General features: G+C 56.6%; 11 protein-coding genes across 19 annotated transcripts in view; 2 read left to right on the top strand and 9 right to left on the bottom strand.

The window, feature by feature from the left end:
• The window catches only part of LOC123351812 (sushi, nidogen and EGF-like domain-containing protein 1), an 11175-nt gene extending 4680 nt beyond the window's left edge, over positions 1-6495 (top strand). For both annotated transcript variants that reach the window (XM_044991464.1, XM_044991463.1), the window contains exons 4-7: positions 1431-1561; positions 4406-4687; positions 5155-5292; positions 6102-6495. In XM_044991464.1, coding sequence (XP_044847399.1) covers positions 1431-1561; positions 4406-4687; positions 5155-5292; positions 6102-6278 — 728 coding nt within the window. In that variant the 3' untranslated portion in view covers positions 6279-6495. The remainder of the gene's footprint in view (positions 1-1430; positions 1562-4405; positions 4688-5154; positions 5293-6101) is intronic.
• Positions 6496-30158: 23663 nt separating this feature from the next.
• LOC123351473 lies at positions 30159-54900 on the bottom strand. The gene is made up of 14 exons (XM_044990860.1): positions 54794-54900; positions 54176-54359; positions 52362-52475; positions 51500-51556; positions 50783-50938; positions 48757-48876; positions 48078-48138; positions 43324-43352; positions 37922-38119; positions 36277-36396; positions 35405-35461; positions 31434-31568; positions 30889-31008; positions 30159-30600 (listed from the first exon to the last, which is right to left on the bottom strand). Exons 2-14 carry the CDS (start codon positions 54299-54301, stop codon positions 30484-30486), a joined length of 1410 nt encoding a protein of 469 aa, XP_044846795.1. The 5' UTR covers positions 54302-54359; positions 54794-54900; the 3' UTR covers positions 30159-30483.
• A 3526-nt stretch (positions 54901-58426) lies between these two features.
• FXYD5 (FXYD domain containing ion transport regulator 5) lies at positions 58427-64478 on the bottom strand. Its single transcript, XM_044991466.1, has 10 exons — positions 64277-64478; positions 62548-62611; positions 61894-61944; positions 61524-61601; positions 60747-60800; positions 60121-60171; positions 59963-59998; positions 59804-59878; positions 58807-58855; positions 58427-58719 (listed from the first exon to the last, which is right to left on the bottom strand). Exons 1-10 carry the CDS (start codon positions 64280-64282, stop codon positions 58695-58697), a joined length of 489 nt encoding a protein of 162 aa, XP_044847401.1. The 5' UTR covers positions 64283-64478; the 3' UTR covers positions 58427-58694.
• A 1-nt stretch (position 64479) lies between these two features.
• On the top strand, positions 64480-113884 carry LOC123351809 (leucine-rich glioma-inactivated protein 1-like). 2 transcript variants are annotated; one of them, XM_044991460.1, is made up of 9 exons: positions 64480-64565; positions 107916-107987; positions 108715-108786; positions 108895-108966; positions 109552-109623; positions 109821-109990; positions 110425-110589; positions 111501-112012; positions 112508-113884. In XM_044991460.1, exons 1-9 carry the CDS (start codon positions 64513-64515, stop codon positions 112811-112813), a joined length of 1494 nt encoding a protein of 497 aa, XP_044847395.1. In that variant the 5' UTR covers positions 64480-64512; the 3' UTR covers positions 112814-113884. The 2 variants fall into 2 exon arrangements, with proteins under 2 accessions (XP_044847395.1, XP_044847394.1); XM_044991459.1 differs by lacking the exon at positions 64480-64565 and adding an exon at positions 105259-105593.
• On the bottom strand, positions 66785-84786 carry LOC123351811 (WAS/WASL-interacting protein family member 1-like). 2 transcript variants are annotated; one of them, XM_044991461.1, is made up of 7 exons: positions 83360-84786; positions 82710-83283; positions 70018-70050; positions 69675-69749; positions 68261-68294; positions 67748-67782; positions 66785-67391 (listed from the first exon to the last, which is right to left on the bottom strand). In XM_044991461.1, the coding sequence occupies exons 1-7, from the start codon at positions 83489-83491 to the stop codon at positions 67372-67374; spliced, it is 903 nt and encodes a 300-aa protein (XP_044847396.1). In that variant the 5' UTR covers positions 83492-84786; the 3' UTR covers positions 66785-67371. The 2 variants fall into 2 exon arrangements, with proteins under 2 accessions (XP_044847396.1, XP_044847397.1); XM_044991462.1 differs by having other exon boundaries at positions 82710-84786.
• Positions 85637-99809, bottom strand: FXYD1 (FXYD domain containing ion transport regulator 1). Of its 5 annotated transcripts, XR_006574067.1 has the most exons (9): positions 99683-99809; positions 93400-93464; positions 91034-91066; positions 90647-90721; positions 90128-90164; positions 89919-89968; positions 87116-87154; positions 86306-86474; positions 85637-86233 (listed from the first exon to the last, which is right to left on the bottom strand). XR_006574067.1 is itself a non-coding variant. In XM_044991468.1 (8 exons), exons 2-7 carry the CDS (start codon positions 93455-93457, stop codon positions 87132-87134), a joined length of 276 nt encoding a protein of 91 aa, XP_044847403.1. In that variant the 5' UTR covers positions 93458-93464; positions 99683-99809; the 3' UTR covers positions 85637-86474; positions 87116-87131. The 5 variants fall into 5 exon arrangements, 4 of the variants coding, with proteins under 4 accessions (XP_044847403.1, XP_044847405.1, XP_044847404.1 ...); XM_044991468.1 differs by having other exon boundaries at positions 85637-86474; XM_044991470.1 differs by lacking the exon at positions 99683-99809 and adding an exon at positions 98165-98253 and having other exon boundaries at positions 85637-86474.
• A 2527-nt stretch (positions 113885-116411) lies between the features above and the next one.
• FXYD3 (FXYD domain containing ion transport regulator 3) lies at positions 116412-122124 on the bottom strand. Its single transcript, XM_044991472.1, has 8 exons — positions 122014-122124; positions 118984-119051; positions 118809-118844; positions 118449-118472; positions 117640-117714; positions 117201-117237; positions 116878-116915; positions 116412-116613 (listed from the first exon to the last, which is right to left on the bottom strand). The coding sequence occupies exons 2-8, from the start codon at positions 119021-119023 to the stop codon at positions 116594-116596; spliced, it is 270 nt and encodes an 89-aa protein (XP_044847407.1). The 5' UTR covers positions 119024-119051; positions 122014-122124; the 3' UTR covers positions 116412-116593.
• Positions 122125-131752: 9628 nt separating this feature from the next.
• Positions 131753-211194, bottom strand: LOC123351472 (IgGFc-binding protein-like). Its single transcript, XM_044990859.1, has 33 exons — positions 210838-211194; positions 206383-206947; positions 199376-199974; positions 198478-199042; positions 197224-197822; positions 190950-191514; positions 190305-190504; positions 186077-186469; positions 185293-185579; positions 184236-184501; positions 183423-184021; positions 181924-182488; positions 180330-180928; positions 179453-180017; positions 178459-178658; positions 177091-177483; positions 174370-174656; positions 172178-172443; positions 170946-171544; positions 169942-170497; positions 162669-163267; positions 159849-160413; positions 144614-144813; positions 143024-143416; positions 141487-141773; positions 139701-139966; positions 138879-138998; positions 138005-138189; positions 136158-136321; positions 134502-134750; positions 134060-134222; positions 133162-133261; positions 131753-132159 (listed from the first exon to the last, which is right to left on the bottom strand). Exons 1-33 carry the CDS (start codon positions 211192-211194, stop codon positions 132062-132064), a joined length of 12414 nt encoding a protein of 4137 aa, XP_044846794.1. The 3' UTR covers positions 131753-132061.
• Positions 211195-211383: 189 nt separating this feature from the next.
• LOC123351471 (alpha-tectorin-like) lies at positions 211384-218371 on the bottom strand. The gene is made up of 6 exons (XM_044990858.1): positions 218349-218371; positions 216152-216231; positions 215156-215307; positions 214142-214423; positions 212681-212818; positions 211384-211925 (listed from the first exon to the last, which is right to left on the bottom strand). The coding sequence occupies exons 1-6, from the start codon at positions 218369-218371 to the stop codon at positions 211641-211643; spliced, it is 960 nt and encodes a 319-aa protein (XP_044846793.1). The 3' UTR covers positions 211384-211640.
• Positions 218372-246442: 28071 nt separating this feature from the next.
• LOC123352122 (sulfotransferase 2B1-like) lies at positions 246443-250088 on the bottom strand. Of its 2 annotated transcripts, XM_044991877.1 has the most exons (7): positions 249961-250088; positions 249617-249929; positions 248972-249180; positions 248579-248705; positions 248077-248171; positions 247409-247589; positions 246443-246966 (listed from the first exon to the last, which is right to left on the bottom strand). In XM_044991877.1, the coding sequence occupies exons 2-7, from the start codon at positions 249750-249752 to the stop codon at positions 246857-246859; spliced, it is 858 nt and encodes a 285-aa protein (XP_044847812.1). In that variant the 5' UTR covers positions 249753-249929; positions 249961-250088; the 3' UTR covers positions 246443-246856. The 2 variants fall into 2 exon arrangements, with proteins under 2 accessions (XP_044847812.1, XP_044847811.1); XM_044991876.1 differs by having other exon boundaries at positions 249617-250066.
• Positions 250089-267157: 17069 nt separating this feature from the next.
• On the bottom strand, positions 267158-272362 carry LOC123352123 (sulfotransferase 2B1-like). Its single transcript, XM_044991878.1, has 7 exons — positions 272294-272362; positions 269898-270040; positions 269071-269279; positions 268679-268805; positions 268267-268361; positions 267899-268079; positions 267158-267695 (listed from the first exon to the last, which is right to left on the bottom strand). Exons 2-7 carry the CDS (start codon positions 270031-270033, stop codon positions 267586-267588), a joined length of 858 nt encoding a protein of 285 aa, XP_044847813.1. The 5' UTR covers positions 270034-270040; positions 272294-272362; the 3' UTR covers positions 267158-267585.
• Between the last annotated feature and the right edge of the window lie 4566 nt (positions 272363-276928).

The raw sequence follows: 276928 nt of genomic DNA, 5'->3' as shown, positions 1-276928 counted from the left end.
GGAGCCACCTGAGGTAAGCGCTACCTGGCTGGAGCCCACAACCCGACCCCCTTCCCCAGCCCAATGAAAATGAATGAGGGTGGGGAAGAGCGAGCAACGGAGGGAGGGGGGAGAGAGTGAGTGGGGGTGGGGCCTCAGAGAAGGGACAGGGTCTCAGAGAAGATGGGCAGGGTGGGGGACGGGACAAGGGTGTTCGATTTTGTGCAATTATAAAGTTAGCAACCCTAGGTGAGGATCAAGGAAGGGGGCTGTATTAGGGGTGGGCTGGAGAATTGGGGTAGGGGGATATGTTAGGGGTGTGAAATCAAGGTGGCATGGGGATCAGGGTAGAGGCTTGTATAAGGGGTGGGGCTGGAGAATCAGGGTGGGGGTTGTGTTGGAGTGGGGATTGGGGTAGAGGCCTGTATTAGGGGTGGTTGAATCGGGGCGGGGATCGGGTCAGGGGCTATGTTAGGGATGGAGTGAGGGGGGAAGATCATAGAATCATAGAATCTCAGGGTTGGAAGGGACCTCAGGAGGTATCTAGTCCAACCCCCTGCTCAAAGCAGAACCAAACCCACCTAAATCATCCCAGCCAGGGCTTTGTCAAGCCTGACCTTAAAAACCTCTAAGAAAGGAGATTCCATCACTTCCCTAGGTAACCCATTCCAGTGCTTCACCACCCTCCTAGTGAAAAAGTTTTTTCCAAATACCCAACCTAAACCTCCTCCACTGCAACTTGAGACCATTACTCCTTGTTCTGTCTTCTTCTACCACTGAGAACAGTCTACATCCATCCTCTTTGGAACCCCCTTTCAGGTAGTTGAAAGCAGCTATCAAATCCCCTCTCATTCTTCTCGTCTGCAGACTAAACAATCCCAGTTCCCTCAGCCTCTCCTCATAAGTCATGTGCTCCAGCCCCCTAACCATTTTTGTTGCCCTCCACTGGACTCTTTCCAGTTTTTCCAGATCCTTCTCATAGTGTGGGGCCCAAAACTGGTCAGGGTAGGGGCCTGTATTAGGGGTGGTTGGAGAATCAAGGTGGGGGGATGTGTTAGGTGGGGGGATTGGGGTAGGAGCCTGTATTAGTGCTGGTTGGAGAATCAGGGTGGGGATCGGGTCAGGAGCTATGTTAGGGATGGAGTGAGGGGGGAAGATCAGGGTAGGGCCTGTATTAGGGGTGGGGTGGAGAATCAGGGTGGAGGTCTATGTTATGGATGGGGAGGATCAGAGTGAGGACTGGGGGACTTGGTTTGTTTCAGCATGGCTCTGGAATACAAAGGCCAATGGGGACCTCTCCCAAAGCAGCTCCTGACACCACACAGGGGCACTGCTGATCCCAAAGGGCATCAGGCTGGGGATGAGGTGGGAGGTGGCTCTCCAGGGGCCAATGGGACCCAACAGGGAGGAGGTGCTCCGGGCTCTCACAAGGCACATTCTCCCCACCCCAGACTCCTTGCTGTATCCCTATGGACCAGCCCAAAGCGACCAGCGGAACCCCAAAGCTGACGATGGGGCATCACTGGAGATCCCCATCTCCATGACCTTCACCTTCTACGGCAAGGAGCACCGTTCTCTCTATGTACGTACAGCAGGGCCGATCCCACCGCCAACCCCAAGGCACACGGCTCACAGGCAGCCAGCCATAGGTGCCACACAGGGCTAGCTGTCGATCCATGCTGTTTCCCACACAAAATTCTCTCTCACATGCACACTCTAGGGCACCCACCTCTACCTAATTCCTAGGGCTCAAGGCACAACCCTCTTAATATAGGTACCCACCCTTACCCTTCTGTGGGCTATGGGGTAACCTTACACTCTAGGGTACCCACTCTTACCCTGTTCCTAGGGCTTAGGCCAGGGGTTCTCAAACTGGGGTTCGGGACCCCTCAGGGGGTCACAAGGTTATTACATGGAGAATCGTGAGCTGTCAACCTCCACCCCAAATCCCGCTTTGCCTCCAGCATTTATAATGGTGTTAAATATACAAAAAAGTGTTTTTAATGTATAAGGGGGGGGCGCACTCAGAGTCTTGGGCTACGTCTACACTACCCGCCGTATCGGCGGGTAGCGATCGATTTTTCAGGGATCGATATATCGCGTCTCATCTAGACGCGATATATCGATCCCCGAACGCGCTTATATCGATTCCGGAACTCCACCACCGCGAACGGCGGTGGCGGCGTCGATATGGAGAGCCCCGGAGATCGATCCCGCGCCGTGAGGACGGGTAAATTATCGATATAAGATACTTCGACTTCAGCTACGTTATTCACGTAGCTGAAGTTGCGTATCTTATATCGATTTTTCCCCTTAGTGTAGACCAGCCCTTGCTGTGTGAAAGGGGTCACTAGGACAAAAGCTTGAGAACCACTGGCTTAAGCATAACCCTGTCAATGTAAGTACCCACCCGTACGCAATTCCTAGGGCTCAGGGTGTAATTTTCTGCCCTATCTATCTATCCCCATAGACACCGTCTGTCTGTTTATCTATTGTACCAACAGTATTTAGACAGCCAGCCATAAGTTGCTGGCTCTGCTCAGTTTCTCCGCAGAAGGCCAAGAAGGGATTTGATCCCAGTCTATCAGCACCTCCCTGGGGAGGAGCTTGCTCAGTGCAGAGAGCTCCTGAACCCAGCAGACCTGGCAGAGTGAGAGCCGATGACTGGGAGATGAAGATGGACAAATCCAGGCTGGAAACGAGGGCTGACTTTGTGCTAGGGAGGGGAACCAACCCTTGCCCCGGTGGTGGGGAGGGATCTCCATCTTTCGGAGTCTTTCCATGGAGTTGGGGCATCTCCCTCTGACAGCTGCACTCCAGCTCGACCCACAGATCTGGGCTGGAGGCTGGGGTCCCCGGGGGGGGGGGGTTCTGAGACCGAGGTTAGGGAGGAGGGCAAAGCAGGTGGGCAGAATGGACTGACCTGGCCTTAGACTCTATGGATCTCTGTTTCTGTGCCCCCCATCACCAGCCGAGGGGCCTCACATCCCACTGGGCATTGGGGGTGGGCGTGAGCCTCAGCAGGGGGCACCATGTTGTGGGGAATGGGACAGGGGACTCAGCAGGGGGCGCTGTGCTGCGGGGAGCAGGGTGGGGGCTCAGCAGGGGGCGCTGGGCTGCGGGGAGCAGGGCGGGGGCTCAGCAGGGGGCGCTGGGCTGCGGGGAGCAGGGAGGGGGCTCAGCAGGGGGCGCTGCGCTGCGGGGAGCAGGGCGGGGGCCCAGCAGGGGGTGCTGAGCTGCGGGGAGCAGGGAGGGGGCTCAGCAGGGGGCGCTGTGCTGCGGGGAGCAGGGAGGGGGCTCAGCAGGGGGCGCTGGGCTAGGGGAGCAGGGAGGGGGCTCAGCAGGGGGCGCTGTGCTGCGGGGAGCAGGGAGGGGGCTCAGCAGGGGGCGCTGTGCTGCGGGGAGCAGGGAGCGGACTCAGCAGGGGCTGAAGTGCTGCGGGGAGCAGGGAGGGGGCTCAGCAGGGGGCGCTGTGCTGCAGGGAGCAGGGAGAGGGCTCAGCAGGGGGCGCCGTGCTGCGGGGAGCAGGGAGGGGGCTCAGCAGGGGGCGCTGGGCTGCGGGGAGCAGGGAGGGGGCTCAGCAGGGGGCGCTGGGCTGCGGGGAGCAGGGTGGGGGCTCAGCAGGGGGCGCTGGGCTGCGGGGAGCAGGGAGGGGGCTCAGCAGGGGGCGCCGTGCTGCGGGGAGCAGGGAGGGGACTCAGCAGGGGGCGCTGGGCTGCAGGGAGCAGGGTGGGGGCTCAGCAGGGGGCGCTGGGCTGCGGGGAGCAGGGAGGGGGCTCAGCAGGGGGCGCTGGGCTGCAGGGAGCAGGGTGGGGGCTCAGCAGGGGGCGCTGTGCTGCGGGGAGCGGGGAGGGGGCTCAGCAGGGGGCGTTGGGCTGCAGGGAGCAGGGAGGGGACTCAGCAGGGGGCGCTGTGCTGCGGGGAGCAGGGAGGGGGCTCAGCAGGGGGCGCTGGGCTGCGGGGAGCGGGGAGGGGGCTCAGCAGGGGGCGTTGGGCTGCGGGGAGCAGGGCGGGGACTCAGCAGGGGGCGCTGTGCTGCGGGGAGCAGGGTAGGGGGGCTCAGCAGGGGGTGCTGTGCTGCAGGGAGCAGGGTAGGGGCTCAGCAGGGGGCGCTGGGCTGCGGGGAGCAGGGAGGGGGCTCAGCAGGGGGCGCTGGGCTGCGGGGAGCAGGGAGGGGGCTCAGCAGGGGGCGCTGTGCTGCGGGGAGCAGGGAGGGGGCTCAGCAGGGGGCGCTGGGCTGCGGGGAGCAGGGAGGGGGCTCAGCAGGGGGTGCTGTGCTGCGGGGAGCAGGGAGAGGCCTCAGCAGGGGGTGCTGTGCTGCGGGGAGCAGGGAGGGGGCTCAGCAGGGGGTGGCGTGCTGCAAGGAGGGGGTTAGCCATGCTCTGCTGTGTTCCTACATCCACCACTCTGCTCCCCACCCCCACAGGTGAACAACAATGGCGTGGTGTCCTTCGGCGTGTCCGTCTCCCAGTACACCCCCGACCCCTTCCCCTTGGCTGATGGCCGACCCTTTGTGGCCCCCTACTGGGGTGATGTGAACAACAACCTGGGTGGGGACGTCTACTACCGGGAGACCCGGGACCCCGAGCTGCTGCGCCGCCTCACCAGAGACATCAACCAGTACTTCCCAGAGATCCCCTTCACCGCCACGTGGGCCTTCGTGGCCACCTGGGACCGTGTGGCCTACTACGGCTCCACCTCCCAGAAGGTAGGTGGCACCTATTCCCCAAGGCCCCCGCCAAGCCCCTAGGGGCAGGGGAGAGACAGGGAGGGAGACTGGCTGGCGGGGCTGCTGGACCCAGACAGGACCCTGTGGTTCCTGCTGCTGTGCAGCTCCCGGGCTGCACTGTCCATGTTCGCCACGAGGGGGCTCTCCAGGGGACTGGCTAGCAGGGTCGCAGGCGCTGAGGCTCCTGCAGCTGTGCAGCTCCTCTGGTCACCACTAGGGGGCTCCCCATAGATGAATCTATCCCATCTACTGACCGGTGGGTTTCATTGGCTGGGATACTTAGCACAGCATGGATGGAGGACCCCATGGGGAGGCCAGGGCTAGGCTGCCATGGGCCGGCCCCCCCCCCCCGGCACCTGGCCTTGCCCTCCCACGACCCCCCTACGCAGGAGTCCCCTCCCACCTCCCAGACTGATTCACCCAGGTCCCTTCCCTCTCCGCTGCAGACGAACACATTCCAGGCCGTGCTGGCAAACGACGGCAAAGTCACCTTCATCATGCTGAACTATGGCACAATCCAGTGGACCACGGGCACAGCGAGTGGAGGAGATGCCAACACCGGCCTAGGGGGCACTCCTGCCCAGGTAAGTCCCCTGATACAGCACACACAGGAATGCGGCATGAAGTGGTGGCATGAGCCAGGGCAGGGGCTCAGCAGGGGGCGCTGGGCTGTGGGAAGTGGGGCAGGGGCTCAGCAGGGGGCGCTGTGCTGTGGGAAGTGGGGCAGGGGCTCAGCAGGGGGCGCTGTGCTGCGGGGAGCGGGGCGGGGGCTCAGCAGGGGGCGCTGTGCTGTGGGAAGTGGGGCAGGGGCTCAGCAGGGGGCGCTGGGCTGAAGGGAGCAGGGCGGGGGCTCAGTAGGGGGCACTGGGCTGCGGAGATCGGGGCGGGGTGTCAGCAGGGGGTGCTGGGCTGCAGGGAGTAGGGGGCTCAGTAGGGGGCACTGGGCTGCAAGGAGCAGGGTGGGGGCTCAGTAGGGGGCGCTGGGCTGCGGGGAGCGGGGCAGCGGCTCAGCAGGGGCCGCTGGGCTGCAGGGAGCAGGCGGGGGCTCAGCGGGGGCGCTGGGCTGCAGGGAGTAGGGGGCTCAGCAGGGGGCGCTGGGCTGCAGGGAGCAGGGCAGGGGCTCAGTAGAGGGTGCTGTGCTGCGGGGAGCGGGGCAGGGAGTCAGCAGGGGGTGCTGGGCTGCGGGGAGCAGGCGGGGGCTCAGCAGGGGGTGCTGTGCTGCAGGGAGTAGGGGGCTCAGTAGGGGGCGCTGGGCTGCAGGGAAAGGGGCAGGGGCTCAGTAGGGGGCGCTCTCCTCTCATTGTCAGTGCTTTCCTAATATCCCTGCATGGCAGTAGGGGGTGCTGCGATGGGCTATTGCATTAACATTTGCTCCCCATGTCTCTGCCCTCAGGCTGGCTTCAACAGCGGCGACGACAAAAACTTCTACAACATCCCGGGCTCCCGCACCGACGCCATCCTCCACATCGGGCAGACAAGCAATGTCGGGGTTCAGGGCCGCTGGGTCTTCCAGGTGAATGATTTCAAGGTGACGGGGGTCCCCACCGAGAGCAACGACTGCTGGCTGTAAGTGGCACCAGCTCGAGAGTCACGCGCCCAGTTTGCAAACCTCAGGTCTCTGCCAGTCTCACTGCTTGTGCCAATTCTACTTTCTCCAGATGAATCCAGGCCTGGCTCAGAGGGGCCCTTCCTCGACGTCAGACCCTGTCCCAGCTGCTGGAAGGATCCAGGCTGCTGCCCCGACTGGCAGGGCGCCCCCTGCAGCCAGCCCTGAGTGTAGTGTAGCAATAAAGGATCATCTGTGAACTGTGGCTTGGGGTATCTGTCACCTGCGGGACGGGGGATGCCTGGGGAGGGGGTGTGTGTGTGTGTGTGTGTGTGTGTGTGTGTGCACTGCCTCCTAGTGGAAAGAATTAAACCTGTTCAGATGTCTAAATGTGAAAGCAGGATCTTTAGATAGATAGATAGATAGAGGGGGTGTATGGGGCTAGATAGATAGATAGATAGATAGATAGGGGTGCGTGGGGATAGATAGATAGATAGATAGATAGATAGATAGAGGGGGTGTATGGGGATAGATAGACAGAGGGGTGTGTACAGGGGCAGATAGATCCATAGAGAGGTGTGTATGGGGACAGAGGGGTGTGTGAGGGGACAGTTGGATAAAGGGGGGGGGGACAGACAGATGAGTGTCTTTGAGCACTGACCAACAGTGGCTTTTCATGCCTAAGTGTCACCTTGATGCCCCTGACTCACTCGCTGAGGCTGTGTGGTGCTAAGCGAACCCAGAGCTGGCATGTTCCTGGGCGCAGTTTGATTTCACTGACAGGCTGGCTAGGCAGCGAAGCTGCATCATTGCTGGCATGGAGCAAACAGCCGCCATGATGAGGTGAACAGGGGCCCACCCATCCCCCCTCGGTAACCCGGCAAACGCCCCGGTGCCAGCCCGGGATCCATCCTTCTGAGAAAGGAAAGTTGTCGGCTGTGCTGGCAACAGCACAGCTCAGCCAGGTGCGGCAGAGAGCCTGGCAGGCTCAGTAGTTAGCGCACTAGGCTCAGGCTTGGGTACTGGGGTAGGTGGAAGCTGCAACCTGATTTAACTGATGTAAAGGCCTGTGGTTTTCTGACCATGCAGGACCAGAAAGCAAAGAGTCTGTTTAAAAAAGACTCTTGTATCTGAGGAATATGTAATCCTATACACCAAAGATGGGACGGTGCCTAGTGGTTAGAGCAGGGGAGTCAGGATTCCTGAGTTCTATCCTGGCTCTGAGAGGGGAGTGGGGTCTCGTGGGTTAGAGCAGGGGGCCTGGCAGGCAGGACTCCGAGGTTTCAGGGAGAGGACAGGTGCTTGCACACATGGGCAGGGTGGAGATGCCGACCCAGAACTCCAGTGTGGTGAGCGTGACCAGCAAGAGGATGCTCCCTGAGTACAAGCCCTGCCCCAGAGAGAGGGCAAGAGAGACCCCTGGGGAACCCTGCCATGGCGCCGAATGCTCACTCGCTGAGCGCACAAATGCAGCAGCCTCAGGCTGTTTTATGGAGCAATGTGGGGGGCCCAGGAGGGGGCACTCACCCCTTGGACTGAGTGCTTGCCCCTGTGTTGTGCTAGGGGGGCCTTGCTGCAGGGACCAGGGTGGGACTCAGTAGGGGGTGCTCTTCCCTCGCATTTAATACTGTGCCCCAAAAACCCAGCCTGGGGCTAGTGGGACTTGGGCTGCAGGGAGCAGGATGGAGGCTGGGTAGGGGGCACAGTGCTGCAGGAAGGGGGGGCTTGGTAGGGGGCACTGTATTGCTTGGGGCAGAGTGTTCTCCATGTACGATGCAGCAGATGAATCTCTGCCCACCAAGACCCCGCAGTATCCAATACTCACCTCGCTCAGCAACATGATGTAGAGCAGGGATCGGCAACCTTTCAGAGGTGGTGTGCTGAATCTTCATTTATTCACTCTAATTTAAGGTTTCGCATGCCGGTAATACATGTTAACCTTTTTAGAAGGTCTCTTTCTATACGTCTACAATATAGAACTAAACTACTGTTGTATGTAAAGTAAATAAGGCTTTTAAAATGTTTAAGAAGCTTGATTTAAAATTAAATTAAAATGCAGAACCCCCAGACCGGTGGCCAGGACCCGGGCAGTGCGAGTGCCACTGAAAATCAGCTCGTGTGCCGCCTTCGGCACCCGTGCCATAGGTTGCCTACCCCTGATGTAGAGGAAAACGCTCGCTCCAGCTGCTAGCATGCTCGAGGCAGTCCTGACGAGTGCTGCCCTCCTCTGCATGGGGGCAGTCAGAGGGTTTGGGCTTCACCCCTCGTACCACCCCGGAAGGGCATGTAGAGGGTAGTGGGGGTATGGGCAGTCAGGAAGCCATTGCAACATGCTTTGTATGGGAAAAGGACAGGAGCAGAGACAGTAAAGCATGTGGAAGGGGCCATCAACCATGTCTACCTCTTTCCCTTCCCTGACCTAGGGGAAGATGCACTGTAGTGGGAACCAGGGGATCTACGACCGTGGGAAACATTTCTGTGCAGTTCAAAACTAGAGGTGGGAAAATAACAGATTTTTCTGGTTCACTGGCAATTTCCAAAAGGTGACAATAATATTCATTTCAGGTCGGCTCAAAAATGAACATTTTAGGTGAAACAAAAGGAAGAAAAAGTTTTGGTTTGGGTCAAATGAAACATTTCGTTTTGATGAAATCCAAATTAAACGCCCTTAGTTTGATCATTTCTTAATGCTTTGGAATTGTTCATTTTAAAATAAAATTAAATAAAGTCTGAAAGGGAAAGTCGGTTCCAACTAAAAAATCCAAACAATTTATTTTGAAAAACATCAGACTGAAACATTCTGATTTCCACCATTTGTTTACCATTAGTTAACATTTTTGAATAATTTTAAAAATAAAATTAAAGGAATTTTTTAAAGGAAAAGTTGTTTCCAATAAAAAAAAGGTTTTATTTCAAAAATGAAACATTCCAATTTTGACCATTGTTCCATGTTTTTGAGAAAAAAATAAAAATAACAGAAATTTTCAAAGGAAATGTTGTTTCCAACTGAAAAACACTCCAAAGGCTTTGTTTTAAAAAAATTGCAGGTTTTTTATTTTTCTTTCCCGAGATGAACCATTCAGGAAAACTGACTTGAATCGGTTTGGCTGGCATGAAATCTGCATTTCTCACTGAAAAAAAGGTTCTAGCTGAAAAATTTCACACAGTTCCATTCACAATTCTTATTACAGACCCCAGATACATCTCCGCAGTTGTCAAGGTAGCTGTCATCCCCAACAGCTTACAAACAAGAGGCTAAGAGCAGTGGTTACAGAGAACATCTGCACATCCGGCTGACTGGCTAGAGTGTGTATCTGTCAGATTAGAGATGGATGCTCTAGTCCAGCGTTGTCAGATGTTCGGCTGTGTGGGTGCGTCTTCCCGATGGTGCTGTCCCAGCTCTGCGCAGATCGCGGACACAGACCTCGACTGAACTGTCCAGTTACCACAGACCCAGTTAGTAGCGAAGGCACTTGGTCAGGTTTACTGGCGACTGGGGCAGGGCGGGGAGACCCTGTCCAGTGCGGGGTGAGTTCACCTTGTCCTTCGAGCTGCCCTCTGTCTCTAGGCAGTGAGACGTAAGGGCTAAAATCAGTGTAGGGTTGCCAACTTTCTAACTGCACCCTTGCCCCTTCCCCACCCTGCCCCTTCCCTGAGGTCCAGTCCCTGCCCTGCCCCTTCCCCGAGGCCCCACCCCCACTCACTCCAGCCCTGCTCCCTCATTCGCTCGCTCTCCCCCACCCTCACTCACTTTCACTGGGCTGGGGCAGGGGGTTGGGGTGTGGGAGGGAGGGAGGGAGGGCTCTGGATGGGGGTGCGGGCTGCAGAATGAGACCTGAAATGAGGGGCTCAGGGTGCAGGAGAGGGCTCTGGGCTGGGGCAGGGGGTTGGGTGCAGGAGGGGGTGAGGGCTCCTGCTGGAGGTGCGGGCTCCGGGGTGGGGCCGGGGATGAGGGGTTTGGGGTGCAGGAGTGTGCTCTGGGCTGGGGCCAAGGGGTTTGGGCTGTGGGAGGGGGCTCAGGGATGGGGCAGGGGGTTGGGGTGCATGCTCCAAGAGGGAGTGTGGGTGTGGAAGGGGGCTCAGGACTGGGACAGGGAGTTGAGGTGCAGGTGGTGGAGCAGTGTCTGGGAGGGAGTTGGGGTGCAGGAAGGGGTGCAGACCTGGGACAGAGGGTTAGGGTACAGGAGGAGGTTTGGGGGACAGGCTCCAGCCAGGTGGTGCTTAGCTCAGGTGACTCCTGGTCAGTGACACAGAGGGACTAAGGCAGGTTTCCTGCCTGCTGACCAGATTTTTAATGGCCTAGTCAGTGGCACTGACTGGAGCCACCAGGGTCCCTTTTCACCAGGCATTTCAGTCAAAAACTGGACACCTGGCAACCCTATCCATAGGGCAGTAGGGCCTCGTGGCCCAAGTCAGTGGAGTAGCCCTAATGGCCAGAATCCACAGAAATACCCTGGTTCACAAGGTGATGTGGCCTAGCAGCCACAGTCAGTTGAGACACTCCAGGCTCTCAGGGCAGTGAGGCCTAGCAGCCAGAGTCCATAGAGTTATCCTGAGCTCACAGAGCAGTGAAGTCTAATGGCCAGAGTCAATAGAGTTGCCGGGCAGGGCAGGGCTATATAGCCTAGCGGCCAGAGTCCATAGAGTTTATGTAAGCAGGGTCTGAGTTAGGGTGACCAGACAGCAAATGGGAACAATCAGGACAGGGGGTGGGGGGTAATAGGAGCCTATATAAGAAAAAGACCCAAAAAACAGGACTGTCCCTATAAAATCGGGACATCTGGTCAGCCTAGTCTGAATGAGCCCCCTCCTGACAGCTAGCTGGGAGGGGGAGACACTTCAGGAGCAAACTGTATTTACATGAACACACTCACTCTGCATAGACAACCAGCAGACAGAGCAGCGTTGCTCAAAGTGATCAACTTTGGCCAATGTTGGGTTACAAATCACTTTAGTACTGAATGCAGGGGGACCGAAATGCTGTTATCAATGGTGTTATCTTTATTGTATGAATAAAGGGGAGCAGAACGGTCCCAAATGAAGGGGTTACCCTCATCTAAAAGAAACTCCCTAAGCTAAGAGCTTGAATGCCAGAGCCCTTGACAAAGTCAGGGGTTGAGCCCTGTTTCCTTTCTGTCCAGCTGTGTGGTCTAGGTTGAGGGTCCTGTTTGGTTTAACTTCTTGCTGTTCAAAGATACAGCCAACTAGAAGCCTTTGTTATTTTAAGAGCTTAAATGAGAACTGAAATCACTTGTGGTGGGACAGCATTTCTGTCCAGCTTACTAAAAGCTGAAAATCACTGAGACTGACTTGCAGCAGTCACAGCAGAGAGGCAGGTAGCAGCAGAAGGTAGCTGCTAGTTGGCCAGTGGGAGCAGTGGGTTGCCAACAGAGAGAAACCAGGGCTGGGGGGTGACCAGCCAGAGCAAGTGCTCAGATGGTGGAATAAACCAGGTGTCTTCTCCACTAGGTGGGAGGTGAACTCACACAGATGCACCTCTGAACCCTGGCTCCTCACTGACCAAGGACAACCCCTGTGAGTGAGTAAGGTGAGGGAGCCAACAGAGGCAGAGTAAAGGAACGTTTGGTTGTAGAACTCAAGGACATGAGGCAGAAGGCTCTGCCCCACGCACTCTGGGGTGGGCGTCCTGCACAGTTTTATGATTATGAATCCTGCTTGTGGCATTTTCCCTAATTAGTGTCGGGTGACTTCCCTCCTTTCATTAAAAGGTTTTTTTCTACACACAGACTCTGTGCTTGCGAGTGGGGAAGAAATGCCTCTCAAAGGCACCCAGGGATGGTGTCTCATTTTCCCCAGGTTACATGGTGGGGGCTCAAGCCTGTTCTGTGTTATTGTTGAAAAGGAATCTCTAGATATTGAACCCGGCCCTGGTTGCTGCCTGACAGAAGGGTTACAGTTGCCCTCCAGGGTGAGGCTGTATGGCCTACTGGCCAGTGGGGTGTGTAGGCTGCCATCCGGGGGGGCTGGGTGGGGGCAGAGTAGGGGGGCCTGGGCCCTCCCTGCTCCACCGATTTCCAGCCCAAGGCCCTGTCAGTGGCAAGTGTGTCCGCCACTGAGTGAGCGGGGATCCATCTGCAACACGCTGATTATCGTCAGGACAATGGCTACTTCCTATTGTGCTACTCATAGTGGCCATCTCTGTGCGTCTTCAGGGTCTCCAGGTTCCTCAGTGCAGCTCCCTGTAGCTCAGACCACAGGTAGCTGAGCATCTGCTTGGCTGTCGACGGCTCTGGCTTCCACAGTCTGGGGCTCCAGCTGCTCCCGGGTGGAAGCCAGCAAGGAGCGTCCTTCCTCCCCGGCGGTCAGCCCAGGCTGAGCTGGGCTGCTGCCTCTTATGCTGGTGCTACACCTGGAGCATGTCCAGTAGGGACGTGGCTTCCTCTGCCCACAGTGCGGAGTTAACCCTTCCCCATCCAGTGCGGCGTGAGTTCACCCCGTCACACCGACGGAGCAGGGTCCTAGCTCCCCGGATCAGTATCTACAATTACACTAGCATGGGTATGCCCATGATACAATGGACCAGCTCATTCAGTAGTGGGACTTTTCACTGCTCCCTAGGCCAGACGAAAGGTTAAAGGAGGTAGCCCAACATTTATAGACCGAGACAAACATTCTGGGATAAAAAACTTACTTACCACCTTACACGTTTCATGACATGTTTCTTACCTCCCCTTGTCCCTTCTCCTGGTGTTTCAGACAAAACATCCCTACTCAGCACCTGTCTCTGTACTTTAACTCCTGAGGTTTCAGACAAGATATCACTAGTCACCACTTTTGTCATAGAATCATAGAATATCAAGGTTGGAAGGGACCTCAGGAGGTATCTAGTCCAATCCCCTGCTCAAAGCAGGACCAATCCCCAGACAGATTTTTTACCCCAGTTCCCTAATGTGACGTTATGACTGTGATATAATATCTCATCGAAAGATGACAGGAACAGAAAGAGTTAATTAACTCACAGACTGACCTGACCCATGGGTGAACCTTAAGGACTGGTTAGGAAGATATGTAAATGACTAGAGCTTTGAAATGCAAGTCTGCATTGTTAGAGGTAGTAGGGGAGATGTTTGCTCAGGTCTTGTGATGACAGCAAACAAGTCTTGTCTATTGCTATAGTTTTAATTCAAAGATCAAAAAAGGAATATTAACATTTATGATGATACTTGAGTAAAATAGTATTATTGTCTCTGTGTCTCTTTGAAGGTTGTGCTAACCTGTATCTGAACTGTTTAATGGGTAAATTACTCTGTGCTAATTGCCAGGATGTTTGGGAGAAGGAGTTGAGCCTATTGTTTTCTCAGGCCGAAAGGCTGCTGGAAATGTATAAGAAGCCTGGGACACGATCCTTCTTCATCTCAGATCTGCTTTGGGTTTCAAGAGGGGGAAACCTTAAGCCATAAGGATTGAGATCACCAGTCATTGACTGGAGCCACCCTGAATATGGAACTTGGACTATAACCTCTGGACTATTTCTAAAAGGACTTTTGGCAACTACAAGCTCATCTCTACTGTGTATCTGAACCTCAAGAATTGAATTCAAGACTGTCTGTAGATTAATCTTTTAACCAACACTCTCTATCTTTTCTTTTTTAATAAATTTTAGCTTAGTTAATAAGAATTGGCTATAGCGTGTATTTTGGGTAAGATCTAAGTTATAATTGGACCTGGGTATGTGGCTGATCCTTTGGGATTGGAAGAACCCTTTCTTTTATATGATGAAGTAAGATTCTTAGGAATCATCATCATATCTGACAGGTGTGTCTGGACGGAGGCCTGAGGCTGGGCACTTTAAGGGAACTGCGTGGTTTGGACTTCTAAGTGACCAGTGAGGTGCTGTAGAAGCTGTTTTGTGCTGGTTGGTAAATCTAAGTATTGGAATAACCACCAGCATTTGGGGTTTGTCTGCCCTGTTCTGTTTGCAGTTCACCCTGATTGAGTGACCTCAGCTGGCTCCCACGGGCAGCACCGTCACACCTAAATGGCCCCCTCAAGCCATTTAGCGTGTGCTGGGCTGGGCTGTTCTTGTGCTGGCCTGCTGCAGTGTGGTTTAGCAATGCTAGCGATACCGGTGCCGACTTCATGTACTGGATACTGACCTTTGACAGGGTCTGACTCTTGCTCATAGCATAACTTTTACTAGGGTGACCAGACAGCACGTGTGAAAAATCGGACCAGGGGGTAATAGGGGCCTATATAAGAATAAGACCCCAAAATCGGGACTGTCCCTTTAACATCGGGACATCTGGTCACCCTAACTTTTACTGACTTTCGTTCAGGCCTCAGGCCTTGCACCAGACCCCTACTTTAGACTCTCTCTTTCTATTATACCCAGCACTGCCCCACTCTCTAATATGACAGCCCCATCCCAGCCCCATAGCCTGTCCAGTGAATGTGCCAGTTCTGTGCGCTTGGTGAAGCTGTCGCTACCCACTGCTCTAAGCATCAGCCTACACTCTGCTCCCAGAGCCAGGAGAACATAAGAACGGCCACAGGGTCAGACCAATGTCCATCTGGCCCAGTATCCCGTCTCTGACAGTGACCGGTGCCAGATGCTTCAGAAGGAATGAACAGACCAGGGCAATTACTGAGTGATCCATCCCCTGTTGCCCAGCCCTAGCTCCTGGCAGTCAGAGGCTTAGGGACACCCAGAGCAGGGGGTTGCATCCCTGACCCTCTTGGCTAATGGCCACTGATGGCCCTATGCTCCATGAACTTATCTAGCTCTTTTTTTTTAACCCAGTTACACTTGATCTTCACAACATCCCCTGGCAGTGAGTTCCACAGGTTGACTGCACATTGTGTGAAGAAATACTTCCTTTTGTTTGCTTTAAACTTGCTGCCTATTAATTTCAGTGGGTGACCCCTAGTTCTTGTGTTATGTGAATGGATAAATAATACTTCCCTAGTCTACTTTCTCCACACCATACATGAGTGTATAGACCTCCATCAGAGCCCCTCTTCGTCGTCTCTTTTCTAAGTTGAGCTGAGGCTCTGGGAGGGGAGTGGGGTCTAGTGGGTTAGTGCAAGAGGGGCTGGGAGTCAGAACACCTGGTTCTAGCTCCAGATCTGGGAAGGACCGTGGGGGCTGGTAGTTAGAGCCACATGTCTATAAAAGAAATAAACATTGTGACACTTGGCAACACTTCTAGCCACCTCAGGGGCCCTTCAGACCTGCCAGGACTTTCATCAGCATGGAAGCCAGGCAACTATTTGTTTAAGATAAAGTTTATGGTTAGGTGCAAACAGCCATAAAACAATTTGCAGAAAAACACCCGCAGGCAGCTGTGCAAAAATCAGCAAAAACGCCTCTTGCAGCTGCCCAGCTTCCTCCCCAGCCAGCCACCCCACACCAGGCCCCCTCTTCCCCCCCCAGCTCCATCCCGCCTCACGAGCGAGAGACAGGACTCCTGACAGTCACCTCAGGAAGGGATCCGAAAGCAATATACTGTAGGGAGCAAGAGACAGATAACACCACTAGGGGGCGCCAGCTCACACCCAGCCCCAGGTCGGGGACTTGCTGGCTCAGAGGGGTGGGGAATGGGGCATGGGACCGTTCCCCTCTACGGTGCCAGAGACCTCAGAGTTTGCCCATGGTACATACCTGCATACCAATCCACTGCAGATAAATCTCAAACTTCAGACTCCAGTAGGTCAGGAAAGGCACTAGCACTTCCCAGAGACCTGTCTGCACCATCCCCATCACAATCTGGGGAACCTGCCATGGCACAATGGGGACTGAGATGCCTTCCTTAGAGAGGATCAGCTGTTAAACACATCTGGGCTCAGAAACAGAGCAGGACTCCTGGGTTCTATCCCCGGCTCTAAGAGGGGAGTGGGGTCTAGTGGGTCAGAGCAGAGGGCACTTGAAGCTAGGACTCCTGGGTTCTGTCCCTGACTTGAGGGGGGGGGTGTCTAGTGCTTAGGTCAGGAGGGGATGGGAGCCAGGATTCTTGGGTTCTATCCCTATCTCTGTCACAGGATATTCACCCCGAAGGCCAGTTGCTCCCATCTGTAAAGGGTGCCCCCACCACCACCACCAGGCTGTAGTTCAAATGTGAGAGTAGGGCAGCTGGGATGCCTGGGTTCTCTCTCCTGCTCTGGGAGTAGAGTGAGATCTGATGGGTTAGCACAGAGGTGCTGGGAGGCATGGATTCTATCCACCACCACAACCTTCCTCCCCCCCACACACACACACTTTGCACTGGGATTTGTCAGCACACTCCCCAGTGGGTCTGTGGGAAAGGGGAAGAAGGATGCACCATCTCCTCCCCCAAACACAGTGTAGATAAATCTCTGCATTAAGCATCTTTGCATAACTTTCATAGAACCTTGTATTGGGTCTATCCATGTGTGACCTCTGTTTTCAGGCAACTTTGTGTCAAATCATAGAATATCAGGGTTAGAAGGGACCTCAGGAGGTATCTAGTCCAACCCCCTGCTCAAAGCAGGACCAATCCCCAGACATTTTTACCCCAGTTCCCTAAATGACCCCCTCAAGGATTGAACTCACAACCCTGGGTTTAGGCCAATGCTAAAACCACTTAGCTATACCTCCTCCCTCCCCTCAATAGAAACTTTGTATTGAGCCTTGGTATAATGTTATAGCCCCTAAGGATAGTTAAGGTAGAAGAAAAATGTCTTTTCGCTAGGAGTAGAATAAGATCTTCCCTCAATTGCCCTGTTGAATGAATGAGATGTGGATGGGTGTGAATGGGTAAGGCATGGAAGGCAGCGCCTCCAGACAGCTGCAACAGTTGGAGAGGGGATGGAAGCCAGACCCAAGAACAACACAACTTGTCAAGTGGGCTCATTAAAGAAGATCAGAGGTATTGACAGCCTTGAGAGTTAGAAGCAGCAGCTTCTTTTGAAAACACCCTCTTTGAAAATAAATGTGGCAGCATTAAGACAACACCCAGAAGGAGGCGCCACAAAGGATTTGCAGCTCAGTGCAGAGAGAGGAAGAGAATGGGCCAGAACCAGGGAGAAGGTAGGTACCCACTGAATGTGGGCAGGGCCGGGACCCCAGATTGGCAGCGGGCTGAGTGGGTCTGGCAGCCAGGATCCTGGCTGGCAGGAGCCAGCGGATGGAACCCCTGAGCGGCAGTGGGCTGAGCGGCTCAGCCCACTGCCAGACTGGGTTCCCGGCCACCGGCCCTGCACAGCCCACTGCCAGTCTGGGGTTCTGGCTGCCAGAGCCTTGCCAGCCGGGGTCCCAGGCGCAGGTCCCGCTCAGCCCACTGCCGGCCTAGGTGAACAGAACCCCAGACCAGCAGCAGGCTGAGCGGGCCAGCGGCATATGATCAACATTTTAATTTAATTTTAAATGAAGCTTCTTAAACATTTTGAAAACCTTGTTTATTTTACAATACAACAATAGTTTAATTGTATAATATATAGACTTATAGAGAGAGACCTTCTAAAAATATTAAAATGTATTACTAGCACACGGAGCCTTAAATTAAAGTGAATAAATGAAGACTTGGCGCCCCACTTCTGAAAGGTTACCAACCCCTGTATTATAGACTTATAGAAAGAGACCTAAAAATGTTAAAATGTATTACTGGCAGGAGGAACCTTAAATTAGAGTGAATAAATGAAGACTCAGCACCCCACTTCTGAAAGGTTGCCGACCTCTGGTCTAGTCCAACCCCCTGCTCAAAGCAGGACCAATTCCCAACTAAATCATCCCAGCCAGGGCTTTGTCCAGCCTGACCTTAAAAACCTCTAAGGAAGGTGATTCCACCATCTCCCTAGGGAACCCATTCCAGTGCTTCACCAACCTCCTAGTGAAAATGTTTTTCCTAATATCCAACCTAAACCTCCCCCACTGCAACTTGAGACCATTACTCCTTGTTCTGACATCAGGTACCACTGAGAACAGTCTAGAGCCATCCTCTTTGGAACCCCCTTTCAGGTAGTTGAAAGCAGCTATCAAATCCCCCCTCATTCTTCTCTTCTGCAGACTAAACAATCCCAGTTCCCTCAGCCTCTCCTCATAAGTCATGTAATCAAGTAATCATAGATGCCTTCTCTGGTTGGGTAGAGGCGTTCCCCACTTGAAGAAACACCACCACAGCAGCCATAAAAAAAGTTATTTACTGAGGCGGTCTGTCATTATGGAACTCCCGAGATAATAGATTCAGACAGTGGTGGGGCATTTGTAGGAGAAATGTTTACCAGCTTGTTACAAGCCTTAGGCATTAAACAAAAATTTCACATCCCCTATCGCCCTCAATCATCAGGGCAAGTAGAGTGCATGAATCACACTATTAAAGAAGCCCTAAGGAAAGTTGTCAATGATACTGGGGAAAAATTGGCCGGATAAGCTGCCTTTAATTCTGGCAGCTATTCATAGTAGCAACCGCCTGAAAACAAAAATACAGCCGTTCCAATTTTATTTGGACAGCCAATGAGACTGATGATTGATCCCACACAGATGGGTTTAGGATCAGGGGAGAGCGATGCGGTAACCCAGCAGCATGATTGTTTTCAGTGGCTCACACAATTACAAGAGGACAAATTGATCTTGGAATACCGGATTAACGAGGCCATTGATAAAATGAATAACAAGCTCCATAAATAGAAAGTTGGTAACTCCCAGCTCTGGGAGCCCGGGGATCTGGTCATGTATTTAAAATTGGGTAGAAGGGAGAATAATTTGGAATCTAAATGGAAATGTCCATATTCCACTGTGGACCAGCTTAGCCCTTTGGTGTGCCAAATAGATAAAGATGGGAAGTTAAAATGGGCTCCTGCCTCGCAACTAAAATTGTTTTCCTAAGCTACAAGTACCAACGTTACTAACAAAAACCAGAAGATGGCACCCAAGGCATGGAGCATTTGGAGTCCAGTAACTTTCCGTGGTGATTCACACGCTGGAGACAGAACAACAACTGGACTCACAATGGGTAAACTCAAGTCTGGGTAAACATTACTCCTGGTGATCATGGATGCATCTATGCCATGTCATCTCCAGGAGACTCTAGGTGGAGCTCCAACCCCTCCTGCAAACCTGGTCAGCCTGGAACCCAAACCATACCCCCTTTTAAACCGGAGCCAACAGAAACTAGAAAAATAACGATCATAGAATCTCAGGGTTGGAAGGGACCTCAGGAGGTCATCTAGTCCAACCCCCGGCTCAAAGCAGGACCAAACCTAACTAAATCATCCCAGCCAGGGCTTTGTCAAGCCTGACCTTAAAAACCTCTAAGGAAGGAGATTCCACCACCTCCCTAGGTAACCCATTCCAGTTCTTCACCACCCTACTAGTGAAAAAGTTTTTCCTAATGTCCAACCTAAACCTCCCCCTCTGCAACTTGAGACCATTAATCCTTGTTCTGTCATCTTCTACCACTGAGAACAGTCTAGATCCATCCTCTTTGGAACCCCCTTTCAGGTAGTTGAAAGCAGCTATCAAATCCCCTCTCATTCTTCTCTTCTGCAGGCTAAACAATCTCAGTTCCCTCAGCCTCTCCTCATAAGTCATGTGCTCCAGCCCCCTAATCATTTTTGGTGCCCTCCGCTGGACTCTCTCCAATTTATCCACATCCTTCTTGTAGTGTGGGGCCCAAAACTGGACACAGTACTCCAAATGAGGCCTCACCAGTGCTGAATAGAGGGGAATGATCACGTCCCTCGATCTGCTGAAAATGCCCCCACTTATACAACCCAAAATGCCATTAGCCTTCTTGGCAACAAGGGCACACTGTTGACTCATATTCAGCTTTTCGTCCACCGTAACCCCTAGGTCCTTTTCTGCAGAACTGCTGCCCAGCCATTCGGTCCCTAGTCTGTAGCAGTGCATGGGATTCTTCCGTCCTAAGTGCAGGACTCTGCACTTGTCCTTGTTGAACCTCATCATATTTCTTTTGGCCCAATCCTCTAATTTGTCTAGGTCCCTCTGTATCCTATCCCTACCCTCCAGCATATCAACCACTCCTCCCAGTTTAGTGTCATCTGCAAACTTGCTAAGGGTGCAGTCCACACCATCCTCCAGATCGTTAATGAAGATATTGAACAAAACCGGCCCCAGCACCAACCCTTGGGGCACTCCACTTGATACCGGCTGCCAACTAGACATGGAACCATTGATCACTACCCGTTGAGCCCGACCATCTAGCCAGTTTTCTATCCACCTTACCGTTCATTCATCCAGCCCAGACTTCTTTAACTTGCTGGCAAGAATACTGTGGGAGACTGTATCAAAAGCTTTGCTAAAGTCCAGAAATAGCACATCCACTGCTTTCCCCTCATCCACAGAGCCGGTTATCTCATCATAGAAGGCAATTAGGTTAGTCAGGCATGACTTGCCCTTGGTGAATCCATGCTGGCTGTTCCTGATCACTTTCCTCTCCTTTAAGTGGTTCAGAATTGATTCCTTGAGGACCTGTTCCATGATTTTTCCAGGGACTGAGGTGAGACTGACTGGCCTGTAGTTCCCTGGATCTTCCTTCTTCCCTTTTTTAAAGATGGGCACTATATTAGCTTTTTTCCAGTCATCCGGGACCTCCCCCGATCGCCATGATTTTTCAAAGATAATGGCCAAAGGCTCTGCAATCTCATCGGCCAACTCCTTTAGCACCCTCGGATGCAGCGCGTCCGGCCCCATGGACTTGTGCTCGTCCAGCTTTTCTAAATAGTCCCGAACTAATTCTTTCTTCACAGAGAGCTGGTCACGATCTGGGTAAATAAGATGATTTCAGTTGGAAATGTAACTGCTTTCATTATGAATGGCCCAGATCCAGAAACTGTAAAATTCCCCCACTTACTCTGGAGACAACCTGGTATTCAGGTGCCAGTGGCCCCCATGTTTATACTCTACATGTCGCAATGAGCTGGACTAAAAACAACCAGGCTCGGGTTAAGCCCGAGTGTGCTCCATACAGGTTCCCCCATATTTGACGCATGGTACCGGGCATTATTGCGAGAACATATTCCAGGAAGAAGGGCTCGAAGTGTAGCAGACGCCATACTGGGGGGATAGGACTCCTGGTACGGCGTACTGGCAAGAGCCGGTGCACTGTACCGAGGTGGATCGGCTTCCCCTGGCGGCAATTTAAAGGGCCTGGGGCTCTCAGCAGCGGCTGACACCCCGGGCCCTTTAAACTGCTGCCAGAGCCCTGCTGCTGGAGCCCTGGGGAAGAGGCAGAGGGCTCGTGTGGTGATTTAAAGGGCCCAGGGTGCCTGCTGCAGCTACCGCCCCAGGCCCTTTAAATCATCCCCGGAGCCCTGGGGTAGTGGCGGTGGGGCTCCAGCGGCTATTTAAAGGATCCAGGGCTGCAGCAGCCACTACCACCCTCAGGGCCGTCCTTAGGCATAGGCAGAATAGGCAGCCGCCTAGGGCACCACTAGGTCTGGGGGCACCGCTCTGCCGGGAGCCGGGACAGAGGGGAAGCAGTGGAGCATGTAAGAGCAGGCTGCTGGGTCCTAGAGAGAGACGAACGCAGCACAGTCTGAGGGAGGGGATTGGCTGCTGGGGTCTCTGGGAAGGGGAGGGGGTTGGGGTTGGGGAAGGAGCTCACCTGTGTGACTCTTTCTCCCTGGCTGAAGTGAGGTGAGGCAGGCTCTGCAACCAGTATCCTTTGTTGTCCCCCATAACATCCATTCTTCTCCCCCCTGCCCCATGGAGCACCCCCTCCTTTCTCCCTCCTCCCCAGGAGCATCCCTCTCTCTCTCCTCCCTCCCCTCCGTCAGGGCTGGGTTGGGTGAGGTGCTGGGGGGTAGGTGGGGGGAGGAGGCTGGCTGCCTGCCTGCTGAGGAATGAAAGTGAAAGTAACTCACTTCCTCGGCCAGGATTGGAATGTCACACGGGGCTGGGCTGGGGTTAGCCAGATGTGTGAAAAATCAGGACAGGGGGTTGGGGTAGGGTGAGCAGATATCCCTATTTTATAGGGCCAGGCCCAATTTTGGGGTCTTTTTCTCATATAGGCTCCTTTTACCCTCCACCCCCACCCCCTGTCCTGATTTTTCACACTTGCTGTCTGGTCACTCTAGGTGGGGGTAATTGGTGCCTATATAAGACAAAGCCCCAAATATCGGGACTGGCCCTATAAAATCAGGACATCTGGATCTGGTCACCCTAGCTGGGGAGCGCCTCTCCCCCGGGCTGGCAGCTGCCAGCGATCCATCTCATCCGGGGGGAGCTGCACTGGGCAGGATGAGCTGCTGTGGCTCCCTGGGTGACCTGTCCCTGAGATCAGATGCTGTGCTAACTTCACCATGGTCCGTAAGGCTGGTGGTGGTGCCCATTGGCGTGTGATTGGACCTGAGGGTTTGCTGCTGCTGTTGCCACTCTGCACCCCAAGAGGTGGATTTTGGGGTCTACTGCAGCTGTTGGACCAGCAGGCTGGGGGGTGAGCCAAGCATGAAAGCAGTACCGTGTTGCCATTTAGATTGTCATTTAACAACTTTGTTTGCCAAAAATTCTTGCTAACAATCCTGAATCCAATTTCAATATTTTTTTTAAAAAAATCAATATCTTAGCCAAAAACAGAAAATTAAGTTGTTGACAATTATTAGTGACAGGTTTGGTTTGAGGCAGGGAGTGGGCCAGTTTTCATCAGAGAAACAAAAAATGTTGACTGACTTTCCTATAGCCTGTTACTCCTGATAAGAGCCCTCCAACAACTGTAATATGCTCATCTCCTTACTAGTGTATAAAGCAGGGGTTGGCAACCTACGGCACACATGCCAAAGGTGGCAGGTGAGCTGATTTTTGATGGTACGCAGCGGCAGGCTGAGCGGCTCAGCCCATCACTGCTCTGGGGTTCCGGCTGCTGCCCTATTGCCAGCTGGGATACCAGCCGCCGGCCCCACTCAGTACCTGCTGCTGGCCTGGGGACCCCCAAGGAACCCCAGACTGGCAGAGAGCTGAGCAGGCCGGCTGAACCGCTCAACCTGCTGTCAGCCTGGGGTTCCATTCATTCAGCCGGCAGCGGGCTGGGGGGTTGAGTGTCTCAGTCTGCTGCCAGTCTGGGGTGCCGGCAGCACTCAGCCTACTGCTACTCCGGGGTTCTGGCTGCCGGCCCCTTGCCAGTCAGGAGCCCAGCCGCCGGCCCCACTCTGCCTCCTGGCGGCCGGGATCTGGGTGGCAGGAGTTGGTGGTCAGAACCCCAGACCAGCAGTGGGCTGAGCAGGGCCTGGGATCCTTGTCTAGGGTTCCAGTCACCAGTCCCGCTCAGCCCGCTGCCGGTCTGGGGTTTCATTTACTCAGCTGGCAGTGGCCTGAGCAGGACCTCAGATAATAACAATAGTTTATTTATATAATATAGACATGGAGAGAGACCTTCTACAAACATTAAAATGTATTACTGGCACGAGAAACCTTAAATTACAGTGAACTTGGCACACCACTTCTGAAAGGTTGCCGACCCCTGCTATAGACTGACCATATGTTGTACTAAGATTCTCCTGCTTTTTTTTTTTTTTCCTGTGAGTCAGTATAGCTTTTGCCAGCCCAGAAGTTGGGCAGCCAATATTTTACATTTTCACAATGTTTTCTCCAACTTTCATAAAGTAAATACATAGTTAATATGAGTTAAAAAGGCCAGGGACACTTCCTTGTGAAGACTCTGTACAGCAGATCATGCTAGAGCTGTGAAAATGTCAGTTTTTGATGGAACTTTAGAGACAGTGATTTATCATGTATTTTATCATGTGAATGTGCTGCTATTGCCAATGTCTTTCCAAACAAAAATAAGGCACAATAGGACTTCTGTAACATTTCTGTGCTACCTTAATCTAGATGAAATGATTCTGTGCTGACTTCATTTTGGTCACTTTGTGCTTTACCTAGCAGTAAAACTAGGGTTATATTTTCCCACTGTTTGGAAACCCAGCTTATTAAACTGATTTTGCAGCCAAAAAAGCCAGAAAGACTGCTTTTAATTAAAAACAAATCTTTGTTTCAATACCTCTTCATATAAATTTCCAATAAAATTTTGACAAATTAAAAAAATTATATTATTTGCATCATTCTGTCAAATCAGATTTTTTTCTATAGGGCTACTTCTTTAGTGCTAGTGCATCAGCATTACAGTGTGCTTAATTAAGTTAAACTGGTTTTAATAACGTGAATGTGGCAAGTTTTCCAATACTGTATGCTTATATTTGTGTTGCTAAGAGCAGATCAGGCACAGGGGCACCAGTTTAATAATCTCGCCTAGGGCACCATAAATCCTAAGGACGGCCCTGACCACCCTGGCCTTAAAATAGCCACCGGAGCCCCGCCGCCTCCCCAGGGCTCTGGGGACGATTTAAAGGGCCCAGGGTGGTAGCGGCAGCTGGAGCCTCGGGCCCTTTAACTCACCACCCGAGCGCCCATTGCCACTGCTACCCCGGGACTCCAGCAGCGCGGCTCGGGTGGCGATTTAAAGGGCCCGGGGCTCCCACTGCAGCTACCCTCCAGGGCCTTTAAATCGCCACCGAGCCCCACTGCTGGAGCCCTGGGGGCAGTGATTTCCCTACACCCTCCCCAGGGGGGGTGTACACCCCCCCTGAATTTTCCCAACACCCCCCCAGTTTTGTGAGCTAGTTACATACCAATTTAGTGACTGTTTGGAAATCTGAATTTAAACTGAAACATTAATACACACTTTAAAAGCTTATACAGTGTATGATAAAATATGTGTATCTACAAAAGTATAATAGATTTGAAAAGTATGAACATAGACTAGCTTTCTTGCTTCCTTATACAGCTGTTTTTTATGATGTCAGTGCATTCATTTCGGTGATGTTGGCCAACCTAATAATTTCAAATGATGATTTGTAAGCAAAGTCTAAATGAGTTCACCCTGACAGCTAGTGATGAGCTGGGGGATAAGGCTTCAGGGCCAGATTATATTTACATTCACACCTAATCTACCTAGATATCCAGCAAACAGAGCTGTGTTGTCCAAGTGATAGATTTTGGCTGGGGTTGGGTTACAAACCACTTGAATGTGGGGGGAAGGGGGGATGAAATGTTGTTCTTATTGTATGAGTAAAGGGCAGTAGAACTGTACTTAGTCTGTGATTTGAAGACTTCAAGAGAGAGGGTGGGGACCTGTCCCTCACCACTGTTTAAAGACAGAGCTGATTAGGCTCCAATAGATAGTCTTTTGTTCTGTTAAGGGGGAGGGATAGCTCAGTGGCTTGAGCATTGGCCTGCTAAACCCAGGGTTATGAAGTCAATCCTTGAGGGGGCCACTTAGAGATCTGGGGCAAAAATTAGTCCTGCTAGTGAAGGCAGGGGGCTGGACTCAATGACCTTTTGAGGTCCCTTCCAGTTCTAGGAGATTGGTAGATCTCCAATTATATTATATTAAGTGACCACTGCAGCTGAAATCACTGACAATCAGGTCTAAGTGCTTAGTCCTGTTGTGGGGACAGTGTTCCTGTGGGTACAGTGTTTTTGTGTAAGAGACAGCCCAGACTGCACTAGCAGCGAGGTTCCCACACTGAGAGCTCAGCTGAAATCACTGAGAGCTGGTGGAACCTCAAGAGACCAACTCGCAGAGGTCACAGTGGTAGGTGACAGCAGAAGGTGCCTGTGCAGGGCCATTGGCAACAGAGCGGTGGAGTGAACGGTGGCACAACGAACAGCCATGGCCAGAGCAAACTGTGCCTTTTTGTCCCCCACCTGGAAGGTGTACTCATGTGAAAGCACCTCTGAACTCTGAGTCTCCACTGACCAAGGACAACACCGGTGAGTGGAGTGCGGTGGAGGGAAAAGTGAGGGGCATGTTAAATAAACATTTCTTTGTTGGACTATATTTTAGTCACTTTGCTCCAGAATGCTAGATTTGTGACTGGGAATGCAAACTTATGTAAATATGTTTCCCAGTAGGCCAAGATTTTTAAAATGCATCATTTGTCAAGGTTGTTATCTCACATTGTTGCATCTTGGGAGGTCATTATGTTGGGGAGTTTCTGTACTAAACATTTTTATTATAATTTTTACTTAAGAATGGTCATACTGGGTCAGACCCATGGTCCATCTAGCCCAGTACCCTGTCTTACAACAGTGGTCAAGGCCAGGTGCTTCAGAGGGAATGAATAGAACAGGGAATCATCAAGTCATCCATCCCCTGTTGCCCATTCCCAGCTTCTGGCAAACAGGCTAGGGACACTCAGAGCATAGCGTTGCATCCCTCTCATCCTGGCTAATAGCCACAGATGGACCTGTTCTCCAGGAATTTATCTAGTTCTTTTTAAAATCCTGTTATAGTTTTGGTCTTCACAGCATCCCCTGGCAAAGAGTTCCCTGGGTTGACTTTATATTGTGTGAAGAAATACTTCCTTTTGTTTGTCATTGGGTGACTGCTAGTTCTTGTGTTATGTGAAGGATTAAATAAAATTTCCTTATTCACTTTCTTCGCACCAGTCAAGATTTTGTAGACCTCTATCATATCCCCATTAGTCATCTCTTTTCTAAGCTGAAAATTCCCAGTCACTTTAATCTCTCCTCCTGTTTCATACCCCTCATCATTTTAGTTGCCCATCTCTGTACCTTTTCCAATTCCAATATATATATTTTAGGATGGGTGATCAGATCTACACACACTATTCAAGGTGTGCATGTACCATGGATTTATATAGAGGCAATATGATATTTTCTGTCTTATTATCTATCCCTTTCTTAATGATTCCCAACATTGTTTGCTTTTGTGACTGTTGCTGCACATGGAGTGGATGTTTTCAGAGAACTATCCACAATGACGCCAAGATCTCTTCCTTGAGTGTTAACAGCTAATTCAGATGCCATCATTTTGTATGTATAGTTGAGATTGCTTTCCAATGTGCATTACTTTGCATTTATCAACATTGAATTTAATTTGCCATTTTGTTGCCCAGTCACCCAGTTTTGTGAGATCCCTTTGGAGCTCTTCACAGTCTGCCTGGGACTTAACTATCTTGAATAGTTTTGTATCATCTGCAAATGTTGCCACCTCACTGTTTACCCATTTTTCCAGATGAATATGTTGAATAGGACTGGTCCCAGTACTGACCCCTCAAGGATACCACTATTTATCTCTCTCCATTCTGAAAACTGATAATTTATTCCTACCCATTTGTTTCCCATCTTTTAACCAGTTACTGATCCATGAGAGGATCTTCCCTCTTACCCCATGATGGCTTACTTTTCAAAAGTCAATTTAAATTAAATACATTTTTTTTAATTATATATTTTTTTAGAAATCTAGATCTGTTATGTGTTTTGGTGTAACTTGTATTTTCCTTATGTTAAATTTGCATTATCCTAACAAAACATTTACTTTATTCACTTTCTTCACATCAGTCAAGATTTTATAGACCTTTAGCATATCCCCCCTTAGTCGTCTCTTTTCTAAGCTGAAAATTCCCAGTCATTTTAATTTCTTCTCCTGTTTCATATCCCTAATCATTTTAGTTGCCCATCGCTGTACTTTTTGCATTTCCAGTATGTCTTTTTCGGGATGTGGTAACCAGATCTGCACACAGTATTCAAGGTGTAAATGTGCCATGGATTTATATAGAGGCAATATGATATTTTCTGTCTTATTATCTATTCCTTTCTTAAAAAAGCAAAGGTTTCAGAGTAGCAGCCGTGTTAGTCTGTATTGCAAAAAGAACATAAGCTTTCGTGGGCTACATTCGATGAAGTGGACTGTAGCCCACGAAAGCTTATGCTCAAATAAATTTGTTAGTCTCTAAGGTGCCACAAGTACTCCTGTTCTTTTTAAAAAAGCAAACAGAATGTTGGGAATCACTGACTGCCGCTGCACGCTGAGTGGATGTTTTCAGAGAACTATCCACAATGACTGCAAGATCTTTCTTGAGTGTTAACAGCTAATTCAGACTCCTTCATTTTGTATGTATAGTTGAGATTGTTTTCCAATGTACATTACTTTGCATTTATCAACATTACATTTCATCTGCCATTTGTTTTGCCCAGTCACCCAGTTTTATGAGATCCCTTTGTAATTCTTCGCAGTCTGCCTGGGACTTACCTATCTTGAATAGCTTTGTATCATCTGCAAATTTTGCCACCTCACTGTTTACCCATTTTTCCAGATCATTTATGAATATGTTGAACAGCACTGGTCCCAGTACCAACCCCTCAGGGATACCACTATTTATCTCTCTCCATTCTGAAAACTGATAATTTATTCCTACCCTTTGTTTCCCATCTTTTAACCAGTTACTGATCCATGAGAAGACTTTCCTCTTACCCCATGATGGCTTACTTTTCAAAAGTCAATTTAAATTAAATACTTTTTTTAAAAATTATATATTTTTTTAGAAATCTAGACCTGTTATGTGTTTTGGTGTAACTTGCATTATTCTTATGTTAAATTTGCATAATCTTAACAAAACATTTACTTTATTCATATCTTCTTTATATATCTCATTGGTCCTGACACTCCCCCTGTAATTTCGAACACCCCCCCTAATTTCAATTCCTGGGGAAACCACTGCCTGGGGGAGCAGCCGTGGGGCTCTGGTGGTGATTTAAAGGGCCCAGGGCTCTGGTGCGGTAGCAGCAGCTGGAGCCCCGGGCCCTTTAAATCACCTCCGGGGCTCCCAGCCACCTCTGCAGCTGTTAGCTTGGGGGTGATTTAAATCCTGATTTAAAGCGCCCAGGGTTTAAAGGCCCCGCCTCTTCCAGCTGAGGCCACGCCCCCTCCTAAGGACTCCGGAGTACTGGTAAGTCCATTAAGTTACTTTCACCCCTGGAGGGAAGCTGCTATAAATGTGAGGTGTCTTGTAGAGGATCCCAGGTCTCGTCTTCTCAACATCGGAGCATCGATCCGGATCGACGGAAGCCTGGCTCCACCCCTCCCCCATCTAACTCACCCGCCAGTGAAGTTAAGGGGAGCAACTAGTTGGTAACAACCACAAGAGGGAGTGTGTTTGTGCGTGTGTGTGAGTGTAATATAGATCATGTGCATATGATACAGTGTTGGTTGACACATGTATTGCCAATAAATGTGGTGCTTTGCCTTAGCCACCCTGAAAAGATCCTGTGCAGCACTTTAAGTACAACAACATGACCCACGCCCTGATTCCTAACCCACCAGCGAAGACCAGGAGCGAAGAAGCTCCGGGGCCCCGAAAAACTCTCGTGGGGGCCCCTGCTGGGCCCGGGGCCTGGGGCAAATTGCCCCTCTGGGCGGCCGTGCCTCAATGCATCACATACTGGTGCATATCCACCTCAGCCCAGACCCATAGACGCTGACTCTGATTTTAACCCAGGAGCGCTCCACCCGAGGCCCCACCCCATTCCAAAGAACTGAGTCCCTTGTGGAATGAGACCAAACCTAAAAGCTTGGTGCTAAATGAAGGCAGGGCAGGCGCCTAGATTTTGGAGCACAGAAGCAGGCCCAGAGGCGCGAGGCCTGGGGATACGGTCAAAGATCAGTGACGGTCATTGGGGTGAAAAGTTCTGAGGCTTCAGAGAATGGGCCCAGAGCCAGATGAGGCCAAGCGAGCTGCGGGGAGGGTGGGCTCGGGGACTGGGGTCCCACAATCAGTAGGTGCTCTGGGAATCATCCGGCTGAGTTCTCTTGCAGGGGAGGTTCCAGGTCACTGAAGGGTGGGGGGATCTGGGAGAGGAATGGGGAAGAATCATAGTGGGTTGCAGCAGGGAGGCTGGGAGCCAGGATGGTAATTTCTCTCTCTTTCTGGTGCATGTTCTGTCTCTCTCCAACAGCCCCCACCAAAGCTGCTCTCACAGTCACCCCTGCCACCCAACCCCCTGCTGTCCTCCCCATCACACTCCAGGCACCTCGTCCTGGGCCCCAGCGCACACTGGCCCTGTTAATGGGGGGTATCGGGGACAGTCCAGATAATCCCCCCCAACAGGCTGGGGCTTAGGATCAGGGGATCCCACTGAACACAGGAGCGAAGGAAATCAGGGCTGGATGATTAGAGAAAAAGGATTTATTGGAGGCAGCCTGGACATGTTATAGAGTGTGGGACCTGGGGCTGAAATCCCATCCACGGGGGTAGGACGGAAAGGGCCAGGAGACCGGCAGATCGATTGTGTGATGCTGTAGGTCAGGCATCTTTAGGGACATGTCTCTCGCCATCGGCAGTGTGATCAGTGCATGGAGGTCAGCAGGCTCAGTGTCGGGAGCGAGGAGCTATGACCAGTTCCCACTCTGCTGCTTTGGTCACCAACCAGGCACAGGTGGGCACGGTATGTAGGGAGCTGGTGATCCAGGCAGTGGCTGCCCTAGGGAACATCTCATGGGGTGGCGAGGTCCTTGTAAGGAGGAGGAGTGCAGGCAACAGCATCAGTGTGGGTGTTGGTGGCAGTAGCTGGATCATCTGGCGGCACCATGTTCTGGTAAATGACCACAGACTGCAGGAAAACGTGAGCACAACCTATCAGGACAGGAGTCACGCGTGCCTCTCAGCCCAGCACCACCCCAGTGATGGGCTCCCAGTATAGAACCCTGGAGTCCTCGCTCCCAGTCTCCCCCCACCCACAAAAACACACACTTTAGTCCACTAGATCCCACTCCCATCCCCAAGATGGAAATTGAACCCAGGCGTCCTGGCTCCCACCACTCCTCCTGTAAGCCACTAGACCCCCCACCCCTCCACCGTCTCTGTCATTAATACAGGCCCCATGGTGACACATCATTACCACTTCGCTGTAGCTGTTCCGGCAGATGGTTTTGCACCCAAAGGCCGCAGTGGAGATGGAGACAAAGAATTCCAGGAAGGTGAACAGGAGCAGAACCGCTATGCAGGCTGTGGTTACCTTCTGCCAATGGGAAACTGTTGAATTCCCTATGGGGCAAAGTCCCCATGTCCCATTCCCTCAACCTCGCCCCGCAAGCCAGCCAGTGCCCACCCTGGGCTGGATCAGAGCCAGCATCCCCATAAGGGAAAGGCCCCATCTCCCATTCCCCGCACCCCCAAGCCAGCCACACCCCCACCCTGGGGCTGGGTCAGAGCGACTGCCCCCATGTGCCATTTCCTGCCCCCTGCCCCGAGACAGCCAGTCCCTTGCCCTGGGGCTGGATCAGAGCCAGCCCCCTTGGAGGGGAAAGGACCCATGGCCCATTCCCTGCCAGCTGGGTAAGGCAGTCCCTGGGGGTGGCCATGGGAAGCAGGTTGATCCCCGTGGGAGCAGGGGGATGGATGTGCTGACAGCCCTGCCCTCATGCTGCGATACCAAGTACTCACATAAGTGATGCAGTTCTCTGGGTACCAGTAACAGATGGTCTGATGCCTGTATTCTGTCAAGCTGATCAGGTACAGGATCATGGCACATCCAGCCAGCACCGAGCTGATGATGTTCATTCCCAGGCTGCCTTTCACCTGGATGGGAGACGGGGGTGGAGAGAGGCGTGCACTGAGAGCCCAGCTGGACACACGCGGACAACCTGGCATGAAGCCCAGCCCTTCTCGGGGCAGACACCCCCACCCTGGCTGTGGGGCGAGCCCACACGATGACGTCCCATTACTGGGATCATAATGTTAACTCCCACTGCTGTAGCAGTGCAGCCTAATGGCCAAACCCTCGCTCAGACGGGAACATTTAGGGGCTAAATCGAGACGCTGGATTGAGGTACGGTTCAAATAATTCCAACCACTTTGGAAAGAACGAGTGATTGTGGGTATAAGATAGATAGATAGATAGATAGATAGATAGATAGATAGATAGATAGATGGGTGTGTGGGGATAGATAGATAGATAGATAGATAGATAGATAGATAGATAGATAGATAGATAGATAGTACCTCCCATAAGGCTTTATAGAAATATGCTTAGAATGTGTTTTATGCTACATATGCCATGTAACATATCTCCGTAAAGGTTATGTTCTACTGAATGTATTAATCCTATTTGTATGCATGTATCATTTTTGTATTCGAAGTTATGAATGTTATGAATGTTGGCTGTGTACTGGCTTGATTTCTAAATAACCTTAGAAGAGCATTTGGTGTGTTCCTGGAGAAAGGAATGTTGAAGTTAAGTACCTAATCAAGAAACACTTAAAGGACAGTGGATCTTGGAAGGCTCCAATCCACATAAGATGTCTACTTGAGGATGTTCAAGGTATCATGTAAACCAGGCCTGCACAACTTGTAAAGCGGCGAGGGCCACATTCCTCCAAAGAAAACAGCTGAGGGCCGAAACCTCCCGGCTTTGCGGAAACACGCCCCCCCAGCATCTCCCGGCCCCGCGGAAACACCCTGCCCCGTGGAAACAAACCCTCCTTCCCCAGCGCCACCCCACCAAAACAGCTGTGGGCCAAAAAGGAAGGTTGGGGTGGGGAGGTGATACTTGATTTTAAATCAACCAGGGGCTCCCAGCTGAAGAGGTGGGTGGGAGCCCTCAGGGGCAAATTAAAGGGCCCAGGGCTCCGGCGGCTGGGGGAACCCGGCAGGGCCGGCTCTAGGTTTTTTGCTGCCCCAAGCAAAAAAAAATTTGGCTACCCCCCGTCCCAGCCCTGGTCTCCCCCCTGTACCCCTCTGCTGCCCCAGTCCTGGGCTCTCCCCCCACCCACACCCCCTGCCACCCCAGCGCTGGGCTTCCCCCTTTCCTCCCCACCAGTGCCCTTCCCCAACCCCGCTGCTGCCCCAGCCCTGGGCTCCCCCCCACCACTGCCCTCCCTCCACCCTGCTGCTGCCCCAGCCCGGGGCTCCCCCCCACCACTGCCCTCCCTCCACCCTGCTGCTGCCCCAGCCCGGGGCTCCCCCCCACCAGTGCCCCCCGCACACACACACCCTGCCGCCCCAGCCCTGGGTCACTGGTAACTCGCTCCCAGGGAGGGTCATTCAGCAGGAATTTTGGATGTGCACAGAACACAGACAGGATTGGTTCCCATATGGTTACAGAGCTGCAGTAAAGTGGAACAATTTTCAGCTTGTGTGATTGGAGGATATCTGGATGCATATTATAAGACTGTCCTCCATAAATGAGGAAAAGTTGAGGTGCCTTTATTATTCTTTTGTTCCACTCTTTCTTTCTATGGGGAATTTGCCAATGCAATCTCACTGTCTTCCTTTTAAACAAACAAAAAGGCAATGGCTGTTGAAAATAGCAATTCCAGTGCTAATAAGCATTTCTTGCTCAATTTTATCCTACTTTTTCTACAGCAAGTTACAGTGGATCAGTATATTTGATTTGGGAGAAATGAAGTAACAGCTGCCCAAACTGAGCTTGAGCACTCCTGAATTTTGGGATGTTCAAATCTGGAAGGCAGGTGCTGGGGGTGGGAGAGGGCTGTGGGCTCCATGGGGGAGCATGGCAGCAATGTGTCTGGAGCTGCATGGAGCCAGACATGCTGGTCTGAGTGGCACGGTAAGGGGGCTGGGGGTTGGAGAAGGGTAGGGCATTCTGGGGGGGAGTCAAGGGACAGGGAGCAGGGGGGGGGGTTGGATGGGGCAGAGGTTCGGGGGGGCAGTCAGGGGACAGGCAGCGGTTGGATAGGCATGGGAGTCTCAGGGGTTCATCAGGGGACAGGTAGGGGGTGAGGTCCTGAGGGGAAGTTGGGGTCCTGAGTGGAAGTTGGGGGGATCACAGGAGGGGGCAGTTGGGGACAAGAAGAAGGGAGGCTTAGATAGGGGCTGGGGTCCCAAGGGGCAGTTAGGGGCAGGGGTCTCGGGAGTGGGCAATTGGGGGACAAGGAGCAGGGGCATTTAGATAGGGGGTGGGGTCCTGGGAGAGGGGTATCAGGGGACAAGGACCAGCGGTGTTAGATAGGGGGTGGGGGTCCTGGGGGGCAGTTAGGGCAGGGGTCCGTAGAAGGGGCAATCAGCGGCCGCGGGCCGGGATTCAAAGGGCTTTGGGCTCCCCGCGGCTGTGGGCAGCCCAGAACCCTCTGACTCCCGGCCGTGGCTGGGATTTAAAGGGCTCTGCGCTCCCCGTGACTGCGGGCAGCCCAGATCCCTTTGATTGCCCGCTGCTGCTGCGGGCAGCGCAGAGCCTTTTGATTCCCTGCCACGGCTGGGATTCAAAGGGCTCTGGGCTGCCCGCAGAGCGCCGTGTCCGGGGGATTCAGAATCCCCCCGCGGGCCGCACAGTGAGGCCGTATGTTGTGCAGGCCTGATGTAAACAATGGATGCTACCTGTAAAAACTATGAGTCATGCATAGACATGTGACTTGCCCAGGTGACTCCTAAACTCCATCTTGGAGCTGGACTTGCATAGGAGTGAGGAGGGGGCCTCCACCCACAAGAGAAAGTCTATTTAAACCTCTGGGAGATCCCTCCATAGGGTCTTCAGCTGGCTAAAGAGAGCATCTCCACCCCCCAGGATAGTGGAAAGAAACTGGAACAAAGGACAGTGTGCAGGGGGTGAGTGATTGCTGGACCCAGGCTACAAGGAGATTAGTCTGTAAAAAGAGCATTCTGGAACTGGTGAGGATCTTATCTGTATTCAGTTTGATTAGACAAATTTGTGCATTTTATTTTATTTTGCTTGGTGACTTACTTTGTTCTGTCTGTTACTACTTGGAACCACTTAAATCCTACTTTCTGTAGTTAATAAAATAAGCTTTATACAGGGTAATACCGATTTATTTGGGTTTAGACCCCATTGGGCGTTGGGCATCTGAGTGCTAAAGACAAGCACACTTCTGTGAGCTGCTTTCAGGTAAACCTGCAGCTTTGGGGCAAGTAATTCAGACCCTGGGTCTGTGTTGGAGCAGATGGGCGTGTCTGACTCAGCAAGACATGGTGCTGGGGTCCTGAGCTGGCAGGGAAAGCAGGAGCAGAGGTAGTCTTGGCACATCAGGTGGCAGCTCCCAGGGTGGTTTCTGTGATCTAACCAGTCATGGATACATACATAGAGCGGGTGTGTGGGGATAGATAGATGGATATAGGGAGTGATATCATAGAATAGCAGGGTTGGAAGGAACCTCAGGAGGTATCTAGTCCAACCCCCTGCTCAGAGTAGGACCAATCCCCAGACAGATTTTCACCCCAGATCCCTAAATGGGCCCTCAAGGATTGAACTCACAACTCTGGGTTTAGCAGGCCAATGCTCAAACCACTGAGCTATCTCTCCCCCCAAAATAGATAGATAGATAGATAGATGATAGATAATAGATAGATAGATAGTGGGGGTGTGGGGGATAGATAGATAGAAAGATAGATGGGGTGTGTAGATAGCTAGATAGGAAGGAAATTGAGGCATCAGTTTGTACCAGTTGTATCTTGGGATTCTTTGCAGCCGCCACTGAGAGGGCCCCCGAGATGATGTACTGTGAGGGGGAGAGAGAAGGGGTTAGAAGCAGAGTTGTGCCTGTGTCTAGCACTCATGGAGCGCAGCAGGGGTGGATAGGTGCTGTGCATGCTGGGAAATACTAGACGAGGGTGAGCCTGGGAGAGGTAGTCCAGCAGGAGACAGGGTAAAGGCTGGTGGTCACATGGGAACCAACGTCTGTGCTGATCCACCCACAGCCTGACCCTGCACATCTGTATATTTCTCTCCAGTGCCCTGGCAAGTCGCCTGGTGTGATTAGAGCCCCACGTATCCTATTGTAGGGTCTGCTGCTAGCGCCACCTAGCGGTAAGATTGACCAACACATCCCATTATAAGACCCTACTTTCAGGTGCTGATAACTTTGCCAAGCATTAGCTATTAGGGATGAAATTTCCCATTCTCAGCCTGCTGCTGGCTCAGTTTTGGGGATAAATTTCAATCCAAATCATTCAGCCGTTGCTGAGAATGAGGCTGGAGAAAGTATTTTGTTTTGCCCATGGTAAAAATAATTCTTACAACCATTTCATTGAGAAGCTCTAGTGCCTGCATGCTTTGGAGCAGGGCCTGGAATTGTGGCAGGGGAGGAAGTCACGGGGACAGGGATGTGCCTTTTGCTGTTCCATAAAAAGTCCACTCAAATTTGGCCAAATTATAAGCATTTGAAAAATTTCCATTTGCACATGCTCCTTGGAGATGTGTTAGAGTTTGGCAGCTAGAATCTCCAAAGGGTCTGTCTGCACTGAGCGTGCTCCAATCCTTCCCTGCTCCTACATGTGACCCGATGGCAGAGGGTGGGGTGGGGTGGAGACTTACCAGCAACCCGCTCCATATCGGGACGTGCACACTCAATGCCAATGTCCACAAAGAGGAGCTGACCATAGCCATCATCACCCCGACAGCAAGCTGCACAGCTCCAACTAGGATCTGGGTGATCTACCAGGAAGTGAAGCCAAGAATTTCATCACTGCACCCCAAGCTCGCTAGGGGTCGCTTTCCCCTTGGTGCTCTTAACAGGTCCCTCTGTTTTGGGTATTTAGCTGGTGCCCATCATCCAGAGCCGTCCCTTGGGTACGGCAAATTGGGGCCCCGCTCGGGTGGGGAGGTTAGGCGGGAGACAGGTGGACGAGTGGGGTGAGGAGGCGAACGGGGAGGCAAGCGGGCAGGGGGACGAGGAGGAGCCCCCCCTACCAGAACCTCTCCCTTCCCCTAGCGCCTCCTGCCCACCAGTGGGCCCTGCCAATCCGCGCCTATCGCCTGTCATGTATCAGATGGTTTTTGCGGCATCAGGAGGCGCTGGGAGGGAGGGGAGGGGAGGGGAGGGGAGGGAGGGCGCAGCGTGCTCGTGGGAGGGGGCGGAACTGGGCAGGGAAGGAGCAGAGGTGGGGTGGGGCCTCGGGGGGAGGGGTGGAGTGGGGGCGGGGCCTGGGCAGGGTGAGGGGGCAGCACCCCCCGGCAGATTAGAAACTTGACACTGATGTCCCGGGTCCCTCCCACCCACCCCCCGCCCCAGGGACGGCCCTGCCATCACCATAGCCTCTCATAGTCTCAGTCTTTAAAGCATTGATCCTCCCCATCCCAACTCCCCTGGGAGGCAGAAATGTGCTGTTATCTCTATTGTACAGGTAGGGAAACTGAGGCACGGAGCAAGCTTGAGGGAGATGCCCAAGGGGCACACTAGGTGTTTATGGTAGGGAAGGGGTAAGTAGGCCCATGGGTCAGATCTGACACAGCAGGGAGAGTTGGGAAGGATACTGGGTCAGCAGGGAGGGGGAAGGATACCAGGCTGGATGGGCCCATGGGGCTGAGCTATGTGGGCAGGGAGGGGAGGGGATACCAGGCTAGCTGGGCCCATGGGTCTGATCCGGGACATGAGGGAGGCAATTTTAATGTTTCATCATCACAAAATTTGGGGAATTATAATCCCAGCAGAAGCCACAGTCCCCGTGAACCACCAGGGAAGTCAGACATGCTGCAATACAGACAGGCTGGATGCAGTGCTTGGCCTGGGGGGCTCTGGGCTTAGAAAGCAATGGTCAGGGGGACGCACCGGCACGGCCTGAGCTCAGGGGCAGCGGCCCACGGTCTGGCAGGTACAGGAGAACTAGGCGCCTGCTCTCAGGGGATTACGCTGGCCCCAGCCGGCTGCCCTCTCTGCCAGAACGATGCTGGCGTTTCTGGGGTAACTGAGCCAGGCTCCTCCCTGGCACGACACTCGCGTCCGGGCAAAGGTGGGGGCAGCAAGAGGCCAGGGCTGGGTCATGTAAACACCCACCCAGTGTATCCTAAGCACTGGGGGGAATCGGCCTCCGGAATTGCATCCCCCCAGCATCCTTTGGCCAATGGGACACCACCTTCAAACCACGACATCATCAGAACAAGCTCTCATTGGCCGATTGTCCCAGGTGGGTGGGGAAGCCTCCCGAAAGCAACTATCCCTTTTAGTGCACAGGATACTCACCCCCAGGGCCAGCGGCTCCCCCTTGTAGAACTTCTCCAGGGGCTGCGGTTTGGCTGGGTTGGCAGCACTGGCCGTGTGGGGCTGGGTGATGAACCTGTTGATGATGGTGATGGGGCCGGCTGAGCTGGCTGTCCCGGTGGTGGCCATAGCAGAACCCTGCTGAGATAACAGCTGGGCTTTCTTTGTGTCGGCAGGGCACTGGGGAGGTAAAAGACACCCCCGCTCCCCCAGGGTAACAGATAACCCCCCACCCTCAGCTCATCTGCATCAGCTCTTGCCCTATCTGGGGGAGATACAGGTCAGGGTTTTCCTTGCGGTGCCCAATCACCTCCATGTTAGTATCACCTTAATTAACCCCTTTAATATCGCCATCGCTTTCACCCACAGCAGGGGGCACTACTGAGCCAAAAATGGCTCCCACGGTCTGTGCCCCATGAACCTGCCCCTTCCCCCTAAGTGGCAGTGGAGCGATGGGATAATTGTTCCTTTGGCTGACACTGATATCCCATTTCTAAAAGCAGTTTCCCACCGCTCACCCCAGTATCCCACCACTGACACCAAGATCCCACTGCTAACACCAGTTTCTCACCATTCATACCAGCATCCCACTTCTCTGCCACCAGTATCCCACCACTGACACCTGTATTAACACCAGTATCCCACCACTGGCACCTGTATTAACACCAGTCTCGCTCCTTTCACATCACTGACCCCAGTGTCCCACATGTCAGATCTGTTTCACAGCTCTCAAACCAGTATCCCACAGCTAACCCCGGTATCCCACCACTAACACCAATATCCCATGACTGACCCCAGTATCCCACCTTTCACAATAATTTCCCACCTCTCAGCAGTCTCTCATCTCGATTACCAATATACCACCGCTAACACCAATATCCCATGACTGATGCCAGTTTCCCATCACTCACACCATTTTCCCACCTCTCACATCAATATCTCACCTTGATTACCAATATCCCACTGTTAACACCAGTATCCCCTGGCTAACACTAGTATCCCACCGCTCACACCAGCATCACAGCAGAATTCCAGAGCCGCACAAACCAGCTTCTCAGTGAAGGAGGATTCAGTGAGGCGCAGTCTGGGAAGAGTCTCAATCTAATCAAAGTGTAGGGAAAATTCAAGGTCTTCTTTTTCTGTAAGGAGGGAATGGGGTGATGATCCATTTATAACTCAGGTGGATGATTTCCCACCCACTCCACCTCCTCCCAGGTCATGTTATCATCACCCTAGCTCTACCCCTCCACATCGGCATCACTTCAGTGAGCAGCAGGGGACGCAGTGGAGTCCAGTGTGTCTCTCAACTTCCCCCGTGGCCCAGGCTGGGTTCCACTGGAAACCTCCATGGTAGTGAAGAACTCACTGGGCTGGGTATAGAGAGGGGGTGAGAGGCAGGGCTGAGCTTGGTTCTGGCTGAGCATGGAGTGTTGTGCCATTTTTCTTGCCTAGTAAAGAGCAGAGCCCCCGCTGCGGGGTCCCAAGAACTGAGCGGAGATGAGCGAAAACAGAGCCGGAGAGATGCCCTGGCTAGCAGCCCCACCTGGAGCCGGAGTGGGCAGGAGATAGACCCCCGGTAGGCCGTGCTGCAGGGGCTCAGTAGGGGCCCCAGCGGAGATGGCCATGACAAGAAGGGAGCTGGTCTAGAAAGGGGAGAGGACCTGGGAGCAGGGGCGGCTCTAGGCACCAGCAAAACAAGCTGGTGCCTAGGGCGGCAAAATGTAGGGGGCGTTCCCTGCCGCCGGGGGGCGGCGGCAGGCTGGGCCGGCGGACCTGCCGCAGTCATGCCTGCGGGAGGTCCACCGGAGCCCCGGGAGGACCGGACCTGCCGCAGGCATGACTGCGGACGGGGCGCTCGTCCCGCGGCTCGGCTAGACCTCCCGCAGGCATGACTGCGGCAGCTCAAGCGGAGCCGCCGGACCCACGAACCGTCCGCAGCCGCGGGAGGTCCGGCCGAGCCACGCGGGACCAGCGGTCCCTCTGCAGTCATGCCCGCGGGAGGTCCGCTGCTCCCGCGGCTCCGGGGCGCCTCCCGCGCATGACTGCTTGGGGCGGCCAAAAACGTAGAGCCGCCCCTGCCTGGGAGTCAGGAGAGATGCACAGGCCAGGGGTGATACAGAATGGTGGGGATCCCCCAAAACACTGTGGTTATATCCAGAGCCAGAGCCCCAGTAAGGAGCCCAGGTACTGAGCCATTGAGCTTCCACCATGGACTAAGATGTGTGTGTGGTTGTGTGTGTCTGTGGGTGGGATTGTTCATATGTGCACGTGACTCTCTGTGTGTCTGACTGTCTGGGGACTGTCCATCTATCCATATGTGCACGTGACTCTCTGTGTGTCTGATTGTCTGGTGGGACTGTCCATATGTGCACGTGACTCTCTGTGTGTCTGATTGTCTGGTGGGACTGTCCATCTGTCCATATGTGCATGTGACTCTCTGTGTGTCTGATTGTCTGGTGGGACTGTCCATCTGTCCATATGTGCATGTGACTCTCTGTGTGTCTGACGGGACTGTCCATTTGTCCATGTCAGTGTGCACGTGACTTTCTGTGTGTCTGACTGTGTGCGTGGGACTGTTCATATGTCCATGTTGCATCCCTGTGGTTGCCAGCTTGCTGTGCTTCAATGGGTGTGTGTGAGAGAGACAGAGTGTGAATGTGTGTTTCTGTTGTGTATGTCTGTCTCTCTCTGAGTGTCTTTGTGTGAACATGCATGTCTATGTGACTGTGGCAGGAGTGTGACTGTGTGTTTGTGTCCATTGTTGTGAGTCTGTGTGTGTGTATGTGTTGAGCTGGGTGAAACCCTATAGTTTGGGTTAAAATCCTGGTCAGGTTGACAGGTGTGAACTCACCCTCCCATTAACATAGCTGTAAACATAATCCCCAGTAAAGACAAAAGGTGTGTCACATACACACAGGTTTTGGGCTGAGTATTGTTTTGGGCAGGGCTGGGTGCAAGAACACCCAGACACTAAGCTCACACACAAGCGGCGTCTACGCTACAGCCGCACGGCTCCAGCACTCTCGTGCAGGCCCTTCCAACGTCGGTGGTGGGGGTTTCCATCGCAGTATTGACTCCTGTGGTAGGTAGGTCAACGGGAGAATCCTAACATGGGCCTGGCCGTGTCCACACCGGGGCTGAGGTCGACCGAGCGCCAGAGCTCCTGGCCTGGAATTTTCCACAGCCCTGAGTGCTGTAGCTGGGTCAGCCTAATATTGAAGTGCAAAGCAAGCCAAGACCAGCGAGAGGCAGAGGCAGAGGCTAGAAAAGCCAAGCAGGTCCCTGTCTGCACAATGTGACCCTGGGAAAAGCTGGAGCGGGACCTTTCAGGGCTGGCGCCAGCTGTGGAGCCTGGAGGCGCTATAAGCCGAGCAACTGTTTGATTTGGGTGCAGAGACACGGGACTTCGTACACTGCTTGCAAATAAACAAACCTGCGTCCCAGCCAATTCCTGGCTAGCCCCGATTTCTGCCTCCACCTGGGGCGTCCCCCGAGCCCCCTACCTTGACTAGCCGCTGAGGTCAGAAGGGGCAACGCGTGTGGCTGTTTATAGGGAAGTTGAGTGTGTGTGTGAGAGTGTGTGTGCGTGTGTGTATATCAGCAGTGTGTGCTGTACGCAGGTCCCTCGTGCCCCTGAACTCCCAGCACCGTCTGCCCCGTCGCAGCAATCCCTGACCCCTCCACTAACCGACAGCCCCCCGGAGAGACCCAGCCAGGGAAAATCCCCTTCCCCAATCCCATCCTGCCTCCGGCTCACCCTCCATCCGGCTCTGCAGCTGGCTGTCACTCCATCAGGAAAGAGCTGAGCTTGGACCCCATCCCGTAAACAAGGGGCCCCTCCTGGGAAGCTCCAGAAACCATCGCCGCCCTGATTGGAGCCGATGTAAGAATAGGGCAGGCCGGGGGCTGGACAGTCTCCCAGTTCCCCTGCGCCTCTTTGCCTGGTGCACAATGGCTCCTGTCAGCAGGCTGCAGGCAATACGCTGCTCACCAGCAGGACCTCTCGAGACTAATCATTTCCTTCCCCTGCCCAAAAGAAGGGTGAGCAGCGGAGGGCTGGCGGCACCGAGTTGTGGTGCAGGCTGAGCGTTGGGCTTCTCTCCAGAGCGGGCGGGAGGTTTTCCACAGGGATGCTTTGCTGTTGGAAAGTGCAGATTTCTCAACCCCCAAAGCGGGGCCCTGATGACAGTCCTGAAACAGGGCCAGGGCAGTTCTGATGCAGCCGGGGGTCAGCTGTTCTCCTTGTCCAGCGAAGGTGGGGTGAGAAGAGATGGTTAATCCCCAGCAGGTGAGACTGAGGGTGGATTTTAGGTCCAACTTTCTAACTCTAAGGGGAGCTGAGCACTAGAACAGGTTAGCAAGGGGATCTGCGTGCCCCCCTCCCCCATGTATCAGATCCCCCCACTCTTTCCCCAGGCCAGTGGCTCTAGTGTCCCTCACCCTTTTTCCCTTCTGTTTTTCTGGTGCCCCCGAAATCGACAGGGTTCTGCCTGGTTCATTCCCTGGCAGTTTGGGGCTGATCGGATGCGGAGTTCAGACCCTACCCTGTAACACCCACCCAGACGGACGGACAGAGACAAGCCACTGAGCGGCGTGTCAGGCCTCACTTCACCAGACCTAGTGACGAGCCACTGAGCGGCGTGTCAGGCCTCACTTCACCAGACCTAGTGACGAGCCACTGAGCGGCGTGTCAGGCCTCACTTCACCAGACCTAGTGACGAGCCACTGAGCGGCGTGTCAGGCCTCACTTCACCAGACCTAGTGACGAGCCACTGAGCGGCGTGTCAGGCCTCACTTCACCAGACCTAGTGACGAGCCACTGAGCGGCGTGTCAGGCCTCACTTCACCAGACCTAGTGACGAGCCACTGAGCGGCGTGTCAGGCCTCACTTCACCAGACCTAGTGACGAGCCACTGAGCGGCGTGTCAGGCCTCACTTCACCAGACCTAGTGACAATGGGAAGGGACCCAGGTGCTGCGGCGATGGGGGCCAGAGAAGCCCCTGCGATAGGTCGGGGCCCTGCACAGACACACACCCAGTGGCCACCCCGAAGTCTCACAGAGGGACACGCCAGCTCGCCCAGCGGGCCAGTGGTAGGTCTGGGAGCCACCCCCAGCTCTCCTAGCCCCCATCCCTCACCGGGGGCCGCAGCAGGGGTCCGGCTGTCAGCCCAGCAGCGGGGCTCCAGCTCTCAGCCTGGCCAGGCTCCAGCTGTCAGTCCCGATGGCAGGGCTCTGGCTGTGAGGCCCATGCAGGGCTGACAGCCTCCAGGTGATGTATGTAACAGTGTCTACACAGCCACTGCGTCGCCCTAACTACACCCGCCTAAGCGCTCCGCCTCTTGCAGAGGTGGCGTTATTGGGTCGGTGTAGCTGGCGACTCACGTCAGCAGAAGCCCTGTTGGAGCGTAGACCTGAACAGAAGCAAGGCAACGTAAGCTGACGTCCGTCGACCTAACTCTGTAGTGTAGCCCAGGTCTCAGATACTAGCTGACGCTCTCTCTGCAATAACGTAAGAACATAAGAACAGCCGTACCAGGTCAGACCATCTAGCCCAGTATCTGTCTCTCGACAGTGGCCAATGCCAGGTGCCCCAGAGGGAGTGAACCTAACAGGCAATGATCAAGTGATCTCTCTCCTGCCATCCATCTCCATCCTCTGACGAACAGAGGCTAGGGACACCATTCCTTACCCATCCTGGCTAATAGCCATTTATGGACTTCACCACCATGAATTTATCCAGTTCTCTTTTAAACACTGTTATAGTCCAGCCGTCACAACCTCCTCAGGTAAGGAGTTCCACAAGTTGACTGTGCGCTGCGTGAAGAAGAACTTCCTTTTATTTATTTTAAACCTGTTGCCCATTAATTTCATTTGGTGACCCCTAGTTCTTGTATTATGGGAATAAGTAAATAACTTTTCCTTATCCACTTTCTTAACATCACTCATGATTTTATATACCTCTATCATATCCCGCCTTAGTCTTCTCTTTTCCGAGCTGAAGAGTCCTAGCCTCTTTAATCTTTCCTCATATGGGACCCTCTCCAAACCCCTAATCATTTTAGTTGCCCTTTTCTGAACCTTTTCTAGTGCTAGAATCTCTTTTTTGAGGTGAGGAGACCACATCTGTACACAGTATTCGAGATGTGGACGTACCATGGATTTATACAAGGGCAATAATATATTCTCAGTCTTATTCTCTATCCCCTTTTTAATGATTCCTAACATCCTGTTTGCTTTTTTGACCGCCTCTGTACACTGCGTGGACATCTTCAGAGAACTATCCACAATGACTCCAAGATCTTTTTCCTGACTCGTTGTAGCTAAATTAGCCCCCATCATATTGTATATATTGTTGGGGTTATTTTTTCCAATGTGCATTACTTTACATTTATCCACATTACATTTCATTTGCCATTTTGTTGCCCAATCACTTAGTTTTGTGAGATCTTTTTGAAGTTCTTCACAGTCTGCTTTGGTCTTAACTAGCTTGAGTAGTTTAGTATCATCTACAAACTTTGTCACCTCACTGTTTACCCCTTTCTCCAGATCATTTATGAATAAATTGAATAGGATTGGTCCTAGGACTGACCCTTGGGGAACACCACTAGTTACCCCTCTCCATTCTGAGAATTTACCATTAATTCCTACCCTTTGTTCCCTGTCCTTTAACCAGTTCTCAATCCAGGTCCTTACCTTCCCTTTTATCCCATGACACCTTAATTTACGTAAGAGCCTTTGGTGAGGGACCTTGTCAAAGGCTTTCTGGAAATCTAAGTACACTATGTCCACCGGATCCCCCTTGTCCACATGTTTGTTGACCCCTTCAAAGAACTCTAATAGATTAGTAAGACACAATTTCCCTTTACAGAAACCATGTTGACTATTGCTCAACAGTTTATGTTTTTCTATGTGTCTGACAATTTTATTCTTAACTATTGTTTCGACTAATTTGCCCGGTACCGACTTGGGTGAATGCCATCTGGTCCCGGTGACTTGTTAATGTTGAGTTTATCAATTAATTCCAAAACCTCCTCTAGTGACACTTCAATCTGTGACAGTTCCTCAGATTTGTCACCTACAAAAGCCAGCTCAGGTTTGGGAATCTCCCTAACATCCTCAGCCGTGAAGACTGAAGCAAAGAATCCATTTAGTTCCGCCGCAATGACTTTATCGTCTTTAATGGTTAAGGGAGGAGCTGATTAGACTCTCTTGGCGGTTTGGTGCTTTGTTCAGTGATTCTAAAAGTTTAGGACTGGAAGGGACCTCGATGCGCCATCTGGTCCAGTCCCCTGCACTCACGGCAGGACTGTAACAGCCTGACCAGGCCTGACCGGCGTTTGTCCCAGTGCTGGAGTTTCCACAGCCTCCCTGGGCAATTTATTCCAGTGTTTAACCACCCTGACAGTTAGGAACTTTTTCCTAATGTCCAACCTAAACCTCCCTTGCTGCAATTTAAGCCCATTGCTTCTTGGCCTGTCCTGGAGCATCACCTGATGCCTGGGTCCCCACAGAGACGGGCCCTGGCTCCCTGAGCCCCCGCTGCTCTGGAGGGGCCTGCGCAGCACGAGCTGTTCTCAGCCTGGGGCAGGGAGCGTCTGGGCCTGGAGCCTGGCCAGGGGAGGAAGAGGAACTAAGAAGGGTGGGGGATGTGGGGAGCCGAGGAACAGGCCCTACGGTGTGACAGACACAGCCCAGGGTCTGGCCCCTGAAGGGTTAATATTGAGCAGTGATTTAGCAATGACGCCTTCTGCCAGTAACTGCCGCGATGGAGGAGGGCACAGCTAGGGCATGTCGTCCTGTGGGGAGTGGGGCAAGGGGCTCAGCAGGGGGCACCGTGCTGCGGGGGGTGGGGCGGAGGTGCTGTGCTGCGGGGGGTGGGGCGGGGGACATCGTGCTGCGGGGGGTGGGGCGGGGGTGCTGTGCTGCAGGGAGTAGGGCAGGGGACATCACGCTGCAGGGGGTGGGGCGGGGGTGCTGTGCCGGGGGGGGGTGGGGCAGGGGACATCGTGCTGCGGGGGGTGGGGCGGAGGTGCTGTGCTGCGGGGGGAGGGGCGGGGGACATCTCGCTGCGGGGGGAGGGGCGGGGGTGCTGTGCTGCGGGGGGTGGGGCAGGGGGCATCGAGCTGCGGGGGGTGGGGCGGGGGAGCTGTGCTGCGGGGGGTGGGGCAGGGGGCATCGTGCTGCGGGGGGTGGGGCAGGGGACATCGCGCTGCGGGGGGTGGGGCGGGGGTGCTGTGCTGCGGGGGGTGGGGCAGGGGGCATCGTGCTGCGGGGGGTGGGGCAGGGGACATCGCGCTGCGGGGGGTGGGGCGGGGGTGCTGTGCTGCGGGGGGTGGGGCAGGGGACATCGCGCTGGGGGGTGGGGCGGGGGACATCGCGCTGGGGGGGTGGGGCGGGGGTGCTGTGCTGCGGGAGGTGGGGCGGGGGACATCGCGCTGCGGGGGGTGGGGCGGGGGTGCTGTGCTGCGGGGAGTGGCCCAGGGGACATCGCGCTGCGGGGGGTGGGGCGGGGGTGCTGTGCTGCGGGGAGTGGCCCAGGGGACATCACGCTGCAGGGGGCTCAGCACAGCTGCAGGGTCACAGTTACTGGCAGAGGGAGTCATTGCGAAACCATTGCTCAATATTAACCCTCCAGGGCCCGGATCGCCACTCCCCACTCTCATTAGCTCCTCTTCCTCCCCGGCCCGGCTCCAGGCCAGGCACTTCCCGCCCCAGGCAGAGAACAGCTTGTTCTCAACACTTCCCTCCAGGGGCAGCCGGACTTGGGGGGAGGGGAAGATTTTCCCTGCAATTAATGTCCATCTCCTTGCCTCCTGCTCTAACCATTCAACCCCACTCCACTCCCAGAGCTGGAAGAGAACCCAGGAGTCCTGGCCCCCTTGCCTCCCCCCCCCCACACACACTTTTACAGAACTACCACAGAGGCGTGTCACCAGAATCCCCACCCCATCCTCTGATCCCTCTTAAATCCTGTCCCCTCCCACCCAGCCCCCTCCCCATAACCACCTCCACTCCCCCCCATTCACTCCCTTCTCCGCCGGCCTTTGCACCTCGGAGTTCCTTTGAGCCCTTCCCGATTTACCACTGTGCCCAAATCCCCCCCGCCCACCTTTAACACAGGTGCAGCTCAGCACCAGGTTTACTCCCCGCCCTGATTTCACTCCATGCCTGTATTTGAACTCCCAGCGCCTGGCGCTGGCTCAGGTTTCATGCCCATAACACGCTCCTTTAACCTCCACCAGATCGGGGAGCTCAGCCTGGCTGGCTGCCCACCTGGGCACGCTGGCTCCACCGGCGCCGCATCATTCCTTTGGCACGTGCCCGGTAGCCACGCCCCCGTCTCCAGGGGCAGGCTCAGCGTTGCTCCCTTGAGGGGTAAGTTGGTGCCACGCACTAGCCGGGGTAAATGGCGAGCGCTTGAGCCCACTCGGGGCAGGAGCCGACCCCTGGCTTGACCCCTGTCTGTGTGCAACGAGCATGGGGAGAATCTGTTAACCTTAAGAAAAGCTGTTTTCTTGGGGGAGGGGTGCCTCTCAGGAACCCCTCGCTCACATTGCACCAGATTTAGAGCTCTACACGTACGTAGCACGGGCCTGGGCCATGCCCCGAGCTCACCTGTTCTCAGCTCGCTGCCTTTATCTCAGTGCCATGCACTGAGTTCACCTGTTCTCAGGTGCCCACCCCAGGTCCAGCATTTTGGCAGTGCCTACAATGCCCGGGCCATGCCTGGGCTGCCCCTCTCCCTTCACCAAGTCAGGGGATCCTGATGAATAAGTGAGGCAGAAACTGGGGCCGGTCGTTCACATGAAACACGTTTATTGGGTGTGGGGAGATCAGGGGCAAATGTGCAGCAGAGAGGAATCAGATCCTGTCAGCAGGGGAGAAGAAAGAAAGAAAGAAGCTGTACGTTGCCACGCTGTAGTCTCGCGCTGTCTCTTTCAGTCCGCAGCAGGAAGCTGTCACACCATTAGTGTAGATGGCACCATCCGGAGCAAGTCCCCGGTGCTGGCCAAGATGCTGCGCTGCCCCCTGGGGGCCACTGAAGGACCAGCAGCAGCTCACAATGGTTGGGGTCGGCCGGCAGCTGGCGTGGGGCACGGCTCAGGGGGTCTGGGTGTCCTGGTAAGGGGGCGGGCCTTTGGGAGGCTCATTGGCGAGGGCAGCTGGGGGCCCCATGTTCTGATAAATCACCACAGACTGGAGGGAGAGACAGGAGGAGAGCATGAGGGACAGCCACTCCCCGGCCCCCCACATTCCCCTGTACCCCCTACTCCTCCCTCCTTCCCCCCACATTCCCATGCAGCCCCATAGGGCAGTGCACAGACACAAATTGTTCATGGAATAACTCCCCTAGGGAAGTACGGGGGCAGGGGGAGGTTCCTACATCTGTCAACTGACCTAAAAAGAAGATGTGTTGACAGAACAAGGAGTAATGGTCTCAAGTTGCAGAGGGGGAGGTTTAGGCTGGATATTAGGAAAAACTTTTTCGCTAGGAGGGTGGTGAAGCACTGGAATGGGTTCCCTAGGGAGGTAGTGGAATCTCCTTCCTTAGAGGTTTTTAAGGTCAGGCTTGACAAAGCCCTGGCTGGGATGATTTAGTTGGGGATTGGTCCTGCTTTGAGCAGGGGGTTGGACTAGATACCTCCTGAGGTCCCCTCCAACCCTGAGATTCTATGACAATTTTTTCACATACTCAGGGATAGAACCCCTCACCCCTGGCTTTAACCTCTAGACTCCACTCCCTTCTCTGAGCCTGGGATAGAACCCAGGAGTCCTGGCTCCCAGCCCCCCACCCCCTCGCACAGAGGCTGTCACCATGTCACTGTAGCTGTCCCGGCAGAGTGTTTTGCACCCGAAAGCAGCACTGGAGATGGAAACGCAGAACTCCAGGATGGTGAAGACGAAGAGAATCATGGTCACCCCGAACATGGTATCCTGGCCAGGGGAGAACCACAAGGGACTGACTGACAATACACACAGCGCCCCCTGCTGAGCCTCCCGCTCCCCACAACACAGCGCCCCCTGCTGAGCCCCCCGCTCCCCTCAGCACAGCGCCCCCTGCTGAGCCTCCCGCTCCCCTCCCCACAGCGCCCCCTGCTGAGCCTCCCGCTCCCCACACCACAGCGCCCCCTGCTGAGCCCCCCGCTCGCCGCAGCACAGCGCCCCCTGCTGAGCCCCCCGCTCCCCTCAGCACAGCGCCACCTGCTGAGCCTCCCGCTCCCCTCAGCACAGCGCCCCCTGCTGAGCCCCCCGCTCCCCTCAGCACAGCGCCCCCTGCTGAGCCTCCCGCTCCCCTCAGCACAGCACCCCCTGCTGAGCCCCCCGCTCCCCACAGCACGGCGCCCCCTGCTGAGCCCCCCGCTCCCCTCAGCACGGCGCCCCCTGCTGAGCCCCCCGCTCCCCTCAGCACGGCGCCCCCTGCTGAGCCTCCCGCTCCCCTCAGCACGGCGCCCCCTGCTGAGCCTCCCGCTCCCCACAGCACGGCGCCCCCTGCTGAGCCTCCCGCTCCCCTCAGCCCGGTGCCCCCCTGCTGAGCCCCCCGCTCCCCTCAGCCCGGCGCCCCCTCCAGAGCCTCCCGCTCCCCTCAGCACGGCGCCCCCTGCTGAGCCTCCCGCTCCCCTCAGCATAGCGCCCGCTGCTGAGCCTCCCGCTCCCCTCAGCCCGGTGCCCCCCTGCTGAGCCCCCCGCTCTCCTCAGCACAGCGCCCCCTGCTGAGCCTCCCGCTCCCCTCAGCACAGCGCCCCCTCCTGAGCCTCCCGCTCCCCTCAGCACAGCGCCCCCTGCTGAGCCCCCCGCTCCCCTCAGCACAGCGCCCCCTGCTGAGCCTCCCGCTCCCCACAACACAGAGCCCCCTGCTGAGCCCCCCGCTCCCCTCAGCACAGCGCGCCCTGCTGAGCCCCCCGCTCCCCTCAGCACAGCACCCCCTGCTGAGCCCCCCGCTCCCCTCAGCACAGCGCCCCCTGCTGAGCCTCCCGCTCCCCACAGCACAGCGCCCCCTGCTGAGCCCCCTGCTCCCCTCAGCCGGTGCCCCCTGCTGAGCCCCCCGCTCCCCACAGCATAGCGCCCCCTGCTGAGCCTCCCACTCCCTGCAGCACGGCGCCCCCCGTTGAGCCCCCTGCTCCCCTCAGCACAGCGCGCCCCGCTGAGCCCCCTGCTCCCCTCAGCACGGCGCCCCCTGATGAGCCTCCCGCTCCCCTCAGCACGGTGCCCCCTGCTGAGCCCCCCCGCTCCCTTCAGCACAGCGCCCCCTGCTGAGCCCCCCGCTCCCCTCAGCACGGCGCCCCCTGCTGAGCCCCCCGCTCCCCTCAGCACGGCGCCCCCTGCTGAGCCCCCCGCTCCCCTCAGCACGGCGCCCCCTGCTGAGCCTCCCGCTCCCCACAACACGGCGCCCCCTGCTGAGCCCCCCGCTCCCCTCAGCACGGCGCCCCCTGCTGAGCCTCCCGCTCCCCTCAGCACGGCGCCCCCTGCTGAGCCTCCCGCTCCCCACAGCACGGCGCCCCCTGCTGAGCCTCCCGCTCCCCTCAGCACGGCGCCCCCTGCTGAGCCTCCAGCTCCCCGCAGCACGGCGTCCCCTGCTGAGCCCCCCGCTCCCCGCAGCCCGGCGCCCCCTGCTGAGCCTCCCGCTCCCCACAACACAGCGCCCCCTGCTGAGCTTCCTGCTCCCTGCAGCACGGCGCCCCCTGCTGAGCCTCCCGTTCTCCTGCCCCACTCTGCAGCATGGCGCCCCCTAATGGCACCCAACGCCTGGGCCAGGGCCCTAATGATCAGGGTCACGGATAGCACCAGTGCCCCCAGCTTCGCGGGGCAGAGCTGGGCAGGCCCAGGGGGCGGCCGGACTCACCGTGGGCACTTGGGAGGTCAGCGCGCAGGACTGGGACGACTCGATCCACTGGCAGTTTCCGTGCCGGTAGTCGAAGACAAAGAAGAACGACTGGAGGACGATGGCCAGTCCGCTCACTATGGCGCTGAGGATATTCATAGCCAGCAGGCCCCTCACCTGGGAGGGGAGGCATCAGCTACGTCGTCCACACGCCTCCCACCCCTGCATCCTCCCCAGGCGCCCTCCCACCCTTGAATCCTGCACCCCTCCAGACGCCCTCGGCCTGTGCCCAGCCTCCATGGTACAGCAGGTCCATTTTTCATTTTCCCTGCACTTTTTAGCAGCTTCCAGCTACCATTTTGCTCTCTTTCTTGGGCAAATGTTGGCAGCCAATCGGCTGTTTTCAGCTGTTTGGGGTGGGCTGCTGTTTAAGTCTGAAAAAACTGGGGGCGGGGGGGATTTTTTGGTGGCTGTTTTGGGCTGAAATTTTTCAGTTTGGGGCAATTTCCCCCTGTAAATTCTTCCTTTTGTTACTGTTTTGGGGTAAAATGTTTCAATTTTCAGCCATTTGGGCAGGTTTGGGATGTGAATTTTCAGTGCTGGGAAAAAAGTCAAAATTTTGGCATTTGCAGTAAACCCCCCCCCCATTGTTCATGTTTCATTTAACTTTCCCTGGGGGGGGACCCCAATATATTCCAACTGGCTCAAAAAACAGGGGACAAAAACCTCGTTCCTTACCAGTGAGATCTTGGGGTTCTTGGCAGCTTCCACACAAATGACCCCCGAAATGATGTACTGCAGGGAAAGCACAGATGGGTGAACGCTGCTGCCCACTCTGCCCAACAGGTGAGACTATCCCAGCGCCCCCCCACAATTGCTTGGTGCCTCAGTTTCCCCTCCATGGCATTCCCTCCCTCACAGGCAGGGTGAGGATCAATACACTGGGGGGAGGGGGCACAGATTTCTCAAACTCATTACACATCCCAGAGACTCCCTCCTCACCATGCCAAGGGCCTTATGTGCCTCCCGCTTCCATGCCAGGGGGTTCTGGATCCCCCCATGCCAGAGGCTCTGTATGCCCCACAGGGACTCAGTTGAAGATGGAGGAGGGGGTCCAGGTGCTGTGGGCCTAAGAAGACCCTGTGATAGGTCATAGCATCATTAGGGTTGGAAGGGACCTCAAGAAATCATCTAGTCCAACTCCCTGCTCAAAGCAGGACCAATCCCCAACTGGCCCCCTCAAGGATTGAACTCACAGCCCTGGGTTGTGCAGGCCAATGCTCAAATCACTGAGCTCTCCCTCCCCAGTGGTTACTCAGAAGGACTCACAGAGGGGACATGCGAGCTCACCCAGCAGGTCAGTGGGCAACCCCTGGCTCTCCTAGCCCCATGGCCAGTTCCCCCAGTCACCACCGCTGGCAGTGCCAGCTGGGCTTCCAAAGACCATTGGCCATGTGCTCCGGGAAGCCAGGTTCAGGGCACGGCACTGGCTGGCTAAACCACCCTACACTGAGGATTTGGAGATGATGTCCTCCTTGTTTTCACACACACACACACACACACACACACACCCCCCGAAGCCCCCACCACTAGGACTTACCAAGATCCCAGTCCAAAAGGGAGTCCCCGAGTGTACTATTAGCTGGTACTTATTCACCAGGATCAGGACGATGCCGAAAGCTACCTGCACAATGCCCGTGAATATCTGTGTGATCTGCCGAGACATCATGGGGCATAACATGTTACTGGCCAGGAGCTGCATTGTGGGGAACTTACTACATAGTTACTCCGTCCCTACTACACAGTTACTCCATCCCTACCACACGGTGACACAGTCTCTACTACACAGAGTCTCTGTATTTTGGCTTGTCATTCACAAGAGGATAAAGCCTCTAGACAGATCCGCAGAAGACTTGTGTTCTATGCCCAACTCTGCCACCGACCTTCTGGGTGACCATGGGCAAGTCCCTTATCCTCCCCCTGACTCAGTTTCCCCACGATACCTCGTTTGTAAAGTACTTTGAGATTGACGGATGACAAAGGCTACTAAGAGCTAGGGATGATAATTATATGGCTACACATCTACTTAGGCCAAGATTTCCAAAGGTATTTAGGCACCTGAATGCAGATAGGTGTCTCTTGGGCTTGACAAAAGTGCCAGAGCTAAGTGACTAACTCCCATTGACCTTCCATGAGCTGCAGGCACCTGACCTGTGTAAGACTTGGTAAGTCCTACTTGCACCTCTCTGCAACATTGGCCACCTTTGTAAAGCTGGGCCTTAGTCCCTACTATGTGGCTATTCAGTCCTTACTACTTGGTTACTCAGTCCTTACTACCTGGTTAATCATTCTTTACTAGATGGCGTCTCAGTCCTGCCTACTCAGTTCTTACTACTGTACATCCTTACTCAGTCCTTATTGCATAGATGCTCTGTGCTTACTACATGGTTATTCATTCCCTACCAGATGGTTACTCAGGCCTTATTACATGGTTATTAATTCCCTACTAGATGGCTATCCGGTCTTTACTACATTATTTCTCAGTTCTTACTATATCCTTACTCACTCTAAATTGTTTCCTTACTCAACTAAATTGTTACTCAGTTCTTACTACATTAGTACTCAGTCCTTATTGCATAGATGCTCTGTGCTTACTACATGGTTATTCATTCCCCGTTAGATGGTTACTCAGTCCTTACTACAGGGTTATGAAGTTCTTTTTACAGTTATCCAGTACTTATACAATTAAACTACTGAATTAAGCATTTAGTAAATCTCTCTACCTAACGAATCAACTTAGATAAGCATCTACCTTTGTTTTCGTCTATATTTCCCATCACCTTAGTATGGAAGTCATGGATTAAAATAATGTAATTGCCTCATGCTCCCAAGTGGAACATTCCTAATGAAAACAACTGGGAATTAGGACTCCTGGGTTCCATCCCCAGCTCTGGAGGGGAGTGGGGGGTCTAGTGGGTTACAGCAGAGGAGCTAGGACTCCTGGCTTCTATTTCCAGCTCTCATAGGGGAGGAGGATGCTCAGAGGGTCACGTTTTGTGCATCCTGACCCTGACTCGCTGTAAGTCTCCACTCAGGCACCCACCTAGCTCCGTGCCTCAGTTTCCCTCTCTGTATTACAGAGACAATCATCCCCACCCACATTTCTAAGGCACTTTGGGATCCTCAGGGCCACAGCACTATACCAAAGCCACACATGACAGCCTGTGGCCAAGGACAGGACCCCCTGCACCTAAAAGCCTGAGCATCTTCCATCCAAGCTAATCAGGCAACTGCACCCAGCAAGGGCAGTAGCTGCCTCCTGTTAATGGCCCAGGCAGCAGCAGGAGCCGGAAAGGCTCATTGTGTCCCCCTGGGTCCCCTCTGCAGGCCAGCCCCCGGCCACGCTGGACTCACGCCCAGAGCCAGCGGCTCCCCCTGGTAGAACTTCCGCAGGGGCCGCGCTGGGGCGGAGGGGTCTGATGAGTGGGGCTGGGGTATGATCTGTGTCAGCAGGATGACTCCGGAGGGCTCTGCCTCCATCAGGGCAGCGGGTGCCTATTCCCAGACTGCGCAGTGCAGACAGGAGCCGTCACAGCAACTAAAGGAGGGAGAGGAAAAGAGAGAGAAGGAGAGGAAAAGAACGAAGCGTTTCACATTCAGGATGAGAACAACCGGGATCCAGGACACCTGGTTTCTCTCCCTGGCTCCGGGAGGGGAGTTGGGTCTAGTGGTTAGAGAAGGGAGGGTTGGACGCCAGGACTCCTGGGTTCTCTCTATGGCTCTGGGAGGGGGGGGGGGTCCACAGAGCCAGTTTTTCACAGGAAACCTTTCCCCTCCCATCTCTGCCTCCCCCCTTGCTAGTGAATCTCTCCCATGCCTGTGGCGGGAGAGCATCAGACATGGTGATTCTCCCAGCCTCCGTCTGCCCCAGCCCCAAGCTCGCAGCCCCCCAGCCGCTCTGTGGCCGATGCACCTCAGAGAGCCCCCCGCCCCTCGCTGCCCAGCGCCCCTGCCATGGTCGGCTGTACTTGCCCTGGGCTCCTAGCACCCCCGGCCGCTGCAGCTCGGGCTGCCTGCCTGGGAGGAAGTGCTGGGCCTGGCACCCAGCCAGGGGAGGGAGAGGAAGCCGGAGAGGCCCATGCGGGGGAGCCGGTGGCCTCTGGCACTAGGCTGGGGCGGGGGCAGATTTGACCCTGCCAGGCTGGCAGAAACGCCCGGCCCAGCAGCGGGCTGGGGACGAGCTGGTGCCACGGGTGAGCTACCGAGAGGAACTGTCCGGCCGCTGCCTCAAGCTTGCTGGCGACGTGGTGTGATGGCCGGCCAGGCCACCGAGCTCCCGGGGCGGCTCTGCCCTTTGGGCCATGTCGTGCGTGGAGGTTTCCTAGACGTGGGGCTGGAGGGGACCTCAAGGGGGCCTCAGGGCAGCTGCCCAGCTCCAAGTCAAAGCCGAGGGACCCCTGAGCGGCCCAGACAGGGTGCGTCCAGCCTGGGCTTAAAACCCTCCAGTGACAGGGGTCCCTGGGTAACCTGTTCGGGGGGGAGTCCCAGCTGTTCTTTTGGCGGCCGCTAAGCGTCTTCAGGGTGCTGACAAACAACAGTTGCATTTGTGGGACCACGCCCCGGAGGCAGCTGCATCCCAGTGCCAGGCGAGCCGGCCTCATGTGCCGTTATGTGCGGCTGTTCCCCAGCTGCCCCACCCCAGAGGTGGCTGCATCCCAGGTCTTGGTGAGCTGTCCCCGTGCGGCAATATGTGTGGCTGTTCCCCAGCAGCAATTGCATCCCCGTGCCAGGTGAGCTGTCCCCGTGCAGCTGTTCCCCGGCTGCCCCACCCCAGATGTGGCTGCATCTCAGTGCTCTGTATACACAATCCCAGGACTATGAGTCTGAGATAATTTGTGCAGATGAGTCCGCTTTTGTTGCAGGAGTGATGGTGTGAGTGAAATCCCCAGGATATCAACCCTCTACTTTCCAGTCACTGACCCTGAACAACAGCCCCCACCTCTGGAGTGGAGCAGCTGGGGAACAGCCACACATAACGCCGCATGGGGACAACTCGCCCGGTGCTGAGCTGCAGCCGCCTCTGGCTGCTTAGCTGACCACAGTTCAGGCCCCGAGCAACCAGCACAGAGCTGGCCCCAGCCAGGCTTTGCCCTGCCCCTGGTTGTTTTCATTCACTAAAGCCCATGGGCGGCAGGTTATATCTGTGTCCGGTGCCCGGGCTCCAGGAATATTCAGGGCCGGGGGCCCTGCTCCAGTGATATTTGGAGCTGGGTCTCTCCCCCGGCCCTGCCTGGATTGGGCCCCTGCAGGCCTCCCCCCCCCCGCCGTGTCCCTGCCTGGAGCAGGTCCCAGCCCCCGCCCCGCGTGTCCGTCCCCCCCCCCCGCCGCACCGCGTCCCTGCCTGGCAAAAAGCAGCGCGGCGCCTCTCCCCGGCCTGCTCTCGGCTCCTGGCAGAACGGCTGTCTGCTGCCCCAGGGTCCTAGTGCCTGGCCGCTACTGTCCTTAACCAAAAGAAGGCTAAGAGGAGATATGATTGCACTCTTTAAATATATCAGAGGGATAAATACCAGGGAAGGAGAGGAATTATTTCAGCTCAGTGCTAATGTGGACACGAGGACAAACGGATATAAATTGTCAGTCAGGAAATTTAGGCTTGAAATTAGACGAAGGTTTCTAACCATCAGAGGAGTGCAATTCTGGAACAGCCTAGCGAGGGAAACAGTGGGGGGGAAGGACCTCCATGACTTTAAGATTAAGCTGGATAAGTTTATGGAGGGGATGGTATGATAGGATAACGGGTTTAGTCAATAGGTCAATAACGTGCCACACTGGTAATTAGTACAAAGGGTCAATGATAGGATATTGTTAGCCTTTTCCAGAGGGTCTGGCTGGAGAGTCTTGCCCACATGCTCGGGGTTCAGCTGATCGCCATATTTGGGGTCGGGAAGGAATTTTCCTCCAGGGTAGATTGGCAGTGGCCCTGGAGGTTTTTCGCCTTCCTCCGAACCATGGGGCAGGGGTCGCTTGCTGGTGGATTATCTGCTACTTGAAGTCTTTAAATCACGATTTGGAGCATTCAACAGCAGAGTCAAGGGAGAGAATTAGTTCAGGAGTGGGTAGATCGGCTTATGTGGCCTGCATCTTGCAGGAGGTCAGACTAGATGATCATAATGGTCCCTTCTGATCTTGAATTCTATGATTCTATGATTCTATGACTCTACTACTGGCAAGGCAGGCTGCCCTTACCCTGCCCTTCCGCCCTCGCCCTGAGCCTCCCCAACGCCCCAAACCCTCAGCCCCAGCCAGATCCCTCATCCCCCGCACCCTAATCCTCAACCCCAGCCAGAGCCCTCATCCCCCCGCACCCTAATCCTTATCCCCAGCCAGAGCCCTCATCCCCCCGCACCCTAATCCTTATCCCCAGCCAGAGCCCTCATCCCCCCGCACCCTAATCCTCAGACCCCGCCATGAGCCCCCCCCCCCCCCGCACCATGAACCCCTCATCCTCAGCCCCACAGCCCTCACCCCTGCACTACCTCCTATCCAGGGCCAGCTCCAGACCCCAGCGCGCCAAGCGCACGCTTGGGGCGGCGTCCTGCAGGGGGGCGGCAGGCGGCTCCGGTGGACCTCCTGCAGACGTGCCTGCGGAGGGTCCGCTGATCCCGCGGCTCCGGGGGAGCAGGAGGTCCACCAGAGCCGCAGGACCAGCGACCTCCAGAGTGCCCCCCCCGTGGCGTGCCGCCCTGCTTGGCGCGGCGCAAATCCTAGAGCCGCCCCTGCTTCTATCCCCAAACTCCCTCCCTGATGGTGCACCCCTCACACCTTCCTATGTCCCCACCCCCAGCCCAGAGGCTGCACCCAAACTCCATCCCGAAGCCTGCACCCTGCACCCCTCCTGCACCCTAATCCCCAGCCCAGGATCTGCACCCCTGACCTCCCCCCACAAAGCCCCCTCCCAGAGCCTTAGGCAGGTGGGGATGGAGTTTGGGGGGCGGGTTCTGGGCACCACCAAAATTTCTACAAACTTGCCACCCATGCGCTGCCAACTCTCTGAGCCCCTTGAACCAGGCTGGGGTACCGACCTGAGCTCAATGAAGTGCTAATAGAGCCCTGCTGCCACCAGAAGGGGCAACGGAGCTACCAGTGCTCCCCTCCCACAGCCATGGATGGAACCCAGGAGTCCTGGCTCCCAACCCCCTGCTCTACCCCACTCCCCGCCCAGAGCTGGGAATAGAACCCAGGAGTCCTGGTTCCCAGCTCCAACCCACTAGACTCACTCCCCTCCCAGAGCCATGGATGGAACCCAGGAGTCCTGGCTCCCAGCTCCCCCTGCTCTACCCCACTCCCCTCCCAGAGCTGGAAATAGAACCCAGGAGTCCTGACTCCTACCCCCTCCCCCCCCCACACCCCTCCATGTTGTGTGAGAGGCTCACAGACACTTTGCTTCCCCAGGGGGAGTCATTTAATGTCATCAAAATACAACATGGGGCAACCGGAGCTCGGAGACGGGGGGGGGGGGCAGGCCAGGCACAGGCTGGGGACTTGGATGGGGGGGGGGGGATAAGGCCTGAATGGGGGACAAGGATGGGGAATCCAGGCCAGGAAGGGGGAGGGGACAGAGATGGGGGGACGAGCCTGGAAGGGAGTGGAGAGAGGACGGTGGGGGATCAGGCTGGGCGGGGGAGGGGACGGAGATGGGGGAAAGGAGAGGGAGGAGGGGGGGCTAGAGGGGCCGGGCCGGGGTGATCAGAGCCGGGGTGCTGCTGACAGACGGATCACAGAGTGGGGAGCAGGGGGCACTTGGCAGCCCTGGGGTCTGTGCTGCTGGTTCTGCCCCAGCCCCCCCACCAGGAACGCAGCATCGCTGTGGGGCTCCGAGCCGGCCCCTCCAAGCGGTGTCCGGCACCACAGGGACCCCCCAGCAGGGGGTGCCTCAGAGTCGGGAGATATCATAGGCGCTGCAAGGAAAAGGGAGAAGGGTGAGGGGGGCTGGTCTGGGCTGGGGGACCCTGCAGGGCCCAAGAGGGGACAGGGGTGGCTCTCACCTCCTCCGCTTCCGGCCCCCACATCCGGAGAATTTCCCATATTTACCACCTGGGGATGGAGAGAGAATGAGTGTGAACCCAGGTGTCCTAGCTCCCAGCCCCCAGCCCAGCTGTACACCCCACACCCCACTCCCATCCCAGAGTCGGGGAGAGAACCCTGGAGTCCTGGTTCCAACCCCACCCCCACACTGCTCCACCCATCAGACCCCACTCCTCTCCCAGAGCTGGGGAGAGAACCCAGGAGTCCTGGTTCCAACCCCACCCCCACACTGCTCTACCTATCAGATCCCACTCTCCTCCCAGAGCAAGGGAGAGAACCCAGGAGTCCTGGTTCCAACCCCACCCCCACACTGCTCCACCCATCAGACCCCACTCCTCTCCCAGAGCTGGGGAGAGAACCCAGGAGTCCTGGTTCCAACCCCACCCCCACACTGCTCCACCCATCAGATCCCACTCTCCTCCCAGAGCCGGGGAGAGAACCCAGGAGTCCTGGTTCCAACCCCAGCCCCACACTGCTCTACCCATCAAACCCCACTCCTCTTCCAGATCCGGGAAGAGAACCCAGGAGTCCTGGTTCCAACCCCACCCCCACACTGCTCCACCCATCAGACCCCACTCCTCTCCCAGAGCTGGGGAGAGAACCCAGGAGTCCTGGTTCCAACCCCAGCCCCACACTGCTCTACCCATCAAACCCCACTCCTCTTCCAGATCCGGGAAGAGAACCCAGGAGTCCTGGTTCCAACCCCACCCCCACACTGCTCCACCCATCAGACCCCACTCCTCTCCCAGAGCTGGGGAGAGAACTCAGGAGTCCTGGTTCCAACCCCACCCCCACACTGCTCCACCCATCAGACCCCACTCCTCTCCCAGAGCTGGGGAGAGAAACCAGGAGTCCTGGTTCCAACCCCACCCCCACACTGCTCCACCCATCAGACCCCACTCCTCTCCCAGAGCCGGGGAGAGAACTCAGGAGTCCTGGCTCCCAGCCCCTACTCACAGGTGAGGATGAGGATGCCCAGGACGAAGAGGATGGCGGCGGCTATCAGGCCCCACTTGCGCAGGGAGTAGTAATCTGGAAGGGAGGAGGAAGGAGTGAGTGGAGTGAGGGGAGGAGCAGCACCCCCTGCTGCTCGAGGCAGGAACAGCTGCTACCCACCGTAAGTGAAGATTTCTTCCTGGCTTTGGCCGGCTCCTGCGGGGGCAGAGAGAGAATTACCCCAAATGCCCAGCTCAGGTGTGGGGGTGGGGAGGAATGGGGCAGGGACCTTTCCCCTCTGGGGGGCTCCGGCTCTGATCCAGCCCCGGGGCACTCACCTAATCTGGCCGAGCTCCCGGGCTCTCTGTGTGTGACAGGCCTCTTGGAGCCTAGAAGGAACAAGCTTTGGGGTGAAAAAGATCCAGAGACCCCAGCTGACACCTGCCCTCCCCAGCACCTGCCTCTGGGATGGGGCACAGGGTGGCTGGTTATCCAAGGAGCCCTCACCTGGCCACAAAATGCAGCCACCTCTGGGGTGGGACATGGGGGGCTGGTTATCCAGGGAGCCCTTGCCTAGCACCGAGATGCGGCTGCCTCTGGGGTGGGACATGGGGGGCTGGTAATCCAGGGAGCCCTTGTCTAGCACTGAGGTGCGGCTGCCTCTGGGGTGGGACATGGGGGGCTGGTTATCCAGGGAGCCCTTGACTAGCACCGAGATGCGGCTGCCTCTGGGGTGGGATGGCGGGGGGCTGGTTATCCAGGGAGCCCTTGCCTAGCACCGAGATGCAGCTGCCTCTGGGGTGGGATGTGGGGGGCTGGTTATCCAGGGAGCCCTTGCCTAGCACCGAGATGCAGCTGCCTCTGGGGTGGGATGTGGGGGGCTGGTTATCCAGGGAGCCCTTGCCTAGCACCGAGATGCGGCTGCCTCTGGGGTGGGACGTGGGGGGCTGGTTATTTCTCCTACCTGAAGCGGTTGTGCTCGTGCTGCTGGAACTGGAGCCTCCAGATCCTGTGGGGGCTGCAGGGAGATCAAAGGAGGGTGGGACTCAGATCTTGGACCCGTCTACCCCGCCCCCCTCCCAGCTCTGCTGGTGCCCCTCACTCCCGACCTGCAGCCCTGGCTGTCTCAGCCCTGGAGTTCCCCTCAACAGCTCGGCCGTGCCCCTCACTCCTGCCCCGCAGCCCCTGCTCTCCCAGCTGGTCCTTCTTCCATTTCTAACGTCCCTGTCACTCTTTTCAGGCTGAGCTCTTACGTAGGGAGCTTTTCCCAGCCAAGTCACACCTAACTGGGGTGTTGCCACTGGAGGGACTGGGGGGCACATTGTGGGGCAGAGCAGTTACCTGCTGTATGATTGGGGCGGGGGGGGGGTGAACAAAGCCCTGGCTGGGATGATTTAGTTGGGTTGGTCCTGCTTTGAGCAGGGGGTTGGACTAGATACCTCCTGAGGTCCCTTCCCACCCTGAGATTCTAGGATTCTGTGACTGGGGCTACGTGGAGGGGATCTGGCTTGGCCTGGAGTGGGGAGCTCCCACCCTTGGTCACCCCGTCTTCCACATGATGCCCACTCCTTGCGCTAGACGTGGTCTCCCCCTCTGCATCTTGGTCTCCGTTTGGCCGTGTCATGCAAAGAAAGAATTGAGATTAGAAACAACGGATGAGCCACCTCTGGGGCGGGGCAGCTGGGGAACAGCTGCACATAACACCACACAGGGATGATGGCTGCCTGGCACTGATATTTACCTGTCAAATCCAAGTTGGGGTCAGATGGGGTCTTGACTTCAGAGTCCTGCCCCACTTTGGGCCTCGGGCTGACGGTTGCTGATGAAGAATAAAAGCCTCTGTGAGCGACAACGACCCACGTGGCAGCTAGTCTGTATCACACGCACACCCCACAGCACCGGGCTGATCCCAGCCAGCAGGGACACACACACACAGAGCACCCCTTCTGGGTCAGCCCGCTCCCTGCAGCATAGTGCCCTCTGCTGACCCCCCTCCCCGCAACCCTGCCCCCCCTGCTGACTCCCTGCCCCACTCTCCGCAGCACAGCGCCCCCTCCTGACTCCCTGCCCTGCTCCCCCGTCCAGGCAGTGGGCTCTGGGCTGGCACTTACCCCGCTGCTCAGCCAGCAAAGTCGTCGCTTTGCCGTCCTTCGGGGAGTTATCTGTGGGAGCAAAGGGCTGAGTGGGAGATTTCGGGTGGGGGAGCCCCAGGCCAGACAGGCAGACACTCACCCCACCCCTGGCTTGTTGTCCTCTGCCACCCACCTTCCATTGTGTGTGTGTGTGTGTGTCCCTGCTGCCCCCTGCTGGAAGGGACGAATCCTGCTGTGTGTGTGTATATATGCAGGTGTGTGAGTGGTGCACGCTGCCCTGAAACAGCCCTACTCTGCTACACATCATATTCCCTGTACAGCTCCTGATTGAGGGGGATTCCCTTTTCTCCCCCTAAAAAGAAGGCACCTGAGACACAGAGAAGCAAAGAGACATGTCCAAGGTCACATAAAAGAACAGAAACTGGAGGGGGGGAACAGATCCCCAGGAGCCTGGCTCCCAGCTCCCCTATCTAACCACTAGACCCCACTCCCCCCCAGAGCTGGGCTAGAACCCAGGAGGCCTGGTTCCCAGCCCCACCTGGCCAGCCGGCCCCTCCTACAGATACTTCCCAAGGCTGGCTTTCCTGGTCAGCCAAGGGGTCTGGTGCCCCAGGGCTGTGGGTGCTGGTGCCCCAGGGTGTGGTGCCATTGGGAGAGGCAGGTGACACTTACCTTGCTGAGTCGGAACCAGGGCTTGGACCAGGCCCAGGAACAACAACAATATGGAGACCTGGACCTGCAGCAAAACCAGAGAGACTCAATTGTCCTGGGCTTTGCTGGCACCCTTCACTCCCACCCGCAGCCCCCTGCCAGGCCAGGCCTGAGCCCGCCTCCAGCTCTGCCAGTGCCCCTCACTCCTGACCTGCACCCCTGCTAGCCCTGCCCTGGGCTCCTCACCCAGGCAGTCAGCACCGTACTGAATCAGACTAGCCACGAGGGGCTGCTAAGGTGACCAACGTGTGTGAAACGTTTTCAGAGCCTGAGATGCCTGGGAGGAGAGACCCAGCCGTGTTGGGGTGGGGATGTGGGGGGGATCTGCCTTGTTGATTTATGAGCTACTGGGGGAGCTGCTGCCCGCAGCGACAGGCTCAGGCTCTCAGCAGACTCAGGCAGCATCGCCATGTCGGTAACACCCTGGGCAGATCTCTCCTCTCCCAGCAATGGGCTCAGGCTCTCAGCAGACTCAGGCAGCGTCGCCACGTCGGTCACACCCTGGGCAGATCTCTCCTCTCCCAGTGACGGGCTCAGGCTCTCAGCAGACTCAGGCAGCATTGCCATGTCGATAACACCCTGGGCAGATCTCTTCTCTCCCACCGACGGTCTCAGGCTCTGGCAGACTCAGGCAGCGTCGCCATGTCGGTCACACCCTGGGCAGATCTCTCCTCTCCCAGTGACGGGCTCAGGCTCTCAGCAGACTCAGGCAGCATCGCCATGTCGGTAACACCCTGGGCAGGTCTCTCCTCTCCCAGTGACGGGCTCAGGCTCTCAGCAGACTCAGGCAGCATTGCCATGTCGGTCACACCCTGGGCAGATCTCTCCTCTCCCAGCGACGGGCTCAGGCTCTTAGCAGGCTCAAGCAGCATTGCTGAGTCAGTCACACCCAGGGAAGTTCCCCACACCCAGTGATGGGCTCAGACTCGGGCAGTGTCACTGACTCATGTTTGATCCCCAAGCCCACGAGCTAGAAACTTCTCCCCCCCCCCCCAATCAAACTCTGATGCAATCCCGGTGTACAGAGGAGAACCCCCCCCCCCCCGCATGGTGAACAGCCTGGAGGGGTCAGGCCAAGCTGGGGGAGGGTTGCTCTGATCTCAGGGCAGGTGACTGCCCCAGAACTCACACTGGCTCCCAGGGGCCTGGTGACATGGGCCTCACATGGGGGCAGTGGCTGGACAAGGTCTTTTCACAGGGCAGATGATTCAGCTGGGGTGGAGGGTGGACAGCGATAGATAGATAGATAGATAGATGGGGGTATGAGGATAGATAGATAGATGCAGGGGGTGTGTGAGGAGAGAGAGAGAGGGAGAGAGAGAGAGAGAGAGAGAGAGAGAGAGAGAGAGACACCGGATGGCATGTCGGGGGGAGGGTGTATGTCTACAGCTGTTAGCTGCAGCCCCATATGCACATCAGCTTTGTGGCCTGGTTCCCATCCCAGGGTCCCACCCCCCGGCCCTTGCCGGCCCCTCTCCCCCTGCCCCCCTCCGGCCAGGACACCTGGTTCCCATCACCAGGCTGCCTGGCTCCCCATGCCGCTCCCCACTCAATGCCCCCCATCCTGCAGCTGTGACCCACCGGGGTCGCTCATGGCAGGAAGTCGGGGCCATGGTGCTGGACTGGGGTCACAGCTGACTCTGATCAGAGCCGGGGAACCCAGGCGTCCGGAATGCGGGGGGGGACTCACCCTCATGGCAGCAGGCACTGGGCCGGTGTGTGAGCAGAAGGGGGAGGGCAGCGCTCGGCCGGCAGAACGAGGAGGCCTCACGAGTCATTTCCTCTCGCCTGTACTTCCTGCGAGGCGCGTGTGTGAGAGGGACCATGTGTGTGTGTGTGTGTGTGCGCGTGTGTGCGTGCACTCAGAGGACTGTTTGTCTGCAAGTGGTGTGGCCACAAAATGAAAGGGAACCCCGAAAAGTGGAAATGAAGAGGAAGGGAACTGCCCTGCCCCAGAGGTGGCTGCATCTCACCACCGGGTAAGCCTCCCCCATACAGCGTTATGTGCAGATGTTCCCTAACTGCCCCACCCCAGAGATGGCTGCATCTTAGTGTGCTCAATTCCCCGCCCCCCTGTCATTTCCTTATCCCCAGGGAGCCAGGCAGGTGGGGATCAGGACTCTACTCAGCCCCATACAGCAGAGGGCTGCTCACCGGGAGCCTCCCATTGGCAGGTGCCCTGGGTGGGCAGGGGAGATTCAGGAACAGGAGCAGGACAGGCGCTAGGGCTGAAGGCAAGGGTGGCCCCAGTGCATGTTGGGAGTACCACTCCAGGACCAGTGCATGCTGGGAGTTCTGCTCTGAGCCTGGTGCATTCTGGGAGTCCTGCACTGGGCCTGGTGCACGCTGGGAGCACTGCTCTGATCATGGTGCATCCTGGGAGTCTGCTCCAGGCCTGGTGGAGTTTGGGAGTCCCACTCTGCACTGATGCATGCTGGGAGATCTTCTCTCTCAATGGGGTATGCTGGGAAGGCTGGGGCATGCTGGGATAGGGTGTCTGACTTCCTTTTTCAGAGTTGGGGACTCCAGCTGCCCCCCCCCCACACACACACACACGCACACCCCAGAAACCTGCGCTTAGCTCTGGACCAGGGGCGGCTCTAGAAATTCCGCCGCCCCAAGCAGGGCGGCGCGCTGCGCCGCTCGCGCCGCCCTTCCCCGGTCCCGCGGCCAGGGCAGAAGTCCCTGCTGACGGTCCCGTGGTCCCGCGGCTCCGGTGGAGCATGCCTGCGGGAGCTCCGTCCGAGCCGCGGGACCAGCGCACCCGTTGCAGTCATGCCTGCAGGAGCTCAAGCGGAGCCGCAGGAAGAGGGGACCCTCCGCAGGCATGCCTACGGCAGGTCCGCTCGTCCCGGGGCTCCAGTGGACCTCCCGCAGGCATGACTGCAGAAGGTCCGCCGGAGCCAAATGCCGCCCTGCCCCGACAATGCCGCCCCACGCACCTGCTTGGCGCACTGGGGTCTGGAGCCGGCCTTGCTCTGGACCCCTCTTGGGACCTGTCGGCCCAACTCCCGAAGAATGGGACAAGTAGTTCTGGCCTTCGGGAACTGTGGCATCGTTCTCCACAGTGTGCTCCAGAGGTGGCTGCATCTCAGCGCCGGGCAAGCCGTCCCTGTGTGCTGTTATGTGTGGCTGTTCCCCAGCTGCCCTGCCCCAGAGGTGGCTGCATCTCAGCGCCAGGCAAAACATCCCTGTGTAGTGTTCTGTGCGGCTGTTCCCCCGCTGCCCTGCCCCAGAGGTGGCTGCATGGGAGGTGGGTATAATAGGCCAGGGGAGGCTAAGCCTCCCCAAACAGGATGCGGTGCACCTCCCTCTGGAAGCATGCCACCGGCCTGCCGCATTTGGGGAGAGAGAGAGGGAGTGGGCCCCGCCCACACTCGGCCTGAAGCCCCACTCCCACATCCCACTCTTCCCCCATAGCCCTCCCCACACTGCTCCTCTTCCCGCCCTCACTCCGCCTCTCCCCAGAAGCTGGCAGGGGCTTGGGCGGGCGGACCGGGGATCCTCCTGCTGCAATGGGGGGCTTGGGGGTTCCTCTGGCTCCAGTGGGTGAGGGGGGCTGGAAGGGGCGGGGTAGGGGTAGGGGCAGGGGACTATCCTCCCGGATGGAGGATTAACCCACTGCCCATGGGTGGCTGCACTTCAGCACCGGGTTATGTGTGACTGTTATGTGTGACTGTTCCCACTCTGCCATGCCCTGGAGGTGGCTGCACTGTTCCTTCTCAGCTCTTTCTTTGCATGGTCCTGAACATACGGAACTGAGATGTGGAAGATGAAAATACAGCACCTAGCACAGGGAGTGGGCATCATGTGGCATACATGGCATGATGCCCCAGGGCAAGAGCACCCTGCACCGTGGAAAAGATGAGGAAGAGAAATGCACCATCCTCTGTGTGTGTGTGTGTGTGTGTGTGTGTGTGTGTGTCTTTCTCTGCTGGAGGGGATCAGTCCTGTTCTGTGTGTCATAAACCCTGTACCGCCGATGGCTGCTGGGGATTCCCTCTCACCTCGGCACTGGGCCTGTAGTACTACACTGGGTGGGAGTCATGAGTGAGGGGCACCAGCAGACCTGGAGGTGGGCGAGCCCAGGGGTGGGGGAGCCCAAGGCTGGGCTAGCAGGGGGCTGCAGGTTGGGAGTGAGGGGCATTGGCACCGGGGATGGGGGCGAATAACAGAGTCGGAGCCCAGTAAGAAACAACCCTATGTTTATTGAGCGCTGGGTCTGCTCTGCCCCGTGCATGGGGGTGGAGGGGGCAGCCACGGGGTGGCGCCCCCTGCGGGCGGCTGAAAACACGTCATGAAAGCAGCACCCTGTCAGCATCCAGCTGCTGGCCCAGGGCCCCCTGCCCAGGTGGGGCCCGTGTCTGGGCCTGGGGGGGGGGTGTTGGTGATGTGTGGCCGTTCCCCCCACGTGGAGCACCCCCCCAATGCAGCGGGGAGGGGGTGCTGTAAGCAAAGCAGTAATGGCATGGGGGGGTCACATGCGCTGGGGGGGATAGGAAGTGAAGGGGACCCAGTGGATCAAGATGGGGGGGCCAAGTGAGGCTAAGGGACCCCCCCCTCCCTGCATATGGTGCCTGCTCCCAGCATGCAATGGGCTCGCCAGCCAATTGGAGGCAGAGGTTCTAAAAGACGGGGGCTCAGATAACAGGGCTTCCCCTTCCCTGCCCCCACGGGTGTCGCCGGGCGCTGGAGCCGAGGTCTTGGAGCCGTCCTGGGCGAGGGGGGGGCAGCAGGGTCTGCACCCCCCAGCCAGAGGGGGGCGCTACATCCCAGGCACCAGGCCTACGCGCTGCCTGCTGGAGCTGCAAGAGAGATGGGGGGGGGGGAGTGAGAGAGGGACAGGGGAGATATGGGGCTGAGGGGACCCCGGTGTCCGGGAGCTTCCTCCCCACCTCCACCCCCAGTGGGGAAGATGCTTCAGCAGCTGCAGGAGGGCGTTGCTAGGGCGTTGCCATGGTACCCCCGCAGCCCTGGCAACATCTGGCTTCAGTGAAGACAAATGAGCAGCTGGGCGGGGGATCCTCACCTGCTCCCCCCATGGCCTCCCCCATCAGAGGGACAACCCCTCCCTCCACAGGGCAGGCTGATGCCAGCCAGCGGGGGGCAGCAGTGACACCCCCCACCCCCGTACAGCCCCCCAACCTCCTGGGTCACTCACTTGGGGTCTTTCCCGGTTGCCTGGCCTCCGATAGGCTGCGGGGGGACACAAAGGGGGAGACAGGTAAGTCGGGGGGGGGGGTCGAGGAGGGCTGGTGCGACTGTGGGGGGCAGCTAGAGTGGGGGAGCTGCCCCTGGGGGACAGTGGGGGTCTTTCCCAGGGGGGCCAGGGGCAAAGGGGCAGTACTGCCCTGGGGGTAGTTAGAGCAGGAGATGGGGGGGCTGCCCTGGGGGTCAGCGCAAAGGGGGGCAGTTACAGTGGGGGGAGCTGCCCTGAGGGGTAGTTAGAGCAGGAGATGGGGGAGCTGCCCTGGGGGGCAGTTAGAGCAGGAGATGGGGGGGCTGCCCTGGGGGGCAGTTAGAGCAGGAGATGGGGGGGCTGCCCTGGGGGGCAGTTAGAGCAGGAGGCAGTGGGGGGGCTGCCCTGGGGGGTAGTTAGAGCAGGAGACGGGGGGGCTGCCCTGGGGGTCAGCGCAAAGGGGGGCAGATATAGCGGCGGGGGGGCAGCACCTACCTGGAGTCGGACTTTTTACATTTGAATTTCTTACCTGCAGGGAAGAGAGAGAAAGAGTGAGAGGGGGCAGGGGGATTTGGGGGCAGATGGGGTGGGAGGCCAAAAGGGAAGGGGTGGAGGGAGCGATTCTGTGGGAGAGGGTGACGGTCAGGGAAGGGGCTGGCTGGGGGGTGGCTCTGGGGCACAGGGGGCCCGACCAGGGAGGTTTGGGGGGCAGGGGCCTGGGCAGAGGGACCAGCCGGGGAGTTTGGGGTACAAGGGCCCGGCCAGGGGGGTTCTGGGAGGTTTGGGAGGCTAATCAGAGGGGTTCGGAGGGCGGGGGACTGGCCAGGGGCTTTAGGGCCGGCTGAGAGGGTTCAGGGTTCACGGGGGATTGGGGCGCTGGCCGAGAGGGTTCAGGAGGGTTTGGGGGGCAGCTGGTGAAGTTTGGGACAGGGGGGTTAGGAACTGGCCAGGGGGTTGGGGGGGTTGGGGACCAGCCAGGGAAATGTGGGGGTGGGGAACTGGCCGGGGAGATCAAGGGGCAGGGGCAGGGAGCCAGCCACTGGGGTTTGGGGTGGGGGGTGGCTGGGGGTTTTAGGGGCTAGTCAGGAACTCGGGGACGAGGTTGATGGGCTGGCTGGCGGGTTCCATGTTTAGGGGGGTTGAGTGGCCAGCCGGGGAGTTTTGGTGTTCGAGGATTTGAGGGGGTGGCCAGAGGTTAGGGGGCTCGGGGTCCAGCCGGGGGAGTTTGGGGGCAGAGGGCTGGCTGTGGGGCCGGGGGGGGGGTTGGGATTTGGGTCTGGCTGAGGGTTTTAGGGGCCAGCCAGAGCGCTTGGGAGGGGTTGGGGCCTGGCCAGGGAAGTTCGGCAGTGGAGGGTTGGCTTGGGGGGGGGAGATTAGGAGCCAGCCGGGAGCTCGGGCGGTTGGAGGGCCAACCGGGGGGGGGGGGGGACGGGCTTGGGGTCTGGCCGGGAGATAGGGGGTCAGCCGGGGGGATTCAGGGGGGTTGAGGGGCCAGCAGGGGGGGTGGGGTTCAGGGGTTTGTGGGACTGGCTGGCAGGATTCGGGGGTCAGGCTGGCTGGGGGTTTAGGGGTCAGTCAGAGGGCTTGGGGTGTTGGGGTTTTTTTGGGAGGTTTGGGGGCCAGACAGGGGAGTTTGGGGGTTATGGGGCTGGCCGGGGGAGTTTGGGGGATTGGGGGCCTGCTGGTGGGTTCGGGGGCCAGCTGTGGGAATTTGGGGGGGGTATGGGGGAGGCCGGCGGGGGGTGGTGAGCCTGCTGGGAGGTTTGGGGGGGTGGCAGCCTGCTGTGGGGTTTGGAGGGTTCAGGGGCAGCTGGGGGAGTTTGGGGGGCCTCCTGGGCAGTTTGGGGGGATATGGGGCCAGCTGGGGGAGTTTGGGGGGGGTTGAGGCGCCCGCCGGAAGGTCACTCACTCAGCGCTGTCAGGATGCCCAGCACGAACATGACAATGGCCAGGACGAGGCCGACCACGCGCAGGGTGTCGTAGTCTGAGAGGAGAGGGGGGGTCAGAGATAGACAGCCCCCAGCTCCCCCCCCCCCACAGCCCACTACCCCCTGCCCCCCAGCTCCCTCCAGCTCTAGTGAGGCCCCATGTTCCAGAAGACACCCCAGCTGGAAGCTGGGACTGGGGGCGCCGGGGGGGGGGTCCCTGCTAGGCAGTGCCCCCCCCAACAGGGGGTGCCCAACCGTAGAGCCCCCTCCCAGCAGCGCAGAGACATCAGCCCACGGGGCAGCCACACGAGTGGCCCCACTCACCGTAGGAGAAGGGATCCCGGGGTCCATGGCCATCTGGAGAGGGAAGAGAGAGAGACGAATCCCTGAGCTACCCCAGCCCCAGAGAGGGCTCACCCGGCCCTGAGATGCAGCCACCTCTGGGGTGGGGCAGCGGGGGAACAGCTGCACATAACACCGAGCAGGAGTTTGGGCTAGAGAGGGACAGAGACTCCCATGTCATTCGCGGCAGCAGGATCATTGCTGCCGGGGAGAGGGAAGCCCCTGGTGAAGCCATTAACCTGGGACGGGTTCACACGCTGGTTCGCACCCGCCTCCCCCAGCCTTGGCGAAAATGTCCTGCACTGAGTGACGTCATCAAGAATCCAGGACAGGTCAGCAGCCCAACACCCCCCATCCCCCTGTGAGCCCCCTGCCCTGCTCCCCACAGCCCAGCGCCCCCCCCCCCGAGCTCCCTGCCCTGCTCCCCACAGCCCAGCGCCCCCCCGAGCTCCCTGCCCTGCTCCCCACAGCCCAGCGCCCCCCGAGCTCCCTGCCCTGCTCCCCACAGCCCAGCACCCCCCCGAGCTCCCTGCCCTGCTCCCCACAGCCCAGCGCCCCCCCGAGCTCCCTGCCCGGGTCCCAACAGCCCAGCGCCCCCCTAGCTCCCTGCCCTGCTCCCCACAGCCCAGCACCCCCCCGAGCTCCCTGTCCTGCTCCCCACAGCACAGCACCCTCTGCTGAGCCCCCTGCCCTGCTCCCCACAGCCCAGCACCCCCCCCCGAGCTCCCTGCCCTGCTCCCCACCGCCCAGCACCCCCCCGAGCTCCCTGCCCTGCTCCCCACAGCCCAGCGCCCCCCCCGAGCTCCCTGCCCTGCTCCCCACAGCCCAGCACCCCCCCGAGCTCCCTGCCCTGCTCCCCGCAGCCCAGCGCCCCCCCGAGCGCCCTGCCCCGCTCCCCTCCGCCCAGCGCCCCCCCGAGCTCCCTGCCCTGCTGCCCCCAGCCCCGCGCCCCCCCGTGAGCTCCCTGCCCTGCTCCCCGCAGCCCAGCGCCCCCCCGTGAGCTCCCTGCCCTGCTCCCCACAGCCCAGCGCCCCCCCCGAGCTCCCTGCCCTGCTCCCCACAGCCCAGGGGCCCCCCCATCTCCCTGCCCTGCTCCCCACAGCCCAGCGCCCCCCCCGAGCTCCCTGCCCTGCTCCCCACAGCCCAGCACCCCCCTCCCCCCGTGAGCTCCCTTCCCTGCTCCCCACAGCCCAGCGCCCCCCCCGAGCTCCCTGCCCTGCTCCCCACAGCCCAGCACCCTCTGCTGAGCCCCCTGCCCTGCTCCCCACAGCCCAGCACCCCCCCGAGCTCCCTGCCCTGCTCCCCACAGCCCAGCACCCCCCCGAGCTCCCTGCCCTGCTCCCCACAGCCCAGCACCCCCCCGAGCTCCCTGCCCTGCTCCCCACAGCCCCGCACCCCCCCGAGCTCCCTGCCCCGCCCCCCACAGCCCAGCGCCCCCCCCCGAGCTCCCTGCCCTGCTCCCCGCAGCCCAGCGCCCCCTGCGGTGCCCCCCCCTGCTCCCCGCAGCCCAGCGCCCCCCCCCGTGAGCTCCCTGCCCTGCTCCCCACAGCCCAGCGCCCCCCCCGTGAGCTCCCTGCCCTGCTCCCCACAGCCCAGCGCCCCCCCAAGCTCCCTGCCCTGCTCCCCACAGACCAGCGCCCCCCCGAGCTCCCTGCCCTGCTCCCCCCAGCCCAGCGCCCCCCCGAGCTCCCTGCCCTGCTCCCCACAGCCCAGTGCCCCCTGCTGAGCTCCCTGCCCTGCTCCCCGCAGCCCAGCGCCCCCCGTGAGCTCCCTGCCCTGCTCCCCACAGCCCAGCGCCCCCCTGAGCTCCCTGCCCTGCTCCCCACAGCCCAGCGCCCCCTTGTGTGCCCCGGCCCCTGCTCCCCGCAGCCCAGCGCCCCCCCGAGCTCCCTGCCCTGCTCCCCACAGCCCAGTGCCCCCTGCTGAGCCCCCTGCCCTGCTCCCCGCAGCCCAGCGCCCCCCCGAGCTCCCTGCCCTGCTCCCCGCAGCCCAGCGCCCCCCCGAGCTCCCTGCCCTGCTCCCCACAGCCCAGCACCCCCCGTGAGCCCCCTGCCCTGCTCCCCACAGCACAGCGCCCCCTGCTGAGCCCCCTGCCCTGCTCCCCACAGCCCAGCACGCCCCCGAGCCCCCTGCCCTGCTCCCCACAGCCCAGCGCCCCCCCCGTGAGCTCCCTGCCCTGCTCCCCACAGCCCAGCGCCCCCCCCGAGCTCCCTGCCCTGCGCCCCACAGCCCAGTGCCCCCTGCTGAGCTCCCTGCCCTGCTCCCCACAGCCCAGCGCCCCCCGTGAGCTCCCTGCCCTGCTCCCCACAGCCCAGCGCCCCCCGTGAGCTCCCTGCCCTGCTCCCCACAGCCCAGCGCCCCCTGCTGAGCCCCCTGCCCTGCTCCCCACCGCCCAGCGCCCCCCCAGAGCTCCCTGCCCTGCTCCCCCCCGCCCAGCGCCCCCCGTGAGCTCCCTGCCCTGCTCCCCACAGCCCCGCACCCCCGAGCTCCCTGCCCTGCTCCCCACAGCCCAGCGCCCCCCCGAGCTCCCTGCCCTGCTCCCCACAGCCCAGCGCCCCCCCGAGCTCCCGCCCTGCTCCCCACAGCCCAGTGCCCCCTGCCGAGCCCCCCCCCTGCTCCCCACAGCCCCGCGCCCCCCCCGTGAGCTCCCTGCCCTGCTCCCCACAGCCCAGCACCCCCCCGTGAGTCCCCTGCCCTGCTCCCCGCAGCCCAGCGCCCCCCCGAGCTCCCTGCCCCGCTCCCCACAGCCCAGTGCCCCCTGCTGAGCCCCCACCCTGCTCCCCACCGCCCAGCACCCCCCGTGAGCCCCCTGCCCTGCTCCCCACAGCCCAGCACCCCCCCCGAGCCCCCTGCCCTGCTCCCCACAGCCCAACACCCCCCCGTGAGCCCCCTGCCCTGCTCCCCACAGCACAGCGCCCCCTGCTGAGCCCCCGGCCCAGCTACCCACAGCCCCGCACCCCCCCGTGCTCCCGGCCCGGCGCCCCACCCTCCCGCGCCCCCCCAGTGTGCTCCCTGCCCGGCTCCCCTCAGCCCAGCGCCCCCCGAGCTCTCTGCCCTGCTCCCCACAGCCCAGCACCCCCCCGAGCTCCCTGCCCTGCTCCCCACAGCCCAGCACCCCCGAGCTCCCTGCCCTGCTCCCCACAGCCCAGCACCCCCCCGAGCTCCCTGCCCTGCTCCCCACAGCCCAGCGCCCCCCGTGAGCTCCCTGCCCTGCTCCCCACAGCCCAGCGCCCCCCCGAGCTCCCTGCCCTGCTCCCCACAGCCCAGCGCCCCCCCGTGAGCTCCCTGCCCTGCTCCCCCCAGCCCAGCGCCCCCCAGAGCTCCCTGCCCTGCTCCCCACAGCCCAGCGCCCCCCCGAGCTCCCTGCCATGCTCCCCACCGCCCAGCGCCCCCCCGAGCTCCCTGCCCTGCTCCCCACAGCCCAGCGCCCCCCCGAGCTCCCTGCCCTGCTCCCCACAGTCCAGCGCCCCCTGCTGAGCTCCCTGCCCTGCTCCCCCCAGCCCAGCGCCCCCCCGAGCTCCCTGCCCTGCTCCCCACAGCCCAGCGCCCCCCCCCCGAGCTCCCTGCCCTGCTCCCCACAGCCCAGCCCCCCCCCTGAGCCCCCACCCTGCTCCCCACAGCCCAGCACCCCCCGTGAGCACCCTGCCCTGCTCCCCACAGCCCAGCGCCCCCCTCCCCCCGTGAGCCCGCAGCCCAGCTGCCGGCAGCCCCGCTCACCCCCCGTGAGCTCCCTGCCCTGCTCCCCAGAGCCCAGCGCCCCCCCCGAGCTCCCTGCCCCGCTCCCCACAGCCCAGCACCCCCCCGAGCCCCTTGCCCTGCTCCCCACAGCCCAGCGCCCCCCCCCGAGCCCCCTGCCCTGCTCCCCACAGCCCAGCACCCCCCCCGTGAGCTCCCTGCCCTGCTCCCCAGAGCCCAGCGCCCCCCGCGAGCGCCCTGCCCCGCTCCCCGCAGCCCAGTGCCCCCCATCCCCCCCTGAGCCCCCTGCCCTGCTCCCCACAGCCCAGCACCCCCCCGTGAGCCCCCTGCCCTGCTCCCCACAGCCCAGCACCCCCCCGAGCCCCCTGCCCTGCTCCCCACAGCCCAGCGCCCCCCCGTGAGCTCCCTGCCCTGCTCCCCACCGCCCAGCGCCCCCCGAGCTCCCTGCCGTTCCCCACAGCCCAGCGCCCCCCCGAGCTCCCTGGGCTGCTCCCCACAGCCCAGCGCCCCCCCGTGAGCTCCCTGCCCTGCTCCCCACAGCCCAGCGCCCCCTGCTGAGCCCCCCCTGCTCCCCACAGCCCAGCGCCCCCTGCTGAGCCCCCTCCCTGCTCCCCACAGCCCAGCACCCCCCCGAGCTCCCTGCCCTGCTCCCCACAGCCCAGCACCCCCCAGAGCTCCCTGCCCTGCTCCCCACAGCCCAGCACCCCCGCGAGCTCCCTGCCCTGCTCCCCACAGCCCAGCACCCCCCTGAGCTCCCTGCCCTGCTCCCCACAGCCCAGCGCCCCCGTGAGCTCCCTGCCCTGCTCCCCACAGCCCAGCGCCCCTGCTGAGCCCCCTGCCCTGCTCCCCACAGCCCAGCGCCCCCCCGAGCTCCCTGCCCTGCTCCCCACAGCCCCGCGCCCCCCTGAGCGCCCGGCCCTGCGCCCACAGCCCAGCACCCCCCTGAGCTCCCTGCCCTGCTCCCCACAGCCCAGCACCCCCCCGAGCTCCCTGCCCTGCTCCCCACACCCCAGCACCCCCGAGCTCCCTGCCCTGCTCCCCACAGCCCAGCGCCCCCTGCTGAGCCCCCCCCTGCTCCCCACAGCCCAGCACCTCCGTGAGCTCCCTGCCCTGCTCCCCACAGCCCAGCACCCCCCTGAGCTCCCTGCCCTGCTCCCCACAGCCCAGCACCCCCGAGCTCCCTGCCCTGCTCCCCCCAGCCCAGCACCCCCCCGAGCTCCCCTCACCCCACAGCCCAGCACCCCCCCGAGCTCCCCTCACCCCACTCCCCACAGCACTGTCTGATGGGGTGGCCCTGCAGGGATGAATAATGCAAACCCCTGTGCAGGGCATGGGGGTTGCCATGGAAACAAGCACATCAGGAGTCTCTGCATCCTCAGCTGGCTGCCAGGGCGGGGGCGGGAGGGGGAGCAGGGAGGGAATCAGGGACCTGGCAACCGGCCACCACATGCGGAAACCAGCCCTGGCACGGCTCTGCTGGTGCACCTCACTCCCGACCCGCAGCCCCTGCTCCCCCAGCCCTGGGTATCCCCACCAAGCCCCAGCTCGGCTGGTGCACCTCACTCCCGACCCGCAGCCCCCTGCTCCCCCAACCCTGGGTATCCCCACCAAGCCCCAGCTCGGCTGGTGCACCTCACTCCCGACCCGCAGCCCCCTGCTCCCCCAACCCTGGGTATCCCCACCAAGCCCCAGCTCGGCTGGTGCACCTCACTCCCGACCCGCAGCCCCCTGCTCCCCCAACCCTGGGTATCCCCACCAAGCCCCAGCTCGGCTGGTGCACCTCACTCCCGACCCGCAGCCCCTGCTCCCCCAGCCCTGGGTACCCCCGGCAGAGGGGTCCGCGTGGGCGTATCTGTGGGGGTTCCCGGCTCTGGCACCTGGCCAGGCAATCAGTGGCAGACGGAGCGAGGGCTGGGCATAGACAGACAGATGGAGCCAGACAGGCAGTGACCCCCGACACAAACACACACTCCACTGCCAGGACGGTGGCTGCAGGAAACCCCGGAGTCCGGGTCCCGCCTCAGAGCAGGGTGATGAGTCTGAGCGGGTGCCTGGCACTGGGTGGGGAGGGGAGTTCCTGGGTGCATCCAGCCCCCCAATAGTAGGGTTCAACCTCAGGAGGGGGGTAAGATAGAGACGGGCCATGGCTCTGCCCACCCCTGCCCCCCAACCCTGGGCCCCCTTTGCTGTCCCCCACTCCCCACCCCACGGCTGGGTCTCTGCTCCCACCCCCACCCCTTCCCATCTCCTAGCCATGGGTTGACTCTCCCCACGTCCCCCTTATGGATCCATGAGGTCAGCACTGACTGTGAGGGGAGAGCAGCCCTGAGTCACAGCGCCCCCTGCTGGGCCCCCACCCTGCTCCCCACAGCCCAGCGCCCCCTGCTGGGCCCCCTGCTCCCCGCAGCCCAGCGCCCCCTGCTGAGCCCCCACCCTGCTCCCCGCAGCCCAGCGCCCCCTGCTGGCCCCCCTGCTCCCCCTACTGAGCCCCCCGCTCCCTGCAGCCAAGCACCCCCTGCTGAGCCCCCTGCTCCCCGCAGCCCAGCGCCCCCTGCTGGGCCCCCGCCCTGCTCCCCGCAGCCCAGCGCCCCCTGCTGGCCCCCCTGCTCCCCCTGCTGAGCCCCCCGCTCCCTGCAGCCCAGCACCCCCTGCTGAGCCCCCCCACCCCTTGCTCCCTGCAGCCCAGCACCCCCTGCTGAGGCCCCCACCCCTGCTCCCCGCAGCCCAGCGCCCCCTGCTGAGGCCCCCACCCCACTCCCCGCAGCACGGTGCTCCCTAGCACAGCGCTGGGCCATTGGGGTCAGCACTGACTGCCGGGGTAAGACCCTGTCCCCCCATTGTGGCTCAGTGGTGTTTCCTGTTTGCTCCCATCTAACTGCTGCCCGTTTAGGCAGGAGGCTCAGAACCTGGGGGGTGCGGGGGGGCTGGCCCCGAGTGCCCTTTAGCAGGGTGCCCATGCCTGGGTCACTAGGCAGCTCCCTGGGATTCCCCTTCCTGCTCCGGGCTCCACAAGCGAACCAGTAGCAGGTCAGCCCGTCGCTGGGACAGGGGGGAGCTGCCCCCAGGACGACTGACCCAGCAATGCTGCCTGAGTCTGCCAAGAGCCTACGCCCACTGCTGGGAGAGGGATGGACTCTTCTGTTCATCTCAAAAGGATGTTAATCCTGAAGCCTAGTGACAACCATGTAGATGCTCACAGAGCCCAGTGCTGCTCAGCTGTAACACACACACAGCTTGCACAGATACACACACACAACACTCACAGTGCTGTGCTGGTTTATCAGTGCACAACTGGAGGGGGTGAGTGTGAGAGGCTGGAGAGGCTGCTGAGGTCACGGTGAGGGTGTGTAGTGTGTGTGAATGTAGGGTTGATGCTGCAGTGGGGCAGTCTGAATATGTGTGTGTGTGTGTGTGTGTGTGTGTGTAATCAACACTAACTATAGCTGCAATTGAGCTGTACTCTTAATTTGAACTGTACAACAGATTCAAAGCATGCAGAGCTCACAGACAGAGCACGACTACACGGGGCGTAACACACACGGCACGGAACAGAGTGCACACGCACATCCTGCACAGAGCACACACACAAACACACTGCGTAGAGTGGAACGCACACACTAGGGATGTAAAATGTTAACAGGTTAACCCGCCTTAACCATTAACCCCCACGCCGGCCCACCGACCCACACACAGCCCCATGCCGGCCGACCTGCCTGCCGACCCCAGCAGCCCCCACCCCACACAGCAGCCCCAGGCCGGCGACCCCAGCAGCCCTGCACCAGCCAGCTGCCTGACCCCAGCCCTTCTCCTTTTAATCAGTTAACCGTTTCAGCGATAATTTTAGTCATTTAAATGGTTAACTTTTAAATGATATTGACATCCCTAACACACACACACACACACACTCTGCATAGAGCGCACACACACACACACAAACACACACTGCATAAAGCGCACACTCACACACACACACAGCCACAGGGCCGGCCGCAGACAGTTGCCGAGTCCCTGCGCTGACCGGGGTGGGGGCTGGCTGGGGGGTATCTCTTGGCAGTGCAGCCGGCCGCAGAGCCACGGCCCAGCCAGCACAAACACACCGCGCCAGAGACCGGTGCCCCTCCCTCTCGACACACAACCCCCCTAGGCACCCGCTGCCCAGCACAGACACCCAGTGCACACTCACAGTACACACCCCACTGCCCCCCCCATTCGCTCCCTCCCCCTGGGGAAGCCCTCGATCCCACCCCCACAGGGGAGAGTGGCTACACCCCACAGTGCACACACACACCAGACAACGCACTACACAACACCCTATGCTACACAGCCCACACAACTCCTTCAGCATGTGTATCCCCCTTGCACAACACCCCACTGCGTGTACACACACAAACGCACAGAGTCCCAACAGAACAACACACACACACATAACCTCAACGCAACAGCCCACTACACACCTGCCGAGGGGCCAGGGGATGGACAGACAACAGCTAAAAGCCATTTCCCTGGCGTCAGGCAAACCACTGCCCCTAGGCAGACACACACACACACACACACACACGAGCACTTACACTGTCACCCCCTCACAACCCAATACACCCCCAAACATACACACAATCACAACCTCACTTGGCCACACTCATTGTGACCCAGCATACACACTGCCATACCCTTGCAAAAATTCACACACACACACAAATTGTCAGGCCCTCGCAACCCAACACTGAGTCACACAAATATCCCACTGTGTGTGCGTGCGCACACATGCACACACACACCTGCACTCACACACACACACACACCCTGCTGAAGGACAAGGGGTAGTGAGAGATTCTTTAACAGCCCGACAATCACACACCATTGCACCCTGAGACAACACCCTCATGCCACACACACACACACACAAACACACACACACACACACAGACTAAAGCTGCAGTGAGAGTAATGTGCTGTATGATGGGAACCACCCCATACTCAATCACACCCTGAACATGTGCATGCACACACACCTGCACTCACACACACACACACACACACACACCTGCACTCACACACACAGCCCACCCTATCTGCATGGGGACTGCAGGGAAAGGGACAGACAGAGTGCACTTCCCTACACAATCTTACACCATATACACTGACACAACACACACAAGCTCACACAGAGAGAACACAGATTACAGACAGACACAACACACACACTTAACCACACATTCGCACCATATACACTAACACAACATACACCTTATGCCTCTAAACACACTGCACCGCAGCACATGGGGGGGACACACAGCATGCAGTGACACACGCACCACACACATACTGTACCAGACACACACCGGCACAAGGGCTCCCAGTTCCCGTCCCTGCTCCCGGTCAGTCCCGCAGCCTCCGGCAAAGGGGGAGCCGGGACTCACACCCCCGCCCCACAGATCCCTGCTCCCTGAGTCCCCCCCCGGTCCCCTCCTGACCCACAGCTCCCTGCTCCCCCTGGACACCCCCACTGCCTCCACCTCCCCGGAGCTGATGTGGGGCCCCTCTCACTTCCTGTGCGTGGCAGCTGCTTCCCAGCTATGTCTGGAGCTGTGAGAGTCCCAGAGCCAGCCAGCCCTGAATCCATCCCTCCGTCCAGCCCAGTATCCATCCCTCCGTCCAGCCCTGAATCCATCCCTCCGTCCAGCCCTGTATCCATCCCTCCGTCCAGCCCTGTATCCATCCCTCCATCCAGCCAGCCCTGAATCCATCCCTCCGTCCAGCCCTGTATCCATCCCTCCATCCAGCCAGCCCTGAATCCATCCCTCCGTCCAGCCCTGTATCCATCCCTCCGTCCAGCCCTGAATCCATCCCTCCATCCAGCCCTGAATCCATCCCTCCATCCAGCCCTGAATCCAGCCCTCTGTCCAGCCCTGTATCCATCCCTCCAGCCAGCCAGCCCTGAATCCATCCCTCCGTCCAGCCCTGTATCCATCCCTCCATCCAGCCAGCCCTGAATCCATCCCTCCGTCCAGCCCTGAATCCATCCCTCCGTCCAGCCCTGTATCCATCCCTCCGTCCAGCCCTGAATCCAGCCCTCTGTCCAGCCCTGTATCCATCCCTCCATCCAGCCAGCCCTGAATCCATCCCTCCGTCCAGCCCTGTATCCATCCCTCCGTCCAGCCCTGAATCCAGCCCTCTGTCCAGCCCTGTATCCATCCCTCCATCCAGCCAGCCCTGAATCCAGACCTCCGTCCAGCCCTGTATCCATCCCTCCATCCAGCCAGCCCTGAATCCATCCCTCTGTCCAGCCCTGTATCCATCCCTCCATCCAGCCCTGAATCCATCCCTCCATCCCTCCCTCCCTCCCTCCAGCCCTGAATCCATCCCTCCGTCCAGCCCTCTGTCCATCCCTCCAGCCAGCCCTGAATACATCCCTCCGTCCAGCCCTGTATCCATCCCTCAATCCAGCCAGCCCTGAATCCAGCCAGCCAGCCAGCCCTGAATCCATCCCTCCATCCCTCTAGCCAGCCCTGTATCCATCCCTCCATCCCGCCCTCCCTCCAGCCCTGAATCCATCCATCCATCCCGCCCTCCCTCCAGCCCTGTATCCATCCCTCCATCCAGCCCTGAATCCATCCCTCCGTCCATCCAGCCCTGAATCCATCCCTCCATCCCTCCCTCCATCCAGCCCTGAATCCATCCCTCCATCCCTCCCTCCGTCCAGCCCTGAATCCATCCCTCCATCCCTCCCTCCGTCCAGCCCTGAATCCATCCCTCCAGCCAGCCAGCCCTGAATCCAGCCAGCCAGCCAGCCCTGAATCCATCCCTCCATCCCTCCAGCCAGCCCTGTGTCCATCCCTCCATCCCGCCCTCCATCCAGCCCTGTATCCATCCCTCCATCCCGCCCTCCATCCAGCCCTGAATCCCTCCCTCCCTCCGTCCAGCCCTGAATCCATCCCTCCGTCCAGCCCTGTGTCCATCCCTCCCTCCATCCAGCCCTGTGTTCATCCCTCCATCCAGCCCTGTGTCCATCCCTCCATCCCTCCCTCCATCCAGCCCTGAATCCATCCCTCCATCCAGCCAGCCCTGAATCTATCCCTCCCTCCAGCCCTGTGTCCATCTCTCCCTCCGTCCAGCCCTGAATCCATCCCTCCATCCATCCAGCCCTGAATCCATCCATCCAGCCAGCCCTGAATCCATCCCTCCAGCCAGCCCTGTATCCATCCCTCCCTCCATCCAGCCCTGAATCCATCCCTCCGTCCCTCCCTCCGTCCAGCCCTGAATCCATCACTCCGTCCGTCCAGCCCTGAATCCATCACTCCATCCAGCCCTGTGATCATCCCTCCATCCCTCCCTCCGTCCAGCCCTGAATCCATCCCTCCATCCAGTCCTGTGATCATTCCTCCAGCCCTCCGTCCGTCCAGCCCTGTATCCATCCCTCCATCCAGCCCTGAATCCATCCCTCCCTCCGTCCAGCCCTGAATCCATCCCTCCATCCAGCCAGCCCTGAATCCATCCCTCCATCCAGCGAGCCCTGAATCCATCTCTCCATTCCACCCTCCCTCCAGCCCTGAATCCATCTCTCTATACCTCCCTCCATCCATCCCTCTATCCCTCCATCCAACCCTGTATCCATCCCTCCATCCTTCCCTCCAGCCAGCCCTGAATCCATCCTTCGCTCCGTCCATCCCTCTATCCCTCCCTCCCTCCAGCCAGCCCTGTATCCATCCCGCCCTCTGTCCAGCCCTGAATCCATCCCTCCAGCCAGCCCTCTATCCCTCCCTCCCTCCCCGGCACACACCTTCCCTCTGTCCACCAGCCCCTTGGGGCAGAGCTGCACACCTGGGCAGGGAGCTGTGATGGCGAGGATGGGGGTGGGGGGGCTGAGGCAGCAGCCGGGCACCCTGGACGGTTGAGTCTGACATGGTGTGGTGGGGGTGGCTCTGAGGGCGAGGGGGGTGGGATGCCAGGGGTTGGCACCGCTGGCGCAGAGGGAGCAGGGGGGGCAGGCAGAGGGCTGGAGTGCCAGGGACTCAGGCTTCATGAGCAGCTTCTGCACCAGGGATGAAGGTGGCATTCAGGCTCCATGGACGCAGCGGATTCAGGCCTCGTAGATGCAGGGAATTTGGGCACCATGGCAGCAGGGGGCATCGGGCACTGTGAGGGCAGGGGAATCGGGCACCGAGGGCACAGGGGAATTGGGCACTGTGGACTCAGGGGAATCGGGCACAGTGGGAGCAGAGGAATCAAGCACCACGGGCACAGGGGAATCGGGCACAGTAGGAGCAGGGAAACCAGGCACAGTGGGGACAGGGGAATCGGGCACAGTGGGCAGAGGGGAATTGGGCACCATGGGTGCAGGGGAATGGGGCACCATGGGCGCAGTGGAATGGGGCACCGTGGGCGCAGGGGATTTGGGCACTGTGGGCAGAGGGGAATCGGGCACTGTGGGCAGAGGGAAATGGAGCACCATGGGCACAGGGGATTTGGGCACCATGGGCGCAGGGGAATGGGGCACCATGGGCGCAGTGGAATGGGGCACCGTGGGCACAGGGGATTTGGGCACCGTGGGCACAGGGGAATCGGGCACTGTGGGCAGAGGGAAATGGAGCACCATGGGCACAGGGGATTTGGGCACCATGGGCGCAGGGGAATGGGGCACCATGGGCGCAGGGGAATGGGGCACCGTGGGCGCAGGGGATTTGGGCACCGTGGGCAGATGGGAATCGGGCACTGTGGGCAGAGGGAAATGGAGCACCATGGGCACAGGGGATTTGGGCACCGTGGGCGCAGGGGAATGGGGCACCGTGGGCGCAGGGGAATGGGGCACCTTGGGCGTAGGGGAATCGGGCACCATGGGCAGAGGAGAATTAGGCACCGTGGGAAGAGGGTACTCGGGCACCATGGGCGCAGGGGAATCGGGCACCGTGGGCACAGGGAGGATCTGGGCGCTGTGCGATTCAGGCCCGCTGGTGGGGGTGGCCGGGGGGGGGGGCGCTCACCGTGCCTAGGTGCCTCGGTGGGGGTGGCCATGCTGCAGCCGTGGGTCTCTCCCGTCGCAGGAGCGAATGCGGCAGAGTCCGAGAGGGAGGGGGCCGGCGGGCGGGAAGCGGCTTTTTTTTTTTTTCTGCTGCGCATGGAGGAGGGAGGCGGCCAATGGGAGTCAGACGCGGCTCGGCTCCTGGGGGGCGGGGGGAGCTGCCTGGCTAGGGAGGGGGCAACGTCTCCAGCCGGCCCTGCCGTGCCCCCCCCCCCAACCCCCCAACAGCTACCGCTACTCTCTACAGGGCTTTCCGAGCAGTATAGCCAGGGGTGGCTCCCCTGGCCCTGAGATGCAGCCACCTCTGGGGTGGGGCAGCTGGGGAACAGCCGCATATAACACCACACAGGCACAATGAGCCTGGTGCTGATATGCAGCCACTTCTGGGGCAGGGCAGCCAGGGAACAGCCACCAGTACCACAGAGGGACGACTCGCCCGGCACTGAGATGCAGCCACCTCTGGGGCAGGGCAGCTGGGGAACAGCCGCACATAACACCACAGAGGGGCAGTGCACCCGGCCCTGAGATGTAGCCACCTCTGGGACAGGGCAACCAGGGAACAGCCACCCATACCACAGAGGGATGGCTCACCCGGCATTGAGATGCAGCCACCTCTGGGGCAGGGCAGCTGGGGAACAGCCGCACATAATGCCACAGCGAGATAGCTTGTCCAGCACTGAGATGCAGCCACCAGCCCCACATACTCCCCTGCCCCACCATCTCAGAGCCGCCCCATGTGCCCATCGCCCTGGGTTCGGTATCCCACCCCTCACAGTGCTGGGATCAGTCAAAGATGCAGAGACACTCCCCCTCCCACGGACAAACGGGGAAGAACCTGTTAATCAGGGAAGTTGCCTTTTGTGTGCATATCACCCCCCCCACACACACACACACATGCACACGCACACTGCACAGACCCACAGTGAGGCCTTGTCTACACTGGCATTTTACAGCGCTGCAACTTTCGTGTGTGTGTGTGTGTGTGTGTATGAAAAAACACCCCCCTGAGCACTGCAAGTTCCAGCGCTGTAAAACGTCAGTGTAGACAGTGCCCCAGCGCTGGGCGCTACGCCCCTCGTGGCGGTGGGGCTTTTCCAGCCGGAGCCCCGGTGCCGTGACGACACAGCCCCGTTACCCACACGGCGCTTTACCCTGAGACAGGCCCTGCCCCACAGCACTCGCTTTAAACAGCCACAGTGCGGGAGGGGAAACTGAGGCACCAAGTGGGACAGGGCCTTTGGTGGTTTCCTGATCCACCAGCCACAGGAGTTGATGGGCCAAACTGGGTGAAGGCTATGGGGGCTGGGGGGATATGCAAATGTATGCAAATCACTACCTGGGCTCATTTGTATATCTGCATTCATTTCAGCCTAATCCAGAGCGGCCTCTGGCTGTCCCTAGCCTGAGCAGGGCTGGGCCAAGAGCTCTGGGGGATTGTGGGTAAAATCTCAAGCAGATACTGCCCCCCACTGGCCAGAAGGAGGGAGACAGTCCTCATCTGCAATGGGGGATGGGCGTTCGTGCTGGGGGCGGGGTCACAGGGCAGCAGCAGGACCTGGGGCACATGGACCCCCCCTGCTGGGTCAAAGACTAGCAACATGGGAGCTGAGACCTAACAAACTCTCTGTGTGTGTGTGTGTGTGTGTGTGTGTGTCCCCTGCTGCCCCCTGCTGGAGGGGATCAAACCTGCTTTGTGTCTGCTCATGCACCTCCCAGGGATCAGGGTCCCCGTCCCCCATTCCCCCCCCCCCCCCACACACACACAGAAAGCACCGGCTCAGCCACAGGCCGGGATCCCACCAAACCCGAGCCGGGTATTGAGACAGGACCTACCCCCAGTGTACGATTCTTGGGGCAGCTTCTCCAGCTGGCCCAGCCCCTGCCCCACGGCACCCTTGGAATGGCCTGTCCACGATCACAGACCATGCACCGGCGACCAGGAGCCGGGGGGGGGAGAGGGGGGCTGGAGGTCACCTCAGGAGTGAGGAGCATCAGCAGAGCTGGGGGGAGCCCAGGGCTGGGATGGCAGCGGGCTGCGCGTGAGGGGCACTGGCAGAGCTGGGGGAGCCCAGAGCTGGGATGGCAGCGGGCTGCGCGTGAGGGGCACTGGCAGAGCTGGGGGAGCCCAGGGCTGGGATGGCAGCAGGCTGCGCGTGAGGGGCACTGGCAGAGCTGGGGGAGCCCAGGGCTGGGATGGCAGCGGGCTGCGCGTGAGGGGCACTGGCAGAGCTGGGGGGCAGCAGGGCTGGGGGGAGCCCAGGGCTGGGATGGCAGCGGGCTGCGCGTGAGGGGCACTGGCAGAGCGGGGGGGCAGCAGGGCTGGGGGGAGCCCGGGGCTGGGATGGCAGCAGGCTGCGCGTGAGGGGCACTGGCAGAGCTGGGGGGGCAGCAGGGCTGGGGGGAGCCCAGGGCTGGGATGGCAGCGGGCTCCGCGTGAGGGGCACTGGCAGAGCTGGGGGAGCCCAGGGCTGGGATGGCAGCGGGCTGCGCGTGAGGGGCACTGGCAGAGCTGGGGGAGCCCAGGGCTGGGATGGCAGCGGGCTCCGCGTGAGGGGCACTGGCAGAGCTGGGGGGCAGCAGGGCTGGGATGGCAGCGGGCTGCGAGTGAGGGGCACTGGCAGAGCTGGGGGGCAGCAGGGCTGGGGGGAGCCCGGGGCTGGGATGGCAGCGGGCTGCGCGTGAGGGGCACTGGCAGAGCTGGGGGAGCCCAGGGCTGGGATGGCAGCGGGCTGCGCGTGAGGGGCACTGGCAGAGCTGGGAGGGGGCAGAGCTGGGGGGCAAGCTTGGCGGCGGGGGTGGGTGGCGGGTGGCGAGTGCAGGCCGGGGTGGGGAGGGGTCAGTGCTCGACGCGGCGGCTCCCGCCCCAGGCAGTAATTGCCAGGAGGCAGCTGGGGGGCAGGTAGCGTTTATTGGGAAGCCGTCTCCGGCCAGCAACTACAGCCAGCGCCCCCGGCTGGACACAGGGACACGTGCAGGGGCTGAGGGGGTTTCGACTGGCCCCTGCTGGAGGGGATCAGCCCTGACCCAGGGGTGGGAGCCAGCTGTTCCCACACCAGCCCCATGATGGACACTTCAACAGGGACCCCGACTGCCACCGCCCCCCACAGTCACCTCTCCCTGCACCCCTCACACACAGGGCTCTGGGCACCGCAGCACCCCTAGAATGGGGGGTGTCCCCCTGCTGCTGGGGACAGGCCCTGCTCTGTACGTCTCTGCTGTCCCCTGCTGGAGGAGATCAGACCTGCCAGGTGTGCGTGTCTGTCTGTCCGTCCCTGCCACCCCCTGCTGGAGGGGACAGGCCCTGCGCTCTGTGTGTGTGTGTGTTTGTGTGTGTGTGTCTCGGCTGCCCCTGTTGGAGGGGCTCAGACCTGCTGCGTGTGGGTGTCCCTACTGCCCCCTGTTGGAGAGGATGAGACCTGCTGGGTGTGTGTGTGTGTGTCTGTGTGTGTGTGTGTCCCTACTGCCCCCTGTTGGAGAGGATGAGACCTGCTGGGTGTGTGTGTGTGTGTGTCTGTGTGTGTGTGTGTCCCTACTGTCCCCTGTTGGAGGGGATGAGACCTGCCGTGTGTGTGTCCCTACTGCCCCCTGCTGGCTGGCTCAGATTCTGCGGGCTGCAATCAGCGCGTGGGGCCCTGGGCTAGGCTACGTGCTACGGCTATGCAGCATGGGGCGGGGGAAGAGGGGGTCACTCTTCATATCCAGGGAGGGGTCTGCGCCTTGGGGAGACCTGCACAGAGAGCAAACGGGAAGGGATTATGTATGGACAATGAGCAACACTGCCCCACCCCAGGGAGAACCCAGGAGTCCTGGCTCCCAGCCCCCCTGCTCTAACTCCCTAAACCCCACTCTCCCCCCAGAGCAGGGGATAGAACCCAGGAGTCCTGGCTCCCAGCCCCCCTGCACTAACTCCCTAAACCCCACTCTCCCCCCAGAGCAGGGGATAGAACCCAGGAGTCCTGGCTCCCAGCCCCCCTGCTCTAACTCCCTAAACCCCACTCTCCCTCCAGAGCAGGGGATAGAACCCAGGAGTCCTGGCTCCCAACCTTGGTCTCTATGTAATGTGATGGCTGCCGCAGTGGGAATTCGGACCCACAGAACTCATAGGAGCCGGCACCCCCCCAAGGGGAAAACCCCAGGCCCCATTCCCCACCTCCCGACGCCAGCCAGCCCCCCACCCTGGGGCCAGATGAGAGCCAGTGCCCAGCCTTTAATTGGGAGTGAAAGAGGCTCACGGCATTTTCTAACACTCCTAACGAATGCAGCCAGCCCGGAGGTGCCGGGGCCCAGCCCTGGCACAAAGTGGGCACTGCTGGAGCCCCCTTGGGGGGAAGGGACCCATGTCCCATCCGTTCCCCCTGCCCCACTCACCAGCCTCTGGGCCCGCCTATCTCATCCGGGTGGACAAACCTGTGGAGAAGAGCCAAGGAGTCAGGTGCCTGCGGCGAGGTTCTGCCTGGGGGGATCTGGGGTCAGATCCTAGACAGCCCAGCCCTGCGGGGGGTGGGGAAAGGACCCCGGCATCCTGGCCACGCCCTCCCCCAGCGTGTGTCACTCAGAGCCGCCCAGGGCCGGAGGTAGATTACTGGGGCCCTTGGCACAAAGAACTTTTGGGCCTCCCAGTCACCCTGCCCCCCCCGGCTCCTTCTCTCCCCCTCCCCTCGGCCCCACCCCCTGGCCAGGCCAAGCCAGGCCAGAAGCTGGAGCCAGGCCCTGGTAAGAGCCGCCCAGCGCTGACCTTAGGGAAAATGGTGCCCCTGGCCCCCGTGGGCATGTGCCCCCCACACTGGCCACAGGCTCCCCACCCCCCATCATCCCTGGCCCCACTCCCCTTCTGCATCCCCAACCCCTGCCCTGTGCCCCCCTGCATCCCCAACCCCCGCCCTAGCCCTGTGCCCCCCTGCATCCCCAACCCCTGCCCTGTGTCCTCCATGCGCCCAACCCCTGCCCTAGCCCTGTGCCCCCCACACCCTGCACCCCCGGCCCTGTGTCCCCCCCATGCCCCCAACCCCTGCCCTGTGCCCCCCTGCATCCCCAACCCCTGCCCTGTGTCCTCCATGCGCCCAACCCCTGCCCTAGCCCTGTGCCCCCCCCACCCTGCACCCCCTGCCCTGTGTCCCCCCCACGCCCCAACCCCTGCCCTGTGCCCCCCCCACCCTGCACCCCCGGCCCTGTGCCCCCCCACGCCCCAACCCCTGCCCTGTGCCCCCCTGCACCCCCAACTCCTGCCCTGTGCTCCCGCACCCCCAACCCCTGCACTCCCCTCCTGCACCCCTAACCCCTGCCCTGTGCCCCCCACGCCCCTCACCCCTGTTGGTGTCATTAGGCATAAATCTAGGTAACTAGGTAACTCGGGAGGGTGGAAGACCACAAGTGTCAATGAAGCCTTTCTGCACTAGGCCTGAATGAACCAAAGTTATTCCATGTCTAACCAAAGCCCGTCCGTGTTTGAACTTTAATTGACCTAACAGGCCAGCAACAGAGAATGGAACGTGTAACAGCGGGTTATCAGGTGCAACACCTGTACCAGAAGGTAATAATGAGGCCTGCTTGCTCCTGGCTAAGGGGCAAAATAACAGATCAAAGAAAGTCAGACAAGATAACGGTTCACAGAAGGGTTACTAACGAGCTAGACTGGTTGCCACCAAGTATGACTTAACTGCTTAATGTAATTGCAACTGCAATGAAAGGTGGGGGGAGAGGGGGAGTGGGGGGGAATAGAAGAGGCTTAGTTAAAGTTATGTATAAAAAGAGAAAAGCTGCCTGAAGTTGTGTGCTTGATCTGAGACGTGTCTGTCTCCTGGCATCCCGCTTTGAGATCTCAAATCAACTTTGTCTGCTTCTCCACCTTGGTGTGTTTATTGGAGCGAAGCGCACCGGGCAACGAACCTCCACTGTTGCTGTCCTCGGGCACTCCGTGCCGGCAACACCCCTGCACTCCCCTCCTGCGCCCCAACTCCTGTCCTGTGCTCCTGCACCCCCAACCCCTTCACTCCCCTCCTGCGCCCCAATTCCTGTCCTGTGCTCCTGCACCCCCAACCCCTTCACTCCCCTCCTGTGCCCCTAACCCCTGCCCTGTGCCCCCCACGCCCCTCACTCCTGCACTCCCCTCCTGCGCCCCAACTCCTGTCCTGTGCTCCTGCACCCCCAACCCCTTCACTCCCCTCCTGCGCCCCTAACTCCTGCCCTGTGCCCCCCACGCCCCTCACTCCTGCACGCCCCTCCACGCCCCCAACTCCTGCCCTGTGCCCCCTGCATCCCAACCCCTGCACTCCCCTCCTGCGCTCCGACTCCTGTCCTGAGACCCCCATGCCCCTCACCACCTGCCCTGTGCCCCCCATGCCTCCAACCCCTGCCCTGTGCCCCCCTTCATCCCCAACTCCTGCCCTGTGCTCCTGCACTCCCACCCCCTTCACTCCCCTCCACCCCCCCAACCCCTGCCCTGTGCCCCCTGCACCCCAACCCCTGCACTCCCCTCCTGCGCCCCTAACCCCTGCCCTGTGCCCCCCACGCCCCTCACTCCTGCACGCCCCTCCACCCCCCCAACCCCTGCCCTGTGCCCCCTGCACCCCAACCCCCGCACTCCCTTCTGCACCCACATGGGGAAACTGAGCCGGTTGCACGGAGCGCCCGGCACTGCTGCTCCCTCCCCCCTCCAGCGTTGCTCCTCCGGGCCCCGTAGGGGCTGTGAAGGGGGGAGCCAGGAGCTCCCTGCAGCCAGGTCACTTTCCCCACCTGGGCTGGGTAAGGGGAGGGCAGAGAGCAGCAGCTCCTGATGCCTCGCAGCACCGCCCAGGTGGGGAAAGTGACCTGGACACGGAGGGCTTGCGTTGCTCCTGCCCGTCCCCACCCCCTAGCGGTATCTGACCATGGCGCCTGCCCAGGGTGGCTCCCCCCGGGGGGGCAGGCCGGGGGCTGCTCTCGGGTCCCCACCCCCAGGGCAGGTGGAGGGTCCGGGACTCCCCACAAGCGACCCAGGCTCCACGGGCCCCGGGCGGGAGAGGAGGAGCAGGGGGCAGGGCCACACTTCAGGCACTGGTGCCCCCCCACCTTCTACACAGGTTCTGCCGCTCCTGCAGGAGCCCCCAGATTGACCAGGGCCCCTGGGCACAGGCCCCGTGGGCCCAGGTGTTAATCCGACACAGGGGGAGGCTGCGGGGTGCCTGGGACTTACGGCGAATGGAGCTTCGGAGAGGCCCTTCCTCCTCGTCTGGCTCACCAGTCCTGGGGGGACAGCAGCATTACATGGGTCCCCCACAGCCCGTGCCTCTCACTCCCAACCCAGCACTGAGCTCCCCTCCCCCACAGCTCTGCCAGAGCCCCCCACTCCTGTCCCAGCCCTAGGGTGCGTTGCTGGCGGGGTGTGGGGGGGGTGGGATTTACCTTTGTTGCTGGTTAAATTTGCAACGGCAGCGTCGACCTAGAAAAGATAGAACAGTAACTACCCCCTGGCAGCGATATGGCAGAGCAGGGCAGGGCAGCGGGCGCAGGATTCCTGGGTTCTATCCCAGCACTAGGAGAGGAGTGGGGTCTGGTGGGTTAGAGCAGGGGCAGGGGGCTGGACACTCCAGGAGGGTTTTATCCTGGCTCCAGGAGGGGAGCAGGGTCTGGCAGGTTCGGGGGTGCTGAGTAGCAGCAGGCTGGGCAGCAAGGGGTTAATGAAACCAGGCTGGGGGAACAGTGGGGGTTAGCCACACACCACACACCCCCCGCCCCCGCCTGCAGATACAGATGGAGCCAAAGCGCTGGATGAGATTTATGGGGCTGAAGGGACCTGGTGTCGACTCAGCCCCAGGGGCAGCACACAGAGGAACCAGCCCCCCCAAACTCCCCCTCCTCTCTGGCTGGCTCAGGGGGACGGGACCCGGGGCCGTTCCCCTCCAGGGGGCGCTGGATACGCACTGAGGATGATGAGGATTCCCAGCAGAAAGAGGATGACGGCGAAGATGAGGCCTCCAATTCTCAGGGATTGATAGTCTGGGGGGAGAGACAGACTCAGGGAGAGATGGGACCTGCCCCTCCCCCCAAAAGAGACACACGGCTGCACAACCATTGTCCATGTGCATTGTGCGTGTCCCTGCCGCCCCCTGCTGGAGGGGCTGGGCCCTGCTGGGTGCGTGTCACTGCGGACGTGCACTGCTCGGAGATGCTGCAGCTGGCACCCAAGAGAGACCTAATCTCAGTGCCCCAGGCAGACACCCTCCACCCCCCTCCCAGCAGGTGCCGGCACCTGGTCAGAGGCTCCTGGCCTAGCTCAGCAACCGCCCACCCTGGGCCCCTCCAACTCACCGTAGTTAAAGGGGTCGTGCTCCTTGGGAGGCTCTGAGAGAGAGAGAGAGAGAGAGAGAGAGACGGACATTAAGGATCTCTCTGTCCTGGGATTCCGGGATGCTACAGAGACACCGAGTGCCCTCTAACCTCTCTGTGCCCCACCCCGCCCCCGGCTCTAACCCCTAGGCCCCAGTCCCCTCCTAGTGCCAAAGAAAGAACCCAGGAGTCCTGATCTCCCGCCACAAAGCTAGGGACAGGATCCGGGATTGCTGGTGCCCAGCAGTCCCCTCCCACTTCTCTAACCACTAGACCCCACTCCCAAGCCTAGTCCTGGCCCCTAGGCCTGGTCTAAAGTGAAAACTTCCCCTGGAGTAGCTACATTTCTGAGGGGTGCACCCCGCCCCTGTGACGCCGACCCCAGCCTGGTGCAGGCAGCGCTAGGCAGACGGACCAACTCTTCCCTTGCCCAGCGGCTGCTTGTTTCATAGAATCATAGAATCTCAGGGTTGGAAGGGACCTCAGGAGGTATCTAGTCCAACCCCCTGCTCAAAGCAGGACCAAACCCAACTAAATCATCCCAGCCAGGGCTTTGTCAAGCCTGACCTTAAAAACCTCTAAGGAAGGAGATTCCACCACCTCCCTAGGTAACCCATTCCAGTGCTTCACCACCCTCCTAGTGAAAAAGTTTTTCCTAATGTCCAACCTAAACCTCCCCCTCTGCAACTTGAGACCATTACTCCTTGTTCTGTCATCTTCTACCACTGAGAACAGTCTAGATCCATCCTCTTTGGAACCCCCTTTCAGGTAGTTGAAAGCAGCTATCAAATCCCCCCTCATTCTTCTCTTCTGCAGACTAAACAATCCCAGTTCCCTCAGCCTCTCCTCATAAGTCATGTGCTCCAGCCCCCTAATCATTTTTGTTGCCCTCCGCTGGACTCTCTCCAATTTATCCACATCCTTCTTGTAGTGTGGGGCCCAAAACTGGACACAGTACTCCAAATGAGGCCTCACCAGTGCTGAGTAGAGGGGGATGATCACATCCCTTGATCTGCTGGAAATGCCCCTACTTATACAACCCAAAATGCCATTAGCCTTCTTGGCAACAAGGGCACACTGTTGACTCATATTCAGCTTTTCGTCCACCGTAACCCCTAGGTCCTTTTCTGCAGAACTGCTACCCAGCCATTCGGTCCCTAGTCTGTAGCAGTGCATGGGATTCTTCCGTCCTAAGTGCAGGACTCTGCACTTGTCCTTGTTGAACCTCATCATATTTCTTTTGGCCCAATCCTCTAATTGTTGGGGGGTCCCCCCCCCCACGCTGACCTGGGAGCCCCTCGGGCACCGCAGTGAACACCTGCACTGACATGCTGAGCTGCTGGAGCCCTACTCTCCTCACCTCCTGGGGCCCGCCAGGGGGTGCTGGCTCCCATCCAGCCCCAGGGTGGGGGACTGGCTGGCCCAGGGAATGGGTGCCAGGGTCCCACAGGGTGTCTGGGGCAGAGCTGGGATTAGAACCCAGGGGTCCTGAATCCCAGACCTCCCCAAGGCACCCACCCCCCCATCACCACTGCTGGGATTAGATCTCCCCCCCGCTGCTGGGATTCCTCCCCTCCCCACTTTCCCCACTGCCCCTTTCCTTGCTGCTGGGACTCCTCCCCTCCCCACTCGCCCCGCTGTCGTCCCCCCCCCCTCCCCACCGCTTCTGGGACTCCTCCCACCCCCGCCCCACTGCTGGGATTCCAGACGCACCCCCCGCTCCCCCCGCTCCTGGCTCCCCCAGGCTGTGCTCCCCATACTGGCGGCCTCCCATGTCCCCCCCGCTGAGTGGGTGGACGGAGGTCTTTGAAACTGCAATTTGGGCTCCCGCCAAGCTGCGAGCTGGTTGGGGCACAAAAGCCCCAGCCCCGCCCAGTGACCCAGAGCCTGGGAGGAGGGGGCGAGGCGAGAACAGCCAGCCGGGGAGCAGCTGGAGCCCAGCAGCGCTGGATGGGGCTGGAGCCCTGAACCAAACTGCAAACCCTGTGCATGGGGGAAACCACTACAAGCCGGGGTGCGGCCACACCCCAGCACCCCGAGTTCCTGATCCACTGCTTGGAGGGGGGCTGGAGCTATCCTGGGTGCTCTCCTCAAGGGGAGAGGGGTCTAGTGGTTAGAGCAGGGGGGGCTGGGCGCCAGGACTCCTGGGTTCTCTCCCATTGGGTTGCCAAGTTTGGTTGGATACATTCCTGGAGGTTTCACCACATGCCGTTATCTTTGATTCCTGGAGACTCCAGGACAATCCTGGAGGGTTGGCAGCCTTGTGTCCCCAGTGACATGCCATATACCCTGGGGCTGGGGTCCAGGTTCTGGGGGCTCCGCTGCGTCCTCTTGCCCCCGGCACTCACCCGCACTGGCGGCTCCCAGCAGGGCCCAGCAGAACAGCAGCAGGATCCGCGTCCCCATGTCTGTCCTGCTGAGACACCAAGGGACAGAGGGTCAGGGGGCGAAGGGAGTGGACACAGGAACAGGAGCAGCCAGGGAGGGAGAAGATTGGCAGGGGTGGGGTGGGAGGTACTGAGGGGTAGGGCTGTGGCAGGGGTGGGGGTGTATTGAGGGGCAGGGCCAGGCCAGGGTGGGAGGTAGTGGGGATGGGGTTCTGGGGGGCAGGGCTGGGGTGGGGGGACACAGGAGGTGGGGTGGGGCCATGGAAGGGGTGGGGAGGTACAGGGGGCAGGGCTGGGGTGGGAGGTCCTGGGGGGGCCATGGAAGCGGTGGGGAGGTACAGGGGGCAGGGCTGGGGTGGGAAGTCCTGGTGTGGCCATGGAAGGGGTGGGGAGGTACAGGGGGTAGGGCTGGGGTGGGAGGTCCAGCGTTGGCCATGGAAGGGGTGGGGAGGTACAGGGGGAAGGGCTGGGGTGGGAGGTCCTGGGGGGGCCATGGAAGCGGTGGGGAGGTACAGGGGGCAGGGCTGGGGTGGGAGGTCCTGGGGGGGCCATGGAAGCGGTGGGGAGGTACAGGGGGCAGGGCAGGGGTGGGAGGTCCTGGGGGGGCCATGGAAGGGGTGGGTATGCACAAGGGGCAGGGCTGGGGAGGGAGGTCCTGGGGGGCCATGGAAGCGGTGGGGAGGTACAGGGGGCAGGGCTGGGGTGGGAGGTCCTGGGGGGGCCATGGAAGCGGTGGGGAGGTACAGGGGGCAGGGGCTGGGGTGGGAGGTCCTGGGGGGGCCATGGAAGGGGTGGGGAGGTACAGGGGGCAGGGCTGGGGTGGGAGGTCCTGGGGGGGCCATGGAAGGGGTGGGGAGGTACAGGGGGGAGGGCTGGGGTGGGAGGTCCTGGGGGGGCCATGGAAGGGGTGGGGAGGTACAGGGGGCAGGGCTGGGGTGGGAGGTCCTGGGGGGGCCATGGAAGCGGTGGGGAGGTACAGGGGGCAGGGGCTGGGGTGGGAGGTCCTGGGGGGGCCATGGAAGGGGTGGGGAGGTACAGGGAGCAGGGCTGAGGTGGGAGGTCCTGGGGGGGCCATGGAAGGGGTGGGGAGGTACAGGGGGCAGGGCTGGGGTGGGAGGTCCTGGGGAGAAGAAACAGGGCTGGTGGCTGGTTCTGTGGCAGGGGTGGGGGTGTATTGAGGGGCAGGGAAAGGGTGGGGCCGGGCCAGGCAAGGGTGGGGGGTAGTGGGGGGGGGTGGAGCTGTGGCAGGGCTGGGGGGAGTCTGGGGGGACGGGATGGAAGGCACTGGGGGTGGGGCTATGGCAGGGCCAGGGTGGGGGGTAGTGGGGGGGGTGGAGCTGTGGCAGGGCTGGGGGGAGTCTGGGGGGATGGGATGGAAGGCACTGGGGGGGGCTATGGCAGGGGTACAATCCATGGCAGGATTGGGGGCAGGGCCAGGGTCATTCACACCCAGCCCCGGCCTGGTGAGTCTGCTGGGGGCCAAAGGTCTGTTACCATAGAGATGTGGCCTTGTGCCCCCCCCAGCCTGCCAGCAGTGTTTGCAGATGATAACCCTGCCCCCCCACCAACCCAGGAGACCCCAGGGTGGGAGGAGGGGGCAGGAGAGAGGACCCTGGGCCTGGCCTCACACCTTTTGGACACTGAGTCCCACCAGCCTCCCTCTGCGCTTGGGGGGGGGCGGGTGGCTCCCCCTCATCTCCCCACCCAGCGCTGCTCAGCCTGCAGCTACACATCCCTGTCCCCCCCCCCCCACTCCAACCATCGCACCCCACTCCCCTGCCAGAGCTGGCCGAGAACCCAGGAGTCCTGGCTCCCAGCCCCCTGCCAGCAGTGACACATGGTGGGAAGGGGAGTGGGGATCTCTGTGGTCTCTACCCCCCAGATAGAGGACCCATTTCTGAGATATGGGGGGGTGTAAATACCCACCCCCCTTTGTCCCTGCTTTGTCTTCAGCCAATAAAGGGTTAACCCAGGGGATTTGCATTTGCCAGCCTAATCCCTGGCACTGGGCGCCCGTAACCCCGAGTTACGCCTCGGCCTCCCCAGCGCTGCACCCCCCTCCCCGCCCCCCCGGCCATTCCCCACAGAGCAGAGAACATTCCGGCCTGCATGCCCCACGGCCACTACATGTCAGCACCCCGGGGCCTGCCTCTGCCCAGATCCCGCAGCACCCCTGTTCTGCTGGCGCCCCTCACTCCCGCCCCGCAGCCCCTGTTAGCCTTTCCCTGCCCCCCACAAACTTACCGGTGCCTCTCACTCCCACCCCACACCCCTGCTATCCCAGCCCTGCTCCCCCAAGCTCTACCGGTGCCCCTCACTCCCACCCCACACCCCTGCTATCCCAGCCCTGCTCCCCCAAGCTCTACCGGTGCCCCTCACTCCCACCCCACACCCCTGCTATCCCAGCCCTGCTCCCCCAAGCTCTACCGGTGCCCCTCACTCCCACCCCGCAGCCCCTGCTATCCCAGCCCTGCTCCCCCAAGCTCTACCGGTGCCCCTCACTCCCACCCCGCAGCCCCTGCTATCCCAGCCCTGCTCCCCCAAGCTCTATCGGTGCCCCTCACTCCCACCCCGCAGCCCCTGCTATCCCAGCCCTGCTCCCCCAAGCTCTAGCGGTGCCCCTCACTCCCACCCCGCAGCCCCTGCTATCCCAGCCCTGCTCCCCCAAGCTCTACCGGTGCCCCTCACTCCCACCCCGCAGCCCCTGCTATCCCAGCCCTGCTCCCCCACGCTCTACCGGTGCCCCTCACTCCCACCCCGCAGCCCCTGCTATCCCAGCCCTGCTCCCCCAAGCTCTACCGGTGCCCCTCACTCCCGCCCCGCAGCCCCTGCTATCCCAGCCCTGCTCCCCAAAGCTCTACCGGTGCCCCTCACTCCCGCCCCGCAGCCCCTGCTATCCCAGCCCTGCTCCCCCAAGCTCTACCGGTGCCCCTCACTCCCGCCCCGCAGCCCCTGCTATCCCAGCCCTGCTCCCCCAAGCTCTAGCGGTGCCCCTCACTCCCGCCCCGCAGCCCCTGCTATCCCAGCCCTGCTCCCCCAAGCTCTAGCGGTGCCCCTCACTCCCGCCCCGCAGCCCCTGCTATCCCAGCCCTGCTCCCCCAAGCTCTAGCGGTGCCCCTCACTCCCACCCCGCAGCCCCTGCTATCCCCAGCCCTGCTCCCCCAAGCTCTACCGGTGCCCCTCACTCCCGCCCCGCAGCCCCTGCTATCCCCAGCCCTGCTCCCCCAAGCTCTACCGGTGCCCCTCACTCCCGCCCCGCAGCCCCTGCTATCCCAGCCCTGCTCCCCCAAGCTCTACCGGTGCCCCTCACTCCCCCGCAGCCCCTGCTATCCCAGCCCTGCTCCCCCAAGCTCTAGCGGTGCCCCTCACTCCCGCCCCGCAGCCCCTGCTATCCCAGCCCTGCTCCCCCAAGCTCTAGCGGTGCCCCTCACTCCCGCCCCCCAGCCCCTGCTATCCCAGCCCTGCTCCCCAAGCTCTAGCGGTGCCCCTCACTCCCGCCCCGCCGCCCCTGCTATCCCAGCCCTGCTCCCCCAAGCTCTAGCGGTGCCCCTCACTCCCCCCCCGCAGCCCCTGCTTTACCCAGCCCTGCTCCCCCCAGCTCTACCGGTGCCCCTCACTCCCGCCCCGCAGCCCCAGCTATCCCCAGCCCTGCTCCCCCCAGCTCTACCGGTGCCCCTCACTCCCGCCCCGCAGCCCCTGCTATCCCAGCCCTGCTCCCCCAAGCTCTACCGGTGCCCCTCACTCCCACCCCGCAGCCCCTGCTATCCCAGCCCTGCTCCCCCAAGCTCTACCGGTGCCCCTCACTCCCGCCCCGCAGCCCCTGCTATCCCAGCCCTGCTCCCCCAAGCTCTACCGGTGCCCCTCACTCCCGCCCCGCAGCCCCTGCTATCCCAGCCCTGCTCCCCCAAGCTCTACCGGTGCCTCTCACTCCCGCCCCGCAGCCCCTGCTATCCCAGCCCTGCTCCCCCAAGCTCTACCGGTGCCCCTCACTCCCACCCCGCAGCCCCTGCTATCCCAGCCCTGCTCCCCCAAGCTCTACCGGTGCCCCTCACTCCCGCCCCGCAGCCCCTGCTATCCCAGCCCTGCTCCCCCAAGCTCTACCGGTGCCCCTCACTCCCGCCCCGGAGCCCCTGCTATCCCAGCCCTGCTCCCCCAAGCTCTACCGGTGCCCCTCACTCCCACCCCGCAGCCCCTGCTATCCCAGCCCTGCTCCCCCAAGCTCTACCGGTGCCCCTCACTCCCACCCCGCAGCCCCTGCTATCCCAGCCCTGCTCCCCCAAGCTCTACCGGTGCCTCTCACTCCCACCCCGCAGCCCCTGCTATCCCCAGCCCTGGGCTGCCCCCACCCACAGCTCTGCTGCCCCTCAGTCCTGCCCCTCAGCCCCTGCTATCCCAGCCCTGGGCTCCCCCCAGCTCGTCCAGTGACCCTCAGTCCCAACCCGCAGCTCCCTGCACCTACCCCTGTGCTCGGGCCTGGGCCTCTCGCTGGCGGCTGAGCAGGACAGGGCGTTATCGTGGGCCGCGGGGACTGGCTCAGGGGCAGAGATTAAGGCAGCTAAATTCGGCTGGGTTGGCTGCCTGACAAGCCCCGGACAGGATGGGAGCTCTCGATAAGGGACCTGCGTGGTGTGACTAGCAGGGGAGGCTGGGATCCAGGACTCCTGGGTTCTCTCCCGGCTCTGGGAGCGGAGGGGGTTTAGTGGTTAAAGTAGAGCCCCCTACTCACCTTCTATCTGTGCCCCGTCTCTGAGGAGAGCTGCCAGACACCCCCTCTAGCCCTGGCTGGGATTGGTGGGTCTCTGCGCTCCCCGGCAGCCTGTCTAAATATACCCGGGCCCCACGGTGCTGGAGTATAAATACCCCTGACTCAGCTGGCCTGGCATGCAGCACCCACAGCTCGGCTCACATCTCAGCTGGGCCCAGGTTGCTACCAGCCCCAGGGGGGCTCCCGGCCTGGGCTGAGACCCCAGCCCTAGAGTCCTGCCATGTGTGACTGGCCCGAGGCGGGCCTGGGGCAGGGCTTCTGGGGCCGGTGGGACACCAGGGCGGCTGGATCCCACCTCCAACTCCCCCACCGGCTGCACAGGCAGCTCTGTGCCAGGCTGGGAGATGGGTGTCCCCCCCGCCCCCCACGGCTCAGGAGGGAAGGAGAGTCCCCCGACCCAGCATTAGGACCCCTGACCCTGGTGCCACATCCCTACCCCATTACTGCCCCCACAACCCCCTCACCCCATCCCTCTCCCTGAATTCTCCTCCTGCCACTGCTCCCTTGGCCACACAGTTGTCACCAGGTGCTGGTTGCCACCTGGAAAGAAGCCCCAAGGGAGTCACTGGGGGAGGGGCTGGGGGGGGCCACGTCAGTGGGACAGGCCAGGCCATGGGGGTCTCCCCACCAGTCTCTTGGCCCAAGGACATGGGGCCATTTGTCCCATCATTGGCCTGTGGAACTCACTGCCACTGGGCACCACAGGCCCAGTGGGGAGGGAGCTGGTGTCATGGCTGGACTTGGCTATGGGGAGACCCCGAGATCCAGGAGGCAGAGCTGCCTCCCAACTGCCTCTGGAGCAGGCCTGTCAGATGGGTCCCTGGGGCAGAGTTGGGGGCCATCTGTGCACCCCCAAAACTCCCCTGGGTTAGACATCCCCCGTTAGAACCTCCTGTGGTTAGACCCCCTCCCTGGGGGGCAGTGCCCCCTTGTGGTTAGACCTCCCTTCCTGGGGGGCAGAGCCTCCCGTTAGACCTCCCCAGGGTTAGTCCCACCTCCCTCGGGTCAGATCCCCCAGGCAGTGCCCCCCCGTTAGAACCCCCCAGTTAAAACCCCCTCCCTGGGGGGAAGAGCCCACCTTTTAAGCCCCCTCCCCCTGAGGTTAAAACCCCTCCTTGGGGGGCAGAGACCCCCTGTTAGACCCCCCCCCCATGGCTAGACCCACTCTTTGGGGGGAAGCCTCCCATTAGACCCCCATTAGACCCCTCCTCATGGTTAGGTTCCCCTCCCTGGGGGGCAGAGCCCCAGTGGTTAGAGGCTCCACCCTGGGGGCAGAGCCCCCGTTAGAGAACCCCCTGGTTAGACCCCCCCTCCCCGGGATTAGACCCCCCCCGTTAGACCCCTCCGGGGTTAAACCCCCCTCCCTGGGGGGCAGAGCGCCCCCTCCCGTTGCCCAGATCCGATCCGCCCCTTTCCCCCCACGGGACTTTCCCCTTCCCCCCCGCCGCGTCCCCCCCGCGCCCTCTGGCCGCCCCTTACCCCGCTCCCCTCGCAGCTGTCAGCCGGGCCGAACGCGGAGTGCGGGACCGGACAGCGGGGAGCGCCCGGCCCGGAGCGGGGCGGGGGGGTGGGACTGAGGGAATGGGGGAGGGGACCAGGCAGTGGGGGTGGGTCCGGAGCAAGGGGGCGGAGGGTGGCAAGTCAGGCAGAATTTCGGAACTGCCCCCCCCCACAGCGGGATCGGGGGGGGGGGGGGGGACGAAGCAGCCCCGGGGAGGGCGGGTGTGGCTCTGTCAGTGCCCCTGGGGTCAGCGTGTCCATGTGGCTGTGGGGCGTGTGATGGTGTGTGGGTGGGGCTGTGTGGGACTTGGCTTGGTGTATTGGAGTATCCGTGTGGCTGTCAGGGTGACAGTGTCAGTGTGGCTGCTGGGGTGTCAGTGTGGCTGTGTGCTGGGGTGGCTGTCGGGTGACTCTGTCAGTGTATCAGGGTGTCAGGGTGACAGTGTGTCAGTGTGTTGGGGTATCGATGTGGCTGCTGGGGTGTCAGTGTGGCTGTGTGTTGGGGTGGCTGCCAGGTGACTATGTCAGTGTATCAGGGTATCAGTGTGGCTGTCAGGGTGACAGTGTGACCGAGTATTGCTATGGCTGTTGGGGTATCAGTGTGGCTGTCAGGGTGACAGCGTGTTAGTGTGTCAGGATATTGGTGTGACTGTCAGAGGCACAGTGTGTTAGTGTGTCACGGTATCAGTTTGGCTGTCAGGTGACAGTGTCAGTGTGTTGGGATATTGGTGAGGCTGTCAGGGTGACAGCATGTCAGTGTGTCACTATGGCTGTCAGAATATTGGTGTGGCTGCCAGGGTATCAATGTGGCTGTCAGTGCTAGTGTGCTGGGATATCAGTGTGGCTGTCAGGGTGACAGTGTCAGTGTGGCTGCTGGGGTGTCAATGTGGCTGTGTGTGCTGGGGTGGCTGTCGGGTGACTCTGTCAGTGTATCAGGGTGTCAGGGTGACAGTGTCAGTGTGTTGGGGTATCGGTGTGGCTGCTGGGGTGTCAGTGTGGCTGTGTGTTGGGGTGGCTGCCAGGTGACTATGTCAGTGTATCAGGATATCAGTGTGGCTGTCGGGGTGACAACGTGTCAGTGTATCAGGGTATTGGTGCGGCTCTCAGAGTGACAGCACGTTAGTGGGTCGGGGTATCAGTGTAGCTGTAAGGGTGACAGTGTGTCAGTGTGTTGAGGTATTGCTATGGCTGTCGGGGTATCAGTGTGACTGTCAGGTGTGGCGGTTCGGGGGACAGTGTGTCGGGGTGACTGGGATGGTGACGTGTCCCTGTGCATAGCCCGGCCGGGTGGGTTCTGTTTCCTGGTTGCAGGCTGGCCAGGGAGGAGCTGGGGGTCATTAAACTGGGGCGGGGGGCTGCTGCAGGCCCTGGAGGGAGAAGGTGCTGCTGCGAGGCAGCTCCCCCCCCTCTGAGTCCCACTGCTGCCCCCATGTGGAATCGAACTGTGGGTGACCACTGGCCAGGACCGTCCCTCCTATTCCATGCACCCCCCTCCAGGGCTGGGACAGATGCTGGACCCTGCCCCTTCATGGCCCGTAAAGACCCCAAGGCATGAAGGCAGTTTGATAGGCCACGCTGCAGCGTGAACCCCAGCGTCAGAGCCCCGCTCACACTGCCTGTTCTAGCTCCTGGTTGACACAGGTTGGGTAGGACTTCCTGTCCTAAATGGCTGCTCCCCAGCTGCCCCAACTCAGCAGTGGCTGCATCTCAGGGCGGACGAGCCATCCCCATGCAGCATTGTGTGTCTTTTTCGCAGGTGCCTTGCTCCAGAGGTGGCTGCGTATGTGGAATCACAAATCCATTCAAAGCACAAAATCCAGCAGTTTCCGAGGAGGGGAGAGGTTGTGTTTCTGGGGTGGGGTGGGGTGGGGCGGGGCGGGGAGTGATGTGGGGATGGACGATGTTATAATGTTAATGTCCTGCCGCTTTGGGATCCTGATCAGGAAGGAGAGGAGTCGGGTGGTCATTAAACCTAACAAGATTTCTGCCATTCTCTCTCTCACACACACACACACACAGAGAGTCACTGACTAGCTTAGCACAGCCAAGTTACATGTGAGCTCAGACTCTGGGCGGGGAGTGGGGTCTAGTAGTTACAGCAGTGGGGCTGGGAGTCAGGACTCTTGGTTACTGATCACAACCCCACTCAGGAAGAAAGCACAGGGTGCCACCTCCCCCACCCCCACCCAGCAGGGCTTGTCTCCTCCAGCAGGGGGCAGCAGGGACACACACACACACACACACACACACTTTCAGCCTCACTCCAGCCCGCCCCACCCATCCAGCTGTGGGTCCCATTGTCAGGGCCCATCCCCCCAACCATGCTCACACCTCCAATCCCCCTGCCCAGCTGCAGCCTCCTTCCCCCTTCACCCCCCAGTGCCCCGGGCATCTCCCTGCAGGGAGTGTTTCCACCACCCAGATTCCCCCCTCACACACACACACATCAGAGGACAAAGGCCCCTGTGTGAGGGGAAATGCCAGCTCCGGGCTGGGATCCCACTCCCAGGGACTGGCGGGCAGCCAGACAGCTGGGTCTATTGTCCCCTGCGCCCCCCCCATCCACCCCTGGCGCTGAGCATCTGAGCAGGCATTTCTGGGTGAGGGGGCACAGCTGTGATACCAGGAAGATTAGGAACCAGCCTGGGAGGGGGAAGGCAGAGTTGGGGAAAGAACCCAGGAGTCCTGACTCCCAGCCCCACACCAAACACTAGACCCCACTCTCCTCCCAGAGCCAGGGATAGAACCCAGGAGTCCTGGCTCCCAGTGCCCCTCCCCACTCGAACAACAAGCCCCAACTGCCCTCCCAGAGCTGGTGCCCCCTAGAGGGGAAAGCCCCATGTCCTATTCGCTGCCTGGAGCAGAGGATGGGATGTGGGTGGGGGAGGTTAACCAGCCACAAGCCCTGCCCTCTCTGGGCTCGGACACGGGCCCTGTCTACACTAGGGGTTGTGACAATCCTGCACCCCTCAGTTCCCGCCATCTATGAGGCTTTCTTCGTGTCTGGTGCAACTCCAGGGATCAAAGCAGGGGAGGCTGGGAGTCAGCATTCCTGGGTTTTCTCCCTGGCTCTGGGAGGAGAGTGGGGTCCTATGGTCCGGAGGGTACAGGGTAACTCTGGTAACTGGCAGCAATGGCAGATCATTATCCTACTCTGCAGCCAGCAGAGGGTTAACAGCAGGTGTAGGATGGGGCTACGCAGTCCCAGCCCTGACAGGGCGTCTGGTCATCAAGCACGTGGATGTTCACTCTGAACCCTACTGACACCACCTGTTAGCTCTTTGTAATGGCAGTGTCCTGGGGTTGTGGGTGGAGCCTGCATCTGTGAGTGTAGCTTGGTGGTGCTGAGTGGGATATATGGTTAGCTGGTGGGGGGAAGTGACTCACTTTGCAGGGTACTGCAGGCCACATTGCCTCACCAGCTAACTCCACCCCCTCCCCCGGGGCGGCGAGTTATATGGGCTGGTGGTGCCCGGGCTCCAGGAATATTCAGGGCCCAGGGGCCTGGCTCCACCAATGTTCAGGGAGGGGTCTCTCCCCCGGCCCTGCCTGCCACCCCAGGTGATTTTAAAGGGACCAGGGGCCCCTGCCGCCACCAGCAGCTGCGCAGCGGGGCTACAGTCACTCCCTGCCTGCCCTCGCTCCATGCAGTGCACCACTCCTGGAAGTGGTTGGCATGTTCCTGCAGCCCCTGGGGGGGCGTATCTCCACGTGCTGCCCCCGCCCCGAGAGCCGACTCTGCCATTGGAACTGCAGCCAATGGGAGCAGTGGGGGTGGTCCCTTCAGGCAGTGACACACATAGACCCCCCAGCCCCCCACGTAGGAGCCACTGCCAGAGGGGTGTATGGGTCGCTTTCGGGAGCCACCCAAGATATGTGCCGCACCTCTCACCCTCTCCCGCACCCCAACCCCCTGCCCCAGTGCAGAGCCTGCACCTAGCTCCCTCTCAGAGCCCATCCCCCACACCCCCTCCTGCACCCCAACTCCCTCCCCGGCCCAGAGCCTGCACTCAGCACCCAAACTCCCTCCCAGAGCCTGTCCCCCACACCCCCTCCTGCACCCCAAACCCCTGCCCCAGCCCAGAGCCCACGCCCAGCACCGGCACCCCTCCCACATCCAAACTCCCTCCTAGAGCCTGAGGCAGGTGTATGTGGGGGAGGAGGGTAGGACTTTGACCCGTTCTGGGCACCACCAAAAATTATACAAACCTGCCCCCCCCCCACCATCACCCAAGGGTGACCCCCACCTCCTCACTCCAGCCACATGGTTTGTTTCCATGACACACAGCACTTCACTTTTTGGCACAAACAGGGAATGGCCCAGGCAGCTGCTCAGCCCTCCCACGGCCAGGCTAGAACCCAGGAGTCCTGGCGCCCAGCCCTGCTCTAACTCACTGACCCTCTCCCACTCCCAGAGCGGAGATAGAACCCAGGAGTCCTGGCTCCCAGCTCCACCCCCCTTCAGCCACTAGACCCCCCCACTGCCCTCCCAGAGCGGAGATAGAACCCAGGAGTCCTGGCTCCCAGCTCCACCCCCCTTCAGCCACTAGACCCCACTGCCCTCCCAGAGCAAAGATACAACCCAGGAGTCCTGGATCCCAGCTCCACCCCCCTTCAGCCACTAGACCCCACTGCCCTCCCAGAGCGAAGATAGAACCCAGGAGTCCTGGATCCCAGCTCCACCCCCCTTCAGCCACTAGACCCCACTGCCCTCCCAGAGCGAAGATACAACCCAGGAGTCCTGGATCCCAGCTCCACCCCCCTTCAGCCACTAGACCCCACTGCCCTCCCAGAGCGAAGATAGAACCCAGGAGTCCTGGATCCCAGCTCCACCCCCCCCCCTTCAGCCACTAGACCCCACTGCCCTCCCAGAGCGGAGATAGAACCCAGGAGTCCTAGTGTCCGGCCCGTGTTGAGCTGCTCCCCACCTTTTCTTTACTTATTGCCCCGCCCCTGGTCAACACCCCCCTCCCCCACCGTTCCCCATCTCCGACTAGCTATTGGCTGGCAGCACTGCCACTCACAGGGGAAGGGACGGCCGCCGGCACAGCGGGACGGGGGAGCACGGACTGACCCAGATCGCAGGGGGACAGCGGGACAGAACCAGGGGCGGATGGCGAGATAGAGGGATAGATACAGGGACACGTACGGGGGTAGCTGGATAGATACAGGGGTGGATAGAGGGGTAGATACGGGGGTAGCTGGATAGACAGAGGGGTGGATAGAGGGGTAGATACGGGGGTAGCTGGATAGATACGGGGGTGGATAGAGGGGTAGATACGGGGGTAGCTGGATAGACAGAGGGTGGATAGAGGGGTAGATACGGGGGTAGCTGGATAGATACGGGGGTGGATAGAGGGGTAGATACGGGGGTAGCTGGATAGACAGAGGGGTGGATAGAGGGGTAGATACGGGGGTAGCTGGATAGATACGGGGGTGGATAGAGGGGTAGATACGGGGGTAGCTGGATAGACAGAGGGGTGGATAGAGGGGTAGATACGGGGGTAGATGGATAGATACGGGGGTGGATAGAGGGGTAGATACGGGGGTAGATGGATAGATACAGGGGTGGATAGAGAAGGGGATAGAGGGGTGGCAGAAAGCTGCATAGCAGGAATTCAGGGATAGGTAGAAGGACCCCAGTGTAAAGAGGGTCCCAGGGCTGTATAGGGGGGAGCAGCCCACGACCCCTGGGCCAGACAATGGGCTGGGGGGGACCTTGGGCCTGTGCCCCCCTGTTTGTGCTGCTGCTGTTGGTGGCTGCGGGGGGTGAGCGGCACCGGGCCCCCAGGTGGAAATGCCCCATCGTCTGCAGCTGCACCCAGGACAACGCCCTATGTGACAGGACAGACGGGGTCCCCCGAGGACTGCCCCCCGACATCACCTCCCTGTAAGACCCCCCAGCAGCCCTCTGCCACCCCTGCACCCTCCTCCTCACCGCCCTGCCCTGTCCCACAATCCCTTGGTACTTGACGCTGGGGTTGTGATGTGATTTGATTCTGGTTCTGATTCAGTGGCGCTGGGTTTGTCGGTCATTGGTGCCAGTTCTGTTGCTGTGGCTAGTTCTGGTCTATTTACCTGCTTGGCAGCTGCTGAGGCTGGGGCAGGTGACTGCGCTGTGTCTGGTGGGACACTGGTGTCAGCCCTGGTATGGGGCCGGGTGAGAAGCCGATTCTGGCATTGGTTCTGGTACTGGTTCAATGTCACAGCTGGTATTTCTGCCACTTGGATGTTTGCGCTGATTCTGGTTTGACGCTGGTGCTGATTCTGGTTCTGTTATTGGTTCTCATTTGATATTGGTTCTGGTTCTGGGAGCAGTTCTGATTGATGCTGGTGCTGGTTCAGGTGCTGGTTCTGGTTTGAGGTTGCTGGCTGTTCTGGTTCAGGTGCTGGTTCTGGTGTGTGCTGGGCCATTCACTAGCTCCACTACAACTCCGCACCTGGGGTGGGCATTTGGGCTGCGGCTGCTTTGGGTTGGGTGGAGCTGGTGGCCTTGCTCATGGTGTCCCCTTGGGAAGGCTCTGGTGCCGGTGCCGGTTCTGGCACTGGTACCAGTCATGCATTGATAGTGGTGCTGGCCTAGTGCCGGGAGGCTCCTGGTTCTGGCTTGAGTCCAGATTCCAAGGCAGGAGGGACAATTGTGAGCATCTCGTGGGACTCCCGGGCTGGACAACGGCCCCAAGTCATCCCCTAGAGCAGAGCTGTTCGACAGTGTCCAATCGTGGCTGAAACCTTGCCCGTGGGGGACAATCCCCGACCCTTGGCGGCTAATTGCTCCCACGGTTAATTGCTCTCGCTGGTCACAATTTACACCTTGTTTCTAGTCTGAAATTGTCCAATTTCCACTCCCAGCCCTTGGGCCGTGTTAGACCTTCCTCCCGGTTACTCACTCTCTGTTCTAGCTGGGGTCACGCCACCCCTGGACCTGCTCTGTGCTGAGCTACAGCGATGGAGCTTCCGGACTTTTCTGGTCTTTTAATCATCCTCCTGGCTCTTCTCTGACCCCTCTGCAATTCATCAGCCTCCTTCTTGGGCTGGATACAGGAATCCAGCTGTGTTCACACCAGGACCAAGTAACCTCTCTGCCCCTACTCGAGGCTCCTCTGTTTGTGTGTCCCAGGAGCCCTTTGGGCCACGGAGAAAGATAAATGATGCTCTTCAACGTTATCACCAACAACGTGGAGGGAAACATAAAACCCCGATTGATACTCATCAATCCCCTTCCTTCTCTCCAGCGGCTATACAGGTTATAGACCCGCCTTCGCGGCCCCTCTGAAGCAGGTTGGTTTTGCCTTCCTCCACCCCATGACAGGCTGGCGCTTTGGGCTCTAGCCGAGGCTCTAGCCGAGGCTCTGAAATGAGTCCAGATACCAGCCACCTTTTTCTGATTCACATCGTCCTCCCAGCTGGTTTTAGCTCAGGCCTCCAGGCTGCGCCTCCCAATGGTGCTGTTGAACCTGGGCCTTGGCAGGAGGCAGGTGCAGGTTCTGGTCTATGGTCGGTTCTGGTTCTGTGTTGGTGCTGGTTCAGCTTTGGGTTTGCTGTTGGGACTGGTTTGAAGTCACTTCTGGTCTCATGTTAGTGCTGGTTCTGTTCCGGATGGTGGTGTTGGTTCTGGACAGGTGGTGCTGGTTGTGGTCAAAAGTTGGTGCTGGTGCTGGTCTGATGGAGCTGGTTCTGGACTGGTGGTACTGGTCTGATGGAGCTGGTTCTGGACTGGTGGTACTGGTCTGATGGAGCTGGTTCTGGACTGGTGATGCTGGTGCTGGTCTGATGGTGCTGGTTCTGGACTGCTGGTTCTGGTCTGATGGAGCTGGTTATGGACTGGTGGTACTGGTCTGATGGAGCTGGTTCTGGACTGCTGGTCTGATGGAGGTGGTTCTGCACTGGTGGTGCTGGTGCTGGTCTGATGGAGCTGGTTCTGGACTGCTGGTGCTGGTCTGATATTGGTGCTGGTCTGATGTTGGTGCTGGTCTGATGGAGCTGGTTGGACTGTTGGTGCTGGTCTGATGGAGCTGGTTCTGGACTAGTGGTGCTGGTCTGATGGAGCTGGTGCTGGTCTGATGTTGGTGCTGGTTCTGGACTTGGTTCCTCTCCTGGCTCTGGAGCTGCCTGTGGTGCTGTGCTCTCTCCGTGGGAGTCCTGGTGATGGGTACAGCGCTGGTGCTGGTTCTGATCCGTACCCCCCTCACGCCCTGTCTCCCCTCCCCAGGTCCCTGGTGCGATCCAGATTCACTGACCTCCGAGAGGGAAGTTTCCTGCAGACGCCATCCCTGCAGCTGCTGTAAGGAGACCAATGTCCCCAACTCACTAGTGTGCAAGGGGGAGCTGCGTCTGTGCATGGCAGCCCATGGATGTAGGGAGAGTAGACACATGAAAATGGGTGTGTGCTGTTCATGTGCATGGGGAGATGAGTGTGCAAAAGGGTGTGTCAGCTAGTGCACATGGGAAGGTGTGTGTGCAAATGGATGTGTTCTAGCCAGTGCACATGGGAAGGTGAGTGTGCAAAGGGGGGTGTCAGCTAGTGCACATGGGAAGGTGAGTGTGCAAAGGGGTGTGTGTCAGCCAGTGCACATGGAGGTGAGTGTGCAAATGGATGTGTGCTGCTCAGAGGGGGCAGTTGGGGGGGGGGGCACTCACCGTTATCCCAGGAATGCTCACAGCCCCCAGCTGGGATTGGGGCCCTATTGGCCGGGTGCTGCCCCGACACAGCGAGAGACGGGCCCTGCCCCACAGAGCTCACCATCTGCACAAGCACAGGGGGCAAGGGGAAACTGAGGCACAGGGCAGTGAAATGACTTGCCCAGATTTACCCAGCAGGTCTGTGGTGGAGCGAGCGAGGGAACCCAGGAGTCCTGGCTCCCAGTCCCTGCCCGCTCTAACCATAAGGCCCCACTCCCCTTGTGGAGCCAGGACAAGGCTGTCTGTGGGGAGTGGAGGCTGTGGGGTGGGCTTGAGGGGGGTCAATAGTTCGGGCTCCCGGCGGGTGCTGATGCCCCCTCTCTCCCCAGCTTGTTCACGTCCAGCACCCTGGGGCTGATCAGGGACGATGCCTTCGTGGGACTCCTGCACCTGGAGTATCTGTGAGTGTGCAAGGGGTGCGGGTGCAAGGGGGAGTCTGCACAGGGGAGGGGAGCAGGGGCACACAGGGGGTGACCCACTGACAGAGTCCCCCCTCCCACCCCCTGCAGGTTCATCGAGAATAACAAAGTCGGCTCCATTTCCAAGAACGCACTGCGGGGCCTCAAGGGGCTCGTGCATCTGTGAGTGACACCCCCGCCCCGTCCCCCCGCCCATGGCCACTGGCCCCCCAGAACCAACAGACCCCAGTGACCCCCTAGCCCCTGGAAACCAATGGACCCTGGGGACCTCACCAGCCCCCCAGCGCCGACAGACAACAGTGACCTCACCAGCCCCCCAGCGCCGACAGACAACAGTGACCCCCCAGCACCCCAATACCAGACCCCAGGGACCCCTGTGACGCTGAGCCCCTCGGCCCCCCAACACTGACAGACCCCCCCCCAGGAACACCCTGACACCAGAAGTCACAATCCCTTGGCACCAACACCCCCCAGGGACCCCAACATCAGCCTGATGTGACCCCCTCTGGGGACCCTTCCCCCGACACTTCTGTCACCCCTAAAATGAGTCCCCCCCCAATGGGACAACCCCCAAGGGAACCCATCCCCCACCCACCGACAGCCCCCCTCCAATGGAACCCCCCAGCCCATCCCCCCACACTGGGACCCCTCTGTCCCCACAGGACCCTGCCTCCTGCCCTGTGGCTGGATGGGAGCGAGCGCCCCCCCAGGGGCCCTCCCCATCTCTGACATCTCCCCCCCCTCCAGGAGCCTGGCACACAACCAGCTGGAGACGCTGCCGCGCCACCTGTTCCGGGGCCTGGACGCGCTCACCCACGTGTGAGTGGGGGGCAGAGGTGGGCCTGGGAGTGGGGGAGGGGATGAGGAGGAGGGGTGGGGGGGTAGAGATGGGCAGAAAAGAGGAGGGGGAAGAAATGAGATGTGAGGAGGGGGCAGCGGCAGGGGAGGGGCAGGGGAGGGCCTGGCTGCCTGGCCCCAGCCCCACACGGCCCCACGCGGGGCGATTCTCCCACCAGGGACCTGCGGGGGAACCCCTTCCACTGCGACTGCCGGATCAAGTGGCTGGTGGAGTGGCTGAGCAGCACCAATGCCAGCGCGGAGCTGGGCGAGTGCCAGGGCCCAGGCGAGCTCAACGGCACCCGGCTGAGCCAGCTGCACCTCCAGGACTTTGACTGCATTACCACCGGTACGGGACCCCTGAGCCAGCTGCACCCAGCACCGGGGAGCCAGCCCCGTGCGGGGTTATATGTGGCTATTCCCCAGCTGCCCCACTCCAGAGGTGGCTGCATCTCAGCCCCGGGTGAACCCATTGGAAGGGAAAATACTTCTTAGCTCATGGCCCTCGCTGCATCTCAACCCAATTCCTGGCGAGACACAAACAGCTCCATACGCAGCCCCCGGAGCTGGCTGTGTGAGAAGCCTCAGGACTTCTGGGTTCTATCCCCAGACCCAGGGGGGAGGGAGGTCTAGTGGTTAGAACGAGCGGGAGGCTGGGAGCCAGGACTCCTGGGTTCTATTGTCTCAAGGCTGGCATAGGAAGCAGAGGTGAGGGCAGAGCTGGCGATGAACCCAAGCACCCGGCTGCCCCCCTGCCCCAATCTAACCTTCACCCCCCACCAGCGCTGGCCCTGTTCCAGTCGCTGCCCTTCCAGGCACTGTCGGTGGAGCCGTTCTGGTACCAGGGGGAGCAGCACGTGGCCATCACCCAGCCCTTCGCCGGGCGCTGCAGCCTGCTTGAGTGGGACCACCTGGACGGGGCCTTCCGGGCCTATGCCTCCATCAATGGTGAGCGAGGGCCCCGGCCCCCCTGCGTGCCCCTGGGGATACCCCGGAGCCCCCCATGCTCCACCCCCTGACCATGTGCTCCGCCCCCCAGTGCCCCCTGCACCCCACCTGCGGGGATACCTCACAGCCCCCCGATCCCTGTCCCCAGGGATACCCCAGAGCCCCCCTGTGCTTTGTCCCCCCACCATGTCCCCCAGTGCCCCCTGCACCCCACCCGCAGGGATACCCTCACAGCCCCCCTGAGCCCTCCCCTCGGGGATACCCCAGAGCCCCCTGTGCTCCGCCCCCCCAACCACGTGCTCCGCTCCCCCAGCCCCCCCTGCACCCCACCTGCAAAGACACCCTCACAGCCCCCCTGTGCCTTGCCCCTGGTGATACCCACACAGTCCCTTGCTCTGCCCCCCACCATGCCCCCCACAGTTCCTCCTGCACCCCACCCATGGGGATACCCCCAGTGACCACACTAACTTCTCCATCAGCGGTGATTGACGGATGTCCCCACCTCCTCCCCTACACACTGCTAGATACCCTGCCCCCGACAGCCCAGAGACCAGACACCCTGGAGACCACGCCCCCAGAGAGCCCCCTCACCCCACTGAGATCACGCCCCCCCCCCCCGCACTCTACCTTCAGACCAGCCCCCAGCTGCCCCTTTTCTCCCCACTGGGCAGATCCCCTGACACTCCTTAACCCATCTCCCCACCCCAGGAACAGCCTCCCCCCAAAAACCCTCCCCCGTGCAGCCTCCCTGAACCCCTCTCCCTGCCTCCCCCTTTCTTTCTAACCTCTGAGCCCCTTGGGAAACCCTCTGATCCCTGCCCCCCTGGGCAGCCCCCACAACCCCACCCCCTTGGACAGCTCCCCGATCCCTGTCCCCCTTGGGAAGCCCCCCCTCACCCCTGCCCCCACAGGCTCGTCGCCTGTGGCCTGCAAGCCGCTGGTGGTGGAGGGGCGGCTGCTGGTCGTGCTGGCGCAGCTGGCCGGGGGTTCCCATGTGTGGCGCCGGGAGGAGGCCTCGGGGCGCTTCGTGCGGCTGCAGGAGCTGGGCCCACAGCGCATCCGCAAGCCCAACGCCCTGGCCAGCTTCCGGGTGGACGGCGACTGGTTCCTGGCTGTGGCCGACAGCTCCAAGGCAGGTGCCACCACGCTCTTCCGCTGGGGCGGGCGCGGCTTCTACGCTCACCAGGCCCTGCACGCCTGGCACCGCGACACCCACGTGGAGTTCCTGGAGCTCGCCGGCCGGCCCAGCCTCATCCTGGCCAGCAGCTCCCAGCGCCCCGTGGTCTACCAGTGGAGCCGGCCCGGCCGTGCCTTCCTGCGCCACACGGATATCCCCGACATGGACGACGTCTACGCCGTTAAGCACTTCCGCCTGCGCGGGGACGTCTATGTCTGCCTGACCCGCTTCATTGGTGACTCCAAGGTCAGCGCCCGGTGTCCCCCCAGCGTGCCCTGTGCCCAGCCTGCACCCCCTGTGCCCCCAAAATGCTCCCAGTGTACCCTGCTAACAGTGCTCCCAGAATGCCCTGCTCCCAGCACGCTCCGACTGGGCCAGGCATGCTCTCTCCCAGAATGCTCTCTGCTCAGCTGCTCCCAGCATACCCTTGCCTTTGCCTCTGCCCCCCCGATATGCTCCCATCATGCTCTGCTCCCGCTCAGCCACTCCCATCATGCTCTTCTCCCAGCATGCTCTCTGTTCCCCATGATGCCCCTGCCTCCAGTCCGGCATTATTACCCATAGAATCACAGAAGATTAGGTTTGGAGGAGATCTCAGGAGTATCTGGTCCAACCCCCTGCTCAAAGCAGGACCAACCCCCGTTAAATCATCCCAGCCAGGCGTCTCATCCACTGTAATCCCCAGCCTCTCTGCCCTGGTGGCAGGTCTGGCATAACTCACAATCCTCTCTGCCTTCTCAGGTGATGCGCTGGGAGGGCTCCATGTTCCGGGACGTCCAGCACATGCCATCACGCGGCTCCATGGTCTTCCAGCCACTGGGCATTGGGAGCCACCGCTATGCCGTGCTGGGCAACGACTATTCCTTCAGCCAGGTGTACCGCTACGACGCCCGCTTGGGCCTCTTCGTCCGCTTCCAGGAGCTGAACACCCAGGCGCCCCGCTCTTTCGCCCACCTGGCCGTCCACCAGCGGGACTTCGTCTTTGCTGCCAGCTTCAAGGGAGACACGCAGATCTACCGGCACATCACCATCGACCTGAGTGCCTGAGCCCCACGCCGGGGCAGAGGGGGGTGCAGAATGGGACGCAGACAATGCGGGGTGCAGCTCCAGACATGGCCACTGGGGGGCACAGAATGGAACGCAGACAATGGGGGGGTGCAGCTCCGGGCATGGCCACTGGGGGGGCACAGAACGGGCTTCAGACAATGGGGGTGCAGCACCAGCCACGGTCATCAGGGGTGCAGAACGGGACACAGACAGTGGAGGTGCAGCATAGGCCGTAGCTACGGGGGAGTGCAGAATGGGCTGCAGACAATGAGAAGGTGCAGCACCGGCACGGCCACGAAGGGTGCAGACAATGGGGGCGCAGCACCGGCACGGCCACGAAGGGCGCAGACAATGGGGGGGGTGCAGCACCGGCACAGCCACCGGAGACGCAGACAATGGGGGGGGTGCAGCACCGGCACGGCCACCGGAGACGCAGACAATGGGGGGGCAGCACCGGCATGGCCACGAAGGGCGCAGACAATGGGGGTGCAGCACCGGCATGGCCACGAAGGGCGCAGACAATGGGGGTGCAGCACCGGCCATGGCCACCGGAGATGTAGACAATGCGGGTGCAGAATGGGATGCAGACACGGGGGAAGGGAGCAGGAGGGTGCTGTGCCAGCAATGCCCAGCAAGGGGGGGACAGCAGCAGGGACCAACTTTTCAATCCTATTTTGATGCCAACCCCCTCCCCCCCTCACACACCTTTTCAAAGCGGTTCTGGCAGCGGTTACGAGCCATTTTCCCGTCACATTTTAAAAAATGGATTTAATCGACTTGTTTTCCCCAGCCCTTTACAGAGGGTTCTGGCTAAGAGCCAGCGGCCTGTGGCTTTTTCAGCCTTGGAGTTTCCATTTCCATTGTGTCTTTTTCAAATTTTTATTCATTTCCAATCCTCCTTCACTAAAACAAAGTCAGTTCTCAGTCAGGTCCCGCTTTTAAACCATGAATCACGTCACAGGGTCATCAAAGAAAAACATTTGCTGCCTTTTTTTTATTCATTTCACGCTCATTTCATTTTGTTTTTAAACCTTTTTTTCCATCTCCCATAAATTAAACGTTTGGGTTCAGTCCCTGAGTCATTTGGTCTCCTTTGTAAAAGTCAAGTTAATGTGACACCCCCCCCCAAAGCTAATGCCCCGTTGCTTTGAGTCTGTCACTTTTCTCTGTGCCGACATTTGCTCTTTTCGTTCCATTGTTTCTTTCCTTTTTAAAAACCGGTAAATGGAGAATTCAGGCCCCCCCCCCCGGACCCCAACTGCCCTTTGTTTTAGTTCCCGCCTAAGGGAGTCAGTTCAGCAGGGGGGCCGGGCCGGGCCTGGCGTTCGAAGGGGGGGGTCGTTTGCCTTTTCCCCCCCGGTAAATTGGAATTTTATTTACTTTTTTCAAATTAATTGGGCCTCGGCTTTTAATTTTGTTATTAAAATAAAAATGGGATCAAGGCCCCCCCCCTCCAGGTGGCTCATGGGCTGGATTCTTAGCTACTGCCCCCCCCCCCCCCCCGGGGCTGAACCAGGGCAACAGGATGCCAGGCTAGGTGGGCCCATGGGGCAGATGGCGGGGGGGGATAGGATGCCGGGCTGCGGGGGCTGCTCTAGGGGAAGGGAGGCTACGGGGCTAGGCCCACTCTGGGGTGGGGGGTCACACAGGACTTGACAGGCCGATAGGCCTCACCCGCAATGGGCTGGTGAATTTTAACCCTTGCCTCCCCGCTGGTCAATAACCAGCAGTTTCAGCGACAGGCGCCCCATCCCCCCCACGTGGGGGCAGTAGGGACCTCAGAGGTGCCTGCGGAGCTAGTGCCCACGTTGGGATGGGGGGGTGCACGGGGGATGCTGCCCCCATCCCCCACACCCATGCCCCCTGCCCCATTACCCCAGCCAGAGCTCTGTAACTAACACCGTATATTGTCCCTATGCTGCTGTGATGGGGGGGGGGGGGGTTCAGAGTAAAGATGAGAAAGGTGGGAGACAGCCAGGCCTCCTGGGTTCTACCTCCAGCTCCGGGAGGGGGTGGGGTCTAGAGGTTAGAGCCAGGACTTCTGGGATCTATCCCTGGCACTGGCAAGGGAGCAGCATCTAGTGGTTAGAGCAGGGGGGAGCCAGGACTCCTGGGCCTAAGGGATTTAGCTGTTGCGATGCTGAGTGCGGCAGCACCGACCTTGCCAGAGCCCTGCCACCCCCCCAGTGCCCCCAACCGCACACTTGGCACCCACGACTGTGGGCACTGGCTGAGCCCCACAAGAGCCAGCAGGCTGAGTGGAGAGGAGCCTGAAGTAGCCAGCAGGAAGTGCTGAGGAGAGGGGTGCGGCTGGCAGGGAGAGTGGTGCCCGGGGGCTGTTGGCATCCAGTGGGGGTTGGGGTGCTTGATGGCACCCTCAGGCTCCCCTGGGCCTTCTGACTCCGCCATTGAGGGGCCTGGTTTCAGCCAGTCCCATTCAGGTCCCCACCCCCTCGCTTTGGGGGGACAGACTGGGGGTTCCTGGCTCAGGGTTAACTGTTTTGCACCCCTGAGGTAACAATGCAAAGGAGAGAGAGAGAGAGAGAGAAACTGAGGCACGCAGGCTCCCTACAGCTCTAGGACATTGCCCTTGGCTCAGCGGCTCTGCCAGCAGTCCCGTCCCCCCCGCCCCACCAGGGCTCGGGCTGAAAGCCCAGCCGTGCTGGCCTAATGCTGCACTGCGATGGCAGGACAGGGCAGTTGAACCCAGCCGGCCCGGGTTACGGAAGCCCCAGAGACGGGGCCGCCACCGTTGAGCCCAGGCTGCTGCGTGGCGTGGGGAGCTAGGCTCCCTACAGCGCTGGTGGCCAGCCCATGGCGCCCCATCTAGTGGGACCCAGGCGAGCTCGCCAGGGCTGCGAGAAAAGGACGCTGGGGGGCAGTGAGGAGAGCTGGAAACTCGGGGGGAGGGATCGCTCGGTGGTTTGAGCATTGGCCTGCTAAACCCAAGGTTGTGAGTTCAATCCTTGAGGAGGCCATTTAGGGATCTGGGGCAAAAATCTGTCTGGGGATTGGCCCTTTGAGCAGGGGGTTGGACTAGATACCTCCTGAGGTCCCTTCCAACCCTGCTATTCTATGAAACCCCTCTCCAAACTCCATCTTCCCCTGCGGCACGGGGGGATTGGACCCAGGCCCCCCCGGGCCAGCGGAGTGCCCCACCCCCCAAGGATACATGGAGGGCAGGAGGGCTGGCTGCTCGGCTCGGGGAACGCTTGCTGGAGCAGCACTGCCTGTGTGAGCAGCGGGCAAGGGCCCAGCTTGAGGCAGGAGTTAGCACAGAGCAGCTGAGTGGGGGCAGGATGCCCATGGTTCATCCCATGCCCAGCCCCCAAACCAGGGGCCCCTTGGGCCTTGCTTGGCCAGTGGTTAGGTGCCTGCTGAGCCAGACGGGGCTTCCCCAAGAGTTCGGCCAACTAAACGGGTTTTCACAGGACACTGCAGGTTCCTCACACTCTGCTGGAACCAGGAGATTTCCAGGGGTTCTCCTGCTGGTGCTCTGCCCCTCAGCCCCCGTGGTCTTCCCTGCACCAGAGCCAGCGCCCTCAAGTCAGCCAGTCCTGTCCCTCCCCAGGGCCGGATGGGAGCTGGTGCCCCCGAGGGGAAAGGCAGCCATGACTCACTCACAGTTTCAAGGTCAGGAGACTTTTATTCCACAGAGTGGAAAGTTCAGTTAAAAAACTTCTCCCACTCCTGCTTCCCCAGATGGGGGGATGGGGGGACGGGACGTCCCAGCAAGGAGCCAGCGCCCCGGGCGGGACCTGGCCCCGGGACCATCGTGGCTCAGCAGTTACTGGCGGTGCCTGCGAAGAGATGGGGGAAGGGAACAGACCCACTTACAAGGGAGCCATCTGTGGAGCTGGGGGGGAACATGCAACCCACTAGCCCCACATAGGGTCCCCTCCCCCCGGCAGCGCTGAAGATCTCTCCCGCCAGCAGCCACTAGGGGGCGACACAGGGAAGGGAGAGGGGCCCCGCAAGGGTCAGGGTGACAAGTTTAGAGACCCCCAGTCTCCAACGCCTCCCCCTCAGTCTGACCAGGAAAGGGGGAGGGTTGGGGGACTTACCGGGGGTGATGAGGTGAGGGGGCTCGTTCGGCCGCCGGCTGAGGAGGGAAGAGGGAGGGTTATGAGCATGGGGAATGTGACACCCCCCCCCCTTCCAACACCACGACCTCCCACCACCCCAGCCTGACTCCTGCATTCCCCCCACCCCCAGCATGACCCCCCCACACACACCCCATGCCCCCTCCTCACTGCCCCACCCCACTGTTGCCCCAATTCACACCACATGCCCCCAGCATAACCCCCTGCATCCACAGCATAACCCCCCCACCTCTTCCAAAGTGTAGCATGACCCCTCCCTTGCACTCCTAGGCCCCACCCCCTACCTGGCTTTGCGGTTAAATTTGCATTTGCATTTTCCACCTAGGGCAAAAAAAAAAAGAGGGTGGGGGGAGGATTAGACAAACTTGGTGGGGGAGGAGCAGCAATCCCCCCCACCCAGGAGCTGCCAGCCCCCCCATGGGATCAGGGCCTGGGAACAGCCCCCCCATCACTGCCCCCCATAGCTAGTGACAGATGCTCAGTGCAGACACCCCCAAATCTCCTTAGGTGCCAGGACATCCCCACCCCACCTCCACCCTTCTGCTGCCGAAACACCTCCAGGGCACAGGGACACCCCCCCTCCCCATCACCTCACGGACACTGAGACACCCTCCCAGTTCTGAGGCCCCTACCTTCCTAGGGCCCTGGGACACCCCCATCCAACCCCCGCCTGCTGGGTGCTGAGACCCCCCCCCTCCCCAGTCCCTGCCCCACCCCACTCACTGAGCAGCACAATGACCCCCAGGGCGCAGAGAATGCCGGCGGCGATCAGCCCTCCGAGCCGCAGGCGCTTCCAGTCTGGGGGAAGAGGAGCCGTAAGAACCTGGCCTAAGGGGACCTTTAAAGCAGCTCCCTCTGCTGCAGAGGGGCTATGCCCCCACCCCACTCCCAGATCCCCCCCAAATCTCCCCACCCAACACCACATCCCCCCAGGCCCCCCCAAATCCCCCAGACCTCCCCCAAATCCCCCCACCCAACACCACATCCCCTGAATCTCCCCAGACCCCACCCCGCATCCCCCCGCCCAACACCACATCCCCCAAATCCCCCTGCCTCCCCAAATGCCCCCCACCCAACACCATATCCCCTGAATCTCCCCAGACCCCACCCTGCATCGCCCCGCCCAACAACATATCCCCCAAATCTCCCCATCCCCCACCCCAAACCCACCCCGCCCAACACCACATCCCCCAAATCCCCCTGCCCTCCCAAATGCCCCCCACCCAACACCATGTCCCCTGAATCCCTCCCATCCCAGACCCCCCCCATCCTCCCGCACCCAGAACCCCCAGCCAGATCCCCAAATCCCTCCACCCCCATCCTCCTCCCACAGCCCAATCCATCCTCCCTCGCTCCCCCCTTGGTCCAGTGCTGGCTCTCCACAGCCCAGCCCAGGCTACTGCCCAGCTCCCATGAGTTGGCAGGAGACTGGCCTGGCCGGCCCAGCCTCTCCCTGGCTGTGCCAGGCTCCACCAGCAGGGTCCTGTCCCGGGGAGACGCCAGTGGAGGGAGATGGCAGGAGCGGCACTTACCATAATAGAAGGGGCTTGCTGGGTCTGGCGTGGGGCAGAAAAGAAACAGTTAGGGTCATGAGGCCAGGACTCCTGTGTTCTACCCCCAGCTCTGGCAGGGGAGTGGGGTCTCCAGTGGGTTAGAGCAGGAGTGGGGGCTGGGTGTCCGGACTCCTGGGTTCCTTGGACCAATCCAGGCTGATATCCCTCCCCCAGCTGCTCCATTCCCCTTCAGCCTCTACCCTTCCCACCCCATCAGAGGAGTGACAGCCAGGCTGAAGTGCGCCCCCCCCCCCGCCCCAGCGAGTCCCTCTTCTCCCTCCCGCCTCCCAGGGCAGCTCGGGACCACGCTGGCAGCAGGAGAGCGGAGGGTGAACTCACCCACGGGGTGTTCAGCTTTCAGGACAGGAAATGCTGCTGAAAGAGAAAATAGCATTGGACTCCCAGCAGGGGGTGCTGTGGGGGGGGCAGGGCAGGAGAGCTGGCAGAGGGGGGAGCTCCTAACTGCTCCAGCCCCAGCCCCTTCCAGCAGGGGGCGCTGTGGGGAGCGTCTCACCTGCCAAGAGCAGCAGGAGGCCGGTGGTGACTGGCTGCATCCTGGATCCCAGCCTGGGTGGCAGGTCCCTACACAGAGAGACGGGGCAGTGAGAGCCGAGACGTGGCCAGCACCAGGACTCCTGGGTCCCCCCTAGACCTCACTGCCCCACATTAAACCAACACCTGCCTGGGCTCCCGTGTCACATTTCCCAACCCCCACCCCAGGCAGCCCCCGCCCTGGGGCCGGATCGGAACCGGTGCCCCCAAGAGGTAAAAGGCCCCATTCCCCCCTGCCCCCTCCCTGGGGCTGGATCAGAGCCGGTGCCCCCTAGAGGTAAAGGCCCCATCCCCCAGCCAGCCCCCACCCCGGGGCCGGATCAGAACCGGAGCCCCCAAGAGGTAAAAGGTCCCATTCCCCCCTGCCCTCTCCCTGGGGCCAGATCAGAGCCGGTGCCCCCTAGAGGTAAAAGGCCCCATTCCCCCCTGCCCTCTCCCTGGGGCCGGATCAGAGCCGGTGCCCCCTAGAGGTAAAAGGCCCCATTCCCCCCTGCCCCCTCCCTGGGGCCAGATCAGAGCCGGTGCCCCCTAGAGGTAAAAGGCCCCATTCCCCCCTGCCCCCTCCCTGGGGCCAGCTCAGAGCTGGTGCCCCCTAGAGGTAAAGGCCCCATCCCCCAGCCAGCCCCCACCCCGGGGCCGGATCAGAACCGGAGCCCCCTAGAGATTAAGGCTTTTGCTGTCAGTTGAGGGCATCCGCTCAGGCTGTTCCCAGCTGGGGCCGTGGGTTCGTAACCTGTGAGGTCAGGTGAGGTCAGGCAGCCGAGCGCGCAGGGGCCCTGCCTGGAACCCCCCCTCGCAGCCGGGATCCCCAAGAATGGCCTGGAGATGGGGTATCCTAGCAACCAGGGGGCCCAGCCCAGCCAGCCGGTTCTGGCCCGTGGAGGACAATGGGCTGCGGAGAGAGGCCCCCGGTGACCAGACCAGCCCGTTCCAGCCAGAGGGGAACAGAGAGGCCCCCGGTTACCTGTTCACCTGGGAGGGAGGACAAAGGACGGGGGAGGGGCTGTTGGGGGAGGGGAAGCAGGGGGGCTCGGGCTGGCGAGGGGGAGCAGGCAGAGCCCACCTGGGTGCAGGGGGACTGGGATGTGTGGGGCTGAGGGAGGCCAGGCCTGAGGCCCTGAGAACTGCCCGCGCTGGGTTCACACGCTCCATACACCCTCCTGTGCTACCCTGGCTGGGGGTCCCTGCAGGGGTTGCTTTGCTCCCTCTGGGGGCCCAGAGCGAATGGACTCCCTGAGGGGCCAGAGACTGTCCACAAAGCATGGGGGGTGGTGGGGAGCAGAGCCAGGGCAGGATTCTGTCCCTGGCTCTGGGAGGGGAGTGGGGTCCAGTGGTTGGAGCTGAGGGTGGGAGGGGAGCCAGGACACCTGGGTTCCTTCCTGGCTGTGCCACTGTCTTGCTGCACGTCCCTGGGTCAGCGTCCTCCCCTTCTGCTCGGGGTGGCCCTTGGGCCGTTGTCCTCAGTGCTCAGATGGGGGGGTGTCTCCCCTCAGGGGGGCATGGCCAGGGCACACGTGCCCCCATCACAGCAGGGCGGGGGCCCAAGGGGTGGCAGCCCCAACTCTGGCTGCCTAGCACCTGCGCCCCATGGTGGAAAATAGCCTACTACTGGCAATGGGACAGGGAGCTCCTCCTCCAGCTCAACACGCCCCTCCCCCCAAACCAGACACCCAGGGCCCCTTACCCCTGCTGCCCCAGGGACTAGGCCACCCACCCAGCCCCCTCCTGGACAAGATCGATGCTTGGCTGAGGGATGTCCTTAAGCCACCCCCTCTCTCAAGGATGTCATAGCAGCTGGCAGAACTGGAATGGCCTTAACTCCGCCCCTCATCCTTAACCTGGCCCCCTCTCCTAGGGGTGCTACACCTGCTGGCAGAGCTGCAGCCAGGGTCGGGTCCGTATCATTGGGACAGGGCTCAGAGGGGAGGGCCAGGGATCACCCCAACAGAGGAGACAGTCCAACACCCCTGAACCGGGCCGGGACTGAGCCCCGCCCCACCAGCGTCGCATCCCCCCCGGATGGAGGGTGCCCCCCTGAGGGCAGGGCTGGGACAGCTGGAGCCATTAAACTGCCCCAGTCACGTCACCCCCAGTAGGACGTCCCAGGGACTCAAGCCCCAGATGCCCAGTCTGGGTGTCAGGATGGCCCCCAGCCAGCACCTAGCGCGTCTCATCAGCAGGGCTCTGAGCAGGCCGATATCACGATCTCCCAGTACAACTGGGGAAACTGAGGCACAGAGAAGGGCCAGGACTCTATCCACTAGGCAGCCCTGTCTCCAAGCGAGGGAGAACCCGCCCTGCCCCGCCCCACCCCTGGGGCCATTGTGCCAAAGGTGAATTCCTCTCCCGAGAGTAAATGGATCTTCTGGCTAATCTGGATTTGTCTGGTTTCATCCACCAGCTGTCAGCTCCCGCTCAGCCTCTGTCTGTTGGGTAAGGAGGCCTGCTGCGCTCAGCTATCTCCTCCCCTCCCAGAGCCAGGGATAGAACCCAGGAGTCCTGGCTCCCAGCCCCCACCACCGCTCCGCCCCACTCCCCTCCCAGAGCCAGGGGTAGAACCCAGGAGTCCTGGCTCCCAGCCCCCACCACCGCTCAGCCCCACTCCCCCTCCCAGAGCCAGGGGTAGAACCCAGGAGTCCTGGCTCCCAGCCCCCACCACCGCTCCGCCCCACTCCCCTCCCAGAGCCAGGGGTAGAACCCAGAAGTCCTGGCTCCCAGCCCCCACCACCGCTCCGCCCCACTCCCCTCCCAGAGCCAGGGGTAGAACCCAGGAGTCCTGGCTCCCAGCCCCCACCCCTCAGCCCCACTCCCCTCCCAGAGCCAGGGATAGAACCCAGGAGTCCTGGCTCCCAGCCCCCACCACTCAGCCCCACTCCCCCTCCCAGAGCCAGGGGTAGAACCCAGGAGTCCTGGCTCCCAGCACCCCCCTGTTCTAACCACTTGACCCCACTCACTTCTGGCTCCCAGCCCCCTCTCCCCCCCCCCCCCATACACACTCTTAACCCTTCCCCCAGAAGGCTCCCCGGCCTGGGCTGGCAGGATTCCCCGGGCGGATTCCAGGGTTCGGGCGCCTCCCCAGCCTGGGGCCTCAGAGCTGGCTGAGCCCGCTGCACAGGGAGCCAGGCCAGGGTGCGGCCCATAGAAACCAGCCTCCCAGGGTCCCCTTTCTGCCCTGCCCCAGAGCAGCAAAGGGTCCCGCCCACCACAGCTCTGCCCTGGTGACGGGAGGGGAGGAGGCTGGCTGGGAGCCCGGATGCCTGGGTTCTCTCCCTGGCTTGGGGAGGAGAGTGGGGTCTAGGGGTTAGAGCGGGGGGCTGGGAGCCCGGATGCCTGGGTTCTCTCCCCATTGCTGGCAGGAGCTGGGAGGCTGAGGGCACAGCCTGGCCCTGGCTAATCCTGTTCCTAGGTGAGCGCCTAAAGCAGTGACCCGTTAGCCCCAGTAACAATCCCAGTGAACCCGGCCTGGCTGGGGGCATTTTCACGCTGCAGCCGGTACCAGGCGTGGTTACCCCAGTGCCCGGAACCTGCCCCCCAGGACCCCCGAGCGCTAGTACCTCAGTGCAGAGCAGCCCAGAACAGCCACTGACAGGGGGGAGGGGCAGCCCCAGCCCCCAGGATCTTCTGAGCACATAATGGGAGATACTGCACCCCCTGTGGCCCCCCGCCGGGCCCCACACAGACCCCTCATCCCAGATCGGGGCCCCCCTCCCCACCAGGCCCTGCACAGACCCCTCCCCCTTCACCCAGATCAGGGCCCCCCTCCCCGCCAGGCCCCTCCCCCTTCACCTAGATCAGGGCCCCCCTCCCTGCCAGACCCCACACAGACCCCTCCCCCTTCACCCAGATCAGGATCCCCCTCTGTGCCAGACCCCACACAGACCCCTCAGATCAGGGCCCCCCCTCCCCACCAGGCCCCACACAGACCCTTCCCCCCCACTCAGATCAGGGCCCCCCTCCCCACCAGGCCCCACACAGACCCTTCCCCCATTTCAGGCCTCCCCTCTCACCAGGCACAGCACAGACCCCTCCCCTCCCAGATCAGGACTCCCCTCCCCACCACACACCATACAAACCTGCCCCCCCCAGGCACCACACAGCCCCCCTCCTCCACACCAGACACCACACAGAGCCCCCCCCCACCCCAAGCATCCCTCCTGTAGCATTTTAACTTGCTAGAGGACAGAGTATCCTCCCCACTTTACAGGTGGGGAAACTGAGGCACAGAGCAAGGCCAGCCTGGGGTGCCAGCAGCCAAGCCAGGAATAGAAGCCAGGCGCTCAGCGCCTTCACCCTAACACCCACTCCCAGGGCAGCCTGCCCCACACCCAGCCCCACACCCAGACAATCTGCCCCCGGCAGCACAGCTACGGGCAGTAGCTCCACACCAGGGCCAGGATCCCCCAGCCCAGTGGGGGCAGCGCCAGGCGACTTACCCAGGGCAAAGCAGCTAGGCACAGGCAGCACAGCTCAGCCCGCCCCTGGCTCAGCTGGTTAAGTAGGGCAGGGCCCAGACCACACCCAGGCAGGTGGGGACAGGCCTGGCTGCCTGGGCTGGGGGCGGGAGGAAAGGTTGAGCCTAAATCCTCAGCCTCAGCCAGCGAGGAGCCAATCTGGGCACCGCAGCAGGGATCGGGCAGCTCCCCGGGGGCCAGGCACCAGGGAGGCGAGTGTGGAGGTCTCTGCGTGGTCCCCTCCTGTGTGTCAGTGCTGCAAAGTGTCAGCGTGGGAGCCGGGACTCCTGGGTTCTCTCCCCAGCTCTGTGAGGGGAGTGGGGTCTGGTGGGCTAGAGCTGGGCGGGGGCTGGGAGCCGGGACTCCTGGGTTCTTGCCCTGGCTCTGTGAGGGCGAGGGAGTGGGGTCAGGGGGCCCTGAGTTCCCGAATGGTTGTGGGTAATAGAATTGCAGGATTATGCAGCCTGCTAGAAGTCAACATTCAATGAGGGATTCCTGGGCTAGCAATGGCTGCAGGTTGGGAGTGAGGGGGGCCGGCAGGGCTGGGCCAGTGGGGCTGTGGGGCAGGAGCGAGGGGGGCCGGCAGGGGCTCCGGGGTGGGAGCGAGGGGGGCCGGCAGGGGCTGCAGGTCGAGAGTGAGGGGCAGCGGCAGGGAGCCCAGGGCTGGGAGCAGGTCCCACTTGTGTGTACGTTCAGGACAGTCCCTCCCAGCTCCGTATTTGCCGTTCCCGGATGCTGCCGTTGCCCAGCAGCGAGAGCCCTGGCACAGCCTGGCCCCTGGAGATAAGGGGAAGGGCCGGTGCTGCAGCTAACGCGGGGAAAGGTTAAAGAGCCGGTGACGGGCACCTCCAGCCCTGCCATGGGGGCGCCAGCAGCAGGACTGGGGACCTCCATCCACTGTAACAGCGGGACCTGCTGTGGGCAGGACGGGTCATCAGCTGGGAGCCAAGACTCCTGGGTCTCCCCAGCTCAGGGCGGGGAGTTGGGGTCCAGTCATAGGGGCTGGAACTTGGGGTGCCGGGGATGCAGCTCCCCCTGGCTGGAAGGGGTTTCCATGTTATCCAGGGTTTACAGTTTGCTTCAATGGCTCTCAGCTCCCCCACTACACACATTGTTCCAGCGCCCCTGGGCCTAGTAGTTAGAGCAGGGGCAGCTGGAGTCCTGGCTCTAAACACTAGAGCCCAACCCCGCTTCCACAGCTGGCAGGAGAACCCAGGCTCAGCAGGGGGCGCTGGGCTGCAGGGAGCAGGGGGGCTGAGCAGGGGGCGCTGGGCTGCAGGGAGGGGGCTCAGCAGGGGGCGTGGGGCTGCGGGGAGCAGGGGGGCTGAGCAGGGGGCACTGTGCTGTGGAGAGCGGGGAGGGGCTCAGGAGGGGGCGCTGTGCTGCAGGGAGCTTGTGGGGGCTCAGCAGGGGGCGCTGGGCTGCGGGGAGCTGGGGGGGGACTCAGCAGGGGGCGCTGGGCTGCAGGGAGGGGGCTCAGCAGGAGGCGCCCGGCTGCAGGGAGGGGGATCAGCTGGGGGCTGTGATGAAGCAGGGGCTTGCTGGTTCCAATGGTTTGCATGCAGTGGGCTCGGGACTCAGTTTCCCTGCCGTTACTGGTTTAATGGGGTTTGGGGAGAGGAAGTTTGTTGTTACGAAGGGCCAGCGAAGGGCCGGGAGGACGGACACCCCGGCGACTGGTGACCTGGTGACCCGGAGGCCCAGCTCTGGAGTCGCAGCCGGTTCTGGCCAGTGGGGGACAATGGGCTGGGGACAGAGGACCCCGGTGACCTGACCAGCTGGTTCCAGCCACTGGGGAACAAAGGCCGGAGGAGAGGAGAGGAGGCCCAGGCAGCCTGTTTACCTGGAGAGCCGACAATGGACAGAGGGGGCTTGGGGGAGGGGATATCGGCTGCCCAGCTGGGAACCGGGGGGCTCGGGGCTGGAGAGGGGGAGCAGGCAGAGCCCCCCTGGATGCAGGGGGACTGGGATGTGCTGTGCTGAGGGAGGCCAGGCCTGAGGCCCTGAGAGTTTCCTGTGCTGGGTTCAGACACTCAATAAACCCTCCTGTGTTACACTGGCTGAGAGTCACTCTGGGCTGGAGAGCAGGGGGGCATTATTCCCTCTGGGGGTGGAGGCCCTGGGGGTGCAGAGCGAGTGGACTCCCTGAGGGGGCCCACGGTGCGAGACAGACGTGCTACGGCTCAGAGAGGTGCAGCTCCGGGAGGTGGAGGGGCCTGACCCCGAGAGACTGGGCCCCCGAGAAGGGCTGTCACACTGAAGGGGGTGACCCCAGGGACCGCATGGGGCCACGAGTGGGCACCCCCTGGGAGTCTGTGACAGGGGCACTGTGCTGCAGGGAGCAGGCGGGGGCTCAGCAGGGGGCGCCGGGCTGCAGGGAGCAGGGGGGCTCAGCAGGGGGCGCTGTGCTGCAGGGAGCAGGCGGGGGCTCAGCAGGGGGCGCCGTGCTGCAGGGAGCAGGGGGGCTCAGCAGGGGGCGCCGTGCTGCGGGGAGCGGGGGGGCTCACAAGGGGGCGCTGTGCTGCAGGGAGCAGGGGGGAGCTCAGCAGGGGGCGCTGTGCTGCAGGGAGCAGGGAGGGGGCTCAGCAGGGGGCACTGGGCTGCAGGGAGCAGGGTGGGGGCTCAGCAGGGGGCACTGTGCTGCGGGGAGCAGGCGGGGGGTCAGCAGGGGGCGTTGTGGAGCAGGGGGGCTCAGCAGGGGGCGCTGGGCTGCAGGGAGCGGGGGGCTCAGCAGGGGGCGCCGTGCTGCAGGGAGCAGGGGGGCTCAGCAGGGGGTGCTGTGCTGCGGGGAGCCAGGGGGCTCAGCAGGGGGCACTGTGCTGTGGGGAGCAGGCGGGGGCTCAGCAGGGGGCGTTGTGGAGCAGGGGGCTCAGCAGGGGGCGCTGGGCTGCAGGGAGCGGGGGACTCAGCAGGGGGCGCTGTGCTGCAGGGAGCAGGGGGGCTCAGCAGGGGGCGCTGTGCTGCAGGGAGCGGAGGGGGCCCAGCAGGGGGCGCTGTGCTGCAGGGAGCAGGGGGGCTCAGCAGGGGGCGCTGTGCTGCAGGGAGCAGGGGGGAGCTCAGCAGGGGGCGCTGTGCTGCAGGGAGCAGGGAGGGGGCTCAGCAGGGGGCACTGGGCTGCAGGGAGCAGGGTGGGGGCTCAGCAGGGGGCGCCGTGCTGCAGGGAGCAGGGTGGGGGCTCAGCAGGGGGCGCTGTGCTGCGGGGAGCAGGCGGGGGCTCAGCAGGGGGCACTGTGCTGCAGGGAGCAGGCGGGGGCTCAGCAGGGGGCACTGTGCTGCGGGGAGCAGGCGGGGGGGTCAGCAGGGGGCGTTGTGGAGCAGGGGGGCTCAGCAGGGGGCGCTGTGCTGCGGGGAGCCGGGGGGCTCAGCAGGGGGCACTGTGCTGTGGGGAGCAGGCGGGGGCTCAGCAGGGGGCGTTGTGGAGCAGGGGGGCTCAGCAGGGGGCGCTGGGCTGCAGGGAGCGGGGGGCTCAGCTGGGGGCGCCGGGCTGTGGGGACACTGAAGATGGATCGCCCCAGGCAGTGTATCTGTGTCACGTCTAAACTCCAGCTCGTGCAAATCCCCATCAGCTGCAGCTGGATTCCTCACTTCCTGGCCTGAACTTCTGCGGCATTATGTGCAGCTGTTTCCCAGCTGCTCCCCCAGAGGTGGCTGCATCCCAGCCCCGGGCACGCCAGCCCTGCCCATGCAGCCATTCAGGGGAAGCCGCTGGCCGGTCTTTGCCCCTCCTCACCGGTTCCTGGCTGCCTGTTTGAGGCCCCTTTGCTGCGGGGGGAGTGGGGCCAGTGCCAGTCCCTTGGGGAAGCACAATGGGACTCGCGTGGTGGAATTTGGGGCTCAGTGCCAGCCCTGGCTGCCCTGCCTGGCTCTGCACTGTGGGAACGGCTCAACATTTAGAGGCAGAGGTCGGGGTGGACGGGGGAGGAGCCTGGAACAGGTCCTGCCCTGACAGCTCCCACACCGCCCCCTGCAGGGAGATCGGCGGAGACCCCCCCCCAGGCAGCACCACCCCCTGCTGGTGGGGGCAGGAGCTGTGCTGGGCTTTCGGCCTCCCCCACACTTGGGGCCTGGATGCCCCAAAATTGACTTTCACCCCTCAGTTGCTTCCTTTCATCAGCTTACTGTAAAACCAGGAGCAGCACAGACCCTCAGACCCCCTTCTGGGCATCTGCCTGTCCGGCTGCACTCCTCTGAGGCAGAGCTTGGGGAGGGGGGCAGGGGCTGGGCTGGGCTAGCAGGGGGCTGCGGGTCAGCAGTGGGGGCACCAGGCAGAGCTGGGGGGCTGGGCTGGGCTAGCAGGGGGCTGCGGGTCAGCAGTGGGGGCACCAGGCAGAGCTGGGGGGCTGGGCTGGGCTGGCAGGGGGCTGCAGATCAGCAGTGGGGGCACCAGGCAGAGCTGGGGGGCTGGGCTGGGCTGGGCTAGCAGGGAGCTGCGGGTCAGCAGTGGGGGCACCAGGCAGAGCTGGGGGGCTGGGCTGGGCTAGCAGGGAGCTGCGGGTCAGCAGTGGGGGCACCAGGCAGAGCTGGGGGGATGGGCTGGGCTGGCAGGGGGCTGCAGATCAGCAGTGGGGGCACCAGGCAGAGCTGGGGGGCTGGGCTGGGCTCGCAGGGGGCTGCGGGTCAGCAGTGGGGGCACCAGGCAGAGCTGGGGGGCTGGGCTGGGCTGGCAGGGGGCTTCGGGTCAGCAGTGGGGGCACCAGGCAGAGCTGGGGGGCTGGGCTGGGCTGGGAGGGGGCTTCGGGTCAGCAGTGGGGGCACCAGGCAGAGCTGGGGGGCTGGGCTGGGCTAGCAGGGGGCTGCGGGTCAGCAGTGGGGGCACCAGGCAGAGCTGGGGGGCGGGGCTGGCAGGGGGCTGCGGATCGGTAGAGCCCTGTGCGGATATGAAAACGCGTATCCGCATCCGATCTGCAAAAGTTGTCTGTGGAGATCAGCATCTGGGGGGCTGGGCTGGGGGGGAGGCGGGCAGGGGCCCTGCAGGGGGGCTGGGCTGGGGGGAAGGGGGGCAGGGGGGTGGGGGGAAGGGGGGCAGTGGGGAATCCTGGCGCTCACGGCTGCTGCCCTGTCCCCATCCCGGGCACAGGCTGCTTTCCGCTGACCCCGGCCCCATGGGGCTCCCCTGGCCCAGCCGCGCACAGAGGCCCATTGTCCAGCGCTGGCGGCCGCACAAGGCTCCATTGAAAGCCAGGCTGGGGTGGGGGGAGGGGAGGCTCCGGCCCAGCCTTTGTTCTGCCTCCACAGGAAATTCTGGGAGCCGATGATAAAACCTGGCAACAATGTGGGGCCCCTCCCTGCCCCCGGCCCCGCCTGCCCCACACAGAGCCGCCAGCCCCAAGGAGAGCAGGCCAGGGCGGGGGGTGGGGCACGGGGCCTGTCCCCGCTAAGGGGAGCTGGCGCTGCTCCGGCTCCGGGACAGGGCCCGTGGCTCAGTGGGTCTCTGCCCGGCTCCCTGCGGAGTGGGTCCCGTGTTAACAGTGACAGGGCTGGTTCCTGGGGAGCGGCTCCCCCTCATCCCCCCCCCGAGGGGCCCCTCCAGGGCAGAGCTGGGGCAGATCCTGTCGGAGGAGCTCACCCCCTCCTTGGGCTCTGCTCTCTGAGCCCCAGCCACCCCCCTGGCGACAGGACATGGCAGCCAGTTCGGTGTCTAGAGGGGGGGCGACACCTTGAGGGGAGTGGGGTCTAGTGGTTGGGGGAGGGGCTGGGAGTCAGGACTCCTGGGTTCTGTCCTTTCAGTTCTGGGTGACCTGGGTCAGAACCCTCCCGTCTCATGCCTCAGTTCCCCCAGTATTTTGGGGTCCCGTGACTCCCGCTGTCTCTGGGTTGCGCTGGGGGGACGCTGTGCTGGCAGCTCTGAGAACAGGACATGGGTCTCCCCGCCCCCATGCAGAGGGGAGGGGCCCAGCCCAGCCCTGAGCCTGGAGTGCCGCCATTCAGGGCTGGGAGCAGGGCACCCAGAGTTCAATGGCCAGGCACTGCGCTGCCCTCTGCCCTTTACCCCCTCCCCCTCCGTGCCTGCTCTGGGGGCAGCTCGTGGCATTCCTGCCATGTGGGTACCGCACAGGAAAGGATGGGGAGCTGGTGGTGTTCAAAGCAGGGGGGTTGGGAGCCAGGATTCCTGGGTTCTATCCTGGCTCGGGGGGCGGGATAGCTCAGTGGTTTGCGCATAGGCCTGCTAAACCCAGGGTTGTGAGTTCAATCCTTGAGGGGGCTACTTAGAGATCTGGGGCAAAAATCTGTCCTGCTTTGAGCAGGGGGTTGGACTAGATACCTCCTGAGGTGCCTTCCAGCCCTGAGATTCTAGGATTCTTCCCACCACAGACATTGACTCAATGCCATATTGGGCAAATCTTAGCCCCTTTGTGCCTCAATTTCCCTCTCTGGTCTAGGGGGTGAGTGATTCCCCCTCCTTGCTGACTTGAATTAGCATCTATACAATGTATTCAGCTCCTACCGTGCTCAGAAGTGGGCCATGGGCAGGGCACCGGGTGGGTAGGGGGGAAGCCCATGGCTGGGATAGCAGGATTTGTGGGGCACTGATAGAGCTGGGGGGCAGGGGAGGTGCTGCGGGTCGGGAGTGTGGAGCAACAGCACAGCTGTGCTTTCCCAGCACTCTCCCATAGGTTCCAGCTGGCCAGGTTGCTGTGTGGGGGCGGGGAAGGGGGAGCCGGAGCCGTGGGGAGGAGCTGGGAGCTTGGCCAGGGCTCTGCTCAGCGCAGGGCCGGGCAAGGCCACGATCCCCTGGTGGGCGGGGCCCACAGGCTGTCTTGGGGTCTGGGCACCAAGCCCTTTGCAGAGGGCACTGGGACAGCAGAGGTGCAGGTGCCACCAGAGCCTGGCTCCAGGGGCTGCACCAGAAAGTCAACCCCCACCCGGGGGAACAAACAACCTGGCTACCCCCACCCTCCTTGGCTCCCACAGCCGCTGGCGGGGGGGGGGAGTTCGCTGGTCCTGATTCAGGGCCCCCCCTCCCAGCTCTTGCTCAACGCCCCAGCACAAGCTCTGTCCCCGGCCTGAACTCTGGGCTGGGCTCCGGGCCCAGCTCACGCACACAGGCCTTGGGCCGAATGACACCCCCATCCCCCACCCTGGTGTATTTCCCAGCTCGAGCAGGGGCCAGGCCTGCCGCCGTGTTCCTGGGGCTGGGGGCTCCTGAACACATGGGCTGTTGATGCAGCCCCACACCCAGTGTGTTGTAGGGTCATTTGGGTGCATGGGGGTATGGGCACTGGCTTGTTATTGTAGGGCCAGGCACACGTGGTGAGGCTGCACCTGTTGGTCAGTGTAGGGCTGTGCATGCGGGTTTGTTATTGTAGGATTGCAGGCAGGGGGTGGGTTTGTTGCTGGGGGAGGGGTCTGTTACTGTAGGGCTGCTGGGAGGCAGGTTTGTTGTTGCTGGGGGAGGGGTCTGTTATTGTAGGGCTGCTGGGAGGCGGGTTTGTTGTTGCTGGGGGAGGGGTTTATTACTGTAGGGCTGCTGGGAGGCAGGTTTGTTGTTGCTGGGGGAGGGGTTTGTTACTGTAGGGCTGCTGGGAGGTGGGTTTGTTGTTGCTGGGGGAGGGGTTTGGTAATGTAGGGCTGCTGGGAGGTGGGTTTGTTGTTGCTGGGGGAGGGGTTTGTTACTGTAGGGCTGCTGGGAGGTGGGTTTGTTGTTGCTGGGGGAGGGGTTTGTTACTGTAGGGCTGCTGGGAGGCGGGTTTGTTGTTGCTGGGGGAGGGGTTTGTTACTGTAGGGCTGCTGGGAGGTGGGTTTGTTGTTGCTGGGGGAGGGGTTTGTTACTGTAGGGCTGCTGGGAGGCGGGTTTGTTGTGGAGCGCCTGGTGGCTAAGCGCTGGGGCCGGGGCACACAGTGCAGGGACGGTCGGTCGTGGAGCCCCCGGCCACCCCTGCTCACGAGGGTGCTGGTGCGTGACTGGCAGGCGAGGGGGCCCACGGCCAGTCACAGGCTGGGATTAATTCAGCAGCAGCAGCAGTGCCCCCCCCCCCCCCCCGATGGGTCAGTTTCATCACCCTCGTTTTACAGAGGGGCAGTGAGGCAGGAGGGGAAAGGACATGACCAAGGTCACAGCCAGAGCTGGGATCAGAACCCAGGAATCCTGGGTCCTAGTGCGGGGGGGCTCTGACCGTCAGACCCCCTCCCCTCCCAGAGCTGGAAATCGAACCCCGGAGTCCTGGCTCCCAGCGCCCCATGCCAGCCCCCTGCCCTGTTGTGGCGACGCCAGGCTAGAATCACAGCCCAGGGATGCTCCGCACTCACTTTATTTGCTTGGTGCTGCAGCAGGAGCGGGCGGGTTGGGGGCCCTGGGATTCCCTTGGTTCTCCCAGGCTCCCCCTTCACCTGCTAGGAGTTTATGCCCCGCCCCCTAGGGGGTGTGGCCTCGCTGTGTCCCCATGAGGGTGCTGGGGGGCAGGGGAGCAGCAGATGGGGAAATCCACAATCCCAGGCTCCAGCCCCCCAGCTCAGCCCCCTTCCCAGATTGCCTCCCTGGCCACCCCACCCCCTCCCAGCGCTGGCTGCGGCCTTGTGCCCAGCAGCCTGTTCTGCAGCCGGTGGTGGGCGGGATCCCCGAGGAAGCCCCTGCCCAGGCCTGCCCCAGGCTCAGGGGGCTCCGGCAAGGAGCAGGCAGGAGGTGCTGAGCAGCAGGAGCAGCAGGGAGCAGGTGGGTGAGCCAGGGCTCCCGCTGGCCAGCTGCAGCCCTGCAAAGAGAGAGGCAGAGATGTCATTTCACCTCACCAGGTGGGGGCGCTGGGAGGGGCAGAGTCCCCCCCCGGGGCTGGGGTCCCAGCAAGGGCCGGAGGCGGGGATCAGAGAGAGGGGAAAAAGCCAGGCCCATAAGGCGCTCGGCCCGAGGGGAGGGAGGTAACGAGACCCAGCCCGTCTGGTGCCCCTCACTCCCGCCCCGCAGCCCCTGCTAGCCCAGCCCTGGGGTCTCCACAACAGCCCGTCCGGTGCCCCTCACTCCCGACCCGCAGCCCCTGCTAGCCCAGCCCTGGGGTTCCCCATAACAACTTGGCTGATGCCCCTCACTCCCGACCTGCAGCCCCTGCCAGCCCAGCCCTGGGGTCCCCACAACAGCCCGTCCGGTGCCCCTCACTCCCGCCCCACAGCCCCTGCTAGCCCAGCCCTGGGGTCCCCACAACAGCCCGTCCGGTGCCCCTCACTCCCGACCCGCAGCCCCTGCTAGCCCAGCCCTGGGGTCCCCACAACAGCCCGTCCGGTGCCCCTCACTCCCGACCCACAGCCCCTGCTAGCCCAGCCCTGGGGTCCCCACAACAGCCCGTCCGGTGCCCCTCACTCCCGACCCGCAGCCCCTGCCAGCCCAGCCCCAGACTGCCCCCCTCCCCCCCACAGCTCCGCCGGTGCCCCTCAGTCCCCAGACTGATCACTCCCGTCATTCCATGTCTGGGGTCCCCCAGCTCGGCCGGTGCCATTCAGTGAGGCTCTGTGGGGCCAGCAGTGGGTCTCTCCGGAGCAGAGACCAGCCTGGTCCGACACATGGACAGAGGGGGGCTCCTGGCACAGCGATGCCCAAAGCGTGTGTCCCCTGCCCTCTACTGGTGCTTCCTGGGACTGCAGGTAAACGCACTGAGCAGCTGGCCCTGCCCACGGAGCTGGGTGCTACCAGCCCCAGGGAGACCCTGAGCGTCCCACCCAGATGGCATCGGGCAGCACCAGCGCCAGCACCAGCTGCAAGTCACCTTGGTCGGCAGCTTCGTCGTACTTCAGGAAAGGGCCAGCGGACACGACCCCCGACGGAGGCTTCCTGCCCCGCACAGCAGAGCCCGGCCTGGCGCAGTCCTGCGGGGGGAGGACAGAGCCGGGTCAGCGCTCAGCACGAGGGGGCACTCTGGAGTCTCCCAGCACGGGGGTAGCAAGAGGCTCCTTGGCACAGGGCACGATCCGCCCAGTGGCTCAGAGACACTGCAAAGCACATTGCAGCCTGTTTATGTGGGAATGCAGCCACCTCTGGGGAGGGGCAGCTCGGTCACAGCCACATGGCAACGCTGCTGGGGACACTGAAATGCAGCCACCTCTGGGGTGGGGCAGATGGGGAAGAGCTGCATGACAATGCTGTACAGGGTGCTCACCTGGCACAGGGATGCAGCCACCTCTGGGGTGGGGCAGCTCGGTCCCAGCTGCACAGTGATGCTGCATGGGGACAGCTTGCCTGGCACTGAGATGCAGCCAGCCCTGGGGTGGCACAGCTGAGGCACAGCAGCATGCTAGTGCTGCACAGGGATGGCTCACAGGGCACGGGGATGCACTGCAGGCCCCATCCTACCAGACAAGGAGGACCTGGCAGGAGCTGCTCCCGCCTACACCGAGGAGGTTTCCACTGTCACACTCAGCCCCACGGCTGGACAGGGCCTGATCTGGGTCCGTCCCTCGGTGCTGCATGTGGGCCTGGCTGAGAGCACCCAGGGCTGCCCTGTGTCCAGCCAGCAGGAAGGGAGGCTGCTGCCAGTCAGCCCCTGAGCACCACTGGGGAGGCTTCCCAAGGAGTCTCAGAGCAGATCCAATCCCTGGTGTGGAGGGGAGGGTCCCACTGCCCCGGCTCTGGCCAGGTGGGGCTCATCTGCCCACGGGCTCACTCACCACGGTGCACGTGGCCGCTTGGGCGCTGCAGAGCCGGACGCGGCAGTGCAGATACACCAGCTCCAAGTCTGGGAGGAACCGGAAGACGTTGAAGGAGAAGCGGCTGATGGTGGAGACGCCGTCCTCCTCGATCATCACCGTGCTGTCTCGCAGGCTGGGGCACCTGGGGGAGGGACAGGGCACAGGGGGGCAGCCAGACGGCAGGCAGCAGGTTAGACACTTAGCCAGCTCCACCCGGCTACTGCAGCTGCCTCCCTGTCCAGCACAGTGTTAGAACCCAGGAGTCCGGACTTCCAGCCCTACCACCACCCCCCACCCCACCTGCCCCACTCCCCACCCACAGCCAGGGACAGAACCCAGGGGTCCTGTTGCCCAGCCCCCCCGGTCTGTCCTCCTCCTGCCCCCCGCTAGCTGATGTGGAGCGGACTCGCCCGCTGCTCACTGGCTGGTGATGAGATCCCATCGGATGCTGGAGGAGGGGTCTCGCTCCGGAGTGGCCCAGCACGATGACAGGGTCAGCACGAAGTGGCTGGGGTCCAGCCCCGAAACCCGGATGCCCACGTAGGCTCGGTGGTTGACAGTGAGCGGGATGGGGCTCTGGGTGAAGGGTTTGCTGTAGCGGGGGTCTTGGTACAGGACCATGGTGGTCAGGTAGCTCCCTTGGCCGGAGGGGAGGGTTGTGTTAACGACACTGTGGAAGGAGGGGAGAACAGACGAGACAACACAACACTCGATGGAGGCTGGAGCAGAAAAGTCGCGTGTCTGCGGCGGGGTGCGGGGGGCATTGGGGCACCAGTGGGCAAAGGCGACTTTAAGGGGTTGTGGGAACTGATGAAGTGCCAGGAGCTGCAAGGATCGGGGGGCAGGAGCCAGCATGGTGCAGAGGGGCAGGGGAACAAGGGGTCACAGGAACCAGCCTGGTTCAAGGGGACGTGGGAATCAGCTGGGTGCTAGGGGAGGTGGGAACCAGAGGTCACAGGGGCCAGTGCGGAGCAAGGGGACGTGGGAACAAGGGGGCATGTGAGAGCCAGACTGGTTCAAGGGGACGTGGGACCAAGAGTCACAGGGATGGCGCCGTGCGAGGCAGGCGCCCGGGGTCACAGGGATGGCGCTGTGCGAGGCAGGCGCCAGGGGTCACAGGGATGGTGCCGTGCAAGGCAGGCGCCCGGGGTCACAGGGATGGCGCCGTGCGAGGCAGGCGCCGGGGGTCACAGGGATGGCACGGTGCGAGGCAGGCGCCGGGGGTCACAGGGATGGCGCCGTACGAGGCAGGCGCCCGGGGTCACAGGGATGGCGCCGTGCGAGGCAGGCGCCGGGGGTCACAGGGATGGCACGGTGCAAGGCAAGCGCCGGGGGTCACAGGGATGGCGCCATGCAAGGCAGGTGGATTCAGGGGTCCTGGGAACTGATGCAGCACAAGGGGGGTCATGGAACCAGTGTGATGCAAGGGGGCAGGACCCAGGGGTCATGGGAACCAGCACAGTGCAAGGGGGCAGGATCCAGGGGGTCACAGGAACAGGCACAAGGGGGCAGGACCCAGGGGTCGCAGGAACCAGCGCAGCACAAGGGGGGGCAGGACCCAGGGGTCGCAGGAACCAGCGCAGCGCAGGGGGGGCAGGACCCAGGGTTGCAGGAACCAGCGCAGCGCAGGGGGGAGCAGGAACCAAGGGTCGCAGGAACCAGCGCAGCGTGGGGGGGCAGGACCCAGGGGTCGCAGGATGTGGTGCTGTGCAGGGGGAGGCGGGACCCAGGGGTCGCAGGAACCAGCGCAGCGCGGGGGGGCAGGACCCAGGGGTCGCAGGAACCAGCGCAGCACAAGGGGGGGCAGGACCCAGGGGTCGCAGGAACCAGCGCAGCACAAGGGGGGGCAGGACCCAGGGGTCGCAGGACGTGGTGCTGTGCAGGGGGGGGCAGGACCCAGGGGTCGCAGGAGGTGGTGCTGTGCAGGGACTCCTGCGAAGCAGCGCAGTGGAAGCAGCCCTGCGGGCAGGGAGTTGGGGCGCTGAGGGCCAGGCGCTCTGGGAGCTTTGGGGTCCCCAAGGCAGAGGGCTCCAGCAATGAGCAGCAGCAGGCGGCACCGAGGCGGGGCCCTACTCACTCCTGTATGGGCTGGATGGCCAGTGGGACGGACAGGTTGAAGCTCAGTGGCTGGGCGCAGGAGAAGTGCAAGAAGAGGAGCCTGTCCCGGCTGATGACCCCTCCATAGGTGGTGCCCACCCGGCCCTGCACCCGGTTGGAGTAAGTGGCGTGGGTGGCGTTGACCTGTGGGGGGCACAGAAGCAGCAGCATTGGTGGGAGCCGAGTCTCTCCCTGCCCAGGATCCACATCACAGCCGGGGCAGAGCCCCCATCCTCACCGCCCGTCTCTCTCAGCCCCGCCTGGTGAGAGACCATTGGCCTGTGGGGGATGGGGGGGTTCGTGCCAGAGCTGGGGGGGGCAGCGTGTTGACTCGTGCTTGGCTGTGTGATCCTATGGAGGTGTCCATCCTCGGGGAGGCACTCGTGTGACACCATGTAGGCGTGGCTTGGTTCAGGTGTGGGGCAGGGTGTAGGGATGACTCACTCCAGTGGGTTTGGGGGAGGGGCGGGCATGGGGAATCATAGAATCTCAGGGCTGGAAGGGACCTCAGGAGGTATCTAGTCCAACCCCCTGCTCAAAGCAGGACCAACCCCAACTAAATCATCCCAGCCAGGGCTTTGTCAAGCCTGACCTTAAAAACCTCTAAGGAAGGAGATTCCACCACCTCCCTAGGGAACCCATTCCAGTGCTTCACCACCCTCCTAGGGAAATAGTGTTTCCTAATATCCAACCTAGACCTCCCCCACTGCAATTTGAGACCATTGCTCCTTGTCCTGTCATCTGCCACCACTGAGAACAGTCTAGATCCATCCTCTTTGGAACCCCCCTTCAGGTAGTTGAAAGTAGCTATCAAATCCCCCCTCATTCTTCTCTTGGATTCGGGTTTGTGTGTATGCACAGGTGGCACCGCGCAAGGGGGGCAGTGTGTTGGCAGGGGGTGTGCATGGAGCCGTGTGCTGGTACGTGTGTGGTGGGGTATGTGGCCATGTGTTTGTGCACATGGCTGTGTCCTGGTGCATATTCATGTGGCCATGTTTTGGTAGGAGCATGTGGGTGTATATATCTCCTATGATGGTGCACGTGCACAAGGCTGGGTGCTGGTCGGGGTGCGCGAGTGTGCACGTGGCCGTGCGCTGGAAGCGGTGTGTGGATGTGCGCATGCGTGGCTGTTCCCTGGTAGGGGCACGCGGATGAGCGCATGGCCATGCGCTGGGAGGGGCACGCAGGTGAGCAAGAGGTTGTGCGCTGGGAGGGGTGCGCGGGTGGCTGCGTGGCCGTGTGTGGGGAGGGGTGCGCGGGTGGCCGCACGGCCCTGCGCTGGTTAGGGGTGCGCGGGTGTGCGCCTGGCCGTGCGCTGGGAGGGGTGCTCGGGTGTCCATGTGGCTGTGCGCTGGGAGGGGTGCGTGGGAGGCCGTGTGGCCGTGCGCTGGGAGGGGTGCGCGGGTGAGCAAGTGGTTGTGCGCTGGGAGGGGTGCGTGGGAGGCCGCGTGGCCGTGTGCGGGGAGGGGTGTGCGGGTGGCCATGTGGCCCTGCGCTGGTTAGGGGTGCGTGGTTGTGCACCTGGCCGTGCGCTGGGAGGGGTGGGCGGGTGGCCGTGCGTGGCCGTGCGCTGGTTAGGGGTGCACATGTGGCCATGCGCTGGGAGGGGTGGGCGGGCACGTGGCCGTGCGCTGGTTAGGGGTGCACATGTGGCCATGCGCTGGGAGGGGTGGGCGGGCACGTGGCCGTGCGCTGGTTAGGGGTGCACATGTGGCCATGCGCTGGGAGGGGTGGGCGGGCACGTGGCCGTGCGCTGGGAGGGGTGTGTTGGGCATGGATATGGCCACGTTGGCTGCGACCAATCGCCAGGTGCAGCCTCCTCCTCACCGTCACCGTGGTCCCGCAGCTCTGCCGTGTGCTGTCGAAGTAGAAGACGAGTCTGCCCCTGACGAGGCTGCCGGTGCAGCTGGGGTCGGCCAGGTGCAAGGCCTCTGCGGGGAAGCCGTCGGTGAAGAGCAGACAGCGGGACAGGGACACTGAGCTGTTACCGCCACTGCAGGCCAGCTGATAGTCTGCAAGGGAAGTGAGAGCTGGTAGAGGACAGAGTCCATCGCACGGGGCCGCGCCTGGCGTGGGGCTGTGCCCTTGTTCCTGGCGTGCCAGGCCGAGACCACCGGCGCGGTGCCCACTCCACGTGCCTGGTAACCCTTCCTTCAACGAGAGCTCTGGGCACTCGCCCACTGTCGGCTGAGAGGCCACGCACGGGCTGGGCACTGCGGCCAGACCCCTAAGGGCCAGAGAGGGAGCGGGCAGGTGATGGGGGCTTGGGGTGGGAGACAGCTGGCTCCCAGTCTGAGTCTGCAGGGCCCGTCACCTCCCCTCCCCCGAGCAGCCTAGCCTGTTACCCAGTTTTCCGTCTGGGATGATAAAGGGTCAGGACATTTAGGGGACACATGGGGACCCGGTGCCTGAGCCAGAATTAGAGCCCAGAGTCGTCTTTGTTGCCAGCTCTTTCCCCGGCACAAGCCTGTGCCAAGCTCCTGGCCCCCTTCTCTTTGGCTCTAATCACGGCCCCTCGCACTGTGTGATGAGGAGAGAAGTAACCTTGGGAAATCTGCTGCCCCCCGGTCACGGCGCCAAGGCATTCGCGGCAGACAGAGGCCGGCAGGGGCTGTTTGCCCTGAAAGCCGCGACAGAATTCCAGGCCTTGGTGCCAAAGGAAACCAGGAGTGAGAGGAAGGGATCGGAAATTGCTCTTTACCATAGTCAGCCACTTGGATGGGCTCAGCAGCTCGGTAGCAGTAACAGCCCCATCTCCCTGCCTGCTCGCCGCACCACTCGTCCTCCCCGCAGGCCAGAGCCACACACGGGTCACGCACAGCTGCAGAGTGAAGCAGAGGTTAGTAGCGGCAAGGAGGGGCCTGCTCCAGCCGACCTGTTGATTATACCTGCGGCTGTTCTCTGATCTACCCAACCCCCGGCATTTCTAAGGGCAGCTTGTCCATTTCTCCAGCCGTTCCAGTTCAGTGCATCGCAAAGCACTTTGCAAATCACAGTTCCCTCACCTCACACCTCATACAGCCGCCTCTGGGCTGGGCGCAGGCCACAGATTAATTGGGGCTGAAGCACGGCCACTTCTGGGGTGGGCCCCAACGGCAGCCTAGCAGTCACCAAGCAACGCTGCTCAGCCGGTGCCGAAATGCAGCCAGTTCAGGAGTGGGACCCAGCGGCTGTTTTAGCAGCCACGCAAAGACCGTACAGGGATTGTTCCCCCGGTGCTGAAATGCAGCCACCCCTGGGGTGAGACGCAGCCTACAGAAACACTGCACAGTGAGTTGCGGCGGGAAGTGAAGGAGAATCCTCCTTTGAGAACAGAGGAGGAAGAATGTAAATACCCAAATGGGGATGTGGCTAGGACACCGGATGCCCCCAAAAGCGTTTTAATGACTACGGGGGATCAGGTCATTGGCTTTATGGCTCTTCCAAGATTTCAGGCTCAATCTCAATAGTGCCAGCACCTCACACTCCCAAATTCCCCAACCCAGTGCTCTGCCCCGGGCCTGCAGGTGCGACTGGTGCTCACGGCACTGCACAGACGATCTCCAGGCGCCAGCGCGTATCCCCTGAAGGCTGCACAGCTCTTCGTAGGAGGCGATGGCCATGCACAGCATCCCATTGGCCGCCCCGTAGTGGCACATGTCGTACAGGCAGGAGGAGTAAAACGGGGCAGGGTCCACATGCCAGTGGCACTCGGCAAAGGGTCCCGATTGGCTAGTCAGGGTCCCGCAGAGCTCTTCAAACTCCAGGGGGTCGCTGCAGGGCTCGGGGGAGTCGGTGTCATCCACACACCTGGAACAAAGGAAGTTAGCTGTACCCGGGCAGGGCAAAGGGAGTGGCTCTCTCTAGTATCACCTGGGGAGTGTCTGACACCCCCACCCCACTCCCACCAGGGGACCTTCTGATCCCTGTCCTGAGCTCTGCCTCCCAGCAACATGCACTGTGCCAGCCTCCAGCACATCTCTCAGGGCCTCCAGCTTGTGATTTCTCATGCACACAAATAAATGAGGCCCAGTGGTGAGGGGAGGGGACAAGGGTGAGAGGTAGGGGTAGGGAAAGAGGAGCTTGTCACACCACGCATGCACACACAGACACACACAGACACGTGTGCAGACGTGCACACAGACACAGGCGAATGCACACACAGACGCGCACAGACAGACGCACACACAGAAACGCACAGACAGACGCATATACACAGATGCACGCACAGACGTGTGTGCAGACGCGCACACAGACACAGACGAATGCACACACGCACAGATGTGCACAGAGACGCACACACAGATGTGCACACACAGACACACACAGACACGTGTACAGACACGCACACAGACACAGGCAGGGGCGGCTCTAGCTTTTTGGCCGCCCCAAGCAGTCATGCGCGGGAGGCGCCCCGGAGCCGCGGGAGCAGCGGACCTCCCGCGGACATGACTGCAGAGGGACCGCTGGTCCCGCGTGGCTCGGCTGGACCTCCCGCGGCTGCGGACGGTTCGCGGGTCTGGCGGCTCCGCTTGAGCTGCCGCAGTCATGCCTGCGGGAGGTCCAGCCGAGCCGCGGGACGAGCGCCCCCTCCGCAGTCATGCCTGCGGCAGGTCCGCTCGTCCCGGGGCTCCGGTGGACCTCCCGCAGGCATGACTGCGGCAGGTCCGCCGGCCCAGCCTGCCGCCAACCCCCGGCAGCAGAGGACGCCCCCTAGATTTTGCCGCCCTAGGCACCAGCTTGTTTTGCTGGTGCCTAGAGCCGCCCCTGGACACAGGCGAATGCACACACAGACACGCACAGACGCACACACAGACAGATGCATATACACAGATGTGCGCACACACAGACGCGTGTGCAGACGCGCACACAGACACAGGCGAATGCACACACGCACAGACATGCGCTCACACAGATGCGCACAGATGTGCACACACAGACACACCCGTGCACGGGTCCTGTCCTCAACCTACAGTGAAGTGAACCGGAAATAATTCATTTTGAAAAGTAACGGAATAACAGTTTGTCACCTTCTCTCTCTACCCCCACCTGCTCCATTCATCTGCTCACCCAGCTCTCCCCCCTCACTCCGCTCCATTCATCTGCCCCTCCCACGAGGAACAGGCCAGAGACCCAACCAAGTCACCAAGCAGCTGTCTCCTCACTGCCAATTTCCAGAGCCTCATTTGTGAGCTCTGCCTCCCAGCCCAGCCCAGCAGCTTCCACTCCTACAGTGACCTCTCCCAACGCGAAAGCCTCGGTTAATTTCTCTGGTAAACAGCTACCGAACATCCCCAGGGATCCCGCTGGTGCGTCAGGATCCCACAAACCTGGCCGGGCTGGGCTCAACCTTCCAGGCGTTCCCGAACTCTGCGTCGCTCCGGGCTGTCTCCCCGCTGGGCAGGACTTTATCGTCCCCGCGGATGTCATTGAAGTTCCCACACATCCCGCACAGCTGCCCCCGGTACTCCGGGCCCACGCGGACGAACAACGTGTGGCGGCCGTTGAACTGGATCTCCACCTGGGCTGGGGTCTGGACGGTCACCAGGTTTCTGATCCTGGACACGCTGCCCAGAGGGCCCAGGGCGTGCGGCAGGCTCACCCTCACCCCGTTAACCTGAAAGGGCAGAGGACGCAGGGCAGTGAGCGCCGCCTGGGACACCGCCCGCCAGGCGCAATTCCCCTGTGGGGAGGCCAAACCCTCGCCCTCTGCGATCATGGAGCCCCCGGCCTGTAACAGCCCTGGGGGCACCAGGCCTAGGTTCTAGGTTGAGGCCCCGAACGCTGATTTCCCTCCTCAATATTGATTTATATGGTAGGGGCGCCTCTGATCCCCGTCACAGGTCAGGACCCCACAACCGAACAGCCCCTGCTCCAGAGCCGGCTCTGAGGCACGTCCGGAGCCCTGGTCTCTCACACCCTGCACGCGAGGCCGGCCGGGCTTTTACCTCACGTTGGCTGCCTGGCCTGAGAGGGGGCAGAGGCCAAACCCTGAGCGAGCACAATTCACCGCAGCCCCCCTGAAATCTGGCTGCCGACGGGTGTCACTTCAGTGCCGCTGGCGCTCCCGGGGCTTCCCAACACCCCCCGGCCCTGCCCAGGAAGGACAGACGCCCTCCCGCCGTGCACTGGGAACGAAGTCATGGAGCGGCTCAGTTTATTGCAGCGCTAAGGGCCGTGGGACATGCCCAGAAGTCTTACTGCCACAGACCGGGGGTGGGGGGGGGGTCAGGGGGCCATGCCCCCCCCTTTTTACTGGCCATAAGGCCGAGCGCTGGGTGGGAGGGGCGGAGAGGAGCAAGCGAGGGGGCTCGGGGGGAAGAGGAGGGCGGCGCAGGAGCGGGGTCTGGGGGGGAAGAGGTGGGGCGGGGGTGGGGTCGTAGGGGAAGGGGTGCGGTGAGGGCACCCAGGGGGAAGAGGTGGGGCGGGGGTGCAGCGAGGGCACCCAGGGCGAAGAGGTGGGGTGGGGGTGGGGTCGTAGGGCACCCAGGGGGAAGAGGTGGGGCGGGGGTGGGGTCGTAGGGGACGGGGTGCGGTGAGGGCACCCAGGGCGAAAAGGCGGGGCGGGGGTGGAGTCGTAGGGGTGGGGGTGCAGCGAGGGCACCCAGGGGGAAGAGGTGGGGCGGGGGTGGGGTCGTAGGGGACGGGGTGCGGTGAGGGCACCCAGGGGGAAGAGGCGGGGCGGGGGTGCAGCGAGGGCACCCAGGGCGAAGAGGTGGGGTGGGGGTGGGGTCATAGGGCACCCAGGGCGAAGGGGCGGGGGCGGGGATGGGGTTCGGGGCAGCATTCACTAACAGGGGCCGTGCTGGGGTCGGACAGGGAGGGCTCTCTGGGGCTGGAGCTCCTTTCGAACGTCCCCATGGTCACCTCAGCAGCCCTGCTGTCCCCTAGGACAACGTGAGCGTTCTGGTCGCCTCTCTCGAGCCAGACGTCCACCCGGGAGACGAAAGAGACCCGGCGATTCCTGCGGTGCCTGTTTGCGGCCACCACCCGGAAGGAGAAGTCGAGGGAGGAGTTGCAGGTGTGTGAGATCTCGTAGGCGCACGTGCCCTGGAAATGGGCCACGGCCCCGTCGAAGGTGAAGTAGTGAGGGTCCCCTGTCACCGTGCAGGTGCTCAGCTGGCTCTGGCAGCCCAGCCTCCCGTCCTTCACTGCACACTGCTGGCCGGGGTTACAGCGGGCGGGGACGCACCGGAAAGTAGCAGAGGAGTCACAGCTGCACCTTTCCTGGCAACCAGAGAGCCAGACCCGGTCCCCAGCCTGCAGGGGTAACAGACAGAAACCACTTAGCCAAGCGTAACTGTAGAAGGGAAATACCCCAAATCGTAGGTCAGAGATTAGGTCCCCACCCTAGCGACAGAACGAGCCCCACAAGGGGTGAATCGGGTAATTCCCTAGAAAGGGGGAGGTTCAGGAGCTGTGAGAGAGTCTGCAGAGAGTGAGGAAAGGCACCTACCAGGAAGACCCTGAGACCAGGGGAGTTGGTCCCAGCAGGGAAGCCTGGGCGAGACCCTGACCAAGCAGGGGAGAGACTGCAAAGATCCCACGCAGGAAGGCCTTGGCGGGGGGAGGAGGAGAAACCCTGCACTGTGGATTCTGTTTGAGATTTTGAGTTTTATTTGTGGTTCTTTTACATTAATAAACCTAGTCCCCAAGGAGGGGCATTTTTGACCAAGCAAAATCCTGAAGGGAAGTTTTATTGGAACAGTCTAAGAGGGGAAACTGAGGCAGGCTGCCTGTAGCATGACCCTAGACCACGAGGGGGTGCATGGGACTTGGCTGGCCCATCCACATGGAATCCCATTGCTCTACAAGGGTGAACTTAGGCCATGCGGACATAGGATCTATCCCCTGGTTAAAAGATCTGGTGATGGGACTGAACCAGCCACAGAGGTGAGTGAAGGAATGGGGGCCTAGCACAGAGATTATCCAGGTTTCTGTGGCTTTCCCTGTCAATTTGACACCTCCCACAGCGCTCAGTAGCAGAGCTGGTCGGAAAACGGGATTTCCGTTCCATGGAAAAGTCCAACATTTGGAACTTAGTTTTCATTCCAAACTGAACTAAATGCTGAAGTTTCCTGCAAAATGAAAATTCCAGACAGATGGATTGGGAGCCATCAAAACGGTTTGTTTCGGTTACATCAGATTGTTCTGTTTCACTCAGGTAAAAACCTTTTGTTTAGCTCATGTAAAACATCATCATATATTGACTGGAATATTTATATCACATTCGATATTATAAATGTGAAGACGCTCAAAGAAATAGTTTAATGTCTGTCAAAATGAAATGAGCCAAACAACGTAACCAATGCAGTTTTGGTGAAATCGACACATTCCAACAAAACCTTTTGATTTTGACCAAAAAAAAAAAAAGGTGAAAACTGCATTTGCTGATGGAAAAACCTGTTTTGCCAAAAGGTCTCCCGGAGCCAGGAAAGCGCCAGCCAGGAAACTCACCGGGTAGTGCAGCCCGTTGCGCACGCAGCCACACTGCTGCTCTGGAACGCAGCTGGCCCCGCTGCGCAGGTACCCGGCGTTACAGAAACAGCCTTCGGCACACAGGCGGCTGCACTCAGCCTGGATCATGCTGCGTGCACAGGAGTCCCGGCAGGGGGGCTCGCAGAGCTCGTAGTGACTGTTTGCTGGGCATCCTGGGGCTGGCAAAGAGGGAGGAGCAGGAAGAGAAAAGATCCAGTGTTAACCCCAGGGAGAGGCATTTGGAGTTTCCGGAACAAGATATGAAAAGGCACCAGCTGGGGACCCCAGAATTCACACCAGGGCATAGGGGGCCTTGGCAGCCCTGCCCAGTTCAGGATGTTTCCGGGAGCAGAAACCAGTGAGCAAAGCCACTAGGACAGAGCGGAGGGAACTTTGCCAGACACCTACCAGCCAGGGGGCTAAACCAGTTTGTAGGTACAAAAGAAGCATCCCATTCTCCCACCACTGCAAGGTGCCAGGGCAGCACCCTAGTAGGAAACCGTCCCCCACCTGCTGGGAAAGGGAGCTGGGATTCCTACCAGGGTGCTGTCTGTGGGCTCCAGCTTTTTGTAGCAACTGCTGACGTTGGCATCTGATAAATGTGAAGCCTCCCTTGCAGAATGCTGGGCAGGAGAAAGAGAGCATGCTCTCACTCCCTCCTTAATAATAAAAAATGCCATGGAGATAGACCCATCTCATAGAACTGGAAGGGTCATTGAGTCCAGCCCCCTAGCCTCACTAGCAGGACCAAGTACTGATTTTGCCCCAGATCCCTAAGCAGTCCCCTCAAGGATTGAACTCACAACCCTGGGTTTAGCAGGCCCATGCTCAAACCACTGAGCTATCCCTCCCCCTTGCTGAACCACAAGACCCCCACTCTCCTCTCTGAGCCAGGATAGAACCCAGGCATCCTGGCTCCCAACCCCCCTGCTTTGAACACCACCAGCTCCCCACCCTTTCCTGTGCGGTACCCACATGGCAGGAATGCCACAAGCTGCCCCCAGAGCGGGCACGGGGGGGGGGGGTAAAGGGCAGGGGGCAGCGCAGTGCCTGGCCATTGAACTCCGGGTGCCCTGGCCTCCCAGCTGGGCCCCCGTGGGGGGGGTCTTCCTCAACTCAGGTCTCCTTGGTGAGGGGAGCTCCTGCCTCTCCTCCTCCCCTGGCAAATAGCTTTGGTGCCATTTTTCTCAGGCAGCAGGTGAGTGAAACTGACCTAAGTTTGGTCATTCTGTTAACGGATGCTCAAGCTAAGCCGGGATTTGGCAACTGGTGTGAAGCTGGCGACAGCTGGGCATTCACTACTGTGAGCAGATCTTTGAGGAACAAGCACTTGGGCTGTATGTTCTTAGGAGCCAACGGCTCCTGACAGGTGGCATCATCAGCCATTGTTTGTGGCAACATCTCAAGTCGCAGATGAGACACTTTCAATTTAAAAAGCAAAACACAAATTTGGTCTCTGCTTACCACAGAAAGACTCGTTCCTCCAAGGTGAGATGGAGACATTCGCTCTCTGGCAGGCAGCTGCGTATGTCTGAATGGACTCGCACAGGGCACTGCTCTCCCCTCCTGACACACACAGGGCAAAGACACAATCAGACAAATAGGGGCCTGGGTCAATCTGGGAGTGGCAAGAGGCGAACGGCCCGTTGGGATCCTGGATCACCCAGCACCGGGACTTGGACTGCACCAGACTTTCCTCCTCTTCACACCCAGGGCAGGAATCAGAGCAGCCGTCGTCACAGCCAGGGACATCCTCCGACTTCCAGCCTGCAGCGAAGTGAAAGGCGTCCTTCCCCAGGGAGCCGTTACGCGTCACAAAATCATCCTCAGCCGCCCCATTGAAGTTCCCGCACAGCCCACAGGTCTGGCCTCGGTACTCGGGGGAGAGGCTGAGAAATAGGCTGTGGGCCAGGTCGTAGCTCACACTCAGCCCAAAGGGAGTCTGCAGCACCGTATACAGCCCATGCTGATAAATGGCAACTCCTAGTGTTTTCACATTCACCGGGAGGGTCACAGTCACGCCAGCAATCTGAGTGGGGGAAAACAGCACCAAAGAGATTAATGCAGGGGATGGATCCCTCACCCATTGTAAAACCACAGGGCAGTGGCACGCAGCGTTTGGGATGGGTGAGGAGTTTAGGGGAAATCCCACTGTAATCTGACCAGCAGAGAGCTATTAAACCCATCTTCTCCCTGCAGCTGCATAGGACAATTTGCTGTAAGAAACAACCCCAGAGTGTGTGGGCCGGGAGGGTGTAGGTAGGAGAAGAGAATTAAGCTTGGATGTCTTTTTGTTTGTGTTTGTACAGCTCCGAGCACAACATGACCGGGGCGCCTAGACCCAAAGCGAGACGAATAATGAAGACGTCTTTCCCCCTCCCTCTTTAATTTCTATTGCATAAAACCAGAGAGGGTGGGGAAGGATGCACAGTAAGGCACTGACATGTCACAGAATCATAGAATCTCAGGGCTGGAAGGGACCTCAGGAGGTATCTAGTCCAACCCCCTGCTCAAAGCAGGCCCAATCCCCAGGAAGTGCTAAGCTTCAGGGTGTACGCGCAAGCCAAACTGCACTCCCCCGGGCATATGCCTGTCATACAGCCTTTCATCACTACGTCTCATCATTCAGTTTGCGAACCTCCTTAGATACAGTATCGACATGGGGCCGTCCTCTCCCACAGCGTACTGACCTTTGTGTGCCAGAGGGGGTCCCGGAAAGTCATTCCTACACCAGATGTGCAGTGAGTCAAACTGAGCACTGGCCTCTTTCATTCCCCCCCCCCCCCCGAGCCCTGCTTTCCCAGGCTGCTCGAAGAAGACCTCGCACAGTCCCGTCCATGTGCACCCTAGCAGGTGGCACTGTCGTTTGCACCTTGGCAAGTGTGCAGTGGTTTAGCCTGCACTCCTCTGAATGCTATACGGCTAAGATCCATGCACAGCACAACTTTCCTTCGTTTGGGGCATTGATACACGGAGGAAAAATCATCCCGCAGGTACTGAATGTGGGTGAGGTGCGATTTTCAGACAGCTAAAGAGCTAATGTCATCAGTATTCTCAAAGACAATTCTCAATGGTGACTAGTGCCCAGGTCAGTTTCACTCTTCTCTCCCCTGCTGCTTTGGCACTTGACATGCTCAAATCAGCTCTGAAATAACTTTGTAATAGGAAAATTCTTGGGCGGGGAGGGGAGGTTCATTTTTCTTGTTTGAATAAATAGCTAAACTTTTTCACCAGCAGTTCACCCTCCGGCAGAGATAGGCATGGAATATCTCAGCCTGAGGCTATGTGTACACAACCACTTATGTCGGAAAAACTTGTCTCACTCAGGGGTGTGAAAAAACTCCCCCCCAGAATGACATTAGTTACACTGACATAAGCGCTGGTGAGGCCAGCGCTGTGTCGGTGGGAGAGCTTCTCATGCCGACACAGCTACTGCCGCTGGTTGCGGGTAGTTTAATTATTTTGATGGGAGAGACGCTCTCCTGTCGGCACAGAGTGGCTGCATTGGTACCGCTGTGTCGCGGCAAGCTCGCTAGTGTAGACCTGGCATGAATCGTGACAGTTTCAGGAAGTTCTGAGTGATGGTGCTGGTTAAATCTCCACAGATGGTGACACAGTGCTTTCCTGGAGAGCGCCAGCCCCATGGACTTACCTTGACTGTCCCGTGGTGCCCTCTCTGCAGATGGATCTCCGTCCTGTTCACAAGGACAAACACCTCCGAGGTCACAGCCACAGGAACATGGGGCAGGTTTCCGTTCTTCACTTCCACTCTGAAGAAGGGTAAGGACTGTGATGCTCCACACAGTTCAGCGAAGACATATTTGCAGGTGCCCTGGAAATCGTATCGCTTCCCATCAAACGTCGTGTAATGCGGCAGCCCAGAAGCCCAGCAGATGCCGTTGGTTCGCTTGTGGCACCCATAAGCCCCCTTTCGAGTGCCACAGAATTCCCCAGGGGCACAGGCAGAGCGGGAGCACTGGACAGAGTGGGAGGAGCCCTCACATCTGCACAATCGCTGGCAATTTTCTCCTTCCCAGAAGCTTTCCCCTGCCAGGTGGTATCTGCCATTGTGGGTGCAGCCGCACTGCCCCCGAGGCACACAGTCAGTGCCACTCAGCACAAAGCCAGGGTCACACTGGCACCCTTCTGCACACGCAGTCCGGCAGCGGGAGGGCACAGCTGGGTGGGCACAAGAGGCCGGGCAGGAAGGTGCACAGAGCTCATAGTGGCTGTTGTGGGGGCAGGTTAACTCTGAAAGAAAGAGAGGAGTGTTAGAAATACGAGAGAAACACTGCAGGGAATCTCCCTAGGCAGGAATAAAAATGGAGGAAAGGTAAGAACAGAGAGTGGCCAGACCACTAAGGCCCAGCCCAGTGCTTGAGTGGGTACATAAAGGAGAAAGATGGGGGGGGGTATTTGCAATCATCCACTTACCGCATGCAGCCCGCTGTCTCCACGGCTCAATGGCAATGCCACGACTTTGGCACCGCTGGGCATAACTGCGAAGCACTTGACACAGGGTCTCACGGCTGCCCCGAGTCACACACAAATCGCGCACGCAGCTCTCGACGTGAACCTGAGCATCAGCCGGCTGGTTACACTCTTTAAAAGGCCCAGCAGTGTCTGCGATGAGCCCGCAGTAGCGCTGAGATCTGTACTGGGCTAGTTCCATTTCGTTACATTGGGCTGGGAGCCCAACGGCCGTGCAGTGAAAGGGGGAATCAGCATCCTTCCAGCTGTTGCCAAAGGTGACGGCATCAGGAACCACAGAACCGTTTGGGGTCCGGAAATCATCGCTCCGGTTCCCATTGAAATCCCCACCGAGTCCACACAGTGACCCAGAGTAGATCTCAGAAACAGAAACCGACACAGAGTGGGACCAGTCGTAGGACACAGAGAGGCCAAAGTCGGTCTGGAGCACAGCAGACGAGCCGCTGAAATAGGCGTAGAGTTTGCCTGATGCAAGGACCAGAGGCAGATTGGCCAGGGATCCGTTCACCTAGGGGGAAGCGAGACATGGGCCATTCACTGTCATGCCAAACCCCACTGTGCATTTCTGGCTCACAGCTGGGCTGTGGTCTGAGCCCCTGGATCTACGTGTGACTGGGACACTGGTTTGGCTGCCGAGCTCGGCATTCAGACCTTCAGAATTTCTCTAGCTGTAGGCCGGGGATTTACCTGTAAAAGCACAAGCTGCCTGTAGCTCACAGGGAAGCTCTGGTTCTCCTTAGGCAGCCGCCCCAGGTCCCCGAGGGGTCGGTTTAGAGTCCCTGGTGAAGGCAGTGCAAGGTTTACATCTCTAGGCCTCCTTAGTCACTGCCCACACTTGTGTCACATCACAGCTGTGTCTGGGTCCCAGCACACCTGGGCGTCGGTGAGAATCGATGCCTCACTGGGCCTTTATCTTTCAAGCTGGCAATGAACTGCCTGCCTGTCTCCACCGTGGCAATGAGGCACGACGTTCATGGCAGCGTGGATGCAGGGTTCACCTGCGCAGCCCCATCTGGCTTCGATCAAAGTTGCTGCCCCACTAACGGCTTTGGGACTCTAACCCCACTTCACCGGGACAGCATCTCAACATCACAGTGGGAGGTAGGACTCGCCTCAGCATCCTGCATTCCCCCCAAAACACAGCTAAGGGGACAGTAATAAAGGTAATAATTGGAGACATACCAATCTCCTAGAACTGGAAGGGACTTTGAAAGGTCATTGAGTCCAGCCCCCTGCCTTCACTAGCAGGACCAATTTTTGCCCCAGATCCCTAAGCGGCCTCCTCGAGGATTGAACTCACAACCCTGGGTTTAGCAAGCCAATGCTCAAACCACTGAGCTATCCCTCCCCCAACAAGACTATCCAGGGCTTTTGCTTTCTCACCTGCTCATTTCTGTGCTGAGCTATGAAATGCTCTTACCTGCACCTGGCCGTACTGTCCCCCTGCCATAGCAATACGCTCCCCATAGACATCTAGCTCCACCAGGCGCGTCCAGGACACTGCAATGGAGCTTTTCAGCTCGTTCACCACTTTGATGGTGAAGTCGGGGAGGCTCCCTGGGAGGCCACAGTACTTGCTCAGGGTGTATTTGCAGGCTCCTTGATAATCAAACATGACTCCGTCAAACTTGGTGTAGTGGGAGTGGCCGAACCGAACACCCATAAGGTGCCGAACGTCACAGGGTAACAGCCTCGGGTGCCATCCACAACACTGCATATCTCCAGAGCCCCACAGGCATGATCCTGGCACTGCATGGGCTGGGCAGGCTGCCGGCAGCTGCATTTCCTGCGGCAGGTGTCTGTCAGGATCACCTCCTCTCCCAGCTGGTGATACTGACCATTCAACGTGCAGCCGCACCGGCTCATGGGCACACAGCGTCCAGCATCCAGAACATACCCTTCCCGACAGAAGCATCCCGCCACGCAGGGCTTGGTGCAGAGCAGGGGTGCACTAAGGTTGGCACAAGAGGCAGGGCAGGCAGGGCCACAGAAGTCATAATAATTACTGGCTTGGCAGGTGGTATCTAGGATAGAGGAAAAAGAGTCACCAGAGGACAATGCAGAAGGCCCAGAAGACTCTTGTCCCATTTGCTAGGGTTAATCCCTAGTGCACAAGGTTTGGTAACTTCCAATCCTATATTGGCAACCGCCTTCTCGATGCAGAACGCCTCTGTAACACAGGAACACGAGATGGCACTCAGGTGGCTGCTGGGCTTGCATGTCCACCTTCTGACTACGAAGGCGGAGTTATTGGCGTAGGAGACACAGAATGCTGATGCTTTTAAGGGGGAGGCAGCCAACACCTTGCCCCCGTCCTCTCCGGGTGAAACTGGTCCCTGTGCGGGGGTCAGCCCAAGCACTTCAATCAGTAGCCCCCAAACTGCAGGGTGCACCCTGCTACGGGGGTGCGGAGCAACATCGGGGGGGCACTGGCCAGCCCCCACAGAGGAGCGGGGAGGGAGTGCCACCAGCTCGCTCTGCCACCAGCTCTGCCGGGGCCTCGGCCCAAGCCGCCAACCGCAGCTGCAGCCATGGCTCTGCTCTTGGCTGTGGCTTGGTCACCAGCTCCTGGCCCCTGCCCCTCCGGCCGCAGCCCCCGGCCTGGCCACGACTCCGCCCCCGAGCTGCGGGAGCGCAGACACAGGGGGCCGCAAGAGGAAAAGTTTGGGCACCGCTGACTTAAATCCTATTTTGAAGGTGTCGGTGGGACACAAGTTGGGTGTAGGCCTTGGGCTGGTCCATCGCATCGGGGTGAATGTCTCCCAGCCAGCAGGGAAGGAGCAGGCCAGCTCTGCTGCTATGCCCTGTGCCCAGCAGAGGACCCTTCTGCTGGGCCAGAGCCTCTCCCTTCTATAGCACTGAGACGCAGAGACCAGTGCTGGGGCAGTGTGCACCACGTCTCCCGTTCACTTGCAGCAAGTCCCCCACGGCCTCTGCCTTCCCCAGGCATAACAGCTACCCCTACAGCCCCAGATTAATGGCTGCTAACCCAGGCCACTGGCTCCCAGGGCCATTCTTTAGCTCACCCCATATAAAAACTCTGATTTGGGACTGGGAAGGTCTTTTCCCCATGCCCTTATCTGCGGAATTGTGGGATTAGTAAATCTGAGTTGCACATGGGCTGCGTGGAGCTTCTCTTTGTGCTGCTCCATGTTGTGTGGTTTGGGCTCCTGCAGCCCCATAACCTCAGGCAGAGGTTGGGGTGTGAAGACAGACTCCATCCTGGCATTCAAATTAGCAGCCCCATAACCTCAGGCAGAGGCAGTGGGGGACTCTGCATTGCATGGATAGAGTAAGTAGCTCATTCTGGATCTTGTGTGTGGCAGGATGTTCGGAAGAGTATAACTAATGCTGAATACAAGCAGAGCCCATTATCGCTTACCACATCCAGTCGCTTCTCCCCAGTGACCAGTCTTCACACCGTGAATAGCGCACATCTCATCGTAGGATTCGACGGCTGCACACAGCATGCGATTGCCCCGTCCGTGCTGGCAGAGGTCGTAGGCACAGGCCTCGTAGTAAGGGGCTGGGCTCTCGTGCCAGTGACACTCAGCAAACGGTCCGGTGCGGTTCATTAGGATCCCACACGCCTGATCAACCTCGTACGACTCTGGACAGGGCTCCGTGAAGCCGGTGTCATTCTTACACCTGGAAATGTCACGTCAATAACAGTTACACGGCAGTTTAGCAAGAGGCATTTGGCTAAAGAGTCAGGACATGCCCAGAGGCCAATTCCTGACAAGGGCCCTTGTCTCACTGCATCAGTTCCTCTCTCCATGGCTCCCACCTGTGATGTGAAGGGAAGATTCGGTTCCGGGGGGAAGGAAAAGGAGAACTGGGTCATTATGGGAGTTTCCCTAACACAAGCTGTTCCTGATCCACAGGCCTGCTCTTTTCAACCAGCTGACAGGGCTCACTTCTGAATTGGGCTCTTAAAGGGAAACGGGGGATCCTGCCACAAAGTGCAATTCCCCTGCAGGGGGAGCTGGAGGGAGCCTGGGATATCGTGCAGGGGACACTGGAAGTCCTCTTGCAGTGAAGGGGAATCGTGCAGAACAAGAGACCTTTCCTTTGCTTCACCATCATAAACAGCCGAGACATGGGAATAGGAATGAATGCTGAAGTTTTGTAGAGGAATCCTGTGCCTGACACAAGCGGGGAGCAGACAGGGGTGGCAAGGTGAGATATGCACTTATAATCCGGAGCACCAAATATCGTCCTGTAGAATGGCCAGACTGAGTCAGACCAATGGTCCATCTAGCCAAGGATCCTTTCTGACAGGGGCTGGTGCCAGAAGTTTCAGAGGGAGTGAACAGAACAGGGCAATTATCGAATGATCCCCTGTCGTCCGGTACCAGCATCTGACAGTTGGAGGTTTAGGGACACCCAGAGCATGGGGTTGCATCCCTGACCATCTTGGTTATTAGCCATGGATGGATTTATCAGAGAATCATAGAAGATTAGGGTTGGAAGAGACCTCGGGAGGTATCTAGTCCAACCCCCTGCTCAAAACAGGACTGACCTCAACTAAATCATCCCAGCCAGGGCTTTGTCAAGCCTGACCTTAAAAACCTCTAAGGAAGGAGATTCCACCACCTCCCTAGGGAACCCATTCCAGTGCTTCACCACCCTACTAGTGAAATAGTGTTTCCTAATATCCAGCCTAGGCCTCCAGTACTGCAACTGAGACCATTGCTCCTTGTTCTGTCATCTGCCACCACTGAGAACAGCCGAGCTCCATCCTCTTTGGAACCCCCCTTCAAGTAGTTGAAAGCTGCTATCAAATCCCCACTCACTCGTCTCTTTTGCAGACTAAATAAGCCCAGTTCCCTCAGCCTCTCCTCATAAATCATGTGCTCCAGCCCCCTAATCATTTTTGTTGCCCTCCGCTGGATTCTCTCCAATTTGTCCACATCCTTTCTGTAGCAGAGGGCCCAAAATTGGATGCAATACTCCAGAGGTGGCCTCGCCTGTGACGAATAGAGGGGAATAATCACTTCCCTCGATCTGCTGGCAATGCTCCTGCTAATGCAGCCCAATATGCCTTTAGCCTTCTTGGCAACAAAGGCGCACTGCTGACTCATATCCAGCTTCTCATCCACTGTAATCCCCAGGTCCTTTTCTGCAGGACTGCTGCTTAGCCAGTCGGTTCCCAGCCTGTAGCAGTGCCTGGGATTCTTCCTTCCTAAGTGGAGGGTTCTGCACTTGTCCTTGTTGAACCTCATCAGATTTATTTTGGCCCAATCCTCCAATTTGTCTAGGTTAATTTGGACCCTATCCCTACCCTCCAGTGTATCTACCTCTTCCCCAGTTTAGTGCCATCCGCAAACTTGCTGAGGGTGAAATCCACCCCAACATCCAGATCATTAATGAAGATGTTGAACAAAACCGGCCCCAGGACCGACCCCTGGGACACTCCGCTTGATACCGGCTGCAAACTAGACATGGAGCCATTGATCACTACCCATTGAGCCTGACGATCTAGCCAGCTTTCTATCCACCTTATAGTCCATTCTTCCAATCCATACTTCTTTAACTTGCTGACTTATCCTCCAGGAACTTATCTAATTCATTCTTCAATCCAGTTATACTTCTGGCCTTCACAACAAACCCTGCGTGTTGTGTGAAAATGTACCTCCTTTTTTTTTTTTCTTAAAAACCTGACACACACTAATTTCATCAGGTGAGCCCTAGTTCTTGTGTTATGTGAAGGTCCCTATTCATTTTCTCCAAACCATTCATGATTTTCATATTCTCCTTTAGCCGTCTCTTTTCTGAGTGGAACAATCCCTGTTTTTAATCTCCCCTCATATGGAAACAGCCCTAATCCTTTTCATTGCCCTTCTCTGGACCTTTTCCAGGGTAACATTTAACCATCTCAGCTTCAATAGGGACGCTTTAAACCTTTGTCAGGTAAAGATATTTTCTCCCTGAGTAAAGAACAATGAGTAGAGTATAAACAAACAGAGATCAATAATTTATTGACAAAGGCATGTGATCTATGGTTGCCAGATGGGAATGGAAGGGGAGATGCTGCCATGACAATATACTGAACAGAGAAAGAGGCGATAATCTAGAACAACAAGGTGCAGGGAGAAGAACGGATGGGGCCATGGAAACAGGCACCAACAAAGCAGGGAAGCTCCATAGATAACAAACACACCTTGGTGGGCTGATGTCAGAGGTCCAGGCATTCCCAAACTCTGCGTCGTCCTGGGCTTTCTCCCCACTGGGCAGGACTTTATCATCCCTGCGATCCCCATTGAAGTTCCCACACATCCCGCACAGCTGCTCCCGATACTCCGGGCCCACACGGACAAACAAAGCATGGCGGCCGTTAAACTGGATCTCCACGTTGGCGCCTGCTTTCAGAGTCACCATGTTTTTCACCCTGGTGATGTTGGCCACAGCTCCCAGCTGGGCCGGTAAAGGGGTCTTTGTCCCGTCAACCTGAAACAGGAAGGGAGGTGGGCTGGGACTGAGGAGTATCCTCCTGACTAGGCAATAGAACTATTCCCAAGGAATTACAGACGGGATTTTCCATGGCAGCACGATAAAGAATATTTCCAGCCGTAAAACCACATGGAAGCTGCTGTGCAGTGGCAGCCATGGTATCTGGTCTATAAAATACAGATCTCAAAACGACCCAAGAAGAGGCAAGCAGCAAAGTCCGTGTGCTGTGACTTTGTACAAGGACTGGAATCTCACAGCCTGGCCAGAGTAAGGCAGCTGGTGACTCTCAGAGGCACAACTGATCTACTGCCGGGAGCAAAGGGGGAAGCAATCCACTGTCAGTCTATACCCGTCAACTCTCTGTACAGTTTCGCTCTTCTGGCCAGTGCACTAGGAGCGATGTCAAGGCTACATCCACTCCTCACCCCTGCCTGCCTGTACGCGCTGGGATGGGGTAGCATCTCCAGAACCTGCTCTCTCCAGCCAGGCTGTGACCTCCCCACCCCCCATGCAGACAGTCTGCACCGGGAAGCACAGGGCTTTGTAAATCACCACGGTTAAACAACCTCTCCCCAGGGAGGAGGTGCTGAGTCCCGGCACAAAGCTGACAAAGAGCAGAAGTTGAAGGCCAGTGAGTCCAGAGGGGGCAGGGGGTTATCCAAGGTGAGTCCCAGCGCATAGCTAGAGGGAGAGGTGCTCTCAGGACAATCGCAGCTGAAGCCCTGCTTCCCCTTGGACCAATGACCTTGAAAAAACGTCTCCCATTATTTGCCTTGTGGTAGGGTAGGAGTTGAATGAGCTGGTTGCTAGGAGACTAGGGTGGGACTTGGGTGACCAGGGTTCAAGTCCTGGGTCTGCCACAGACAGTGTGTGACCTTGGGCAAGTCCCTTAAGGCCTGATTTTCAGAAGGTACGTCAGCCCCTAAAGAAGCAGATCGACACTAATGGGGTTTTCATAAGTGCCTTGGTGCTCTGAAAAATCCACTGGACAGCTTTAACTACCTCAATACCTTAGTCTCTCTAGTGCTGACTCTCAAAGGTACATAGATGCCTAACTCCCACAGAAATCTTAGAGGACCTTGAAATCTGCACCTCAGTTTCCCCATCTGTGAAACGGGGATAATAGCACTTCCATGCCTCACAGGAGGGTTGTGAGGCTAAATGATTTCAAGAACAGGAGGCGCTCGGATGGCGATGGGAGCCAGATAAACACCCATGAGAGATGGACAGTTGTGGCTGTTTCTCCTTTGTCCTTTCTGCTAATGGGTTAAAGTGCTCAACTCACCAGAACGTCTTTGCCTCGCTCCAGAACGACATGGGAATTGAAACGGCCAGTTCTGAGCCAAAGTTCCACTCGGTAAATGAAGGAGACCCGGGGATTCCGGAAATTCCTGTTTGCGGCCACCACCCGGAAGGAGAAGTTGAGGGAGGAGTTGCAGGTGTGTGAGATCTCGTAGGCGCACGTGCCCTGGAAATGGGCCACGGCCCCGTCGAAGGTGAAGTAGTGAGGGTCCCCTGTCACCGTGCAGGTGCTCAGCTGGCTCTGGCAGCCCAGCCTCCCATCCTTCACCGCACACTGCTGGCCGGGGTTACAGCTGGCGGGGACGCACCGGAAAGTAGCAGAGGCGTCACAGCTGCACCTTTGGGTGCAATCAGCGAGCCAGAGAAAGTCTCCAACCTGGGATGGAGAGAGAGGGGGGGCGGAAATGGCCATGGTCATCATCAGCAAAATGTCACAAAACCAAACCGCTCGAGCAAATGGGATAGGAGACACACAGAAGGAAATGTGAGATTTATCAGGCTCTGGGACATGCCCTGGGTCCAGAAAACATGCTTAGGCAGGAGGGCACTTATGCAAACAGAATTGTCTGATTATTGTGCTCCCTGGGTCTGTCTCTACTTGTTGACTCTTGCGTTATATATAAGTTGTAAGCTGGTTTGATCAGGGACCATCTCTTTGTTCTGTGCCTATTTCAAGGGTGCCCTATTGTGTGACCAGGCTCCGAGGTGCTGCCAGAAAATGAAGAACAACAACAATAATAAAAAGAAAGCGATAGGGAGGGAAAGAAGGCAGGTGGAAACACGCTGCAGGGCACGAGGGTTAGATACGAAGGAGACTCTTTGCTCCTTGAGTGGGAAAAATGAGGTTTGATTCTATACTTGCCCATCCAGCCATGTTTCCTCAGCATTGTCCAGAGAATGAAGTTGAACTCACCCCGTAGTAGCGTCCGTCTTGCTCACAGCCGCAGTGCTCCGGCAGGACGCACTGATCCCTGCTCCACAGGTACCCGTCATTACAGAAACACCCTTCGGAGCACAGGGAGCTGCACAGATGCTGAGGCCAGGAGCTGGCACACAGGTCCTGGCAGGGACGCTCACACAGCTCGTAGTGGCTATTCGCTGGGCACCCAGGGTCTGTGAAAGAGGAGGGAGTTCTAGTATCAATCAAACGGAAGCACGCATGGGGATTGAAATTGCCCTTGACCCCCTGAGCAGCAAGCCCGTGGCACCCGTCTTGGAGGTTTAAATGCTTAGCTCTTATTTAGAAGGTTGGAGGATTGGCCAGTGCTTTCTGCAGAGATCAGCAGGCCCGAGACACCAGAGCGCCCAGCAGAGGGAAAAGACTGAGACCCTCTAGTACCCGTGCCACAGGCCCAGTTAATCGGCCACATTAGATACACTTAGAATCATAGAATCTCAGGGTTGGAAGGGACCTCAGGAGGTATCTAGTCCAACCCCCTGCTCAAAGCAGGACCAATCCCCAGACAGATTTTTACCCCAGTTCCCTAAATGATTGAACTCACAACCCTGGGTTTAGCAGGCCAATGCTACTTGCATGATCCTGTAACAGGTTGACAAACGCCCTACCGAGCATGGGCACAAGGGAGAGGAGACTCTTCCCTGCTTACAGGGAAGCAGCTGATCACACCCTCTGCAGCTGCCCGTCATGGACACGGGCACCCACCGCTGGGACCAAGCGAGAAAACGAGCCCAGCTCTAAAGCAGGGGAACAGAGAGAGAAGGGGAGGCAGAAGGGCCTGGGATAGCAGAGAGGCAACCGCCCCAAGCTAGGCTGCCTGTGAGAAACCAGCAGGGAGACAAAAGGAGGCTGCGAGCCCTGGGCTGATAAGTTACATTGAGTGTACGGGTTTATAGCCTTGTCTAATTGAAGGGAACCATGTAGGTGCAAGCTGGGACCCCTCTAGAGACCGCACCAACAGCAGGCGGCAGATCCCTACTCGATCCACTAGAGGAAGCATAACCACCACCAAATCTCTTGCCAATTGAAACGCTGGGAAAGATCCCACCTACGGCGACGATCACATTGTAAAATGGCAAACAAGATTTTAAAGCAGGGAGCGACAGGAGGGCCACTCGCCCCACCAACGCAATGGAAGTCCAAGCTCCGTCTGTCTCCATTGGTTCCACAGACTGGGCTTTTCAGGCTGTCGCTCCGAGGAGTATTAGTTATCCAGAGAACTGGAAGAAAAATGGGGTTTCTTCCCAGGGAAAAATCCAATTTTTTTTTGGCAGGAATTTGAAAATATTTCCATGTCTAATGAGAATTGTATTTCAGGTACCTCATGCTCCCATTCTCCTCTATTGGTCAGGCTCACTGGTCAGACTACATCACCCATGATTCACTCTCTTCCCTTTCTGGGGGCAGGGGAGGACCAGGGCATTATGGATTGCCTGGAAATGGTGCATCAGGAGAGAGGGGGTCCAGGAGAGAGGGATCCAGCAGCATTTCTAAATTGACGTATTCTGTTTAATTAAAATGAAAAATTGTTCCATGGAAACCAAACACGTTGCATGAAAAATTTCATTTTGGTGAAAACCCCATTTTCCATCTCTAACCAGTTTTGATGGAACATTTTCCACCAGCCCCGATGATTAGCTTATCTGAACAACTGGTTTATAAATTAGGATTCCGGTTCTCTTGAGCTGATGCCAGAGGATCAGCACGCCCACTGTGCATAATGAGGAGAACTGGGTATTGATGGGTCTGCAGCCCTTCTCCAGTGCTCAGGATGTCCTTGTGCTGGATAGACCTGGAAACCCTTCCACAGAAGACAGAGAGGATGGTTTCTCTGAGGAGTCTGGGATCTCTTTGGCAGATGATTTTGAGGACCTGGGTTTCAGCCAGAATTGAGCAGCTTTTACTAGTGTTGATGGATTATCATTTTACCTCAGGGCATCACGTAAGGAAAGCCAGACCAGCACCGTGGTGCACACAGTCCAATAGCACAGTTACACAGTGCTGCCTTACCACAGAAAGACTCGTTCCTCCAAGGTGAGATGGAGACATTCGCTCTCTGGCAGGCGGCTGCGTATGTCTGAATGGACTCGCACAGGGCACTGCTCTCCCCTCCTGACACACACAGGTCAAAGATGCAATCAGACAGATAGTGGCCTGGGTCAATCTGGGAGTGGCAAGAGGAGAACGGCCCATCAGGGTCCTGGATCACCCAGCACCGGGACTTGGACTGCACCAGACTTTCCTCATCTTCACACAAAGGGCAGGAATCAGGGCAGCCGTCGTCACAGCCAGGGACATCCTCCGACTTCCCGGCCAAAGCCAAGTGGAAGGCGTCCTTCCCCTGGGAGACGTTCTGCATCACAAAATCATCCTCAGCCGCTCCATTGAGGTTCACACACAACCCACAGGTCTGGCCTCGGTACTCAGGGGGGAGGCTGAGAAAGAGGCTGTGGGCCAGGTCGTAGCTCACACTCAGACCAGAGTCGGCTTGTACAACGGTATGAAACCCATCCTGATAAACGACGATCCCTCTTCTCTGGAGATGCACCGGGAGAGTCAGAGTCACCCCATCAATCTGAGGGAGGGAAAATAGCACCAAAGCGATCAGTGCAGGAATTTATCCAGTCATACACAGGGACCATTCTGGTCATTTACTCTGAGTCCCTTGCATGACCCCAGCCAGAAAACGTCACTCAGTAATTCCTGCAGTGGAGGGAGCAATTCTTCTCTACTACATAAATGAGACCAGCAAGCCCAATACCAATGTGATGAATGTGGGAATTTTTGGTAATATTTTCATGATCCATATCTGTACCTCAGTTTACACACTGACTGGATTCCGTGTATAGGAGTTAAATTGCTTTCCATGGAAGAGGGGGAGGGGTGGGCTACTTGGGTCAGGTGGGCTGCCTGAGTTGGATCCAGATGTGCTAGCAAGACCTGAATGGGGTCAGCAGGGCCCTGCATTGACAGTGGAAGAGCCAAGGACCGGGACATTCACACCTAGCAACTGAGGCCCAGAGCAAGTTAATTCCCCAACTCTCAGCAGGGGAGGGGACTAAAAGTCCGAAGCAGGAGAACAAAAGAACTGAGCAGACCCAAAAGAGGCTCCCAGTGGGACAAGGAAACAGATGGAGACAGACTTGAGGAGTCTCTGGGAAGCAGGACAGATGGACCCTGACTGAAGGTTTGCTTCTCCATGCTGACCTAATCTCTCTCTGAGGCTGTGCTCCTGTTGACTAGTAAAGGCTGCCTGCCCTGCAGCAATGCAGGTGTTTTTCTGGTTGCTTTGCTCTCTGAGAAGGAGTCTGATCTCAGGAAGCCACGCAGCTGTTTCTTGTGAAAAAGCTAAACCTACAGCCCTGGGGAATCTAAGGGTGCTTTCCAAAGAGACTATACAGGCCTAGGGTGACCAGATGTCTCCGTTTTATAGGGACAGTCCTGATTTTTGGGTCTTTTTCTTATATAGGCTCCTATTACCCCCCACCCCCGTCCCAATTTTTCACACTTGCTGTCTGGTCACCCTTTACAGGCCGGGGCGATCACACAGACCCTGAGAATCCGTGACACCTTGTCTTGTAAAATGACGTCAATCTCAATTTGAATATTCCACGTGAAGATGAGTGAACCACTTCTCTGGGAAAACGACTTGGTTCATCACTCGCTGTGAAAACGTTTCCTCTTGTCTGCAATTTGGGGGGGAGGGATAGCTCAGTGGTTTGAGCATTGGCCTGCTAAACCCAGGATTGTGAGTTCAATCCTTGAGGAGGCCACTTAGGGATCTGGGGCAAAAATTGGTCCTGCTAATGAAGGCAGGAGGCTGGACTTGATGACCTTTCAAGGTCCCTTCCAGTTCTAGGAGATTGGTATAACTCCAATTATTTGAATTATTCAAACTCCCAACTTTCAGCCATTGTTCTTCCTTTCTCTGCTAGCTGAAAAGCCTCTAAAATCGGTTCTCTTCTACCTACTTACAGGCCTGATCAAGAGTCTGCTTAATCTTTCCTTTGATAAGATGACTAGGTTGAGATTATCTTGCATCCAGCAGCAACATGCACACAAACAATAACTAGTATGAACATGAGATCTGAGCTAAACCTAAACCTGTCCTGGGCATTATGGCTTAGTCACAAAGTGCTGCACAGATGCTGTGGGGGAAATAACGGCACTGTTCCCTCTAATTTTTTACGTGCATGTGTGGAATTAATTTTATGTGCACCAATATGGAGGTGATGTGGGGCTGAGGGGTTTGGAGTGTAGGAGGAAGCTCAAGGCTGAGGCAGAAGGTTGGGGTGCAGGGTGGTGAGGGCTTCAGCTGGGGGTGTGGGCTCTGGGGTGGGGCCGGGGATGAGGGGTTTGGGGTGCAGGAGGGGGCTCAGGGCTGGGGCAGAGGGTTGGGGTGCAGGGCAGTGATGGCTCCGGATGGGGGTGCGGGCTCTGGGGTGGAGCCGGGGATGGGGGTTTGGGGTGCAGGATCTCCTGGGGCTGTGGCATGGAGAGAGGACTCCCCCAAGCCCTCCCTTGCCACAGCAGCTAGGGACCAGGCCAGGGGAGGGGCTCCTATCCCCAGCCAGGGCAGCTCTAGCTGGGCCAAACCGGGGGAGGGACACCTCTCTCCAGCCACGGCAGCTCTGGCTGGGCTGGGCTGGGTGAAGGTGGCTTTCCCTGGCAGTGGCAGCTCCAGCTGGGCTGGGCCGTGTTAGGGACACCTCTCCATGCTTGCGCAGTGCTTGACAGCAAAACCCAACTACTAGTGGGAAGTGACTTTTTCCCCAATTTAATTTCTTTGATTAAGTGCTTTCCCAGGGAGCGCCAGCCCCATGGACTTACCTTGACTGTCCCGTGGTGCCCTCTCTGCAGATGGATCTCCGTCCTGTTCACAAGGATAAACACCTCCGAGGTCACAGCCACAGGAACATGGGGCAGGTTTCCGTTCTTCACTTCCACTCTGAAGAAGGGTAAGGACTGTGATGCCCCACACAGTTCAGCAAAGACATATTTGCAGGTGCCCTGGGAATTGTATCGCTTCCCATCCAACGTCGTGTAATGCGGCAGCCCAGAAGCCCAGCAGATGCCGTTGGTTCGCTTGTGGCACCCATAAGCCCCCTTTCGAGTGCCACAGAATTCCCCAGGGGCACAGGCAGAGCGGGAGCACTGGACAGAGTGGGAGGAGCCCTCACATCTGCACAATCGCTGGCAATTTTCTCCTTCCCAGAAGCTTTCCCCTGCCAGGTGGTATCTGCCATTGTGGGTGCAGCCGCACTGCCCCCGAGGCACACAGTCAGTGCCACTCAGCACAAAGCCAGGGTCACACTGGCACCCTTCTGCACACGCAGTCCGGCAGCGGGAGGGCACAGCTGGGTGGGCACAAGAGGCCGGGCAGGAAGGTCCACAGAGCTCGTAGTGGCTGTTGTGGGGGCAGGTTAACTCTGAAAGGGACACAAAGAGCTGTGGTTAGAAATACAGAAGGATGCTCCAGGGAATCCTCCCAGACAGAACAACCCAGGACAAAAATGAAAATGGAGATCACAGGAAAGTCTTAATATACGGAGAGCAGGACAAATCCTTCATTTCCTAAGAAATAATTTTCAAGCTAAAAATCTAGGGTTTCTCCTTCTGAGCAGCACTCCAGGCCCAGCTAACAGCCTAGCCCATAAATATCAGAATGTCACTACAGCACCAGCAGCGGCTTCTACTCTGGGCCAGAAAGACGCCCATCCAAGTCCCTCCCCTCCCTTGGATTCATACACAGTGATGACCCTGCAGACAGTCCTAGGGAGGGACGCTGCACGAAGTACCATTTCCCAGCGCACCCATTAAGGAGACAGACTGGCCTTAGCACTGATTATTCAAACAAACATCCTAGCTGCGGTCAGGCCGCTCAGTGACATCTGGGCCTGGTGTGTTATGTATTTTTAGGGCTCTCTGTTTGCATGCGGAATCCCGTCTGGCTGGTATTTAACTCATTGCATTGTGGGATGCTTTGTGAGGCCAGGAATGGAAGGTGGAAGAGAAAGATAGACCCTGAGATCCTGCTTCAGAGAGCTGGTAACTGTAGTTTGTATATTTTAACGTGTACACACCGTACCGTTAATGTAATTCTTCTCCCGCTGGCCTTTTAACTAGCTGGTGACGATCACCCTTATGCATATTTGAAACGTTTAGCTTCTTCTCAAAGCTAAAGACAATGAGACTCTATTGCCCATCGCAACAGGTGGGACATCTTGTCTGGGGATATTAACTAAGCTAACGTTAAAATACACAGTTCCCAGGAAAGCAAAGCCTGATAAGGAAGGAGATGCCTGATAAGGAACCTTCCAACTACTGTTAACTTCTCATACCAAAGTCTCCCATAGTTTACATAGTTCAGTGCCGCTGTCTGTGGAGCTTTAATGAAGACAATCCTATGCTGACAGTAGAGATCTCTCCCGCTGGCATAGTGAAGCCACCTCCCCGAGAGGCGGTAGCTTCGTCAACAGACATAGCGCTGTCTACACCTGGGGTTAGGTTGGTATAACTGCGCTGCTCAGGGGTGTGGATTCGCCCTGAGCGGTGTCGTTATACTGACATGAATCGATAATGTAGAGCAGACCATACTGTTAACCTCCAACTCTCTTAGCTCTGGTCTACAGTACAAATTTATTCTGGTATAACTATGTCGCTTCAGAGTGTAGAAAATCCGTACCTGAGAGACACAGTTAGAGTGACTGAACTCCTGCTGCAGACAGTGCTATGTCAATGGAAGACACTGCTACCGCTCTCGGAGAGGTGGAGTAGCTAAGCCAACGGGAGACGCTCTCCAGCTGGTGTAGGTAGCATCTGCATTAGGCGCTACAGTGCAGCTGCAGCACTGTAAGTGTAGACAAGCCCTTAGTCTAAGGCTGTGTCTACACTACGCAGCTTTTAGCGATACAGCTGTACCACTACAGCCGTGCCACTGAAAGGTGCGCAGTGTAGCTGTGAAAAAACTCTCCCACTGACAAAAACATTCCAGCCCCAATGAGAGGCTGTAGCTTTGTCAGCAGGAGAGCTCGCCCGCCAATAACGCGTTGTTCACGCTGGTGCTTTTCATCAGTAAAAATGTTGCCATTTGCGGGTGTGTGTTTTTTTTCACACCCCTGAATGGACGAAAGTCCAGTGTAGACAAAGCCCCAGGAGAACCCCTGCCAGGCCAGAGATAAGAATAACTTTCCTTTTTCCTGGGCAGAGGACCCTGTTGGCTCAAATATGTTAACTAAGAACCAGAGATAAGTGTAGAAAATGCAAGTTAGAAATAGCTTGCTGTGAGCCTCAGAAAACTGAAGGTCAAATGGAGCAAACTGTTACCCCAAGAAATCCAAACCATCTGGCCTCCACCCCAAATTGTACATTTGTCTGCCTTGGGAATCAGATTTGCAACTCTCCTCATGAGTAATCGGCCTTGTTCTTCCAGTGGGGTGTCTCCTATCCTATGATAAGCCTGGAAGATGGGCTGTGAAAAGTATTAGATATAGTGCAAGAAGGTATGGAGCATGTCCGCTAGATTTAGAAGACAAGGAATTTTGTTTGCTTTCTATATAAATTATTGTTGCCCCATAGAAGCAATAGGAATTGTACAGCGCTAGAAGGAAAAGAAGAATGTTGACTGATACAAGCACCAAGCCAGGGTATAACGGTGGAATATTAAGAGAAATGTGGGAGGGAGAAATGTCTACGCTAGAAGTGCTACAGCAGCGCAGCTGCCCCACGTCTGGCTGAGACGCTCTGTGCCAATGGGACAGAGCTCTCCTGTCAGCATAATCAAATCACATCCACAAGAGGCAATAGCTGTGTCAGTGGGAGAAACTCTCTTGCCAACCTAGTGCTGTCCACACCAGCACTTATGTCAGTGTTGGTTTATTCACACCCCTGAGGGACACACGTTATGCCGCTATAAGCTGTAGTACACACGTTGCCTTAAAAACGGGGGATGCCAACGGACCGTTGGGGCAGATGCTAAGGGCGGGTCTACACTACAGAGTTACTTCGGTGCAGCTGTGCTGATGCAGCTTTTTCAGTGTATTCATACGGTAAAATATAATCCATGAAATGGCTGAAATGCTCCAACTAAGGACGCATCGAAGAACTTTGCCATATACCACCCCCATCTGCTGGACACTGATGGAAACAGCAGAGAAACCAGAAACTGAAAACTTAGCCCAATTTGGCAAATGGCCAATAGAAACGGAGTAGCCACCCGCTGGCTAACCTCAAACCAGAGTATATACACACCTCAGGCCACTGCACACCGTCTGTGACCCCAGAGATTGCTGAACCCGTGCGGAAAACCTCTCCCCTTGTCCAGGTCAGGTCACAAGGCCAAGAAGAGCTGACTGAACCCTCCAAAGAAGCTGCTGAATCCAGAAGGGCAATTGATGCAAGGAGCAGCAGTTGTGGAAAAGAGTCTCCCTTATTGCATGGTTAACGGGATAAAAGAAGCAGTGAGATTTCATTTCAAAGATTAGATTGCTCCTGCTATTCTCTAAAATAGAAAAGAGACAACAAGGAGGGGGTCTTTAAAATGTCAGACAAAAAAGAAGGCTCCAGGATGGTGTGCTTAATGGAGAAGGTGAGCTGGGAACAGCAGATGAGAGGAAGGCAGAGCTGCTCAATGCTTATGTTGCTTCAGTCTTCGCACAAAATATAACATGTGACTGGACAGCTAGCAAAGTTACCACAGTCAGTAAGGGGAAGGGATGCGCAGATCAGAATAAGTAAAGGACATGTCAGAGCTTCTAACCAATTTGAATGAATTCAAATTATCATAGAATCTCAGGGTTGGAAGGGACCTCAGGAGGTCATCTAGTCCAACCCCCCAAATTAGTGAGGACAGATGCTATTCGCATGAGGGTGTTGAAGGAATTAGCTGAAGAAAACTCCTAGCCACGGGCAATAATATTTGCAAACTCGTGGGTGACAGGAGCGGTCCCGGAACACTGGAGAAGGGCTAATGCAGTGCCCATCTTTAAAAAGGGGGGAAAAGGAGAAGCCAGGTGTGACAGAGTGTGGTTTTATTCATCTGGTTGTGTTGCATGTACTAATACTATGGGTATCTCCATTTCTCTGTGCACTGCACCAGTATTTCGGTGGTGGGAATCGGGTGTGTGATTTTTGCCGAGGCCCTTGGGGCAGGTGAGGTTGCCCGGCGGTCTGCACGTACGCTATGGCCGTGCCCTTCGTAACCTGAGACCCAGAAGGGGGGTGCGACCAGGTGACCCCTTTTGCAGGGGAAGCAGGACAAAAAGGAGGAGGAGCAACAGGGGGGTCTGTGGTCGGGTCGCTGGAAGCTGGCAGTCTGCTTGGGGGACTGGAAGATGGGGAGTCCAAGCCGTCTGGCCCAGGACTTCCCAGGATGGACTTGGCTGAAAGTCACTGATTTCTGTGCTCACAAGCTCTGCTCTACGCTGTGTCCCTGTCGACTGATAAACCTTCTGTTCTACGTGCTGGCTGAGAGTCTCTGATTCCTGTGCTCACAAGCTCTGTTCTACGCTGTGTTCCTGTCGACTGATAAACCTTCTGTTCTACGTGCTGGCTGAGAGTCTCTGATGACTGCAGGAGTTGGGGTGCAGGGCCCTCTGGCTTCCCCAGGAGTCCCGCCTGGGCAGACTTGCTGCAGGAATCACACTGGGAGGAAGGGGATGCTGAATGCTCCAAGGTCGGACCCAGGAAGGTTGAAGCTGTGTGAGCTTCTTGCCCTGGTGACAATATGCTCGGAGAGAGGAGGCTCCCCCAGAGTCCTGACTGGCTTCGCATGGAGCAGTTCCAGAGCATCGTCCGGTGACTCCGTGACATCGGGAAACTATAGACCAGTCACCCTGACCATAATACCTGGGAAGATACTAGAGCAATGTATGAAACATTCTATTTGCAAATACCTGGGGGATAAAGGGCTGATCACTAGCAGCCAGCATGGATTTACCAAGAACGAATCATGCCAAACCAGCTTGATTTCCTTTTTTGACAGGGTAACTAGGGGGAATGCGGTGGATATAATATACCTGGACTTCTGTGAGGCTTCTGACACAGTCCCACATGACATTCTGATAGGTAAGCTGAAGAAATACGGGCTTGGGGGAACTACCATAGAGTGGATACATAACTGGTTAAACTACCACAAACAAAGAGTAACTATTAATGGAATGATGTCGGATTGGAGGGAGGTCTCAAGTGGGGTCCCACAGGAATCTGTTCTGGATCTGGTATTGTTTAACATCTTTATTAATGACCTAGATGTAGTACCAGAAAGCAGACTGATCAGATCTGCAGACGACAGAAATCTAGAGGGGGTTGCCAACACTATGGAAGGATAGAGCTAAAATTCAGGGGGCTCTTGATAAATTGGAGAACTGGGCTCTAGACACCAAAATGAAATGCAACAAAGACAAATGTAAGGTGCTAAAATGCACAAATACAGAATGGGGGATAACGCTTGGCAGCAGCACTGCTGAGAAGGATCTGGGAGTTGTGGTGGATCACAACCTCAATATGAGTCAGCAATGTGATGCTGTTGCAAATGAAGCAAATGCAATTTTAGGTTGCATTACCAGAGGCCCAGCATTCAAGTCACGGGAGGTAATAGCACCTCTCTCCTCAGTGCTGGGTAAGCCTCAGCTGGAGTACTGTGTCCAATTTTGGTCACCGATGTATAGAAAGGATCAGAGGTGAAAGTGGGCTCCAGGCCCGCATACCATTAAGTCTTTTATCTTACTTTCACCCCTGGAAAGGACATAGAGAAACTGGAAAGGATCCAGAGGTGAGTGACAAAGATGATCAAAGGGATGGACTGCAAACCACAGGAGCAAAGGCTGAAGAAACTGGGTATGTTTAGTTTGGAAACGAGGCAATTAGAGGGGACGTGACAGCAGTCTTTAAATACTCAAAAGGCTGCTATAAAAAGGATGGAGAAAAATTATTCTCTTTTGTCACAGAGGACAGGACAACAGGCAGTGGATTCAAACTACAGCACAGAGATTTACATTAAATCTCAGGAAAAACTTCCTACTTGGAAGAACAGTAGGACAATGGAACTGACGCCTTGGGAGGCTGAGGAACCTCATTCACTGGAGGTTTTCAAAGGAGGCTGGAGCCATCTGTCTTGGATGGTTTAGACACAACAAATCCTGCATTTTGACCGGGGGTTAGACTAGATGACCCTTGTGGTCCCATCTAACCCGGTGGTTCTATAATTCTGTGAATAAATATGGGGTAGCTTATTGAGCATATGTTCTTCAGTGAGACAGCACTGACTAATGCTATTTGTCTACCTTGGGAATCAGCGTTACAACTCTCCTCACGAATAATCTGGTTTATTCTTCCAATGTAATGTCTCCTATCCTACAATAAGCTTGAAAGATGTGATGTGAAAAGTATTAGGTATAGTCCAAGAACATATGGAGCATGTCCGCTAGATTTAGAAGACATTAAGGGATTTTGTTTCTTTGTTTGTTTGTTGCAGGGTCGGCTCCAGGCACCAGCTTATCAAGCAGCGGCAACTTGAGGAAAGATGTTCTACACCACCGCCATCTACCGGATTCGGATGGCAGTCGCAGAGAAACTGGGAGCTGAACGCTGAGCGCAATTATGGCCAATAGAATCCGCAGGGTGGCAACCCTCCTGTAACTTCAATTAACGGAGCATACAACCCCGAGGCCACTGCCCACCGGACATAGGTGCCGATGTCTAGTTTTCCCTAGAGTGCTCCACCTCCCGCTCCGCCCTGAGGCCCCAACCCCACACCACCCCTTCCCCAAAGTCCCACCCTCGCTCTGCATCTTCCTGCCCCGGTTCCGACCCCTTCCCCGAGGCCTTGCCCTTGTGCTGCCTCTTCCCACCCTCCCTCCACCCTCGCTGCTCTCCACCCTCCCACCCGGCCGCAAATCAGCTGTTTGGTGGTGTTGCAGAGCAGATATTTGGTGGGGCCCCCGTGAACCCATGTTCCTGTGATTCAATGGGGACAGAGCCAAATCTGACTGAAATCAATGGGAAAACGCCCTTGATTTCAATGGACTGTGGATCAGCCCAAGGAAACAAACATGATCTGGGGAGTCTGAGGTAACACTCCATAGATTAGGACTCGTCTGCTTACCACACCCAGCCCGCTGTCTCCACGGCTCAATGGCAATGCCACGACTTTGGCACCGCTGGGCATAACTGCGAAGCACTTGACACAGGGTGCCCCGAGTCGCGCACACATCCCACACGCAGCTCTCGACGTGAACCTGAGCATCAGCCGGCTGGTTACACTCTTTAAAAGGCCCAGCAGTGTCTGCGATGAGCCCGCAGTAGCTCTGAGACCTGTACTGGGCTAGTTCCACTTTATTACATTGGGCTGGGAGCCCAACGGCCGTGCAGTGAAAGGGGGAATCAGCATCCTTCCAGCTGTTGCCAAAGGTGACGGCATCAGGAACCACAGAACCGTTTGGGGTCCGGAAATCATCGCTCCGGTTCCCATTGAAATCCCCACCGAGTCCACACAGTGACCCAGAGTAGATCTCAGAAACAGAAACCGACACAGAGTGGGACCAGTCGTAGGACACAGAGAGGCCAAAGTCGGTCTGGAGCACAGCAGACGAGCCGCTGAAATAGGCGTAGAGTTTGCCTGATGCAAGGACCAGAGGCAGATTGGCCAGGGATCCGTTCACCTAGGGAGAAAGCGAGACAAGTGCGCGCATTAATCCCCTCGCCCCAAGCCTGGTACATTCATTGTCATGCCTACAGGCAGCCCGCATTTCTAGCGATTTCACATCACTTTTATTGACTACATCCTAGAATCGTTATGTACATTTTGGGTATTGGTTTTTCTGCCCTGCTCTATATTCCATCCCCTTTGCAAACCAGAACCGTGGCCAGCTTGGCAGTTTGTTCCTCCAAGTCCTTAGTAAATGAGGTTTCGAAGAAAACCTGACAAAATGTAGAACAAGACTTAACCACTGGCTTACCTTGGTAGCAGGCTCTTGACACCCACTTACATGGAAGAGGAACTTATTTAAGGCTTCTCCCAGTCATGATTTTCCTGGACCTACATTTCCTCCCCTAGCTCTGTTCAGCACAGATGAGATCAATTTCTTCAAATCTGTGAAATGCTCTTACCTGCACTTGACCATACTGTCCCGCCGCTATAGCAATACGCTCCCCATAGACATCTAGCTCCACCAGGCGCGTCCAGGACACCGCGATGGATCCTTTGTGCTCATTCTCCACTTTGATGGTGAAGTCGGGGAGGCTCCCCGGGGGGCCACAGTACTTGCTCAGGGTGTATTTGCAGGCTCCTTGATAATCAAACATGACTCCGTCAAACGTGGTGTAGTGGGAGTGGCCGAACACCCAGAAGGTGCTGAACGTCACAGGGTAACAGCCTCGGGTGCCATCCACAACTTTACATATCTCCAGAGCCCCACAGGCATGATCCTGGCACTGCATGGGCTGGGCAGGCTGCCGGCAGCTGCATTTCCTGCGGCAGGTGTCTGTCAGGATCACCTCCTCTCCCAGCTGGTGATACTGACCATTCAACGTGCAGCCGCACCGGCTCACAGGCACACAGCGTCCAGCATCCAGAACATACCCTTCCCGACAGAAGCATCCCGCCACGCAGGGCTTTTTGCAGAGCAGGGGTGCACTAAGGTTGGCACAAGTGGCAGGGCAGGCAGGGCCACAGAAGTCAAAATAATTCTTGGCCGGGCAAGTGAAACCTAGAAGAATCAAGAGAGACCTGAGCATGAATTCCTTGTCAGCACTTCAGAAACAGCCCCAGGCTGATGCACAAGCCCTGTCTTTTCCCCATTTTTCTTCTGAAAGTTAAGTTCATCTTCACTCGATTCCCAGGGCTAAAACCAGAGCAAGAGAAACCATCCGCACCTGTGAATTCACTACAAACAGAATCTGCCCTCTGGGGAGTATTACTCTTCATATATATATTATGACTATCAGGCAAAAAAAACAGAGAGAAGTGGCCTGGGTGGAATACCTACAGTGGAAAAGGGACAGTTCTGATCTCAGCTTCTGCACTCACTTCTTATTCTCATGAAAAGTAAACTTTTGGATTTGGAATCAGACAAGAAAGCGTATCCACCTATGGGAATGACTGACGTAGTCTGGCATTGTTCCTTCCCTGCTCTTTACGCTGGAATCGGGGTAGCTGTGACAATTGTGTTGCACGTGCACATTGTGGAAATCTGCTTGTGTTTTGCACTGCTGGTATGTGAGGGCCCTGACTTTAGCGAACACTGCATCAGTTTCACACAGTAAATAGGTTATCGTAGAGCTGGGATATCATAGACCCGGAATAGCCATTTTAAATAAAAGCCAAGACCCTTATCGCTTACTGCATCCCATCCGCCGTCTCCAGTTTGCCATTTTCATGCCGACAATGGTGCACATCTCATCGTAAGATTCGACAGCTGTGCACAGCATGCGATTGCCCAGGCCATACTGACAAAGGTCGTAGACACAGGACTCGTAGTAAGGGGTTGGGCTCTCGTGCCAGTGACATTCGGAGAAAGGTCCCGAGCGGTTCGTTAGGATCCCACACAGCTGCTGGAACACGTGTAATTTGGGACAAGGAACAAGGTTGCCGGTGTCATTCGTACACCTGGAAAAGTCATGTGAATAATGGTTACTAGGTTTTTCCTCTCATCTCGCTAAAGAGTCAGGATGCACCCGGGCACACAGGCCAGTCCCTGATATAGAAGGTTGATGCATTCCACATTCACAGGTTTAGTGAGTACTTCGTTCATTTGATTTTCGCTGTTCACCAGAAACTGACATTGTGAATAGTAGAGTCCAGTGTGAAATTCGTCTGCAGGGCGAGCGCCTCAGATTTTGCCAGATGCTGCAGGGGACCCTGGGAACTCTGCACTCTAATCCTCTGCCTCTTGAAGCAAAGGGAACTGAACATAACCAAGGGCCTGAGCCTGCACCACTGAATTCCTGGGAGTTCTGCCCATTGACATGGAACCAAAGGAACCTTCTTCCACTTTCATTGGAGGATAGGTCCACCAATGGCTGTTAGCCAAGATGGCTAAGCCTCTGACTGCCAGGTGCTGGGAGTGGATGACAGGGGATGGATCACTCAATGGCTGCCTCTTCTGCTCATTCCCTTGGAAGCATCTGGCATTGAACTGTTGGAAAATAGGATGCTGGGCTACAGGGACCATTGGTCTGACTCAGTCTGGTTTTTCTTACAAGCAACCAGCTCATGAACTCCACAGCTGTGGTTCTCAGCCTTGTTAGGCTCCAGACTCATGTGTAAATGTTGATGGCCTATCACAACCCAGTAAATAGGCTGGTGGAGGGGAAGCTGGGTTCTTCCCCTGCAGGGGTGTGGGGGGAGGCCCCGTGGGAGTTGCAGAGCCTCTCCCCCCACACTGACCCTGCAGCACCAACTCCTGTGGCTCCAGTCCAGTGGGGCTGGCTGAGCTGGACTCTGCTCCGGGCTTTGTGACTTCTGGGGTTGTGCCACCACTCAGGTTTGGCCCAGCCGCCCCTCTGTCATGTCATGTCTCAAAGAGTGGTGCAGTCCCCCCCCCCCACACACACACCAGGTCGGGGCACAACTCCCACCAATGTGACCCAGCCAGCCCCTCATCAGGGCAGCCTGGCAAACCTTACCAGAGCTGTGACCCCTAGGCTGTAGTGCACAGCATGGAGCTGAGCTCAGGCAGCTCCAATAGGCCAGAGCCACCACACAAGCCTTTGAAATATTCTGGTGCCTGGGTTTTTGGGTCACGATCCAATGCAATGGGGCCCACACTCTCCTTGTGCTCTACAAACAACAGGAGGGAAATATGGAAACTGTGTTCTCAGAAGCCCGAAGGAACAGGCCACTTGTAGGCCAGAGACTCCAGCCAGTAGGAGAAGCAGCAGCAGAAGCATCCAAAGCAGGGACAGCTGGTCACGTGGCCACTCAGAACTGTCTAGAGCTTTGCCTCCACATTTTGTGCTCTGTGCTGATGGGCTGTTTGGCCCAACCCTCCCACGCCCCCAAGGTCTCTTCACCTCAGCTTCACTCCACACCTGCCCCTCCTACTTCTCCTCCCCTGCCCTGTCCCTCTCACTCTCTTCCCTTCATTTTTAGCTAATTCCCTCCTAACTAAACCCACCTCCATACCCCCAAGAACATCATGGAACTAACAGGCTGTTTGCTAACATCACATTTTCCCCTCTGCTTGTGTGTTCGACCCCTTTCCTCTGCCCTGTGTCTATCTTGTCTAGTTAGACCAGTGGTCCCCAAGCTGTGGGTCACACCCCCTAGGGGGGCACGGAGGAATGTTCAGGGGGGTGCGGTGGGACCCAGTCCAGCCCCCATGGGGGGCAGGGAGGGAGCACCACCCAGCCCCGCTCTGCCTCCAGCTCTGGTCCAGCCCCAGCCCCAGCTCCTAGCCCCAAATACCAAATCTCAGCTTGCTGAGCTATTCTTAGATTTTCCAACCCCTCCAGGAACCCTTCAGGTCTCCGCCAGGCTGCTGGTATTTTCCCTTTCTGTAGAAAAAGGTGGCTAGGGGAGAAACAAACATACCCGGGAGGGCTGGTGTCAGAAATCCAGGCGTTCCCGAACTCTGTGTTGTTCCTGGCTCTCTCTCCGCTGGGCAGGACCTTGTCGTCCATGGGATTGCCATTGAAATTCCCACACATCCCACATAGCTGCTTCCGATACTCCGGGCCCACACGGACAAACAAGCTACTGGCACCATTAAACTGGATCTCCAGGCTGCCCTTTGCTCTCACCGTTAGCATGTTCTTCAGTCTCAGGACTTTGGCAACCGTTCCCAGATGTGCTGGCAAGCGAGTCCGCAGCCCATTAACCTGAGACATAAAAGCAAAATTAGTTCCCTACCCAAGCAGGCACTTTGCTTCTCTAGGCCGGTACCTGCTGCTGCATCAGCTAAGCACTGAGGGGTTTGTGAGTCTTCATCCAACACGTGGAGATCGTGTCTGAAATTGTGTTTGACAGATCTCTGTGCTGGCACTGAACTCCACACACACTCAGAGCCCCGTAACAATGACACCGCTAGGAAATACAAAGTCACTGGATCCTGGGCGGCGCTGTATGTGTGCCACAAAATGGCCCATCAGTCAGTGCAGACAGTCTCAAGAGAATCACCCCAGTGCAGGGGGATTTTACAGCGGTGAAGGATCATTACACCCGCCCCTACCCCACCTTCCCTGGGTCTTACTGTGACCTCAGGTGGACTGATTTTACATCAGTGTAACTGCATTGACTGTAACAGAGTTACTGAGGACAGGAACAGGCCCTTTGTTCCTTTTTACAACCAGAGATGATTGTGACACTACACCCCATATTCTTCATAGAAATATTGTTGTAATATGATTATAGCATATCTACGATGTATTTTATTCAAGATGGGTCTTGTGAGATATCATTGGAAAGGTTCGGATTTACTGAATATGATTATCCTACTTGTATGCATGTATCACTTTTGTATCTAAAGTTAGGAATGTGGACTATAGAGGGGAGGGATAGCTCAGTGGTTGAGCATTGGCCTGCTAAACCCAGGGTTGTGAGTTAAATCCTTGAGGAGGCCTTTTAGGGATCTGGGGCAAAATCAGTACTTGGTCCTGCTAGTGAAGGCAGGGGGCTTCGCCTTCCTCCGAAGCATGGGGCAGGGGTCGCTTGCTAAAGGAGTGGGGGGATCAGCTTATGTGGCCTGCATCTTGCAGGAGGTCAGACTAGATGATCATAATGGTCCCTTCTGATCTTGAATTCTATTATTCTATGATTCTATGATGACCTTTCGGGGTCCCTTCCAGCTCTATGAGATGGGTCTATCTCCATATATATCTGTACTACAAAGATGTTTGCAGACAAAATGCAATCTGGCTAGCTGGAAACAAGTCAATAGACCACTAGGGAGAACAATAGGTCTTTGAAGTTGCTAATCTCTCTTTCCTGAGATGTTACAAACAGCCTTTGACTCATGGCTACTTTGACACTGCAGAGTCATGTGATTATGTCACCGGGTACTGGACTCCATGCTAGAATACCAGGATATTTCCACTGAAGGGGGTGGGAATCACACTGAAAAACAAAGGATTCCCACCATACGTAAATCCTATTTAAGGGGAGTGAGATAATCAGCCTTCGTTCTTCACTGAATCCCTGCCCAGGGTGTCTGCTGTGAACATCTAAGAAACAAAGGGGAAGGGGGGAAGGATTGAGCCCTGGCTGGGAAGGTGTCTGGCCTGTGAAAGAAAGACCCGGAGTTTTAAGCTGCAGGCAAGAGCAGCTTGCTTGCAAGAACCTCTGCAGTTTGTCTAAAACAACAGCATCTAGGGTGAGAAACTACAACTTGTAACCAGTTTTTTTAGTATCTTAAGCTTATATTGTGTTTTTGTTTTATTTGCGTGGTGATCTGCTTTGATCTGTTTGCTAGCCCTTAGAATCACTTAAAATCTATATTTTGTAGTTAATAAACTTGTTTTTGTTTTCTCTCAAACCAGTTTGTGGAATTCATGACTGGGGCGGGGTGGGGGGGGGACTATGTAGATCTTCCTCCACATTGTGGGAGGGAGCGAATGTCACGAGCTGATGCTGCACAGTTCTCTCTGCAGCGCAAGATGATATAACTTTGGGTTCACACTCCAGAGGGGGGGTGCAGCTGAGTGCTGGGCAGCTACTGAGCTGAAGGCTTCCCACGCAGAGCTGGTTTCAGCGCCTGTGTCTGTCTGCAGCTGGGTGCGTCCCTACCTGTGTGTGTGCTGGAGGAGGCTTGAGGGTCTGGCTCAGCAGAACAGTGTAAGGAAGCCCAGGCTGGCAAAACAGGGGAGCTCAGTGGTACCCCAATATATCAGGTGACACCCCGGAGTGTGGGGGGGTAACCCATCACAAGGCTGATCAAGATTTTGAAGTCACCAATCATTTAGAATTCCTCCATTTTGGGGTACTGAACGTGACACCTCGCAAGGCCTGACCTTAAGAAAATGCGGAGCACCTCCTCTTGGATAACGAGGCTCCTTCTGATGCCTCAGGTGAAATACCCAAGCACTGATCCACCACCAATCACTACACCCTTGAAAATATTGATGGGACCAGAAGTAAAATCCCTCACAACAAGAAACAGTTATTGCCTGACTCCTGAAACAACTGGAAACAGAAAGCTAGGAGAAAAGTCTCTCTCTGTATTTGAGATACAGAAGAATCCTTCTGCCTCTAAAACACCCATGGTGAAACCACTAGACACAATATTTATTATTATTATTATTAGACAGGTCAACTCACATGGACAGCTTTGCCTCTCTCTAGGACAATGTGAGCATTAAAATTGCCAGTGCTGAGCCAGATTTCCACTCGGTAAACGAAAGACACCCGGGGATTCCGGAAATGCCTGTTTGCTGTCACCACGCGGAAAGACAAGTCCAAGGAGGAGTTGCAGGTGTGGGAGATCTCATAGTCACATATGCCTTGGAAATGTGCCACAGCCCCATCAAATGTAAAGTAGTGAGGATCCCCTGTTACAACACATGTCGTCAAGAGACTCTGGCATCCCAGCTTGCTGTTCTTCACAGCACACTGCTGGCCTGGGTAGCACTTAGCTCGGAAGCAACGGAAATGGTCTCGGGAGTCACAGCTACATCTCTGGGTACAACCAGAGAACCAGACGTGGTCTCCAGCCTGGGGTGGAGAGAGAGAAGAAATAAATTATCCTCATCATCAGCATCACCACCAACACAACCTCTTAACCAAACCCCGGAGGAAATCTCAGAACCAAGATAGACCAAAATGTACTAGAGTTCTTTGTTAGGTATCTCTCTGGGCTGGTCTACACTACGGGGGGAAATCGATCTAAGATACACAACTTCAGCTACGTGAATAACGTAGCTGAAGTCGAAGTATCTTAGATCGAATTACCTACCATCCTCACAGCGCGGGATCGATGTCCGCGGCTCCCCATGTCGACTCCGCTACTGCCGTTCGGGTTGGTGGAGTTCCGGAGTCGACAGGAGCGTGTTCGGGGATCGATATATTGCGTCTAGATGAGACGTGATATATCGATCCCCAAGAAATCGATTGCTACCCGCCGATACGGCGGGTAGTGAAGACGTAGCCTCTGTTTTGCTAGAAAGCAAGAAGAGCTAACCAAGCACAGTGAGAAAAGGAAGCGTTCAAAGTGACATGGACTACGATTAGAACTGGCTGGAATTTTCCATTTGAAACCTTTTTTTTAAAATGTAAAAGGTTTTTTTCCATAACAAAAATTTCTGGGGGAATGTCCAATTTTGACAAAAATTTTCAGGTTTTCATGAGAAAAAAAAACAGTTTTCCAGCAACTGAAAAACAAATAATTTGGGCCAACAATTGACCCAACTTTTCAATATTTAGCCAGAATCTGACTTTAAGCTGAAAACATCCAAACTGTTGAAGAAAAATGTTGATGAGGAAAACATTAATGTTTCACTGAAACGTTTCATTGGAAAACAGAACATTTCCTGATGAGCTGTATCTCAGATACCCCCCATGGAATGTGTGGGCGAGTGGAAAAACAGGTTCTTTACTCTCTGCGGGAAAAAAAATAGATTTTCTTCCATATGTTCAAATGCACCTAAATTCCCCGCTCTTGTCTAGTTAGAGTGTGAACTATCAACTCACCTTGTAGTAGCATCCATTGTGCTCACAGCCGCAGTGCTCTGGCAAGACACACTCATCCCCGCTCCACAGGTACCCGTCATTACAAAAACACCCTTCAGAGCATGTGTGCCCGCAGTACTTCTGAAGCCAGGATCCAGCGCACAGGTCCTGGTAGTGAGTCTCGCAGAGCTCATAGTGACTGTGCGGGGGGCACGAAAGGGCTATAAAAACGGGAATTGGAAGTTCCTGGGTCACTATCGGCACATGGCTGGAATTATCCAAACAAAACTCAGGATTGAAAATGCAAACAGAGATTTCACAGCAGCAAACCCATTGCTTTTCACTTGGCTGCAGGCGCCTTACTTTTTAAACCAGTGATTTTCAAGTGAGCTTCAAAGAGATCAATTTCAGTGGCATTGAACCCCAGCTCCCTTAGTTCCTTTGAAATTCCCACTTTAAAAGAGGGGTTCAGACATTAGAAGGCTTCTCGGTGCAGTCTAAAGGGGAGAGCAGCCCCCACCCAAGCGACAAAGAAACCCAGAACTGCAAGACGGGAAGAACCGAAATTGCCCAGGAAGGTGAGTCCGTGCTCTGTAGTCACAGGAAATTGATCCTGTGCTTCCGTGTACATGTTTCTACTAGAAGCTGCTGGTGCAAGTCCAGAAGAAGAAGAAATATAAGAGACGAACCCTCCCTACTCCTGTGTATGAGGGGGGATGACTGGCAAACAAGCCTGAATCCAATGAAACGTACATACCGTATTTATTGTATAAGGGTTGGACTGAGGACTTCCTCTTCAGATACACTCTGTAGCATTATGCACAAGAGGCTGAATGGCGGATGCATGGGCAACCTTAGTACTGGCATTTCCCGACCCTGCACCGCTTGGCTTTGCAACCTGAATGTTGTTTTTTGTGTGTGATTTATATTAGGATGCTGTGTTTGGAGTTTGATTTGTCTGTCTGAGCTTGCAAAAATACATGTGTTTAGTTACATGGAAATTGTGGTCACTTACCACAGAAAGACTCGTTCCTCCAAGGTGAGATGGAGACATTCGCTCTCTGGCAGGCAGCTGCGTATGTCTGAATGGACTCGCACAGGACTCTGCTCTCCCCTCCTGACACACACAGGTCAAAGATGCAATCAGACAGATAGGGGCCTGGGTCAATCTGGGAGTGGCAAGAGGCGAACGGCCCATTGGGATCCTGGATCACCCAGCACCGGGACTTGGACTGCACCAGACTTTCCTCCTCTTCACACCCAGGGCAGGAATCAGAGCAGCCGTCGTCACAGCCAGGGACATCCTCCGACTTCCAGCCTGCAGCGAAGTGGAAGGCGTCCTTCCCCAGGGAGCCATTACGCATCACAAAATCATCCTCAGCCGCCCCATTGAAGTTCCCGCACAGCCCACAGGTCTGGCCTCGGTACTCGGGGGGGAGGCCGACAAAGAGGCTGTGTGCCAGGTCGTAGCTCACACTCAGCCCAAACTCTGTTTTCACTACCGTGTACAGCCCAGCCTGGTAAATGACGATTTCTCCTGCATTGACACTCACTGGGAGGGTCGCAGTGACCCCATCAATCTGATTGAGAGAAATAGCAGCAAAGAGATTATTCCTGGGAATGAATCCTGCACACAGTTCAATGCCACACTCAGATGAGGAAGGCCTACAGGTGGCTGAGGAAATGAGGAAAAACAATATAGTGTTTGGTCTCTTTGAATGGCTTGATACGAATCCTTTATATTTATTGTCCAGAACAAGGTAGTGGAGGGTAGATGACAATAAATACTTCTGCACCGACCGGGATGGGGGAAAGTAATTCAATAGATGAGCTCGCAATGTCTATCGCTAATTTATCTGGTTTCCCGGAGAGCGCCAGCCCCATGGACTTACCTTGACTGTCCCGTGGTGCCCTCTCTGCAGATGGATCTCAGTCCTGTTCACAAGGACAAACACCTCCGAGGTCACAGCCACAGGAACATGGGGCAGGTTTTCATTCTTCACTTCCACTCTGAAGAAGGGTAAGGACTGTGATGCCCCACACAGTTCAGCAAAGACATATTTGCAGGTGCCCTGGAAATCGTAACGCTTCCCATCAAACGTCGTGTAATGCGGCAGCCCAGAAGCCCAGCAGATGCCATTGGTTCGCTTGTGGCACCCATAAACCCCCTTTCGAGTGCCACAGAATTCCCCAGGGGCACAGGCAGAGCGGGAGCACTGGACAGAGTGGAAGGAGCCGTCACATCTGCACAATCGCTGGCAATTTTCTCCTTCCCAGAAGCTTTCCCCTGCCAGGTGGTATCTGCCATTGTGGGTGCAGCCACACTGCCCCCGAGCCACACAGTCAGTGCCACTCAGCACAAAGCCAGGGTCACACTGGCACCCTTCTGCACACGCAGTCCGGCAGCGGGAGGGCACAGCTGGGTGGGCACAAGAGGCCGGGCAGGAAGGTCCGCAGAGCGCGTAGTGGCTGTTGGCAGGGCAGGTTACCTCTGAAAGGGACACGAAGAACTGTGGTTAGAAATACAGACGGACGCTTCAGGGAATCCTCCTAGGCAGGAAATATAATAAAAGAAATAAAAATGAAGTAGGAAAGAGCCATAAATGAATATTCCTTTGTAATGTGTATTTCTTGATAGCTATTCAGGTTCTGTAGTCTGTTACAAACCCGTGGTTTTTATAATTAATATACTTACTAAGTGATACAAGTGTGTTACTACACCTCTGTGGCTAGCACTGTTGGCTGGACCATAACTGTCACAGAAAGGCCAACACAGTCACATTGGCAGTAAATCCCTGAGAATCCTGCCGTGTGGTATTTATTCTATTAAAGTTGTTGAAAATAAAGCCCCTTCTGCCTAAATCTGGTAGCTGTCCAGGAGACACTTAAAAATCCCTTGGCATTTCTCAAAAAGAGTAGGGGATTAAAGCAGTGTCCTGGCTAAAATTGTCTCACGCAAAAACAATGATTTCTAATGTCTGAGGCTGTGTACAGACCATTCCTGGGAGAACAATATCTGCTGCATTTCTCTATATAGTCAATGCACAGTGAATATCCATCTCATTGCTTTCTGGGGTGCTTGGGACGCCATAATTAGAACTGAGGAAACCAAACTCTGCTCTACATCTGGAATGTCAATATACTCTACTGCAGCTAATCAGAAAAGAAGATTTTAACGGTCCATTATAGTCTAAGTGCTATCATTATTCACAGAAGGTAATAAAAAAAAAAGAAGTTCTCATTCTCTGGTGCTGTTCATCTTGTATGGTCATTTACACCCATATGATTGGAGAGTTAAATGGCTTTAAAATGTTATCCCATCACAAAAAGAGTGTTGCCTACCCAATGTGCACACAGGCTGCCCAAGGTGCAAATCAGTGGAGAATCCACTCAATGTTCCCTTGCCCAGTGGCTGAGTGATTTAAAAAAATGGGAGGAATTTGTGGGTTACCATCCATGAAGGCTCTCCTGAAATCAGTGGCTTACCACACCCAGCCAGCGGTCTCCATGGTTGTATGGTGATGCCGTGACTTTGGCAATGCACAGCATAACTCCGGAGCGTATTGCAGAGCGTTTCGTGGCTGCCGTTGGTGGCACAGAGATCATGCACACAGCTCTCCAGGAACACCGGAGCATTAGTGAGGTTGCTGCAACGTTTGAAAGGTCCTTCTGCGTCTGTTATGCTCCCACAGTTGCTCTGAATTCTGTACTTGTTTTTAGCTCCTTTGTTGCATTCAGTTTGTGGACCAACAGCTGTGCAATGGAAAGGGGAATCGACATCCTTCCAGCTATTCACAAAAGAGACAAGGTCCGGAGCCACAGATCCATTGGGCATCCTGAAATCATCACTTTGGTTCCCATTGAAGTTTCCTCCGAGCCCGCAGACCAGCCCAGAGTAAATCTCAGGTATCGTAATCGTCACATAGTGGGACCAGTCATAAGATACAGAGAGGCCAAATTCTGTCTGGATGATGACAGATGAGCCGCTGTAATAGGCATAGAGTTTACCTGATGCTAGGACAAGGGGCAGATTGACCAGGGATCCATTCACCTAAGGGGAAAAATTCAGCATGACCAGGAAAAATCCTGAAGAATTGGCATCATGTTTGCAAATAATAATCTCCTTCCTTAGCCCCTTAAAGATGATGCTAGATCATCCTTTGCTTCAAAATGTGCTGGTGTGTGCCAGTGTGATGTACGTACAACGCTCTCCCTATTCATACGGTGTTCTACCAACCCCTCACTTCTTTGCTTCTGCATTCACCTCCCATCCCCTCTCACCTTTTTAAAACAGCATCTCTGGCCACCCTGAATACCAGTCCCTGCACACTGGTACCACATGCCAGGGTGCACCACTCATTGCAGTGGTTTGATTTTAGGCTTCTGGAGAGACATGAGCAGCCCTTTGTAATGCGCATTCTTTGTAGGGGAGAACGTTCAGGGCTTCTCTGTGGCTTGATTTTCAGGGATTCCAGCTCCCACAGAAGCTGACAGCAGCTGCAAGTGCTCCGTCCCTCTGAAAATCCACCCGTTGGTTCCTAATGTCAGCTGATTGCTTCAGTGCTGGTCGAGGGGCAGGGGAAAGTACTGGGGGGATACACTGACTTGGGGAAGAGTGTCCAGCTGATGAGGTGAAACTTAGGCAGAGGACCTGCCTTCAAATTCCTGTCCCCATCCTGGCCTCCTTACTCCCTTACGCCCTCCCTGTCCATCAGGCTGACCTGGAGCATTGGCCTCTCCCTATTCTTTTAGTCCTGGGAACTAGCCAACCAAAACACCCACAGTCCCCTTACACTAGCATTGGAAGTGTCATAGTCACCTACGGGGCGGGGGCAACATCCCCCTGGGGGACAGGGAAATGGGTGGGGAAGGATGGGCTATGAAGCAGGACACTACAGGGGTAACACTTCAGTGTCCCTCCCTAATTGCCGACCCCACCCCCATCAGCAAGAGAAGTTGGAAAAAAATTAAATTCAAGCTCTGACCTGCACTTGGCCGTGCTGTCCCACTGCAACAGCAATATGCTCCCTGTAGACATCCAGCTCCACCAGGCGCGTCCAGGACGCCGCGATGGAGTCCCTGTGCTCATTTTCCACTTTGACAGTGAAGTCAGGGAGCTTCCCCGGGGGGCCACAGTACTTGCTCAGGGTGTATTTGCAGGTTCCTTTAGAGTCAAAAGCAAGTCCATCGAAAATGTGATAGTGGGGGTGGCCAAACACCCATAAGGCACCAAATTTTACAGGGTAGCAGCCTCGGACGCCCTCCACAACTTTACATATCTCCAGAGCCCCACAGGCATGATCCTGGCACTGCATGGGCTGGGCAGGCTGCCGGCAGCTGCATTTCCTGCGGCAGGTGTCTGTCAGGATCACCTCCTCTCCCAGCTGGTGATACTGACCGTTCAACGTGCAGCCGCACCGGCTCACGGGCACACAGCGTCCCGCGTCCAGAACATACCCTTCCCGACAGAAGCATCCCGCCACGCAGGGCTTGGGGCACTGGCTGGATGAATTAAGGCTGATGCAAGAGGCAGGGCAGGGAGGGCCACAGAAGTCAAAATAGGTGTTGGCTGGGCAGGTGGCACCTAGGGAAGAAAGGGGATGAAGAGTCACCTGTACATACAGGTGCTGAGAGGGTTTTACAAACAAGTTACGTATTTTCCACAAACACTAAGATTCTTTTCACTATTGAGTATCCAAGAGGAGCTTCTTTGAGGATTTCTTCAATGGAGTCACTTCTCAATCCACCTCGAGGGCTCTATGAATTGAGAGGAAAACAAAAGACCCCCTGTTGCTTACCACAGCCCAGCCCTTGCCTCCACTTGGCTGCTTTGACACCGTGAAAGGCGCACATCTCATCGTAGGATTCGACAGCTGCACACAGCATGCGATTGCCCAGGCCATACTGGCAGAGATCGTAGACACAGGATTCATAGTAAGGGGCTGGGCTCTCGTGCCAGTGACACTCAGAAAAAGGCCCAGAGCGGTTCGTTAGGATCCCACACAGCTGCTGGAACTCATTCAGTTTTGTACATGCCTCTGTGTTGCCAGTGTCATTTTTACACCTGAAAGTGTAACGCAAATACCAGTTACAGGGTTATTTCTTTTACCAGAGGCATCTTTTCATAGAGTCAGAACATTTGTCTATGTACAGACCAATTTCTGACATGGCGCACGGCTTATTACAGAAATTCTTCCTTCCCCACTCTCATAGAATCAGAGAATATCAGGGTTGGAAGGGACCTCAGGAGGTATCTAGTCCAACCCCTGGCTCAAAGCAGGACCAAACCCCAGACAGATTTTTGCCCCAGATCCCTAAATGGCCCCCTCCAGGACTGAACTCACAACCCTGGGTATAACAGGTCAATGCTCAAACCACTGTGCTATCCTCCCCCGCATTATATTAAACACATATGTTCTAGCCATTCCCTTATTTTGTCCAGAATCAATGTTAAGGCGACAGGCCTACAATTACCTGGGCTATTCTGTTTATCCCTTTTAAATATAGGCACAACACTAGCTTTCTTCCAGAGGAAGAGACGATATCTATGGGGTATGTCTAACATGGCAAAACAAAAACAACAAAACCCCACAGTCAGAGCCCAGGTCAACTAACTCAAGCCCATGGGGCTTGCACTATGGGGCTAAGAATAGCAGTGTAGACATTTTTCCTGCTTGGGCTGGAGTCTGGGCTCTAAAACCCTCCCCTCTGGATTCTGAGGCTCACTGCCATGGGGTTTCTTTTGCAGTGTAGACATACTCCTAGAGCAACTGAGTGTAGGGAGAAGGACAGATGGGGCCATGGAAACAGGCATTCACAGACAGAGAAGGGAAGCTCCATAGATAACAAACACACCTTGGTGGGCTGATGTCAGAGGTCCAGGCATTCCCAAACTCTGCATCGTCCTGGGCTTTCTCCCCACTGGGCAGGACTTTATCATCCCTGCGATCCCCATTGAAGTTCCCACACATCCCGCACAGCTGCTCCCGATACTCCGGGCCCACACGGACAAACAAGGCATGGCGGCCGTTAAAGTGGATCTCCACGTTGGCCTTTGCTTTTAGAGTCACCATGTTCTTCACCCTTGTGATGTTGGCCACGGGTCCCAGCTGGGCTGGTAAAGGAGTCTTCACACTATCAACCTGTAACAAACAGTTGGCTGCGACTAAGGGGTACTATCCTGACCGGATACCTCTGCTCACAAGGGATTACAAAGGGAATCTCCTCCCACAGCAGCATGGCACCAAGATACCAGCCACGTAAGCGCATCCTGTGATTCACAGAGATGTTATACAGGGAGCGGCTCTGCAGCCCAGTTACCTGATACCTCCCTACACTCAGAGCAGGAGCTGAGTGCAGCTGTCATGCCCGGCTGAGCAGGACTCACAGGAGAGGAGTCTCAGCAAGTTTACATGGAGCAGGGATCACAAAAGCACAACTCGAGCACAGAACTCAGAAGTAGCAGGAGCTCACAAGAAAGTCACTATTGAGGTTCTCTGTAACATGAAAGAATAGCAACCCCCCCCTCTGATTAGCTATGGAATTCACCTAGTCACCTTGCCAGGATTAGATTCTCCTTCCAGTTGTGTCTGTTTCTTCGCTGCCCTTTTTTGATAATGGGTCAAAGTGCTCAACTCACCAGAACGTCTTTGCCTCGCTCCAGAACGACATGGGAATGGAAACGGCCAGTTCTGAGCCAAAGTTCCACTCGGTAAATGAAGGAGACCCGGGGATTCCGGAAATTCCTGTTTGCGGCCACCACCCGGAAGGAGAAGTCGAGGGAGGAGTTGCAGGTGTGTGAGATCTCGTAGGCGCACGTGCCCTGGAAATGGGCCACGGCCCCGTCGAAGGTGAAGTAGTGAGGGTCCCCTGTCACCGTGCAGGTGCTCAGCTGGCTCTGGCAGCCCAGCCTCCCGTCCTTCACCGCACACTGCTGGCCGGGGTTACAGCTGGCGGGGATGCACCGGAAAGTAGCAGAGGCGTCACAGCTGCACCTTTGGGTGCAATCAGCGAGCCAGAGAAAGTCCCCAACCTGGGATAGAGAGGTTGAAAGTAAGGGGGAGAAGAAATCAAAACATCATCAAAATATTGTAACAAACACATTAAGGAAATCTGAGAAATGAGACACTAACAGGAGACAAGCCCCAATTCTCATCAAGAGTCATTTTATACGTGATTCTGACCAACAGGAAGGAATTGGTAGCGAATCTGAAGGTGGGGTAATTTGGGCAAAAGTGTTGATGAAATCATGCAAGATTTCATGATTCTGAGGAAAGGAAGGTGAATGCAGCAGAATAAGGATAATAAACTTCAAAGAGAGAGAGAGAGCTGGCAGTTTGTCAATTTGCATAATTGCAAATTATCCTGATTCGAAGGAAAGATAGGAATAATACTAAGACGCCAATATGGCTTCATTGGGAGCTCTTTAATGACCTGAAAATCAGAAAGGAATCCTGTAAAAAGTGGAAAAATGGACTAGTTGCTAAGGAGGAGTACAAATGAATAGCACAAGCATAGGGACAAAATCAGAAAGGCTAAGCTCTGGACTACACTACAGAGTTAGGCTGACGCAAGGCAGCTTCCATCAGCCTGCGTCTACACTAAAATTTCACTCCCGCCGATGTAACTCATCTGCTGCTCCGACTTAATAACTCCCCTTCCATGAGAGGCATAGAGTCAATGTTGATGCAGTTGGTTGATGCAGTGTCAGTGTAGACACTGGATTGCTTACATTGACTGTTGCTGGCTTCCACAGAATCACAGAAGATATGGGTTGCAAGAGACCTCAGGAGGTCAACCCGTCCAACCCCCTGCTCAAAGCAGGAACAACCTCAACTAAATCATCCCAACCATCAGACGCCATCCCACAACGCCCCACACAGGCAGTTCAATCAGTGCAAGTGCTCCTGGTGCAGGCACGCACTGCTGACAGAAGGAGCATAGTGTAGACATGCACAAGTGATGCAATTACTGCGGCGGCTGTATACTGACGTATGTTAGGTTGACTTAATTTTGTAGTATAGACATTCCCTATGGCACAAAATGAGTTACACCTAGCAAGGGACATAAAAGGCAATAAAAAGAGGTTCCTGAAATACATTAGAAGCAAGAGAAAGATGAAGAAAGGCTTAGGTCCTCTACTTAGTGGGGAAGGAGAGCTAAAAACTCATGGCATCAAGAAGGCTGAGGTGTTTAATGCCTATTTTGCTTCTGTCTTCACTAAAAAGTTAACAGTGACTCTACTCAACTAATATTAACAAGAGGGAAGGAACACAAGCCAAAATAGGGAAAGAAAAGTTTAAAGCATATTTAACTAAGTTAGGGTACATCTATACTGCCCGGCCGGATCGGCGGGTAGTAATCGATCTGTCGGGGATCGATTTATCGCATCTCATCTAGACACAATAAATCGATCCACAAATCGATGCCCGTACTCCACCTTGGCAGGAGGAGTGAATAGCGTAGCTGAAGTTGTGTATCTTAGTTTGATCCCCCCCCCACCATCCGGCGAGTGTAGACCAGCCCTGAGATGTATTCAAATAGGTAAGGCCTGATTAAATTCATCCTAGGGTACTTAAGGAACCAGTGGACGCAATCTTGGAACCTTTAGCAATGATCTTCAAGAACTCTTAGAGGACGAGTGAGATCCCAGAGGACTGGAGAAGGGCAAACATAGAACCTATCTTTAAAAAAGGGAACAAAAAGAACCTAGGGAACTATAGACCAGTCAGCCTAATTTCAATATCTGGAAAGATTCTGGAAAAAATATTAAACAACCAATTTTTAAGTACCTAGAGTATAATGGGGTTATACGCAATAACTAGCTTGGATTTGCAAAGAACAAATCATGCCAAACTAACCTAATTTCCTTCTTTGACAGGGTTACTGGCCTAGTAACACTGGATGGGGTGGGGAGCAGCAGATGGAATAGATCTTGATTTCAGTCAGGCTTTTGACACAGTCCCACATGACATTCTCATAAGAAAACTAGGGAAATTTAGTCTAGGTGAAATTACTATTAGGTGGGTGCACAACTCGGTACACCAGTTATCAATGGTTCACAGTCGAACTGGGAGGGGTACCTAGTGGGGTCCCATGGGGGAAGCAGAGTATGCTGATAAAAAGTGCAGATGACACCAAGCTGGGAGGGGTTGCAAACGCTTTGGACAACAGGATTAGAATTCAAAATGACCATGACAAATTGGAGAATTGGTCTGAATTCAACAGGATGAAATTCACTGCAAACTTCTTTGCTTAGGAAGGAAAAAATCAGATTCACAACTACAAAATGGGGAATAACGGGCTAGGTGGTAGCACTGCTGAAAAGGATTTCAGGGTTATAGCGGATTACAAATTGAAGATGAGTCAACAATGTGATGCAGTTACGAAAAAGCTAATATAATTGTGGGGTTTATTAACAGGAGGGTCGTATGAAAGTCACAGGAGGTAACCGTCCCACTCTCCTCTGCACCAGCGAGGCCTCAGATAGAGGACTGTGTGCAGTTTTGGGCACCACGCTTTAAGAAAGATGTGAACAAATTGGAGAGAGTTGAAAGGAAAACAACAAAAATTACAAAAGGTTTAGAAAACCTGACCTATGAGGAAAGGTGAAAAAAATGGCTATGTCTCGTCTTGAGAAGAGAAATCTGAGTGGGGACCTGATAACAATCTTCAAATATGTTAAAGGCTGTTATAGAGAGGACAATGATAATTGTTCTCCATAGCCACTGAAGGTAGGTAATGGGCTTAAAATGGTAGCAAGGGAGATTAAGGGAAGATATTACGAAAAACTTTCCATCTATAAAGGTTGTTAAGCACAGGAACAGGCTTCCAAGGGAGGCTGTGGAATCCCCATCATTGAAGGTTTTTAAGGATAAGTTGGACAAACACCTGTCAGATCTGGTCTAGGCTTACTTGGTCCTGCCTCAGCCAAGGGCTGGACCTGATGATCTCTCGTGGTCCCTTGCAGCTGTATATTTCTATGATCTGTCACAACCTCTAGCAGGTGCCAGCTCCAATCTGGTCTCCTCCCTGCTCACAGCTCCCTCACTCCCCCTGAACTCCCCAGCGATCAGTCCTGAATACAGGAGCCAAATTAACTTATTCTGAAGCCATTTAACTCCTCCATCCCCAATCTCCTCTAGAACACCCGCAGCCCTGCCTCCTCCCCGCACACACCCCTTGACCTACAATCCATCCAGGACTGCTTTTAAGGGGGGGAGGCTGCCCCACCACACCTGACCTCCTCGGGCCCTGGCTGCAACAAATGGCACAGTTCACACCTCTCGGAGTGACAGTTTGGGGGCTGCCCAGTGTAAAGGTAGGGGGATAATTTGGAAAAAAAACCACCCCATTGTCAGCATGGTTTTATTGTGGGGATTCATCATGTAGCACAATTCCTCCTGCAAGTTAAGAACATTAGACCATAAGAACTGCCACACAGTCTCAGACCAACGGTCCATCTAGCCCAGTCCTGTCTCTGACAGTGCCCAATACCAGAGATTCAGGTGGAGAGTAAAGAACATGGTACTTGAGTTCTGGAATAGGCTTCCAATGGAGGTTCTAGAATCCCCATCACTGGAGGTTCTTAAGAACAGGTTGGACAAACACTTGTCAGGGATTGTCTAAGGTCTACTTGGTCCTTCCTCAGTGCAGGGGGCGGCCCTGATGACTTCTGATGGACCATTCCAGCACTACATATCTATGATTAATATTCTGATATTCTTGAAAGGAAGAGAAAACATAGGATAGATAGATAGAAAAAACAACAGATTCTTTAGTCCTTGCCTAAAGCAAATTAGATTCTCTCTCATACTGTTTTTCCACTGTCCTGAGTTGTCAGGTCTGAGAGAGAAGTGGAAACTCACCCCATAGTAGCGCCCGTCATGCTCACAGCCACAATGCCCTGGCAGGACGCACTGATCCCCACTCCGCAGGTACCCGTCATTACAGAAACACCCTTCAGAACACAGGGAGCTGCAGTGATTTTCAGGAAAGGAGCCTGCACACAGGTCCCGACAGGGATGCTCACAAAGCTTGTAGTGACTGTTTGCTGGGCAGCGAGGGTCTGTGAAAAGCATTGGAAGAGGAAAATTGTTCAGAGATTTGGACAGGTATGAAACTTTGGCATGACTGTATCTTACACTCCCACTGCTACTAGTGAGGGCTTTGGGCTCGATGAGTCCCAAATTCCTCTTCAAAATAATAACGAAGGACAAGAACACCTAACATAGAAGGCTATGGGTCCTTTACTTTGATGACTCTGAATTCTCCCTGGAAAGAGAGTGACACCCTAGAACTGGCTGATCTCCTCCTCCTGTAGAATAGAACTCAGACCTTGTCTTTGACATGTCTACCATCCCTTTGGCAGATGTTAACTGGGGACTGGATAACGATGGAATTTGAGTTCCTGCTGCAAATATTCATGTAATTTGATATAGAGCATCACGTAAGGAAAGCCAGACCACCACCAGCACACAGTGCAATAGCACAGTTACACAGTGCTGCCTTACCACAGAAAGACTCGTTCCTCCAAGGTGAGATGGAGACATTCGCTCTCTGGCAGGCAGCTGCATATGTCTGAATGGACTCGCACAGGGCACTGCTCTCCCCTCCTGACACACACAGGTCAAAGATGCAATCAGACAGATAGTGGCCTGGGTCAATCTGGGAGTGGCAAGAGGAGAATGGCCCATCAGGGTCCTGGATCACCCAGCACCGGGACTTGGACTGCACCAGACTTTCCTCATCTTCACACAAAGGGCAGGAATCAGGGCAGCCGTCGTCACAGCCAGTGACATCCTCCGACTTCCCGGCCAAAGCCAAGTGGAAGGCGTCCTTCCCCTGGGAGACGTTCTGCATCACAAAATCATCCTCAGCCGCTCCATTGAGGTTCACACACAACCCACAGGTCTGGCCTCGGTACTCAGGGGGGAGGCTGAGAAACAGGCTGTGGGCCAGGTCGTAGCTCACACTCAGACCAGAGTCGGCTTCTACAATGGTATGAAACCCATCCTGATAAACGACGATCCCTCTTCTCTGGAGATGCACCGGGAGAGTCAGAGTCACCCCATCAATCTGAGGGAGGGAAAATAGCACCAAAGAGATCATCGCAGGAATTTATCCAGTCATAGATAGGGACCATTATGGTCATTTACTCTGAGTCCCTTGCATGACCCCAGCCAGAAAACGTCACTCAGTAATTCCTGCAGTGGAGGGAATAGTTCTTCTCTACCACATAAATGAGACCAGCAAGCCCAATATCTTGTGGCTGAACTACAGCATGTCATAGAATCATAGATTTTAAGGTCTGAAGGGACCGTTATGATCATCTAGTCTGAGCTCCTGCACAATGCAGGCCATAGAAACTCACCCACCCACTCCCGTATCAAACCTGTGGCTGAGCCATTGAAGTCCTCAAATCATGGTTTAAAGCAGTGGTCCCCAACTGCTTTCATTTGAAAATCAGCAGCATTTTGGCAGCGACGCTTCTGGATGACGCTGCTTGTCGGCACCATTTTGGCGGATGCTCGTCTGCCGGCCAGTATGCAGGTGCACTTAGATGCCCCGGCGGGCGCCATGGCACCCGCGGGCACCACGTTCGGGACTCCAGGTTTAAAGACTTCAAGGTGCAGAGAATCTTCCAGCAAGTGACCCGTGCCCCACCCTGCAGAGGAAGGTGAAAAACCTCCAGGGCTTCTGCCAATCTGCCCTGGAGGAAAATTCCTTCCCGACCTCAAATATGGTGCTCAGCTAAACCCTGAGCATGTGGGCAAGACTCACCAGCCAGCACCCAGGAAAGAATTCTCTGTAGTAACTCAGATCCCACCCCATCTAACATCCCATCACAAGCCATTGGGCATATTTATTGCTAGTAGTCAAAGACAAATTAATTGCCAAAATTAGGCTATCCCATCATACCATTCCCTCCATAAATTTATCAAGCTTAGTCTTCAAGCCAGATATGTCTTTTCCCCCCACTACTCCCCTTGGAAGGCTGTTCCAGAACCTCTGATGGTTAGAAACCTTCGTCTAATTTCAAGTCTAAACTTCCTGATAGCCAGTTTATATCCATTTGTTCTTGTCCTTTAGAAAGATGTGAATCTCCATAGCAATACTCCAGGTGAGAATAAATCAACCCCGTCTCTTGGGAAGCTGTTCCCATAGTTAATAACTCTCACTGTGACAATGCTTCCTTTCCAAAATGTTTCCTTCCATCTGCCATTTGAATTATACTAACTTCAACTTTCAGCCCCTGAATCCTGTCATTCTTTTGTCCGCTGGCTTAAAGAGAAACTCAGATATCTTCTCCCTACTTACAGAACTGATCAAGATGCAGCTTAACCTTCTCTTCATAGAACCACAGTGTTAGAAGGGACCACAAGAGTCATCTAGTCTAACTCCTGCCAAGATGCAGGATTTGTTGTGTCTAATAAGCTAAAGATGTGAAATGTGCAGTAAAGATTTTTAAAAGATGTGAACAAATTGGAGAGAGTCCACAGGAGAGCAACAAAAATGGTAAGAGCATTATGCTCTGATGCACCCCAGAACAGCAATCCCAAAACACATGGCAATCACCGCAAGATGGGCAGGCAGGTGATCAATCACAACAAACCAGTTAGGTGAGCAACAGTCTGAAGAAAACATAACAGTGCAAATAGCCGTGAGCGCTGAGTAGATGCACACCCCACACTATGTCCAACACACACACGTAGGAATTGGAAGACTAAGCTCAGGGAGCAGGAGCCAGGAAACAAACAGGAACAGGGGTCAGGAAGGCAATGCACACACACGCCAATCATCACAAACTGCTTTGGAAAACATGAGCTCTGAGAAAAGGCTTAAGGACCTGGGCATGTTTCATCTAGAAAAGAGAAGTCTGAGGGGGGACGTGATAACTAGGGGCGGCTCCAGGCACCAGCACGCCAAGCGCGCGCCTGGGGCAGCAAGCCACGGGGGGCGCTCTGCCGGTCGCCGCGAGGGTGGCAGGCAGGTTGCCTTCGGCAGCATGCCTGCAGAGGGTCCGCTGGTCCCACGGCTTCAGCGGACCTCCCGCAGGTGTGCCGCCGATTCCACGGGACCAGGGACCTCCCGCAGGCAAGCCGTCGAAGGCAGCCTGCCTGCCGTGCTTGGGGCGGCAAAATACCTAGAGCCGCCCCTGGTGATAACAGTATATAAATATGTAAGAGATTGTTACAAAGAGAACAGCAATCAAGTGTTCTCCACGTCCTCCAGTGAGGGTAGGACATTAACCAATTGGCTTAGTTTGCAGCAAGGAGAATTCAGGTTAGATATTAGGAAAAAATTCTAATTCTAAGGACAGTTAAGCTCTGGAACAGGTGACCTAGGGAGGCTGTGGAATCCCAGTCATTGGAGATTATTAAGAACAGGTTAGACCAGGGGTAGGCAACCTATGGCACGTGTGCCGAAGGCGGCACGTGAGCTAATTTTCAATGGTACCAACACTGCCTGGGTCCTGGCCACCGGTCTTGGGGGCTCTGCAGTTCAATTTAATTTTAAATGAAGCTTCTTAAACTTTTTAAAAACCTTATTTACTTTACATACAACAATAGTTTAGTTCTATATTATAGAGTTATAGAAAGAGACCTTCTAAAAATGTTAAAATGTATTCCTGGCACGCAAAACCTTAAATCAGAGTGAATAAATGAAGACTCGGCACACCGCTTCTGAAAGGTTGCCGACCCCTAGGTTAGACAAACACTTGTCAGGGATGGTCTAGGTATATATGGTCCTGCCTCAGTGTGTGGGGCGGGGGCATGGGCTAGATGACCTCATGAAATCCCAGTCAGACCCACATTTCTATGAAACAGATTGATTTTACACCACCCCCTCCAGGCTACAAACGATAATACAGGGTCAGTTGGGATTGTGTGTTTGGGGACTGCTTGAGGCTGATCAAAGATGGTCAAGGGAGCAAAGGCTCAAACAGCTTTGTGATCACCCTCCCCAGGTGTGATTAACGAGGGAGTAGGGCTGACCTAGGACAGAAAACCTTAAAAACCAGACACTAAGTGACCAAGGGAGGCTAGCAAACAGGGGAGTTTGTAAGAGGGAGTTGTAATATAATTGCTATGGTTAGGAAGGGCTGCATCACCAGTGCCAACCCCGCTGTCTCCTCCAGAGAAGGAACCTGACAGAGACAGAGAACCTGACCATGGATGCCTCTACCCAGCTCCTGGTGTGGATTTGCAGAGACTGTGACCTGCAATTCGTACTCTCAGAAAGCCAGGCTTGGGGCCCGTCCAGCATGGAAGGTGCCTGCTGGTGGAATCTCTCAGGAAGCATGTGGGAGAGCTACAGGAGGAGGTGGCTAGGCTGAGGAGCATCCATGCCCATGAGGAATTCATTGAGAGAATTCATATGGAGACGTCCAAGGCTGAGGAAGCTCTCCAGCTAGAGAGGACTGCTCTCATGCCACCAGGATGATTTGGCTCTGTCACAGGGAGGACACTGGCGGCTGGTTGCTTCTGGCAGCAGGCAGTGTTCCACCTCTACTCCCAACCCACCTACCATAGTGATGAAGAACCATTATACTGCCTTGGCAATGAGCGATGAGGAATTACCCCCAAAAGGTAGATGTGGAAAAGCCATGTACTCCCAAGGCTGGGAGGATCACAGCTACCACCTCCAGGAGGAAACATAGGGTAGTGGTGGTTGTTGACTCTCTTCTGAGGGGGCAGAAGCACCCATCTGTCAGCCTGACATGGCATCCCGGGAGGTATGCTGCCTGCCAGAAGCCCATATCCAAGACATTATGGAGGGATTGTTGAGCATCATCCAGCCCTCTGACTACTACCCCATGCTACTCATCCATGTTGGCATTAATGATACTGCAAGGTATGACCCTCAGCAGATCAGAAGTGACTACAGGGCTCTGGTAACAGGGGTGAATGAGGTGATGTTCTTTTTTATCCTTCTGGTCAGGGGTATGGGCCCAGGCAGAGACAGATGCATCCTGGAGATGAATGCCTGGCTGCAAGGATAGTGTCATCAGGAGGGCTTTGGATTCCTTGACTTCAGGATGCTGTTCCAGGAAGGAGGACTGCTAAGCAGAGATGGAGTCCACCTATCGAGGAAGAGGAAGAGGCCTCAAGTGGAGTATTGTGTCCACTTCTGGGCACGACATTTCAGGAAAGATGTGGACAAACTGAAGTCCAGAGAAGAGCAACAAAAATGATTAAAGATCTAGAAAACATGGCCTATGAGGGAAGACTGAAAAATGTGGGGTTGTTTAGTCTGAAGAAGAGAAGACTGAGAGGGGAACATGATAACATTTTTAAAGTACATAAAAGGTTGTTACAAGGAGAAAGGAGAACAACTGTTCTCCTTAACCGCTGAGGATAGGACAAGAAGCAATAGGTTTAAATGGCAGCAAGGGAGATGGGGTTCCTAACTATCAAGGTGGTTTAGCACTGGAATAAGTTACCTAGTGAGGTTGTGGAATCTCCATCCTTAGAGATTTATAAGAGCAGGTTAGACAAACGTCTGTCAGAGAGGATCTAAATCAGGGGTGGGCAAACTACGGCCCGCAGGCCGAATCCGGCCGCCAGTCATTTTAATCTGGCTCTCGAGCTCCCGCTGGCAAGCAGGGTCTGGGGCTTGCCCCGCTCCAGTGCTCCAGCCAGGGAGCAGGGTCGGGGGCCACTCCACGCAGCTGCCACAAGCAGCGGCATTGCCCATGACCCACCCCCAACCTCCTATGCGTAGGGGCAGCCAGGGGTCTCTGCTCTGCACACTGCCCCTGCCCCAAACACTGACCCTGCAGGTCCCATTGACTGGGAACCGCACCCAATGGGACCTGCTGGGGCGGTGCCTGTGGATGAGGCAGTGCACAGAGCCACCTGGCCATGCCTCCACGTAGGAGCCGGAGGGGGGAACATGCCGCTGCTTCCGGGAGCTGCTCGAGTTAAGTGCCACCCAGAGCCTGCACCCCTGAACCTCTCCCTGTGCCCCAACCCCCTGCACTAGCCCTGATCCCCCTCCTGCACCCCAAACCCCTCCCCACCCCCACCCCAGAGCTTGCTCCCCCAGCCGGAGCTTGCACCCCTTCCTGCATCCCAACCCCCTGCCCCAGCCCTGATTCCCCCTCCCACCCTCCGAACCCCTCAGTCCCAGCCCAGAGCACCCTCTTACACCCCAAACTCCTTATCCCCAGGACCACCCCAGATCCCACACCCCCAGCTGGAGCCCTCACCCCCACATGCTCACCCCACTCCCATGCCCCAGCCTAGAGCCCCTTCCTGCACCCTGAGCTCCTCATTTCTGGCCCCACTCCGGAGCCTGTACCCCCAACCAGAACCCTCACCCCCTCCCACACCTCAACCCCAATTTTGTGAGCATTCATGGCCCACCATACAATTTCTATTTCCAGATGTGGCCCTCGGGCCAAAAAGTTTGCCACCCCCTCCCCCGGTCTAAATAATAGTTAATCTTGCCATGAGTGCAGGGGACTGGACTAGATGACCTCTCAAGATCCCTTCCAGTCCTATGATTCGATGAGTCGTGTGCACATAAAATCTGTGGTGTACAAATGTGAACATGGGTGAGGAATTTAGGGAGAAACCTGATTATCCTCTGGTTTGCAGCTAGACATTCTGTCCTCCCAATTGGGGATTTTAGTTATAAACTGACTTTAAACTGGACTAGTGTCGAGCAAAAATTGCAGCATTGCAGTGACTGGTTTATTGGGGAAGGTTGGAAAAAATCTGGGAAATGATTTTTTTTCCAATTTAAGTTCTTTGAGTTAATACTTTCCCAGTGAATTACCTTGACTGTCCCGTGGTGCCCTCTCTGCAGATGGATCTCAGTCCTGTTCACAAGGACAAACACCTCCGAGGTCACAGCCACAGGAACATGGGGCAGGTTTCCGTTCTTCACTTCCACTCTGAAGAAGGGTAAGGACTGTGATGCCCCACACAGTTCAGCAAAGACATATTTGCAGGTGCCCTGGGAATTGTATCGCTTCCCATCAAACGTCGTGTAATGCGGCAGCCCAGAAGCCCAGCAGATGCCGTTGGTTCGCTTGTGGCACCCATAAGCCCCCTTTCGAGTGCCACAGAATTCCCCAGGGGCACAGGCAGAGCGGGAGCACTGGACAGAGTGGGAGGAGCCCTCACATCTGCACAATCGCTGGCAATTTTCTCCTTCCCAGAAGCTTTCCCCTGCCAGGTGGTATCTGCCATTGTGGGTGCAGCCGCACTGCCCCCGAGGCACACAGTCAGTGCCACTCAGCACAAAGCCAGGGTCACACTGGCACCCTTCTGCACACGCAGTCCGGCAGCGGGAGGGCACAGCTGGGTGGGCACAAGAGGCCGGGCAGGAAGGTCCACAGAGCTCGTAGTGGCTGTTGGTGGGGCAAATTAGCTCTGAAAGGGACATGAGGAGAAGTATTAAATACAGAAGTATTAAATTCATTCCTTCCAGGCAGTAAACCCAAGGGAAGGAATGAAAATGGGGATAATAAAGAGAGAATAGGATAAATAGTTGTGTGAAAAACATAATTTCATATTGTTTGGAATTTTGAAATGTACCTGAGCAACTTAGAGCAGGAATCCCTAGTGGGATTTGTGCTCCCATATCATATAGGCACTTGTCAAAATTCTACCCCTTAGAAACAGCAGTTTTGCATCTAAGATAAACATTGTTCTCCTGCTTATTATTATTATATTCATTTCAAACTGGATCTGACATAAGAGTTCTGTTGAGAAAATAACGACTCCTGTGTTTTCTTTCTCAGCATTGTAGTGCTGGCTCAAACCTTGGTAAGGCACTTTGAGAGACCTGACATTTGAAAGCCAGAAGAGAACAAGTCCACACTGTATCAGAAAAGCTAATTTGTTCTGAATACAGAAAACTGGGAGAGAAGAAATAAATGATCTGTTTGTCTTCACCATCTAAAGAGTTTTATGTTGATCTTTAAAAGGGAAGAAAGAGCGTGTCCCGACCAATGTGGCTAATGTCTGAGTTGTTCAATAGGAGAGGACGTATTACTAAAGAACGTGTTTGGAATCATGTGCTTACCACACCCAGCCCGCTGTCTCCACGGCTCAATGGCAACGCCGCGACTTTGACACTGCTGGGCATAACTGCGAAGCACTTCACACAGGGTCTTGTGGCTGCCCCGAGTCGCGCACACATCCCGCACGCAGCTCTCGAAGTGAACCTGAGCATCAGCCGGCTGGTTACACTCTTTAAAAGGCCCAGGAGGATCCGTGATGACCCCGCAGTAACGCTGAGATTTGTACTGGGCTAGTTCTACTTTGTCACATTGGGCTGGGAGCCCAACGGCCGTGCAGTGAAAAGGGGAATCGGCATCCTTCCAGCTATTGCCAAAGGTGACGGCATCATGGACCACAGAACCGTTTGGGGTTCGAAAATCATCGCTCCGGTTCCCATTGAAGTCTCCACCGAGTCCACAGAGGAACCCAGAATAGGCCTCAGAAACAGAAACCAACACATAGTAGGACCAGTCATAGGATACAGAAAGGCCAAAATCCGTCTGAACCACAGCAGATGAGCCGCTGAAATAGGCATAGAGTTTACCTGATGCAAGGACCAGGGGAAGATTGACCAGGGATCCATTCACCTAGGGGGAAAACAAGACATGAAGAAATCTTTAATAATGGGATGCTTGTCTGGCATGGGAAAATCAGGATTCCCCCTGTGATGAGGATTCCATAGCAGGCATCTAGAAGTCTTTACGCTATCTTCCCCCACCTCAGGGGCAGGGAGGGCCATGACCATGGTTGGAGAAGGGGAAGAAGCCAGAGAATACCACATTCCAGCTTGTACTTGTCTGGTGTAGCATCCCTTCAAGACAGCTGCGTCCACTCTGATATAGAGTGGCCTTGTGGCTCTGGCCCAGCTACTTACTGGGGAAAAAAGCAAAATGTAAGAGAAGTCATGGAAATTGTCTCACCTGCACCTGGCCATACTGTCCTGCTGCTATGGCAATACGCTCACCGTAGACATCGAGCTCTACCAGGTGCGTCCAGGATACTACAATGGAGCCCCTGTGCACATTCTCTACTTTGATGGTGAAGTCAGGGAGTTTCCCAGGGGGGCCACAGTATTTGCTCAGGGTGTATTTGCAGGCTCCTTGATAATCAAACATGACTCCATCGAACGTGGTGTAGTGGGGATGACCAAACACCCAGCAGGTGCCATATTTCACAGGGTAACAGCCTCGGATGCCATCCACAACACTGCATGTCTCCAGAGCCCCACAGGCATGATCCTGGCACTGCATGGGCTGGGCAGGCTGCCGGCAGCTGCATTTCCTACTGCAAGTGTCTGTCAGGATCACCTCCTCTCCCAGCTGGTGATACTGACCGTTCAACGTGCAGCCGCACTGTCTCAGGGACACACACACTGCTCCGCTGAGAATGTAGCCTGTGTTGCAAACACAGCCCTCTCTGCAAGGCTGGGTGCAGTACAGGGGGGCAGTGGAGTCCATGCAGCTGGCAGGACAGGCACTGGCACAGAGTTCATAATGGCTGTTCTCTGGACAAGTGATTCCTAGAATCAAAGGAAGGTAGAAAGGAGAAAGTTGTTAGCGCATGCTGAATCATATAAATGATCCAATGTTTGAGCACCTGCAACTCCCACTGAAGTCAGTTGAAGGGTTGGGCCTATTAGCTGTAACACAGAGAGCAGTCTAGTCTGTGGGTGTTTAGACCGGGGCAGAACAGAGGGAGACCCTATTTATTGATAGGAAGTGCCATAGTTTGCATTAATGTAAGCAGAGTCAGGATAAGCTCTACCCTGACATCTGGTGGTGAATTGTGGCGAGTTGTAGAAAAGAACTTCAGGGGCTGATCTTGTTTGCATAGGCACACCCACCCCGCCTAGCATGAGCCCAAATGGTCACTTTGGCTGCTGTGGGATCCCTAGTTTCTCTGTTATTGGGGAAGGAAGAATAAAGTGTCATTACCCTGATTATGTGAATCAAGGACAATGAAACTGTTTTATGACAGAGAGACTCACCATCAACTAAGTAGCAATTGCTAGACAAGGGAAAAGGGTTCCAAAACCCAGTGAACTGAGAGATTGGGGATAGGTCAGGTTGCCCCAGCTCCTTCCTTCCTCTTTGAGGGCCTGAAATACTTATTGCACTGGCTTCCCTCTCTCTACTATGGAATATCAGAGCTAATTTTAATTGCCTTAGGAGTTTAGTTAAAGGTTGCTGAGCTGAATTCACTTTGGGCCAATGGTATGCCAGTATTGAGGCTCCCCTACTATAAGCTGAAATCACTAATGAGATAAAATCACTGAGTGCTATGGGGGGCCTGAAGCTATGTTGCTGAGTGGCTGGCAGAGCAGTTTGTGGGATGACTGGAGTGGCTTGAGGGACAGCTGCTGGGGTGGAGTGGCTGGCAGAGCAGAACAGTTTGCGGAATGGCTGGAGCTGCTCCCAGGACGGCTGGTGGAGTGGAGCGGCTGGTGGAGTGGCTCGTGGTGAAGGCTGCAGCAGAACCCCATGGAGAGGTGGGGCAGACATAAGGTGCCCCTTAACACCACTGTGACCCCCCCTCCCCGCCCAGGCTGGGAGGTAAAACTCTGCAGATAAACTTTTGAACTCTGGGGCTGTACTGACCAGGGACAGAGACTTTTGGGTTGTTAGACTTTTGGGTGATTTGGGGGTTGCTGGACTTAAGACCCTGAAGGGAAAAGGACACTGCCAAACTTACTGGGAGCGGGGTGGGGTCTTTTGCTCATGGTTTGTGTTATGAATCCTGTTTGTGGTGTTTCCCCAACATAATGCCACATTGTTTCCCTCCTTTATTAAAAGGATTTTGCTACACTCAGACTCTGTGCTTGCGAGAGGGGAAGTATTGCCTCTTAGAGGCGCCCAGGGGGGGTGGTATGTAATTGTCCCAGGTCACTGGGTCGGGGCTCGAGCCAGTTTTGCATTGTGTATTGAAACGGAACCTCTGGATACTGAACCCGGCCCTTGTTGCTGTCAACTCAGACGGGCAGAAGGGCTACATTAGTAAGTCAGGGAGTTAGCCAGGTAGGGAGAACTACTGGGTTTCAGTTTATTCAACTGCCTAAATAAAGTTGCCTCTGCGCTCAATGCTAGAGACTATAGTATCTCTGTACCTTTCAGGAGCAATACATCATCTGGATTTCACACATCACTGCCCTCCTGAGCCATATTCCCTGGATTCCCACTTCTGAATCGAGGATATAACATCCCTCTTTGTCCTCAAGTTACCTCAGGAATGTACCCTTCACCATCATCTCCTGTTCTCCAAACCATTCAACACCTTTTTTTGCATCATACCTTTTTCTATCTCCTCCTCACCCTAGGGAAGGATAATGCTATCTCCCATGCTGTCCCTGTCCCCCACCTGAAACATCACAGTTCCATACCATACAATTCAATGAGGCATTATTGGCATGACTAGCTATGTTGCCCAAGTGTAGGAAAAAGACAGAGCCTTCAGGTATCTGTGAGAGGCAGGTATTGTCCACCCAGCATCGGGTTACACACATTTGGGGTTTGACACCATGTCCTTTGGTCACTTCTGTCCATGCCTGATCTAGTGACAGATGGCTACACAGCACAATGCCATCTCTGCTGTCCCAGGGTTATGTGCCTCCTCTGCAGATCCCTGATTCTCTTCCATTCCTCGCTTTATCCCTGCTTCAGCCTCCCTTTCTGACAGAAAAAATCATATCCCGCTCTCCGAGACTGCAGCATTCCCCTCGGGGGTCAACCATTCTCCCCACAAAGTATTCTGCTTTTTCATCCCCTGTTTTAGAGCATCTCCAACCCTTCTCTGGACAAGGTATTATAACCTCCAGCAGGTCCAGGTAATTCTCAGCATGGGGTGGAACTGGAGAAGAAACTCCAAGGTCAGTTTTGTATGAAATCTAGGGGGCTGGACCAATGCCAGTGTACACTAGCTGAAGATCTGGTTGTGGAAATAAGCTGTATTATAGCATCATATTCTTAACAATGCAGCTGATGAAGTGGACTGTAGCCCACAAAAGCTTATGCTCAAATAAATTTGCTAGTCTCTAAGGCAGGGGTCCCCAATGCAGTGCCCGCGGGCACCATGGTGCCCGCCGGGGCATCTAAGTGCGCCCGTGTACTGACCAGCGGACGAGCATCTGCTGAAATGCCGCTGACGAGCTGCATCATCCAAAGGTGTCGCCGTTGAAATGCCGCCAATTTTCGGCAGTATTTTAGCGGCGACGCCTCTGGATGATGATGCTTGTCGGTGGCATTTCAGCGGCGACGCCTATCGATGTTGCTGCTTGTCGGCGGAACTTCGGCGGATGCTCGTCCGCCGCCACAGTCCTCTATGGCTCATCATCTGGCAGGCGCCAGATGAAAAAGTTTGGGGACCACTGCTCTAAGGTGCCACAAGTACTCCTGCTCTTTATTCTTAACTGGCAGAATCTTGCAGATCATAATTAAAGTACATGGCCACATATGTACTTATCTGTTTAGAATCAGATAATAAGTCACACTTTATATTAAGGTTCAATTTAAAAATAGTTAATAAATGATTAATAGATGTTTTAATAAATGACCAAATGACTGTCAAAGAGTTCCATTGGTTAACAGACTACATATAACCATCTATCTGTTTCATAGCTTTAAGACCAGAAGGAACTATTAGATCTCAGGGGGTCATGAGGTTATTACCTGGGGGGTCGTGAGCTGTCAGCCTCCATCCTAAACCCCGCTTTGCCACCAGCATTTATAATGGTTAAATTAAAAACACTTTTTTATATATTTCTCGGGGGGAGTTGCACTCAGAGGCTTGCTATGCGAAAGGGGTCACCAGTAAAAAAGTTTGAGACCCTCTGCATGAGATCATTTAGTCTGACCTCCTGGATAAAACAACTCATACTGCTCATGTCTGTAACATGCTTATAATACCCAATCATGTATTAACTTTTTGTCAGCCTGTCATAAACATACAGTTAAGGGTTAATTCCTCTTTGACCTGTAAAGGGTTAAGAAGCTCACATAACCTAGCTGACACCTGACCAGAAGGACCAATAAGGGGACAAGATACTTTAAAATCTGAAAGGGGGAAAAGTCTTTTGTCTGTGCGAGGTGTGTGCTTTTCGCTGGACACAGAGAAAGAAGGAGCCATCCCACTCCTATAGGGTAGTGAGTATCTAGAGAAGGAATGTATTAGATTACTGTTATTTTCTATTTGTGATTTCTTTTGAAAAATAGAGGGAGGATAAAATTGGGTTCTTTGTGTAACTTTAAAATTTTGCCCAGAGGGAAACTCTCTGTGTTTTGAATCTGTCTGTGAGATTATCTTGCATTCTATCTCGCAGTGGTATTCCTTTCACCTTTTTCTTTAACTAAAATTTGTCTTTTAAGAACCTGATTGATTTTTCATTGTTTTAAGATCCAAGGGGTTTGGATCTGTGTTCACCAGGACTAATTGGTGAGGGTATACTCTCAAGCCTACCCAAGGAAAAGGGGTGTAAGGACTTGGGGGGGGATTTCCTGCCCAGGAAAGGGTGGGGGGTTAGGCACTTGGAACTCTGCCTTCCCCCAAATATTTCCCAAGTGGCTCTCCCCTAAGATTTGGAACACGCTTGGTGGTGGCAGCTTACTGTTAACCTAAGCTGGTAAATAAGCTTAGGGGGTCTTTCATGCAGGTCCCCACATCTGTACCCTAAAGTTCAGAGTGGGGAGGGAACCTTGACAAAGCCATTTATACATTTAACTTTATCCTAAAGTTTGACTGAAACCTATATACGTTTAATATGAGATTTAAATGATTATAGGTGATAACAGGTGGAGTACAAATCATGAAAAATAATTATATAGTTTCAGGAAATAACCCAGATCATTAGACAGCAAAAATTACATTGGTACTGGGCGGACCTATTGTACTCTACTGGGAATAACATATATTCCGAGGAAATCCTGTTGTTATTATTATTTACTATTTGTATTAAAGTAGCATCTAGACACGTGAACCGAGATCAGGGCCTTGCTATGCTAAACACTGTCCAGATTCTAAGAATAGTAAGAAACAGTCCCTGCATCAGAGTTTACAACCTAAATAGACAACAGCTGGAGAAAAGGGTTACTACCACCATTTTACAGATGGGGAACTGAGGCACACAGACTTGCCAAAGGTCACGCAGGAAGTCTGTGGCAGAGCAGGAATTGAACTCAGACCCCAGTTCAGTACCTTGCCCAAGGGGTCCATCCTTCCTCTCCAATACAGATGAAATTGTTAGCAATAATGACACCAATAACTTTATTTCTTATCGGCTCTCCCACCCCAAGTAAGTGGAATCCGAGAAGTAAACAAAGGGTCTGGTTCTAATCTCACAGCTGCACACATCAGAAGTAACTCCACTGGCGCGAGTGTGGAAATGGGATCAGAATTAGGCCCAAAGGGTATTTCCTGTGTGACCTTGGGCGGACTTTGGCCTATAGGGGTGAGAATTGCAGCGCACTCTAGTGTGCTGTGCTCTAACTACCCCATGTGGATGCTGCTGGCATGAACTAAAGGGTAACTAGTTCACGCTAGCACAGCCTGTATGAAAGACGACTATATTAACGTGAACTAGGTAACTTTTAGTCCACTCCAGCAGCGTCCACATGGGGCACCTGGAATGCAGCAATTTGGTGTATTCTACAATTCATCACCACCACCACCCGGAGTCCATATCGTGGTGCAGTGTAGACCAGAGGTTCTCAAACTGGGGGTCAGGACCCCTCAGGGGGTCGTGAGGTTATTACATGGGGGGTCATGACCTGTCAGTCTCCACCCCAAACCCCGCTTTGCCTCCATCATTTACAATGGTGTTAAATATATAAGAAGGTGTTTTTAATTGATAAGGGGGGGGTCACACTCAGAGGCGTATTATGTGAAAGGGGTCACCAGTACAAAAATTTGAGAACCACCGGTGTAGACATAGCCTGAGTCTCTGCGCGGCTCGGGTCCCTATCTATGGAATAGCAGTGCCCTGCCTCACAGAAGTACCGTGAGGAAAAAAAATGTACTGAAGATTGTTAGGCGATCAGTAATGGAGTAATTGCAGTAACGGAGGCCACATACATGCTTAAGATCCTTTACACTAGGGTGACCAGATCAGAGGGATGAAATATCAGGACGCGAGGGGGAGAGCAAAAAAAAAAAAAAAAGGTGGCGGGGAAAAAAACCAAAAAACCAAAAAAAACCCCCCAGCAGTTTCACAGGGGCCGCGCCACGGGATCGCACACAGCACCCCGGCAGCGCACGCTGCCCTCCCCACGGAGCCTCCTGCCCCCCAGCCCGCCCCAGGCACATGTGGCACGTCTCGCTGCCGGTGGGGAGCCCCGCACCTCTCCCGCTCAGCTGTACTCCAGCGGCTCCTTCCTGGCAGTGACGGGGAAGTTTATGGGTTCGGGGGACCCCGACCGGCTCCTTGCCCCTGTCCGCCGGCCGCCCCACCTGGGACAAGTCTCGCCCCCGCAGCCCCCCTCTGCCGCATGTCTCCAGCGGCCCACGCCCCCGGGCCGCGCTGCCCCCGGACCCACCGCGCTGCCCCATGGGCTGCAGGGCTGGAGCACTGCAGCGCTCCCGGCCCCATCCGGCCATGGCCCGTGTGCCCAGGCTGCTGCACGGGGGCGTCTCCTCCCCAGGCCCAGCTCGGGATCCAATGGGGCAGTGAGGGGGCGAGGCTGGGGGCAGGGATTTGGGGAGGGATCTAATGGGGGAAGGAGGGGTCAGGGTGGGGGGGGGCGAGAGCCCCTCCGGGCTCCACCTGTGCGCCAGAGCGGAGGGCAAAATTGTTTGTTTGTCCGTCCAGTGTCCCGACTGAACATCGGTCAGGACGCGGGACAAACAAGCAAATATCGGGACAGTCCTGATAAAATCGGGACGTCTGGTCACCCTACTTTACACACAAGATGGTTAGCTAAAGATTGGTAAAGATTTTACTCACCACAAAACTGGTCTGTTCTCCACTGCCCAACAGTGATGTTGGCTGCCTGGCAGCTCTCGGTGTAAGCACCAAGAACCCCACACAGCACAGTCCGATTCCCCCTGGACATGCAGAGGTCATACATACAGTTTTCCACCAAGCCTGCCTGGGATCGGGCCTGAGCGCAGGCTGCAAAGGGGCCTGGAGACATTTTCATAATGCCGCAGTAGTCGTGGCCAGAATACTGAGCCTGTTCAGCAGTGGGACAAGAAGGCAGCTCCCGGTCCTCCGCACACTGGTGCCTCTCACCCTTCACCTGCCAGCTTGTGGCAAAGAGAGCAGCTGACGTGACTAAGGTGCCATCTGGAGTCTGGAAGTCATCGGAGGGGTCACCAGTCAGTGTCCCGCACAGGCCGCAGGTGAAGTTACGGTAAGTCGAGGGCACGGTGACCTCCACGTGTTGAGTCCCATCATAGGAAATCTCCACCCCAAAATCAGTAGCAACTTGCACAGAGAAGCCTTTCTGGTGCGCTTGGATCTTCCCATTGAGAAGAGTGACGGGAAGGAGAGACTTTATCCCATTCACCTAGCAGGGGATTGATGAGAATAAACCACTGAGCTCTTCTCTAGTGAACTTCCTTATAAAGTCCTCTAGAGGCATTGGGCCAGATCCTCAGCTGGTGCAAATCGGCACAGTTCTATTGCCTTCAGCTGAGCTACACTGATTTACAACAGCTGAGGATCATGCTTACTAGTTTATTTCGCCTCATGGCCCCACCTTATAATCTCTAAGAATCTACATGGGGAGCAGATTTCCAAGAGAAGAGGGCTCTTTAATCCAGCAGACAAAAAGGTGGAATAAGAATCGATGGCTGGAAGCTGAAGAGAAAGAAATTCAGAGTGGAAATGAGATGCATTTTTTTTTAAAACAGTGAGGGGAATTGACTATTGGAACAACTGACCTAGCAATTCTCCATCGCTAAGAATCTTTACATTAAAACTGCACGTCTCGTTTAAACATACACACTCACCTTAACCAGAAGTTATAGGGCCGATGAAGCAATCAGTGGGTGAAATTCTGAGGCCATGCTTAATGTTCATAAGGGACCACCCTTCTAGCCAGAAAAATCTATGAATATATAGCATCTAAAGACCTGAAAGGGTTGTTTTTAGGACTGGATTTTATTTTTTTTTAATTTACATTAGAAATCCAGGTTGTGCTTACCTATTTTTTTCCTGAAAGACCCTATGGTCAACCAGAAAACTGAGAGGATTATGGCATTAGAGACCCCATGCTAGTAAACCAGACTGATTGAGAGGGAAGAAAATTTCATTGAGACTGTTTAAAACTCTGTTTTCTTTGCTTCTTTTGTTAACTCCTGTTCAACTCACAATCAAAGAATCTCAGGGCTGGAAGGGACCTCAGGAGGTATCTAGTCCAACCCCCTGCTCAAAGCAGGACCAATCCCCAGCTAAATCATCCCAGCCAGGGCTTTGTCAAGCCTCACCTTAAAAACCTCTAAGGAAGAAGATTCCACCAGCTCCCTAGGGAACCCATTCCAGTGCTTCACCACCCTACTAGTGAAAAAGTTTTTCCTAATATCCAACCTAAACCTCCCCCACTGCAACATTGCTCCTTGTTCTGTCATCTGCTACCACTGAGAACAGTCTATAGATCCATCCTCTTTGGAACCCCCTTTCAGGTAGTTGAAAGCAACTATCAGATCCCCCCTCATTCTTCTCTTCTGCAGACTAAATAATCTCAGTTCCCTCAGCCTCTCCTCATAAATCATGTGCTCCAGCCCCCTAATCATTTTTGTTGCCCTCCACTGGACTCTTTCCAATTTTTCCACATCCTTCTTGTAGTGTGGGGCCCCAAACTGGACACAGTACTCCAGATGAGGCCTCACCAATGTTGGATAGAGAGGAATGATCACGTCCCTCGATCTGCTAGCAATGCCCCTACTTATACAGCCCAAAATGCCTTTAGCCTTCTTGGCAACAAGGGCACACTGTTGACTCATATCCAGCTTCTCATCCACTGTAACCCCTAGGTCCTTTTCTGCAGAACTGCTGCCTAGCCATTCAGTCCCTAGTCTGTAGCAGTGCATGGGATTCTTCTGTCCTAAGTGCAGGACTCTGCACTTGTCCTTGTTGAACCTCATCAGGTTTCTTTTGGCCCAATCCTCTAATTTGTCTAGATCCCTCTGTATCCTATCCCTACCCTCCAGCATATCTACCACTCCTCCCAGTTTAGTGTCATCTGCAAACTTGCTGAGGGTGCAGTCCACGCCATCCTCCAGATCATTAATGAAGATATTGAACAAGACCGGTCCCAGGACCAACCCTAGGGGCACTCCGCTTAATACTGGCTGCCAACTAGACATGGAGCCATTGATCACTACCCATTGAGCCCAATGATCTAGCCAGATTTCTATCCACCTTATAGTCCATTCATCCAGCCCATACTTCTTTAACTTGCTGGCAAGAGTACTGTGGGAGACCGTATCAAAAGCTTTGCTGAAGTCAAGGAATAACATGGGAGAAAAAAACACTTGGGAGAAAATAATCTCTTTGCCAAACAGACTGCATGTTTACCTCCTGGGACAATGTGGTAATTTTATGTAATATTTTTCTCAGTGATATGCCTGGCAATGACTTCCTTGACTAGGGATAAGTCGCTGCTATTGGGGCAGAGCAGGAGATGTGAAGTGTTTGTGTCACTAAACTGTCTGTGGTGGTAGGAATGAGCCGTTAACTGGCTGAAACCGACCCATTTTAATAGAGGCTCCAAAAAGACAATGGTGAACCCAAGGACTGAACAATGGACACCTAACAAAGGGAAACTCAGGCAGATGAGACATGTGAACTTAGCAGGAGTCCTGCAGGAGAAGATCAGTGGACCAAAGGGTGTCTGGTAGCTATCTTAAGAGCTGCGCTTTGGAAAGATACAGGCTGGGACTGACAACAAGGGAGCCCAAGCCAAAATGGATTCTGCAGCAGCCCTGATGTTGGCCAGTCTGAATTCTGCCTCCACTTTTGCTTCTCTGCACTAAGCTGAGGACTTCAGTGCTGGGCTCCAGTTGATTAATAAACCCAGCTCTGATGTAAAAGGGCTGCCTGGCATCACTGCAGACACTCACGGAGGTGCACTGGTCCCTGAAAGGAGTAAAAGTTTCTGACCAGGAGTCTGCCTCAGTTGGACTCACTGGCCAGAGCTCCCGGCATGAAGCAGGAGGGCTGGAGCCCTGAGGCTTGGTCATGGCCTGCCCTTAAAGAAGTGTGGGAACCCTTGTGGGGCTGGCACAGTGATGGGGTTCCTTCAAGGGACGGTTTAAAAGCTGGGACCTAGCAGAGATCCTGTGGATTCGTGACCTCTACGCCAGCGTCTTCCCAGTGGAGTACTTAGTGTCCTGAGAGCTGGTGGGGCGAGGGGCAGGTGAGGAACGGGGCTGGGGGGGAAGGGGATGCGGGCAGATGAGGGAGGAGCTAAGAAGCAAGGGGGGCTGAGGGGCAAGCGAGGGGGGCTGTAGGTGACAGGGGAAGGGGGCGAGAGGGGAGCAGAGAGGGGGCTGAGGGGCGTGATAACAAAGCTCAGTTCTTTCCCGCCTCTTTCCTGTCATCTCCTCTGCGCGTGCGCAGCTGGGAGAGCCCAACGGCCGCAGCGCGAGGCTGGAGCAGAGGGGGCGGGACGGCGCTGAGGGGCGCACGCGCGGGGATCTCCCGCCCCTCCCGTCCGCGGGCAACGGCAACGGGAAGGAGAGAGGGAGGAGCTAAATCCTGATTGGGGACAGGGCGGGGCTGGGGCAGGAGGGCACCAGGGGGGCAGTACGGGAGGGGCTGGAGCGGGAGGGCACTGAGGGGTAGTACGGGAGGGGCTGGAGCGGGAGGGCACTGGGGGGCAGTACGGGAGCCAGGGGCCGGGGCGGGAGGGCACTGGGGGGCAGTACGGGAGGGGCCAGGGTGGGAGGGCACCGGGGGGCAGTATGGGAGGGGCTGGGGCATGAGGGACACACGCGGCCAGAACCCAAGCGCCAGGGGAATGAGGGACACTGGGGGGCAGTACGGGAGGGGCTGGAACGGGAGGGCACCGGGGGGGCAGTATGGGAGGGGCCGAGGCAGGAGGGCACCGGGGGCCAGTACGGGGGGGGCTGGGGCGAGAGGGCACCGGGGGGCAGTATGGGAGGGGCAGGAGCGGGAGGGCACTGGGGGGCAGTACGGGAGGGGCTGGGGCGGGAGGACACTGGGGGGCAGTACGGGAGGGGCTGGGGCGGGAAGACACTGGGGGCAGTACGGGAGGGGCCGGGGCGGGAGGGCACCTGGGGGCAGTATGGGAGGGGCAGTACGGGAGGGGCTGGGGTGGGAGGGCACTGGGGGGCAGTATGGGAGGGGCTTGTGTTGCTAGGGGGCTGTGGGAGTATGAAGACAGAGCAGTTACGCTGGGGCTGGGCTTATGTCATGGAGCCCCCAACTCACCGTGATGTGTCCAGTGGCTCCCCTGGCCATGGCGATGTCCTGCCCATAGACTGTCACCCGGACAAGGCGGGTCCAGGGTGCCCCCTGTGCCGCTCCTGGCTCCTCACGCTCTGCCTCCACCCGGAATGGTGCTAGGCCAGAGGGAAGCGCGGGGGCACACAGCTGTGAGAGCATGTGGGTGCAGGCCCCCTGGAAGTGGTAGAGTCGCCCGTCGAAGGTGCTGTAGTGCCGCCCTCCCCATGCCTGGCAGGCTGCTCGGCTGATGGGCTGACACACGTGGTACCAGGAGGCTGGGTGGCAGGCCTCATCCGGGGAGCACCCCCTCGTGTGGCATGTCACCCCGTCCTCCCCATACATGCACTGGCACCGGCGCTTGCACTTCTGGTCGCTCCAGAAGAAAGTGCCGGGGGGCAGGAAGTTGGCTGCAGAGAGAGAGAGAGAGAGAGCAGGAGATGTGAGTCTGTGCCCATCTGGGCGGGCAGATGAGGCAGGCAGCAGCTGCCTGGGCCTAGGTGAAGGGAGACAGAAGGATGGGGCATGTGAGGGTTGTTTGCTAGAGAGAGCCTGGAAGGCCTGGTTCTCGAGAAGGTTGGGGCTAGAAAGAGGGATGGCCTAGAAGGTAACAGAGAGATGGGGCGAGCGATGGGAGGGGAGGAAGGTGCCGGGAGAGGGATGGACGGGGGAAAAGGTCGGGAGATGTTAGGGTGCCTGGGAGAGAGGCTTAGACAGAGACAAAGGCCCAGAGCATCCAGGCTTACACGCTTCACGGAAATCCTTGATGGGGTCGAAGCAGGGTGTGTGGATCAGAGATGAGAAGAGACAGGGGGCTTAGCCGAAGCAAGTGCAAGGTGCAGGCTGTAATATACTGGTGTGAGAGAGATGTTGCCACCCCCAACTGGACGGCAGTGCTGCGGCCTCTGCCACGCACCGTTGTAGACACAGCCGTTGGGCACAGCGAAATTGTCCACCTGGAAGGCCCAAAGCCCCGGGCTCTTGATGTTGCTCATTGAACTGATCTTCAGGATGCTTGGGGTCCGTGAGCCGGGGATGTTGAAGTAATTTTTGGACCCACCGCTGTTAAATCCAGCCTGAGAGGGGAATGAACAGGATCAAAGGAAGGTGGCAGCTGTTTGTGCCGGAGAGAGACATGACTCCAGTGCTGCGGATCCAGCTCCATGGGCAGCCAGAACTCAAGATACACACGGATCCTGGCAGTGCCAGGCCGTCCATGATGGGGCATCTGCAGGCATCAGGCTCATCTGGAGAATCAGTTTTTGTACCACTGTCCCCTACTGGGCAGGAACAGGAGCACTGCAATGGGTCCCACCAACTGGAAAAGTACCCAGGGGTAATGACTCGTCACATCGGTGACCACTAAACTACACTTCATTCCAAGTGCTACGAATACGAACGAAGGGACTCCCAGTCCTCCCACTTCAACCACTCTTCTTCTAGAGCTGGGATTGAACCCAGGAATCCTGACTTCCAGCCCCCTGCTCTGAGCCACTAGACCCCACTCCCTCCCATGCTGCGAATAGACTCCAAGAACTCAGGAGTCCTGAGTCACATGCTTTGGTGAAACTAGAACTCAGGGCCTGGATCTTAGTGTCCTTTCCTAAACACTAGTACTAGTGATAGGGGCTTGTGAGTCCAGTAGGTAGCTACACACATGGCAGTGTATGGGGATGGATGGATGGATGGATAGAGAGACAAACGCTGCCTCCCATAATACAGAGCGATGACTCTTCCAGGCCCATGTCCATTGAAAGTGTTACCCCTGTGTGCTGAACACACCTTCTCAGCCTCCCAGTTTTCCAGCCTGGAGGAATGAGGCGAGACCTACCTGAGCTGGGATGCCCCCCAATCCAGTATGCGGGTCCCCACCACTCGCCGCCCCTGTTGTCCACTGGATGTCACTGTAGTGCAGCATGATGAAGGACAGGTCGCCGTCGGTGGTTAGAACCACCTGGAAGGTGTTCACCTACAACAGTGCAGCCACCGCGAGGAAGACAATCGGTGAAAATTCACAAACCAGCACCTAAGACCAAGTTCTTCTCTCCACACGCCAGGTGTAGTCCCATGTTCACCCCTGACCCCCGCCTGTGTGGAAGGAAGTTCAGGTGCCACGGACTCATCAATGCTTGGTCTCTTTGCTGAGGTGGACAATGAACGGGTTAAATTAGTGCTAGTGGCAGGGAAGGACGAGTTGTCATGTCAATGCCTGTCCCCTAAGAGATGTGCTGAGAACCACCACATTCACTCCAGACAAGCCACCAAACAGGCCACCAGATGGGAATAATGGGTTATTCAATGAAACAACTGTTGAATATTTTGGAGGTTATGAACCAGATTCTGATCTCAGCTCATATAAATCAAGAGTATCTCAATCATATTCAGTGGGGTTACTCCTGATCTACCCCAGGGTGAGTGATAGTAGCACTGAGCCTGTGTTCATGCACCCCTTTAGTTTTCTGGCCTGAGGAGCTCTGCAACCTGGTTTCATTGTCTTTGAAAGCTAATGTTCCTAACAACATATTTAATGAAGATTTATAAAGACAGTTATTGTGTGTTTAATTGTAAACAGGCATTTGTTTAATGCACATTAATGTAGGAGGTCATAGAGAGCTAGATGCTCCAGGGGTGTAAATCAGAATGGATTTCCAAGCAGCAATGCCAGTTCACCCCAGTTGAGGATCTGGCCCCACCCTCACCGCCCCCCCTTTCAGTTGCTGTGAGAATTCCAGCTGTGACCCAGCAGCTGGCTTCAGCGAGATCCCTTTTTCCGGCCAGTTTTCCTGGAGAGCTCAGATCCCCTGGCTGAGGTAGTACAGGGGAGGGTGTAAGGAGCCACCCATTCAGTGGAGCCACTGAGCCATGCAGACCCTGCCAAAGGCTCACACCATTCACAGCTAGACATTGCACAATACGGATTCAAGATAAACACGAGCCCACTCCTGCAGCTCCCACTGAGCTCAGCCACTGGACTACGCACTCCCAGAGGTGGGGCGAGAAATAGAATCTAGGAGTTTTGACTCCCAGCCCCTCTGCTCTAACCATTACACCCCACTCCCTCCCCAAAGCTGGCACTAGAACCCAAGAGTCCGGAGTCCATGTCCCTGCTGTTTTAGCCACTGGACTCACTTTTCCCAGATTGGGGGAAAGGACCCAGGAGTCCTGACTCCTAGCCCCGTCCAGCTCTAACTACTATACCCCACTGCCCTCCCAGAGGTGGGGTAGAACCTAGGAAGCCTGGCTCCAGGCCTCCCACCCCCTCCACTATAACCAAGACCCTCTGGTACTTTACCTTGGAGGATTTGGAGCCATAGAAGGTCACGCGGTCCCAGGTGGCCACAAAGAGCCAGGCCGCGGTGAACTGTTCGTGGGGGAAGTAGGTGTTGATGTCAGCCGTGGCTCTCTGCAAGAGCTGCGGGTCTCGGCTCTGCCGGAAACACACCTCGCCCGTGATGCGGTTATCCACATCCGCCCAGAATGGTGCCACAAAGGCCCGGCCATCGGTCAGCGGGAAAGAGTCAGGTGTGAATTGGTTAACAGGGACGCCGAACGACACCACACCATTATTGTTCACCTGGGGGTGGGAAAGGATCTGAGGGTCTATCTTTTATCACCACACATATCCATTCCCCATGCTCACTGACCGATTGGTCAGTCTATCTGTTTTGTATGCAGTGTCGTAGCTGTGTCGGTCCCAGAAGAGAGAGACAAGATGGGGGAGGTAATATCTTTTATATATATATATATTAGTAATATATTATGACCTGAAGAGCTCTGTGTAAGCTTGAAAGCTTGTCTCTCTCACCAACCGAAATTGATCCAGTAGAAGATATTACCTCACCCACCTTGTCTGTCTAGGTATCCATCCCCAAACATACTGATTTCTTTGTCCCCTACACTCTTCTGTGTAGCAGCTTAGCTTTTTATATTCTTACGTGGTCCTTGCCACTGCATCAGTGGATGTTAGAGCATGTTTGTGCAGATTTTTTTTTACTGGCTACAGAAAGGCATTTGGTGGCTACTTTGACAGTAGACCTCACTGCTGCCCTCTCTAAGGACCCCACCCCTGGAGGGTAGGTAATTCAGCCTCCCTGGCTCATTCCATCCATGTGATCTCTGCGTTGGTTAAGCCAGGAGGCCATTCTATGTTGACTGGAGGATACCGATGGCTGCCCACTAAGAACTAGACTGAGACCCCATCCACTCATTTCTCAGAGGCCACCAAAGAGCCTGCCAGTGGAGAAGATCATCCCAGGGTTTGAGCTGCTGAGGAGACACTCCCACGCAGAGGTGACGTGCAACTTACATAAAGAGAGCGGTAACTCCTGTTGTAGAAGGAGAAGCGCACTGAGATGGGGATTTCAGAAGACGCCCCATCGTCTGCCTTGGGGGTTCTTCTGTCTCCAAACTTGGGTCCATATGGGTACATGAGTGTATCTGAGGAGACACGGGGGGATACTGAACAGTGTCATGTGGAGAACCAGCTGCCTGTCTGTCTACAGCGTAGTTGTAGCCGTGTCGGTCCCAGGATATGAGAGAGACAAGGTGGGTGAGGTGATATCTCTTATTGGACCAACTTCTGCTGGTGAGAGACAAGCTTTTGAGATGCACAAGAGCCCTTCAGGTCTGGAATAGGTAATCAGAATGTCACAGTGCAAGTTGGGACAGATTGTTTAGCAAAGGGAGTAAGCATACATAAGTGGCCAATTAATACCAGCAGTTATAGGACAAAGTGGGTTGGTGGGTTACAGATTGTTGTAATGAATCATAAAACCAGTATCGGTGGAGTCCATGATGTTAGTGTCTAGTAAAGTTAAACTTGCAGGCAGTCTTCTGAAGGCGCTGTGCAGGTTCCCTTTGAGGACGAGGACTGACAGGTCAGATACGGAGTGATGGTTTTGTGAAAAGTGTTCGCCCACCAGCGATAGGGTGGTTTTGGTTTTTGTCCCACCTTGCATTTAGCTGTGACGCTCTGATTCCTTTTTCCAGACCCGAAGAAGGGCTCTGTGTAGCTCGAAAGTGTGTCTCCTTCTCCACCAGAAGACTTCACCTCCAATAAAAGACTTCACCTCACCCACCTTGTCTCTCTTGTATCCTGGTACCAACATGGCTACAACAACACTGCATTATCTCCCTATCTTGCCTATAGTGGCTATCTGTGTATTTATCCTGTCTGCCTCCCTACATAAGCAATGTGTGCATCTATCCTGCCTGTGTCTACACATCACCACAGCTCCAATGCTGCACCCATCTGCCTGTGGTACTAGAAGCCAAGCATTGTGCCTCCGGGGCAGGGACTGACTCTTAGTGCTCATGCAGTGCCCAGCAACAATGCGCCCCCAGTTCTCACTGAGGCCTCTGTCTGTTACTTTGATAGCAGCCCTGGAGGAAGAGAGAGAAGGACGTGGCTGAGGACAGTGGGAGCTGCACAGGAAGAGGTGCTCATGCCCACAGTGCAGTGGGAACGGAGCAGAGCGGAGAGTAGGGCTAGATGGGTCTTGGGAGTGGGGAAGGGACTAGGTAGAGAGGCAGTTTCTGTGAGATGGGGGTGGAACTTGTGCCTGAAGTGAGCAGGGAGCTGGGAGGGGGCTGCTGAGGGTTGGGGTGATGTGGTCACCCCTCTTTATACATGGCAGTAGGTGGCAACAGCATCCTGCCCTCACTGGAGTTTGGGGGTGGGGCATAGAGGAAGGAGCCACAGTAGCTAAGATGAGAGGAGATGGAGGCTTGGATAGGATGGGATGGAGCTTAGCGATCCAGGGGACAGGCATAGCAGGGGAGTGCAAGAGGAGGTGTCCTGCCCAGGGTTCAGTCCAACGAGCTCCTGGGGGCACAGAGATCACTCCCTTGGGGTGCATTCAGTTCCACTTGGAGGTTGACCCCACACTGGCCAGTTTCACTTGCTGCCTCTCATCCATTTTGCTCCCTGGTGGGGATCCCCAGCATGGCTGGGAAGTGTTTGCCCCAAACCATGCACCTGCCTGGACTTAGGAGTAATGACTGGCCCCCAGCACCCTCCCCCCTGCGAACAAGGACAAACACACCTCACAGCAAATGCCCCTCTGCTGCATGTGTGGAAATGAGGAGTGACTGCAGTCCACCTACCTGTATCAGCCACCGCTGGCCCAGAGAGCACCTGCAATGCTAAAATCAAAGGGAGATTAACAGAGGCAGGCAGTGGCCGGGTGGCCTTGCTTTCTGGCTGAGATACTAACCCAGGGCAGAAGTGCTGACAGCTGTGCAGGGGCATTTTTTATTCATAGAATCATAGAATCTCAGGGTTGGAAGAGACCTCAGGAGGTCATCTTGTCCAACCCCCTGCTCAAAGCAGGACCAACCCCAACTAAATCATCCCACCCAAGGCTTTGTCAAGCCAGGCCCTAAAAACTTCTAAGGAAGGAGATTCCACCACCTCCCTAGGGAACCCATTCCAGTGCTTCACCACCCTCCTAGTGAAAAAGTTTTTCCTAATATCCCACTGCAACTTGAGACCATTGCTCCTTGTTCTGTGATCTGCCACCACTGAGAACAGCCAAGCTCCATCCTCTTTGGAACCCCCTTTCAGGTAGTTGAAGGCTGCTCTCAAATCCCCCCTCACTCTTCTCTTCTGCAGACTAATAACCCCAGTTCCCTCAGCCTCTCCTCATAAGACATGTGCCCAGCCCCCTAATCATTTTCACAGACTAGGGCTAGCAGAGGTAGTGGCAGTGTAAGCTTCCCACTACATCTATCCATCCCCATGCACGTCATCTATCTATCTATTCCCACACATTATCTATCTATCTTTAATGTATTTGTCTATGTCTTCTCTAATCTATCCATCCATTTGATCTAATCTAATCTATCTGATCTGTATAAAATCTCTCTTTTTTTGTTCTTTTTCACTGTGTTTGTTTTCTCTCTTTCTCTGTCAGCCCATCTGTGCGGGATCTAGGTGCTAATTCCTTCAGCGGTCCTCCTTGATGGGCTTTTAAATCTGACCTGGCCCAGCCACCCCTCCAGGGCTGAGAGGGGAGTTCAGTCTGGGGGGCCCCGTCACAACTCTTAGGAAATGCTAAAAGAATGAGTGTAGGGAGGGATCTAAAACCTGGTGGCAATCTCTCTAGTTGGGGTGCGGAGGAGCCTTTCCTGGGGGCAGATTATCCCATCACTGTGGGGTTCCTACACCCTCTCAGAAGCAGCAGACATTGGCCACCCTCAGAGACAGGATCCTGGGCCAGCTGATCCTTGGAGCTGATCTGCCCTGCTCTCAATTCCCCTAAAGTCAGATAGCTCAGTAGCCACATTGCTAACAACCTTTCCTTTAAGTCCTCCACAGAGCACCCAGCAGGGTCCCCCAGCCTGCTCGTCCCTGCCTGTCACTGAAGAATGACCTAGCAGCATTCTCTGAAGGTTTCAGGCTCTTCCCGACCAAGGCAGGAAGCGCAAACAGGCTGCCAGCAACTTCCTTGCTCTCCTATCACTGGTTCAGGCATCTCTGCAGATAGAACTGGCAGTACCTCTCGGGGGGCAGAGATGCCATCCAGGTAGTCAGGTCCCAGGCTGGTTAGGGCTTCTTAGGTCAAAACCAACATCCATCAACCCAGAAGCCAACAGCCAGATAGACTGTCTGTGGGAAGTCGGGTACCTGAGACTCTCGGAAGTGGGCTAAGAACCCGCAATGTCCTTTCACGCAGGTCCTCAAGGGGGTGATGGTGTTCAGTCCCTACTGCGCTTGGTAGGGTTCTGGAGCTGAAAGGCGCAGGTATTCCAGTCCCATGAGCCATCTACTTTGGAGCAGCTGCCCTGGATCAGAGCCAATATCCTGCCTCTGAATGTGGCTTCAGAAGAAGGGACAGTGCCTGTTCTGGGGTAATCTGCTTCTAAGATTCCTTCTAACACCCCTACAGGCTAGTTCCTCACAGAGGGGAAGGGTGGCCCAGTGATTTGTGCACTAGCCAGGGAGTTGGGAGACAGGTTCCCTGCCTGGCCTCAAACTCCCTAGGTGAGCTACAGTAAGTCATCTAGTCTCTGCTCTGTTCTCCACCCATACAATGGGGATGACAGCACTGCCCTGCCTTACAGGGCTGTGTGAAGATAAATGTGCTAAAGGCTGTGAGTTACCCAGATACTAGGGTGATGGGGGCCAGATGAGCCCCTAAGATAGACACCCCAAAGCAGGAGAAATAATGAGGAGTCCTTGTGGCACCTTAGAGACTAACAAATTTATTTGGGCATAAGCTTTTATGGGCTAGAACCCACTTCATCAGATGCATGAAGTGAAAAATACAGGAGCAGGTATTAATACATGAAAGGATAGGGGTTGCTTTACCAAGTGTGAGGTCAGGCTAACAAGATAAATCAATTAACAGCAGGATACCAAGGAAGGAAAAATAATTTTTGAAGCGGTAAGAGAGTGGCCCATTACAGACAGTTGACAAGAAGGTGTGAGTAACAGTTGGGAGAAATTAGTATTGGGGAAATTAAGTTTAGGTTTTGTAATGACCCAACCACTCCCAGTCTTTATTCAGGCCTAATCTGATGGTGTCCAGTTTGCAAATTAATTCCAGTTCTGCAGCTTCACGTTGGAGTCTGTTTTTGAAGGTTTTTTGCTGAAGAATTGCCACTTTTAGGTCTGTTATTGAGTGGCCAGAGAGGTTGCAGTGTTCTCCTACTGGTTTTTGAATGTTATGATTCTTGATATCAGAGTTGTGTCCATTTATTCTTTTGTGTAGAGACTGTGGGCCACTCTCTTACCACCTCAAAAGTTATTTTTCCTCCCTTGGTATCCTGCTGTTAACTGATTTATCTCGTTAGACTGACCTCACACTCGGTAAAGCAACCCCCATACTTTCATGTATTTATACCTGTTCCTGTATTTTTCACTTCATGCATCTGATGAAGTGGGTTATATCCCACAAAGGCTTATGCCCAAATAAATTGGTTAGTCTCTAAGGTGCCACAAGGATTCCTTATTGTTTTTGCTGATACAGATTAACACGGCTACCACTCTCAAAGCAGGAGAGTTTATAATGGGATTCTTGGGGTTACGTTAATTAGAGCAGGACAGAAGTGCTGTTTTGTGAAGGGCTTTGTTCTGAATAGGAAAGAAATGTCCCAATTTTGAAATTCTCCACGAAGGAAAATTTTGAAAAAAAAAATTCATTTCAGGTCCATTGAAATGTTTCATTTGAACAAAACTGAAATGTTTGGATTCAATTTTGACTTTTTAAAAGTTTTTGTTACGTTATTTTCTATTCTCATTCAGATTTTTAATACTTTCAAATAAAAGTCATTTCAAAATGAAAAGTTTAAACAGCACCTTTTGGCCTAGTTGGAACATCTCCCCCCATTTTCTTCTGAAACAAATTTCTGATGAAATTGACCTAATTTTGCAAAGCATTTTGATTTCAGTGGCTCTGTATATGGCACCTAAATATGGTTTTGTCAAAGTTTCTCTGAACAGTTCTAATTTTAACCTTTATTATTCTAACTTTTCATTATCCATCCAAATGGCTGATCTTTATTGTGCATCCTGCTAAGCTCTGGCCCTCACTGTGCCAGTGAGTTCCACTTACTAATTCTTTTGCGCAGTTTTGAATTTGCTTCTTGTCTGTGTCATTGGAAATCCCTTTGTTTTCGTGTTAAAAATCAGGCTGAATAAAATCTATCTTCTCTCTCCCATTCATTACACGCTCTATATTTCTCATCGCCCCTCTTTTTTCCATGGCAGGCTTCTTTCGCTCTTCCCATAGCTCTTCCAAAATCATTCAATCCCAGGTTGGTACTTACCCAGTGCTAGCAGTCCTGGAAACAGCAGGTGACACTGTCTTGTCATGGCCACTTAAATCAGAAACTGTATTGAAAACCTAAGAATTAATCAAAAACATGTCTTGCATTTCCTAGTGCCTTGAATCCTGAAGGGTCATAAATTGCCTTACAGGTTGTCCCCCCCCCTGCTGAAATGCAGCTGCCTCTGGGTGAGGAATGGCAGCTGTTTAACAGCTACTCAGCAATGCTTCACATGGATCACTCACCTAGCATTACAAGGCGGCCTGCTCTGGGGTGGGGTGCAGCAGATGTCTCTGGGAGGGGCGTGTGGTTTAAAGGTTACAGCTGAGGCTGGGAGTCAGGATTCCTGGTCCTATTCCTATGATGGAGCGTGATTTAGTAATTAGAGGGAGGACTGTGACTCCTGTATTGTAGGGTCTGCCACTGGAAGTCACTCTGTGTCTCAGTTTCCCTATTGCTAAAATGAGGACGACCTCCCAGGGGTTCTAAGGTAGAACGAATTCACGTTAAAGAAGGACTCTGTGATCCCGGGATGAAAGGAACTGGAGTCAGTTCACCCACTTCTGGGTGGAGGAGCAGCACAGTGGCTCACCCAGCACTGAAATGCAGCCACTTCTGGGGTAAGGAGCAACAGTTGGGCAGCGATGCCACACGGAGGTCGCTTGCCCAGCACTGAACTGCAGCCACGGTTGGGGTGGGCTGTGTCAGCTGTTTAACAGCCACACTGCAGCTTAGATCACCTGGGGAGGGTCCAAGACGTGCTCCTTTGCTTTCCAGTGGTTCCACGAATATTCTCCTCTTAAAGCAGCATGAGATCAGCTGGAACCGAGCCATGGGAATAAAGCTGCTGCCTCTTACCTGCGTTCCATCAGTGTGATCCCCCTAAATGCTTCTCAGTCCTGCGTGAGTGGCATGATGTCTTTCTGCAGGGCAGGGGGGTTTATACCTAACATCTCAGGGGCGTAACTTGCCGGGAGCAAATCCTGGGTGCATCATAATACTGAATAGATCCATTTTTCACCTCCAGCTCTGCTGGGACTCTTGGCAAGACCCGTTTCCCCCTCCAGCTCTCTGGGCACTAATATTAAATGGATTTATTGTGTTTCTTCTCCAAAGCCCTTGGCAAGAAGCAGGGGCAATAAGGGCCGCGGTATTAATGAGCTGGAAAGAGGCAGGAGTGCTAATGTCGGGGGGGGGCTGGCTGCCCCCATGGTGTCACCACTGGACAGAGGGTGGGTTTGCCGGCGCCTTCTCCAGGGAATGCCTGGACACCTCTCTCCATGCTGGGAGCCGAGGGGCAGGAGCAGAGAATGAAGCGGGTACAGATTACATGGCTAAGCCATCTTGCTGTTGGCAGCGGGGAATGATAATGAGTGTGGTCTAGTGGTCAGAGCTGGTGGGCTGGGGAGCAGGATGCCTGGGTTCTATCCCTGGCTCTGGGAGGGGAGTGGGGTCTAGTGATTAGAGCAGGTGAGCTGGGGATCAAGACTCTTGGATTCCCAGCTCTGGGAGAGGAGTGGAGTCTGGTGGGTTGGAGAAGAGGGGAGGCTGGAAGCCAGGACTCCTGGGTTCTGTCCCCAGCTCTGGGGAGGGGATGGGGAGTAGTGGTTCCTAGTCGGGACTGGGAGTTAAGATGGGCCTGTGATTATGAATCATCCTATTGTCTTCACCAGGGCTGTCCAGGTGTCACCAAGAGCAGAATTTGGGCCATGGCTAAGTGTGATCCAGAACAAACCCCAGTAGGGAGGGGGATGGTATAGGCACCTTACAAAGCAGAGCCGTGCATGGAGTTTCTCAGTACACCATTGCTGCACCTCGGAGTGACTGGGGATCAGCTGGAAACCACCACCCTCCACAAGGGAGGGGCCTGAGCTGAGGATGGGTGGGGAAGAAGGAACTCCTAGGAGCTGGACAGAGAGACCTGACCCTCTCCTAGCTATATGCTGGAATTCCCCTCCTCTGCACCCCCAGTCCTTCATGACTGCACTCCCATGCCCTCATGAACCCTGTTCCCCTTCTCCCTGGGGCACATTGCATTCTGGGCCCTCTCTCTCCCCATGAGTTGCCCCATGGCCCATTACAGTCCAGGGAGCAGCTCCCACTGATCCCTATGGGCCATGGGGCCAACCTGGGTGTTTCTTAGCCTCAAGAGGGACATGTCCAGGGCAACAAGACCCCCCAGACTGGGGAAGGCCTTTATGAGCCAGGTTCCTCAGTCAGTCTACATCTCCCATGGTACATCATGGTGTCCCACCCTGGCATGATGGCCATCACAGGGCCATGGTCATCATGCAAGCTGAAGCCCAGCTGGGGATCCCAGCATGTAAGGGGAAAGGAGGACACAGGGAGCCCAAACTACAGCTCCCATGAGGGACTGTGGCAACATTCTCACACCAAAATACTTGGGTTGTTGGGGAAAGACTGACAATGTCTTGGAAATCAAATATTTCCATATGGAGCTGACATGTCACCCACAAGACCTTTAGCAGGAAAACCTAGTGTTCCACCAGAAAAGACCAGACAGACATTTCCCAGCAGTCCATGTGGAGTGCCAAGGGTCTGGTTCAGACCAGGGCAGTGCCATGGGGACTGCCCAGTTCAGGCTGGGTAGCACGCCAGTGGGACCAGTTCAGGCCAAGGGAATCAAAGAATATCAGGGTTGTAAGGGACCTTTAGTCCAACTCCCTGCTAAAAGCAGGACTGTGACAAGTCTTTTGCCTACCCCTCTTCCTGGGGCCCCCTGGCTGCCCCAATAAAGCTCAGGGAGGCTTCTAGTTCTGCAGCACCCGTGGCTTTATTTACACAATGTTCTCCCACCACCAGTGTTATGCTATGTACAGAGCTTGCAGGCCTGATAATCGCCTCTCCTAAACAGAGTCTACCCTCAGCTTGGAGACTGACCTTCCCCTGGCCATTCCCCCTTCTTCTGGCTGCCAGCCAGCCTTTATAGCCCTTGAATCATCAGGCCCGCAGGTGCAACCAGTTCTAAAGGCCAGGCACCAGGCTTTTTCTCAGCCCCAATCTATTTCCCCTGATTGGGGCTTGCTAAGCAGGGGATAATTAGGTGCTTTTGCACCAGCACCCTGCTACAAGGACCAATCCCCAACTAAATCATCCCAGCCAGGGCTTTGTCAAACCTGACCATAAAAACCTCTAAGGAAGGAGATTCCACCACCTCCCTAGGTAACCCATTCCAGTGCTTCACCACCCTCCAAGTGAAAAAGTTTTTCCTAATATCCAACCTAAACCTCCCCCACTGAAACTTGAGACCATTGCTCCTTGTTCTGTCATCTGGAACCACTGAGAACAGTCTAGATCCATCCTCCTTGGAACCCCCCTTTCAAATAGTTGAAAGCAGCTATCGAATCCCCCCTCATTCTTCTCTTCTGCAGACTAAATAATCACAGTTCCCTCAGCCTCTCCTCATGTGCTCCAGCCCCCTAATCATTTTTGTTGCCCTCCGCTGGACTCCCTCCAATTTTTCCACATCCTTCTTGTAGTGTGGGGCCCAAAACTGGACACAATCCTCCAGATGAGGCCTCACCAATGTTGAATAGAGGGGAATGATCACGTCCCTCCATCTGCTGGCAATGCCCCTACTTATAGAGCTCAAAATGCCATTAGCCTTCTTGGCAACAAGGGCACACTGTTGACTCATATCCAGCTTCTCATCCATTGTAACCCCTAGGTCCTTTTCTGCAGAACTGCTGCCTAGCCATTCGGTCCCTAGTCTGTAGCAGTGCATGGGATTCTTCCGTCCTAAGTGCAGGACTCTGCACTTGTCCTTGTTGAACCTCATCAGGTTTCTTTTGGCCCAATCCTCTAATTTGTCCAGGTCCCTCTGTATCCTATCCCTACCCTCCAGCGTATCTACCACTCCTCCAAGTTCAGTGTCATCCTCAAACTTGCTGAGGATGCAGTCCATGCCATTCTCCAGATCATTAATGAACATGCCATGAGGTCTGTTTCAGGCTGATTGCTGTGCCGTGGGGTTCAGCATAGGCCAGTCGGTGTGCCATGGGGTTGGTCCAATTCCGGCTTGGTGTGTGCCACGGGATCAGCTAAGGCTTGGGGACATGCAGGGGGCTCTGGCTCGGCTCAGGTGGGGTACAATGGGGTCCAGTCCAAGCTGGCTGGCATGTCATGGGGCCTGGTTCAGGTTGAGGGACATGCCATAGGGTCCAGGCCAGGCCAGTTGGTGTACCATGATTCCCGTTCAGACCAGCTGGCATGCTGTGAGGCCAGGTTCAGTCTGGGGTTTGTATCATGGGTCTGGTTCCTGGGTGAATCGGGCCAGTTGGTCCAGTCCGGCCCAGTGGCCAGATCCCAAAAGGGGCACCGAGGGAACATACAGGCCCCAGCACTCATGGAAGGTGGCCCCAGCTCCGGAGCCCATAAACCCGGCTTCCCGGCGCTGGCCAGTCCCGGATTCACTGGGTTCATTGCTTGCTGATTTCCTGCTCTCACCCCCCAGGAGAGGCACAGCCCGCTGAGCCATTAACTGCCTGGGGAGCAGGCCATCCGTCTCCTTCAGCAATGTGCCACAGTGTGTAATTACAAACAGTGGGAGCGCTCACCCTCCATGGCCTGCCATTGTTCTCGCCCCCACACGCTGGCGCCCATTATCCACCGGATGATTAGTCATTAGGAGCTGGCTGGGGGGAGGGGGATAATGAGCTACCAGCCAAGCTGAACGAGGCCCAGCACAGTTAACTCCATAATCTATGATATGGTGTTTGTGGGGGTGGATAGATGATGGGGGGGGGGATGGTGAGATAGATGACAGGGCATGTGGGAGTGGTTAGATATATGACAGGGTGTGGGGAGGGTCAATAGATGTTAGGGGGGAGGGGATGGATGAATAGATCGATGATGGTGTGGGGGATGGGTAGATGATGGGGGGATGGATAGATGCTGTTGTGTGGGGGATTCGTACTAGATGATAGAGTGCATGGGAGTGGATAGATCAGCGATGGTGGGGGGGGTGGATCAATGATGGTGAGGGGTTGGGTAGATGATGGTGGGGGATGGATCGATGATGGTGGGGAGATGGATACATGGTGGGAGTTATGGATAGATGGTGGGGGGGATGGGTAGATGATGGTGGGGGGATGGGTAGATGATGGTGGGGGGATGGATACATGGTGGGAGTTATGGATAGATGGTGGGGGGGATGGGTAGATGATGGTGGGGGGATGGGTAGATGATGGTGGGGGGATGGGTAGATGATGGTGGGGGGGATGGGTAGATGATGGTGGGTGGCTAAATGGTGGGGTGGATGGGTAGATGGAGGATGGATAGTACCTAGCAGTTGCTATGGGGAACTGACACCTTTCCCCAGCTGTGCCCCCAGCACTGCTCCTTTTGACACGACCTGATGGCATTGCTGGTCGCTCCCTGCTGGGGTGGGCGGCGAGGGGCTGTGGTGTCGTCCCTCCTCACCAGCAGCGGCTGAGCTGTCGCTCGCAGCCCTGCTCTCACCCTGCCCTGGCGAAAGCCCTGGCCAGCACCCAGGTCCCTCAGCCAGGAGGCAGGATCATGGGGAGCAGCCTGCCCGGGGCCTCTTCACCCTCACCTCCAGGTGACACAGTGGCACCTACCAGCCCACCGTCCACATGTCCCAGGGCTGGGGGAGCTGGCAGCCCTGGGTGCTATGGGAGTATGTCTCCACTGAGGCTGAGATGCCCCAGGCCTGCCCCATGGCTCATGGGGCTCTGAGGGAGCCACTCCCTGGGCTGTAGTGGGCAATGGGGCAGCCCCTGGGGAGTGAGGGGGCCCAGAATGCAGGGGCTAGTGGGAGGGGAACAGAGCAGGGAACAGCCACTCCTCCTGCTTGGGGGTGGGGGCTGGTCAGAGTAAGGGGTCCCAGGGGCAAGAAGCCTTGGGAAAGGCTGAGATGGGAAAGCAGGAGGGAACGTGGGGGGCGCTGGAGGGGCAGCAGGAGGTCCCCAGCCCATCTCTTTCCACTCTGGGGATTCCCCCATGACCCTGCCCCCAACTCTTCTATCTGCTCTGTGGATCCCCCCATGACTCTTCCACTGGCCCCTCTCTATCAGCTCTAGGGTCCCCCTACCCCCTGGAATATCAGTGCTTGGGGGCTCCTGACAGATCAAGGCTCTGGGGGGAGTATCGGGGCCGGGGGCTGACGAGAGGAACTCAGTGAGTGCCCTGGGCTAAGTTGCATCTCTGGAGGGGGATGACTCCCCACGAGGCTGGGAGGGTCATTAGCCCAGGGGCAGAGGAATTCAGTAGGGCCATGTGTGGATAGAAGATCCAGTGCCCCGCTCAGCCCTTGCGCTGATCTCTACAAGGGGAATGAGCCCAGGGCTCATGCCAAGCCCCAACGCCAGCTCTCGGCTCCATGCATCAGTGCCCCCTCGTGGGGGCCCCCAGAAGCTCAGCCCATTCTCCATGTTCCTGTAGCCCCAGCCTGTCTCTGAGGGGCTGGGGAGATGGGGCAGAGGTGTGGGGATGGGACTGGAGAGGCAGGCCTGGCCCTGGGCTGGCATATACTGAGTGCTGAGCAAGTGAGTCTGGCGCTCAGCTCCAAGGCAGGCGGAACTTTCTGGCTTGGGTGAAGGTTGGTGTGAGGGCACTGGGTAGGGAGCCAGGACTCCTGGGTTCTGTCCCGGCTCTGGGAGGAGAGTGGAGCAGGGTGTTGACACCAGGGGCTACTACCCCTGAATGGATCTTTAATGGCTCCTAGCGGAGCAGATTACTGTCATACCAGTGAAAACGGTCCTCAGTCATTAACTTGCACACACTGCAGTTTATTCGAGAAAGAATTACACAAGCAGTAAAGGGATACATTAAGCACGTAACTCCTATGTTAGACATTAAAGAACTATACATTAAGAGCGATACATTCCTCTTAGCGTGTCTTTCGTTCACAAACCAGCCCTGTGCTAGCCTTACACAGTTCTTGCTTGGCAAACAGAGAAGGTGGTTACCAAGTTTTATGGACAAATTCTTCTCTCCAGGTCTGGTCTCCTCAGCCCTCTGGTCTATCTCGGATTCCTCTGAGGCAAGGCCTTGGCTTCCTGGAAACCCCTCTGGCTCACAATCCTACTCGAGCCCATGGAGCAGAGTTTTGGCTACTCTGTCTAACAGCATTGCTTCTTTAAGCGTTAATTAAGGAATTCCCAATTAGGGTGACCAGATGCCCAATTTTATAGGGACAGTCCCGATTTTGGGGGCTTTTTCTTATATAGGCTCCTATTACCCCCCACCCTTGTCCCGATTTTTCACACTTGCTGTCTGGTCACCCTATTGCCAACAGTAATTTAATTTGCTTGATTTTTATACTCTTTTTCCTCAAAGGAATCACATGTCTTAAAAGCATGCCCAGTGGGTGTGTGGCTACTAATTTTTACCTAATTAATACTTTAGGAGGAGACTGCAGAGTGGTGCCAACTGAACATTACCTCACCTGCCCTCCCTTATCAATCATTCACTTCACCCCTCTGCGTGATGTCCTTCAACAGGGTCAGCCCCTGCTTCACTCAGGATGTTCTACTCATGTTGTTTGGTTTCAAGGGGACATATTTGCTGACCCAAAGATCAGCATTGATCATACACACAGCCTGGAGCCAGTCAGTTTCACCTCTGGCATGTGCCTGATGCTAAGAGAAAGATTCTGCTCCCAGAATCCTCTTTCGCAGTTCAGTCATGTCAAGCCATGTTCTCACCATTCATTCAGTACAACCACACCAATTCGGCACCATCCCAACAGTCCCCCATTCGATATTCAATTACCAAAGATAATTGTAATATCGCATCAATCATACCCACAATTTGTATGCTAACTATTAGATCATGTGTTTCCTTTTCTGGTTTTTATAAAACTCAAAGGATTATTTTACGATTTTTAGTAGCATAATCCAACAGCTCAATCTTATAAATTTTCCATAAAGCCTGTTTTTTCTTATATTGCTTACACATTTGGTATTCAAAACAGAAACATACAAGGAATAATGCTGCAGTTTTAGAAATTGAAAATAACATTGCCCATTTAACGTCATTTTATGCTGTTACTTGACATTCAACATTATACCAAGCATACGTTTGAGATCTTATTTTTTCTACAGCTTTTTAAACAATTTTATACTTTCGAGCAAGCATACCTCTTACAAATATTATTAATCTAGTTGACCGTTCTGTTTGGTCTGGTGTGCCTTGATTCGTTTGTATTTTCATATCCCAATCTGTGTTATTTTACTCTATTTTCCTTAAATTTGGGGATGCTAATCTAGGGTGAGTCAGAAAGGTTTTAGTTATCTGAGGGTGCTACTGATACTGTTTATACTGGAAATGAGTTACATTTTTACAAGTATATTACAGTCCTTTGTCAATAGGCCGGGTTATTTATTACTACATTACCCTTTTCCATTTGATACCAACATGTGTCTTGGTTTATTTTATATCATTCCCTCCACCCTTTTTCCACTGTAAATTCATGGTGATGTTACCCCCTTTTTTAATCCAAATTTCAATTTCCTTCTTTAACCAAGGTACCACATTCCCACTGGACTCCTAGTATTTGCTTCCATCCTAATCCAGGTATCCACCATAAGCCATTCCCTTCTGGTACTATTTCATAGTACCCTGTTTCATTTCCCCAGGCGCTGTTACATTTTTTGTTGTATGTGAGTCTATGTGAGTTCTGACTGTTTTGCATAAATACTTGGTTTTCCTGCATGTTGCACCAATGCTTAGGGGGTCGGAACAAGGGTGTGTGACTTGCTAAGACCCTCGAGGGCCTTAAGGCTACTCCAGTTGCCTGTACATAAGCAATAGAAGGTGCTTTTCGTAACCTAAGACCTAGGTGGGGGGATGCGACCAGGTGCCGCTTTGCCCAGGAACTGAGCCCAAGACCAGGAGGAGGAGCAATGGGCGTGTTGGAGGTCGGTTGCTAGCAGCTGGGTGGTCTGTGGTTGGGAGAGAGGCGGGGAGTCCACGATGGACTTGGCTAAAAGTTACCGATTCCCATGCCACCAAGTCCGTTCCACATTGTGTATCTGTTAATTAATAAACCCTCCATTTTACAATGTTGGCTGAGAGCTACAGCTGACTATGGAGCTGAAGCCTAGGGCCCGTGGGCTTCCCCAGGAGCCACGCCCAGGCAGACTCACTGCGGGGATGCTAAATACCCTGAGGTCAGACACAGGAAGGCCAAGACCACTTAGGCTTTTTTGCCCCGGGGCAGCAGTGTGAGGGGAGGCATGCCCGCCAGGGTTGTGACTGGCTTTTTAGAGAACATTTTTAGCACATTAGCCTGGTGACTCTGGGACAGACGGTTGATTATTCACTCCTTAGGGACTAAGATTACAGAAATCTGACATTTAGATTCCTTGTGTATCACTTGCATACACTATGTATACACTATGATGACAATCTGAAATTAACCATTTTATATGTTTAGGACCATTGTGACATTTTTGTGTTGATTTGGTTACATTAACACATGTTTATCCTTCCATATATTACATGTTGTCCCCATCTAGGTATGGCATCTTAAAGCACATTTATCTTAGGGTACTTTTGTTTGAACACTTTAAATACAGATTTATTACCATACCCCAGTAAACGTGCTTTTGTCTGCATCAATTACATTTTCATATTTTCAATAATGTTACACAAGTTTACCGTTGATCCTATATTTATGACTGGACTTTTATTTTTAAACCTAGTCCCTTGAATTATGTATTTCTGGGGTGCTTTTTTCCAATGGTGTTGATGTGTCTGAGGGTTTTATTATGTGGGTCTCACAATTCCCCAGGGTTGGTATTAATTGCTTGGGATACGTTGGCCCCCAATGCATATGCACCATTTGTTACACTTGAGGTCTCTAGACACCTTTTGTTAGTTGGATTATATTCCCGCTGAACTACTAAAGCATGTTTTCCTGAACCTTCTTGCCACCCTTTTGTTAATATCTTGGATGTTAATCCCTGTACCCACACAGAAATCCAAGCCTTATTTGCGACATGAAATGTCTACATTCCCTGGGTGTCTTTTATGGCCTCAAAGGGAATGACAGATTCTGTTACCATAGAGTGCCAGATTCCCCCGTCTTCCACATTCTTCCTTCTCATCATCCCCTTTACCCGGTTTAGCAACTTGATATTCCTTTATTGAGCTGTGCAGAGCTTTTGTACTTAAGGTGACCAGACGTCCCAATTTTATAGGGACAGTCCCGACTTGGGGGTCTTTTTCTTATATAGATTCCTATTACCCCCCACCCCCTGTCCCGATTTTTCACACTTGCTGCCTGGTCACCCTATTTGTACTGGGAAATCAGTCACCTGGATAGACATTTTCTTTTATTCCCTTTTACTTTGCTTTCTTTTGGCCTTTTTTCCCCCTCTCCCTTAGATCCTAGTGAAATAAATGCTGCTGCAGTAAATATTATCAGAGAAACAACTCTCACATGACTTTTGTACAGGACTTTTTTGCAGAGGTTGGCTTCAAATTGTTGCCCACAGTAAGGTTGACTTTGGCTAGGACTTTGATTAAATCTGCACTGTCATCTGCACTGTTTTTTTTAAAAACTTTCCTCTCCTCAGAGAATTAAGCCTGGAAACTACTTTCAGATTTTGAGATTTTCCTATACTGATAGTAGGCTTCCTGCTTTTGATATACTACACAACCAGTGAGGCTTAGCCCACAAAAGCTTATGCCCAAAAAAATGTGTTAGGGTACATCTTCACTACCCACCGGATCGGATCGTAATCGATCTATTGGAGATCAATTTATCGCGTCTTGTCTTGATGCGATAAATCGATCCCTGAACGCGCTCCCCGTCGACTCTGGAACTCCACCAGGGCGAGCGGCGGTAGTGGAGTCGACAGGGGGAGCCGAGGCCGTCGATCCCGCGCCGTGAGGACAGGAGGTAAGTCAAAATAAGATACACAACTTCAGCTACGGTATTCCCGTAGCTGAAGTTGTGTATCTTACATCGACCCTGCCCCCTAGTGTAGACCAGGCCTAAGGTGCCACAAGGACTCTTTGTTGGTTTTAGCTGATAGAGACTAACACGGTGACCACTCTGAAACTGAGCACCTTGGAACACCCAAGAAGAATAAAGCCAATATGGAAGAGCTAAAGAAATTTGCATTCCTTTTTACAGCTAAGAAATGATAATAAAGATTAGTTCTCTAGAATCCTTTGAGAGGATTAACAAGGATATAGACAAGGTGATTTAGTGAATATAGTGTACTTAGATCTTCAGAAAGTCTTTGAACCCTTCCTGAAGGTTTTTAGGCCAGGTGAGCTGTTATAAGGATAAGAAAGTCCTTTATGGATCAATAACTGGTTAAAAGATAAGAGACAAAAGGCAAGAATAACGGATTCAGTGGCATTTCCAGGGGTCTGTACTGGGAAAAGCTAATACTGTTAAATGATCTATATATTAAAAAGGCAAACAATGAAGTGGCAAAAATTTTCAGACGGCACAAAACCTCAAGATAGTCAAGTCCAAAACAGACTTTGAAGAGTTGCAAAGTGATTTTACAAAACTGGGTGACTAAACAGATGAAATTCAGTGCTGACAAATGCAAAGAAATGCATATTGGAAAATCATAATTCCAACTACACCTATAAAAGAACGAGGTCTAAATTAGCTGCTACCACCCAAAAGAAAAAAAGATTCTGGAATCATTGTGTATAGATCCCTAAAAACATTCACTTAATGTGCAACAGCCATAGCTGAAAAAAAAAAGCACAGAAAAAACAGCAACCAAAATAATCAGGGGTCTGGAAAAACTTTATATAAGAAAAGATTAAGAAGAGTAGGACTTTCCAACTTGGAAAAGAGAGAACTAAAGGGGGAATACAACAAAGGTCTATGAAATCCCGATTGTTGTTGAGAAAGTAAATAAGAAAGTGTTATTTACTTTTTGTTTATAACACAAGAACTAGGGGTTACCAATTAAGATAGCTAAGCAGCACCAAATAAACACAGGAAAATTAACCTGTGAAACTTCTTGTCAGAAAATGTTGTAAAGGCCAAGATAACAAAATGTTTTTTGTTGTAAAAGAAAGAGATAAATTCGTAGAGGCCATTAGCCAAGATGGGCTTTGTTTGCCAGAAGCTGGGAATGGGCTCCAATGATTACTTGATCATTGCCTGTTCCGTTTATTTTCTCTGAAACACCTGGCATTGGCCATTGTTAAAAGACAGGACGCTGGGCTAGATGGACCTTTAGTTTGACCCAGCATGTTTTTATGCTTGTGCCCCTAAGCAGGGTGCTCATTGTATTGAAATGTGAGTAATTTAACAATCTTCTGGCTTATTCTTCGAATGGAATCCTGTGGCACAGACAGGCCTAGTAATCACAGCGCCAACAAGCCAGAGCAAGGTTCACAGCACACTTCTTGCTTCCATACATTTATAGATTAACCTGCAATAACATAAACAAACAGAACTCACAAGGCCTCTGACCGGACCTTATGGGTTAATACTGGGCATTCGCTTCTGAACATTGTTCTATTTAGTCCCTTGGCAGGTAACATTGGATTTGATCAGAATGTTTTACCTGTCTCCATCTGGAGCGGTTACTAAAACTGCCACAGGACTGGTCATATATTTAACTGTTAACTGGAAAGGGTTTCCTCCGTATGGGGACTATGTTACCTTTCTTTACCAACTCTAAGCGTTACTGTGTTTTCTATTTTTCATCCATATTTTAATTATTCCTTTGGCTCTTCCTTTCGTGTGTGTTGATTTCTCTGTCCAAATGTTTTCCAATGTCTGCATCAAATTTGCTACCCAGATCTTCTTCTGGACCCGCTCAGGCATTTGTTTCTTATAATTTAGCCTGTTATTAATTCCAAGGGGTTAATAACATAACAAAGAATCAGTTAACAAATGACAAATTCAGGACAGAGAACCGCTGAGTCCTGGCCACTACAACAGAGGGAGATTTACAATTATATTTTTAGAATATAATCATGAGATGTCATCGGCCATCCGGTTTCTGTACAAGCCAGATTGGAGCGTTGCAGGGGCTTTGACACTTTACTGCTACCCCTTGTGCTTTTAGACAGGGCCGCCCAGAGGGGGGGCAAGTGGGGAAATTTGCCCCAGGCCCCGGAGGGGCCCCCACGAGAGCTTTTCGGGGGCCCTGGAGCGGGGTCTTTCACTCACTCCGAGGGCCCCGGAAAACTCTCGCGGGGCCCAAGCCCCTGGAGCTTCTTCCGCTCCAGGTCTTCAGTGGCAATTTGGCGGCAGGGGGTCCCTCCGCCCTGGGACCTGCCCCCGAAGTGCCCCGAAGACCCGCGGGGGGGCAGGTCCTTCCACCCTGGGACTCGCCACCAAAGTGCCCCAAAGACCCGCAGCAGGGGGTCTTTCCGCCTCCGGACCCGCCACTGAAGTGCACTGAAGAGCCACGGAGGGTGGGTGTCCTTCCACCCCGGGACCCACCACCAAAGTGCCTCTGTGACGGTGCTGCCTGTGGAAGCCAGCTGAGGTCACTCAATCAAGGTGAACTGCAGACCAAACGGGGCAGACAAACCCCAGATGCTGGTGGTTAGTCCAATACTTAGATTTACCCACCAGCACAAAACAGCTTCTCTAGCACCTCACTGGTTACTCAGAAGTCCAAACACCGCAGTTCCCTCAAAGTACCCAGCCTCAGGCCTCCGTCCAGACACACCTGTCAGATATGATGATGATTCCTGAAAATCTTACTTCCTCATATAAAAGAAAAGGTTTTTCCAATCCCAAAGGATCAGCCACATACCCAGGTCCAATTATAACTTAGATCTTACCCAAAATACACACTATTAGCCAATTCTTATTAACTAAACTAAAATTTATTTAAAAAGAAAAGATAGAGAGTGTTGGTTAAAAGATCAATATACAGACAGACGAATTCAATTCTTGAGGTTCAGATGCACAGCAGAGGTGAGCTTGTAGTTGCCAAAAGTCCTTTTAGAAACAGTCCATAGGTTATAGTCCAATTTCCATATTCAGGGTGGCTCCAGTCAGTGACTCGGGATCTCAATCCTTGTGGCTTAAGGTTTCCCCGTCTTGAAACACAAAGCAGATCTGAGATGAAGCAGGATCATGGCCCAGGGTTATTATACATTTCCAGCAGCCTTTCGGCCTGAGAAAACAATCGGCTTAACTCCTTCTCCCAAACATCCTAGCAATTAGCACAGAGTAATTTCTCCATTAAACAGTTCAGATACAGGTTACCACAACTTTCAAAGAGACACATAGACAATAATACTGTTTCACTCAAGTATCATCATAAATGTTAATATTCCTTTTTTGATCTTTGAATTAAAACTATAGCAATAGACAAGACTTGTTTGCTTACATCACAAGCCCTGAGCAGACATCTACCTTTTTAACTCTAACAATGCCGACTTGCATTTCAAAACTTTATTCATTTACATATCTTCCTAACCAGTCCTTAAGGTTCACCCATGGGTCAGGTCAGTGGGTGAGGTGAGTTAATTAACTCTTTCTGGCCCTGTCATCTTTCAATGAGATATTATATCACACTCATAACGTCACACCCCCAACACAAAATTGATGCAGGAAGGGATGACATAAACATCACTGACTGCAGCCCAAAAGCTCCCCATCCTCAGTTCTGTCTCACTACAGCTTGTACTGGGTTAGAAGCCATATCAATGTATAACAGAAGTGGTTTACCCAATTCATGTTCAATAACATGATTGGATCTTTTTATGAACTTAAGGTAAAACTTGGTTAGAATAATAGTGGATTGGATCTGCTCTTGCAGCAGGGTTCCTGTAAGTCTCACGTGATCTTGCCGAGAGCTAAAGAACAGAGCTACTTTATCCATACAAATTTTGGCAAATGTTTGGAACCCAATTAACATCATGTTAAGGTAGATATTAATGTTGTTCACAGTACAGGAATCTTGGCATTTAGCCATGAAAGCAATATGGTCGTGTGCCTCGGTTTCCCTTTTCATACAGCACATCAAGCCTGGAAAGTCTTTTCTCCTGTGAAAAGTTCTAATACTGTTAAAAGGCATTAACAGTGCAACATTAGCATTACAAGGCCATTTAACATAAGGTGTGTTCTTATGTATTACTTTCAACATGGTAAAGGGATTTTTCACAAGATTAGGCACATTGTACATTTTTACAGTTCTTGGTAATAGCAACACAGTAGTTACAAACATCACCATCAGCAATACCAACCAATCCATTGCAAGTGTCCATCTACAATCCTGTTTGCTATGCCACGCCTTTGGCTCAATACCATTGGGGTTTGGGCCTTCTAGGGTTAACCTGCGGCTTCCCTTTGCAAAATTCAGTTTTTTCTTTCCTCCTTGTCCTGAAGGATGCAGATGACACTAAACTGGGAGGAGTGGTTGATACGCTGGAGGGTAGGGCTAGGATACAGAGGGACCTAGACAAATTAGAGGATTGGGCCAAAAGAAACCTGATGAGGTTCAACAAGGACAAGTGCAGAGTCCTGCACTTAGGACGGAAGAATCCCATGCACTGCTACAGACTAGGGACCGAATGGCTGGGCAGCAGTTCTGCAGAAAAGGACCTAGGGGTTACGGTGGACGAAAAGCTGAATATGAGTCAACAGTGTGCCCTTGTTGCCAAGAAGGCTAATGGCATTTTGGGTTGTATAAGTAGGGGCATTTCCAGCAGATCGAGGGATGTGATCATTCCCCTCTATTCAGCACTGGTGAGGCCTCATTTGGAGTACTGTGTCCAGTTTTGGGCCCCACACTACAAGAAGGATGTGGATAAATTGGAGAGAGTCCAGCGGAGGGCAACAAAAATGATTAGGGGGCTGGAGCACATGACTTATGAGGAGAGGCTGAGGGAACTGGGATTGTTTAGCCTGCAGAAGAGAAGAATGAGGGGGGATTTGATCGCTGCTTTCAACTACCTGAAAGGGGGTTCCAAAGAGGATGGATCTAGACTGTTCTCAGTGGTAGAAGATGACAGAACAAGCAGTAATGGTCTCAAGTTGCAGAGGGGGAGGTTTAGGCTGGATATTAGGAAAAACTTTTTCACTAGTAGGGTGGTGAAGAACTGGAATGGGTTACCTAGGGAGGTAGTGGAATCTCCTTCCTTAGAGGTTTTTAAGGTCAGGCTTGACAAAGCCCTGGCTGGGATGATTTAGTTGGGTTTGGTCCTGCTTTGAGCAGGGGGTTGGACTAGATGACCTCCTGAGGTCCCTTCCAACCCTGAGATTCTATGATTCTATGATTAAACCCTGATTTTTCTTGCTTAACAGAATTTACTGGCTGATGGGGTGGGCTCTCTTTGCTAACAGCTATTCACAAGTCTTTCTTCTCCCTGCCAGCCAGGTAATTTGCATCAACACAGACACTAGCTTTTAGATTTTCAGCTGCTACTAAATCCAAGACTGGACTCTGTTTTACAGAGCTACCACACAAATCCAAAGAGTCTGAGGGTGAGAGTTTGCTTGCTCTCCCTTGCATCCTCAAGAGTTCATCCATAAAACTGTTTTGCTTTGGAATACCAGTAACCCAGTCTGTCCTTAGACCCTGACACAGACTGCTTACTTACAGAATCAGCAGGAGACATTCCTGTTCCAACACCATTGTCTTCCCAACAAGCTGGCCACACCCAGCCATTTGGTTATGGGGCTGCTCAACTTTCTTAACAGCTTTTACTCCATCTGAGACCTTTTCAAAGCTCCCCACACTGGATCTTTCAAAAGGAAAGTCAGTGGATTCATTGACAACAGAAAATTTCTGGCTGTTAGGAACTGAAACTTCCTTGACTAAATCACTTTCACACCCTTCAATTGTCCCAAACTGCTTGCACAGGTTACCATGAGGATTTCTTTCCTTAGCAGCTTCTTTAAGCAACAATTCACCCCTCACAGAAATTCTGCTCTTACCCTCTTCACCCAGCTTGCTCTAAAGGAACACTTCCCTGAGCCACAACAGACTCTTTCTGGGTCTTACTCACATCCATGATCACCTTTGGCCCATCAGGCAGCTTTCCACACAACTCCCTTTCAGGCAAACTCATAGACTCACTAGATAAAAGGTTAGAGGTTCTCTCCTTCCCTCTGCAACTTTCCTCGTAGTCACTGGCAACCTGCAAGTTGTCAGGCTCAACACACACAAGTTTAGGAATCACTTCCTCCTTGTTATACGTTGTTAAACGGTTAGGGGGTAACATAATCAAATTACCTTTCTGCTCTCCTTGTGCTCTGGCTAGGGTATCACCCTGAGCAGACAGCTACACCCTTTCCCAGTGACACATTAGCAATAGGCAAAATACGAGCACCAGAATTGTCTGGTCTCTGGGATTTTACCATGACACTAACTGGATGCGACCTAGTCATGGGGCCATTCTCCCCAGCAGACACACACTTAGGACCATTCCCTTCCTGGGCTTTAGTTGAATCCAGAACCAACTCTGAGACAACTGCACTAGTCTCAACCCTCACAGGCTGAAAGGCACCTTCTGTCTGCTCCACAGACACAGAAGAGCCAGAGACACATTCTCCTTTACCAGACACACAGCTCGGGATTTCATTTCCCTTGTCCCAGCACACAGGGCTGTTCACAGACAACTGCTTGGAGACCGAGGTAGCTCCCTCCATAGGCAAGTTAATACCCCTGACAGACACAGGCACATTCCCTCCACTGTCACATTTCTCCACACAGGAAACAGGTTAGGGATAGGGACACTCATCTTCCACTATCCTGAGCTGCCTAGGCTCATCCAAACTTTTCTTACCAGGCCCATGGCCACTCCCCACAGATACACTGCTGCTCTTCTCACTACACTGAGCTACTTCCAGCAAATCACAATTACCCATTTCAGGTTCACTTTTACAAGCTGGACTTGCCACCAATCCATCACCCATCACAAATCTACCCTCTCCTTCCTCAGTTAGGGCTTCCGCCTCACCATTGACTTTAATTTGCTCCTGAGAAATATTTTCCTCACCAACAAGATCTTTCTGCTCTTGATCTAACTCAGATTCACTTCTGAGACATTAGACAGACCTTCAGAAACTCCGTTCACAGACACACTGCTTTCCTGCACAGACAAACAGCAATTACCCACCAGGTTACAATCCCCCTCTCCATGGCTATAGCAAAACTGGTTAAACCCAGAAAACTGCCCAGAGTAATACCACGTATCAAAGTGCATGGACTTCGGCGGCAATTCGGTGGTGGGGACCCCCCACTGCCGAAGACCCCAGGCCCCCTGAATCCTCTGGACAGTCCTGCTTTTCGATCCTGCAACAGAGTTTGTATTTTTATGTGGGGAACAGCTGCTGCTGGATAGGAATACTGAGGAGCTGCCCTTACACATTTTTTTCACTATCTTTACCACTGCCTTTTCTTTCTAGGCCAAACCATGAGAAATTTCCCCTATCCACTGATTGTCTGCTTCCCACCCCGATGGGGCCCCACCTGTCTCCTCGGAGCTGAGCCGCCTGGGACTCGTGCAGTGAACAGTCGCTTGCCAGCAGGCCGGTGAGTGCGGCCGGGAGAAGGGTGTGGGGGAGTGGGTCTCTGGAGGCTCTGGGGGGGTGCTGGGCTGTGAGGGGGCGGGGAAGATCTGTGTGTGTTGGGGCACTCGGAAGGGGGAGTTCTGGGCAGTTGTGGTGGGGCTTTGGGCAGGGGAGTGCTGGGTAGGGGTGGTGTTATGCAGGGTGCTGTGCATTTGTGTGGAGGAGGATGGGGGGGTGCTGGGCATAGTGGGTCTGGGGGGGCTCTGGCTATAGGGAGTCATGGGGATTTGGGGGGGGGGCTGTGTGGCATGGCATGGGCCTGCCCCTGACGGGAAGGGACATGCTGGCAGCACAGGGGGGACAGTGTCTGGCAGCTGCCAGTTTGTAAATAGTGCCCTGCACTGGGCTGGGGGGAGGAGGGCTGCCCCTGCCATGCCAGGCCCCATTGCCCCAGGCTGGTCCCTCGCTCTGGGGACGGACCTCCCCACTCCATGCTCCTTTGCCCCCAGGGGGGCCCACAAATATGTTTGGTGCCTGGCCCACAAAAGGTTAATCCGGCCCTGCTCATTGACACCAGCCCCCCTCGCCAGCTGGCCTCCAGACCCAGCGGTGACCCTGGGCTCCACTCACCCAGCAGCAGCAGCAGGAAAGCGACGGGGGTTTTCATCTCAGCCAGTCCCTTCGATTGGGAGCCGCCGGGTTGGGATGTGCGAGTGAAACAGCAGCTGGACTGCGGAGGCCGGGAGAGGGAGTTAGGGTGGGAATAACAACATCAATCTATCTATCTATCTATCCCCACACCCCCCCTCTATCTATCTATCCCCACACACCCCCTCCCTCTATCTATCCCCACACCCCCTCTATCTATCTATCTATCTATCTATCTATCTATCCCCACACCCACCTCTATCTATCTATCTATCCCCATATACTCCCTGTCTATCTCCATACACCCTCTCTATCTATCTATCTATCCCCCCCACACACACTCTATCTAGTCTAATCTATCTATCCATCCCCCCCATCTATCTATCCCCATATACACACTCTCTCTCACTAGCCCCATATACTGTATCTAACCTTCCATCCACCCACCCCTGCTCTTGGCAGTACACCAAACGCCGGTGCCACGCGAGGAACAGAAGCCAGGTGCTGGCACTTTTAAGCTGCAGGGACTGGGCGCATCATTCTGGGATGTGCTAACACACCAGAGAAAATCCACAGGTCTCCTAGCACCCAGTAGCCATGGCAGAGACAGAACTGCAGGGCCCCCGTGCGCACTAAACATCAGCGCTGATTGGGTGTCCTTGGGCTGAGCCTGGTCCCCCTGGCAAGGGGAGCACGTCTCAGTGGAATGGGCTGTGTGGAGAGATGGGGAGTGTGTGTGTGTGTGTCCCTGTGTTGCCCCTGCTCTCAGACCCTTCCTCACTCACCGCCCAGGCCCCGTTGCTCCAGCGTTGCTGATTTGCCTGCACTGAGCACCTGGCGGAGCTCCGGTGTCGTTATCCCCTGGCGGGGGGGGGGGGGTTGGGCTGGCAAACACAACCTGCCCCCCCCAACAGGGCAATGGGGTCTGGCTGGAGGCCCAGGGCGTTGGGGCTATACTGTCTCCAACCCAGGGATGGAGCCGTGGGCTGTTTATCTGTGGCTTAAAGCATGGATTTGAGCAGTGGCTCATTATGGGAATCGCTTCCTTAATGAGAGAGCATGAGGGGGTCGGGTGGGGGAGCAAAAGCCTCAGTGACGTCAGGGTCTGCTTGTGCAGAGACACAGGCAAACTCACAGCCATGAGGCCAGGGGGATGGGCCCTTCCCAGCCAGGGGAAAACCCAACGCCATGAGGCCAGGGGGATGGGCCCTTCCCAGCCAGGGGAAAACCCAACGCCATGAGGCCAGGGGGATGGGCCCTTCCCAGCTACGGGAAAACCCAGCGCCATGAGGCCAGGGGGATGGGCCCTTCCCAGCCAGGGGAAAACCCAGCGCCATGAGGCCAGGGCCTGTCCCAGCCAGGGCGTGGCAGGCTGACAGTCAGGGTCCGGTGGTGACGTGGGGCAGGAAGGGCTTGGAGTCAATGCTGCTCCTCTTTCCCCCTCCAGCTGGTGTTTGCCAAAGCAGCTCCCCATTCAACTGAACATCCCCACCCAGAGCCCCGTCCCTTGTCCAGGTGTAAGGGCATGGGCGGCAGGTTATATATTTGTGTGGGGCCCGGGCCCCAGCAATATTCAGGGCTGGGCGCCCTGCTCCAGCAATAGTTGGAGCTGGGTCTCTTCCCGCCCCCCCCCGGTCCTGCCTGGATCGGCCCCGGCCACCGCAGGTCTCCCCCCACCGCCGCGACCCTGCCTGGAGCAGGTCACAGCCCCCGCCTGCCACCCCCCCTCCGCGTGTTCCCCCCCCCTCCGCCGCGTTGTGTTGCGTCCCTGCCTGACAGAACGCAGCGCGCCTCTCCCCTGCCTGCTGCCCGGAGGGCTCCCAGCAGATTTGCTGTCTGCTGCCGCAGGGTCCTAGTGCCTGCCCTCCGCCAGTACTGGCAAGGCAGGCTGCCCTTACCCTGAGCCTCTCCAACCCCAAACCCTCAGCCCCAGCCAGAGCCCTCATTCCCCCCGCACCCTAATCCTCAGCCCCAGCCCCGAGCACCCCCACATCATGAACCCCTCATCCCCCTGCACCCTAATCCTCAGCCCCAGCCAGAGCCCTCATCCCCCTGCACCCTAATCCTCAGCCCCAGCCCTGAGCACCCCCACATCATGAACCCCTCATCCCCCTGCACCCTAATCCTCAGCCCCAGCCAGAGCCCTCATCCCCCCGCACCCTAATCCTCTGCCCCAGCCCTGAGTGCCCCCACATCATGAACCCCTCATCCCCCCGCACCCTAATCCTCTGCCCCAGCCCTGAGCTCCCCCACATCATGAACCCCTCATCCCCCTGCACCCTAATCCTCAGCCCCAGCCAGAGCCCTCATCCCCCCGCACCCTAATCCTCTGCCCCAGCCCTGAGCGCCCCCACATCATGAAACCCTCATCCACAGCCCTCACCCCACACTCCAAACCTCTGCCCTAGCCCTGAGCCCCCTCCTGCATCATGAACCCCTCATCCACAGCCCTCACCCACAGCCCAACCCTCTTCCCTAGCCCTGAGCCCCCTCCTGCATCATGAACCCCTCATCCACAGCCCTCACCCCACAGCCCAACCCTCTTCCCTAGCCCTGAGCCCCCTCCTGCATCATGTACCCCTCATCCTCAGCCCCACAGTCCTCACCCTGCACTCCCTCCTATCCCCAAACTCCCTCCCCCTTCCCACACACCCCTTCCCAACCCCAAACTCCATCCCAAAGCCTGCACCCTTCACCTCCTCCTGCACACCCACCCCCTGCCCCAGCCCAGAGCCTGCACCCAGCACCCTTCCTGCACCCTAATCCCCAGCCCAGGATCTGCACCCCAGACCTCCCCCGCCGAGCCCCCTCCCAGAGCCTTAGGCAGGTGGGGGCGGAGTTGGGGGGGCGGAGTTGGGGGCGGGTTCTGGGCCCCACCAAAATGTTTACAAACTTGCCACCCATGTGTAAGGGGACTGTTGCCCCCTTACTAACATTCAGTGGGGGTGTTTGGTTGCTAGCTCCCAGCAGTAAAAAGGGAGGGGTCGATGGGAAATCAGGAGCCTGAGACTGACAGTCTCCAGGAACAATGTGGAGAGGCTAGTGCTCCAGGTCAGCCTGATTGACAGGGTAATCAAGGAGTCAGGAGGCCAGGGGGGTCCCGTCCTCCGTGTGAGCTGGATTTGTCTGAGTCAGATGGAGTGGGGCCAAGCTAAGGAGAGAATAGGGCCCCAAGCTAAGCTGATGGGAGCGGAGCTGCAGCCCAAAAAGCCAGAGCACAGCCCAGAGAGAGCAGCCCTGCCCTGGGAGCAGAGCTGCAGCAACCAGAGCCAGAGGGGCCAGACAAGCAGCCCAGGAAGCAGATGAGAGCTCAGAGCAGAGTCACAGAAGCAGCCTGCGGAGCAGCCCTGCCCTGGGAGCAGAGTGGTAGCAACTGGAGCCAGAGAGGCCAGACAAGCAACCCAGGGAGCTGAAGGCAGAGCAGCAGCAGAGCTGAGGCAGAGGGGTGGAGCTGGGGCTGGAGCTGGATGCGATGAGCAGCTGGGGAGAGCGAGGGGGACCCCGGGCAGTGGGCCCAGCGCAGGGAGATACCTCAGCCAAGAGGCCCTGCAGGCCAGACTGGGAGGGGGATCGTAACCCTGACAGGGCGGGGGTGACGCTGGGGAGAAGGGTCCTGCCACCCAGAGCCTGAGAGTGTGTGGCCACCGCCAGAGCAAGTGTCCGACCCACAGCGTCCCTGCAGCACAGCCAGGGCTGGAGAAGGAGGCCTGGGACCTACAAGGAACAGACTGTGAACTGCCCTGACCTTTCAGAGACACTGTTTGTGATGTTCCCTGCCACAGAGCAGGGTGATGTGTTTTCCTGTAACCTTTCCCATTTTTCCTTATTCTTTTTTTAAATTAAGTGTTAATTAAATAACTTGTATTTGCTTTAAATTGTATGATGTGATCAGTGGGTCAGGGAGGTGCCCAGTGCAGAGCGAGCACCCCGGAGTGGGGACACCCTAGCCCCTGTCCTAGGTGACCACAGCAGGGTTGGGGGTCGAGCCCCCTAGGAATCCTGGGCCCAGCCTTGTTGGGGTTACGAGGACTCTGCCAGACAGGAGAGTGGAAGGGGAGCACTCCAGGGCAGGGAGGCCTCTGGGTAAAGGAAGTGGGAGCGAGGACTCAGATCCTTTCGCTAGCCCACTTCACCGGGGTAGCGCAGAAGCCAGGAAAGTTCCCCACAATAGCGGGACCATTCCCCCGCTTACACAGGTGTGGGGCCATGGGCAAGACTTCTGTGCCTTTGGGGCATCGTGCCCACTCCTGCCTGCAACTTACTACTGTGCACCCGAGAGCATCACCTGCAGCCCTCCACATGCTCCCCAGACACACCCAGGCCCCCCTCCTAGTCCCAGGATCCACTGCCCTGAGTGGGGCTGTGACACAGTTGGGGATTTTGTTGTGTTTTACATGAATATTGTGTGTCTCCGTTTCCCTGTGTTGCGTGTTTAACAAGGTGGGTGGAGAGAGTTTATTGTTGCACAGGACCAGCAGCCAGGACCCCCGGACAACAGCCTGGAGATGGGGAACCCTAGTGACCAGGTGACCAGCATGGCAGTCAGCCTGTTCTGGAGAGTGGGAGGACAATGGGCTGTGAAGAGACGACCCGGTGACCTGACCAGCCGGTTCCAGCCACAGGGGAACAAAGGACTGAAGAGAGAGGGCCCCAGACGGAGGACAAAGGCCGGGGGAGGGGATATCGGCTGCCAGGCTGGAAGCTCAGGGTCTCTGTGCTGGAGAGAGGGAGCAGGAGAGACTGGGATGTGCGGGGCTGAGGGAGGCCAGGCCTGAGGCCCAGAGAGTTTCCTGTGCTGGGTTCAACGCTCAATAAACCCTCCTGTTTTACACTGCCTGAGAGTCGCTCCGGTCTAGAGAGCAGGGGGGCATTATTCCCTCTGGGAGTGGAGGCCCTGGGGGTGCAGAGCGAGGGACTCCCTGAGGGGGCCCACGGTGCGAGACAGACGTGCTACGGCTCAGAGAGGTGCGGCTCCGGGAGATGGAGGGGCCTGACCCCCAAGAGAGAGTGCACCCCTGGGAAGGGCTGTCGCACTGAAGGGGGTTCCTCCCAGGGCCGTACGGGGCCAAGACAGTACCCCCAATACACCTCAAGTGAAACCTCCCTCCCACCATGGGGGCCATGGCCCAAAGGATGCAAAAGGCTCTGGCAGCAGCTGCTCAACTTGGGGGTTCGCAACGGAGCAAACACCTGCCATTTCCCACCTAGAGCAGGATAGAACCCAGGAGTCCTGACTCCCAGGCCCTGCCCCCTTAACCACTAGACCCCACCCCTCCCAGAGCCAGAGATAGAACCCAGGTGTCCTGGTTCCCATCCCTCTGCTCTAATCCACCTGATCCTGTTCTCCTATCAGCCCCCATTCCGTTTTGATCTGGTCCCACCTCCACGTGCAGACACTAAAGGGTTAAGCAGCTGGCGAGCTCTGTGGCACACAGGGCTGCTGCCCCATTTACTCAGCTAATCCCAGCTGGGATCCTCCTTCCTGAGTGGGGAGGAGCCTCTGGCCCAGGCCAGCTCATCTCCCAGCACCTACAAGAGGAGGTGTGGCAGGGGCCCAGGTGGCTGTAAGCACTAAACCCCACCCCCCTTCCAGAGCTGGGGAGAGAACCCAGGAGTCCTGCTGCCCACCCCCCTGTTCTAACCACTAGACCCCACTCCCCTCCCAGAGCCAGGCAAGAGCCCTGCTGTGTGCGATAGTCTCCTGTAGTAAGGGCATGTGCTGCTGCCATGGGAGGCCATTGGGTGATGCCGTGGGGGCGGGTGGGGGCGGTGCAGCCCAGGTGGCCACATCGCCCTCTGCCTCGGGCCCTGGACTTGGGACAAGGACAGGCAGGGTGGGAACGACGCCCCTCCGCCCTGATGGCCAATATTGACCTGGCAGAGGAGTGAGCCAGCCAGCCATTGGCCAGGCAGGGCCAGCCCCTCCAGTCACACCGAGGAATCCAGCCTGGGCCGGGTGCAGAGATGGGTGGCCGGAGGCCTGGGGAGCTGGGCTGGGTGAGCCCCCGTTGGGACTGGCAGCCGGGAACGTAGAGCCATTGGCCAGGCAGGGACGAGCCATCGGGGCTTTGCTCAGAAAACTGCTGGCGAGACCCTGCCCACATGGGGATGCTCCTCTCTACAGCCCCCGCCGGCTCCCTCGGCTCCAGCACCGTCACAGGGCTCCCCTTCCGGCAGCGGCTGGAGTAGCAGCAGGCCCTCCAGGGCGCCCCCCCCGCAACATCCCGCCTCCCCCCAAGATTCAATCAGGGGTATTTATGGTATAAGTCATGGACAGGTCATGGCCCATAATTTTTTGTTTCTTCCCCGCCCTGTAACCCCCATATTCCTCATTTTTATATAATTGTGATGTTGCATATAAAGCAGGCCGTGTGAGGCATCAGGGAAAAGGGCATGATCTGCTGAAAGACATTTCTCTCTCCATAGATGTGTATCATTAATGCACGTGAAGTTATGAGAATTGTGTCGTATGGTATGACAGCATCCTGGCCCCTGGGGGTATTGCAGGGATCTACCTGGGAACTGGGTCACCAGCAATCACAACCTTTGGAATGGGGGCAGGGGGCCTGGGGGTGGGGGGAGAGAGAGAGAGGGAGAGTGTGTGTGTGTGCATGCGTGTGTGTGTGTATGCGTGTGTTCCTGCTGCTCCCTGCTGGATGGGATCATGTTCTGTTCATGGCAAACCCAGAGAAGTTAGATTAAAAAACCAAATCCTCTTGCTGGAAGGTTGCCACATCACCTGATTTTATTTCTTCGAATCCAGAGCCCTCACGCACAGGAACCCAAACCCGAGAGAGACAGAGCAGGCTGCTCCCTGCACAGAGGCCCATCTCCTGCGTCATGTTCCAGGCTGGCTCTGTGCAGACTTTCACACTGCCCTGCAGAGCCCCCTGCCTGCAAGCAGGGCCAGGAAAACGCTGCAATGGACAGATTTTAAATACACCTCAGCTGAGCCCTGCCATGCGTGCGCTCACTGACCTCTGCCGGACACATGCCCCAGCCCAGCTCTGCCTATTGCTGATGCTGTAGTGAGGCTGCCCCAGGGGGCATCTCCCAGGGCACAGTAAGAGCAGCAGCATGTGGGTGGCACAGGGCCGGTGTATTGCGGGTACAGATGTGGCGGGCGCGAGGCCGTCAGTCCCAGGGGAAGGTCATGCCCAGACCCTGCATCCGCTCCCGGTAAACGGTGTCGAATCGCTGGCTCTGTGCCTCCGAGAGATGGTTCCTCCAGTCACCGCAGATCCCTGCAAGCCACAGGGGATATGGTCTAGGGTGCCCCTCACTCCCAACCCACAGCCCCTGCCCCCCAGCCCTGCCCCCGCAGCTCTGCTGGTGCCCCTCACTCCCAACCCACATCACCCCCCCCAGCCCTGCCCCCGCAAGCTCTGCTGGTGCCCCTCACTCCCAACCCACAGCCCCTGCCCCCCAGCCCTGCCCCCACAAGCTCTGCTGGTGCCCCTCACTCCCATCCCACAGCCCCTGCCCCCTAGCCCTGCCCCCGCAGCTCTGCTGGTGCCCCTCACTCCCAACCCACAGCACCTCCCCCCCAGCCCTGCCCCCACAAGCTCTGCCCATGCCCCTCACTCCCAACCCACAGCCCCTGCCCCCCAGCCCTGCCCCCACAAGCTCTGCTGGTGCCCCTCACTCCCAACCCACAGCCCCCTGCTAGCCCAGGCCTGGACTCACCTTTCCTCAGGAACTCCCCCTTCTGGTGGTCCATGTACTTGTCCGGCAGCTGCGAGTAGTTGGACATTTTGTTCCCCTTCATGCTCTGGAAGGAGGCGTTCTCCACCACCGCGGCCACTTGCTCCTCACTCAGCTCCTTCCCCAGGAAGTGGCAGATTCTCCGCACGCTGCCCCGCAGGTCCTGGGGGAGACACCCGCTGCCATGAAGAGGGTGATTCTAGGGTGACAATTTTATGGCCCACGTGTGCCTCGGTTCCCTCCCCCCGCAGGGTCCTGCTCCCCGCTGGGCGCTGAGGAAGAGACGCCTTCAAGGGCAGAGGGCCTTGGCCATGAGCCACGTTGGCCACCTGAGGTCAGACCCTGTTCCAGGCCAGGGGCAGAGGAATGCAAAAGCCAGGAGGAGCCAACACCCGGGGCATGGGCGCCGAGGCCTGGGGAGCTGGGGCTGGCAACACCCTAGAACACCACCTGGCTGGGGGCCTGGGGCGGGGCTACGTGTGGGGATGCCTCAGGGGCGGGGTTACATGTGGGGTGGCTCGGGGGGGCTACGTGTGGGTATCACCAGGGGGTGGGGCTACGTGTGGGTGTCATCAGGGGGTGGGGTTATGTGTGGGCGTGACCCCAGGGGTGGAGTTATGTGGATGTGGCCCAAGGGGGGGTTTATCTACCTGCTGCAGCTCCTCGTAGGTGATGGAGAAGAAGTTCTCGTTGCCCTTCAGCCCCATCCAGCTGGTGACGTGGTCGAACCAGGAGCCGTAGGCCACTGTGCAGGGGAGAGGGCACAGTGACCCCAGAGCTGGCACCACCCGGCCCCTCCACCCGCTGTTTAATTTATAATTAAAGTGGTGCCAGGGCTCAAGCAATTTTTTTACATTCATAACTGATGCAGCCAGCCCGGAGGTGCCGGGGCCCTAAACTGCCAAGACCGGAGGTGCCAGGGCCCTGGCACAACTTAAGCACTACCTCCACCTAAGTTCCCTCCATGGTGCACGGCCAGACGGCCGTGCAGCAGCCTATTAAGCCCTGGGCAGAGTAGCTCAGAGCTGGCTGGGGATGCACAAACTGGATCCCATCAGTGAGTGGCTGGGAGCCCAGGCATCGGGCGGGAGGAGGCTGCCTGCGTATCCCTAGCTGCAGCAGGGACCCCGAGGACCCCGGGGTGCTGCTCACAGTTCCCGCTCAGGAAGTCCTCGAGGAAGGAGTCCAGTGAGCCAGGGTCCCTGAAGAGGCACAGCAGCTTGGAGAAGTGGTACAGCGAGACCAGGACGTCCTTGGGGCAGCGCAGGGTGTAGATGATCTGGGGGGAGGAGAGGGGGGGGTCACTACCAATCGGGGAGGGGGATGCCAAGTGAATCCAGCAATTAGCCACCCATCCCAGGCCGTCACCTCCCCACCCTCTCTGGAGGGAGAAGGAGTCGCCGCACCCCGCTGCCTGCTCTTTCGCACGCCCACATTGCTGTAACTCACACCCAGCAGCAGCCCTGGATTCACCGCCCTCCCGACACACAGCCCTGTCGGTGCCCCTCAATCCCGACCCGCAGCCCCTGCTCCCCTGACTCTCACCTTGGCCTTGGAGCGCTGCAGGGACTTGGGGAAAAGTTGGACGGGGAGGTGGGAGCAGAGCAGCCGGGGCGGGGGGTAATTCAGGGCAGCCTTCAGCCCCGTCTGGTTGTCCACCCAGGGCGCCCGCTCCCAGTTCAGCACGCTGCGCACCCAGCCGGGGTCCCCGCCACAACGGATCAGACTCAGAATCTCCAGCATCCAGTTAGTGCCTGGGGATGAAAGGGTTAATGGGCCTGAAACAACCCCTCAACCTGCTAGGTCCCCCTCTGCTCCCAGAGCCAGGGAGAGAACCCAGGAGTCCTGGCTCCCAACCCCCAGCCCCCATCAGCTGAGGTGCATTGACAGCACTAAAATCAGAAGCTCTCATTTTGCTGTGCCAGGGGTCTCCTGGCCCTGCCGGTGGCTCTGGGGGAAGCCTGTGATCAGAGTGTGTCTGCAGAGAGCCAGCCCAGCACCCAGGTGGGCGAGTTGGGCCCCAGGGAGCAGCCTGCTTTGTCTCACTCTGGGCGGGGGGGGAGGGGTCTGGCGTCTAGGAAATCAGGTCATGTGACGGGTTTGGTGTTTCCATCTAATGTCCGTGTGTGTCAGGAGCCGCCTACACACACACACACACACACACATACACACACACACGCTCTCCCCTACCTGACTTGGGGTAGGTGATGTTGAAGACGTCGTCGTCCCGCACCTGGAATTCGTTCTCCACGTAGCTCAGCTTCTCGGGGGAATAATCCAGGCGTGGGAACAGCACTCCCTTGTGGGTGAAGTATTCACGTGCCATGGCAGGGCTGGGACAGAGACCGATCTCCCGGCGTCAGTGTGGGTCCCTGTGCGCTACTCGGGGAGCTGTGCTGCAGGGAGCGGTGTGGGGGGTCCTCTCTCCTGAACGTCAGGGGGCTCCAGCGCCTCAGCCTGGCAATGGGAGGCTCAATCTGCAGGGAGCAGGGTGAGGCTGTTACTTGGCTCTCCCACCCCAGAGCCAGCTGCACCTTGGCACCAGTCGAGCTGATTCCTTGGCGCGCTCCTGGAACAACTCAAGGGCCTGCGCTGGTGTCTGCAGCTGGGAGAACAGTCCCGTGCCTGGGGTGAGAGCCCTCTGTGGGGTTGTGTAACACGGCCAGGCCCTCTGCTCCTCCCTCCCCCCTCAGCAACCCTTGGACTCGGGCCAAGCCAGCGCCACTCAGCCTTTGGAGGCCCTGCCAGGCACAGCGACCCTTGGACCTGGGAGGAGCCGGTGCCTTTAACCCCCCAGGGCCCTGCACTGTCGCAGCAGCTCATGACGCTGGGCTGCCTGTTCCTGGCAGGTCCCTGCACCCCTTCCCCGCTGTGCCCAGGGTCTTGTGTGGGAGTGGAGGGGGCAGGGGTGCGGCAGATCCTCTCTCCCCCCCCCCCCGCTGGGAGGGGTCACTGGTCTATGTGCTTTCATGGCAGTGGGGGATGGTTACTAGGCTTGCAGGTAGTGGTGGGGGGGTTAAGCCCCTGCTGGTCGCTGATGAGATCTCCCTGCAGTGAAGGGAACTGTCCGTGGTCTCTAGGCAGGGAGAGACTGGGAACGTGGGCACTGTCCCAGGGCATAGGGAGAGAGTGTGTGTAGGTCTGTGTATGGGATTGTGTGTACGTGTCTCCACAGCAGTTACTGGGGCCACCCCCCCTCTTGCACCCCTGGGTGTCTTACCCCACCCTCCCTGCCCCCACAGCCACTCCACTGCCCATGGCTGGGGCCCATCCAGCTCCCCTCTCCCCAGGGCTGAGAGCTGCCCATCTGAAGGCTGTGCTGAGAACTCAAAGGGTTAAGGCAGGGCCAGACCCACCCCAGCTCCCGCTCGGCTGGGTGGAATCAGACCCTCTGGGTTCCCTGTGCTGGGGAAACGGTTCCTACACCAAGTACTAGACTGGGCATCACCCCCAGAACCTCGTGAATCCCCAGGTCAAGGGTCAAGCTGAGCTGGGACCCAGTCACGGGGCTGAGCACTGACTCCCCTGGCAATGCAGAGTGAAGGTGCTGCCTGAAATCCCCTTAACTCTGCCCTGGACCCATAGATGCTGGAACTAGCAGTGCAGGGGGGTGCGGCTTGAAGTGGTTTCCATTATATCCAGGGTTTACAGTGGCTCTCAGCTCCCCTATACACATTGTTCCAGCACCGCTGCCTGGATCCCAGCCCAGCCTTGGCCTGATGTGGTCTGGGCTGTGCAGGATGGACACGGCGTTATAGACTCAGGGGCAGCACAGTGCAGCCCAGAGAACCCAGGAGGGGACCCAGGACTCCTGGGTTCTAGCTGCAGCTCTGGGAGGGGCTGTTAGAGGGCTTCCCCTTCACCCCCTCCCTCAGTTCCTGTCGCGCAGACAGAAAGCAGAAGACCAGAAGTCTGAAGTGCAGGCAAATGCCACGGTTACTGGGGTTAGTTCCCAGCTCTGACAGCGCCTGTGTCCCCGCTCCCCATTTCCCACCTCCTCCTTCTTAGTAGGCCCAAATATACCTGCAAGGCACGGCCCTAGTCCCACCCCTTACAACCTATGGTCATGTTCCGTTTTGGAGGGTCGTGAGTTGGGGTCTTCGTCCCACCCCTTTGGTACCCCCTGGGAGGGGCAAGGAGTTGAGGCAGCCTTCAAGTGTGGGCTTGTATATTACCCTCCCCCCATGCCCAGTAACACTTTAACTGCTCTTATCTAGTCCCATTATACTCACAAACCCAGCGGGTTTAGGCAAAAGCTGCAGTTACAGTGTCTGTCTTTGTTCACACGTATTAGTAGAACTGTACATCCAAAACCTGCCAGGCGAGCCGAACTCAAAGACCTATCTCAGGCGGAACTACAGGCCTGGATCCTACATTGACACTAATACTCCTAACGCGCCACCTCTTTTCTCCTGGGACCCACCTTCCCAGGTGTCTCAGGAAAAGCATCGGCCGTATGGCGGCACATTTCCTGATAGTGCCAGGTATCAAGATGCCATGTGTCAGTGCTCCATCTGCCCACTGCTCCCTGGGTGCCCTGCACCTTCCCTCGTACCGACATACTGCAAGTATTTTCCAATCAGTGTGTCAGACTCCTCATAGTGATGGGTCCGAGCAGGTTGGGTTTGGGTCATCTGTTATGCTTTGAGTGGAGGGCCTCTTACATTACTCGTTTGTGTCAATCAGCGGTTGTCCGCCTGAACCGTTGCAGCCTACATCGCAAGATTATATTAAAATGATGTTTAAAATAAAAAAAACAGTACAGAGTTTAAATGTAGAAGTGTTTGGTTATCAGAGAATAATGTACAGCTTATCAAGAGGTGCGAAGTTGGGTTTAAGATCAGGTAGCATACAGAATACATGAACTGCAATATCCCCCATTGGGGGTAAAAAGTTAATGGGTCAAAGTACAGGCATTGAGATGAGGGTACGTTGGTCATAGAACGGCTACGTTTGGGTGTGGGGTATAATGAGTGGATACGATGAGGAGGATGGATTGACCCTCATTTGGTGAGAGTTCAGTGAGTTTATGGTTCCAGTTCATATGGTCCAGTGGACAAAGTCTCTCAGTCCCTTTCTCATAGTCGATGCAGGATGTGGCTCCGGCTCAGGGTACTGTTGGTGGCCGGTGATGTGTTTGGTGGAGGTGTCCCTGGACCGTCGGATGGTGTCTGCGAGTAGGACACTTAACAAAGAGGCCAATAGCCAGGATAATCCACAGTAAGATTGTGAGCCCTGACCATTGTAATATAGTCCAAGATCCAGGCCACCCCCAGGAACACTGCAGCTGCTCCTCCTCCGACAGGGTTCACATCCTTTTCACACCACTCTGGAGAATGTCGTTTAAATGTGGCCAGTTGCTGGCAGCTGCAGCGAGCTGCCTCTGCAGTGTTCCTGGGCTCTTGTTCAGATCTTGGACACCAGATATTCCCAGAGAAAGGGAGTATTTACATTCCCAGCAAGACACCCCATTCGCCATATATACCCCCCCCATGGCCCCATTTGCAACAGGCCCTTAATTCTACCCCTCTGTGGCCCTTGAGGAGGGACCCATCCAAATACGTTCTCTGGACAAACACTTAACTGACTGTGTGTCCATTTTACACCATTCCATCCACCCCATTTAGCCCCCCGTGGTTCCCCACCAGCTCCTCCCTTTCTCATTACTCCCATAGGGCTCATGGGGACCCACCTCAGTTGCTGCCCCATTCTAGGATACCAGGGTAACTATTACACAGGTGCCAGCCCCACAGTTGAGCTTTTTCTATTCCCAAACACACCTCCCCCCGGGTTCACCTTCAAAAGCCACCCCCCCCCCACCCACGTCACGAGGTCCCCTGGCCATGGGGTTAACCTCAGGTTCATCTCCGCCGCCCTCTTCCCCAGCCTGTCGCAATCGCAGCCAGTTGCTGTGCCAGTAGCTCATCGATTTGTTGTTGAAGTTTTACAGTTTGGTTTATCAATTGCTTTGTTACCGAACTAGTCCCTAAATTCCACACACCCGACCCCGTGGTTGCTGCTGCCCACAAATCCCTTTTCCAGTAACAAATCCATGGGTGTCCCCTCACCCACCACTGAAATTGCTGCTTCAACCCTTCTATGGATGTGCTGCAGCTGGGGTGTACCCGGCAGGGCCGGCTCCAGGCACCAGCCGACCAAGCACATGCTTGGGGCGGCACCATGTAAGGGGCAGCTAATCTTCGGGTGGCGGGGCAGCATTCCGGGGGGGTGGGTTTGGTTTGGCGAGGCGGCGCTCCAGGGTTTTTGTTTGTTTGTTGCGGCCGGGCGGTGCTTGGCAGTTGTTTGTTTCTGCAGGGCGGGCCAGCGCTGGGGGGATTGTTTCGGCGGGGTGGCACGGCGCTCGGGGGGTGTTGGGTGTTTCAGCGGGACAATGCTTTTTTTTTTTTTTTTTTTTTGCGCTTGGGGCAGCAAAAAAGTTAGAGCCGGCCCTGGTACCCGGTCCACTCACCATTCTCTAGGGTGTGCCACCCCCTCCGTGTTATGGGTGGGAAAGACCCATTGAAAAGTGCTGGTTGCACCTGCTTCCACAGTGGCTTCCACACCTTTGCCCAACAGGGGGGTATTTCCAGCTCCAGGCTGCAGCCAGCTTAAATCCAGATTTTCCCACCTTGGCATCCATATTACCTGTAGGGTTACATTCTGCAAAGTGGTTACATTATCACAGAGCCGGCATCCCAGGGGAGACTTTATCCCCAGTGTGATGTGTCCGTAACAACTGCACACCCAGGGATTTTCCTCTGTGCAGGTACCCTTATGATTATTCATGGTAACATCACATCCAAATTGTGGGACCCCATCACCCAAACACCCCAGGAGACCAGAGGGTTATATGGTTTTGGGGCCCTCTGTGACAAGCCACATGTTCTGATGATTGGGTTTCCCACTGTCATCGATCATGGCGTAGCCTAGGGAATACCATGCAATATGTCCTGATCCATTTGATATTTTTCACTGAGGTGTGATGCCCCCTCCCCTTCAACCCATGCACCACATACTGACACTGCCAAATTCCCAGGGGGAGAGGAGGAGGGAAATGAGAGGTGCAGCTTCCTAGGACAAATCCTTAAAGTCCTCATTTGTCTCATAACCACAACTTGGGGGTGTCGCTGTCCATATGTGTAGAGGAGCAGACTCACTCCTGCGGCGCCTCCTGCTGGTGACTCCTGGGAATTAGCTCGGTTCCAGCTCCGGAGCGCCCTCTGCAGGCCGGTGATCCACCTGTCCTCTGGCCCCCATGTCCCTCCCTGGACCCAGTGTCCTTTTACATGGGGTGCTGCCCCCTGGCAGTAACCCCTTTCTCTCAGGGTCTCCCATCCCTGGGAAACCCCCACCCTCTATCCCCACCTTGCCTCAGTGTATGGCTACTGCCAGTCATTGTCTAGCCCCACGCCCTGGGGCAGGCTGCAGTATCAGCCACTCAGCACTGGTAAGGTTGGGTTTGGACCTGCTGCCTTGGCCTACCCCTGGGCTGCCCTCTGCAACCCCCAGTGCCTGTTAGCCCAATGCTAGGCGGCAGCCTGGGGCTTTCTAGGCTGGAGCTCCCCAGCTCCTCAACCTTTCCCCAGCCCTGCTTCACTCAGGTACCTTGTGTCTAGCCCCCTGCAGCCAGGCCCTTCTCCCTCTATAGGCAGAGAGAGAGTCTCCATCCGCCCCTGGCTTCTGTGCCTTTATAGGGCCAGCCGAGTCTGTTTGGGGTGTGGCCCCAGTTGCAGCCACTTCCCCTCATCAGCCCAACCTAAAAGCTGCTTTCTCCAGCCACAGCCCCCTCCCAGGGCTGTTTTTAGCCCTTCAGGGCAGGGGCAGGATAAGCTCCCTGCTACAATAGGTTTCCTCCTTTTGCCACATCACATCACAGGGTCTGGGCAGGGTTTACAACAGCCACAACTGGGAACAGCAGCAAACAATAGTTCCAAAAGGTTATTCACCAGTAATAGCTGAGAGACAGCAGTACCGGGAGACCTTTGACATGAGATTTGTTTTTAATTACCATATTTAGCATACTAACCCCCCACCCTCAATTATACACCCTAGCCATTGGTACGGGGATATTCACCACATTTATCTCAAGGTTTAACACTGAGTGTCTGATTACGCAGAGCCACCTCAAGGCTCAGTGTTTCTGACACTGCTTTTTTGTACATTCCACTCCTGCCTTTTCTTCAGGGGTGCACCGTCTGTCTTTCCACTTTGTTCCCCTCCCGCAGGTCTTAGCTGCTATTTATTACCCCCAAAAAATCCAGAATTTCTCCCCATTCTCCTGGTTTGGCTGCCCCAGCCAGGACCACGTTCTCTGGTCCTTATTTAAAAGGAAATTAAACTTTATAAAAACATGGAAGTACCCCAAGGGTTAAATGCTAAATACCAAAACTACATCACAGTAGCTGCCTGTGTCTGGCACAAGGGTCTGTCAGTGTTGCAACTTTGAATGAGATTCAAATGGAGTTTTAGTGGCGCTGTTTGTTTTTAATTTAAAAGAACAAAACCAACCCAATTCATCTTAAACCTACAAACAGGATTTTACAAGCCATGAGTGCTGGTTTAGGTCCTTATAACTTCACATAATTACCACACACACACACACACACTATTTTTTGCCCAACACCCCTCGCACTGTTTTCATTATTTTTACACACCTGTACCCAGATTACATTCCCCTCTTGTACAATCGGAGACAGTCACGTTTCAATGGAAACCCCTTATAATCCTTCAGCAATTTTGATTAAATTATATTTACAAGCCATTCCTGTGGGAAAAGGGCCCATTTTCCTTCAGAATAGCTGTAAAGGCTCCTGGGGACAAAAAAACCCATAGTGGTAGTAGTAGCCACCTGACCCCCTTGTATAATTTGTTTAACTACCAGGGTTCCACCCCACGTGACTGTACCGAGTTGCCCGTATATTTACATTTACATAACTGAGTTTTATTATCAAACCGCAAATTCCCTTCTTGTAACACCACACCTGTTACTCTGGAACATCTTCAACACAACTGTTACCTTTTAACATTTCCACAACTCCCAACCCTTTACTCCCCTCCAAATGCTGTCCTTTTAATTTCTGCAAAAGCTTCTTGTAAGTGATCTTCAATCACTTACTTCTGCATTCAATTAAGGTGGTACATTTTGCCTGCAAGGACTTAGCCACCAAGTACACCCTGTGACACACCTGCCTCGCCCTGTGCTTCCTTTACCTTGAATTGTTTTTAAAGGTAGCAAAACATTTGCCTCTTAGTAAGAAACTCTTTGTTCACACGTATTAGTAAAAATGTAGATCTGCCCTATGGGTGCCCATGGGTGGGTGCTGCCCCCTGCTGGTCAAACAACCCAGCCCAGGGGGTATGTCAAGGTTCCTTCCCCACTCTGAACTTTAGGGTACAGATGTGGGGATCTGCATGAGAACCCCTAAGCTTAATTACCAGCTTAGATCTGGTTGCTGCCACCACCCAAATTGTTAATCAGTCATTTGGGAAACTCTGTCAACCTTCCTCACAGAATATCTCCCTCCCCAATACTATAACCCTTCCCTGGGTAGCCTTGAGAGACTGCTCCACCAATTCCCCGGTGAACACCGATCCAAACCCTTGGATCTTAAAACAAGGGGAAAAAACCTAATCAGGTTCTTAAAAAAAAGGCTTTTAATTAAAGAAAGAAAGGTAAAAATCATCTCTTTAAAATCAGGATGGAAAATAACTTTACAGGGTAATCAGATTCATAGAGCCCAGAGGAACCCCCCTCTAGCCTTAGGTTCAACGTTACAGCAAACACAGGTAAACTCTTTAGCAAAAGGAAAGTTTACAAGTTGAGAAAACAAAGATAAAACTAACACGCCTTGCCTGGCTGTTACTTACAAGTCTGAAATATGAGAGATTGGTTCAGAAAGATTTGGAGAGCCTGGATTGATGTCTGGTCCCTCTTAGTCCCAAGAGTGAACAACCCCCAAAACAAAGAGCACACAAACAAAGCCTTTCCCTCACCAAGATTTGAAAGTATCTTTCAGAGATTCATAGACTCTAGGACTGGAAGGGACCTCGAGAGGTCATCGAGTCCAGTCCCCTGCCCTCATGGCAGGACCAAATACTGTCTAGACCATCCCTGATAGACATTTATCTAACCTACTCTTAAATATCTCCAGAGATGGAGATTCCACAACCTCCCTAGGCAGTTTATTCCAATGTTTAACCACCCTGACAGTTAGGAACTTTTTCCTAATGTCCAACCTAAATCTCCCTTGCTGCAGTTTAAGCCCATTGCTTCTTGTTCTATCCTTAGAGGCTAAGATGAACAAGTTTTCTCCCACCACCTTATGACACCCTTTTAGATACCTGAAAACTGCTATCATGTCCCCCCTCAGTCTTCTTTTTTCCAAACCCAATTCTTTAAGCCTTCCTTCATAGGTCATGTTCTCTAGACCTTTAATCATTCTTGTTGCTCTTCTCTGGACCCTCTCCAATTTCTCCACATCTTTCTTGAAATGCGGTGCCCAGAACTGGACACAATACTCCAGTTGAGGCCTAACCAGCGCAGAGTAGAGTGGAAGAATGACTTCTCATGTCTTGCTCACAACACACCTGTTAATGCATCCCAAAATCATGTTTGCTTTTTTTTTTGCAACAGCATCACACTTGTGACGCATATTTAGCTTGTGGTCCACTATAACCCCTAGATCCCTTTCTGCCGTACTCCTTCCTAGACAGTCTCTTCCCATTCTGTATGTGTGAAACTGATTGTTCCTTCCTAAGTGAAGCACTTTGCATTTGTCTTTATTAAACTTCATCCTGTTTACCTCAGACAATTTCTCCAATTTGTCCAGATCATTTTGAATTTTGACCCTGTCCTCCAAAGCAGTTGCAATCCCTCCCAGTTTGGTATCATCTGCAAACTTAATAAGCGTAATTTCTATGCCAACATCTAAGTCGTTGATGAAGAGATTGAACAGAGCCGGTCCTAAAACAGGCCCCTGCAGAACCCCACTCGTTATACCTTTCCAGCAGGATTGGGAACCATTAATAACTATTCTCTGAGCACGGTTATCCAGCCAGTTATGCACCCACCTTATAGTAGCCCCATATACTTTATGTTACCTTTCCCTTTATAGTTATGACACGCCCCCAAAATCACAGATAGTGTTGGACAGCCGGTTCCACACTGGCTGTGATTTTTTCCTGGAGCTCTAGGAGAAAACAGGGCTAAGAAGACACATGCACCTTTAGGCATACTACTGATTATATAAAAACTAACACTATGTCCCACATTCCAAGAACAATTTTAACCAGTTGATTCTGGGAAACGTTCACAGGAGAGTGCATCAGCCACTTTGGGTACGTCTACACTACGGGACTATTCCGAATTTGCATAAACCGGTTTTGTAAAACAGATTTTATAAAATCGAGTGCGCGCGGCCACACTAAACACATTAAATCGGTGGTGTGCGTCCATGGTCCGAGGCTAGCGTCGATTTCTGGAGCGTTGCACTGTGGGTAGCTATTCCCTAGCTATCCCATAGTTCCCGCAGCCTCCCCCGCCCCTTGGAACTTCCGGGTTGAGATCCCAGTGCCTGATGGGGCAAAAATCATTGTCGCGGGTGGTTCTGGGTAAATGTCGTCAGTCACTCCTTCGTCTGGGAAAGCAACGGCAGACAAGCATTTCGCGCCTTTTTCCCCTGGATTGCCCTGGCAGATGCCATAGCATGGCAATCATGGAGCTTTTTTTGCCGTTTGTGACTCTCACCGTATGTGTACTAGATGCCGCTCACAGAGGCGATTCAGCAGCGCTACACAGAAGCATGCTTTTGCTTTTGCATGACAGCAGAGATGGTTACTAGCCATATTGCACCATCCAAACCCTTCCATAAATTGGAACTGAGGATGATCATGGCTACCAGTCCTTTTGTACCATTTGCTGCTAGTGCCCCTGGTCAATCAGCCAGGGGCGCAAAAGCCAAGAGTGGTTACTAGCCATATTGTACCTTCCATCGTTTTGTACCATTGGCTGCTGTCATAAGTGCCCCTGGCCGATCAGCCAGGGGCGCAAAAGCAAAAATTGGGAATGACTCCCTGAGTCAATCCCTCCTTTTTGGTATAAAAAAATAGAATCAGTGCTGCCTAATATAGGCAAGTGTGCTAGAGAACCACCTGCTCTGTGTCAGAGCCCGCAGAAATTATTATCTGTATGCTATTCACAGGGGGTGCTCCTGTAACAACCCCACCTGTTGATTCCGTTCTTCCCCCAGCCTTTCTTGGCTACCGTAGCATTGTCCCCCCACTTGTGTGATGAATTAATAAAGAATGCAGGAATAAGACACACTGACTTGTTAGTGAGAAATGAGTGGAAGGCAGCCTCCAGCTGCTATGATAGTCCAGACAGGACATTAAGCAGTGTGTAGGAGAGAAGCCCAGCATCCCACTGCTAGTCCAGGGGCAACTGAATCTTTTCTTTACACATGAAGGGTGGGGGCTGATGGAGCTCAGCCCCCTGTTGCTATGATGAGGATGGTTACCAGCCATATTGCACCATCCATCCACCAGAAAAAATTAGGGCCAATAGGCTGATGACGAGGACGGTTACCAGTCCTTTTGTACCATCAGCTGAGGCTGATGATGAGGATGGATTTCCATCTTTTTGCACGATCAGCTTATGCTGATGATGAGGATGGATTTCCATCGTATTGTACCATCAGCCGCCCATGACGGGGGGGAGCAAGGATGTTGGTGTTGAGTGCTGCACTATCGCGTCTATCTGCAGCATTCAGTAAAGATAGGGTGACATGTAAAAGAGTCAGAGGATTGTTTTACCTTTCGCTTCTGGGGGTGGGTGGGGGGTGGGTGAGTAGATTGCCAAGCTATGCCCTGACCCGCAGACACTGTGTTTGACCCTAGAAGCATTTGGAGCTCAGCCAAGAATGCAAATAATTTTAGGAGGCTGCAGGAACTGTGGGATAGCTTCAGTCCTCCAGTCCATGCGCATCCATTTGATTCTTTGGCTTTCCGTTACGCTTGTCACGCTGCAGTGCGCTGAGTCCCTGCTCTGGCGTCTGTCTGGAGATTTTTAAAAAAGGATTCTGAATTTCATCTTCTGTAACGGAGCGCTGATAGAACGGATAGAACGGATTTGCCTGCCCTTACAGCGATCACATCCGCATGGTCCATGCGGGAGCTCTTTTTTTTATTTTGATTTCGGACTGCATCGCCACCCGTGCTGATCGGAGCTCCACGCTGGGCAAACAGGAAATATTCAAAAGTTCGCGGGGCTTTTCCTGTTTACCTGACCACTGCATCCGAGTTCAGATTGCGGTCCAGAGCGGTCACTGGTGCACTGTGGGATAGCTCCCGGAGGCCAATACCGTCGATCAGCGTCCACACTAACCCTAATCCGATATGTTAATACCGATACTAGCGTTACTCCTCTCGTTAGGGAGGAGTACAGAAACCGGTTTAAAGAGCCATTAAAATCGATATAAGGTGCCTCCTAGTGTGGACGGTTTTGGCGTTAAATCGGTTTTATGCTCCTAAAACCGATTTAAACGCCTAGTGTAGACCAGGCCTTTGTCAGAAGCTCCTGAAATGTGTTGTATTTCAAAATCAAAATCTTGGAGAGCTAAACTCCGCCGAAGAAGTTTTTTATTTCCCGCAGTGGTATGAAGCCACTTTAGTGCAGCATGGTCGGTTTGTAGTTGGAAAAGCTGTCCCCAAACGTATGGATGTAGCTTTTCCAGCGCATACACAATGGCGTGCCTTTCCCTCTCAGACAGTTTCTTGCTGAGAAACACAACAGGATGGAAGTCTTGATCCAGTCCTTCCTGCATTAAAACTGCTCCCCACACCACGCTCGGACGCATCCGTGGTTACTAGGAACGGTTTATCAAAGTCTGGGGCCCTTAGCACAGGGTCAGACATGAGTGTCGCCTTAAGCTGGTTAAAGGCCTTCTGACACTCTTCAGTTCACTGAACTGCATTTCGCTGTTTCTTTTTGGTTAGGTCTGTCAGTGGGGCGGCGATTTGGCTGTAGTATGGTGCAAATCGCCTAGAGTATCCAGCCAAGCCTAGGAAGGATTGGACCTGTTTCTTTGACTTTGGGACAGGCCACTTTTGGATAGCATCCACTTTGGCCTGTAGGGGGTTGATAGTTCCTTGACCCACCTGGTGTCCAAGGTAAGTCACTCTGTTTAGGCCTATTTGACACTTTTTAGCCTTAACAGTTAGTCCTACCTGCCTGATGCGCTGGAAGATTGTTTCTAGGCGCTCCAGGTGTTCTGCCCATGAATCAGAAAAAATGGCCACATCGAGTTAGGCAACTGCAGATTCTCCCAATCCCGCTAGGAGACCATCTACAAGTCTTTGGAAGGTGGCAGGTGCATTTCGCAGCCCGAAAGGAAGCACATTAAATTCATACACCCCTGCATGGGTAACGAAGGCTGACCTTTCCTTGGCGTGTTCATCTAGCGGTACCTGCCAGTACCCCTTGGTTAAGTCTAAGGTAGAGATGAATTGGGCATGTCCCAGTTTCTCCAATAGCTCATATGTGCGTGGCATTGGATAGTTGTCAGGATGAGTTACAGCATTTAGCTTATGGTAGTTCACGCAAAAGCGTATTTCCCCATCTGGTTTGGGAACTAGAACCACTGGAGATGCCCATACACTGCTAGAGGGGCGGATTATACCCATCTGTAGCATGTCCTGGATCTCCCGTTCTATAGCAGCTTGGGCGTGAGGAGACACCTGGTAGGGTGGGGTTCTAATTGGGTGAGCATTACATGTGTCAATGGAGTGGTACGCCCGTTCGGTCCGTTCTGGGGTGGCTGAGAACATTGGCACGAAGCTAGTGCACAGCTCCTTGATCTGCTGTCGCTGCAGATGTTCAAGGGTCGTGGAGAGGTTCACCTCTTCCACGCCACCGTCACTCTTTCCTTCATAGTAGACACCTTCAGGCCACTCAGCGTCATCGCCTCCCTGGGCTGTAAACTGGAAAACCTTTAATTCTCTGGAATAAGGGCTTAAGAGAATTAACATAGTATACCTTAGGCTTTATTTTGGAGGTGCGGAATGCTATGAGATAGTTAACAGCTCCTAGGCGCTCCTGGACCGTGAATGGCCCTTCCCACAACGTTTCCATTTTATGGGCCTGGAGCGCCTTTAAGACCATGACTTGGTCTCCTACTTTGAAGGACCGTTCTCTGGAATGTTTATCATACCAGGCCTTTTGCTCTTCCTGAACCTCTTTTAGATTTTCTCTAGCAAGGGCTAAAGAGTGTCGGAGGGTGTTTTGTAGGTTGCTTACAAAGTCCAGAATGTTAGTCCCTGGAGAAGGCTAGAACCCTCCCATTGCTGCTTCACCAACTGTAATGGCCCTTTAACCTCGCAGCCATACACAAATTCAAATGGTGAAAATCCTAAACTGGGATGTGGTACAGCCCTGTAGGCAAAAAGCAACTGCTGCAATACTAGGTCCCAATCATTGGAGTGTTCATTCACGAATTTACGTATCATGGCCCACAAAGTTCCATTAAATCTCTCCACCAAGCCATTTGTTTGATGGTGGTAAGGGATGGCCACCACGTGGTTCACCCCATGAGCTTCCCACAGTTTTTTCATGGTCCCTGCCAAGAAATTAGTTTCCGAATCCATAAGGATGTCGGAGGGCCAACCTACCCTGCCAAAAATGTCTGTTAGTGCCTGGCACACACTTTTAGCCCTGGTGTTGCTTAGAGCTACTGCTTCCAGCCATCGGGTAGCAAAATCCGTGAAAGTCAGTATGTACTGCTTTCCTCTGGGGGTCTTCTTTGGGAAAGGACCTAGAATATCCACAGCTACTCGCTGAAATGGGACCTCAAATTATGGGGAGTGGCTGGAGAGGGGCTTTGACCTGGTCTTGGGGTTTTCCCACTCTTTGGCACATCTCACAAGACCAGACATAATTAGAAATGTCCTTGCCCGTTCCCTCCCAGTGGAAAGACTTCCCCAAACAGTCTTTGGTTCGGTTCACCCCAGAATGGCCACTGGGATGATCATGGGCTAAGCTCACGAGCTTTACCCGGTACTTAGCTGGAACCAGAGGTGAAAATAAGCCGGTATGGTACGGTACGGTACAGCGTACCAGCAAGAGCCAGTACACCGTGCCGGACCACACTGGTTTCCGTGGGGGGATTTAAAGGGCTCAGAGCTTCCCGCCGCTGCGGACAGCCCAGAGCCCTTTAAAACCCGGCTGTGGCTCCAGCGGCTGGGCTGGGCTGGGGCCAGGATTTAAAGGGCTCGAGGCTCCCCGCAGCGGCTGGGCCCTGGGCCCTTTAAATCCCAGCCCTGCAAAGCTCGGGGTTCCCCGTGGTGGCCGGAGCCCCGGACCCTTTGATTTGCCCCTGAGCCCCAGGGGGGCTCCCAGCCACCTCTTCAGCTGGGAGCCCCTGGTTGATTTAAAGGCCCTGGGTCTCCCAGCCGCAGCCAGTGCCCCAGAGCCTTTAAATCTTGAGAGGCCACGCCCCTTCCGCTTGAGGCCACGCCCCCTCAGGACTCCGGCAGTACCGGTAAATGCTGTAAGTTACTTTCACCCCTGGCTGGAGCTACTAACTGTCTTTGAGGACGCCAGTCTTCCTGGTGTCCACCAGAAAGAGCCTCCTTGTATAAAAGTCCTTGTTCTACAACAAACATCGGTTAGAAGAGCTGAGGCGGTGGGGTGCTCCGTGCTGCCACCCAAGCTTTCTGAAGGCTGTCACCTGCTTCCTGCTCAGCCTGGAACTGTTCCCTTGATGCTGGAGACATCAGTTCCTCCTTGGACTGTGGACTTGGGCTTGGTCTCTCTGGAAGCGATGCAGGTGATGAGGTTGTTTCTGTTGACTGTGAACCGCTCTCCGCTGGTGCACTAGGTGGTATTTCAGGCTCTGGCTGAGTCTCTTGGGTAGGGTTATCTGCTGCTGCTGCCAGTTCAGGCTCAGTGGTGCCCTCTGGCGTTGGAGTTGTAAACGGGTTTGCAAGCACTGGACTCAGTGCTGGCAATGGTTCTGGTGCTGGTTGCTTTGCCAGTTCTGGGACTGGCTTTGGCTGGTCTCTGGGATTGGCTCCACTATGGCTGTTGCAGCCGTTGGCAGGGGATCCAGTTCCACCAGCTGTCTGGGTCTCTGGTAACACAGATGGGGCCCTGGTGGATGGCTCGGGAACAGGGATAGGTGTGAAGGCTTGCTTAGCCTGGCTGCAGGTGACCCTTCCCACCCTCTTGGCTAGCTTCACATGGTTGGCCAAATCTTTCCCCAGCAGCATGGGAATGGGATGATCGTCATAGACGGCAAAAGTCCACATTCCTGACCAGCCCTTGTACTGGACAGGCAACTTGGCTGTAGGCAAGTTTAGAGAGTTTGACATGAAGGGTTGAATTGTCACCAGGGCTACTGGGTTGATGAATTTGGGGTACACTAGGGATTGGTGGATAGCTGACACTTGTGCTCCAGTGTCCCTCCACATGATAATCTTCTTCCCGCCCACACTCACCGTTTCCCTTCACTCTGAGGGTACCTGGGAGGCATCTGGGCCTGTGGACCTTGGGTGTGATTCTGGTGTAATGAACTACAGTCGGTTGGGGTTCTTGGGGCAGCTGGCCTTCACACGCCCCAGCTCATTACATTTAAAACATCGCCCAGCTGACTGGTCACTGGGGCAAGGTGCAGGGCCGGTGCAACCATTTAAGTGAACTAGGCAGTCACCTAGGGCAGCAACCGCGGTGGCCGGATCTTCGGCCGCCCCTGTCGCTGCCGGCATTTAGACGGAGGGAACTGGTGCAGGGGGAGGGCTGCCTGCAGCAAGTAAGGGGGGGAGGCAGCACCAGGGGAACTCCCCGCCCCAGCTCACCCCTGCCCCCCTTCACTTCTCCCGCCTCTCAGGCTTGCGGCACCAATCAGCTTAGGCGCCATAAGCCTGGGAGGCGGGAGAAGTGAAGCAGCGAGGGCGTGCTCGGGGTGCTCGTGCTCAGAGCAGGGGTGAGGTGGGTGCCTCAGGGTGGGGAGCTGCCGCAGGGGAGGGGACGCCTCAGGGCAGGGGCGGCGCAAGGTAGAAGTTTCGCCTAGGGCATGAAACATCCTTGCACCAGCCCTGCCAAGGTGGGTTGCTGGAGACGGGTGTGGTGGGGCGATAAGGTGTCTGGGGTTTTCCTTGGGATGGAGGTGGGGCCTTGGGTTGCCCCTGCTGATAGGGTTTTGTTTCGGGTTGCCCCTTCTGGTATTTGCCCCAACTAGTGCTAGTTTTTCTTCTTTTCTGCCATCTCCACCCACTTGGCTCCGATCTCCCTCACCTGGGTTACAGTTTTGGGCTTCCCATCTAGGATGTACCTTTCTGTTTCCTCAGGAAAACCCTCTAGGAACTGCTCCATTTTTATTAGGAAAGACAGATCTTCTGGAGATTTAACACTTGCTCCTGCTATCCAGGCATCCCAATTTTTTTCCAATGTGGTAGGCGTGCCGGGAAAATGCCTCATCAGGTTTCCACTTTAGGGCTCTGAACCACCGACGGGCATGCTCAGGTGTTAGCCCCATTCTGATTCTGGTCTTGTTTTTAAAAAGTTTGTAGCTGTTCATGTGTTCCTTAGGCATTTCAGCTGCCACCTCTGCTAAGGGTCCACGGAGCTGTAGCCTCAGCTCACATGTACTGGTCTGTAGAGATGCTGTACCCAAGGCAGGCCCTTTCGGAGTTTTCTAAGAAGGCCTCGGTATCATCACCTGCCTTGTAGGTGGGGAATTTTCTGGGATGGGAAGCGGTACCTGGAGAGGGGTTGCTAGGGTTGTCTGGTAGATCCTGCCTAGCCCTTACTAACTCTAGTTCATGCTTCATCTCTTTCCTTCTGCTCCATAGCTCTCCTGTGGACAGCCTCCTCCCTCTCCATCAGTCTTGTGTTCATTTGCTCGAGCTGGCCAGACTGGAAGCCACAGAGCTAGTTTATTAACGGCGTCACTGGTACTTATTTTCCTGCTTTCTTTTGCTGGGTCACACCCCCTCTGCAGTTCACTGAAACTGGGATGCACCCAGCTCAGGGCTGCTTAGTTAAAACTCACTATACCAGAGAGGTAGAGAAAAAACCCAAAAAACCCACAATTCAGCTTGTAGATTCCTTTTGCCAGCTGCTTCCTCACAGCTTGAAACCTTCTCTTAGCAAAGACCCTTGTTAAAAAGGTTAACACCTCTGACTTCAACTCTGCTTTCTAAGCAGCTAAAAAGAAGAAAAACAAAATCTTATGACTTTTGGTTTAAGATGATCCCACCGCTCTGACACCATGTCAAGGTTCCTTCCCCCCCCCCCCCCCGAACTTTAGGGTCTAGATGTGGGTACCTGCATGATAAGCCCTAAGCTTAATTACCAGCTTAGATCTGATTGCTGCCACCACACAAATTGTTAATCAGTCATTTGGGAAACTCTGTCTACCTGCCCCCTGCAGAATATCTCCCTCCCCAATACTATAACCCTTCCCTGGGTAGCCTTGAGTGACTCCTCCACCAGATCCCTGGGAAACACCGATCCAAATCCTTGGATCTTAAAACAAGAAAAACCAATCGGGTTCTTAAAAAGAAGGCTTTTAATTAAAGAAAGAAAGGTAAAAATCATCTCTGTAAAATCAGGATGGAAAATAACTTCACAGGGTAATCAGATTCATAGAGCCCAGAGGAACCCCCTCTAGCCTTAGGTTCAAAGTTACAGCAAACAGAGGTAAACTCTTTAGCAAAAGGAACGTTTACAAGTTGAGAAAACAAAGATAAACTAAGACGCCTTGCCTGGCTGTTACTCACAAGTTTGAAATATGAGAGACTGGTTCAGAAAGATTTGGAGAGCCTGGATTAATGTCTGGTCCCTCTTAGTCCCAAGAGTGAACACCACCCAAAAGAAGGAGCACACAAACAAAGCCTTCCCCTCACCAAGATTTGAAAGTATCTTGTCCCCTTATTGGTCCTTTGGGTCAAGTGTCAGCCTGGTGACGTGAGCTTCTTAACCCTTTACAGGTAAAAGGATTTTGGTGTCTCTGGCCAGTTGGGATTTTATAGTATTGTACACAGGAGGGCTGTTACTGTCATAGCTATAAAGAGAAAAGGTATCTCCCAGGGCACAGTAAGAGCAGCAGCATGTGGGTGGCACAGGGCCGGTGTATTGTGGTGTAGATATGGCAGGCGCGAGGCCGTCAGTCCCAGGGGAAGGTCATGCCCAGACCCTGCATCCGCTCCTGATAAACGGTGTCGAATTGTTGGCTCTGTGCCTCTGAGAGGTGGTTCCTCCAGTCACCGCAGATCCCTGCAAACCACAGGGGATATGGTCTAGGGTGCCCCTCAATCCCAACCCACAGCCCCTGCCCCCCAGCTCTGCCCCTGCAAGCTCTACCCACACCCCTCATACCTGACCTAAAGCCCCCCTACTTCCTGGCCCTGCCTCATGCAGCTCTGCTGGTGCCCCTCAGCCCCAACTTACAGCCCCTGCTAGCCCAGGCCTGGACTCACCTTTCCTCAGGAGCTCCCCATCCTGGTGTTTCATGTACTCGTCCCTCAGCTGGGAGAAGTTGGACATTTTGTTCCCCTTCATGCTCTGGAAGGAGGCGTTCTCCACCACCGCGGCCACTTGCTCCTCACTCAGCTCCTTCCCCAGGAAGTGGCAGATTCTCCGCACGCTGCCCCACGGGTCCTGGGGAGACACTCACTGCCGTGAAGGGTGGGATCGGGGGTTCCTCAGTTTCCCCACCCAGCAGGTTCTGCTCCCCACTGGGTCCAGACAAACTGATACCTCTGAGGGCCCTGGCCACAAGCTACGTCGGCTGCCTGGGGCGGGGTTAAGTGTGAGCATGGCCCCCAGGGGGCGGGATTATCCCTACCTGCTGCAGCTCCTCGTAGGTGATGGAGAAGAAGTTCTCGTTGCCCTTCAGCCCCATCCAGCCGGTGACGTGGTCGAACCAGGAGCCGTAGGGCACTGTGCAGGGGAGAGGGCACGGTGACCCCAGAGCTGGCACCACCCGGCCCCTCCACCCTGGTCTGCTGGGGACTGCAGGGGCCTGGGACACCTGGGTTCTATCCTGGCACTGAGGCGGGGCTGGAGGTCAGCAGTGTTTGCAGACCCCCGGTTGTGCTGCAGCTGTTTGGGGAGGGGGGCTCTGAGCTGTGCCAGGTCCTGGGCAAAGGGCTGCTCAGAGCTGGCTGGGGATGCACAAACTCGAAGCACTTGTGACTTGCTTGGAACCCAGGCGTCCGGATCCAGAGTGCCCCCCCCCCCCCCCGAGTGCTGCTCACCATTCCCGCTCAGGAAGACCTCGAGGAAGGAGTCCAGTGAGCCAGGGTCCTTGAAGACGCGCACCAGCTTGGAGAAGTGGTACAGCGAGACCAGGACGTCCTTGGGGCAGCGCAGGGTGTAGATGATCTGGGGGGAGGAGGGGGGGGTCACTACCAATCAGGGGAGGGGGATGCCAAGTGAACCCAGCAATTAGCCACTCACCCCAGGCCGTCACCTCCCCACCCTCTCTGGAGGGAGAAGGAGTCGCCGCACCCCGCTGCCTGCTCCTTCGCACGCCCACATTGCTGTAACTCACACCCAGCAGCAGCCCTGGATTCACCCCCCTCCCGACACACAGCCCTGTCGGTGCCCCTCAATCCCGACCCGCAGCCCCTGCTCCCCTGCCTCTCACCTTGGCCTTGGAGCGCTGCAGGGACTTGGGGAAGAGCTGGATGGGGAGGTGGGAGCAGAGCAGCCGGGGCGGGGGGTATTTCAGGGCAACCTCCAGCCCCGGCTCATTCTCCACCCAGGGCGCCCGCTCCCAGTTCAGCACGCTGCGCACCCAGCCGGGGTCCCCGCCACAACGGATCAGACTCAGAATCTCCAGCATCCAGTTAGTGCCTGGGGATGAAAGGGTTAATGGGCCTGAAACAACCCCTCAACCTGCTAGGTCCCCCTCTGCTCCCAGAGCCAGGGAGAGAACCCAGGAGTCCTGGCTCCCAGACCTTCTGCTTTAACCCACCAGACTCCCCTTCCCAGATCTGGGGATCGGACCCAGCAGTCCTGGTTCCCAGCCCCCACACCACATTTACTGAGATGCTAAAATCAACTCTTGTTTTCATAGAATCTCAGGGTTGGAAGGGACCTCAGGAGGTATCTAGTCCAACCCCCTGAGCAAAGCAGGACCAACCCCAACTAAATCATCCCAGCCAGGGCTTTGTCAAGCTGGACCTTAAACACCCCTCTGTGTCAGGGGTCTCCTGGCGCTGCCAGCGGCTCTGGGGGAAGCCTGTGATCAGAGCACATCTGCAGAGAGCCAGCCTAGCACCAGGGGGGCGAGTTGGGCCCCCAGGGAGCAGCCTGCTTTGTCTCCCTCTGGGCTGGAGCCATGTGAGCCCAGGCTCAGACATCTAGGAAATGAGGTTGTGTGACGTTGCAACCTTCCAGCTTTGGTGTTTCCATCTAATGTCAGGATCTCACACACACACACGCGCGCGCACACACACACACACACCTTACCTGACTTGGGGTAGGTGATGTTGAAGACATCGTCATCCCGCACCTGGAATTCGTTCTCCACGTAGCTCAGTACCTCAAGGGAGTAATCCAGGCATGGGAACAGCATCCCCTTGTAGGTGAAGTACTCATGTGCCATGGCAAGGCTGGGACAGAGACAGACCTCCCAGCGTCAGTGCTATCCCCTGTGTGATACTAGGGGACATTGTGCTGCAAGGGGCAGGGGGCTCAGTAGGGATGCTGTGGTGCAGAGGCTCAGCAGGGGGCACCATACTCCAGGGTGAGGCTGTTACTTGGCTGTCCCACCCCAGAGCCAGCTGCATCTCAGCACTGGTTGAGCCGATTCCTTGGCATGTTCCCAGAATGACTCTAGGGCCTGTGCTGGTGGCTGCAGCTGGGAGAACAGCCCCGGGCCTGTGGTGGGAGCCCGCTCTTGGGCTATGTAATAGGCCCAGGCACTCTGCTCTCCCGGCGTCCTCCCCAGCTAGGCTTGGGCTCAGGCAGGGCTGGTGCCATTCAGCCTTTGGAGGCCCTGTTGGGCGCGTCCTGGCCAGCAGTGACCTTTGGACCTGGGGAGAGCTGGTGCCTTTGATCCCCCCCAGGCAGGCCTGTCAACTGGGGCAGCTGCTCCCACTCCCAGGCAGGTCCCTGTGCCCCTTCCCAGCTGGGTCAGGTGCCCGGGGTCTGGTGTGGGAGTGGAGGGGGCAGGTGTGGGGCAGATCCTGTCATTCACCCCCATGGAGGGGCTGCTTTCATTGTAGCACATCATTAGCCCCCCATCCCTGCTCCACATCAGCCCCTCCATGGGGAACTGGGAGTTCAGGCCCCGTGGCCCATCCAGCATCTCCCCGGGGGGCACTGATTGGTGCCTGTTGTGGGTTTGCAGATGTCTCCACCCTAGGGATACAGCTGATCCCTGCACTGCCTCTGCCTGAGCCTGCCAGGCCCTGCCCTGGGACCAGATCCCAGCTGGCTGCACCCTCTGTGTCCCATTCCCCATCCCATGGGGCCAGCCAGGCCCTGCCCTGGGGCTGGATCAGAGCTGGGGCATCCTGGGGGAACACACCCTTGGGCGGGGAAAGGGTCAGGCTAGGGACCCTTGTGGATGGGGCAGGAGCTGGGAGGGGATTTGAGAAGGGCCCTGCCGGGTCAGCCCAGGGTCCATCCAGCCTGGGATCCTGTCTGACAACGCTCCCCGAGCTGCAGTCACGGGCTGATCCTGCCGGCTTCTGCTGGTGAGAGGTGTAGGGACCCCCAGAGCCTGGGGCTACATCCTGCTCATCCTGGCTAGTGGCCAGCAAAGGTCCTGTCCTTCAGGCGCTCACCTCACGCGCCCTTGAACCGGTTACACCAGCCCAGCCAGGTCGGCGGTGGGCCGGGCGAAGGGGGGGGGATTCCTTAGCTTTGTCGGGCAACCCCTGGTCCTTGTGTTACGTGTCCCTAGTCACGGTCTCCACCCCAGGCAGGAGTCAGAGACGCCTGTCACCCCCGTGCAGCCGCCTCTCCTCCAAGCGGAGCCGTCCCAGGCTAGAATCTCCCCTCCCATGGAAGCTCTGCCACCCCCCTCAGCATTTTTCTGCCCCGTTTGCAACCCCCTGTACCCGCTGGGAGACGGGGCGGCCAGCACTGCACGCAGTGTTCCCGGTGAGGGCGCACCTGGAGCCGAACTAAGCAATTTGCTGTCTTAGCGCCCAGCCCTCTCATTCTGCAGTGCTGCTAGTTCCCAGCTGGGCTCCTTCCTTCCCAGCTCCCGGGGGACCCGCTGGGCCAGGCCAGGGGCACGTCAATCTATCAGTTTGTTCCAACCACCCCCCTTAGTCAGCTAGTCCCCCCGACTGGCCACCAGGCTTCCTGCTCCTCAGGGACTGAACCCGCCTGCTGGGTTTTGAGTCGTTAGAAAGCTGCTTCTCCCCGTGCTTCACACCCAGCCCAGAGTCCACTTTTCCCCCTTCCTCCACCCCGCTAGGCTCCAAAGTGCAGATCTGAATGGATCCTTCTGCCCCCACCCAACCCCACTGCGGTCACAGGCCAATCCCCCTCTTGCTGCCCTGGTGTAGGGAGCTGAGACTCGCCGGGTCAGCACAGCAGCGCCACTCGCTGGTGATCCTGGGAATTAGCTCCATTTCAGCCCCCGAACACCCACTGCAGGCTGGTGGCTCACCTGCCTCAGGCCCCATGTCCCCCCTGTACCCCAGGCCCCTGCAGTGCCCCCACTCTGGGTCTCCCCTCCCAGGGGAACCCCCAACCCTCTAGCCCCACCTTGCCTCAGTGGCTACGGCCAGTCACCATCTAACCCTGCTCACTGGGGCAGACGGCAGGCTGTGAACCACTCATCACTGCTGGGGGGTGGACCAGCTGCCTCTGCCTAACCCCGGGCTGCACCTCTGCAACCCCAGTACCTGTTTGGGCCTTAGCAAGGCCTCAGCCTGGGGATGGGATGGGATGTGCCGTGCCGTGCCGTGCCGTGCTAGGTCCTTCTCTCCTAAGAGCTAGAGTGAAACTGACCCACGTCCTGCCTCACAGCCCTTTTATAGGGCCAGTTGTCTCCTAACTGGGTGTGGCCCCAGCTGTGGCTGCTTCCCCCAATTGGCCTGTTCTTGGCTCTCAGCCCCAGCCCTCGCCAAGGGCTGGTTTTAACCCTTTCAGGGCCGCAGCGAGGTCACTGCCTGCTACAGTCGGTGTAAATCAGGAGTGATCCCATTGCAGTGACGGGGCCAGTTCCCCTCTCGCTACCCCAGTGTAAATCAGGAGTGATCCCATTGCAGTGACGGGGCCAGTTCCCCTCTCGCTACCCCAGTGTAAATCAGGAGTGATCCCATTGCAGTGACGGGGCCAGTTCCCCTCTCGCTACCCCAGTGTAAATCAGGAGTGATCCCATTGCACTCACTACAGCTCCCCCCCACCGCAGCCCCTTGGGGTGGCTCTGGATTTGCCCCCAGCTTGGGCAGTGACTCTGGATGCTGGGAAGGGGCCAGGATCTCCTCGGGGGAGCAGGGGGCTCTGGGCTGGGAATTCCCAGGTACTCACCCCAGCTCCCACAGGTCTGGTCTGGGTTGCCTCTGTCCCAGGCTCCGGCCCAGCCTCCTGCCTCCCCACCTTGGCACCAGCATTAACCCTTCGGTGCCCAACCTGCTACAGCTCTGTCCTCCCGCACCGCACTCTCGGCACCCAGGATTTCTGTTGCTTTCTTCCCCCTCCTCACACCCTCCACCTCCTGGCCCCCAGGTGTGTGGTAGTTCCACTGCCCAGGAGGGGAGGGGGGGCAGAAAAGGCGGGGGAAGGGGAGCTAGGCAGGGGCCGGGGAAGGGGCAGCGTGGGCTTGGGGCAGGCTGGGGGGCTGCACTGGGGGTGGAATCGGGAGGTCTCTGTTTAGTAGGATTTTCTTAACCCAGGAAATAACGCCAGGATTTGGTGGTGCCCCATCCCAGCTCAGACCCCCTCCCCTGGCTCCCAGCCCCCCATCCATGGCCAAGCTCCTTCCCCGGCTCCCAGCCCCCTCCTGCTGCTCTGAGACCTACAACCATGTCCCAGGCCCCTCCTCCCTGTCCCAGCTCACAATCCCCTCCACCGCTCCCCCTGCTTCCAGCCCCAAAATCACAGCTCAGGCCCCTCCTCCTCCCTGCCCTGCTCTCAGCCCCCTAATCACAGCCCAGCCCCCTTCTCCCTACCCAGATTCCAGCTGCCCTCCCGCTTCCTATGTTCAAAAACAAAGACAGGTGCAGCTTAGAACAGCTGGTGCAACAGGTGTGTTCTCCGCGCCTTGGCAGGTTAGTGCCCTGGTGTAAATCAGGAGTGACTCCATTGGAGTCACTGGAGTCGATCTCCCGCTCGTCACCCCGACTCTTAGCTCACCCTCTCTGCCCCCACCTCCACTCTTCTGCCCATGGCTGGGCCCATTCATCCCCAGGACTGAGGAACGCCCCCCCTGCACTCCCCAAAGGCTGTCCTGAGAACTCAAAGGGTTAAGGCAGGGCCAGACCCACCCCAGCTCCCACTTGGCTGGTGGAATCAGACTCTCTGGGTTCCCTGTGCTGGGGAAACGGCTCCTACGCCAAGTACTAGACTGGGCATCGCCCCCAGAGCCTCGTGAATCCCCAGGTCAAGGGTCAAGCCGAGCTGAGACCCAGTCACAGGGCTGAGCACTGACTCTCCTGGCAATGCAGAGTGAAGGTGCTGCCTGAAATCCCCTTAACTCTGCCCTGGATCCATAGGTGCTGGAACTAGCAGTGCAGGGGTGCTGCCGCGGCCGCCCTTCCCTCCCAGTCCCCGTCCCACCCCCGCGGCTTGAAGTGGTTTCCATCATATCCAGGGTTCACAGTTTAGTTCAATGGCTCTCAGCACCCCCACGATACAAATTGTTCCAGCACCGCTGCCTGGATCCCAGCCCAGCCTTGGCCCGATGTGCTCTGTGCTGTACAGGATGGACACATGGAGTTATAGAGGCAGAGGCAGCACCATGCAGCCCAGGAGTGGGACCCAGGATTCCTGGGTTGTATCCTCAGTTCTGGGCAGGGAGTGGGGTTTACAGCTTAGAGTGTGGGGCTGGGAGCCAGGACTCCTGGGTTCTAGCCTGGCCTCTGCTCAAGCCTCCTTGTGAGTTTGTGCACGTTCCTTCACCTCCGTCTCTCAGTGGCCCCCTCTCTGCAACGGGGCTGCTGCACAGAACGCCGGGAGAGCGAGGATGACCCTGCCCCAGGTGAGCACCACACAGCGTGAGTAAAAGGCCAAAGAATGATACAATTCCCTGACAACAAGCTGAGATGACACCCATGCAACTGGAGAGCAGGTGCTGAAGGGTTACGGTTCTGCCAAGCAGGACTGTGGGAGGTTCAGGAGGGTGCAGATGGCCACATGGCTGCTGGTGTGGTGCTGGGGGGCTTGATTGGCTGGGGGAGGGATTTGTCTCTGGGCTGCCTGGGGGGTTCCCCCAGGGGTGTGATGATGGAAAGAGGTGCATGGGGGATGCCAGGTGCCTCATTTCACCTCAGCCTTGTGTCAGGAGCAGGGCTGGGGGGAGGGGTTGGGCAGCAGTGAGCTGGGACAGGCGCACGGCTTGTGGGTTGGGTGTCAGGGTTTGTTCTGCAATTTTAATGACCATGGAAGCTGGCGGCCCAGGCACTGCCATGCCCAGGGCCTAAGCCGCACACGGAGCTTGTCCAGAGCACTTCTTGTCATGGGTAGGGAAACTGAGGCACGGGGCAAAGCCATAACTCGGCCAAACTCACCCAGCATCCCTCCCGCAGCCTGGGTGAAAGTGTGACAAAGTGGGGGGGCTTTCCCTTGTTATGTTGTATGTGAGTCTTACTGTTTTGTATGAATACTGTGTGTGCCTCAGTTTCCCCATGTATTGCATCAGTGCCTAGGTGGTGGGAATAAGGGTGCCTGACTTTTGCTGAAGCCCTCAGGACACATGAAGAGGCTCCAGCTGCCTGCACATAAGCGATGGCTGATGCCTTTCGTAACCTGAGACCCAGGAGGGGGATGTGACCAGGTGACACTTTGCCAGGGAAGGGTGTGTCGGAGGCTGGGCCCCTGGAAGCTGGACAGTCTGTTGTTGGGGACTCACGGGGAGGAGTCCAGGGCATCCAGCCCAGGGTCCCCCCCAAAATGGACTGTGCTGAAAGTCACTGATTCCTGTGCTAACAAGTTCTGTCCTACACTGTGTTCCTGTCAAGTAATAACCCTTCTGTTTTACGCTGGCTGGGAGTCACAGCTGGCTGCGGAGTCGGGTTGCAGGGCCCTCTGGCTTCCCCAGGGGTCCCGTCCAGGTGGAACCGTACAGAAGTGTACAGGGATGCTGGATGCTCCAAGGTCAGACCAGGAAGGCCAAAGCCAAGGAGGGGAGGACTAGCTCAGTGGGAGAAGCATTGACCTGCTTAAACCCAGAGTTGTGAGCTCAATCCTTGAGGGGGCCATTTAGGGGGCTGGGGTAAAAATCTGTCTGGGGATTGATCCTGCTTTGATACCTCCTGAGGTCCCTTCCAACCCTGATAGTCTGTGATTGTGAGACTTTTTGCCCTGGGTAGCGTCCCCTAAAGGGAGTTGCCGCCTGAGAGTCCTGGCTGGCTTCATACAGAGCAACAGACCTTCACAGAGAGTGATTAACCTTTGATCTGGTCAGTGGGGGAGTCTGCAGGGGGAATTCAGTCCAGACGGGGTGGTGGTTTTCTAACCACGGCTCTAGGAATGATTGTGGGACGGTTCTGTGGCCTGCGTGAGGCCGGGGGAGTCGCACTAGCTGATCCCATCGGGCCCTGCTGGCCTTCCACTCTATAAAGGCAGATGAGGTGAGCCAGGCTAGCCCTGTATTACAGCAGAGCCGAGGACACGGGCTGAGCGAAGTGCAGGACGGTCAGTGCCATGGCAAAGCTGTCTCAGCGCCCGGCTGCCTGGCAGGTGGGAACTTGGAACAGCTGCCCGCCTCCGTCCCCAGGCCACAGCGACGCAGCCCTGGGCACCCTGGCAGCCAAGGCCTTCGCTGCCAGGGTTGGTGACAGGGCCTCCAAGAGGATTCAGGGGGCCTGGGGTCTTCCCCGCCGCCGAATTGCCGCCGAAGACCCGGCACTTCGGCAGCGGGTCCCGGGGCGGAAGGACCCCCCGCCGCAGGTCTTCGGGGCACTTCGGCAGTGGGTCCCGGGGCGGAAGGACCCCCCCGCCGCGGGTCTTCGGGGCACTTCGGCGGTGGGTCCCGGGGCGGAAGGACCCCCCCGCCGCGGGTCTTCGGGGCACTTCGGCGGTGGGTCCCGGGGCGGAAGGACCCCCCCGCCGTGGGTCTTCGGGGCACTTCGGCGGTGGGTCCCGGGGCAGAAGGACCCCCCGCCGCAGGTCTTCGGGGAACTTCGGCGGTGGGTCCCGGGGCAGAAGGACCCCCCCGCCACGGGTCTTCAGGGCACTTCGGCGGTGGGTCCCGGGGCAGAAGGACCCCCCCGCCGTGGGTCTTCGGGGCACTTCGGCGGTGGGTCCCGGGGCAGAAGGACCCCCCGCCGCAGGTCTTTGGGGAACTTCGGCGGTGGGTCCCGGGGCAGAAGGACCCC

The sequence above is a fragment of the Mauremys mutica genome, chromosome 17 (assembly GCF_020497125.1).
Source record: "Mauremys mutica isolate MM-2020 ecotype Southern chromosome 17, ASM2049712v1, whole genome shotgun sequence".
NCBI lineage: Eukaryota > Metazoa > Chordata > Testudines > Geoemydidae > Mauremys > Mauremys mutica.
Note: the sequence above shows the minus strand (reverse complement) of the source record. Positions and strands in the feature narration are given on the sequence as shown.

Bases quoted from the DNA above. Each gene is read 5' to 3' on its own strand.
- LOC123351471 (XM_044990858.1), bottom strand. From the start codon at position 218,371: ATGGCATCTCTGCCCCCCGAGAG. The intron at 215,308-216,151 runs GTCAGTCCCTGC...GACACTGTTCAG, and splicing joins GCACTGCATGAGCACTAAGA to TATCCCCCCGTGTCTCCTCA. The intron at 214,424-215,155 runs GTAAGTTGCACG...TCCCACCCCCAG, and splicing joins GGAGTTACCGCTCTCTTTAT to GTGAACAATAATGGTGTGGT.
- LOC123351811 (XM_044991461.1), bottom strand. From the start codon at position 83,491: ATGGGCACATGGGGCGGCTCTGAGATGGTGGGGCAGGGGAGTATGTGG. The intron at 69,750-70,017 runs GTGAGTGGGGCC...CTCTCCTCTCAG, and splicing joins CCGGGATCCCTTCTCCTACG to ACTACGACACCCTGCGCGTG. The intron at 67,392-67,747 runs GTGAGTGACCCA...TCTCTCTTGCAG, and splicing joins GCAACCGGGAAAGACCCCAA to CTCCAGCAGGCAGCGCGTAG.
- LOC123351473 (XM_044990860.1), bottom strand. From the start codon at position 54,301: ATGGAGGCAGAGCCCTCCGGAGTCATCCTGCTGACACAGATCATACCC. The intron at 51,557-52,361 runs GTAAGTCCTAGT...CTTTCCCTGCAG, and splicing joins CCTTTTGGACTGGGATCTTG to TACATCATTTCGGGGGTCAT. The intron at 38,120-43,323 runs GTGAGTCGCCAG...TTACCTCCCCAG, and splicing joins CCAACAGGGCTTCTGCTGAC to TGCCCTGCCGACACAAAGAA.
- LOC123352122 (XM_044991877.1), bottom strand. From the start codon at position 249,752: ATGGCACGTGAATACTTCACCCACAAGGGAGTGCTGTTCCCACGCCTG. The intron at 249,181-249,616 runs GTAGGGGAGAGC...TTTCATCCCCAG, and splicing joins CATCACCTACCCCAAGTCAG to GCACTAACTGGATGCTGGAG. The intron at 248,706-248,971 runs GTGAGAGTCAGG...TCCTCCCCCCAG, and splicing joins TGCAGCGCTCCAAGGCCAAG to ATCATCTACACCCTGCGCTG.
- FXYD3 (XM_044991472.1), bottom strand. From the start codon at position 119,023: ATGCAGCCAGTCACCACCGGCCTCCTGCTGCTCTTGGCAG. The intron at 118,473-118,808 runs GTGAGTTCACCC...GCCCCACGCCAG, and splicing joins GAAAGCTGAACACCCCGTGG to ACCCAGCAAGCCCCTTCTAT. The intron at 117,715-118,448 runs GTAAGTGCCGCT...CTCTTCCCCCAG, and splicing joins AGCAAGCCCCTTCTATTATG to ACTGGAAGCGCCTGCGGCTC.
- FXYD5 (XM_044991466.1), bottom strand. The intron at 61,945-62,547 runs GTAAGTGTCACC...TTGCTCCCACAG, and splicing joins CCTGGTTCCGACTCAGCAAG to ATAACTCCCCGAAGGACGGC. The intron at 60,172-60,746 runs GTAGGAGAAATA...TGTTCCTTCTAG, and splicing joins CACGAGCACAACCGCTTCAG to GCTCCAAGAGGCCTGTCACA.
- FXYD1 (XM_044991468.1), bottom strand. From the start codon at position 93,457: ATGGGGACGCGGATCCTGCTGCTGTTCTGCTGGGCCCTGCTGGGAGCC. The intron at 91,067-93,399 runs GTGAGTGCCGGG...TCTCTCTCTCAG, and splicing joins GCTGGGAGCCGCCAGTGCGG to AGCCTCCCAAGGAGCACGAC. The intron at 87,155-89,918 runs GTAAGTCCCAGG...TCTTCTCCACAG, and splicing joins TCTCCGAAGCTCCATTCGCC to GTTTGTCCACCCGGATGAGA.
- LOC123352123 (XM_044991878.1), bottom strand. From the start codon at position 270,033: ATGGCACATGAGTACTTCACCTACAAGGGGATGCTGTTCCCATGCCTG. The intron at 269,280-269,897 runs GTAAGGTGTGTG...TTTCATCCCCAG, and splicing joins CATCACCTACCCCAAGTCAG to GCACTAACTGGATGCTGGAG. The intron at 267,696-267,898 runs GTGAGTCCAGGC...TGTGGTTTGCAG, and splicing joins TGGGGAGCTCCTGAGGAAAG to GGATCTGCGGTGACTGGAGG.
- LOC123351809 (XM_044991459.1), top strand. From the start codon at position 105,406: ATGGGCTGGGGGGGACCTTGGGCCTGTGCCCCCCTGTTTGTGCTGCTG. The intron at 108,967-109,551 runs GTGAGTGACACC...CCCCCCCTCCAG, and splicing joins CTCAAGGGGCTCGTGCATCT to GAGCCTGGCACACAACCAGC. The intron at 112,013-112,507 runs GTCAGCGCCCGG...CTGCCTTCTCAG, and splicing joins GCTTCATTGGTGACTCCAAG to GTGATGCGCTGGGAGGGCTC.
- LOC123351472 (XM_044990859.1), bottom strand. From the start codon at position 211,194: ATGTATGGGGAGGACGGGGTGACATGCCACACGAGGGGGTGCTCCCCG. The intron at 171,545-172,177 runs GTAAGCGATAAG...TGATTCTTCTAG, and splicing joins GAGACGGCGGATGGGATGCA to GTTTCACTTGCCCGGCCAAG. The intron at 138,999-139,700 runs GTGAGCACCAGT...TTCACTCTGCAG, and splicing joins GAGATCGTCTGTGCAGTGCC to CTGTGCGTGACCCGTGTGTG.